Below are 280,787 nucleotides of genomic sequence, written 5' to 3' on the forward strand. Positions count from 1 at the left end.
TATTTCTTCAACAAGTAAAAGAAAACTATTCGTACTCAATGGGTCAGCCTAACTGAAGTAAAATGATTTGCTGTTACCAATTCTCAAACTGGAATGTGATGTGTACTGTTTGGTCCCATATATGGCTCAGCAGATTGACAGCAAAGGCTGTTTGGAGTTTTGCTGTGCTCATTTGGCAAATCCAAAACCATAGGACACCAAAGAAAAAAGAATTCAAATCATTAAAGAATTCTAAATTATCCACTTCTTTCATTCTGCCATTGCCTTGTCCAAATATTTTATGAATTGTAGTTTACAACAGAAAAATACAAAAGAGGAATATGCTTGGTAGCAGTTACACAGTCCTGAAATTGCTCACAAAAGGCAGAAAGTTTAAGGAGGATTACATGCTGCTTCCCCCACAACTGCTCAGAATGTTGACTGTTTTGACACACAGATATTAGCTGGTAATACAGCATAATAACAGGAGACTAGAAGGGACATGACAGAGACTGCTTTCAGTAGTCCCCAAAGCATCTCCACCTTTGCCAGGCTATTAATGAAGACAGGGAACAGTGACATAAATGGTTGAGGCATTTCTGCTTTTAGTTGACTCTTTCCCGCAGGGGGGCAAGGGTGATGGACAGTGCTTGAGACACTGAAAAGCAGGTAAATGTTTGCCTGAAATTACACAGGACTGGCCAGTTTGAATCAGGTAATTGAGGAGATTTCTTTCCCGCCTACAGAAGCAAAGCACTTGAAGGGTTATCTGTGGAAGTCCTGAAATTGAGATGCACAACATATCGTAAGTGGTATTATTTGACATAGACTCCTCCCCAGTGCTTTTCCTTCTGCTGCGGCGATATCTGTGGCTATATTTAGTAAACAGCAGCATATATGAAGGATTCCCAGAAAAAAATGACTTTAACAGAACTAGTATTTCCAATTAGTAGCAATGGGCCTGGGGGACCCAAGACTTATAGAAGTATTACTTACTATACAACAGGGTTGTCTAAGCGACAGAAAAACAACCACAACATTATGAGAAGTGGAAGAAAAATCAGCACTAAAATTTTACAATGACAGCCTTTCCTCCATGGCACTGCTTCAGTTTCATTTGACACAACTTTCGCTGCAATGACTATGGCTGGTAGATCATATCCTTAGATATCAGGATAGCACATCACTGCTTCCTTTCTTTGGAAGCATATTGTTTCATGCAGCTCAGAATTTTAAGTCAGCAATGATCCTTTTCTATATTTTAATAAAAAGGGGGCTGCAACTTAGCCAAAATAAAGTATTCCCTAAATTGCTCTCGCTTTCACTCCTGTCTCTTTACAGCACATGAACTAGAGGGTGTCTTTTCCTGGCCCTTGAACTGCAGAGATATCTGCTGTGCACCAGAGCTTATTCCTCGATTCACACAGTCACATGGATTCTCATGTGAAGAGCAGGTATTCCTTGGCATTCTTGACCCAACCCAGCAGAGCTTGGCTACGCAGCACTCTCCAGGCTTCTTGATAATTTAATGCAGCTTCCTTGTAGTCCCAGTAGGTTTTTAGAGTCTTCACCCTGACAGAAAATGCACAAACATGAAAAAAAGACTCTACAATCCTTATAAATATGAGGTCACAAAACCAAAAAAGAAATCAAATATCTAAGAACCTGATGATGTCCTGTGACCTCTTTCGTGCTACTAAGCACAATTCTCTTCTAGGGAGACTTGGAAGGGCCCAGGCTCTGAAGCTAGACATAGTCAGCAATCTTAAAAAAGGAAGGAAAACAACTCTTCCAGCATTAGAAATGTGTGTGTTTAGACTGTGTGACCACAGGTTCCAAGATAGCATAAACTGATGAAGGAAAGCTGAAAAGGTGGCTAGGGGTGCTTCGAATTGGGTGGAAGTAGCCTTGGCTTGCTAGAAGACTGGCTGGAAGGGAAAAGGATAGAATGAACCGGACGGTTTTCCAGCACAAAACTAATGGGGAAGAATGACACAGATGAGAAAATAATCTTTTTTGCTTTCCGTAAAGCAAAAGAGACTCAACAATTTTGGTGTTGCTCCCCTTCCTCAAGTAGCATCTACTCCCTACAGTCTGAGCAGAACAACTTGTCACTCTTGCTAAGTGCATTACACCAATGATTTTCAAAATAGGGAAATTCAGGTCTAGAGTATCTGAGCACAAGTGCCTCTAAGACAATTTCATCAAGACTTTTTTCCCTCTCCTTGCATTCTGTTCCCAACCTCTTTCATCTCCCTTTGCCAAAATGTCTGTCAGCCGTATGTGATATGCAATGTTTACACATTAAACCCAGTACAAAGGGAAGATCATATGCAACGTGACCTTCACCAAGAAAGAGCCAAACTACCACAGGAACTCTAATCTGAGAAGTCTGAGAACCACTGCACTAAGTTATAAAACAGGCTTTCATGCTCAAAGGCAATCATGATCACCCATCACCCCCAGAAAGCAACCCTCACAGCTCTGCCATAACAGCAGACCATCAGAAGCTGTGTATCAGGCACTCAGCATTCTGCTACAAATTTATTTCTAAAACACTGTCACATGCACTGTCACATGTACATATTATCTGTCCTTCAAACCTTATGTTCAGAAAGTGCAAGAGTGGAGAATCTGCCTATGCCATTGCTGAACATGGGAGATATATTCTCTCTTAAAAAACCTGCCCTGCAGGCTTGTCACAGCCCATCAATCTTCTTTTCTCCACCTCTTTCACATTAACCATACTCTGGGAAGCTAACCTCTGAGCTGCTCTGAAAAGTTCCATGGAAGGGCTCCACTAGAGCTGTCCCCCACCTGGCCAGTGCAATGTTCACAGAACCCCATTACCAGTACTGCATCATCGTTTAGGAGCATCAGGAGAATAGCAGCATCATAGAATAGGCAAAGACCAGCAACTACCTGCATAAGCAGCATTCAGCAAACAACTCGGTCCAAGAAAAGTCCAAGTCAAGCCACCACAACCGGCTCCAAAACCTTACATAGGCAAGCACTTCCTCTCCCAGGTACTCATGTATCTCAAATGTCACACAAATGACCAGTGCCTTCACCTACCCCTCACCTGTTTTTCTTCCTTGCTGAATGTTGGTCTTTCTCCTGAATCTGCTGCCAAATCAATGGCTCATATCCATCAGTCTGATTCAATTTCAGTAAAACACAATTTCAGTATGGGATTTTTCTAACCTACATTACTCCAATCGACCTTTGTCTGGAAACTCTTACAGTAGACAGTAAGGGAAAATATAGCTAGGAAAAAAGCAGGATAGAGAGGAGCAGCTCAGGATGTTTGCCACACTGTAGCAGCTACTCAAGCAGGTGACCACAGCCTCTTGGCATTTCAGTCTTCAAGCAGACATCAGTATTTTAACTATAATTTAACAGTGTATACAACATAAAGCAGTATTTTACATAGCTTTCTCGAGAAGCTGGCAAAATCACACACACACACACACACACAAAAGAAAATGAAAGAACATCAGAATCAGCTCCATGTAAAGCTTTAACTTCCCCAGTTCCTAGGTCTGAGAGTGGACAACAGCAGATGAAGGGTTACATGAAGAATAAACCTAGTCCTAATGTACCCTACAACTACAAAACAAGCTGTTCAGCAAATCTGAAAGTACTACAGAATGAGTTTCCCTTGATGAAGCAGAAAAGATGGGAGGCAAGAGGCACAGAAGTGGACTAGAAGAGTCAGGGAAGGAACTTAGGGTCAAAATGGAAAGAGGAAACTGGGTGACAGCACAGCATTAGAGTCAACCATTTGTGAGAAGAGAAAACAAGATACATTCAAATCTAAAGAAAATACAAAACCGAGCAACAGTTAAACACACAGAAGTTTAGAGGAAATAATTTGAGAGCGTACGATTTCTTATCTGAAGTTCACTCAAGACTCCAAGGCCAAAAGAAAAATGAAAACATCAGAATACTGTGTAGAAAGGGAAAGGGAAGATGAAGGAAACAGCAACACAAACACGCTTTTTTATTCTGCTTTTTAAGTGAAGAAGAAGAAAACAAAAGAATTCAAAAGCAATCAGCTACACAAGCCAACTAGTGAGCTAGCATCTCTACTGTATAAATAGAGTTTGAGCAGTGTAAAAACAATGTCACATCTGCGAATCAGCTGGACTTTGTCAGGAGAAGGCCAGGCAGAAAAACAGTAAAGGACAAAAAAGTCAAAGGAAATGACAAAGTCAATGGAGTCTAGAAAAGCCCTGAGGTGAAGCAACTTTATGTAAGCAGCATATGATCAGCATAATGAGTCACCTACCCAACAATGCGCAAGTTCACAATCCGTTCTGAGGAAATTACGATGGCTAAACAACTGAGGACAAACTCCCACCCAAAAAAGGCTTAAAATTTAAAACTGATTTAAGGAGAAAGTGTATCTCTGCTTATACAATCAGTTGGAAAGCACCTAAGCAATAGCATAGATTCACATTGACATCAGAATTTTGAATCAGTTACGAGACACTTCTATAGATATAGAAGGTAACTGCAATCTTTAATTCAACAAAAATCAAAAGCAAGCAAGATCTATTAATTAAAGATCATGGGTACACTTACTTTGGCTAAGTTCACTGCATCTACTGTCTTGGTACAATGAAAGGCTGAAATGGCCTATCTCCCCTGCTTCCAGTTACACATGCCTCCCTACTTCTTTTGCATGGGTTTTATCTGTTTTAGACTTCCATGAGCCAATCGAACTCATTAGTCCAAGAGAAAACATAGAAAACAAGGAAATTGTTTTCAGCCACATTACCTAGTTGAACTGGCTCATAACGAGACTAGAGAAGTGCTACTGATATGAGGGAGAAAACCGGAATCTACAGACAGTAGCAGCACAGAACTGCTGTGGGACCATCCATATCAGCACCTACAAGCAGTTAAACTGGCTCAAGAGTTGGCATAATTGCATCCTAGGGGTGGTGAAATCATATCTGGAGATAAGTCTAAAATAAAATAAACCTCCAGTGGCAATGGATTCAGAACCTTCTACATCTCTCAGAATCTCTAAGGCAAAGAGAACCAAGTTTCTGTGCACGTGAAACTGTGCTTCACTTTATGGTATACCACCAAATATATGATGCATGTAACACTATGCCAGATTGGATGATTACTGCAAGCAATTAACTCCAGTCTGATAAACCTTTTTGTCTGACTTCCTCAGACAAAAGCTGCTTTCTTTTCTTTCCACAAACTCTCTGTTTATGCGACACACACACAGTGCAGAAAAAACCCCATACGCTATCTCACCTTACGAGCTCTTACTCCACCATACACTAAGATAAAAACTGATTTTAGTCTAGACTTAAAAAAAAAAAAAAAGAAGAAAAAAGGGGTTTTTCACTCAAATTCTTCCTTCTTGTGAATCAAAGAAATGGCTTTTGATAGAATTACTGAACACCAACTAGATATCAATAACTCCACGACAATTTTGGGATGCAGGGCTTGAATACCATGAAGCGTAGAGAGCTGCAGGCAGCTGATCTATTAGCTCACGTTTTCAAAAACGGTACTACTTCCTCATCTCGTGTCTCTTTTCACATTTTCAAAGTATGAAAGTTTAACAGTGGACTTATCTAAAATGAGATTAATGAGCAGATACTGTATCATCACATATTCTTTGATTTCATTAAGATAAACTCACTCTTCTAAGTGCAATGATAATGTCTTTACCGTAGAGTGTCTGGTAGATCCTCTTGTGAAATACTTGTCACCAGCTTTTGGAATTTATGGAAGAGTTCCACTTTACAGATCTTGGATCTGATATAAAAAAATTAAAATATTAGAAAATCTGATGAAAAAAGAAATCATAAATTCACTCGCCCTTACAGCTCACAGTAGCACATCCCAGCTAAACATTTTTTATAAAAAGCATTATGGTCACTTCTCAAAGCAAGTAAAAACTTCTCTATCATCTAACTTTTCCTACCCCATCCAAGCTGCCTGCCTGCCTTTTCCCTTCGTTTTAAATATTATATTGACAAAGAGCTGCACTGCCCCATTCTGCCAGCCGGCACTCACCAGTTAGCAAAAAGACAGAGAGGCTCACCAAAAAATAAAGTGAATCAAAGTTTGAAAGGTCTTAAGAAGAAACTATACGTGACTGTCAGGTTTGAGCCCTTCTGTTTCCCCAAAGAGATGGCAACCAGAATCATTGTTTATAAAGTATATTCCGGTTTTGAAAGGCCCAGCTGTTTCCTCTGTTTATCTTTACATACTTGTCTTCACAATGACTGGTTCAGTTCTCCAACAAGTGCAAACTGATTCTCGAGAAGCACTGAAAAAACATCAATCAAAAAAAATCTTCGTACGTTGCTAGCACGTATTTTCAGAACATCAAAAATGGCATAAAATCATAGAATCTCCGCACGGATCATTGAGTCCAACTCCTGGCTCAGGAAAACCCCCATAATTCCAGCATGTACCTGAGAGCATTGTCCAAATGCTCCTTGAACTCAGACCACTCACTGTGACCACTGCCCTGAGAAGCCTGTTGAAGAACCCGACCACCCTCTGGGTGTAGAACCTTTTCCTAATACTCAGCTTAAACCTCCCAACACAGCTCCAGCCATTCCCTCAGGTCCTATCACTGGTCACCAGAGGGCAGAGAACAGTGCCTTCTCCTCTGTGTCACCTCACAAGGAAGTTGTAGCCTGCTACGAGGTCTCCCCTCAGTCTCCTCCCTCTGCTCCTGGTAGGGCTTCCCCTCCAGACCCTTCATCATCCTGATGGCCCCCACTTTGGACACTTAGAGCTTTATGTTCTTCTTATACTCCTGTACCCCAAAGTGCCCCCAGGACTTGAGCTGAGGCCATACCAGTGCCCAGCAGAGCGGGACAATCCCCTCCTTCACTCGGCCAGCAATGCTGGACCTGATGCCCCCCAGGATGCAAATAGCCCCTCTGGATGCCAGGGCACTGCTGACTCATATCCAACTTGCCATCAACCAGGACCCCTAGGTCCCTTTCCACAGCCCTGCTTTGCAGTTTCTCATTCCCCAGACAGGTGACCCTGTCTCATGTGCAGAAATTGGCACTCGTCTTTGTTAAACATCATATGGCTGGTGATTGCCCAGCCCTGTAGTTTGTTGAGGTCTTTCTGCAGGGCCGGTCTTCTTTTGAGGGAGTCAACAGCTCCTCCCAGTTTAGTATCACTGGCAAACTTACTTAGTGTACCTTTGAGTACTGCATCCAAATCATTTATTAGGATGCTGAAAAGCACTGGCCCTAAAACAGAGCTCTGCTGAACCCCACTGATGATCAGGGCATGTGAAGATGCTCTAAAATTGAATATTCAATTTAATCTGTCAAAGGTTCAAATTGCAGTTTTTAGTGGTTCAGTTAATTAAGCATTAACAAAAGCACATTTACCTGCAAATTCCTTTCAGTCAGTCAGCTTTACCTTCCTTGATATTTGAAAAGGGGAAAAAGCATTTGAAAAGGGGAAAAAAGCTTCAAACACCGCTTCCCAGCAATCACCCTGAGATTTCTTGAGAGAAAAAGAATGCAGAAATACAAGTCTTGTTTATTATTAACCACCACCACTCCCAATAAGGCTGTAAATTCCTCATTCTCATTATAAAAGTTCCTTTTGTGACTGTTTGTCTTGAAAGTGTAGTTTACTTGTTCCTTGACACTGTTTTTAATCCTGATTTCCTAAGGAAATGAGATGTTTGTAATCACAGTCCTGTAGGCTCTAATAATTTTCAGAAGTTTTAATGAATTTCAAGCACATGTTGAGAGGAGGATCTTTCAAAAACAATGAAGTTCTTACACTGCTGTGCTAACTGGCAGCTAGCAGATGGCTCTCAAGTGTTAGAGCTGATCGACAAATGCTATGTAAGGAATTTAAGCCTACTGAGAAAAAGGAGTTAACGGGTTTGTTTGATCTTTCACATGTCTTCTGGAATACATTACATACTGCGTACTGAAATTAGATATTCTACAGCGCACACAGAGCCAGTCTTAAAAGACAAACTACGTCACCCAGGTCACCTGTGTTAGCAATACCCCAGACACCAATACTGGTCACAAACCACAAAGTTCCTGGTCCTCCTCTTTCCACAGAAAATTTGGAAATACCAGGATTTCCAAATACCAGGATAAATGTCAGTCAAATCAGGACTAACTTCAAAAACCTCAGAATGTGCAACTCAGAGGCATATGAATAAATTCTCCACAAGAATTGTCTAAGCTGTACTCATTATACTATTCACCACTCGTCAGGATTATCATCATTCTTCCAGAAAGTATGGGAAACATGAACAATATGACCACTGATAAATTGGTAGTATAATCAGCCAATTTATCAAACAAAAACACGAACCCAAATCCTCAAGCTGAATTTCCACAGACTGCTGATAATTTTGGTCACCTCACCTACAATAAAGATAACATAGAAACGGAGAAATTTGTCTGCAGATGCTTATGAATAATTCCTCTCAACCTCAAGAAAAATATGTAACTATTTCTTTGAACTATGATTGTTGACAGAGGATTTCTTGAAGACCACAGTGCCAAGATGACAGTTGGAAAGGTGACATGTTCATGTTAGGAATGTGCTTTTCAAATTTCAAAACATTTTCAAACTTTAAAGCAGAAAGTCATGTTTCAAAGCAACACCTTTAATGATCATACATCCAGATCAGCTGGCTTGACTTTTAAAGAAAAAGAAATCTATAGAAAAACAACCTGCAGCACACAAATTTCCTTCACAGTCATCAACCAAAAAAAAATACAAAGCAAAAATTCTGTTTCCGTCAACAGTAAATATCGTTCTAATAAGAATTGACCATAGTCTCCCACCACCATTATCTACAATGCTCTCAATAGCGACAAAGAAATAGGATAAACTTGTTAATTCTTATTTAACTTCCACTATCAACTGCCCTCTCTCCCTTAGACATCGACTCTTCCTTTTCCCCTGCTCTCTATCTTCCCCTTCTTCACTACTCCCTAGATTTCCTCCTGCTCTGACAATGCACTACACATCACATGAGCTGACGGAAGCATGTAGGCTAACAAATAAAACACGTGTCCAGATATTACAACACTCTCATACCTGCTCTGATGGCTCCCGATCCTCTTCCTTGTCGTCCCCTGGCGGAAACCATCTGAGGTGACATCCAGAGGTTGCTCAGGGACTGCACTCCAACTGATAGCTGTAGAAGAAATTATTATGAACAAGGGAGATGCTCTTATCACAAACACGGAACCTAACAGTTCCGTTCATTCTATATGTTCACGTGTTGCTTCCCAAAATAATTCAAACTAGAAGGAGGACCGTGGTTCTCTAGGGCCAGAATTCCAGTATCTAAAACAATGTTTAATTAAAAAAAAATAAAATATACACACACGCACACACAGAGCTTTCATCTTAATTAGATCATTTAACAATCCATGCCCCTAAATATCTGGCCTCCAGCTTTGTACTTTTCCCTTTCTTAGGAGGATTCTACTTTCTTTTGCACATCCAGTCTGGACAAAGCATGAAGAAATTTCCAAGTTAGAGGGCTTATTTTTGCATCAGGCTGTGAAATACTGCCCTAAACTACTTTCACCAGTCAGTCATTCTATATTTTCCTTATTTCTTTATTCTCTGCTATTATTTTATTGTGTACTCCAAGTAGTTTCATGTTTGATAACTGACATACATCAACTATTTATAGAATTTACTTGAAAAACATTATTAACTAGTAGTAAAATAAAAATAATTTGTTGAAAGAGATGGCAAGCACCAACCTTAAATTCTACCCCAAGTCTGGGAACTTTGTAATCATCTTGGACTCTAGACTTAACCCTGAAACTGTGAGTACAATACCTTACAATTTCTAAGTAACTAGCAAAGCATCAGCAGCACGTTAATAGAAACTGACGTGTCCAGTCCATCCCTCCATAGCATAACAGCAGGTCCTTCAACTTCTGCTACCGTGAGACAACTTCTGTTTCCTAATTCTCCCTCTTCTCTGTGTTCCTAATGCGCATTCACTCTAAAGACCACCTTGCTATTTAAGACACTCAATGACTGCTTATGTAACTCACCCTTCTATTAAAAGTCAGCTCTATGCTGCAATCGTTGTACCCTGCTACAATTGTACTTGCACTGTGATTTTAGTACAATGCTGTATCACTCTACAGCGTGAAATAACATTAGATACATATAGCTGGTATTAAACTCTTCACATCTGAAGTATCTAAAAATCACCTGGTCAGAGGATATCAGATTCTGACAAGCAAATACAAGGTTACTTAAAAAATAAACCATTTTCCATTCTTTCACCTTTTCGTAATTATCTCAAACTTCAAAACACTAAACAGAACACATATCTCTTCAAAATACCAGCTGAAATGTTCCTATCACGCATCTTTCAATACTCTGTGCAACAACCCTGAATTTAGAATTTATTCTGATTTTCACTCCTTTAAGAAAAGAAACCACCTGGCATTAAAAAAGCATCCAAGGCATCATTCATCTTTATTTAATAGAATGACCTGATAAGTGTACAGAAAGAAAGACATATGCTGATTTTAGTCACAGCTGCTTTCAGGCCTTTTTTGCCAACTCAATTGGCACTATTTTTCAATAATGACTTTTGTTTCCTATTTCACAAAATTAAAGTATTTTCCTCCCTGGCACTTGGAAATAACTCAAATTTAATGAATGTGAATTCCATTAAGGAACCCTTTGTTTCCATTCTATCATTAGCTCTATTGTAATAGAAAAACTTCCAGTTCTGGTTCAGACAGAAAAGCATACAACAGCAGAAGGCAGGCACGTCCAAGTTTAAAGAAAATGCTTAGCCATACATGTAGAGTGGCAGTTCCGTTATTTTCTTTCCAAATGAGACCGCATTGCTAAATCATGCTGAGATTTAAATATTCATTCATCACCATGACAAAAAATTCCGTGCCCAAAATATTTTTCAATTCAACTTTTACACTATACTACTCTGTATTCTTTCTTCATTCACAGATTTTTGGGGCAATTACAAACATAACTCAGCATGGTAAGTCTTCTGCTCATTACCAAGGAGAATGCAAAACTAACTGAAACAAGAAGTCTTTTGTTTTCCTCTTGTGCTCAACTTTGGTTTCCTCTGGCTATTTTCTGTCTGCATTTAGACTGCAAATTCTTAAAGGCATCAAGCGTTTATTCAGTCTGAAAACTGCCTACTGGAAACTAAGAAGCTGAGATGAATACCATTAATTATTAACAATTAAGTTATGACCTGAAATTAATTTCTTGCTGTTCATACTTCGCCTCTAGTATACTGGCAAGGAACGATGTTCCATTCCAAACAACTTAAACCACCTCATTTCTATTTGGACTTTTTCACACAGTTACGCAACTAGCCCAAGTTAACTCACCTGCACCACAAGGAACAAGTTTTGTTTTGCTGCTAGTTTGAACTTCCTGAATTGCCTGACGGCTATGCTCGAATTGAAGATCTGATTGCAGCAGTTTAATCTTCTGTGTGAGAAAACCATCTGGTAAAGACGAGATGTGCTGACACCTAAAGTACACACAGAAAAATGCAAGTGATTTTCAGTCTGTTCTTCCCAAACAAGCCTATTTTGCACCATTTCCCTTCATTATCTAAAATATGTTTCTTTTACATTAAAACTGAATTGAACATGAGTTATAAAGGAGAGACAATGAGGTTTGGAGGCATTTTTCCCCTCAAAAAAGTATTTGTTGAAAAAAAATAAAGCCACATTAGTTTATTAAGACCTTGTCCATCCTAGAAAAACTACAATGACTTGTTTTTTAAAAAGGTCTAGCTAAAAGCTAGTATAATCAATGAAGTATGCAGGACAAAAACTGCAATATACTTCTGCGATCACAAAGAAAAATAATCATAAACTATTTACACAGTCTACCACATTACATTGGCAATTGTTTTATGTACCTAAAGATTTATAATCAAAGCCTAAAAACATACAAAATAGAGTTCCATGTATAATCTTATCTTTATTACCTTAAATTGCCGTTGCATACTGAATGACATTAGGATCATACGAGGAAAAAACCGCATGTGTTTAATCACCATCGTATTTACGCAGAGAAGGAATTAAGACTGAGATTCATACTGCCAGATGCCTGACTGCACTAAGACATGACAAGGCTAGGCAAATTCTTGTAACACGTTACAGAATGAGCAAAGGGTTACACAGAAAGCTCCACCGGGTACATAACTAGAGTTTCTCCATTAACAGACTATGACCTCTTTTATAATCATCCTAGAAGGATGCAGTGGTGACACGTGTTATCTTCCAAAAATCACTGTCTCCATACACTCTATCTGAAGGGGGGCACTTACCTTTCAATAACTGCTCTCCGCATAGCTTCTTGGCTATATGGACACTTCCCCACTACAATTGCTGACAGATACACTGGATACTGCAGAAAATGCATCAGAAGGGCTCCTTGACACCCTAAGACATTCCAGCGAGCCAGCTTATCACTGCAGGACATAGAGCATGTTCTGTCTCCACGACCAGGCTTCACTCGTAATAATCCCACACAATGGTACCCTAGCCCAGGTATTTGGGCATCATCCAGCTCTCCAGGTACACATTTTGCTCCAGTTCTGTGAATATCTACTACCTTTGGTCTCACAAAGCCCGTCTCCTCATTAGCTGTTTGCATCTCTGCAGAACACTCACAGCTCTTTCGATTTGTGCTGTCTTCTCGTTTCACAGATTTGTGCTGAACAGCCAGGTCTTCAGTGATTATGGAGAAACAATCACCATCATCAGTTTTCATTCTCTTGATTATATGATTACTGGCCATTTTCTCTGATTTCTTTTTATCTTCTGGACACAAGTGATCATGGTTACTTCTACATTCTGCTGATTGTCCAGCTGCATGACCTCCAGTCACTTTCTTAGAAAGCTTGCCCTCTGGTTCACTGATTGGAAAAATAGAAGCATCTCCACCTAGAACAAAAGAAATAACATAAAATTGGCTAAAAACACATCTTGTGACTGGAACACATCACACCAGTAATATTACAACTACTACTACCTTTCACAGATCCGCACTTAGGAAAACTTAACTACGAGAACACACTTTTGAAACATTGTCCTGTGCAACACTGAATCAGATTTCACTGAAATTTGAGCCCATATATACTTCAAGTTTTGCATTCTATGTAAGAAATAATCAAGACAGCAAAATTTATGATCTACAAAGTAAAAGGTAACAAAGGCATTTGACAGACTACAAGCAGTGCTGAAGACTCACAGGAAAACTTGACTGATCTAACTAAACAATATGAACCTGTAAGGAATAATTAAAGAATAATCTGTCAAAACTTACTCTGTATCACTGAAACAAGCTCAGAACCAAAATTTTGAAGCTCAGTTTAAAGCAAAGCAAGCCTGACAGGCCTGGTGATTTATGTGAGAAAGTTCTCGCAATGTGAGAAAAAGAAAGTCAGGAAATTATTCCCACTAATAAATTTGAAGATGTCAATTCCATTCTCAAAAGCGCTGATTAAGAAAAATAATGTTGCATATTCCAGCAATGCACTCAAAATTATGAAAATGTAAGAGCAACTAACTCACTATTGAGGCATATTTTGAGTTCTTAAGACTCCTTTGCTCTGTAACAGACTAGCAGCTGAAGAACACACTGGTAAGAGAGCACGGTAACATCGAGACACCCGATGGTTGGTAAACCAAGAGGACACATTTCTCCATTTTGCCAATAGATCTTCATCTTTGTGGTGCTGGTTTTTTTAAACACACAAAGAATGTTTTCCATGACAGAAGTTTCAATGCATTCCCTAAGAAGTTTTGCACTGGGGAGCTAGCGATGTTTCATGGATGGGGCTTTTTCCCTAGTTTTTCAGGAGTGTGGTTTTGGTTTGTTGGGGTTTTTCTGTGGGTCGATTTTGGGTCTCCTTCCTCCCCCTTTTTTTTTTTGCTTGGTTTTGTTTTTTCATTTCCATGTTGGTTTGGGTTTTTTTGGCATTTGTTTGGTACTTTCTCTTTGTTTGATTAATGGGTTTGGGGTGTTTGTTGATTGGGAGCAGAGTATCTTTTGTTTGGTTGTTTTTAGGAACAGTGGTAAATGTCAGTATATTTTATTAAATTTTTAATCCAAGGAGATAATGCTTAAAGCAAAGGAACCAGGCAATACAACAGGACCTCTGACAAGAATGTTATTTTCTGGAAAAGAAAACAGTAGCTATTATTGCTTTTAGTGAAACATTCCACTATATAATGAGAGTATATCAGATTTACTGAGCTCTCACGAATCACATCCAGTGAGATAAAATGCCAAATCTATCGGTGGAGGACCAGTCAAGTACCTCTTCAGGCACATGCTGGTAACATGAATTACTGCCTCACTTTCAATCCAGACTAAAGAGAGACCAAAGAAAGACAAGGGGCAGAAAAGATTCTACAAGTGGGAGCAATGTATTTGGTTCACTTTGATACTCACATGGGGTATGACTGGAGAAGAACACAAATACAATATTTGGTTTGAGTTTCCATTTCCCCGTTTCAGTTCCCGGACTAAAGATACACTGCTGATGGGAAGCTGCAAGCCACAACTGATGGAGAAGATATCTGTTAGGCAGAAAATTTTCACAAAAAAATTACTTCAATTTTGATGCACGAGAAAACAATAAAACTTAGATGCTCTATAGTTTCTCTGCTTTCCAGATGGAGTCTATGAGAAGCCAGTCAGTTATGCTTTTACAGAGAAATGGCAACCAAAATAATAAATGCAAACACATCATTGGAACATTAATAACAGACCTCAAAGGGCTGGAGATTCAGTGGAGCTAGCCATCTTGGACTATATACATACGGTCTTCTCCTCCCACAGTGTGTGCTTTTACCAACTCTGCAACTCATCTGATCCTGCAAGACCCAGTTTAGTGGCATCAAATTGCAAGAAATGTACTCATATCCGCAGAATTACCATTCTCCTGAGTCATTTCCCTGAATCAGTTTATCCCATGTAAACAAGAGGACTGGTATGTGGGAAACAGCCACATTCTATACTTGACTAGTAGTCATCAGATCTGCATCAATGTCACATGAAATCAGATCCTAATTCTTCATACAGAGGCTCTACAAGAAGGAAGAAGTAAGCTTTCGGGAAAGGGCCTTAACACCACCTAGAACTATAAAAATTAGGCTAAAATCCTGCTGACAACAGGAAAGAGAGTGTTGCCTACACAGAAGCAATGCAGTCTTTCACAACGTTCTCATATCTGAAGGTGCAAAATCTGATTATTTCAGCAATAGGTCAAAATTATTTGTATCGCAAACTCAGGTGGCATTGAGTAACAGCACTGAGTAAACTTCATTCATGCCTCACCTCTGGAAGCTCCTCCTGGCCACAATTTCAGCATGACTGTCATTCAGAATGTCTCCTAAAGCAAAACCCAAATGTGAATATTAAATCATTACTAAAAAAAAAGACAAACAAAGCAAACAGAATTTGACATAGGGCAGCTCTCCACATTTGTTAGTATCTGAAGGTTTACCGTTGGTTTTAAGAGTATTGTAAGATATTTAAAGTTCCAAACACCACAAAAGGAGGTTAACAGTCTACAAAAAAAAAAATAAAAATACTCAGTCTGCAGCATGTCATAGACTTGTTTGAATACCACATTTTAACTCTTCTGGTATTAGAAAACCTTTGAGCTGAATAAAGACTACCTTCCTTCAAAATCTTCCTGACTTTTGTTTTTAAGGGTAAAGCTTGATATTCTCAAAGAAATTTCTGCCAGAAAATTTCAAATGTTTGTTAAGCCTTTGGTTTTTGAGCTCTGTCCTACAATTTAAACTACTTTTCCTGCAAATAATTCTGATATTTGCTAAGTTTACACATCTCATCTTCAGCTTTCCTGCAGTATCTGCCTATTGTGGTAACTAAAAGAACAGGAGCTGAAGATCATCTTTTATTTCAGGGGTAAAGGCCAGGGTGTAGAAATCCTCTTTAACTGCTTCAAAAGTTTAGAAGCGATACAACAGATAAATATTAACATGACCTACCACCAAGCTAATTTAAAAACAAATTAACATTATCATAAGAGGAGAATATTTTCTAAAGTTGAGATCACTAGAGACAACAGCGAAACAAACTACTTTTACTTCTTCCTAGAGAACTTTCTACTTTGACCCTTAATATCTAGATTGTAAATGGTACAATAGTTTAATCACAATTTTCCTGTATCTGTCAGAAAAATGTCTGTACAAATACTCTTTTGAGATGGCCAAATCACAAGAAACATCCAAAAAGTCTAAGATACAGAAGCTAGTTTCTTCTCCTTTGCTGCACTAATTAACTTCAAAATTAAGGACATTATTGGGAAGATGAAGTAGCCTAAACCACATACAGGCAAAACCCTTTCTCCTGTAACAATCTAGTCCTCCTCTGAAGCCTAAAGAGGGTAGAAAGCCCTGTACCACGAACACCTTCCCCCCACTGCCACTGTACAGCATTCATCATTACTAAGGCTTCTTCCCTGTCCTAGCAGAAGAGACAGATACAACATGAACTCAGAAATGGACACACAGAGCAAGGAAAGTCCTACAATACATAGTAAGAAACGGTAGTTGTGAGAATTTATGTATCTATCCTGTACATTCATTGTACAAACACTTAAAACTATCCAGTTGCATTAAGGGAAAAAAACCCTATTAAGTACCTTCCTGCTGGTTAGTACCAGCAGTGGTACCTTTTACCATACCATAACAAAACTAGACTGCAACAGGTAACCAAAGCACAATTATTTTGCTTATGTTTTGTTTTAGTTACAAAGTCTTTAAGTATGCAGGCTCAAGGCCTAAACTACACATTTCCACACATAAAAAGCTCATTCGCCTTTGAGGCAGCAAGTGCAGCAAACCTTCATGGCAGCCATTCTGGCTGCCTAAGCTCCTCTCTCACTGATGAGGGGAGGTCTGCCATACACTTCTGGCTTCAATCCAAAATAAGTCTGAGCAGAATGCCTTGGACATTTTCATTGATCCTTTGACACCAGCAAGAGAGAAGGTAGCATAGGTAGTCTGTTCTTGAATTTTACACCACACTTACCAGTTTTTCGCATTTTGTTTTGGCCAATACATTTTGTTCCGGTTCCCATAGCAACAACTTCCTTAGTTACTGAAAAAGAAACATTAACTGAAAAAACTATCACCTCTATCTGTTGCCAGAAGCCTTGCTTTCGTACAGTCATTCTGGTAAGACCATACGCAGAACATCAAGTAGAAGGCGATGTACAGGGAGGCAGGAAACAGTATCAGATCAAGAACTGAATACAGCAGGCAGAAGCACCAGTGCTAGGAAAAGTCTATGACCCCATAGGAGGAATCCTAACCACAGGCTTGATATGCTTGTGGTATGCCTTGGACAGCACACAGCAGACATTGCCTCGGCATTCCTCAGGCACATAAGAAATAACAAATATGGGATACAAAGTGCCTGACAACTCTAAGGGGAAGATGATGAGGAATTAACACAAATGCAAAATTCAGTAACACAACTTCTTAAAGGAGTGCAAAACTTTCTAGGATTCTATCAATCTATCAAATTCTATCAAATCAAACATGCTTTTTCAAGAGTTTGTACTAGGAATTCAGGTCCTGCCTAGACTTTCACCACATACTGAACAGCCAAATGCAGGCCTTCATCTTCTTATTTACAGTCTGGGAAGAACAGCACTTCACTAAAACCACCTCTTTCCAGACAGTAGTTGTGAAAGCTTTTACAATCACAAAGAGTAAAGAATTTGGGTAGAGACAGAAATGGTATAGAAAGGAGTGTATGTTTTTTTTTCTTTTTTCAAAGGCATATTAAAAAAAAGGAAATAAAAAGAAGGCATCAAGAACCTCCTCTCTCCCTTCCCTCCCACCCCTATCCCCGTAACTCCTTCTTACCCTGCAGGTTTCCTGGACTAACAAGAACCTCTCTTTGGGCTGCAGACTCCACTTTGACAACAGCTGCCAGGGAAGTCCATTCCCTGTTTGGATCTGGTTTCCCCTGCTTAGGAAGTCTGGTCCTATAATGCAGGTAACATAGCCCAGCGATTTCATCAGCTGACCACATGGCTCTTGATGCAAGTGCAGGCTCTACACAGAATTGGATTCCATCACAACACTTGAGTAACAACCCCCATCTCTTCAAACCCTACCATCTTGTTCTGCATGACACTTTCCTGCACCACATTCAAACAACCAAGACCTAACTGCGTCACCCCTCTCAAGACTACTTATAGGAAATAACTTTTTCAGAATCTCGAAGAACAAGGAAACAATGCTAGAACAAGTGCACAGCAGGCGGGACTGCTGGGTTCCCAAGGCTCCCGCTATGCAGCAATCAACCGCATGCATCACGCCGCCGTCCCGGTGAGGTGCGGTCCCTGCAGCACACCTGAGGAGCCAGGCACCACCCGCCTCCTTTCAAGGGCTCCAGGCCTCCACCTTGCCGAGACCCGAGGCAGCCCACGCTCCGAGCGCGCTGGCACCGCGCTCGAGCGCACCTCCCGCCACCCCGGGCGCAGCCCCTTCCCTACCGCTGGGCCAAGGGCGCCGTCGCTCTTCGCCGGCACGGACACCGACAGCCAAACCTCCGGGCCCGCGCCGCTCACCGAGCGCCCTAGTGTCCGCGCACGCGCAGCTGCTTCTCGCGCGCGGCATCCGCCCAGAGCAGCAGCTCCCGAGCAAGCGCAAAAAAACACAGAGAGGGATGCAGAGAAAGCTGCCTTTATTGAAGGTATGCGACGCTTCGAAGCTCAAATGGAGGTGCCCTCGCCGCGCTCGGGCTTCACATGGAGGTGCCCGCGGCGGTCTGGAGCCTCACACAGAGGTGCCCTCGGCGGGCGGCGCCTCCTTCTTGCTCTCCTCCGGTTTCATGGCAGGGAAGAGCAGCACCTCCTGCAAACAGCGACAGCGTCATCGGCCGCGCCCACCGGCAACGCCACATCCCGTGCGCGGGTCTCGCGAGAGCTGCCCTGGCCCTGACGCCAAGCTCCTCTCAGCGGCGCGCCTCAAAGAGCTGAGCAAGTGAGCAAAGGAGCTTTTCCCAGGTGGGATTCTGCATCCTAAAGAATCTCACACAGATGCATTGTCTGGCACTGATCTCGTGGAAGAGATGGCCGGTTCTGCAGAATCCCACTCCCTGTTCCCTGACAAAACCAGCACTAGGCAGGCACTGCCACTGCTAATGCTCACCTTGATGTTATTGGAATCTGTAAGGAACATGGTCAAGCGATCAATTCCCATGCCCCAGCCAGCTGTAGGAGGAAGACCATACTCCAGGGCAGTGCAGAAGTTTTCGTCAATAAACATGGCTTCATCATCACCTGCAGCTTTTGCCTAAATGAGGGAATTAATAGTAAAAGGTGGGTTGTAAAGAGCTAGGCAGTACCACTCCTGCTAACCTACCAAAAAGGAGGAATACCGCTATTCGTAGCATCCACATAACTGCTGAAACCAAAGGCCGATAGAGCTGTGCAAGTGAGTAACCAATGAAGGAACCTCAGCATACAGAGAACTCTGGAGTTCCTTTGTACAAGTGCTCCCAAAATAGCTCTAGACTCAATTCCTTTCTGACCTGTAAGTCTCCTATCTTGAAAAAGGCCCTGGCTCCTCAGTAAAAGCCATCTTTCAGAGCCATATGGCAGCAGATGATTGCAGAATTAATTGCTTTCAAAGGCTTATCAGATTCTTTATTGCTAGCAAGCCCCTATCAATGTTTGCAGAAACAACAAAGAAGTGTAATTGCTTGAATCATCAGTAGCTGCTCCATGAACTACATTTAGGGACTGCTTTTTTCCTCTCACATAGAAAGACTAAAATGCCCTACAGAGATGGTAACTAAGGAACCTGACCCTGACAGCCTCCAAGTGACAAAAGTCGTAATATTAAAAACGCAGATTAGCCAACCATCTCTAATTTAGAAAATGCCAAAAAATAAGTGTCAAAACAACAGCAAACATTTTTGCTCACAGTTTCAAGGAAGACTTTGCAAAGGCTGTTATGGCAAATTTTTCTCCCTGAAATACTGAAATGCAAACTGTCATCCTTCATCTCAGTCTCCAACTTAATGTTAAATTTTGAGGCTAATTTTCATTCAATACATATAATCATGTCTGCCAAGTCTTGCTGTAATCACGAGAGAACTGCAGCAAGCATACATACAACAGACCAAGAACTAAAGGCATCTGTAATATTATTCATTCTGACTGAACATTTTGAAATTATGAAGTTAGTTAGTTAACATAAATCTATTCTCCTGGCCTTGACAATTGCTTAAACCTCTCAGGCACTGTGAAGCCTTTAGAAAGAGTATGAAGAACGGGAATTCTATTTCTGCAGACCGCATCATTTGACGTGCATGTGTGGCCAAGCATGCATTCATGGATGTGTATAGGAAATTAATAACAAAATGAGTTTCAGCCAGTCCTTCCCAAGGCTTACACAGAGAAATCTAGTACTATAAATTTACAAGCCTAATAGTTCCCAATCTGCACCTCTATCCTGTCAACCTAAAATACCAGTAACTCTGTTCAGGAAATTAAGCTACTCACACAGCATTCATACTCTTACTGGACATGAAAATTTGTTTAAGAACCTAGAAGTACAATGTTGCATGACTACACAAATACTTAACTGAGGAAAAGAAAAAAAAAACAAACCAAACTTTCAACCTTGGAAATACACAAAAAAGCTTTTTGCACATTTTGCTTTTCCAGATTAGTGCTTTGCGTGGAATAAAAGGGAAGGCATTCCAAAACAAAGTTGCACGAAAAAACCTAATTAACAGCAGTGTTTGAACTTGTTTACCTTAGAGAGCAAGGTTCTTTTAAAAGCAATTGAATTTTAATGACAGGCTTTCATTTCAGTGAGAAACACTCACACAGAGTAATAACTCTTTTCAGCAGTATGGTGCTAATGACAGATTTGGAACAGACACAGGAAATACTCTGTGTTTACATGCCTGCATTATATTCACTATGAGCAAGACACTGTACCTTGGCCTGATCCTCAAAAAGCTGACGCTGTCGGAAAGGATCATTAAGTTCCGTGTATGCATTGCACACTTCCTTCTTCATTACAAAGAGTTCAAAGCGTTCTGTTAGTCCCGGAAGAGAGCGATGCCTATGTGAAGAAGACAAACCAGACATACCTTAAAACGAACATACTTACAGAAGCAAACAGCACATACTTTACTTAGGGGTATTGCTCACACGTAGCACTAACAGCTGTCAAAACTTCAAAGTACTAAGCAGTCGCACACTTTTTCCCCGGATGATGGGTTTCACAGCCCAGGAACCAAAGTCTATCTTGGTTTGTGTCAGAACGCACAAACTACACAACATCAAAATCTCTGGTTTCACATATGCAACTTTTTTCTTTAATAAAGTGGAAGATTTAAATTACACACTGACCGTGCGTCATACTCTTACCATTTGGCAAGAGGACTCATGACCTGTGGGTGATCACAGATGAATGTCGGGTTGATACAAGTGACTTCCAGGAATTCACCAACTAACTGGGAAAACAAAAGCAAAACAATGTAGGGTTGATCCAAGTGACTTCCAGGAATTCACCAACTAGCTGGGAAAACAAAAGTGAAACAACCACGCAGTGTAAAATTATGCACTTTCCTAGCACTGCCTTCACCACGCATCCCAATTTCCTCTCTTCACTACTGAAGAAGGTACCAAAAATCTGAAGAATTTCCAAAGTACTTCTGGTCGTGGTAATGTCTTCACCAACTGAGTGTGTGTTCCAGTCAGGTAAGAGAAATAACACAGCAAAAACTGTGTAATAATTCAATTTGCACATTACAACAAGGGCCAATAGGAAAAGCATCAGAAGAACAGCTATCAGACAATATTTGGGTACAAAGAAATACAGCTGATAGAACTATAGGGTAAGCCCACCCTATTGGTCAGCTACACACAGATGAACACATCTCACAGACAAAACTGATGTAAGATACAGCAAATCTGGTTTAACCACAAGAGACCAGTTATCAAACTAAAATCCCCTAGTGCTCAAGTTAAGCAGACATAGGTAAACTACATTTTGGTGTAGACAACACAAAAGAAGATTTTGACGCAGCAGGTTTTCTCACTGTAATACAGCAGTAGCGGAAGTGCACTGCAGCATGTTTTTCCAGGTGCAGCTAAACTTTTTATTCAAAGCAGCTTCTGTTGATACAGAGAGATCGTCAAAGCCATCAGGATTATAAAAATCCACCTTTACTTACTTTGTCAAGAAGCCTGGCTGTTGTCCTGGGAGGTGGACATTCAACACTTCTCTCTACACAAAGGTTATCAAAGAACCTGCGAGTTTCTGAAATTGCAGACAAAAATTAGAACAGACACTCCAGCAACCATTTTCTGTTCTTACTAGATCCTTCAATATGTCTTAGAGTGACTTATAAGATCTCAATGGTAGACATCATGAAAAACATGAGCTTAAATGTCAATCTACAAAAATAGTGTTTGGTTTTAATTGTTTACAGTAAAATAGGAGTTATTTTATACTTCAGAAATTTGACAACAGTTAAGCACAATGCCACATAACTACTGGACATTATTATTTTTGGGGTGGGGGGATAGAGGAGTGAACTGGGGGAAAGGCAATCACGGTAAAATATATGAACTTGTTCCCTTATGTCTACCAATTCCAGGAATATTTTTAAGAAAGCCCCAAAGCTACAACTGAAGGCATGGAAACTCAATTGCACAAACGAGAAGAAGTAAGAAGCAAAAAGTTGGATCTCTTCAACAGATCAAGAACTCCCTACATCATGCCTCTTAAGTATATCCTTTCACATATACTCAACAAAGGAAAAGGCAAAACAAGGAAAAGGTCAGATCCTGCCAGACAGCAAGGAATGAAGGCTTCTTTCTGGACTTAGGTAAACCAACAAAACCAGATGAAAGTAATCCCATGTGTTAGTACTACACGAAAAAAAGCAACTGACAGACTGCAGCCTAAAAACTTGCAACCTTTTGCCCACTTTCTGTTAAGGAAGAATTACAGGACATTCATACTGAGCATCTGACCTTCAGTTTCAAAATACTCAGTTGATGGAAATTTCACTCCTAGGACCTTTTCCAGATCATACACCATGCTAATTCGCCGGAAGGGAGGGGTAAAATCTATCTCATAAGCCTGTCCATCTTGACCATCTGGATGGTAAGTGATCTTGTAACTCCCAGTAATATGTTTCACCATCCCTACAAAAGGAACATGAGGTTTAGAAGAAGAGTATGCTACGTAATAAACAATTCTTCCAGAGATTCTTACTCTTTTTTAAATGATATTGCATACGTCACCTGAAAGCAAGTTCTCTGTAATTTCCATTAAGTCATGGTAGTCTGCATAAGCCATATAGAATTCACAAGTTGTGAACTCAGGGTTGTGAGTCAAATCAATTCCTTCATTCCGAAACTGACGTCCAATTTCGTATACTCTGTCCAGACCACCGACCACCAACATCTAAACAAAATGAAACTCTAGTATACACACTTTCTCAAAAGAACTTAAAAGAGCGCAAACACACGCAACTGCAACACAACCCTACAAATCTCATTCATGAGACAAGTCCATCTTTCTTCAAGAATAATCCTCATTTTAGCTACATTTGCTTATTTAAAAACAGTTTGAAGAATATAGGCTTAGCCACGAGAGGCTCGCATTTTACCTTATGGTAAAGTTCTGGAGCAATTCTCATATATAAATTCATATCCAGGTCATTATGATATGTGATAAATGGTTTTGCCACAGCTCCACCTGGAATTATATTCATCATAGGAGTTTCAACCTGTAACAACAACAAAAAATTGCCCTGTTTTCATGAAATCTGTTTCCAAACCAGAATCGCATAGATCAAGTTTTCATCAAAACAGCTAGTTTTGATGAAAAATCTGTATTTCACTTATTGTTCGACATTTGACAGGTACATGAAAACAATTCTGAACTAAGTGCACTGAACAAAAGTGCACTTTTTTCATGCAGTCAATAATAACAAATCACTTTATTTATCTGTTGCTATGAAAAGTCATTCATATTTACTACAAATGTGAACCTGCTGGATTCATGTTATCAAAGCTAGGAACAGCGCTATGGCACTATCACAAAATCCTCTTTCTACACTGCAGAAAATGAAATTCAACAAAGCCAAGTCCAGTTTCCTGAACAATCCAATTTTGCCTACAGGAAGTAAAACTCGGTTTTATCTCCACAGGCAAAACAGCATTTCAAAGATGTTGTTTTCACCTTAATTTACTGAAATATGGAGAGGACAGCAGTTGAATGGTCTATTACCTTGATAAAAAGTTCCCAAGCCATAACCTCGCCAACTGACGAATAAATTTAACTTTAAGAAGAAAGAAAAGGAATTGCTCCCGTTACATTAAATTGATAAAACACACCATGCTAATTATTGTCAGTTCTGTGAGTACTTTGCATAGAAGCCTGAATATAAAACATCCTTGAAGCTGAGAGACTGTAAACACATTCAGTATTCAGAGAGAAGTAAACCATAGTGTCTTACCTCAAGAAAGCCCATATCATCTAGAAATTTACGAAGGTAAGTGATGATCTTTGCACGGGTTATAAATTTCTGCCTCACATAATCATTAAGAATTAAATCCAAGTATCTCTGACGATATCTAGTTTCCTGAAAAGAACACGTATCTTGAGAACAAGCTAGATAAAATGTTAAGTCAAAGGAAAAAACAAAACAAAACTAGTATTCCTTTGCTGACTGAAAATATCAGCAAATATCAAAGGTCATCCATTCACACATAGCTACGGCATTCCTGCCCACGGCAGAGGTGTCAGAACTAAATGATCTTTAAGGTCCCTTCCAACCCAAACTATTCTATGACCTCTCAAACTGCCTCCAAAACTGCCAGGTATGACAAATACCTTATCTTTGAGGCCAAAATGAAGATGAGGCAACATGTGCAGGCATGGAGACAACAGAGTGATTTCATGAGGAATAATACTCAGTTCCCCTTTCTTTGTTTTCCCAGGATTCCCCTCTACACCAATAACGTCCCCACGACGCAGCTTGTTGTTAACACGGAAATACTCTTCCTCGGATTTATAGAGGCTGTAATTACAAAACAAATGTAAGCACGTTTGTTTAAAATTCAATATTCCAAACTTCAAAATCCAATATTCCAATATTCAAGTGTCTTGCATGACAAAAACCACCTAAAAAAATTATATCTATGTATGTGTCTGTGCGCACATGAAAGTTGTTTTAACAGGGAAGTCAACCACAAAATCCAAAGCAAAACATTACCTGGCTGCTTAAGCCAAACCACAGATGAAATATAATACTCAAATACATGTATCTAGACCCCAGAATGCAGTGCAGTTTAGAATACTACTGGCAATACCTCTACATACCTGGAATTTGCCATGACCTGCAACTTGACTCCTTCACCGCGAACATCATAGAAAATCAGTTTCCCCCCAGCAGCACGCTTTGCATGGATTCGACCTAAATATCAAAGTATGCTAAATATCAGGAAAAGAGACCCTAGCAGAAAGGTAACAGGGGCAAAAGCCACAGTACTGTCACTTACACAATGAATAATCAGCTCTGAACTATTCACTAATTGTGAAAGCAGTCAAGTCTCAAAATGAAAACCAGTGCAAAAAAGACCATAAAAACTTTGGGTCCTGGGGCCTATGTTACAATGTGATCTTGCTGCAAGGGATATTGCACAGGTCCACTCACTCTGAAGGGTATGTCCTGAATAATTAAACACTGCTACACACTTCGTGACTGAGTAATCTCTGGATCAGCAAAACTCAAAAAAAGACCAACCCATCAATAAAATCAGCTAAGACTTTATATTTTTCTGTACCCCAGATAAGCCTTTACCTGCCACTCTCACTGTAATGTCTGTCAGGTGATCTCCTGGCTTCAGGTGACTGTACTTGTCTATAAAATCTGAGAGAGATAAGTCAACGTGGAACTTGTGGGGATAGGGATCTTCATTCGTGCCCTTCAGCTGTTGGACTGCATGGCTACGGATCTTGTAGTATTGCTGTCACCAGAAACAAACAAAATCAAATTTTTCTTCTTAGAATCTGAAAGTATGTTACAGATTGTGAATTAAAATGAAGCTGCCCTGATGTGTAGGTGTAGGAATACACATCTTTCCCCTTTTAGCCGTTTAATTACCCATGAATAAAAAAAAAATCAAATACAAGTCAGTAAGATTTATTCATAGAACATCTAACAAGCATGACACCAGATGCTCACATTGGGATCCAAGCTTTCCTCATCCGCACCAACATTATCCTCAGAAGTCGAGTAAGGCTTATTTGAATGTTTTTCACTTTGCTCCTTCTGCTTTGCCTCTTTTTCGGCTGTTTTTCTCTCAGCCTTTAAACGTCTCTTCAGCTCACTGCAAAAGAGAACGCAACCGGATGCAGCAAGTACTCTGATACTTCTACAGGTAAACGATTGGCGGGATTCTGCCAAAACCTAAGCTTACAAACAACCCCGTCACTTCTCTTACTTTTCCCAGTAGTCAAAATAATTCTTAAGCACGTTTAAACATTCTCTACTTTGAACTCCTTCAGTTCACCCTCTACGATACACTCACAGAACGTGAAAGCGAAAGTAAAAATCGTTTCCACAGACCTTGAGGACGCGTGCCAACGTGCCCAAGGAGTTGCCACACTCCATTTTATCCTTAAGAGCCTAGAAGCCCTACGCAGAGTGTAAGTGAAACGAGACAAACTACCCCCGAAATAACGTAGGGTTCCCGAAGCCACCTTCGCGGTCCAGCCTGTTCCCCCACGGCCCTCAGGCTCCTGCCGCGCTCCTGACCCCGCCTTCCAGGACTCCACGAGGAAAGAAGCGGACCAAGCCAGACGCAAAGCACCGACCTGCTTCGGTCATGAAACGCCTGCTGCCATCGGAGGGCGGGCGCAGCCCTCCAGACCCAGCTGTGGAGCCGCGCAGCGCCGGGGCTCAGCATGGCGCTCCGACGGGTGCCTTGGCGGAGACACGCACCGGGTCGGCTGGACACACTGCACCTCCCCGGCCCGGCCCCACCTGACCACCCACCCACCCTCACTTTTTGCTGAGGTGCGACTCGGTCTCCACCGCCTCGCGCTCGCGCGCCGCTGCTGCCCCCGCCGCCGCCGCCATCTCCCCGCTGCCGCCGCCGCCCTTCCGGCTTTCTGCGCCTGCGCACGCGGCGATGGCGATGGCGATGGCGGGCGGCCAGGCCGGGGCGGTGCGGTCTCGGTCGCTGTTCCTATGGGATGACGGGCGCCCTATGCGGTTCTACCTGCGGCCTGGTCAAGCCAAGCTGCGCCTGGCGCCGCTAGTGCTGGCAGGTGGCGGGCGGCTTTGCCGAGTGCAGGAGCCGGGGGCCGTGCTCCTGGCGCAGCCCGGCGAGGCGGCTCCCAGCGGGGCCGTCTCAACTGAGTACGTGACAGAGTGCGTGGAGCGCAACCAGCGGCTGCCGCTGGAGCCCTTCCTGCTGCCCGCCGCGCCGCCTGCCGCCGCCCCGCGAGGCCGCCTGTCCTTCACGGAAGCCGAGGATGCGGCGCTGCTGCGGGCGGTGCGCGGCCAGGGCACGGTCCGGGTGAGCGGCCGTGCGCTGTGGGTTGAGCTGGAGCGGAGCGGCCTGACGCGGCACAGCTGGCAGGCCATGCGTGACCGCTTCCTGCGGTACCTACGGCCGCGGCTCTACGGTGAGCGAGGGCCACAGCGGCGTGGGAGGGGGGCGTGGTGGCGGGGACGAGCGTCGGCCCGGGTTTCGCTGAGGCCTGGCAGACGATGCTCGCGTGTTTCCGCAGAGCCCCCGCAGACGGATGATCCCACGCAGATCAGGGGTCTTTTCGCGGCAGCTAATCGGGAGTTCGAAAGCACGGAGGTGAGCGGGCGGGGCCAGCCTGGGGAGCAGCAGTGCTGCTGCAGCCGCCACTGCGCGCGAGCGGCTCGGGGCAGGCTTTCCCCGGTGTGACAGACGGCACAACGGAAACTCACTATTAACACATAAATAAGTTAGCACCGCGATATCCCTTCTGCTGTACCTAAAAGGGAGCTTCCTGTGAGCTGTCACCTGCGTGGGTTGTGATAAATGGTGCCTCGCTGGTGCATTTTTTCTAAACTTGATTCTTGCCCTAATTAACATGAAGAGGTTTATGTGATGGGGGTTGTCACGTTAAAAGCTTTATTGGCAAATGGAAATCGTCCTTTCACCTCAGACAAGAAACGTTCCTGCAGTTGCATCATCACTACTTTTGCCTTTTATACTTAGTTTGTTCAAATTCTTCCTTACAGTTCATGCTTTTCCGTGATCATGTACAGCCTCGTTAACAGATAGGGCTTCACTGCAGTCACTAACCTTTAACATGCCTGTTAATATCTGAGGTTTTTATATACTGTAGGGTCAGAGCAGAAGGTGGTTGGTTGCAGCGGTAACAGATCCTTGCCAGAAAATACCATGTCTAATTGGTGACTCCACTTCTCTTACTGTTAGTCAGAAAGTGACTCTTCGGATGTTGCGGAAGAACTTTCTACGCAAGATGGAGTGGGAAGGTCCGCAGGAGAAACAGAATTTGATCTGAAAACTGGACCAGAGGACTCTGCTTTCCCTGATGTTCAATTACAAAGGCAAGAAAGACCAAAAAGCACTTGTTCTTCCAGTGTGGTGGGACAAGTAGTAAAGACTATGGAATGCTTCATGGAGAAGTTCGCTGTGGACCTGTTCACTGTTACACAGGCCTTTCTGAAAAACAGTGGTGACGTAGAGGCTACTTCATACTTTCTGCAGACGGGGCAGCGCTTGGACGGGTACCCTGTATGGAGCAGAGAGGATGATTTAGAATTGCAAAAGGATGATGAACATGTCAGAAATAAATTGATAGCAAAATTTGGAGCTGAAAATGTAACAAGGCGGATAGTATTTAGGGAGAGTTAGCAAGAGGACACGACTGATGTAGTACTATTGCATGAATTTATTAGTAATTTCAGAAACATGATCAAAAATTGGATCACTGTTCTGAAGTTTCAGAAATGCTTTAAAGTAATATTTTTTAGAAGGCCTGTTTTGCATTTCTGAGGCTCTAAGAGGTGCAGCTGCTTTAATCCAAGCAAAGTGACACTTGTACCAGGCCATATATTCTAGTTGAGAAAAGTACACCTGCTTTCAGGTCTATGTGTAGTAGTTGAAGTTAGGAGATAAAAGTTTAGAAACATAAACTCTGATGATTCTATCTGTCACCTAAGTTGTGTTTGAGGGAGAACACCATTGCTAGGATAAAGTGAAAATCTGAAAAACTCAGTACTTTTAGTCTGAAATTGTGCTCTGGTCACTTATTTTAATATTATTTGAAGTGAGTCCTAAATATCTGGAATTCATTCTTCAGGTAAAATAAAATGGGCTGGTAACAGCGAAGGTGTTTTGGTTTGGGGTTTTTTTATTTATTTTTCTCATGGGTTTGGTTTTTTTTTTTTTCTCTAAAGAGTTAACATTTTGGGGTTTTAGCTTATTGCACTGTGGCACTCAAAATAATATGGTGAATTGGGAAATGGCTGATTTTAAGTCATTTTCAAAATTATATTGAAAATAAATAACTATATACTAAGACTGCTGTCTCAGGAAGCTACTGCAAGACCTACTGAGTATTCAAGGAGTTAGCTAATGTAACCAAATAAAAGCTAAACCAGCACTATGCAGTGTTTCACTGGACTGAAAAAGTGAGAATTATTTGGCATAGTCATGCTGTTCAGACTTTGAACAGTTACGTGAGATCTGGGTGGAAACCAGATGTGCACTTAATGAGAGAGTGCAAGACATCATGGCAAATAAAGTAAAAAGTTTTGGGTTTTTTTTTTTCTTTTTTTTTAATCAGAAATATTATCAGCTTGATTTGAAATTCAAGTATTGCTGATGACCAGGTTAATGAGCAGGAGACCTGTCATGACCCCTTGCAGCCTAGAACTCCCATTCTAGCTTGGGCAGTGTACACATCTCAGCAGCACCATAGTGTTGCAATTCAGTGGTCTTGTTTAACGAAACTGCTCTAGAATTCAAAGTGAGACGTAGAACACTTTGCAATATAGCTGCAATATAAAATGATCAGGCTTACTATATCTTTTTATAATACTGACACTTATTTTAAGAGTGAGTTTTTCTTACTGGGGCAATTAGACTGATAGGCAGTGCAAACTTCTGATTTTACAAACAGTGTTTTTTACCTTCACAGAGCCATGTGGACACACTGTCTAAGAATATTTTCATATGCACTTGGTACGCTCAGTAGGTGTAGGAACTAAGACACAAAGACCACAGTTTACTCAAGATTGCCCTCTTTAATCTGTTACTATCTCCTGCTAGGCACTGCTTATACACAGATTCACTTGCTGGTGCAGGCACATGGGTCTAGGTCACTTTTTACCAGGTTAAAACCTGGAGGGTCCAGAGATGGCACCATATCATATGGTTCTACTTCTAGTTCTGCTTTTTCCCAGATAAAAATCCTTGGGTTTTGTGCTTTGTCTTACCTACAACACAGTTACACTCCTTTCAGCATGCTGGAGACAGTTTGGTTTTCCATATTCATATCAGGTTCCTGTAGTATCTCAAAAGGTCAGGAAGGTTCTTTTTGTAGCTCAAAGAACAATACAAGTTTCTTTGCATTATTGCCTGTAGCAGCAATATTTATATACCTGGAAAAATTAGCAAAGTGGCAATGCACATACAAGAGCTTTGAGTTAAAAACAATTGACAGCCAGAAATTCTGGGTTTGCAAACTATTGTCTGGAATTCAGGTATTTCCTGTTCACTTTCTTCTGGAGTTAGCCAGCATTCATCAAAATCAATTAATTTCTGCCCTTTCATAACTAGAGTTACCTGTGAAGAATCGATTGGGTGCACCAGGTTGAAGAGCAACAGACAGGAATACCACACAGTCAGCTTTACAATGTCATTTTGACTGGAGACTTCTCCATTTTACATTTCATTGGTGTAAAAACAGAGTTTATTCTTCTAAATTTGTACAATGTAAACCTAATGTTTGTTTCTAAACAGACTCCTGTGATCTTTACTTTATGCATGTGCCAAAGGATGTAGTCATAGTTTTACACGTCGTCATCAGCATCTTGACATTTTGGGCCTTTATTTTGGGTTTACTTTCTCCTCAAAAAAAATATTTTAAATCGCCTTTGCTCACATTGAGACAACGTTAAATTTTCATGTGACCAGACTGGCAGCAGACTTTGCTGTTGGCAGAAAAAAAGAAAATACTATGAATTGTTGTATTGAGGAAACATACCTAAAGGACTGCAGTAAAGATACACTGAAATCCACAATCGTGCATTTTTTCTGATTACACTTAGGAAGAAGAAAGTAAAGTAATTTTCAAAACAGTGCCTTAAGGAAATGCATCATATGTTACTTTTACATAATTTTTTTTACTGACTGGAAACACTGAAGGTTTTTGTTCAGGTAAACATTTGATACACATAATTGAGTCCACTAAAAACAAGTATGCATAATAAAACTTAAGCCACTCAGGCTGACATTGGTTAATGTGGAGATAATTAGCAGTGTACTGAAAATAATCTATTTTTGCTCAGAACCACGCTTCTTGGCATTTAAAGTAGGAAGCTCTTTACTGTAACTTCAATAAGAAGAGGCTTTTAGCTGCTTTTAGCTTTATTTGTTGAGGTCTATTTTAAAGAGACTGTAAAGAAGAACAGTGGCTGTGTGTTCTGTGGCACAGTACAACGCACAGTTCCCTATGTCAGCTTGCCTCCCCTAAGTTTCCATAAACACAGTGTAAAGGAAGATGCTTTCAGTGAACTTATCACCATGATGGCAGTGCTGCCTGCTCAGCATGGATTTTGTCATTCGACAAGAAGATCCCTTGTAATAAGACTATTATTTCCATAATATAATATCCCACCCTTTTCAGGGATTAGGGGTTTAGCTCTAGGAATTTAGATACCCATATTGCTAAGGTAGCAATTGATCTGTAGATGTGCTTTAAAGGGACTCTGCAGTTTACACATGAAAGAGTATGTTCTGAAAGAGATATCTGAAGGCATTTCACCCCTCCCCAAGTCTGGTTCCAAGTTTTTCTCCTTGTCTTCTGAAACCCTGTTAGAACAAGGTAAAAACAATTCTGTTGTTCGGGTTTGAGCTATATATTCCCATTGAAGGTGGGAGAATGGCATAGTCCATTAAACGTATGTTTTTGTGTTCTATGACAAGGAATACTTTCACCAAATATTTCAGTAGGATAACTTCCTGATCTTCTCTTGGCTTCTTCAGTCCACTCCCATAAACCTATCTTCCCAGTGCTGGTATTTATGCCAATGGAATCTGTGTCCTCAACTTGTCTTTAGGACTCAACCTTGGCATGAATTCTTCTGTCACACGTGTGGACTGTGGGAATTCCCAGGGAAACAATTGTTCTTGGGTTTGAAAGCTAGAAGACAGAATTATTTGAGCTAAAAAATGTATGGATTCACATAATCCCAAAAATCATTTCCCACATGAAAACCAGGAGTTTTTATTTTCATCAATAGCTGGTTTATTCCATTTTCCGATTATACAGTAAGCGAACACAAACATTTCCCCAGCTTTGCCACCAAGGCTGGATACTGAGGCGCATGAATGGAGCAAAAGGAAAACTGGACTTGAAAACTCAACCATTCAAAAAAATTCCAAACCCCGACATCTTTACACAAACCAAATGTCTGGTTATCCTTGTGTCTTTTCTGGCACTACATATCCTGTGTGGCAGCAGGACAAATAATGTTCTCTTTATTCAGCTTCCTTTTTTATTTCCTGTTCCTTTGCAGTGCAATTGCTTCATGTGATCTCCCTAGCCTTCAGCTGTGGTCTGTGGGTAGTTTGAGCTCTATCTGGTCCTACTCCTTTGGCATTCTGTATGCTCCAACCTAAACTTAATTATTTTGGAAAACAAACTTGCATTACTTTAACCGCCCTGAGTCTTCAGGGGTCTTGGAGAGTGACCCTGTACTGCTGAGAGCTCTCCTGAATGTAGTCAGGGTTCCTGTATTACTTGTCCTTGCATCCATGCACATATGTGCACACACTCTTACACTTCTATGCCTGCACCTCTGTCCTCTTTTGCTCTAATGAACAGTTCTACATTCTGCAGCCTTCAGAGAGTAGGTTTAGAGATCAGCTTTTCTGCCTTCAGAATCTGATACTCAGAGGAGTTCTGGGCAAACAAAAGATCCAGAGACATATTTTTCTGCTCTTCTTCAGACTGAATGAGCCGGTAGCCCAGCAAGTCCATCGCATCTTTGCACACATTTTGCACTTTTTCTATTTTCTGGAAGGGAAGTGTCTTCCTCCAGGCCTGGGATACTCTCAGTGCATCTCTCGACCCAATCTCAAAGGCCTGTGCTCCGTGACCCTTCCCGTGAGTGATGTTGTGGACCCACTTCTGAAGCTCTGGTGTGAAATGGAGTTCTGCAAATCTGTACATCTGAGCAGCCCTTGCTAGTGGGTCTCTGACAATGTCTTCATAGCGAACCAGCAGGTACCGGTCTTTTAGGAAGCTGGGAATGGCCCGACTTCCTGCCTTGTATATCTCAACGTGGCTTTTGCAGATCACTTGCATGGTGTTGTAGGGCCCCATTTCTCCCTTTGTCTTCTGAGACCCCACAACAATGTTACTGTCGCGTTTCAGGTCTGCCATTGAATTCTCTCGGGACCTGAACACAGCACGAGGATCACGTACCAAGTGAATGATTTTGAGGTTCAGCGATGGATCAGTGAGAAGGGGATAGAGAACTTTCAGGTCAAAGAACCGAACTTCCTTGATGGCAACATGGCTATAGGTTTTACAGGCTTCCTCCACCTTGCTGAATGGGTACTTGCTACAGATTGTTTTGCAATTGCCTGCAGTAATTATGTCACTGCGACTGAATGAGTCACAGGCAGGTGGGGAGCACAAGGCTCGGCTTGTCTCCCACTGAAATAAATCAGACTTTTTCTTCTGGCTAGACATGTAAGCATCAAACACAGACATGTCACACAGAAAGACTGACCTGACTAAGTCCCGCACTGCCATGTGTAAGACTTTGGCACTGTTCTGGTACATCTTAACCCAAACATGCCATGCGGGCTCCATCAAGTAGAAGACGCTGGGATGCTGGCTGAAGATTTGTCCAGTGAAGGAAGATCCTGACCGCCAGGAGGAGAGAATGAGGATGTGGACAGGAGAAGGCTTTTCTTCCGTGTCGGCATTGTTGTTGCAGGGTAGGAAGTGGATCAGAAGGAAGGACAGAACTACCAGAATCAGGAGCACCTGCACTCTTCTAGACTTCACCATGATGTCAAGGGACCTGGAGAGACAGAGGAAGTTCAGCATCATAAGATGATGAAAAAGGCAGCATGAGGCTGCTGTGCATTTCTCTGCAGGCACAGGGCTTTGGAAAGCTGCCACACCTCTAGTGACACTGTGACAACCACTGCACCAGGTGTCTTTGCAAAGGACCTAAGTGCTGCAGGGCTGAAGGTTTTCTGCAACATAAACACTGTTTGTTAGTAAGCCTTTCTAATGTAGTCCTAGAAGATACTGAAAAGTTTGTCTGCACTTTTATCAAAGTTTAAGAGCTAGTTGTGTGCACTGAAGTAAGTCCGTACACACAAATGTGTACTTCATGTACATGATCCCTGCAAACGATCCTGGCAATTTTTATGAAGGAAAGATGCAAAACCCCAATCTTTGTGGAGAATTCAACAGTGCAACATTGTTACTTTTAAACACCTACTCTGACCGCCATATACCATTATTTTTATGCCAAAATGCTGTAAACATACAATGTAGGTTTCAATTTGTTTTTACTATATTCTTTTTGAAATTTCAGGAAAGATTTATTGTCACCGCAGGCAAAACTTCACATATCAAAGGAAGAAGCTTGGCACTGTAATACACAGACAGAGCTTTGTAGGCAATTTTGCTAGGAAAACCCACAATGGTTCGTCTTTTCCATCTTTGTGTAGGCAGGCTTAACTGCTTACCTGCCCTACTAACCCCCTTCTTAGCCAACTCCTTTTCAAAGACTGCCTCCTGCTACCTCTCCCTCCAGCCCCACTCGTCCTATACGTCTTTTATGAGAAAAGGTACAATAGAATGTGCTAGTTTAGCTCAAAGGCCTACCCAAAGCTGCTCCTTGTTTCACACACTAAACCTCTCTTCTGCCTGTGGAGGATGACTGAATTATTGGAAAATGGCTAATAATTTTCATGCCACATGCTGGGGACATGGCATGGAAATGCCACAGGGACAATTCATAGCCTGAATACCAGTTGGCACAGGAATCTGCAGGAAGTATACCATTGAATATGGGATGTGAGGCAGAAAGGATTAATTTAATTCTTAGAAAGTACATTAAAGCACACTTTGTCAACTACTCCTGTCTTGTGCACTCTCCTTCTGTCCCCCAGCAGTGCCTGAACATGCCTCAAATACAGGTGGATGTTTGCAGCATTGGCAAACATCTGTCTGGGGACAGACTCCTTGGGCAGCACTGAAGCCCAGGCAACACAGAGTGCTCCCCACCACCATCTGCCAGGGTGGCAGTTTAGCTGTACCACAGTGGAGACAGATTACTCTTGCTAGTGCAAGTGCTTTGTATTTTCCAAGGTGAACTAAAATGGAAAAACTTTTCTGATTCTTAGTCATGTTCAGTCCTTCCAGGGAAATCCAGAGAAGGACAGGACAGAGAGAGCAGGGCCTTTAGGGCAAGATGTTAATCCCATGGACAGAGAAGCATCCGAGCCCAGGTCCTTACAGCTTTTTACACTGCTTCTGTGCAGTCCACAATTGCACGGGACTCAAGCAGCCATGCCCATGCAGAGCAGCAGCCCCCCTACTCAAGCAGCAGAGGTGTAAAATGTGACTCAGCCAGCCGCATTGCAGACACTGCTTCCCTGCTACATGCTTGCTTGTCATCTGGGTCCACAGTAATTATGAATGTTCCCAAAGTTTCCCTAAACTCCTCCCTATGCCCAGCCTCAATTTTCCTCTTCAGCAAAGCTAATTTGCATGGAGATGCCTCCTCCCATGATTTTAGTTCCTCTAGTACTGATGTTCTAGATTTTTAGGTGCAGTCACTGCTGCTAACCAACTAGGAACAGTACTAATCTGTGCCTCCAACATATATGCATAAATTGGCTTGTTTATCTAAGCTACCTGCTGTGCATTTGTGTTGAGCTTTGGGTTGATAAGATAAACTCATCTAATTCATATTCACAATATGAATTTTATTTTAGTAATGTCTGGCAAGGACAGGGCTGTGCATGTAGTGAGGGACCATATCATTCTGGTCTCCTGGACGAGAAGCCCTCATTTTTTTGGTTACACAAATGGCCTGTGGTATTCAGGTCTGACAAGGAGCTGAATCAGGTTGCTATTTGGACCAACCCTAGGAAGAGCCGCAAACAAAGACTGTTGTAAAAATAAGTCATGTATCTGCTTCCTCCTTGCAAATGAATACAAACAGTGTTTACCAAAAGTCCTGGCTTCCAAATGAACTTTGGTGATATCACTTCCATCTGGCACCACCAATATTGTAATTCTAACTCCTAACAGAGTTCCTGGACTATAGCCAGAAGCTATTAATTGAGAAAAACTCTGTTGAGCAGACATGAACAATGGCATGAAGATACCCAGGCAGATTTAAAACCACAGAAATAATTCTTTGGAAACCTACATGTGAATCGCCTGAGTGTGAGAATGGAATCAGGTTTTTTTTTCAGGAAACAAGGATACGCTTTTGTCTTGAATCAAATCAAGGTGGGATATCTGGACGTTTTGGACATTTCACAGAGTGACTGGTGGTAGAAATGACCTCATGCGAGACCACAGTTTCAACAGCTTCTTCACCCTTCTGTAAGAGATAGTGATAATTATTGCCCTCACAAGTCTGTTCCACAGAGAGTAAAAGGACTGAAATTAGTTGGGTGCCTGATGAAATGGAATAAAAGCGGCATCATACTATGCCATCTGTCATACATTCCCAAATATGAGAGAAATACTAATTACATAATCTTATTTTTCACCACTGTATTTCTCAGTCATGGCAGCTGGGATGTTCCTAAACTAAGGTCTCAAGCTTAACCACATTTTCTCTACAGCAAGCATCCAGACTCACCAGTGATTGAGTTGATTTCATAATGCAAAAGTAAAAATTTGAAGCCCCTCACAGAGCTGCCAAGTAAATATCAGCTCAGAATGATTCAAACAATCTCAGCTGCAGAAAAAGAAAAGCACACTGTTACTGTGTGCTAACAGAGAGATGAGAGAGAATTTGGTTGAGAGCAGAAAGAACTGTAAGAATCTCAGGGCACAAACGATGCAATAAAGAAACCACTGAAAATACAACAATCCAGTGTCACCATGTTAGAGTCTCTCACAGCAAAGGTACACTGAGAACACTGCCTGAGCAGCTAGAGTTTCAAAAAAAAGAAAAAAAAAAAAAAGGCGGAGTCACGCTTTTCCAGGAACACACAGGGACCTTGGAAATGCTTGATTCTGGCAAAGAGCAAGCATTACAGAAAGCAGCAAATAGCCCAAGGGAACTGTACCCATAAAACACATTCAGCATTGGGTGCTATGTCCCCATATTACAAGTTTTTATGTGTCTGTGGCAAGTGTGAGAGAGTTACAGCCTAGAACACCTTGTGCTGTGCAAATTAATGTCGAGTGCTCTGCCAGTCTGAGGGAGTTCTTCAGACCTGTACAGGTTCCTCATTGCTGTACTGGCAGCAGTATAGCAATGAGGATCTGGTGCCAGGGAAGCCCCAGTCACTGATCTTTGATGGCACTGATGGTTGGTCATAGTTTTTTCAAATGCTGCTTCAGTTTGGCCTGGTCAGTTTTTGCAGAATTAGAAGTCATCTGCCCATTCAGAGGTGAGCAGCTGGCACGACTGTCACCAGTGAAAAAAGCTGAGCAGGGACATTGAGAGGACAGTCTGGAGAAGCAGGAACTACCCTCTAAGCCAGACCCACAGCTTCTGTCTGCAGAAAGAATTGTCACAATTTGCTGGTATCAAGAGCATTCACGTTAGATACCAAGAAATGGTTGAAAATCTCACCTTAACAAGTCCTCTTGAAGCACTGACCTGATTCAAGCAAATGTGCCCTCACACGTTCACTGCTGTAGCACACACACCTCCAGGCAGTCACACGAACAACTGTGTATTCATGTACTGGCACTCTGCCTTCATGCTGTGGTCTCATATACACGTGTACTCAGCTCCTACCTACACCTGTGCCTGCCCCTTCCTGTCCCCTTCGTGTACATCCCAGATCTAAGACTGACTGCTCTACACTGCCCGCCTACTTTGACCAGCCTTGAATTAGAAAACTCCACCCTGCACTAAGCACAAAGTACGGGAATAGCAGTTTCTTGCAGGGATGTGAATGGCCAGGCACTGCTAATAAAGGAGCAGGGCAAGAAAGTTCATGAAGGAGACCAAGAGATACTTTTAACCCCTGTTGCAAGCCCTGAAATAGACACCTGCCTGTAATAGCAGGAACAGGGATGTCTGTGAAGTGTCAGAACAAAGGACAAACAAGAACTGTGGTTGCAAGGAGGACCAGCTTTCCCACTATGAGTGCAGAGATAGGGCATATTTTCCTGCTATTGCTGTGGCTGCCTATCGTGCTGTCAGGAGATGCAGATTCACATTAAATCATTTTGACTGTTCTCTGTCTGTACTTTGCTTGAATTAAACATTTGGGGACTGGGAAAGGAAATTGTGTGAAAGGACAAGCTGTGAAAGAAACAGCGGGACTTGGCTTGTTAATGATTCACAAGGGTGCTGGAGCTCTAGTGGGGCTGTGCCAGGTAAGGCAGTGAAACAAGGCAGCCTGGGGCTCAAGAGAAATACTTAGACACAGAGGCTGTTGCTTTGGGTCATTCCTATTCCAGATCTCATAGATTCTATTCACACAGTCTGGAGAGACAGAAACCTCTTAATGGTGCCCTTTGTACCCAAGGACCTCACTGCTTCTCTCAGGGCAAGAGGAGTATAGGAGAGAGCAAAACAAAAAATCTAAGCAAGGCTGGTCCTTCCATCAGGAGGGACAATCCAAATGGGGCAGGTCATGTTCCCTTTCACTTGCTGCACTGCAAACACAGATGGTTAAGCCCTGGTAACCCTGGGCTGGGAAACAAGGTGAGAAGTTGGCAGTGGTACAGATAGGGCCCTGTGGAGAGCTGTGCAATGTTTGGTGCAACCTGGATTTCCGCTGTGTGTTCCCATGCTCTGCACTGACATCTGCACCTGTAGGAAGGATTTACCTGTATGTCATTAAGTGTTAGAAAAGCTTTGTAAAGGCCACACCACTGGAGTGGCTCTTCCTGAAGCATTATTCCTCCCAGGCCAACAGTTGCATGAACAGAGATGCATAAAAGCTTCTGCTTCAGCTTCTGCTCTAGTTTGCCCAAGATATACTGATCCTTTGGGATCAATATGTAGGCTTCATGACAGCACTGAACACTACCGTGCAGTCATCTTGTCAAAAGGTTAAGCGGATATTTCCACTTGTATAGATGCCACATTCCAATTATTTGTATGAGCTTTCCAGAAGTCAGCCTATGTGGCATGAGCAGTTGCACAGAGGAGGAACACATGCTCTTCCTTGGATTTGAGGTTTAAGAGGGCACACTGGTCTCGCACACTCTATTTCCTGAAACCTGCACATTGTGAGACTTGAAGGAGGAAACCTCTGGCTCGTGAACAACAATCATGCTCCTTGTATATCTGACTCAAAAGCTATATGAAGCACAGCAGAAGCATACAGGGTCAGAGCAATCCCAACAACAAATATAGGCCATGTGGAAAATGGGCTGATATCAACCCTAAGAAGAAGGACTTAGGGATGTTGGTGGGCAAGAAGCTTGACATGAGCCAGCCGTGTGCACTGTCTGTCCAGAAACCAGCCATGTCCTGGGCTGTGTGTCACCAGCAGCGTGGGCAGTGGGACAAGGCAGGTGACTCTGTTCTGGTGAGACCCCACCTGGAATACTGCATCCAGCACTGGGGTCCTCAGCACAGGAAAGACATGGGCCTGTTGCAGTGGGTCCAGAGAATGACACATTTCTATTTTGTACCCTCCCTCTGGGGACTTAGAGATTAGTGAGCCCTGTGAACTGCCCATGAAACCATATTTTCCATTTCTTACATGCTGAAGAAGTAAGCAATAAACAGCATGCATAAACAGATCACACCTGACCCAGTGCAGCAGCAACAGAAGTAGGCTGAGGAGTAATGCCAGTGGTATAGACTAGGATTTAACTCCACAGTTCAGAAGTCTGCTAGCCTGAGGGCATGTTTTTGATAGCTGATGAGAAAACCAGGTATACCTATGGCAGTGAAACCAGCTCAGCTGTAAGGTTTGATTAACCCCATACCCTGTCTTCTGCCATCATCTAGAGCAGATGCCTAGGGAAGAAAACAAGAAAAACATTTCCTCCCTGAAGCTAGGGATCTGGAGTACATGATTCACCTCTCTGAACGTAGATATCCAAAATAAGCTAGTGAGAGATGCCCGGGAAGCTCCCGTTTCTTTCTGTTTGCTGTGACAAGAATGGAGGGTAATGTCTGTGACACACACTATCTAAACACAGCAGCTATCTAAAATCTGTGACACAGCAGCTATCTAAAATCAGTTCAGATCAAGCTTGTCTTTGCATTTTATAGCACCTAGACTTTTTTCTATTCACTTTTCCAGTCTTGTTTTGAACACAGATACTTTTGGCATCTCCAGGATTTCCTGGCAATATGCGCACGTTTGGCTGCATGTTGTGAGAACTACTTTCCTCTGCTCTGAACCTACATATAAAACCCGGATTTGGTATAATCACTTTTTGGTTTTTTTATCAAGAGACATGAGTGGTTTCTCCCTATCTGCAGTCTTCAGGCTATACAACCTTTTAATATCTGCTCTTATATGCTCTGTAGAACACAACTCCTACCAGGCTGATATCTAAAGCAGCTCATGGGAATCATGCTTTGAAAATATCTAATCATTTTCATGTGTGTGATGGGATAGTTCACATTTTCTGCATCCCAAAGGTATGACACAGGGGAGCAGCTGCAAGAGTCAATGCTGTGACTATGCATTGGTGAATGTTTCCCTCTCAAAGCAGAGGGAGTTCAGTTGTTTTCTAGCTGACACCTCTAAAGCTGTAGAGGAAAGACGAAAATGTATGGCTCTTCAAGATTGAGTGTGACAGAAAGCTGCGATGTGGCTGTTCACACATGGGCCATGCATGGTCTCCTGTGCTGATCAGTGGATTTGACTACTGCTGTACAGTGTTTTGAAATGCATAGGAAAAACCCTGCCCCTTGCAATAAAGAAAAAGAGCCTTTTCTGGTAGGGATGCTTTGTAAAGTCATCCTGGTTGCCTTAGAAATCATCACGCATAGAGGATAGAAAGAAAATGAAGCAGTGAGGGAAGCTCCAGAATGCATAGCAGGTACGATGCCTATGCTAAATTTCAGTCAGAGCAAGCTCCTTCTAAGCCAGAGCAGATCTTGCCCCATATACCTTCCAGAACAAGTGAAAATGAGACAAATGACTGATATGATGTCCTGTACAGACACATCTCTCCAAGGTTGGTGTGCTCCTGCACTCAAGTTGGTGTGGCTTTTTCCTTGTGTTTGATATAAGTTTTAAAGTTACATTTTTTTTAGAAGCAGTTTGACTTGTCTGAGCTGGCACTGTTATAGATTGGACTCACAGAACCTATACGGAGTCAAGCCAATTAAAAATTTATCATTTATTAGCAAGGGGCAGCGAGGATAGCAGCGCTGGGCGGCCAAAGGCGTGCAACTCCCCCCCCTTACAGTCCTTTTATAGGCCTTATCTTCTAGGTTATCTGTACTCTGCGCTGTGCGGCTTTTTGGGCTGCTTATGTTCTTCTTCTGCTGAGACAGTACATCTTGCAGAATGCCAAGGTTACAGATTACTTCTTATTTTGCCAGCAAACTTTTCCCACCCAAAATAACTTTCCTTTTGTTTTTAAGCAGTGTTAGCAAGATTTGCAATTTCCTTTCGTTCAAGAGGCCTTAGCAAGATTTTGATGAACAAACAGTATTTTTTTAATTACAGTACATAAGAACCCAAACTTGTATTAAGCAAGGGCAAGGACAGTGGTTGACCTCCTCCCTCTCTCACCCTTGCACAGTTGCAGTATCATTTATTGTCTTAATTGTAATACAGCACTCTAATATAAAGTGGTGGGGGAATAGGAAAATGAGAAAACATGACAAAAAGAAGGAGGTCATGTAATACTTTACCAACATATTACAGAAAAGAGAAAAATAGTACGAAAATAAAAAGGATTTATTCAACTTTTGAATTAATTTCATCGGTCGGCTACTGCCTTCTTTACATACACAGGCAGTCTAAAACCAGAAATCAGCAGTCGAACTGAAGCTTGGAGCTGAACAGTTAGTTTAGAGTTGAGAGAAACAACAGCAAAGCAGACCTGAAGCATGCATAGCCCATGCAATGCACAGGAGTGCAGAGGACCCTGTGCTAGCACCAACTGCTTCTGTCAGGCATCCAGGAAATGAGTCATTCAGACTCACTGGCAACACCTCTTTGCTTTGGCAAAGCTTCAAGGAACACTGACCCAAGACAAATAAGGAAATCAAAGACAATACATGACAAAGCAAAGGGCTGGTATAGACCTGGGCTCCCAGCACTGTGGGAGCCCATGCCAGACAGTCTAATGATGAGAAAGATCCCAGTGCTTCTACCCCTCAGGAGGCTCTCCCAGTACTGGGGACTGAGGCTGAAGGCTAGTGTAGAACACATAACCTCAGCCTTGCTCTGACTGGTTGTTAAGCTTAGCTTGCTTGGTAGGTACCTTCCGGCTGCTGGAACTCCGATGAGGATGTGTCTTGCGTGGCTGTCCCATCGATAGAATCACTTTGACTATGCTAAGCCTTCCTACTCCTGCAGAGCTCCTCTAAACTCTCACATTCTGGTTTGCAAAATCCCTCCCAGTCACCTCAAGTAAGTACTGTCTCCCAGCCCACTTGTGCCATCTCCTCTTACATCCATGGTTTCCCCCTGGCCACTTCTCATGCTTGTGGAAACCTTTATGTGCCTTTCTGTGCCATGCCAGCAGAGCAGGTCAGCTCCTTTGGCCTCTGACAGAGCAGCGCACCCTGTGAGAACAAGGCTATGCGCTAGGCCTCACGTACAAAGTTTCTCACAGACTCCTTCCCTTGGAGTTCCACTGCCATGCAACGCTCAAGCCTCACATGAGCTCCCAGAAAGGCTGGACTCTGGTCTACCAGGGCTTCCACCATCATCCCCAGACTGCTTCCTTGCAACCATCCTGGGTGTGGATCAGTGAAAACCACTTCTTCCCACTGCAGGTGTACGGCATGGCTACATGATGGTAGAGAGCAGGCTAGTGCAGACAGGCTCTTGCAGCCAAAGGCCATGGCCCCAAGGCAGGAAGACCCTCAGGAAACCCTTTGGTCTACAGTGCAGCTGGAGGAGGTAAGGGCTACTAGAAGAGGGAGTGGTGAGGCCAGGGCCAGGAGCCAGGCTGCATTCAGGTTCCTAAAGCACCTGGGGGACCTGATGGCCTCACTGCTGACAGGTGCAATTTGGCCCAGTTTGCCTGCAGTGCCAGTTACCTTGCCTGGGTTGAACCCTACTGCCAGCCCTTTTGAAAGCTGAGGACTAATACACTTCACCTACCTTCGCCCGTGAAGTGAAAAGTTCCTTCCTTTCCCAAAAAGAGCACTAGGCATGAGGTCGCCTCCTTGCCTAGGTCCCCACGTCTGAGGTAGATCACCCTAATCCTAGACATGGCCAGTCCAGAGCATACTGCCAGCCCGTGCCAGGGTATACCACTGTTGCTCCCCAGCTAAGACAGGGAGGATGGCTGCGGATCGGTGTGTGAGCTGACACAGGCCGGATGCAGGAACAACCACAAAACCACAGATGAAATGCAGAGTAAATTTATGTCCATTACCTCACCAACCAGGGTATGCTCAAAGCAGGACCCAAGCAGAGGCACACAAACAGGGATGCCAGCACTGTGCAGTCTGGTCCATGCTCAAGGATCACCAAACCTGCTGTTTTCTCATGTATATCAGGGATTATAACAGACATAGTTTACCACTGAAATTTGATCTTTAGCACAGCAGAGCAGGAATGTCAAGCATGTTCAATGGGGTGGTTCTAAGTCTGTCACAGGCCTATGTTATCTAAACACAGATGTACCACTTACCAAATACACAAGACTAAAGAACAGGTAATATAATACATGTGTTTTTCTACACCTCATCTGCAAGACCTTGAGTGTGTTTACAATCCTCCTTGACAATCTTCCCTTATTTTCCTATAATCAGCCATAAGGGGCACTGAGAGAGTCCTGCTAAAGCTCTGCAGACCTTGTCTGAGCATCCCTGAAGAGAAGCTTCAGGCCTTAGTCTCAGTGCTGAAGGGGTTTTCTTTGGCACAATGTACCCCCAAACTCCAGCTTAGGCAAGTTTGGATGGCTGGCAGAGTGATCTAGGCTACACCCCCACTATGACGCAAAGCATCTGTGAGTATAATACCTGAAAAATGATACCAGCAAGTTTGTGGTTTAGTGTAGTTTGCTATTGCATCAGGGAAAACCTAGGTGTGGTCAAAAGGCAGTGTTGTGTTTGCAAAAGATGGCAATGGAGGATGTGGCCTTGAGAAATCTAAATATCCTGAGATTTATGAGAGAGATATATATGCCTATGTCTCTGGCTCTCTCAACCTTCCCAATCAAATGCTTCTGGGTCAAAAAGAAACAGGATTGTGTTAATTACTGCAGAATATTTGCATGTTAACAGACATCTCTGAGGGGATTCTGAAAGAAAAGGGGTTCCTGAAGGAAGAGCAATTGCAAAGGAGCAGCTTTCTCTAAAACCAGGATCTGTTTATTAGTAACGGGTATTAAAGCCACAGAACCTGATACATTATGAGAAGAGTTGAAGGAAGCAGATGGGACTTGAAAGCTGTAGTAGGTTCATGATGGCATAACAATGCAACAACATCATGTTGTAAAGGTCTAGGCCAACAGATCCTTCACACAACACCCTCTTTGTTATTTGCCAATATTTTGTCTTAAACAACATGAGTTACTTGGCTCTATATGAAGGTCTAATGGCGTGAAATCTCTGAGGCTGTGTACTATTCACCCATAGCTCCAGCTTCCCTCTGTTTTTGTTCTGAGATTGCTTTCTTTTGAAAGGAAAAATGTAGCATGGACACTCAGCTGACATGTCAAAGACCTTTTCATACACTGCTCTCTTTCTCATTTAGACACCTCTCCTCTAATGGAGCACTGGTACCCAGATTTTGTACTGGGCAAGGTAAGGGGAGACAATGAGGCAGCTGCAGAACCTGGCAGGTCTGGCAGTGTGTAATCTAGAGCTGGCTCACTTTTCCTGTCATTGGGGAGGCAGGGTTGAGCAGTGAATCCCAAGTTCTGCAGGAGGATAGGTGAACAGAGCTGAAGGTGATAACGTGAGGCATTCCACAAGTTGCCCCTCTGTCAGTTCAAGAAATGCCTCCTGAGCAGCGCATGTGTTCCTGACCAGAACATGTGTTGCAATAAGCATTATAATCTCCTCCCATTTCCACCAAATGAACAGACACTGGGCCACCAGTTCCTTATTACTTTATGGAGCTGACGTATTCAGCAATCAGTAACCCTGGTACCATTGGCATGTCACAAACACCCCATATGGTATGAGCCATGGGGTGCCGCCCCATGATTCACTGTTGCGGTGGGAAATGTGTGGCTGCTCCAGTCTTGAGTCCTCAGACATGGCTGGCTCATCCTGGGGACAGTTGCCGCCCCCCAGCAGTGAGCACAGCACCCACTGCTCTGTTGGGGTCTACAGTGGGGGAGGCTGTGAGGGCCAAGGAGAAGGTGCAGACAGGACTGCTCTGTGGGGAGTGCACAGGCTGCCACAATCAGCTGCCAGCACCATCAGGGCAGGAAGGGCTGGCTCCAGTGTGTGCCAAGCTTGCAGAGCCCATCCTGCCCTCAGAGTTGGTGGGTTCCTTTGGGGGTCTGAAGCACGCTCACCATATCCCTGTTGGCACACAGGATGGCCTTGGGCAGGTGGGGACAGGCCTGGAGCACTGCATCACCATGGGGTGAGCAAAGGTGACCCACATAGCAACCAAGCCCAACCTAGCACAACAGTAGCACAGTGCAGGACTGACATGTCAGAATCTTTAATAATAAAAAAAGTTACAATAACTTACTCCCTTTATCACACAAAGGGCTCAGTATAAAGAGCTCTGGCCTCCTAAGGTAACATAGGGAAGTGAGAGGTGGGTACTTTTTTCTTATCCTCCAAGACAGCGGCCTTCTCCTGACCCCAAGGGGAAGTGTGGCCAGCACAGGAGCCACAGGCCAACAGCGCCTTTGCCACAGGGCCCGGCCCAGGAACAGCCTTCTGCCCCGCCTGCAGCTGGTTCACAGGCAGCACAGACCAAGACAGGGCACAGATGGTGAGTCTACAGAGACATGGCGGACTGGAAGCAAGAGGGTGTGCAAGCTGCAGTGGAGGAGGAGAGAGAAGTGGCTTCTTCTTCCCATAATGCTGAGGAGTCTGTGGAGCACAAAAAGCACAAAAAGCAGCAGGAAAATGGCTGCTTACTGTGAGGCAGAGGTGGGGTTGGCTTGAAGCATCCTTGCCTGCCCGGCTGCTGCCTCATACAAGGTCTAGTCTAACAGAGGCAGGGGGCCAGCTGTAGCTACTTGTCACACTCCAGATCCTGGGCCCCCTCAACACCCTGGTAGTGCATCTCACAGAACTCCTGAATGCGACTGCAGGCCTCCAAGATCATCTCCTCAGGCACGGTGATCACCACACGGAAGAAGTTTGGGTACTCAAAGCACTGAAACGAGAAAAGGTGAAGCTGACAGATTACCTGGGATAGTGCCAGTTTCAGAGCCCTGCCTTGGCAGCATGAGCTGCATCAGTAAATGAATATGGTCAGTGTAGAACAGCAGGGCTTGATTCTTGCTTCCTTAGATTTTTTTTCTGTTCCAAGCAAATCTCCATCCCCCTCTATGTAGACATGATGCCGCGAGGGTGACAGGCCAGAGGACTGTGAACTGTGCACACCAGACTATGCATGGAATGGGCTGAAAGAAGCTAGCGAAAGAAGCTGGAGGATATTTTAGGCCCTGTCCATATCCAGTGTTGGAAGTGAATGCAAGGCACACATGTTCTCAGACTTCCCTTTGCCTATAGGGGTAGGGGACTGGAAACAGACCAAAGAAAGGAACATAAGTGGGAACTGTCCTCTGAGGGAGTACCTTCAGCAAGGAGGTATGGAGGTATATGGAGTTCAGGGATATAGCTGTGCCAGCTTGAGAAGTACTGGGCGAGCCTGGAGCTGGAAAGATCCTGGCCCAGCCCAGTCATGTGGGCTGTTAGCAAGCCAGAGACTGCCACACACAGCACCTGGAGCTGACAGCCAGCTCCTGCTTGTGGCTAGCACAGGCTTTTCCCATGAGAATTTTCTTGTGTTTTGTAAATAAAGATAAAGTTTGGATGTCATTGGAACAGTGTCCCAGTACTTGGACGGTGCAGGCCTGGCCAGTCAGGCCTGGGGGAAGGCTTCTGACCGACCAATCTGGGTGACTTTTGAATACTCTATATATATGATGAAATCAAAACAATAAAGGTCATTCCTTCTTGCCACTGAGAACTGGTGCCTTCATTACTCTGCTAGCTGCTCAACAGCGACACCTGCTCACTATTACAGACCATGGACACTTGCATACACAGCTCCCAGCCTGTCCTCAGAGCTCAGGGATGCAAACCCCTACACTTTCTCCCACCATGCTTTGGCCTGACAGCTCCTTGGGGCTCTCAGTGTTAGGCTCACCGTGGCTGGCAAGCAGAACACAGACTGCTCCGAAATGAGTCGCTCCGTGAACTCCACATCATTTTCAAACTCCGGGAAATGCTCCATCTCGATCTCAACCTGCAGCAGAGGGATGTAACATGGCAATCAAGGGCACCAAAACTATCTACAGTGTCCTTGTTTACACACATGGCCCAACAACTTCCCAGTCAAGTGCAGCTGTCTGTCGTCAATTTTTTCTCATGATTTGGGCTGCCTGGGATGCGAGACAAAAACATATAAATGGAAACAAGGCTTCTCAAGAAGTGTTCCTTTACTACCTAGAGCTGGAATTTCAGTTAAGTGCAACTTCAGTGAAAAAAAGTCTGATGGCAAAGACACAGTAACCAATTAGAAGTGAAAAGGAATAAATAAGGCATTGAGACAGAGCTTGGTAGAGAACTCAATACGCATTAATCATTCTGTCATGCAAGAAAAAAACTATTGCTTTGGTTTAAAACAAAAATAAATACAGCGAAGTCTAGAATATCATGAACAAAATAAATCCTTGTAGGATGATATAGTTGTTAAAATTACATGAAAATGCTAAAATTTTCAATAAATATTTCTCTTTTTTATTTGGAAAGAAGGCAGCTGTCCATCCCTCACAAAAAGACAGTGCTATTCTGGCCATTTGTTTATAGAATCCTAGAATGGTTTGGATTGCAAGGGACCTTAAAGCTCATTTAGTTCCAGCACCTCCACCATGGGCAGGGCTGCCACCCACTAGATCAGCTTGCTCAGGGTCCAATCCAGTCCGACCTTCATAACCAAAGATGATTTTAAATATCTCATGAAAACAGATAATTTGAGAGATAATTTGCATACAGAAGTTCTAAAAGAGCTAGTATAAAACAAAAATAACCACAAAATTTAATTTGAAATAAATGTTCAGCTACTGCAGAAATACAATAGGTGTGAAAGAATCTTAGAGCTGTGCCTCTACACAAAAAGCATAAGCAAAATTACCTTTGCAGTTCTGGGTAAAATTGGAAACGGGGTCAAGTGATAAGGGTTTATCTACAGATATGAGTGATACAGATACTGCAGTACTCTCCAGTTCTGAGTCCACAGTTTAAGAGCAAATGAAAAACTGGAGACACTATGAGACCAAAAAAAAAAAAAAGTGTTAAAGTGTCGGAAATGTCTCAATTGAGCTTGATGAGACGAAAAAGGAAATTTCAGTACATTATCAAATTTAAAGCAAACAGGCATGGAAAAAGAGGCAACACCACAGGCAGAAGACTGACATGCTAGTATGAAGAAGGCTACATCTCCTACAGGAGGTATGATAATCTACCTTGTTGTATAGGGGCTTCCTGTTGCCAGCTGGCTTCATATACAGGTAAAACAATATTGTCTTGCAAAGTACAAGTCATGGAGTTCCGTGCAGGAGCAAGTGGATGAAGTGTACTGGCCTCTGCGAGCAGTGAGCAACATATCCTGGCCTTCTAAAGTGACCAAGGGATGCATTTACTGTACAGGGTAATGTGAAAATGCACAGCAACAAAGACCTGGTGGCAAGTACCAATCTGAAACACTGACTAGCTCTGGCAACCGGACCTAGTGTGAGTGTTGGTGATCCTCACTTACCATGAGGTACATGGCTCCAGCAGGCCGCACAGGCTGAAGGCCAGGGATAGCTGATAAGGCAGCATAACAAAGGTCAGCATTGGACTGAAAAGCAAAAAGGAGAAATTTCAAAACGGGAGAAATTCCAGGAAGCAGATCAGCAAATGGAAGCCAAACACTGTACTGGGACTATAAACTGGTTTGCCTACTGCAAATAAAGGGACAACAAATGCAAACAGCATGGGAGATCATGGCCTTGAGTACAGCAGGTGTTACTGAACTGAGTTCAGCAAGTCAGTGCCAAACATTCCATCCCCTGGGTCAGCAGCTCTACCTGCAGAGCTCGGCTGGCTGAAACTTATCACCGCCAGTATTTCTGCCCCACTAACAATGTCTCCTACTGGAATTTGATTTGTTGGGCCACCCTAATCACAGACAAAACTGCACCTCCAAGTGGGGAGGTGGGAAGCAGGGAGAATGATGAACTAGAGAGAAAGGACTCCCTGCAATCAATCTGTGAACAGACCTTCTTGATCTGTTACAGCCTGTTTACCTTGAGGATGCTTAGGGTGTTGTGGTAGAACTCAGGTGGTGTTCGGTGCAAGATACGTTCCAGTGCTCCTTGGACAATTGTACAGGGTCCTAGGATCCTTTGACTCAGTCTTACAAGGCCATCCCTGATCTGAGAAAACATCATGACTTTGCAGCTTAGATGATGCTTCCCTAAAGGAAAGGAACAGCTTCAAGGCCCTCTTTCTGTATTTCTACAGCTGTTCACACCCCTCTCTTCACTGAGCATACAGAATACTAAACAACATTTGTTTGACTATAGCAAACTGTTTACAGAGTCATTCTCTTTTCCTCCGTTGCAGATTGAAATGCCAACAGAGACAACCTTTGGAGCTTCCCAACCTGACTCAAACTAGGCTGGATAATAGATAGATAATACAAATAAAGCCAGAGCTGTTCTGAACACCACTTTGCATTTCCCTTAGGTTTGTGCCCACAATCCACACTTTCAAAGCCAGGTAAGGACAATCAACATTAGCTTTTCTGCTCACTCATTTGGTCCTCTCTTCTCCCTCTTCCTCTGCAGAGAGCCTTCTAGGTGGAAAGGTCACTGCAGTAGATGGTTGTCCTTGTAACACAGCTGAAAAATAGCCAGATAAAGTACTGGCAGCACAGCAAGGTGCTTTGTTCTCATTTTTAAGAGAAACCATGTAAGAGCACATAGACACCACACATGTACTCCACACGCTGGATAACCCATGCAATACTTTCAGTGTACACTGGAGCTATTTAAGAAGTTAGAAGCACAGAAAAAGGACGAGGCATATATTAATTTGCAGCAGAGACACAGAGCGAGTTACAGTTTAGATGTGGGTTGAAGGCCATGTCTGGGAGCAGATGGAGTAAGGAAGGGGCATGAAGAGCCTAGAGGTGAAGAAAAGCATTAGATGACACCTGTGTGAGAGCAAAAGAGCAATATCTGCCTGTATCAGTTAAAGATCTGGTGATCCACATACTGAAGACTCTGCAAGCCTGTTACCATGACAGCAACACTCAGTGGTTCTCACCTCATTACCAAAGATGTCTCTCCTGTCATGAATTAGGATCCAGCCCATTCGCCAGCCAGGGACTAGCCATCGCTTTGCCAAGCCACCACAGGACAAGATTGGCACATTGCTGCTGAGAGTTGCAATAGGTTCATACTTGCAGTCAGCAAACACCTGTGACAGGAGACCGTGTTAGGGCTGTCCCTGCCTCTTACTGTAAGAACTGTGGATGCATGCATGAGACTTAGCAAGAAGGGATGCAGGGAAGTGATGAGAAATTGATGAAATTGAAAACTCACAGCTTCAAAGTATGAACACAGTAAGTGCACTCAGTGTGCAAGCCATTTGGGAAGAGGAAGAGAGTTGGACATGACAGGTACCCCTAGGACTGTGCACCATAGGACTGGGAGCTCAAGGCATGGACCCAGGCACAGGGGGAGTGGAGGTGTCCCTCACCTCTACAGACCTGTCTGCCATAGCCAAGGGTTAGGTGCATTGAAAAGGACAGGCAGCATTGGGAATGCAAAGGACTGCAAATGACACTCACCATGTCTCCGTAGATCTCATCAGCTAGGATGGGCACACACTGTCTTGATGCCACTGTGGGAGAGAAGGAGTTCAGCCTGGCCACCCTGCATCCTCCATGGGAACAGACTTGCCCTTTGATGCAGGGCCTGGCAGGGCTCTGAGTGAAGCCCTGTCTCAGGGCTGAGGGTCGCTATCTGCCTCCTACAGACTATTCATTTGAAGAGCCTGACCACTGGGAATCCCTGCCATGACTGAGCCTAGTCCTGCTCCAGCTGGTGGGGACTGGCAGCACAGCCCTTTCTGTCAGGACAGGGATCGGGAAGCACGGGGCTCCTGTGAACACTTCCCTTGTGTCTCAAAAACAGAGCTTTTGAGGAAGATACATGCGCTGCATGTTCTTGCCCAGATAAGACAACACCTTCACACTGAGCAAGCCCTGATTTCTGAGGTGGAGTCAGTCAGAAGCAAAGCCCTGGGGCATGGTACTGCAGTGATTGAGACCTGTGCGATGGGGACTGACACTAGACGTCAACCATGCCCCAGAAACACACAGGCAGGCTCACCTGCCAGGATCTCCTGGAGGTGCCTCTTGCTGAACACAGAGCCACAGGGATTCGATGGGTTGTTCACAATGAGGCAAGCTGTTTTCTCATCCACCAAAGACTCCAAGTGCTCCAAATCAATTTCCCAGGCCTTTTCTGGCTAGTGAAGTGAAGAGAAGGGGAAGTAACAGCTGAGGAACTGGACTTTCCACACAAGTTCATGTGTGCCAGGGCACCCAGGGCTACTCAAGTCCCCTTCATCCACTTTCCAAGCAGAGCCAGGGTATTTCTGAGAGAATAAATGTCAGGGCTGCCCCTTCCAGGCCTGCCAATACTTACCAAGAGGTTGTAGAGTTTGACCTCTATTCCCATAGACAATGCCAGAGTCTTGTAGAGGGAGAAACCAGGCCGTGGCACCAGGATGTTCTGGCCTGGGTTGGCCAGCACTGCCAAGGCAAGCTCTATAGCCTGGCTGCAGCCACTCGTTAAGATGACATCCTGCAAAGATCACAGAGAGGTCAGTGGGAAGCACGGCCACACCGAAGTGCTCCAGACACACAGGAATAACATGACATCCAGGCTCAGCTCTGCCAGGTAAAGCTTCTCAACCAAAAGGACAGTGCCAGAGACTGACTGAAAGCAGGAAAACTTCAACTGGTGGAAAGCACAACCTCCTCCCAAGGAGGATGGAGGTGAAGGGCTCAGAGAAGGGATGACAGCAGCAAGAGGCCACCATGGAACAAGGCCATTTGGCTAGCCTCTAGTCCTGTAACTGGGCAGGGACGGAGAGCTGGGGTAGGGTCCCCATGCCCCATGGCCTGCAGGCAGCAGCACTCTGTCTGCACTGCAGTGGGAGTGCCTTGGCTGTGCACCAGTACCTGGGCCTTCAGTGGTGCCTCTGGGCAGTTGTAGTATGCAGCCACAGCTTCCCGGCAGGACTGGTAGCCTAAGGAAAGAGGAGTCAAACACGGAAGGGAGGTTTTTACAGATTCTTTCTTTCTTCTTACCAGAACTCTTTTTTTTCTTCTTACCAGTACTGTTTCTTTCTTACCAGTACAAGGCTCACAGCTGCTGCCCAGCTGGGGAACGCCCATTTGGTGGTGTCCCAGGGTGGCAGAGACTGTCTTGCCTCAGGCCAAGCACCATGCAGCCCCAAGGCTGGGCCAGGTTGGCCAAGAACAGGGACAAACCTTGGGCAGGGAGGCAAGCTCTGGCCCGAGCACATCCTAGGGACAGAACTGACAGGAGCAGAGTGGAGGGTAGCCAGGGAGTTTCCTGATCCAGAAGAAAGCCAAGTGCAATGATATGGCTTTCACTGTTTAGTGATGGTACTGAGGCAGCCCTCCCTGTCACCACATGGGGGTCCCATGATGCAGGCATGATCTATGCTCTGTGCATGCTTTTGGCACTAACTGCAAACAAGACTCATGCTGTCAGTCAAGTCAGGGCTTCCTAAAACAGAAGGCTAAACAAAGTTAGGAGAATAAAAAGCAGATTAATTTATTAAAGGCCTTTAGGTACATTTAGGGCAGACAGAGCCTACCCAAGAGGCTACACCCAAAATGGACCGAGTCATGAGTTTTTCACATTTTATAAGTTCTGTCTATTAACATATCAGGCCTGCATTTTCCAATTACACCTTCAGGTGATGATGTCAACCACCCCAAGCTTGCTCCCCTCAATTCACTGTTGTTTACATATTTTGGGGCTCTGAGGCAGCGAGGTGTCCTTGGATTTTCCAACTAAACAATTGTTTTGTCTAAAATGCTGGGAACAGAGGTTTTTAGGACTTTATGTGGAGCCTAGAGCTACACACCAAGACTACAGATACATGAAAAAATAGAAGCTAAAAATCCTTAAGACATCAAGGGAGCCCAAGGGGAGTCCTGGTTAAGGTAGATCAGAAAGGAGCTTGGCTGTAACCCACAGCAGGGACACACAGTCCCAAGCCCTTCTGGGTTCTTGATCCTGCCTGCTCCAATGGCTGGGGCAGCAAACAGCTTCTGCAGGAGCTCTGGGCCTCAAACAGCCTACACAGGGAAGGGCACGCAGATATATCTGGGTTCACATGACTGTTGGTGAGGACACCTGTAAGATGCCAGTGGAAAGATATCTGTGGGCTCTGTATAGCTGCTGTGGGGTAGGAGCTAGCACATGCCTTCATCCAACTCTCCCAAGGTGAGCTCTGTCAACTTACCAACAGATGGAGCATAACCATTGTACTGTCCTGAGTCCAAAACCTCCTTCACAGCCCGTGTGACCTCATCATTTGTGGGAAGGTTTCCAAAGACTGTCGGGTCTCCTTTTCAAAGATTGAACAAATAGTAAAGTTGTCATTGATCTGTGACAGGCACAGACCTATGTGGTTGTCTGACCTATCCCTTGGTCTTCGCACACATTTTGTGCTTCAGAACCATGCAATCTGCCAGTCACGCAGTTGACCCAAATACCTGGAGGCTTCAGCCACAGGACTATGCTCACCTAAGGACAAGGAGATCATGGCTTTCTTTGGGTTTGGTTCAACCTTCATGCTGTCTACGATGGCTCGGACAGGATTGAAAGTCTTCTTTGACATTTCAGAAGCCCTGACAGCCCATCTTGGCTTCCGACCCTTCACCTTCCCTGGTGATATGGTGTTCCCAGTGCTCTTGAGATGAACATCTAGTACAGGGGCATGATCTCCACGGCCATTCACTTGGATCAGGTATGAGTCCATCCTGAGAGCTGTCAGTGCAAAGTGAATTTTCTGGGCTTAGTTAACACATGTCCAACAAGGAATCTGTCCATTTAGGGATGTAGCCCATAAGTAAAACTTCTGAAAGCTGTAGACCCTACCTACTGCCTATGGACAAAGCAGCAGCAGCAAGCAGGGCTGTATTTGGTGCCAGGATGGAGTGAAACCCCATGCATAAGCGAGAGCACAATACAATGGGAAAGATAAAGGCACTTCTCTATGCTAGCTGCACCATTGCCTAGATGGACCTGCTGCGCTGAGGAGGAGCAAGCCCCGCTAAAGGCAGCAGCAAAGAATTAGTAGCTTGTTGTAGTCACTGCTTGACTGCAGATTCAATATTCCACTGACAGAAAGACCAGGTCACCCACTTTCTCCCCCCATCTATCAACTTGCTCAGCACCTCAAGCTGCAAACACAGGGGCCGGCTCACTATGTGTGTTCATATCCAGAATGTTCCTCCAGTCTACAGACAGAAATGCAGCACTATAAATCAAACATCAGATGCCAAAAAGGCAGCTCTTGTTCACTGTTCTTAGGATGCACTGGGCATCAGAGGTTAGGCACTTGCCTATTGACATCAGAGAACAGCCCAGCCCAGAGAGCCTAAAGCAAAAGGCAATGCTTAGGAAATGGAGCAAGACTGGTATAGCTGCCTTCAAGACCCTAAAATGGGCAAAAAAGTGACTTACACATCCCAGCATGTATACCCAGAACATGAGCTAGACCAGGCAGGAAAAGCCTTACAAACTACTGATGACTCAGGGCTTTCCACCCGCAGGTTAGGGACAGGGCGCAGAGCAGGCAGACCTCCTGAGACACAAGGTCTGTTCTTACTGATGCTCACACATTACTTTGTAATCCTGCCACAAGCTGTTTATGGTTTCAATTCTGTCCTATTTCTCTGTGCCACTAAAAAGCGATTCAGTGAACAGTGACCCTTTCCTGATGGTAGTTACTTAGCCCCACACTTGCAGATACTCACAACACAGCTTCCCCTTCCTTGCTGCAGAGACTGAGCCAGAAAGGCTGTAGTGTCGCCTGCTTCTAGCAGGATTTGGATCTGAACAGATTTCTCACTGTTTCAGTGAAGTTTGCACCTAGACATACCCCATGCTGCTGCAGTTACCCTACCAGCAGTGTCTTACTAAGCCTTTATAGCAACTCGGGCTGATCTAAGAGGTTCACAGAGCAAGACTTCAGCTTTTCTGCTGAAGCCTTTTGGGTTTCCTTCCTACTAGAAGAAAGTCAGCTGAAGAAATATACAGCAGGGCTGCACAAAAAAACTGAGCTTCTAAATGAGCCATGTCTCTTGGTTCAACAGCTGAGCTGTGTCCCAAATACACAGTCTATCCTAGCAGAGCCCTTACACCACCCTGCAACATGGTTCTCCTTAAAAGGGGAGCTGCAGACATGGGCACAAGAGATACCTTCAATGTAGGCAGCCAGGGAAGAACTACCCACTACCCACCCCCCCAAAAGATGCAAGGCACCAGAGCATAACACTTTACCTTCTACAGCACAGACAGGGAGATATGAACAAGCTTGGGGGTCCAGTCCCTAGTTTTCATCCAGGACAAATCCCTTTGAGAGGAAAGTCCTGTGAATACTTGCCCATGAAATAATCCCCAAAACTGGGCGTTGAGACTGAATCGTTTAGCCATTGGCTTACAGAGAGGGCTGCTTTCCCCACCCAAAAATGACCTCTCCTCCCCTTTGCAACTGTGGTCACTTCCAACACCTGGAACATGGCTGTGCATTAACTCTTTCTGGGGGCAGCTTAAGGACACAGTTTGGCTTCCTGGGGTGCCCGGGCTGCCATCCTTTGGCACTGCTTTCCTCAGTCTGCAAAGACTGCCGGGGGCAAATCTGCAGGGTCCAGGTATTCCAAGCACAAGTGAATTACACCTTGTAATTCACTGAGAGTGGATGGATGGATGGATGGATGGATGGACCGTAAAGCCTGAGGAAGTCATCAGTCTGTCCCGATCTCAGAGGCTCTGGGATCCCAATGCACCAGCTGAGAAACACAAGTTTGTGGCTTCATTACAATTGGGAGACATCTTCCTCCATAAGCTAAAGGGAGGAGAGCACTTCCCTAGTCAGTGTTTTGGAGGTGCCAAGACCTGAAGGATTAAAGGAAGCTCAAGTTGTCATTGGTTTGGGGGGGGGAGTTTTTGCCTTTTCCTTTTTTTTTTCGGTTGTTGCAAGACCCAGGTAAAGTCATAATTCTGCCAGCCAGCAGAAATTATGCAATTCTTCCCTCTCTGATAGTACTGCAAACCACAGATGCTACCATTCCCAGAATGCCCTTTTTTGCTAAGTGATGCGAACCGATGCCTGCCTGTCTCTTACTTTCTGCATGGCTAGAATAAATGAGAGAGGAATCTCCACTCTTCCTGTCTTCTGAGGGCTGCTCTCCAAGGCTTCCCTTATTGCCGTGGCAGCAAATGACCAGAGACTGAAGAATTGCTCAGGGACAAGCAGCACTTGCAATCTTCGATCTTCAAGCAAACAGACTGCTGATTCATTGCAGTGGTCAGTGGTCACTGAGATTTTTACCTATTTACACCTGCATGTGAGTTGGAGGAGGCAGGACTTTGCGTTCAACCCATGCTCACTACACAACCAGCAGTAAGGCTGCACCTCCCCAGGTGCAATGAGTGACCCCTTCCCTCAGTGCTATAGCTGGGCTTACACTGCTGAGGATTCATGACCTGCTATTGATTACTGTACTGCAATGAGCACTCCTGTGGCTGCAACGGGGGCTAAGGATTCAGGGCTGGAGGGAGGTTGGGAGGTGGCAAGGTGCAGCCAGCAGGTCTAGCCAGTATCCTCAGACTGGAGGGCAGGCTTCTCATTGCAGCCACCCCCAAGGCCTTTGACAAGGAATAGCACCTCTCAAAACCCTTTCACAGAGAAATGTCTAGTATTGAAGCTGTTTGGACTGTTTTCTGCGAAGGGCTGCACAGTTTCTCTCTTCTTTTGACAGAAACCTGACATGAGTAAGCTTCAGAAGTTCATACCGGCCCTCTCCAAGCACCTACGCATTATTTTTTCACTTCTCCCAGCTTGTCCCATCTCTTACCATGCTGCAGCCCTGGCAGGGTTAATGTGGCATTGGAGGCCTCAAGGACGATGCTGCATGTTCTGCCTAGCAACAACCCCCAAACTGACGCAACTGGAGCTCTACCCGTCATACTGCATACAGTGGTGGGGTTCAGGGGAGGGCACAGGGGAAGCCTGCTGCCAAGAGGGGAAAAAAATGTGGCTCTGGTGACATAGGAAGGCTCAGTTACATAAGGCTTGAGAACCTGGTGAGAAATAGGGTGAGGACCGCAGCGTACAATGGCATCAGTGGATTTCTCCTGCTCTTACCATGTCTTTCTCCTCTCTCTGCATGACTCCAGTCCTTCTCCAGATGCTCTCACATGGGGTATGCAGCCCCCATCCTCCCACCCCTTACTGTGCACAGGGCCTCCCAGGACTGAAGCATGAACACACAACTCATCACTCTGTATTCTAGAAATATGGCAAAGCCATCCTTCTCTGGTATGGTGAAAGAGGCAGCCATACCCTGCAGGATGCCTTTCTGCCAGCAAGGCTGTTTTCTCTCTGGACTGTCAGGCCCTATGCACCCCACTAGAACCCCACCCCACTGTCTTGCCTCCACCCTCTGTAGTTTGCTCCTCTGTTTCAGCAGGTCAACCCCACAGGTGTCTTGTTGTGTACCTCTTCAGCTCGCTCTTTTTTGTGTGGCTTGAGCAATTAATTTCTATCTCTTCCCAGTGGAAGGAGAAACTAGTGATAATTCCAGCATTTTTTTATGGTACTGGCTTTCTCTTGTACCAGGGCTCTCAGAGTCTCATTTCAGTGAGCACAGGCAAAGCCAGTAAGAACAAGCAATTAGGCTTCCAGGCTGAGCTGCAGTCACAAAGCAGAACTGTCAAACTGTCAAACTGTCAAGTTGCTTGAGGGGAGCACAAACTTAAGCATTGCTGCACTTAAAAACCTGTCTCTGTCAGGCTGCAGGGGTAGGTCATACACAAGGATAGTTTTGCCAATTTCAGGGTGCACCGCTGCAGGGACAGACACCCAACTAGTAGTCTGCATAAAAATCCACCAGGGTCAGTAACAAATCACTTCCCTAATCAGTAACAAATCAGCTTCCCTATTTTGCTTTTATTTCCAGCAGTTTAGGTCTGCTCCTTTCAGATACTGGTACAGTGCCAACCAGTTCAGTGCTTATGTGCAATCTAATCTCTGATCTCTGCATTCCCACTTGACTTAGCTTTTAATAACCAATTATATGACTTTTCATTTCTCCTTTTTTCTTTTTTAAATCAATTTATTGTTAAGATCTCAGATGAGCAAACAGCAATAAATCCTCCATGGCTCTCATGAGTGTTGTATCTGTTTATCAATTCTGACAGCATCATTATAATACTGCAGCGGGTTTTCTGCTGTAATGCTGAAATGTAAGACACAAACCTTATCCCTGACAGGTCAGGTCACACAGGCATGCTGAAAATGCATAAATTTGGAGTTAAAGCTGTCTGATAGTGTGGGCAGGGCTGATGTGCCAAACATGCATGTGTGTGCATGAGTCTCTGATCAAGTGGTGGTGATGCTTGTGCCTCCAATCTTAATTGCTGAAATGCAGCATAGCACCTGTTACCTCTTTGCATAATCAGAGCAGAAAAATCAGCTCAAAAAAAGCCCAACAAGGTTCTCCAAAGCTGTGCAAACACTGTGTTTAAGAGCCAAAAAGATGGCACAACCCAGAAAGAGTGGCTCAAAGCCAGTAACAGGGTAATTTAAAAAATTACCATAGCTACAGTTTATCTATCTGCCTGTGTTCAGGATCAATTTTCATTTGATTTCAGAAATAAAAATCTGAAATACACTGAAATTGCACATATTACAAGTCTAGCATATTCTGGAAAAGTACCCTGTGTAGTCCAAGTGGTTTGCAGAATGCTCTTGCCACCTGTGTGAGCTGGGCTTTGAAAAGCAGAGAACTGGCATCTGGGGGCTGCCTGGTCTCTGCATTTCTTTTGGAAGGGGAACAGGGTGGCTCCTACAGTGCACAAATGGATGGCATCACAGCAGGGACAGTGACACTGCCTAGATGCCTGGTAGAGATCTCCTCTGCAAGTCCTGGGCAGATTGAGAACAGCTGTGTTAGTGTGTTAACGCAGCTGTTCTCAATAATGCTCTTAATGAGAACCATCTCCTACTACTTCCCATTTCCGTCCATCAATAGATCTAGAGAATATAAAACCCAAATGCTTTCAGGACTGTGACATCTTGTTAGTCTCCCCCAACAACAGCACCTGAAAATGCACTGCAGCAACCTCATAGCAGCTGTGCTGGGCAAGGCAGACTGCTCTCCCCGGCCCCTGACCACTGCGGTGCTGGGAGAAGACAGAGTCCAGCAGGTACAGGAGCCTTTGCTTGCGCAGCCTGGGCACATTGCAAGCATGCTGAGAGACACAGAGTGCACTCCAGGTTCGTGAGGAGTTGAAAGCACCAGTGAGTTACAGACCCAATAGCCGCAACTGCTGAAAGACTTGCAACTCCAATTACAGATGCTGAGAGGAATGTTCCACAAAGTGTGAGTGTTACGCATTCCTGAGTACAGGCACAGTGAAAGAAAACACCTTGTCCAGACTTGTGTCTGTTTACATCCAGGTAAATATTATCTAAGTGCATATCTTGTGTTTGACTTATGACTTCACAGACTTGAGCTGTTGCATGATGTGTCGTGGCAGCTGTCCTCCAATGGCCTTGGAGCCACTGGGACCGTGACCGGCCAATGGCGGTGGGGTGGAAAGAGGCACATTGGCTTTGTGGGGTGAGATGACACTGTGAGCTTGCAGTGGGTGGCATGGGCAGCACCAGCACTTCCTTCCTGTGTTCACAAGAACACAAACAGGCTGGCCTTCTCATGACTGAATTTGAGACCCAGTGATGGAAACCTACTATCTGCCTGACTAATCCAGTCCTGCAACAAATGCTCCTCTCCTTATAAAATGGTGGAGCTGGAGTGTGTGTGAGAAACATTGAGGGTCCCTAAAACACATCCATTTTCTTCAAGCTAAGCACTTTTCCTGACCATGCCAACAGCAGATAGAGTGAACAAATATTTCCCTGCTCTTGACAGCACTTTTTTACAAGTTTACAAGTTGTTTAGACACCGCTCTATTAACAAGCTTGCAAGTTGTTAACAGACACTTCTTATTTCAAATGAGATGACTCTGATCAATCTTTTTCTCATAGGTTTTATTTCTAGAGATTTCTTTTGCTTTCTTCTGAATCCCCTCCAGCTGATCCACTCACCTCTGGAAACACAGTGTGCAAGACTGAGGCCAGTGCTGAGTGCTGAAGGGAGGGGCAGAAGAATTTCTCCACACGTCCTACATGTGACATTCTTGTTCATACACCCTAGCAAATGTTAGTTTTTTTCGCAACAGGATGACATTGTGGACTTGGGTTCAGTTTGTCATTCACAATAACCTCCAGTTCTTTTCTATGGTACTGCTGTATCGTCATTGTGCTGCACTCATTGTCCCTGTGATTATTTATTTATGTAGGACAGTCAATAAATCTGGTTGTGGTGCTCAGCAGTGATTGTGCTGCAGCTCCCAGCTGCCTCAAGCAGTTCATGACTTGCTCCTACCCCTTTAGCTTCCAAGTTCCCAGGGAGGGCACTGAACCAGGTCAGAGCTCTTGGTCCCTGCCAAGCCAAACCAGGCCCTTCCCCCACTTAGTGCAGCAATGATATTAGAAGTATTAGAAACAAAGAAGCCAAAAATAAGTTTTTTAAAATAGTTAAAAAGAGAAGCCAAAACAGTGGTGAAGATTAATACAGGTATCCTCAGCTTCCTGTTGCTCTGTTCTGCTGGCTGCTATTCATTGCAGTGAGAACAGGAAACCAGGAGACAATGCTGACCAAGTTCAGCTATGGTGCTTTCAGCAGGAGTGAAGTGACACAAAGCACGTTTTTAAGATTTCTCATTATAGCAACAGAAATGGAATAAGACTGACTCACTTCTACAATATCTTGAAGTTTGTACCTCATTTGTTAGCTGCAAACACCCTAGTAAAACACTAAACACATCAACACAATCAACAGAGCAGTACTTCCAGCTTTGTCTTTGAACAAGTAATGCACACACAAATCCAAAGAAAGCTTTATCCCAGTTTGTTGGATGACCAGCAGCAACACTCTGCATGAGAAACACTTATTTAATTCCTTCTTGTAACTCATGTTTATTCAGCTTAGTTCTTCATGTCCCTTTCCAGTCAGTTAAAAGCTCCACTAAACAAAATGGCACTGTGCATGACTCTAGAAGGTCACGAGGGGTTGCTAAAGCTTTTAAACTCATCCAACAAGGAGGCCTGGGTTCTGGCACATGGACATGAGTGATGCAACATATGCAGATGAAAAGGTGTGTGCAACAGCCTCACTGCTGAGCATCTGCACTATCTCCAGAATCCTTGTCCTAAACTCCCTATGGATTCCCCATTTTCTAACTTAGCACACAACTCCTGTCCCATCTATCTGAACTGGAAACTGAAACAATGTTTTTTTTGGTTTTCCTTCTCTCTTATCCTCAACCTAAGTAAATTTTAAGATGCATTTTCAGATCTCCAGTCCTTTGTGGAATCAGGTGAAATGCTGAGGAGAGTGTTTTACCACAAGGCTGAGGTGCAGTTTATAGGCTTTTCACCATGTAAGTCTAGAGGGTTATTGCTGTTGCTCCTGCAAGGACAGAAGGGTGAAAATCTTACTGTTGCCATCAGTCCTACAGATGGAGAAAAACTATTTCTGCATCTTAGAGACAAATTAGGACCTCTCAGGGCACATATTCAAGTACTGTCTGAGATATTACAGTGTAACTGTTTCCCAAAAAATATCTGTTTTTCTAAATGCAATGAAAGTATTTCTTTGCAAATTTTTTTTCTGTAAAAGCAAAGAGCTCTTACAGACAGTGTTTGGTCAAACTCTTGAATAAAAGCATTTCCTCTGAATGTGAAGTTTTCTGTGCTTCCCTCTGTATTTCCAAATTGTCCTGCGGTTTGCTTTTCTCCCTTTCCTGAATCAGCTCTGCCATTACCAGCCCTGATAAATGCTGATACTTATGCATGGGTGAGATCCTGGACACTTGCCTTAACTCCAGACACCAACAATAACCACAGGAGTAATGCATCACCTCCTCTGCTGGCAGGTGATGGCTGCTGTGCTAAGGGGCCTGCTGGGATGGGAGGACAGGCTGGCAGCAGGACATTATTGCCAGTATGAAGGTCCCATCATACTGTCTGAAGTGGCCTCCAGCAAACAGATACAACAGAGGTCTATTTGGTTCTGTATGGCTAAATATAAGGTAATGCATCTAAAGAAAATTACCTGAATGTGGTCTGCCAACTGCTGAACTGGAACCTGACAGTTGCAATGCAGAACAGATCCCAAGGTGTTAGTGACTGTACCTGGAAACACAGCCTCTGTGCTGGGGCAATTGGAGAACCAACAAAATGCTGTGCATTGTCAAGACAAGATAGAGACAGTTGTTTTCCTGTGATGTAAACTGCTGGTGCACTTATGCCTTAAGTGCTGCAGAGGTGCAGTCACTGCATCACAGGGTGGGTTTAGGGGAGTTAGGGCAGGCCCAGAGAGGCTACGACTCTCCCTTTCATAAGGGAACAGAGAGGCACAACTGAAGTTTACAGACGCACGAGGTGGCAGAAAAGTCGAATGAAGAACCCTTTCACCAAAACTCACAGCACAGGAAAAAGCAGAACTTGTAAAATTGCGAAAATTTAATTTGTTAAATTTAGTCAGTTTCTAATGGGTACTAACAAGTATATTCTGTGCCAGGTGGGAAGCCTCGGGACGTTGTCACCACAAGGGGCTGCGGGACAGTGTCCGTAGAAGAGAAGGGGGGCGGGAACACACCCCGACTGCTGGTGAACCGTGCGCAGGTGCCGGAGGACCGCGCACCTGCGCCGAGGAGGTGAGCACCTTCAGACGGGGCAGGGCCTGGCCGGGCCGGAGCTTCCACCACGCTCGAGAAGAGCCGGCGAACCTGAGGCGAGCGGACAACAGCGCCGGCACTACCGGGGGACGGGCCGGCCCGCCTCCCCGTCTCCATCGCCGGCGGAGCGGGATCGCGCAGGGCCATGGCGGCGCAGGGCTGTCCCCGTGCCGCGCGTGGGGGACGCGCTGGGGCGGGCGGCCGGTGAGAGCAGCGGACAGCGATGAGAGCGGGCATGGGGCCAGGGCTGAGTGCAGCGGGCGGGCGGGCGGGCGGCGACGAGGAGCCGGGGCCGGCTTGGGCGGGGCGGCTGGCCGGGCTGGGGCTGGACAGGCTGGGCGGGGGCCGGGGCTGAATAGGGCGGGCAGGAGGCCGCGAGGGGCCCGGGCGGGTCACTGCCGTCCCTGCCATTATCTCTTCTTAGTGCCGTACCCGGAGCAGAGGCAGAGTGGCCGCGGGGAAGCCGGGCCGTGCCGGGGCCCCTGGAGCACTGCCGGTGCCGGTACTTTTACACAGGCCGGGGTGAGCGCGGCGGGAGAGAGCCGCTCCCTGCGTTCTGCAGAGCCCAGTGCCTGGACCGCCTCCCTCCCGGGCGCTGCTCTGCGGCCGCAGACTCACGTCGGCCTTCCCTCCAGCCTGCTGCCAGATGGTGGAGGTGCTGCTCGCTGCCCTGATCCTGGTCTGCAGCTCCGTGTCCGGTGGCTCGGTAGGAGGATACACCGGCCTCCCCGCCATGGGAGGCATTTACTACTACCAATACGGCGGGGCCTACAGCGGCTTCAGCGGAGCGGACGGGGAAAGAGCCCAGCAGCTTGACGAACGTTTCTACCAATTGAAGCTGCCCATTGCAAGAGCAGCGATGGCCGGGGGAGGGTGTCTCCTGGTCTTCCCTTGTGTTCTTATTTTGGTCGGTGTTCTAGGTACGGTACCGTGGCATTTCCCAGCATGGCTGCTGATTGAATGCACCCTGGACATAGTGATTGCAGTTGGCACAGTGCCTGCTCTGTACTATTTCTTCTGTTCTCTGCTGAGGATTTATAATTCATCAGTGTGCAAAGAGAGAGAGCAGCTTTATCAAAGCAAAGGCTATCAGGGCTTCTGGTGCAGCCTGCACGGGGCAGAGATTGCTGTTGGCCTCTTGGGCTGCACGGCTGCCATGGCATACCTGCTCAGTGCAGGCCTAGCTGTCAGAGAGTACAGGACAGTTCATGAACAGAAACAGAAGCCAATACAATTTTAAGAACTTTTAAATGATTCCTCCACTCCAGTAATGGTCTTGATTTTTGCCAGTCTCCTTACTGAGATGAAGCAGTATGCTTTCCTTGCTTCTGGACAGTGCAGCCTTAATGCTGCAGAACACTCACCAAGCTAGCATAGCTCTAAATATAGTAGAGTCAGGCTGTTCCCAACTTGAATTTGCATTACTGAATTATTGGTGTCTCAAAGCTGATCCAAGGGGTTGCCTCCTGCTTCACAGGCATCCCTCCCATTCTCTCAGGTGTCCCATTCTCCAGTGAGGTCTTGCTACAAGTACTGCCACTACATGCTTCTGCCAATGAACAGCTCTCTGTAGCTGAAACTGTCTTTACAAAAGGCGTGTGATTTTGTTGAGAACAGAGCTCTTAAAAACAAGTGATTGAGGCTCATGGTTGTGGCAGCTAAATACTGCTTCTTTTTAGGTGTCTTGGAATTAACAGACCAGTGTGAACGTGACATTTATAAGGCCATGAAAAAATCCTGAAAAAAACTCGCAGACTCAGTCTAACTTGCGACACGATGCCTTTTTCAACTCCCGGATAGGTCCCATTTTTGTATGAAATGATCTTTTATATAACTTGTATACAAGAATTTTGATTAAAAATATGCCCTGAATTGGGATAATCAGACAAAAGCTTAATGAGATCAAAGGGGGGGTTGAATACAGAAGTATATTGTTTATGAAATAAATTTTTAATGCACAAGTTAGAGAAATGAGATGCTGCTTTTTTCTTTTTTTTTAATTTTTTTTTAGAAAAACTTTTATAGGAAATTTAACTGGGAAATTTAGCACTAGAATCACCAACTCATGCCTCAAAATGAAATGTCACTTCAGAGCAGTGTCCACTATGTGCATTGTTCATATGAGGACGATACTACCACAATCTCACAGATAGTTCTGCCCCTTTTAAAAAAACTAAACCCACCAGAAACATGCTTTGCCTTGGACATAGCTCTTATTTCACTGGCACCAGTGACTAAATCCTCACAATTACCAAAACCATGGAACATTATTAGAACTGGAGACAAAAGTAAAACAGATGCCAAATAGGAATACACAAGGTGCTTCGGGGTTTGTTTGATTTGTAACTACTTTCAGTAGTTAGATGCATTGAGTGTATCACCACAGGGATTTACATGGACAGCCAGCTGTGGTCCTGTCTCAACGTTTCTGTATTTCCTCTTGCTGCAGCTACTTCTAGAGAGCTGTACAGTGTTATTGAGAGCAAGTTCACAGGGCAGGATTCCCCTAGCAGGAAATAGCTGCCTTAATAATTGGTAAACCTAATTGTACCCTCATAGTGTTCTACAAGAAGTTTTTGTATGGAAGGCTGATGAGTGAAGTAGCACACAGAACTCAGTGAATAACCTACAGCACAGCTGCTGCTAGACACAGCTACCTTTGACTGGGATATTGCAGATTTCTTACAGCACAGTAACAGAAGCAGAATAAGCTGTTAGATGAAAGTAAAAATCTTTATTGCTAAGTCAGCTGAAAATTCAATGCAAAAATATTCTTCCTTCCTGAACTGCTCTATACATCTGAATAAAGAATCAATGGACTAGTGTTTTCCATCAATCTTACCTTATTTGCCTTTCCAAAACAATACAAACATAGGCCACGGTGCTGAGGATGCATTCATTGGACAACCTACTCCCATACACAACAAAACCAGGGACTGTTATAGGTGCATGCTAGAGTGGGATACAGAAAATATTCTCCTTTTTTAAAACAAAAGCATGAAGAAAGATTATTTAGTAAACAGTTGCTACACCGCAATATTTAACATGCGCCAGGTCACATGAGTGAAGTTTAAAAAAAGGTAACATTTTAAAATGGGAAAACAGAGGAAAAATACAGTTGAGTCTTCAGAGAGCAATAGAACAGCAGACAACAATTGCACAAGACCAAAGAGGTGATCCTACTGCCTGAAAAACGGCCTTTGGCAAGTGACACAAAAGCCATCAGCATCTGGAAGGAGTGCAGAAACTCCACAGGTCAAAAGCCTTAGGTGTGGCTGAAGATCCTGTGTACTAGGGGAAAGATTTCAGACTTCACAGCAGCCTGTCCCCGAGAGAGGAAAATACTTGATCCTTCTTGGAACAGGATGTTATCCTCCCATCTAACTGAAGATTCTGGTCTGGTATGAACAGTCTGTGATGCTGCATCCATAGTGTCTGTTCCTTGTTCTGAGGGCAACTTGGAGGCTATCTCTCACCTTTAATACCTGGGCCCAAACTACCCACCACTGAATACAACCTTTATGGGTTCCTTTTGCAGAAGCCTGTCTGTACAGGACAGAACAGAACAGGACAGAGCAGTGCCTTCAGAGTACCTTTCTCAGCAAGCATGCTTATCAGCAGAGCCAGAGAATTACTGAACAGATGGACCAATGAACTTCTCAGCCTCACTTGGCTGTGGCTGCATGGAGTGTGGCAGGGCTGGCATTGCTCAGCAGGGACAAAACAGCCTCAAGTTGAGAACCTCTCTTTAACAGCAAGTCTATCAATGAATGGGACGTTCTCAGTGCTGTGGTTATGTGAAGATCACATAGTATCTGTGCAAACTCCAAATACAAAGATCAGGGAAGGGACTGGAGAACAGGAAGAGAACTGGGAAGACACTTTCTATACCCTGCTGTGAGTCCTTCAGTAGATTCACCCTTTCATACCTGTTCAGCTACAGCAGTGCTCCTTGGGAGCTTGAAATCTAAGGTGGTTTAATAAGTAAGGTAGGGAAAACACAGAGGGAGGCAGGAAAACAAAAGGTAGTGGAGGGAAGTACTCTGTTCTAAGAATTGTCATCACCAGATAGATGAAGATAACCCAGACACACTACTGTATGACCAAAGTCAGAAAAAACCCATTTCTTTGGATGATGGTGACCTGGAAGCATGTCTCAACAGCTGGAAACTTGTGTTAAAAATTCCAAGACATTTGCATGAAAAAATGATGCCATTGTCATTGCTGACACCCAAAACTGGCCTAGGAAAAAGTAGCACTTTTTGTGATAAACAGGCACATATTTTTAATGCATGAAAAAGATTTTGGATGACTGGAGAAAAAGTATCACAATGTGTGGCTGAAATGGAAAAGCTTAATCCTCAGAAGAAGCACATGCAAGATACGCAGAAGCTGCCTGGAGACACCAATGCTCATCTTAGCAAATAGAGGAAGATTATTTGGAACAGGTAAAGTTAACTCAGCCTGTGCTGCCCAGAGCTCGTAATACCAGCTTCAGAGAAATCTGAGGATTCTACCTGGGGTGTAAGAAAGACAACAAGCCATGTCTTCCATGACAGTTCACACCCACAGAAAATAGGAGCTGGCTGTATTTAAACTGCCTTTTTGCTTCAAAACCAGAAGCACTAGAGAAAAAGTCTAAGTAGGAATTCCTTATGTTCCATTCTGCCACTATCTTTAAGAGGAGCAATTCAGAAATCTGCATGCTTCATTGCAGAGCTGTGCTTTCCTTAGTCCTTCAACACAGAGCTAGGAAGAGCCATTCATTACTAACTCCTTGTGGCAACTCTCCACGCAATGCTACTGGTTCAGACTGGCAAGGACACACTGGACTTTCCATATCAGTGCAAGAAATAGAGACCTGATTTGCATTAATATGTGCCACTTGGAGTGCAAGGTTTCTCAGAGTCTTACTCAGAAAGAAGGGTTTCTGCATCAGTCCCATACTGAATGGAGGCTGTTCTGCAGCCCTTTTGGGTATCAGAAACTGTGACGCTAGGCACAAATATTTGGTAAAATTATCACCAGTGACAGAATCAAAAGTTGCAGTCAAATACATTGGGATGAACCTTTCCTGCATACTTATGTGATGATAACATGAAAGAGTTTTAGGGTATAGCATTTTAATCTTTTCTGCCGTTGTTTCTCTGCCTAAGCAATTCAAATGCTCTTGTTTCTGTGAGTCTAAGAATTAGCTTCAATCTCCAGTTCCAAATGAAATAGACATTTAAACAACAAAAATTGTGAGAGTTTAAACTTTGGAAAAAAATGGGTTGTTTCATGATTACACTGCAACTAGCACAGAGTATATCCTAAAACATTGCTCCTCATGCATGATAAAAATATATTTTTTTCCTAGTATGAAGAAATTCAAGGTGCTCTGAAATCTCAGGAAAACTCCATTAGATGTCAAAAGATCCATATTGACAGAATCCCATGAGTAGTCTGCACAGTATTTCCTTCTGAGCAAAGCCCAAATTTAATCCAAAAATAGACAACTCAAGCCCCTCCGATCTCTTCAGAAGAAACTTTTTCTTCATAAATACAGTTAATGAAGAGGAAAAGGCACTAGCCCACATTACAGTCAGGATTATTGCGCCACTGACATGACGGGGGCAGCTATCCAGCTCTGTCAGAAAGGAAGACAGATCTGCACGCTACAGAGGCAGTGGTCTCCACAACCCTTACAAAAGATAATGACATAGGCAGCCAATTTACACCGTGCACCAAAAACCCTAATGGAAACACAAGACATCTGAGTGCAGACTGGCCAGTTCATCATTAGTGGGACTGTTTTAAACGTCTTTTTCAGTGCTGATAAAGATGTTAATAAGATGAAAAGTTCCATTTTTGCTTTTGTGCTGAAAGCTAAGCAGGAACAAGTACACTTTCACCTTGCTTGTGGCCAAATTGGGCACATACCATGAAACCACATACATGGTTGCTGTGGATTTGGGATATGACTCGTGTTTTCAGAAGCAAGCAAAGACACTGTAGTGACAATGCAGAGGTTTATGTTGATGGAACAGAACACTGGATACTTCTTGCCAGCCTTAGAGTGGCACACCACTGTTTACAGCTTGGTTCCTCTGACTGAGCACTGAGACAAGCACAAGCTCCCGGGTTTATCTCCTGTCTTCTGGATACAGGAAGCCTCTACTGTGAAGCATCCATGATGGAGGCAGCCAAGTTGCTGCTGAGGTGTGTCTGTGCTCTGCAGCTACAGGCTTTACACATTACCTTAATCAACCGGTCCTCAGCTGATCTTTCTTATGCTCCATATAAAATATATTGGTTGGCATCTGCTTATCACTCAGCTATGTATTTTGTCATCATGCACAGAAATGATCCCACCATAACCCTCACTCTCCTCTGCACCAGTGCTCATCAGAACACTGGTATCCTGAGTCCTCCATTGCCCTAAGAACATCCACTGGGAAAAGTCCACAGCATACCTGCTGTGGAGTGCTTTCTACCCTAACCCTAAATAATAAAGTGCTGGGCTGAAGGGGAAAAGAACAGCTTAAGTGCAATCAATAAAAGTGCTTGCAGTTAATGTAGGAGACCATTCTTAGGTCAGCTTCATTGCAGCTGGCTGTATTCTTTCAAGAAATAACAAAATCAGGTGCTGGGGGTAGGGCAGAACACTGCATCAGGAAATTTCACAGGACTTAAAAAAGAAGTTTCTCCCTCAGCAGCCTCCTCACCCCACACACACATACACCAGCCCCTTTCCTGCAGAGCTGGCAGAAGCTTGGGGTTCAAGGAGTTACAGATAGTCCCTAACACAGAGCTCAGCTGCTGATCTGAGTGCTCATAGAACAACTCAGACTCTACAGTGACCAGTGGACAGGCCAGACCTCAGCCTTCCTGATTCTTCCTTGACTACTTAAAAAAGGCAGCAGGTGCCTATACTCTTTGCAGATCCCAGCTCCCTTAGAGGGCAAGACAGCCCTTATGAAATGGAGCTTCCTGGGACAGACAATGTGGGAGTGCTATTTGTAGGGTTACAAAGCTGTGTCAAACTCCTCTGGCAGGGGTGCTGCATGTTCCTCTTTCAGCTCCTGATCTGCTCCATCCTCTTGGTGCTGCTTCATTTGTTCCTTCACTTCCTCTTCCAGATCAGGTGGCACCACAAATTGATCTTCTGGCTCCATCTGGGATGGAGCAGCAAAATAGCCCGTCTTCTTCTTGGGTGCATCTGTTGCTACTTCGATGAGGTTGAGGCTCTCTTCCAAGGGCACTATGGAGCCATTGGAAAGCTTCTTCCCATAAAGACAACAAGTGGAAAGAGATTTTTGCAGTTCACACTTTTCCTTGAACCCTCGGTGCACAGTGTTGCTGTTTACACTGTTCTGTCTCCGAATGATGAGTACAAGCCCAGAGTCATCCTCTGGCCCTGGAGCAGAGGAGCTGCACTCCGCAGCAGGACGTTCTAATTCCAGGCTCTTTCCTTTACAGCAGTGGATGTCCACCTCTACCTCCACTTTACTGCCATTTGTCATCACACCTTCCACAGGGTGCTCATCATCACTATCTAGACCATTGTCAGACTGGTTGCTAGAGAAGGTGGCACTGGAAGGTTGGCGCTGAAAGACACTTGAGGGCGGAATAGGATGTAGGCTGCAACGCCGTTCTTGTCGTGGTAGCAAACTGCCATCGAGACCAACAGCACTGTGTTCATCTGAGGCAGTAGAGCCCACCTCACTGCTAACCTCGGAAGCAGACAGTTCACTGCTGAACTCTGAAGCAATTCCACTGCTACATGAAGGTGTTGCTGGCTTGGTGGTAGTAGAACTAAATCCCCCAGGGCCTGGCAGAGTGAGGCCATGCATCTCACAGGTGCAGTTGTCTTCACTGATGTTCAGACATACCACCATTGCACCAACATTGTCTTGGCAACCATAGCTTTGGGCTAAAGTGCAGAGTTTCTTTGCAGCAGCTAGTGGGTCATGTAGGTGCCGCACAGCTGAAACAGCCTCTGCATGAGAAAGGTGTTCCCAGAGAGCTTTGTTCCCTAGAAGTAGCAGCTCATCTTGTACAGTCAGTGGAATGGAATTGACATGTGGTTTGGGCAGGATCCAAGGATGCAGGTATGTGCAGCCCAGCATCCGAGTACAGCAAGTCACACCATTGACTTTATTGTCCTGCAGACAAGAGAAATGAGGCAGTAGCATTGGATGTGCTATTAGATCATTTAGAAAGCAACCTTTCCCCTGCTCATATGCTGGTTTTGAGCTTCGAGAAATGCCAGTTACACAGCTGCACTATTGGAGAAAGGGATCTAGGTGCAGGTACTACAGCACAGATATACACTACACCTGATCACCAGTTACAATAACCACCATCACCATGCTGGTGATAGCACACTTTTATGCCACAAGAGTTTTTGTTGCATTCTGAAGAATTGTAGCAGAGTATTCTGAAATGTGCAGCTAGACTACCTGCAGTACACTGATCTGAGAATCTCACTGATGAGTCTTATGTGAAACTTACTTTTTCAGTACAAGTGAGATAGTGACTTTTGATTTTCTCAGTGCAAGACAGATTACCTAGACATTGAACTATTTCTGCGTATTATCTGAACTATTTCCCTCTTTAACATATAACTGCATTCTGAAGTGTGGACACTTCATCTGGAGGAAAAAAAGAACAAGTAGGTATCTCAAACTGTTTCTGTAACCTGGATGTATTAACCCCTTTCTGCTAGATGGGGTGGCCAGCTTGGCAGTGGTCTCCCACACAGAGAAGTGCCCACAACCCTCAGTCCCTTTTCCAAGTCAGTGTTTTGAATTTAATTTCAGTGTTCTTAATTTCTGTATCCTCTGTGTGTTAACACTGCTGCTACTGTCAGGTATTAAAACCCAGCAGATGAGACACACAGGGAAATCTCCTTACACAATAATTTCACTTTTTTCAAAATCCATTAATGAGACGGTTTTTAAACTATTTAAAGTGCTACATTAATCCCACAGTTATTTTCAGTCAGAGTGCTATGGTGCAGTGTTATAGCACCTTGAAGAGGTGTAACACAGTGACAGATTATGCTTATAAGAAATAATTCTATCTAGCAACTTGATACTTTTTTAAAAAGTCCCACTGAATATAAAACTAAAGTGACTGGCACTGATTGCTCAACATCTTTACAGATGTATTTTTCCCATTCTTTGGAACTTCCCTGTTAATTCCAAGTGTTTATAAAGTTAACCTTTACAGAGTTCACTAGAAATCATTTTAATACTTTTGCATACATCATTCTGGACCCATAGTTCTTAGTTCATAGTAAGTGTTTTAGGAACGTGCAATTTTAAACAGCTAATAGGCAAAAGCAGCAGAGCAGGAAGCACTAGACAAGTCATTCAGAACCTTCATGTCACCCTCGCCCCTGTAATGTGCAGACAGCAGAGCTCATGTATTTGTACTAAGCTTTTACATGAGGGTGGAAGCTGAAGTGAAAAGGTTCCAAACCAACCTCTGTTATAATGGCTTTTTGCTCCTTGACTCTCCTGACTTCTTCTGAACATTGCTGAAGGCTGAAGACTTTGGAGAGAGGCAGTGCTTTTCCACTTCGACACAGAACGGCTTGGCACGTCCCCACATTGGCCACCGTCAGAGAAAAGTTGCTGGCAGGATCAGCTACCTCATTATGAATATAGCAAAGGACAGCAGAGGAACCCAGCTTCTGCCCAGCCATGCCCAGCTTCCTGTTGGAGGAGAAGGTGTAGGAGGCTCCAGACTCTACTGACAGGCATTCTGGAGGGCTGCCTCACCCCACCTAACATATTGATATACCTATGCAGATCCCACCAGGACCAGCTTGCTCACTCTCCTACCTGTGGGAGACCAAGAAGGTGTTGGACATGAACATGGTGTCTGACTGCTGTACCTCCTCCAGGAGCACATCGGCCATGGTGCACTGCAGCAAACGGGGCAGTTCTTCATTCTTGTCACCATCAAACATGCCAAACACAGCATCCAGCCCCTCTGCAAAGCTTCCCAGTGCCAGGGATGACACACACAACCTGTTAGAAAGGCATACAAGCAAGGTTAGTATATCTCAAAATATCTTGTCCCCAAACCCACAACCATCAGACACCTTGCTGTAAGTGTCATTCTCACAAGGCAGAAAAACCACTGAAAATTCACTAGCCTGGGAGATGTACAGCTGCATTTTATTATTGGAACTCCCAAACCTTCCTTGAGCACATGCATGAGAGGGCAACAGCTGGCAAGAGAAAAATGCATCTTTGCTGGAGAGGGAAAGAAAGTCCAAGTGTCCTGGGGTAAGTGTGAAAATTGAGGGAAAAGATAATGTGGAGACTCGAGTTACCAAGACTTAGTAAGAGATCTGGAGAGACAAAGGGATGGATGAGCTCTTGGGCAAAACAGGTCTGCTTGGGTGCTCAGCAGTGCACTCTGCCCAGCATCCTGAGAAGACAGTGTCAGTGTTCAGCAGACCACAATACTCACTTATTTCTTTGGCCTGCCATCTCAGCTACTCCGTGACTCCAGAAGGTAGAACTGAGTGCCAAGTCTGCCGTGAGGGAGGGCTTAGCATCAATCTTCAGTGCGGTAATGTGACTACAGAGAAAACAGAAGTCATGCTCTTCTAAAACCGGCTGAACAAGACCTTGTCCAGTCTAGACTTTTAGACAGCAGTTTTGGAAAGAACTGCATCAAAGAGAGGAGTTTAAGGTCTAGGTCTTCTGGAGATGTCTGGCTGCTTATGCCAGAGACACCTAGGAAAACCTCATATCATCTGAAAAATTGCTTGCTCTGATGTTTTGGACTGAGACTTTTCCCTTCCTAAAGACGGGAAGTCTCAGCTGCCTCAGGCAGGCAACATTATAGTTGCAGTGCTGTGATACATTACTATCCCATTTCCTCTCCTGGCAAGGGTTACCTTTGCCTGTGCAGGTCACTATTGGGTTGACACATCAATGGCTCACCTGAAGATATCCAGTGTCTTGTGTTCTAGCACCAGGTTTGTGTTTCCACTCAGATCCAGTTCTTGCAAGGCACCGGGCAGTGCCTCAGGGATGAGGATTTCAGTTAACTCATTGCAGCTCAAATCCACAAACTGCGGTAGCAACAAACAGCATGACAAAGAAAATACTCTTGTTGTGTCATGTCATCAGTTACTCCAGTGCTCCTTACAAACATCATACAACTCCACTACTGATTGTATCCCACACACAGGTCAAGAAAATGGATCTGACTTGTCAGAAGAATGACTTATAAGCAACCTACAATAGCCATGACTCCAATACTGAAAGACTAGGTCACGCCAAAGATAAAAGAAGGCCTCTATATTCAAACCCACCTAGCTACTAATACTGCCCACTGTCTCAAATGCAAGAAACCAGAAATGTCAGAAACAAGGGGTAAAGGTGAATAAGAGATGATCTCTGATCAACTCAGAAAGGTGAGAGATGTAGAATGCATATTCTGTGGCCTCTTCTTGGGTTGATCAAGTGAAGTCATAGAACCACTGAATGGTTTGTGTCAGAAGGCCACTTTGTGTTAGAGCCTATTTTGTTCAACACCTCTGCCATGGGCAGGGACACCTTCCTACACGAGGTGGCTCCAAGGCCCATCCAACCTGACCTTGAAACTTACAAGAATGGGGCAGCCACAGCTTCTCTGGGTAATCTGTGCCAGTGCCTCACCACACTCACACGGAAGAGTTTCTTCCTAACATCAAACCTAGACCTACTCTCTTGCTTTAAAGCCATTCCCCCTTGTCCTGTCAAACCATGCCTTTATTCAAAGTCCCTCTCAAGCTCTCTTTTAGCCACTTTAGGTACTGGAAGGCTGCAATAAGACCACTCTAGACCCTTTTCTTCTCCAAGCTGAACAACCCCAAATTAATCAGCCCATCTCCACAGAAGAGGTGCTCCAACCCTCTGATCATCTTCATGGCCTTCTCTGGACCTACTCTCAACATGTCTAAGTCCTTCTTGTGCTGAGGGCCCAAGAGCCAGATGTAACCCTTCAGGTGGGGTCTCACCTGAGCAGGGCAGGGAGGCAGAATCCCCTCCTCACCTGCTGTCCATGCCGCTGGGGATGAGCCCAGGACGGGGGTGGTTTCTGGGTGCAAGCACACATGGCCAGGGCGTGTCCAGCCTCTCATCCAGCAGCATCCCCAAGTTCTTCTCAGCAGGGCTGCTCTCAATCATTCATCCCCCAGGCTGGATTGATACCAGGGGTAGCTCTGACCCAGGTACACTTGCACCTTGCACTTGTCCTTGCTGGGACGTTCAGTTCTCTCCTAGCAGTTACTCCTCACTCTATAACCCAAACTTTCCCCAGATATCTCTTTATCTTCTCCATACAAATACCTGAATACGGGGCAAATGCAGGATCTCTGGAAAAATGTTGATTTCGTTAGAGTGTGCAATAAGTGTATGAAGTAGCTTGCAGTTTGCAACCGTTGTAGGAATTGTTTTCAGTTTGTTGCCACTCAGATTCAATTCTTCTAAGTGCTCCAGTTTACTAAGTTTGCTGAAAGGAAAACAAAAAGTACTGTATCTTACAGACATGAACTTGTCACTTTCTAAAGCTGCAGATGAGGTGTCCATAGACACTCCCCTTTATGAGCCACTTTTCTGATTTATTGATAGGAGACCAGAAGTCCTAAGAGATGCTCTAGTAAGAGGGCAGGGTCCCCAAGCCTGGCTTGGATTTGTACAACTGACAGACCCTTTACCATGAGTGATGAGGTTGCAAAGCTCCACAACTGGGAGGACAGGAATCCCTACAGCCAACAGTAGCCTGTGCCAGTCCCCCTTAACAGGTTTCTCCTCACTTTGCGTGTAGAAATGTCAGGCTTTTGTCATCAAGCCACAGGGAATGCATCTTGCTCTGACTTTGACTCACATACAATCATGTGGAGGTGGCAGCTTCCTCCTGGGGAGCACTGTCTTGCCCAGCAGCCTTACTGACTTACCTTGCAGGGAAAGTCTGCAGGTTGTTGTTTGCCAGATGCAGAATCCGTAGGTTTGGGTGTCCCACCAAGACAGGTATGCATTGATCCGTGAGGTTGTTATTGGTCAAGTATAGCAGCTGCAGCATGCTCAGACTCTCCTCCTCGGTACATGCGGAGGGCAAGGACTCCAGGCAGTTTGCAGATGCATTCAGGTACCTGAGGCTAACCACAGCAAGTGCAAAAAACAGACTTCACTTCATCCAAACCACTCCATTAAAAGCAGGAAAAGGCGCTATACAAATGCCTGTGTGGACATCAGCATAAGACAGGAGGCCAGACAATACTGTAACATCCCTACTCACATTAAGATTTGAGTCTACTAATGACTTATTAGCTACATGCATTCTGGAAGCACATACCATTTTACAGTAAACAGTGAGCACCAAAAAGGTAATACTGGTGGAAGCAGACAAAACTTTACTCAGACTCCTTAAGGAAAGGGCTGACTCCTGCCTGAATAGACAGTTAGGGAGGATTGTTCATTTGTAAAGGGTCTCTCTTGTTGTTCTCCAATGACCTGAATCTGTCTGGCTTCTTTCCTTTGCACCTGAACATATGACTATTTTTAAAGACAAAGTTCTTCAGGCAGCCTCTGTTTTCCTCTTCAGACAGCCTCTGTAATTACCCAGTAACATTGACTGATTCTTTCAAATCAGCTTGATGGCTTCCCTTATGGCACCTGAATTACCTCCTCAAAGTGCACACCTTGTTAGGTCTTATGCAAATGGCACTTGCAAGGACAGTCACACAGGTGCCACTTTCAGCCCTTACGACTCCAAAGGATAATGCAGACAAAAGATGTTTGCTACTGACACTCACTTCAGAGCTTTGACAAAAAGTGTCTCTGGGAGTTTAGTCAACAGATTGTGTTGAAGGTCCAGCACCTCCAGTGGAATGTGTTCTACAAGAGGTGGAAGGCTCTGCAGATGATTGTGCCCCACCATCAACTTCCGAAGACTCAAGCTTCTGAGGATCCTAGAAAGACATAGGGTTTTCTATTTAACTTGGTTCACTCCTCTTGACATCCACAGAGTGGGAAAGGTAGTACTTAATCCAGTTAATTTGACTGTACAGCAAGGAAAAATTAAAATACACTGATCCATAAAACATAAACAATGACAAAGCAGATACACAGGGTAAGATGACTCAGTCTCTCTGAATGCTTGGATGCTTATCTACATTTCCCTCTGCTCTACTGCTGATTGATATCTTATGATGTGGGTCTGTTGGTGTGCATGTGCCCAGCATTCTCTCAGGCAGACAAATAAAGAAGTCACAATGGAGGGCCTTAAATGCCTGTTGTCACTCACAGGTAGAAGGAAGTGCTTCCACAGTGCCAACCTAAATTCAGAGATTAACAAGCTGCTTAGCACTCTTGTATTATTTCTGAGGCAGTAAATTATTCTTTGCATAATATACTTAAAATTTGATCCCTTTAATCCACTGGTACGGCTAAAATTCTCTTCTAAGTTCTCCTTATCGCATCCTTGTTATATCCTTTACTTCTTTTGATGTATATTGTTTTTCTGTGACAATCAACTAGAATGTCACTGCTGATCACTTCCTATGCCTCTTGCTTCAACTTCTCCAACCTGTTTTCTGCATTTCTTCCTTGTCAACCATTTCTCCATTTAATTTTAATACAGCTTACCCTAGACACTGTGACACCAAACACCCTTGTTAGGCTGAGAATGTCTGTGCTTTGCTTCTTCCCAGGATATCCCTGGTACCTTGGAAAACTCATTATAAATAACTGCAAAATTGTATTAGTTTTTGGCTCTCATTTACTGAAAGGGAAACTGAAAATAAAAGGGAAACGGGGAGAAAGGAGCTGGCTGATGGTGTACAGTGAATCAGTACAGGATCAGCCATATTGTTCCTTTGTGACAACTACCTATCAAAGGTAACAGATGAAATTTTTGTGGGACAATGCAAAACATATTAGGGTATCACCTATAACCTATGTTCACAGAAAGAATCGTTACACATATAGATCATACAAGCACGTTCTATGTCAGGTGCAAATAGCTGCAGTAGCAGCCGAAAGCACAGGATGGAATTACCTAGCCCGTATTGTTCAAAAGGCTGACATAGAAATTGGTCTTCCCAACATCTCAATACACAGCATTCTTGATGCTGCATAGATAAAGTAAGTGGATTATATCTCTGCAGAACAAGGAATAAAGTAACAGGAATGGCACTGCTTCTCTCTTCCCACACAGCCCATTGTAGAAGAAAGCTCAGCTCTGTTTACAAAGGTTTGCTGACCTTGATGGAAGCTCCAAAAGGAGGTTGTAGCTCACATCCAAAACTTCCAGTTTCTTTGCTTCACAGGCCCAGTCTGGGATGCACTGTAGTTGATTGCTGAGAAAAGCAAGCAGGGAAAAGCTAGATACCAGCACTCCATATGGAACAGACCCTGTTTGACTGCTGCATGACGTTAGTGACAGCCCAACCAAAAACAACATGCAAAAAATGAACAGCATCCAAGTTAGTAATATGGAATTTATCTCATGGCTAGCTGTGTAATGCAAACTGAGCTGGTTCATGACTTGGGAGGCCATCCTGTCTTATATGTCTCACAATGCTGCTCCAAGGGCAGACATAGGCAATGAAACCAACAGCAGAGATCACTGGCATCTACTCTACTTGTTTGCTCCACAGATCCCCCTCCATTCAGTTCAGTAAACTGCCACAAGCTCAGTGGTCACTGCTTGGCTATTTTTTTTCTTTTTTTTGAATACAGCCTACAGCTGAAGGACAGCTAAGTCACCTGAAGAAGTCATACTAGTTCAGAAGGGCTTCTGCTTTGGGACACTTTCATCATTGTTTAGTGCTGGGCTTTGAAGTTCTATTGTGCTTAATCAGTCTCAACTGTTTCAACAGCTTAAAACCTCTAGAAAATTTTGCAGAAAAGCAAAAGTGTCCAGATACTTGCTTTAAATTCTGCTTTGTATGATCACTTACTGAGAGAGTTCTAGACATGTCAGTAGATCAGGAACTGGATAAATATTGACAGCTCCCAGACCTGATGAAATAAAGCAAGTAAGTGTGATTGCAGAGCTTCAGAAAGAAAACAGCACAGAGAAGCAGCTTAGCTATCAAATGAGACTCAGTCTTTCTTTATGAAGACTCAAGGTCCCTATTGATCCTTCCCACCACAGAGTTCACACTTCATACATCTGCCATATGGCATGACAATGTCTCACCATCCCATTTCTCCATCTGTCATGTGGTGCACCAGAACAAGGGAGAACTGTATTTTTCTTTGTGTGCTTCCAAACAGATCTCACTGGAAGATGAATTCTTTGGACGTAACACCACAACCTCCCCCCTGTTACACAACCAGTATACACAAATGCATATGTGATCCCTAGGAGCTAACCTCAGAGGACCCATCACATACAGTTTCACCACAGTAACATCAGCATAAGTATTTCTTTAATGCATCAGAGAGGGTAAAAAGGCTGTTTTCCTTCACTCTCAGGGCTTAAAGGGAAAAGGCAGGTAAAGAAGACAAAGAGACATACAGTTGCTGTTGGCATATAGGGCCCGAAGGGAGAAGCCACTCAGTGTCAGCTCTCTCAGTTTATTCCGCTCGCAGTGCAGCTGCTCCAGGCTGACCAAGGAGCTCAGATCCAGATCTGTCATCTGATTGTCTCGTAAATCCATGTAAACCACAGATTTGTTCGCCTCCACAGTGTCAGCTGCTGCTCTCTTCAGGTTGTTCAGCCTAAACACTCAGAGATGAGTAAAAAAGTCAGAAAATAGGACACCGAACACTGGACATCAGCAAGAAGTGAAAAAGAAGAGGAAAGGAAGAATTCTGGTGAAGGCTAACATCAAAGGTGAGTACAGTGAATGAAATGTGTGAGAAGCAATGGTGAATTTCAGGCAGTGAATACAAACAAAAACATTTCCATTGTCTACACTGCTACATGTACCCATCTTAATGTTTCCCAAATTCTTAAGAGATTCTGAAAAAAGATCCAGTCTAAGAAAACAGAAGCCAGGTCAAAGGGCAGCTACTCTGCAAGGACACAGGAAGCTAATGCAGAGAAGTGATACTAGACTGCCTTGCCACACACAAAAAGTTCTTTGTCCCTTTCTGAGAGCTCAGCAGTTGACAGCCTGAAGAATCAGGATCACATCTCTAGAGCAGGGAGGCAAAGAAAGGGAAGGTGAGACCAAAGAGCTACCAAAGCTCAAGGTAACAGCATATCACAAGAGGAAACTGGAGGGCTGGGTCACATTCAGCATCAGGCACTGACTGCTCAGTAAACCTTGCTTTTCCAAGGGGATTCTGGACACCCTCAGAAACAGAACTGCACAAAAGCGTAAAAATCAGTAAGAGAAAAAACTGAATCTAGGTTATAGCAAACGTACTAGACATTACACAGCTCCTCTGCTGTAAATAGAAAGTAGCATTCTGTTTTACAGAAGTTTCACCCCTTACCTCAGGTCCACACTTTTAATGTGACTCATACGGTTTAGCACTCTCAGGTCCAGAGTCTCTAACAAGTTCCCTGCCAGGGCTAGTTTATCTAAGGTGACAAGTTTCTGACAAACTGCTGGCAGTTCACAGAAGTTATTGAAAGAAAGCCCAAGACAGCTGAGCTGCTGCAGGTTTCCCATTTCTTCTGGTAAGGACGTGAGGAAATTGCCATCAAGCCAGAAGGTCTGGAGACTGCAACAGTGAAAAAGAGAAAGAAAATAATTCTGCAAAGAATAGTGAACATCACGTTTAGTATTTTCAGTGAATTTTCTTGCATAGCATAGGTCTCAGTGTAGTTATTTTTAAAGGTATCTAACAGCTAACTTTATTCTTAAACACATAAAGTTACTGAGGAACTTTTGCAACACATGTAATAGGCTTGGAACTGCATATATGCAACACCAAATAGTTCTTAAGTTATTCTGGAGGTAAACTTTCAGTTGTGCCAAAGACTGTAAGCTAAAACAAGCAAAACACAGTATTTACGTTGTGTAATTTCGTTGTAAATGAAAGACATTTACTTAATTACTTGGTTTTCTACAAATGGCACAGTTTAATCACACCTCCTACCACTCTAAGGCACTCTAAGCACAACTCTCTCTAGTTGTCCATTCCAACACTCAGAAAAGAATAAGGTACCTTTCTGTTGTAAGATGGACTGTTGCAAAGGTTGTATGGCTTTTGAGACTCAGATCCCAAATACACAATTCCCTTGTTATGATTATGTTCCAACAGAGACCCTTCTGTGTTTAGTGGTGGTAGAAATGAAATCTGAGGCTGCAAAAGTTCTTATGCATAAGTGCTCAAGGAGTCATCAAAATAAGAGGACCCATAACTAAGCTGTAAACCTCCAGAAAGTGTAAGCCTACATACAGCTTTTCCCTCACAGTTTGCACATGGTTAAAAGATCACCCTGGAAATTACTTGCTCACATCCAATGTGGCTGCAGACACTCCTTTTCTAAAGATACAAGCTGGAGGAAAAGCAGGCCACAATAAACCAACAGTTCAATAGTGACATTTATCTATACAAATGTAGTAATAGTCTTGCAATTAAATTTACCTAAGCTTAAGCTCTTACATGTATGGGGTAGCTACTGGGAAAAATGGACAAGGCTTTTACTCCAGCAAACACTTTAAGACAAAATTTTCAGAGGGGATTGCCCAAGTATTTTTATGTTAAAATCCTCTAACACAAAAAGCAGCCAATTCTGTAGAACACTATCAAATATATCAGTGCTGACAAAAATCACAAGACCCCTGTGAGAAGTTACCACAGAAAAGTTTTCTGTAATAAATTAAAACTTCAACAGAAATTACATCAGTACTGAAAATATTAAATACAAATAATAAATGTGGAAAGTCATACAACTCTGCAGCTGCAGAAAAATGCACATAGACTTATGTGAGTAACAATGCAGTTGCCTTCAGTGCTTCACCTCCATGAAGTTTCCTTATCTTTTCTACACCAGCAGCTCTAATGTTTTAATAGTAGTGATTAAGGGATTGCATATCTTAGTCCTTGACCTTCTGCTGGAGTCAAATTAATCACTCAGCCTTCATGGGCAAAACAGGCTGCCCTAGAACTCACACTTTCAAAAACAGTACCTGCACATCAGCAGTGCTCAGCTGAGGCACCAAGGATATTTATGATCACAGATGAAAAGAACATACTCACTTCAAGAGTTTGCCAATCTGACTTGGCAAGTAATGAAGTCCATTACAGGAAAGATTAAGTTCTGTCAGAGTAGAGATCTCACACAGTGATACAGGAAACTCTCCCAGTCTATTATGAGACAAGTTCAGACTCTTCAACTGAGAAAACCTATTGGCAAGAACACTAGTTAATTCACAAACCTACATAGTCTAAAAGCAAAAATATCCAGAACCACTCATAAAGAACTCTTAAATCTTTCTACACTGGTGATACTGTCAGCTAACTCATTACAGAAGTTCCTGCAAAAATTTGGTTTAAAGTCATTGATATTTTTCTCAGTGGCCATGCTGAAAGTGATCAAATACCATGGTTTTAGTGCAGGAAGTTATAACAATTTTCTACCCCGACTTGACAGGCTTCCTCCTAGTGACTGTTACCAAGATTAAGGAGACTAAAATGCTCAGTTCAAAAAATTTACCAAAGAATTAACTATGGTAAGAGTCTGATACTACGTAGCTTGGGAAAAGAGGAGCTGAAAACATTCACTGGGACTATTCAGAAAATGAAACAGAAGAGGGAAATCACCTTTCTGAGCTGGGTGCAACAGAAAGCCAAGCCGAGCTGTAAAAGGGGAAACTAGAAAAGCGCTCACTTCGTACTGGGAAACCCCAAGACCTGCACCCAGAGGTCCTTGAACAAGAGTCCACAACTACGGTGCCCCTTACTCAGCAGATTGTATCACAGGTACTGCCTCAAGTGCAGACACAGCTCCTCAGTCACTACAGTCCCACCAGTGCTTGAGAAATGGTTACCTATTTCTAGCTCCTTCAATCACCATGCTAGGTCCAAAGAGAGAGAAGGAACTTAGCATGGCTGGGCTAACATACAGGAGGGTTCTTCTCCAAGAGTTCCTGCCTCTTTCTACAGGAAGCAAAACTATTCTTCCCCAAGTAATAACCTCCTCATCCCAAACTGGAACCACTAGAGATTAATTCAGTGGGGAAATTAGTATCTCACTTCTATGAGATAACTGCAAATTTCACGTACCAGAGAGCTACTTCTTGGAAACACGCTATTATTCATGTGCCTCCCCTACCCAACTTTTCCCAGGTATTGGTGAGTAATTCTTACTTTGAAGCAAATGTTTTAATATAGGTAACAATATAGGTTAATATATTGTAACTATATTGTATTATAGTATTGTAGTATACTATTGTATACTTTGAAGCAAATGTTTTAATATAGGCAACAATATAGGTTAATATATTGTAACTATATTGTATTATAGTATTGTAGTATACTATTGTATACTTTGAAGCAAATGTTTTAATATAGGTAACAATAAAGGTTAATAGCTTGAGGGAGAATATTTCTTCTAGCTTGAGATGTTTTGAAATATAAGACTGAAAGGTTTTGGAGTTGTTTTCTTCTTTATAGTGACTTTTTTCTGATTCAAAATACTTGTAATGATCTGTGTAGGAACTATGCATTATATTTCTCCATTTTGCTTTATAACCTTGGGGAGGCGTGGTTGTTCTTTTAAAAGAGGGAACATAGCTGAAACTTGGACATGGGTTGTTTGGTTTGGGCACCCCATCATATAAATAAGGGCATAGGCACTTTTGTTTGTTGCAGTCACAGACTCTCTTGTACTGCAACTGAAAGCCAAAGAGAAAAAAAATGCTGTGTTGGTTAAGAGCCTTTCTAAAAGGAACACATTGCATAATGCAAAGATTTAGTAATGATACAAAAATCAGTTGCACATAGAACTCCACCACGGTATTGGAGAAGAATGAAACAATGAGGATGGACCTAAAGATTTGAACTATCTTATTAGCTGGTTCAACTTTAAGAGATTTAGGACAGGTCACAGCTCTCAAGTTTTGAAATCAGCAAATGCTTTAATTAAACTGCTTTCTCAGGAGTTCTGCAATGGCTTTTGCTACACTGTTCTTAGCACAAAGCAGTGTTTCTCTCTCATTAGCAGTATGGTGAGAAGCTGCTCTGAGAGACACAGCATTAAACACACCAGGACAACTACTGTTTAGAATTCACCCCTCTGCAAATATGTAAAAGCAAGCACAAGAGAGGCATTAACGCTTCCAAAAGCTGAAGGGAAACTGGTATATACCACAGCTTGGTCTGAGATTCCTCAAACAGACTTACACACTCAGTGGGGAGGACAATACTCAAAAGCCTTTTGAGTTCTGCTCCTTCTTTGCCTCAGTAAGCTCATGTAGTGGTGTAGGAATGGAATGGAAATGCAACTCTCATTCAAGTTGTATATATGAACCAGGTATTATAAAGATCCCAAAATCATTGTGGCTCCTCAAGTTTTGATCTGTGCTCTCACAGGGCATACTGAGACAACAGTGAAGAGGTATGGAAACACAGCAGTGAATCTTCCATGGGATGACCATCCTCTGTATAGCATCTCAAACCCATGCTGCCCTGAAATAATCCCAGTTTAACATATCCTGTTCTGCCACCAAAGCACCACAGCACAACTCTGTATCAACTAGCTAGAATGCTGACAAAAGACATGCAGATGTATACACGTGTACACACACACTTATCCATGAAGATCATATCTCAGAGTGTTTTTCAGACACAGATCATCTTGAAAGGCAGTACGTTACATAAAAAATAAGCTAGGGACATGTAACAAAGCAGGGAGGGTTATTTAATGCCTTTTGCTTAACATTTTCCCTTTAGCTAATTATTTCTGTTTCATTATTATAGTTATAGCTAATTAGACTCCTGGAGCTTGAAAGTTCCTCAGAGGAAGAGATATGATCATTGGGAAAAATTCAGCTGTTGGGAATTGACAGTCTTAAGGCACTGAGAGCACCTACTGCAAGTGAGCAAGGGTCTTCTTCCAGTGCTGTAATATTAGAAACATCCTAAAACCCTCAGATAGAAAATTTTTCCAAAAGGCAACGAACAGCCTTATGTGGGTTACCTAATGCTACCTGTTTATTCAAGATTGTGTGAAGTGAGAGCTTCTTTAATGGCTTTTGTTTGTTTGAGGATTTCAGCTTCATCAGACATAGTCACTGCCAGGAAAAGAGTCGAGTTTCTGACATGTCAGATTTCCTGTTGACTACATGCAAGGTCAAAAGAAATTTCAAGCCCCTTTGCTGATCCTGTGAACCAAGGATACTACATTTTAGAAAATAAAGTTCTGGCGCGGTTTTCAAAATCATACAATGTATTTGAAGAGAGAAGTAAGAAAGCAAAATCTTAAATTATTTTAAGCAGTTTTTCCAGTAATAGAATCTATTACAATTCAGCATTAGAAAACATTTAAACAAGTTTGGAAAACCAGACTAGACTCTGGCTCTAAATGGAACTGCAAAGAATTCCTACAAGTGAGCAATTTTTTCTTCACTGTATACTCTTATGGATACCTGAGCATCTTATTACTCTATAGGAAGAAAACTGGAATAACACAGTAATAGGACCCTGGAGACAAAGAAAACAAAAACACACCCTTCCCTGCCCCACCCCCACCTTGCAACCCCCCCCCCCCCCTTAACAAACCAAAAGGACAAAACCAACCAAACCTCAAAAACACAACAACAAACAAAAACAAACCAACAAAGAACAAAAAAGTTTTGCAAAATTTCTCCAAATACATTTTTCTTAAGGCACAATGCGTTCCAAACAGAGCCATTGGACAATATTACTATAGGCTTTCTATCAGCTTTCAAAATTCATAGAGCAACTCCTTGAATTCTATTTAGCATGGCTGGTATAGATATCAACAGACTAATCACCCTCTAGATTTTTATGATTTTCAGGAATTAATTTTAAAATATTTTTGCAAGACTCCTTCACTTACCTAAGATGACTACATCATGCTTCCATACCATCACACAACTGCTACTCTCTTAAAAGCAGATCACAAGTTTCCAAAGTAAAGCTGGAGTCTCACAGGCCCTCTGCCAATTCCAAATACACATTAAGAACTTGCCAAAACAGGGTTTTTCAGACCTGAACTTCTTCCTACAAACACTTATTCACAATAGTAGCATTATGCTTTTCCTTGCCTTTTATTTTATACCCCAAGATGTTCTCTGCTTAGCAAGCAACCTTGTATTACTCTTGCATCTTGTCCATACAAACGGCATGTCACCCCACAAGGCTTATCTCAGGTCAGAGTTAGCACAAAATCTGTGGAAGGGAGCTCATGAATACTGTAAATTGCTGGAAGCTTATTCCTGCCTGTGCTGCCAGTTCTGCTTCCAACCCCCTCACTTCTTAGAGCTTCCTAAAGATCAATCTTTTTACCATCCCAAAGAGATTAGGCAATACTTCATTCCTGTATCCACATGTCAAGGACTCCAAATGTAGAAGAAAAACAATTCTTTGCAGACCTGCAAAGAGAGTCAAGGCTGCCTGCTCCGCTTGATCTCATAAAATTGTGTCGTAAGTTGAGGTAGGTGATATCTTGACTGTAGAAGAGGTGCTCTGGTACTTCCTCAAGGCTGTAGCATGAAAGATCTACCATGCTAAATCGCATAGACACAATCTGAAAAGAAAGATGAAAAGACGCAGCTGTGCAACAAATTTTCTCTGGAAGTCTATGGAAGGCTAAAGAACACAAGTAGTAAACAATTTGCAAGAACATGAAAGAACCCCTTGTACCCACCAGGTAGAGTCCATGCAGGAAATGGAGTCCATGAAGTATGAGCCTATGACATTTGCTACATCCCTGACAAGGATGCGCAGCTGGATACCAGCCAGGACTTACACAAAGCCCTGCTCTGTATGTGCACTGGGCACTGTCTAAAGACTAGGCTGTAAGAGAGCCAAGGTAACAGAGGAAAACAGATCTTTGAGGAAACTCAACTCTGTTGAGAAAGCATGATCTCCAAATACCTTCCAAAGGTGCAAGGAGCAATTGGAAGCAGTTGATTTTCCAGTTCAGTTATTTGAGGTTTACAGAACTTCTGCCTGGCCTAGCTGCTTCTTCTGTATACTTTTAGCTACTTCTTTCTTTTAGTAGCTTGTTGACAGCATAAAGTTTAAAACATCACGTGTTATATAAAGGCTTCATAAATCATGGTCTTGAAACATTTCATAAAGTCTTTGCAAATCTCATCTATCCGTTCATTAAGAGTGTTTTGTTTTGAGGTCTTTGGTGCTTAAGTTGACATTTTATGACCTGCTTTATCCTGAAATCATTTTGTATTTCATAATATCCTTGCTGACCTACGATCTTTCTGTAACTCAGACCTACCAGGGAAGCCTCATGAAAGCCCAGCTCACACTTCAGGTAGGTTCAAGTATGGCAACAGATGCAGTCTGTAGGTTTCTATGGCTGTAAAGTCAGCCAGTCCCTGTGTTTTGTTGTAGTGACCTGTGATTAAATTAGTCTCATAGGTGGAGCAGGGATTAAAACAGTACAGATCTATGGCTCAACATAGTTGTGCAGGTAGGGGAAAAGAGAAGGCTAAAAGAAAAATCTCTGTAGTCAAGAGCACAGAGGAAATAATGAAAAGCTAGAAAGTGTCCTGGGAACTTTCTCCAGCATCCTAGCTTCACCTCTGACTGCAGACAAAGCCTGAATCAGAAGACCCTTCCTGTGGCATACCCCTGCACCCCACCATCTGAACCACACTGTCGCCATGGCCTCACCGTGGATGCCTGCCGGTGCCACCGCTGGCACTCTGCCAGCGTTTCAAATGAAATGTGGTATGTTTGAGCCTGTGCTCCAGCGGATGTGAAAGCAAGGGTGTACTGCCGACGTTTCATCTCTTCCACCTGCAAAGGGAGAATTGACAACAACAGTCTGCCTAAGCTTCAGCAATTACAATTGACCTGAAGTCTAGGGTGAGATATTACTGACCACCAGTAACACTGCATTTTGCTAAAAATACAGCTGCAAAGTCACTGGAGAAAAACCCAGAAGTAAATCCTGCTTAACATCTTTCTGCTGAAGTAGGCACAAGAAGTAGTGATTTCTAGAGTGCCCATTCACAACACTGGCTACTGCTATGAAAGCTGAACTAGTGTCACATCATTTTATTAGCCTTCAGACTACTACCTAAGCACAGCAAGTAGAAAAGGATTGGGCATATTAATGCAGTAATCTGTCACAAAAGCCTACATTAACTTCTTGTGCACGATTCCCATCATTACCACTTCTTCCTTCCCAAGCTACAAGGAGCTAACAAAAAAAAGCCTTACCTTCCCTCCAATGAGAGGCAAGATGTGCATCTTCCCAGCATGGCTGTCCTTCACTGAGGACACAATGAGGCACGTACCACAGAGAGTGACTGAGCGCTCTGCCCACTTGTGCAGCTGGGTCTTTCCTTTGCGTACATTATAAACTCCAGAGAGCAGGATGCGATCCAGCTGTTCCACTTGACACGGCTTTTCTGAAGGAAAAGGGGACATTAGCATTTACTGTCCATATGTTCTTCATTCTCATCTGTGAGTACAACACAGATTTAAAATGCAAAACCAGCTGTTGTAAAGAACAAATTGCACTTTAAAAGAAGTCTCATGCAGAGGACAAGCAACTTCCTCAGTCAGAGCAGGAACAGCTGAGCAGCACCATTGTGTGCCTCCCAGAACACTGTTAGAATGGTTGCCATGCAATGTGCAGTGTAACTGCCTTTTTATTCTACAGGTAGTTACAGACCTTAGCAAACTCACATGCTTGCCAAATATCCTTCATTCAAATGCAACAGAAAAGCAATTTCAAACTCTTGTTGAGTCAGCTGAAGTCACAGAAGCCATTAAATAAGTGGCTTCTACTGGGCTTTCAAGAAAGGCCTGGAAAATCAGCTACAGAAGAAAGTTCTTTCCCTGAAGATAACTGTCCTGGTTTTGCCTAGGATAGAATTTATTTTCTTCCAAGCAGATGGTACAGGGCTGTGTTTTGGCTTCAGTGTAAGAGTAATGTCAGTAACGCACTGCTGTTTGGGTTGACGCTCAGCAGTGCTAACCCAAGTCAATGATTTTCAGTGTCCCATTCTCTGCAATGAGCAAGCTGGTGCACAAGAAACTGCAAGGGATCATGGCTAAGGTTATGGTGGTATACTTTGTGATCTGGTCTGTGTGCTCAGCATGGCTCTTACCTCTGTGCTCTGGTGCCATTTAGAGGAAAATATCAATAATGACACCATTTGCCTTTTCTCCTCAGAGAGGCCACCTAGGGAACGGACACTTCCCACGTCCTCTTTTTCTCCTCCAGGTTAACTACAACCACAAGTGGGGATTTTGAATATCCCTGGGATGTTGAAACCAGTGTGGTCCTATTGCTAGGAACCATGATTGTGGTTCAGTTCTTGTTAAAGGAGAAGCAACTATCTGCAGCTATTCCAGCTATTGCAGTCTGACAAGCACTGCAACTACTCAGACTGGACTGGAGTCAGACTGCTGCCAGTTGCTGCCAACTGGACATGCTGGAACTCCAATAGGAAGTGGAGTCAAAGGCAGCCCAGTGGTACCACAGTTGATACTGAGAATGCATTCTTCTCAATGCCTTTGGTGGCACAGTGCATGCTACAGTTTACTGTCATTTGGAGGGATGTCCAGTACACCTGGGATTAACTGCCTCAAGGGTAGAAACACCACCATACTATCTGCTATGGACTGATCCAGACTGCACTGGCACAGGGTGAAGCTCCAGAACACCTGTGATCCATTGCTGATATCATGCCATGTGGCAACGCAGCAGAAGAGGTTTTTCAGAAAGGGAAGAAAATAGTCCAAATCCTTCTGAAAGTTGAGGGGACCTGCACAGGAGATCAATTCTTTTAAGAATGAAATGGCAAGCTGGACATTGTCAGATCACAATGGATGTGAGTAACAAGATAAAAGCAATGGCTCCACCAACTAACATGCAAGAAAAACAAGGTTTTTTTAGGTGCTGTGGGATTTTGGAGAATGCACAGTCCAGATTCCAGTCTGATTGTTAGCCTTCTCCATTAAGTGACCTGGAGGAAGAACGATTTCAAATGGTGCCCTAAGTACTGACAAGCCTTTGAACACACAAAAGAGGAGATTGTTCATGTTGTTGAGCCCTTGGGCCAGTCCAGACAGGCCACAATGTAAAACATGTCCTCTACACTGCATCTGGGGACAACAGCCTTTCCTGAAGCCTCTGGCACAAAGCATTAAGGACACTCAAGGTCAACCATTCAGCTTCTGGAGGCAGGGTTACAGAGGATTTGAAGCCCATGATACTCTAACAGAAAGAGATACTGACAAGCATATGAAGGGGTTTGAGCCGCTTCAGAATTGATTGGTGCTGAGGTCCAGCTGCTCCTGGCACCCTGCTGGGGTGCTGGGCTGATGTTCAAACTGATGCTATGTAGAGTAAGTGAGTCACACTGATCACACAACAAGCTTGAATAGGGAACCTCAGTTATCCAGACACAAAGCATACTCCAAACATTTATCAGAAGCAAACAGTTAACTACTAACTACAGCTGTAATACTGTTTCTCAGTTAGACAGCAGGATCTTCACCTTGCCAAATCTAAAGCAGTGTCTTGATGTTTATATCTGGCTGGATTTAGCTGAAACATTTAGTTGCCTATTTACAACAGCAGTTTTGTCTCAGGGACATGCAGTTTGACAAAAGATGTCCTTTATTGGTGAGAAACTGTAAGCATTCACAGAAAAAATTGCTTTGATTTCACCAAGCTGAAAGACCAGCCCCAGAGTTCTAGGAAAACAATATTATGGCACTAATATGCCAGAACAATTTTCCATTAAAAGCACTTTGATTTTTTTTTCTGAAATGCAAAAAATACACAGGTGAAGCACTTAAAAGTAAGGAAATAATTTCTTTATTAACCTTCTTCACCCTTATTTCTTTTATATTTCCTCTTAAATTCAGTGAATTCCCTTTCTGACTGCTAGCACCATATGCCCACAGGCCTATTCCTGTCATCTGTGGCTCCTTGTGTATCCTGCCCAAACCAATTCAACAGGCCACACTCCAAAGTCTCGCTTCTGTAATCCAAAGCCCCAGGTTTCTGATGGCAGCCTGCATCATTATTAACCAGCTGGCACATTCACTCTTCATTATTTAAAGGCTGTGGAGGTATTTGACCAGGACCTTCCTTGCCTGTATCCAGACACTTATTGTAAATACAATCTCCAGGCACATCTAGATGGAACTGCAATGTGTTCCTGATCCTATTGGGAGCTCTAAGTCATCAGTTGCAATATTTGAAGCTAGAGACAACAGAACCATCTTATGCCTTCCTGTGGACCTGTCTTTTCTCGAGCCATAGCCAAGATCAAAAAAATTACAAAACTGTGATTTTTTTTTTCCTATTAATCTTGAAAATGTTTTAATTTAAGAAACGTTTACTGGTACTGCAGGTGCTTGATGTAGTCCTCTATAAACCCAACAGGCTGATGACTCAGGCTTTAGCCAAGTTCCAGCTCATAGTTACAGCTACAGGAACAGTGACACTGTGCGCACACATTTTCTTACCACTGTAAAAGCGAATCATACAGCTGAGATCAGAGCTTGCTGCCTCTTCCTGCATTCTGAGAGGATCATCAAAACCCAGCCCTGCCAAGTAGTCATACACAATCTGAAGGGGTTTTTCTGTGGGCTCCAGTCTCCTGTCAAAACATACAAGAAAGTAGTTTGAGAATGCAAAAACTATTAAACAAGTCTCAGTACAGCTAAAGTGTGAGGAATAACAACACACTGGCTGTTCTGCTCCTCTGAAAAGGTCTGGCAAGCACGGACCCTTGGGTCTCTGGTCCCTGCTTGACAAGCAGCACTTAAAAACTGTAGCACATGTGAATTATATTGCAGAAGAGAAACAGAGAGGAAAAGCAACTGGCATAAGCCACACAATTCATGGTGAGTATTTCCATTCCATGATTTAAAGAGCACCAGGAGGAAACCATGACAAGACACAAAACAAGAAATACTGCACAAAAAAGCAGATGCCAACTAATTTAAAAACCCTTTGTATAACGTCTCAAAAATATAAAAGAACTCCTAAATTTTTCTTCCAAATGCAGCTGGGACCAAAGCATTTGAAGGATTCTCCCACAGAATTACTTAAAAAAAGAAAAGACAAATTTCCTACTCTCTTCAGCTCACATCAGTGTTTTGGCAAGTTAACTCAACCAGTACATTTAAAAGGACTTTTCAGAACTACAGCAGAACACAGGAAGTATTCAGTGGCTAGCTTGAATAAACAGCAATAAGAGAAAGTTCTTGTGAAACACCAGATTTAGTATATTCAGAGCAGAAAACATGTTTTTTGACCCTCTCTTCCCACTTTTTCCAGAGAACCTGAACTGTGATTTTCTTCATCAAAAACAACAGAGTTTCTTGCTAAATTAGAAGTTTTACTTTAGAGAAAAAAAGTATTAGTGTAAAAGATTAAGCACTGAAAATATTAGGTAGGAGTTAAAATAAACTGTTCCAATGGTCCACTCATTATCCACCATTACAAATCCCCATTTTTCATCTAAAAGTGCCTAGCTTCAGCTTGCAGTCACTAGACCTCGACTGTCACCTATTCTTTAAACAGGAGTTTATAAACCATGTCGCTAGACATTTGAAACTTCCTCTTCAAGATGCAGCTCAAGGTGCTTTTAAAATTATTCTTGCAGTAAAGTGGGTCTCCTTTGATTCAAGATGATTTTTACTACCAATTTTTTTTAGTCTATCCCTACTCTGTAAGCACTAGCATGATTATTCTCTGTACCCATGCACTGACCACACAAAACTGCACATACACATTGGTTCTACTCAAATGCTTTTATATTCCTGGATCAAACCTGCTCTTGACTCACTTCCCTTTGATCCACAACTCCTCCTGAACTGCAGCTTTTGGCAACTTGTAGCCTCCTTCCTCTCCTCTGCAGTATTTAGTACACTTGTCTCTTACATAGATATACCCAGTGATACCAAAAAGCAGTGTTCTCCAGAGAATACCGCATGCTAAACCATTTAGAGCAACCTGCTGCACTGGCTTCTCAGTACCCATCCCTCCCTCCACTCACGCCCTCCTGAGTTCTTACTTTTCTTTTAGCCACAGGTTATTAACAGAGCAAACTGAAAAGTGCAAGTTTATGTTTCTTCCTTCAAACATACACTAACCAGCTCCTCACCCCAAACAGAATGCTCACACTGAGTAAGTTTCCAGTCTGTAAGATATTAACCAATGAGTTTTACCGGTTTGTGCATTGCTTTTCTCCCCATGACATCAGAACACAGAACCTCAGGATGTTTTGAGTTGGAAAGGACCTTTGAACAACATCTACTCCAACCATCCCACCATGGACAGGGACATCTTCAACTTGAACAGGTTGCTCAGAGCCCCATCCAACATCTCACTGCAACAAATGACTAATGCCTTTGGCAAACAAGCTTGACATTTTGAAGCATCAAGACTGAGTTTGTTCAGTAGGACCTGTTTTCCAGTAAACTTTGTTGACTTGCATATGTCATTTATATTCCGTGTCTTAATGGGAAATATTTTCTTGTATGTACCAAATCTTTCTGCTTCTTCTCACCTCTTCTCAAGAATAAAAACATTCCTGATTGTTTTTAATGATTGTATCAGAGTATTTCCACTATTACTGACAGCTTTACAAATGTTCTGTGGAACAGACATGGGATAAGAAATTGGTTCAAATGAGCGCAGTGCCATCAATTCTTTCTTTGCAGAGATTTCTTAACTTCAAATGAAGGATCTCAGCTTTTTTTAGGACTATCTATCAAGATTTACAAGCTCAGAGCCAAGCACATCTACAAATATGTAGCTGAGGTTATCACTTAATATTTTTTACTATAGAAACAGATACCAGTGAACACAACACCAAACTTTGAAAAGAGCTGTATGAGGTAATCTTGGAAATTACAAACCTGCGTATCTGTCTCCTATAACTGGCAAGCTACTAGAAACTGGAATAAATAATAGATTGCACTGAACAATGCTGACTTCCAATACAGTACACCCAACATACTGTATACCCTTCAGCATGAAATCCAAGAAGAGTATGAGAGATCTCCAACTACCTTGCCCAAGGTTCCCTTAGCTACCCCTAGGCTCCTATGCTTCTGCCATTAAAGCCTTATGCTTGCCAGGAAACAGTCTTTCCAACGCATGACCCATGGCTCAGGAACGGTAGATGCTTGAGCGTCAATCACAAAAAGAACATTTTAAGTAGTCTGCATCTAGACTTCCCAAGGGAAAAAAAAAACCCCAAAACCGCCCCCCCCCAAAAAAAACCCACTCAAACTTTACTATTCGGCTGCCAAATGGACTGACGCTTTTTTGAGTACACACAGAACAACATGTCTGCACATCAGAATTCAGAAAGAATGAAGTAGAGGGGTAATTTGTGTCGTATGAAAAGCACAAAAGTCACAGTTATACAGGTTGCTCAGTGCAGAGGTACAGTGCTGTGGCTTACCATCCTGAAAAGATGGATACTCTATCCCAGCATATTTACCCTTCTGGAGATGAGATCTGCTTTTTTTCTTTATTTTTGTTCTTCTTGTACTTCAGCAAGACTCAATGCCGCAGGGTTTCAAAATGCTAATTTGAAAAAATCTCCATCTTCTTTCTTGCCCACATAAATCAAACTGATTTGCTCTTTGAAGACATCAGGCACAACGCCCTTGGTTTTGTTTCTTTACTACGAAAGCCATGTACAAAAGGAACATTGGTGGCAGTATCTATTCAAGCCCAAACCTCTAAAAATATACCTCTAGTGCCACAGCACCATTCCTATCTGAAAACCAATCAATGAGTAGCCTATTCTATTGCAACAACTAGGTTTGCTGGTCAGTGACCAGAGGTCAAAAGCCTTCCCAAAACATCTTCTGAATTCTGGGAGCTGTTTGTAAAACATCACAAGTTGTTCAAACCTCACTATGTGGCAAGAGAGTTTTGAGTTTACAGAAAGATCTACATCCAAAAAGTCACAGCAGGCAATGACTGTTCACTCTGGAGAGGAAGCAGGGCTCGTAGCTAGGTATTTCAGTCATGAAGACAGTGTCTGACTGCTTTCAAGCACTTGGCTGTGTGTTGGACCTGTGACACAGGAACACTGGGGTAGAGCTAGGTATGTGGCTAACAACACCCACAGGGGTCTGTAAATATAGCCATGAGCAAATCAGCCCATTGCCTTCAGACCATGCTCACACTGAGAAAGGGGGCAATTCCCTGAGTAGTCTTGGAGACATTCAGGAGACGTGGAAGAATGGATTCCTGGTCCAAGTTCTCATCAAGAGCCATGTGATTCACTAACAAAATCCTGGACAGGCCAACAAAGGGAAAACCAAAGCCAGTATATGGAACGGCAGTTTCCATACAGAATTTGTTCACTAACTTGGTCAATGCAGACAGGTTCCAGAAGTAACAGTTAAATTGTAGTAGAAAAATACACGTTCCTTTCAAGAGAAAGCAAGGTGGCGTGAAACCTAAACTGGCACAAGATCACATTGGAACTGTACAAATTCATCCTGTACCAAACACAATGAGCTCTGAATGCTGGCACGTGCAAAAACATGCAGCTGTCACAGCAGCTGCAATCTGGCACCAGCAGCCCATGACATCCACAGCAGTATCACACATCAGGGACTGAATACTTCCTCTGAATGCAGCAGCGCTCCAGAGCACAGGTGCAAAGGTTAAGAAGACAGAAAAGCCAACAAGAAGTAACAACAGTTGCAACAGGAATTATGAAACTGTAGCTCTCCATAAGTAACAGCCAAATTTTCAAATCTTTGCAGCTTAACTTTTTGCTGTGAGGGGTACCCACACCAAAGAAGGTACCCATGCTATTCTTGCTTAGCCCTTCCCTCTACGTGAAAATATAATTTCTGGATAAAAAGGGATACAAACAGAAAGAAAGATTCTGGCTAGGTGAAAGCTAAAGTTCCTAGAGATACATTGTGGAGAAGAAAAAGCTCTTACAGAGACTGACTTGAATTCACAGAATTGAAATAGAAACACAATGATCACAAGGACATTGCTGAATATTTAGAGTGAATACACAAAAGAGCGTTTGCTATTTTTCCATACAGCTTTCAGTCTTCCAAGTCAGGTGCCAAATCAATGTCTGCCATGCTTTGGAAAGAAAGTTACCTGCTGATATTAAAAGGGTGAAGATTCAGAAGCTGTTTACGAGATGCATATCCTTATGGTAAGATGGGATCAGATACTTAACAAAGTAATTTGTATTTCTGAACACATTATTAAAGTAATCTATAAACTTTGTTCAAGGAAGGAATTATCTCAACAGTGCATGAGGATAATCTTGAGCACTCTGTCATCTTCGTGTGGACATGCAAGTGGATACCATTCGTGTAACACCTTCCTGTTACTAACACAGGTGCTACTGAAGTGATACTGGTAACTCCCATTTCCTTACCAAGAACAACTTCAGTGGAAAGTAATTCAAGGATCTCTTCTGTGGCAAACACACTCTGAGAATTACAAGAAACAGAAACATCATAACCAAGAACTCTTCACTAAATTTTTGACAAATCTTGACCAAAAAGAGTGGGAAAGTAATAATTTACACCTCAGTACTTGTTTCCAAAGCACTGGCAGTAGATCAAATTTGCTAATCCAGTCCAAAGTCTGCCACAAATCAAAGTCAGGCATAGCTAGCTAGCATGAGAAAAGAGATTGAAAAGAATTCAAACACAAAAGCCAGTTCAAAAGCTAAAAAAAGTAAAAATGTATCTCTCTGAACATATCTACAAGCTTTACCTAAGCTTTTTCATGACCTGCACTAACAGGTTTGCTCTTCCTTAAAAATGATGGAAAATCTGCTCACTATTAGGATCCAAAACAAGCCAACTTCCTTACAAAGTTTTCAAGCAACAAACTCTTCAGCTGCCTCAATGGCTTTGTTTAAGTGTCCATCTGTTCTCATACATTATTTCTAACTAATCCATCCCTAATTCCTATAACCCTGACCAGGCAAGGCAAACAGTTCTAAAAAACCTTTTCCAACAGTCAGTTTTAAACAAGTCCTATTCTCTCTGCATCTCCCACCACTGGCGTTCCCACCCCATTCCAGAGCAAACACACATCACAGTTTTAAAATTTGGACCCATGCGACTTGTAACTTTCATTTCAAAAATCCAGCCCTGTTCAAAAAAAAAAATCCAGCCCTGTTCAAAAAAAAAATTAGCCCTGTTCAAAATGCATTATATCTACTGCTTAGCCTTTAAGTAAGGAGACCACAGCAATTATTTACCCCAGAGAACAGCAGTGCCAATTTTATAACTGAATCTTAAGTTCAGAAGAATCAGTGCAAAGTCTCAATCCTAACAAACCGAATGGGAACCTGTAAATCTAGAGGAGTCCATAACACAACATCAGCATAAAGTTCATGCACATTAAACCCACAGCCACCTATTTTCGGCCTAAATTGACTTCAGGCATAAAACATACCATCTGATGCTTAAACATTCTTTATATAACTCTTGTTACACTTCCTGTCTGTCTTTAATTATTTAGCTGACACGTCTTCTTAGCAAAAAAACTACTAACGTGTAAATATTACATGACATAACTGTGAAAGTACCTTATTTCATTGACTCTAAATAACTGTTTACAACCCCTTAAATACATCAGGTTGTCTGGACGCTAAAATCCCCATAACACAGAACATAACAAAGGAATATATGAACAGGCACATCTACCCAGAAAATGAGGACGTATTTCTGGCTGGAGCAACAAACCCTCCCTGTTAAAACACATAACTACGAGGTGTGTAACCTTTATTTCACCACAATACTTTTACGAATTGCATGACTCAAGGCAATACCTGACTGCCAGCTACTACCTCTGCCTGTTCCCTATTTGCCCTGCCAAAAGGCGTAGGCACAACGGTGAACAGAGCCCTGCAAACCTATACAAAATATTTTTCAGTCAGGTTTATCCTTTCTCGGCCCTCACCTGACCAGGTCTCCATGAAGCTGCAAAAAGAGGCTTTTCCTTCCTTCTCCATCACAGATCTCCGAAGCTTGAGTGTCCACTGTGCAGAGGACCAGGCGCAAGTCCGAAGGAGCCGCAGCCGCAGAGTCTCTTCCATAAACATACACGCAGCCCCGTCCAACGTCCCCTTTCAGCCAGGTCCTCTCACGGGAACCAACCCGGCTCCTGCTCTGGCAGCTCCTGCTCCCGGTACGCTTCGCGTTCCTCTGCAAGGCAGCCGGACCCGAGCGTCAGAATCGCCTCCGGCCGCAGCCGCACTCCGACCCGATCCCCACAGGCCGCAGCGCCGGGATTCCCGTGCCGGTCAGGGAAAGACCCGGCCCCGCCCGGCCGCCCCACGAAGGTCGCGGCGGGCAGCGCCCCCGGCAGATGTCCCCACACCCCACCGAGTCGCCGGGAGCGGCGGAGGCGTCGATTCCCTCCTCACCTTCAGCACCCGGATGCCGCCGCGGTGTCCGGCCCGGCCCCCTCGTGCGCCGCCCGGCGCCGCCGCCTCGTCCTCCTCGGGCTCCTGCGCCTCCCTGGGCCCCGGCCCAGCACTCAGCCGGGGCCCCGGCCCGGCCTCCCCCATCGCCGGCCGGACCGACGACCGGCCAGCCGCGGCCCCGCCCCGGAAGCGCGCGGGTCGTCCGGCCCAGGCCCCGCCCCCGGGTGGCGGCGGTAGCGCGCGGTCTCCGGGCACCCCGAGCGCCGTGTCTGTGTCCGTGTCCTTCCACCAGCGAGAGGTGCCGAGTGAGAGCCGCTCGCCGGCCTGCCGAGGAGGAGGCAAAGCTCACCTGAACGCTGGAAACGCAGGTGTCACCGCTCGCCCTTCACATACGTCCAGGGTCTGTCACCATCAGCTCCCCGCGGCTGGAGGTACGCTGCACAACAGCCGAACATCACCATGCCTCCTGCTGCCCTTGCAGGTCCATCACGTAAGCTCTGCCAGTATTAACTAGTGGCTGCCAGTAATGATATAATTATATACTAGTGGCGTCATCATCTACTAACGACATCATTATGACACAGTTGGCAAGACTTTGAGTAATGCTTTAGGGCAGCCACTGCTTATGCCCCAACAGGATCAAGCACATTAAAAAAAGCCTCCCACCTTCCCCACAGTGAAATTACATGTTAGAAAACACATGAAAAATCACCTAGTAACTTGTGACTCTGACTAGAAACTATCATAAAGTAGAACCTCCCCACAGCCACACGTCCGGACAGAGATACGATGGCAATCCTTGTCCCAGAGGCACACTGAGTATAAAAGGGGTATTTTAACGAGCTCCCAGAGCAGGCTGCAAACACCAGGGAAAAACCTTCCTTGCATTCAGATCCCACCACACCTTTCTAGCAGCTGGACAAGCATTGCTGCTAGTAACTAACAAACACGCTCAGGATGGTATTCCACAGGAACTGCTCAAATGTTTTGCAATTGTCCACTCATACTGGTCTCCAAAATTTCCTGTAAAGTTTTTTTCAAAATCTGGCCTTATTATTTTGCATCATCTGACTTTGCCATGGCTAAACATTAAGAATCAAAATACTTTATCCCCGCTGTACTTGCAGAAAACAACAAGGCACAGTTTTAAATCATTGAATATTGACTCATTTTATTAGTCACTTCATGATTTGTTTCAACCAAAAGACAATACACACAGCAGAAATCTAATGCATCCCATGTAAATGTTTACATCCGTTAAGCTCCTCACTCACCTATGAGTCGGCATTTATTTAAATCTTTCACATCTCAAAAATAGGTCACCAGAATTTTGAGTGCCACCAGGTGTCCTGCTCAAATGGCACGTTTTCTCTTTAAATTTGGTTGGGTTTGTTGGAGGGTTGTATTTTTGTAGTTTTTCGTTTGCTTTTTTTTTTCTCCATACTGTCTAAGAGGAAGGATGGGGCTCTATGTAAAATTTAAATTACAACATCAGGAAAGAAAAAGGAATATACAGGAATAGAGTGAAAATTCAAAGGGAAGCAGTCCAACAGCTCCTTCCCTCAGAGCCTCCAAGTAGAAAATGAACACATAAAAGTGCACCAGCATCACTGCTGCCATGGCTCACAGCTAGTACCAGCCTTAGGGAAGGCTCTGGTACCTTTCCCAGCTGTTTCAGTATCTTCTGAGTTATAGATCCAAGGTACTATAAAGGCAGTCCCCTCTCATTGCTATTGCTTCAATAGGTTGTTCAAGGCCATATTTTGTGCCATCAAAACCTGGACAAAGTTGACTCTTAGGACCTTCCAATGCCTCCTCCCCCTTCAGGCCCATTACGGCCACTATTGTTTCTGTCATTTTTTGACTCAAAATACATTCACTTGGAAAACCAGACATCCCATATCTCCCAGTTCCAAAGCCTTCCATGCAGATACTAGTAAGCCGTGAAGTCGGTATCTTGCTGCCTTTATATCCCCCTTACACTGAAGCAAGGAAAATGTTGACCAGACCTGTAAGAATTGTTGCATTCAACTAGCAGGAAGAGGACTCAGTCTATGCTTAGAGTGCCTCAGATACACAAGTACTCTCCAGAGGAAAACGACAGCAGTAGCACAGAGCTCGCAAAGCACACAGGGGTCAAGGAGCAAGCAGCATTATCTGGTATTGCAGATGGGGAAGGTGTGAAGCTTGGCCTTCCTTCTTTATATAATGTCAGCATCCATCCCTCAGTGAGGAAGGGAGAGCTCCAAGGACAACTAAAATGTTTGGCTGCTACAAAAGAGTACCTCATAGCCAAGGGATGGCTTCCTGTAAAACATTCCAGGTGCACGCATCGCCTCCTCCACCTTGACTCAAACACATGACCAAAACACCCATTTCCCCACAGACATGGTGCAAGCGTGGCTGAAGGAGCCAAGAACACACAAAGAGTTCACCCTGCAAGCTTACCAGAGACTGACAGCAAACCCCAGCTGCTCTAGGGGACAGAAAACAAGCATGACAAGAGGGACAATATACACTGTTCCCAACTCTGCTGCAACAAACTGGCCAGGCAGGATTCCATTTTCTTCTTCCTTCCCATCTAATTTCCTGCACCACTGCTCTTTCCCAGCAAAACCAAAGGGAGAGTGAGGCACGGTGGCTTTCAGTACGAGTGACCATGTACAACTCTGTGAAGAGAATGGGAGAGCTTATGAGGAGGTCAGGAGCCAAGGCAAAGGCTTCCCATTAGCTTTTTACCTGGGATGCCCTTGGAGCTCACTGGGGTATGAATTTAACATGCTTAGTCTTCAACATTGAGTTTGAGCTGGTGGGGCAATGAATAGCCACAACTGTAGTGAAAACAATTAAGCTAAATGCTCAGCACCACATATTGAGCATGATTCATCTATTTCCTGCAAAACTGCCTGTTTGATGATGCTTCTAGGTAAGTACAGGATCTTTCTCACCACTGATAGCCAAGGCCATACCACAACCCAAAGTTAATTTTAAGGAAATCATACATTGTTCTTCTGGATTTTATAACTCTATGCTGATGCCAGTTCCAGTAGGAAAAAAGCTCTTAGCTAATCCAAAGTCCCAAACCAGTTCAATCAGTAAGGCAGCAAAAATGCCCTCCAAGAGAAGATAACTTTACTCCACTGTAAATGGACCAGCACTTAAATCAGTGACAGTCAGTCCTACATGATATTGCTTAATGCAGTTAAGACCAAAGCAGACTGAACAACCATTAGTGGCCTCCTAAATTCAATGCTCCCAATTCAAGGGCAGAATAGGTCTTCAGTTTTCCCTAAGCAGACTGTGCACCACACTTACAACATTTTGGGCAAGTACTGGAGCCCAGTGTTAGCACTTCTGTAGACACAAAAAGCTATGTCTCAGCTTGCCCTCAGAGCACTCAATGATTTGGAAAGCCCTAGAACAGAACTCAAGCAGAAGTGGCCAACCTTCAGCTTATCAGCACACTCACAAATTAAGATCTTAAGATATTGCCTAAGATATATCCTGAAGAGCACTGAACATCTGAACGGTATGTCATACAGCACTTTATGTCTGTCTTACACATCACCTCTGAGAAACCGCCCAGAGCTGCACCACCTCCCAGGAGTTCCCACAGGGACATCCCTGAACACAGCTTTCTGTGAGCTCAGAGGGGTAACTAGACCTCATGTCTTTGGATCCAAATACTCAAACAACTGACTTCCGTTCAAAACAGAGTTTACTTACTTTCAGTCTGAACCTGAACTGGGCCATTATTCTGAAAGGGGGGCAAGGAGCAAGGATCAACTAAGTAAAAAAATGGGAAAATGTCTCTTTAAACTGCATGGTCTTTATTTCAGTGCCAATATTACAGATACAACACAAATATCCCAGTCAGAAGTAACTCAAATGGAACCCAGGGGGTCTACAACAGGCTCTGGAAATTAAATCGGGGAGAAATTCTGGAATAACCAGGAAGAGCAACTTTGCAGCATAGTCTCTGATGAGTCTCCTGGCAGGAGCAAAACCCTTGCCAAAAAACTGATCTACAAAATTGAATGTCTTTTTTACCCATACATGACAAAGTTGAAAGACTTTGAAACCGTCTGTGGTAGAAAACCAGTTGCTCCTTTTATCTCTACATCTCTCATATCTCACTTCACTTTCTGGGGGAGCTACAGAAGACTCTATGTATCTGCACGGCTGTAGCTACTGATGGAAAGAAAGAAAGAAAGAAAGAAAGAAAGACAGAAAGAAAGAAAGAAAGAAAGACAGACAGAAAGAAAATTCCAGTGTAAGGTCTTCATTTCCAAGTACAGCACCAAAGCAATTTTCCCAACTCTTACCAGCACCTCTTCTGCACTGTGTCCCAGGTTTGCAGATGAACTCCAAAGGCCTCACTTGCTCTTGGTATGCATCACATAACTATGAGGTGGGTGTATACAATAATGCACTGAGTAGGTCATAGGAAGCCTCCAGCCCCTTAAGACCTAGCGGATACAAGAAGAAAGAGGCAGGACAGCCTGACATTCCCCAAGACCCCATCTGAGTCCCAGATGAAAATGCCTGAAGGAATCCAGCTAGAAATGAATGCCAACACGCCTTACCCACCCCAGGGAAAAAAAGACAGCAGAAAGAAGGGGCAACTGCTCACTTGATGCAGAGAGAAGAAAGTTTCCCTGCTAGAAATTCCAGACCTCCAACCAGGCTGTGTTTCTTTTTGCGGGGGAGGGGGTGGGGAAGGGGAGAAGGGAATGTTGCTTCTGGCTGTGAATGCATGTGTGAGGGAGTGCACAGTAGCCTCCACAAGCCGCCAGCCTCATCAGCAGAGGAGAGATTAGTCTTAACAGATATGCTTCAAAGTCAGCAATCACTTCAGGAAAATTCCTCCTCATCAGCAGATCTCATTTGTTCCCCATGCCCATGGTGCAGTTTGGGGGATTGCCAAGGATCACAACCTTCTTCCCAGAGTTCTTTTGATTGGGTGGGATGAGAATAAGAATGGTGCCAGAGCCTCACTGCCAAGACTGAGGGGGGAAGTTGTTGACTTCTGCTAGATCCTGCATTGCTGAGCCCTTGTGATTATATGTCAACTTGATCCGCATACGTAGTTGTTGCTACAAAAGGGGAAAAGAAACAAACACAAACAAAACAAATTCAGGTCTTCATTAAAGGTCAGAGAATCCCACCTCATCCAGTTCCCTTCCCTTACCCCATGAATACTCAACACAGACCTTTCCTGAAGACAAGAGCTTGCTGGGAGTATGTGCAGGATGAGCTATGACACTGCAGATAAATGCTCAATTTGGTAGGACATTGATTGGCCACAGTAGTTCTCAGAACAGATACAAGCTCTTAGAAAAGCTATAGCACAGCTTCTCTCTCTCTGCATTGGCCCTGTTCTTGCAAGCACTGAAGTCCTTAAATACAAAACTAACTGCCTTCAAATTCCAGTTAACAACAGAAGAGGGCAGGAGGCAGACCTATACTCTGCTGCACTGCACTTGGGCTTGCAGGGAGAGATGGTATTTCCCAAACTGCCTGTCCACTCAATGCAGCAGTCTGGAAACTTGAAGTACTGACATCTCAGCAACACTGTGAGGAAACAGCCTACAAAGGACTGGAAACAGAATCTCTGAAAACATTCCCTTCTGCTCTAAGTAATTGGTGGAATAGCTCAGAAGTCACTTTACACTGTCATTTGGGTGTCACCCAGAAACTATGCAGCCCTTAAAAACAGCTAGAATACAGCATGTTCCAGGTCAGGTTCCCTATTCTCCTCTCTCTCAAAAAACCCAAAAATGAAAAGCTAAAATTTGGCCATTTCTGTCTCTTTTCTCCACACCGACAGGCAAATATACAAAAGGGACAGGAGAGGGAAGAAAGGAAGACAATGACTGTTTCAACCAAGCTCACAATAAAGAAGTTATGCTGTATCGCTAATAGATCAACATCATCACTGTCAGTTTTTGGTTTATTTGGTGTTTTGGAAAACTAGCCATTAGTTTCAATCCAACATGATGGCACTATTTTCCACTTCTGTACTCTGAAGTGTTCCTAGGAGTTGTGGTGTTTCTACAAGAAAGCATGCCACTACCTAGGTGTGCTCACCTTGTGGGTCCCATCCTGGCACGTTACAGGAAAACGCCTAAATCCTCCAAAGTTCAGAAAGTAATTTTCAAGGTGATAATTGAAAGGTGCCCTACAGCACCACAGAGAAACTGGTATCAGATGTATCTAATCTAATCATTAGTCTTGTGGCGTAATACAGGCAGAAGTGAGCAGACTACATGGAAATAAAGGGAGATGCATGGAAATCACAAAAACTATGCAGTACAAGACTGCCATTCGGTGAAACTTGGGCTGAAATTTGTGGATTTTTTTTTCTCACTTGCACATCAGTCTAGCAGCAACACTTTACATCTAGAGCAGTACATAAGTGTTAACCTATGAAAAACTTCAGATGTTTTAAGCTTCTAGAGTCATTTAAGATCGTAAGGCTGTCTCTCAAAGGACGAAATGTGATCTCAACTTTATTTTTCTTTCTGATGCCATCTGAGCACTTGCAAACCCTCTTAAGGAGGACGTGTGGGCCACATCCCTCCCTCCCCTCAAGTCTGTTGTGTCCCAGTCTTGAAGCCTGTCTCTGAAGGCTGTAAAACAAATGGAATTACAATTACATCACACCTAAAGATTCTTTCCATCAACTATTTAAAACTACACTCATCACATTAAAAACAAATGACACCACTTGACAATTTTAAGAATATGGATCAAACTTTTTTGTATAACAAAAAATATACTTTTTTGCATAACAAATATTTCAAGTAACACCGCTGCAGATAGCAAGAACAAATGTTGAATATCTTTATACGTTAAGATGCTTGCCTTCCAGACATCACTTTTACAACCTATAGAAACACCAAGCTGAGCTCCTCTGCAAAGGCCATTTGAAAATTTAACAACCACTGTGATGCAAGACATGAATGAATTCAAGGTAGCAAAGGTGTTAATCTGATTTAGCAGTATAACCAAACAGAAGGCTAAACCTGTATCCAGAAGCTCCTGTGTTTTTCATAACTTTTTCCTAACCCTAACCAAAGTGACTGCCGTGAAAAATATATCATTCACTACCATCACTCCCTACCCCTCATCACAGATGCACCCCTGACTGCCACTAAATGAAAGATTACAAGACAGTATCTTCAACAATTCTTCTTGGAATCACTCACCTTTTGTGGATTCAGGACTTTAATGACCTGTGTGATGGTCCCAGAGTTAAATGCAGGGATGACACTACTGCTGGGAGACAGAAGCTGCAGCTGAAATGTCTGAAAACAGGGCAAAAAGAAAACAAATTAATGCTTAATCAAGTAAGAATACCAAGTGACTTTTTTGCACTGAAAGAAAGCAAAGAAAATTAAGAGTTTGGTTTCTGGCCCTGAATAATCAGTTCTTGAACTCCCTATCCTCTTCTTCCCTAAGAACAACACATCCACTGGCCCACCTGCTTTCTGTACAAGTAGGATCCAGGTAACACAAATAACAGGAGGTGAGGGCTTACTGCAATGTACAAAGATTAGCAGCAGTGCTTTCATGTGTTGCACTCGGAGGAACAGTCAGCACATCTGTAACTTCAGGAGACCTGTTCTTTCCCTAATTCCTTCCTATGGCAGGTGTAAAACCTACCTGAATCCAAGTAAGAGGAATAGTAATTCCTTGAAGTGAATGTACTTTCCAAACTTGGCAAGCATTCCAGTCACATGTTGCTTCAATAGTCTGCTCTGCTATAAACTAGGCAATATCCGTCTCCCATATTTTGTGCTGCAGCTGAGTGCAAGGGGAAACAATTCACTTCTTTAAATGAGGACTGACAGTATTGTGTCACCATATTGTGACTCATTTAAATTTTTATAAGCAACTGATAGCTTAGAAAGATTTTTTTCTTCCATGTATTCATAGCTCCAAAGAACATGGTATATTCCTTAGAAATAAGGAATAAAGGGTATGATTAGTGTCTCCAAAATATTGGTTTTGACCCAAATGGGTTTTATATACAAGGTTTAGCAATTTTTCTAGAAAGTGGCGATTTTAAAACACGATTTTGTCCAAGCAGAAGTGGTCCAATTTGATAGGAATCAGTGTTCTATTGCATTTACAACGTGTACTTTGAGACTGGAAAGAAATTACCTAACTGGGCCCTAAGAGATCCTTGTAACAGTTCTCCGCCTTGTTTACCTTGCAAGTTTCTATCTACATGAAAGCACCAATCAGGAAGTGTTTGCAACTGGCCCTCAGCCTCTCACCGTAGTTGCCCTAAGTGGCTCTACCTTTGGTACTGCAGCTTGGAAAACAAAATCTGTCATATCCAGCTCTGTGCTGTTGGAGGCCTGTATCGTGATTACAGTGACACTAGGATTAGTGTTCGACCTCTCAAAGGTGAAGTCAATCTTCAGCCCATTCTTGTTGTATGCAGTAATGGAGGGGATTCCTGCAGGGAACAAAAAGAACCAGCAGACCTACAGAATCTGGAGATCATTCTCAACTTCATAGTATGCATTTACTTTACCCCAGACTCTTCTGAAAATTAAACACACCCCCTTCTGTTCCAGTATCCATGCCACACATTCAAATTGCCTCCCTCTTTTCTTTTTTTCACTATTCCTTGTTTGCTCTTCTAGTTGGGTATTGGAGCACTTTAGGCAAAGGATTTACATGTCCCTAACCTGCAGCAATATCATTGAAGAGAGGCTGAGATGTAAGTCCATCGAGCAGGAACGGAGGCTGTGCTATCTGGGGTGCAGGGGCAGATACTGGAGAACCTACAAGAAATGTTGATGGATTAATACTTGCTTCAGGAAATGAAGAGTAATTGCTCCTTTGCCAAAGACCGACTGCTGCATATTGTATTTCTTTACATGAAGCTCTGTAAATCACCTGTGTTGTCATCCTCTCCTTCTTTGCTTTCAAGAACTGGCTCCTCTTGCACTAGCAAGCATTCAAATGGAATGAATTCCTCACATCTCACAGTTCTCTTTGGAAAGGCTCACAGTATTCCCAGACTCAAGTGTGAAAATGCTTGCCTCACCAGCTAATCATGCAAAATCAACTTGTGACTTCATTGCCTGACTCTTACTTGTATGCTAATATGGATCTTGATAAGAGTACGTGTAAAAACTAGGACTTAACAGACAATGAAGAAGTAGCCCACCCCCATCCCATCCCAGGGCTGAGAATGTAGACTTCTAAGAAATGCAGCCTGCTCACCTGTTAGGTTGAGGTCTCCCAGGAGGTCAAGCAGCTCCCCACCAGCAGAGGCTTGCTTGGTTGTAGGTGCAGTGGGAATTACAGGTGTTATATCACTTCCCCCCAACAAGTCCAATAAATCATTTGCCTAATGAGAGAGTGGATGTAATACTTACATATATTCAACTTTCTTCTAGTTTCCCTTGCAAATGCAGTGTATTCTATTTGCTCTCAAAATGAAGACCACCAGAATTGATGGCCAGTTAGATGGGTTCTTAGTTTTGCTATGATCCCATGCCCCACAACTGATCTAGTTTCCATGCTTGAGGGACCAAAGAGATAGGGAAGGACTGAGCTCATGCACACTAAGACATGTTGCGGAATCACCTAATATTCTGAGTTGGAAAGGACTCAGAAGAATCATCAAGTCCAGCTCTAAAGTGAATGGCCCATACAGGGACCAAACACGTAACCTTGGCATTATCAGCACCATAACCAATTGAAATAATCCCACCCTGCTCCTGAGCGGCCTACAATGACCTGTCCCATTCTGGATATTAGAGCCATCAGAGCAGAGGAATGATGCAATCATCACCAGTCAGAACCCACAGAGAAAGGGAAGGAGATGGTCTCAGTTAACTGTTTGCACTGGCTAGAATGTGGTCTGACTGGGAGTGGAAATTTATCTTGCGTCAGTTTCTGTTACCTGGTTAGCAGACTGCAATCCAGAGGGTGGAGGTTTGGTTTCTAGCACTGCTGTCTCTGTGTCTCCGTTGGTCTGTACAATCTCAGCAGGGCCATTTGTGGTGACTTTCTCCATTACTGGCATTCTCTCAAGCAGTGCTGGCCTGAAAGAAGCTGACATAGTTACACTGTGCCATCTTCCTGGATCCCAATCCAAATACTTATACATTCAAGAGCTGATATATATAGGACAACCTGCTATTTCCCTTGAGGTCCAATGCAGGGGAACTGTAAGAGTGTATGACTGTTAGAGGTGGTCAGAAGCAACCCCTGGAATTCTGTGCCAGTGTAAATACACAAGTTGATTGCTAAAAGCCAAACAAGCCCTCCTGTCTCCTGTTTTCTCCCAGTACCTGACAAGCTCAAGCTCAAACCAGGACAAATGTTTTGGCAGAGAAAGCCTCTGATCACAGAACAGTATCACAGAATATATTATGTCCTTAAAACATTCACTAACCCTGTAGAAGGGGGAGGGATTCTAGTTCCTCTGTAACCCTACCAAAAATCACCAAAACTCTCATACCAAGTGTCATCGACAGGAGATCAGAGCAGAGAATGATCCTTTTCAAACACCAAAACTCATCAGCCCTTACCTCATGTGATCATATTTCTTGAAAAGTGCATTATATTCCACAGCTCTCTGCTGTAGCTCCACATCAATGCTGCTGCCATAGATGGAAACTACCTTCTTAATGCGACTGTTGTGGGAAAGGGAAAACAAACACACCACAAAATTAGCAGCAATAAGCAAGGGATTAGCACATATCCTGAAGATGCTACCTAGTCTCTGTTCAACAGGAGTCCCACGTAACTCGTGTAAAACAGCTGTCTGTGCAGTATCCATGCAACATCCATATCTGAACTGTCCCTTCACAACAGCATTAGCAGGTAATTAATTCACCACCTTAGGGTATAGCATAAAAAAAGCTCAACTACCCACACTGAGAAGCCTCCAATAGGAAACAAGGGTACTTTTCTCTCCATCACCTGAAAAAGGAACCGGTAAGAACAGTCCACTGAAAGTAAGGACTTCTCTTCCCCATGAGTTTTCAAGAAACAACAATATGGATTAAGTCCCCACACAGCAGAGGGCATCCATAGAGAAAACAGTACACACAGCAGACATCTTCCCCTCTGTGAGCAAAGGAGGACTTGTAAAAGCCAACAAATAACAGGATGACTCTTGTAAACCATGAAAGCAGAACACGTTCAAGGAATACTCCTTACGAAGACAACTGATGTCAGTTATTTGAACAAAGTCCTGTGCAGTATACCACCAATAAGAACTCACTTGACAGTGCAGGTGAACCTTGTGGAAAGCTTCATGATGGCAGTGAGAGCATAGCCTCGTGTCACAGATGCAGACATATTAGATATCAAGACGCTTTCTAAAATATCAAGAACTTCATCCTCTGTTACCTGAAAAGGTACAGAGAGGTCAGGCTAAGACAGAGAGAAGCTTACAGCAAGCTTTCCCAGAGCATAGTGTAAAAACCTGCCTCTGGCACCTCCTCTGCAACTCTGAGCCTATAGCATTATGTTCAGAGTGTAAGACATGCATCCAGGTGGAAATCTCATGGTATGAGTTTTAAAAACAATTCCTGTTCCACATATTGAAGAGCCTCTTTATCACTGAAATACACAGCTAAGACCCTAGCAGATTCCTTCCAAGCCAGTTAGCACTGAAACCACACCACTCTTGTAGCAGCACTCCACAGAGCCAGTGTTTACATAGCCCATGCCTGCAGCAGGGGAAGGAGATTCCTGTCCAGGGTCCATTACCATCATGGACATCGGTGCTAGGGAACTGCTGACAGCACTCCGTTCACATAGCTAGCATCAAGTGGGTCCAGCCTGAGCCAGGTGTACAGTTGCTCTTCTTCCCAGTCTATACCTGTATTGGCTCCTCCTCTTCACACTGACCGGACACTAGAAGATCTCCATACTCTCCTATGCACCAGGAGGCCACTTGTACCAGGGGTTGCTGTTGGAAGAAAAACCAGAGAAGCGTCAGAGCTAAATGGATGCCTGTATGATAAATTAAACCATCCCCATTTCCAAGAGCAAGCGTAGCCTTGCACAGCAGAGGAAAGAGGAATATCTGATTTGATCAAGATTTCTGTAAGAGAATTGGAGAAACTAAAATGAACATGAACTTATAGAAGACATGCCTGCTCAGTAATCTCTCCCTTGGAGCCATATAAGGTGATGTTGGCTTACCTTGAGATACTTAGTAAAGATGCATAATTATTGCAGTACAACAAGGAAACTGAAGCTGGCCACATTTGGTTTTACCTGAGAGTAGTCCCCAAGGATGGCTTTGTAGAGTCTCTGCACAGTGTACGCATGCATCTCCACACTATTAGTTATTAACTGGATCAGATTCGGAACAGCATCATCACGAACATAACTTCCTGCCTGCAATAACAATTGTTAGGTGATACTATGAACCTTCTCAGTAACACTCAGCAACTGTGATAACCTTCACAAAAATACTGTTGTGCATGGAAATAAAAACCAACCTTCTCATCCATGAGTGTTTTATGGCTGATTTTGAGCAAGCTCAGGGGGGCAGAAGTACAGGACAGCACACTTACCAACAAACAAAACTATAGTCAAAGAAATCCACACTATAGATACCCTGAAACTGCAAGAGGATGGAGTGCAGGAATTAACACAACTTTGTAAGTGGTTTCTCTAGCAGACAAAAACTCAATTACTTCATTGAAGAAAGTAATCTGAGAGCAATTCTCACAGCCAACCTTCCAATGGAAATTAATTCTCAGTTCAGACGAATATACTTTTCTCTGTTTCAGGGTGACAAAATAGCACACCAGCCAGACTTACTTCTTGATGAACTTCTCAAAATTGAACACTCATACTGATAAATCTCTTCCCACTCCTTTGCCTGAGAGAACACACTGCCTACCCAAATTACCAAGATCTCTTCCCTCGGTTTCCAAAACACTACTCCAGTTTCAGCTCAGCTGTGATGTTTATAGATAAACTCATGTAGATAAAGAGTAATAATTAAACCCAAAGAACTAGAAGGCTGTTGATACAGTTTCATTAACAAGTTTTGATAAACTCAACTTGGAATAATTCCAATAAACTCCTTCACCCCCTTTCTCTATGCAAGTCACTTAAGGCTGCATTCACTCTCCTCTGAAAGCACTGTATATTGGAATCACTACCAGAGTTGTCCTTAGAAACAAATGTGATTACTGCAGTAGAAACACTCTGTTGCACACTGTTACCCTTGTATGTTTCTGAAATAGTACAATTCTTCTAAAAAACCACTCAGTGATCCAACACAGCTAGTCAGAAATATGTAAACTCAGCAAATGTGACTATCATAAGTATACTCCCTCTACGTATTTTAGCATTTGTTATCTGCCAGCCTTAAGAATCATCTCTAACTTGATGGTAACTTCCTACAGAATTAAGAAAATTTTACGTAGTCACCCAAGAGAGATAATTTCACTTACCGTTGTTAAGACTCTCATAATTGTGTCTATGTGCCAGCGCTTGGAAGGAGCATATCTGACAAAATTAAGAAAACAAGTTAGAGCGATAACTGCCAGTCTTCAACATCAGAAAGAAACCCACCATCAGAGCCTCCCCTTTCAGTCACTTCCTGGCCCACTGCTTCATGAGGAGGGACACCAATACTCAGGGAGGGCTACAACTGACAAACCACACACAGATATGAACAGAGATGAATCAACACATTCTCTCCTGGGAGCAAGGAGGGGGAGAAACAACACACAAGGTGCTCACAATCCGGAGGAAGTACCAAAAATTATTAGCAAGTAAAGTGACTCCATACTTTTCAGCTGCAAGAAATATTCCAGATGCACAGTCTGCCTTGAACTCTGGTTCACAGGAATCTAGGAAATACAGTAACTCCTTCATCATTCCACGGACATTGTTCCCATTAACAAGAGCAAAACTCAGTTCCATTGCGCGCCTAGGGCAAGAGACAGAAAACCAAGCAAGTAACTTCACCTAGCAAAGGAAGGAAAAAACCTCAAGTCCAGCTACAAAAAAAAAAAAAAAAAAAAAAGCAGTTACCCTTTAATTAAGAAGAGAGCAATACTTATTAATCCTGTGAGAACAGCCCTCCACATTAAATGTACCACTGCTTCCTTGTTCACAGGCAGACAATAAACATCCACTCTCCAAAAAATTGAAGGGGAGTGAGGCTATAGGGTGTTGTAGGAACATCTATCCATATGTTAAGGATAGCTTAAGGCTAGCAGTATCTTCTAAAAACCAGAGTCCATAAGGATTAAAGTCTGCCTGTCCAAGTGCTTGTAATCAGAATGCAGGTCATTTCTGACACATGACTTCAACAAGTTAACTATGCCTCAACACACCTTCTCCAGCTTCAGGAATCCAGAAGAGACTCATTTCCAATTCCAAATATTAGAGGTTCAAACACAGAAGAGATTTAAAATATTAACTGAGATGCTTTACTGTATCCTGTTGGATAGACTACATAAGATTTCTAGAAACCAAAGCTACCCTGGTGTTCTGTTTATTCTTCCTCACTACAGACATGCTGACACCACAACCAGTCAGAGTATTAGCTCCTTGATATTCCTTTTTGTGCACATTGAGGCTCAGAGGCTACTCTCTGGCCCTTCTGCTTGAAGCTGCTGTAGTTGATTCTAGCACAGGCCTCTCATTCTTGTGACATTTTTTGGATGAAGTCTACTAACTTCAAATGTGATTGATTTCTGCACAACTTTGCAACAGTTGTATTAAAATGCATTAAAACAGGCTCACTAAACAACCCTGACTGATTTCTAAAATTACATTGGGCACATGCTATTTGCTCTCAAGAATCTGAGAACATTTAGACAGCACTGCTTCTCAACATCTTCCTAGTTATCATAGTAAGGATTTTTACAGAATGGTGAATTGTAAATGCATTTCTTTGCTCTTTACCCAGCTAATACCCAGGGACTGAGAAGATACAGAGATATTCAGAATTAGGGTGGAAATACCTAACTAAATTGTTACCTTTTAACATTTAAATCTGTGTCTAGTTCATGACCTATACCATCACTAGAATTGTTTCCATCTTCAGCTAGTTCCCAACTCCTTACATCTGACCCTACTGGGTCACATGTTTTCCATGTTTATGTTTAAAATTTCAGTCACTATAGCAGATATATCAATACTGTAAGCTGCACAGGAGTACACTGTAGTCTTAATACCAGGCATTTATCTCAGCACATATTGCTTACCTTCTGTCATATTACATGTTTCCTTTGTCATGAAGCTCTTAATCATGTAGTTTGATCAAACCAAGCAGACAAAAAAGACTTGAATTGAATGGCAAAGCCATTCAGAATTTTACTACATGGACCAAAGATACACTGCACCAGTTACAAGCCAATGAGCAGAGGCCATGCTTCAGATAACCAAAACCAGGTATCACGTCTTTCCCTCAAGTCCTTGAAGCTTGCTACCTGGGGACTCTGACATATATCCAGTCACTATAATGCTTCAATGAAGACAGTGCATTGTCAGCAGCACGAGTGTCAGCATGGCAACATCGTGCTCTGCTGATGGATCACTCAAAGGCTTCATCCTCCAACAGCACTCAGACACGAAGCTCAGTTGTTAGTAGCATACCTGTGTTTTCCTAGCAGGAAACCAATCAAATGTTTTCATTGCCTTCTACTCAAAACCTAGATGAGGCTTTGCTGTTCCACAACCTAGTGCCATGTTGGCTCTGACACCAAACAGAAACAGCAGCCTGACTTGTTCAGCATTTAAGATACAAATTTGTGGTTTGGGATAGATTGTGACTGTAAAAATAGATTACGTGATACCCATTACATAGCAGTTAAAAATAAGTTTCGGAAGAAAGACAAATCAAATTTCTTTAATTTTGTACACATATTAGTCTGAGCAGTGCTGTTAAAAAAAGCTAGATCTGATTCAAAGATGGGCAAAGTTTGAAGAATGCCTATCAGAACAAGTATCTACAGTATATCAGTTTGAGTAGATGGAAAAAAAGAGGTTGAACAATTCCGAGGGTACATTCATGATGTGATGAGTGCTCAATGAAATTCTGGCCTGTAGCAGACAGATTCTACAAAATGCAACAGGAGAAGTTCCACTGTCCCCATCACTGCATGCTGTAATGCTGCACTGAGCTCAGACCTTTCTCTGTAACTCAGTAACAGAAACAATAATGAGGAGGAGAGTTCTGGAAGAAAGAACAAGGAATTCACCAGCTGAAAAGACTCAGTTTAGAAGAGCAGCCGTCCACATAGGCTGGGCAAAGGTGACATCAAACAGTTCAAGCATTTCCATGAGTGTCAGAAACAGGAGAAAGTTACTATCAATAAATAAAAGGAACATAACTGAAGTAATGACAAGAAACAAGAAGAAATTAGGACTGAGTACAAGAAAAAAAGTATTTCTGTAATGAGAAGTAAGGTAGCAAGCTTTCCTATTGCCCAGAGAAGCAGAAACACACCACTATTTAAATGACAAATGAAAACCAAGAATGATAAAAGGATGTGGTTTGTAAGCAAATTGTTTGAACAATCAAGTTATGACTGAATTTTGCCACTCCCTAAATATCTAATGTGGAACACATTATTTGGATGATGTAACACTGCTTCAAGACAACATGGCACTGCCTGCTCATCTGGGAAAGAAAAACAACATGAAGCACATCAGAGTAGGTTTGATCACGATCATAGGGCACAGAGGCTTTCCATCTTGCTGAAAGCACACAAGTCTGATCTCCACCGATACTGAATTTTGGAAAAATTCAGGCGAACAGAATTTATTTTTTTCCCCAGGAAATGTAACCAAAGAAGGTGGGTGCACATCTTCATTATTTGCTTTGAATTATGAACCTTATTATACCTTCATACTAGTCTCACTTACAGTTCCCCAGGATTATTGTCATTTTCCCCTATGCCCAGCTCACCCTTCCACAGACTGTCAACCTCAAGAGTTTATTTCACTCATAATTTGAATACCTTTTAATGGAGACATCCAGATCCTTCAGGCAGTCCACAATGGTGCTTCGGTGCCGCTGTACTGCATTATGGTCTGTCTGAACAGTTTTCAACAATGACGTCAAAGCTACATATCTGCGATAATGCGATAAGGACATAAGGCAATCAGCAGCTGACAGCAGCCGTTTAATTTCTATGTACAGACTCTCCCCTTGCCCCAGACTTAGTCTAATTTTGCAACAGAACAGAATTCTCTTGTACTTAGTAATGAAGGCAAATAATACAGGGGACTTACCTGGCCTATCTTCACAGGCAAGTTACCACACCAAACTGTAACACACCTAACAACACTCCACTGCCCAGACAAGCACCTGTCCCAAGCACCTCTGCAGATCTTACATTCAAACTAGCATGAGCCAATTCCCAAGGCTAGAGTCTGCAACCCATATCATGGTTTGCTATCCAACTGCCTAGAGATGGAATTCAATTCTAGCAGTTTCAGCAATTCCACGTTCTGATTAATAGTGACCAGAGCACAATTGAACTCCCTTGTTGCCACCAGCACACAATTAGAAAAATCAGTCTTTGCCTAATTTATCAGATCTCCAATGCCAACTCTGATTTAAATAGCACTGCAGACCACTTGGGACAAGACAGAAGATTAAGAAATCACATGTTGATAAATAGATTATACACTCAAGCTTATCAACTAAGAAGGGCAGGGTCACAGTTAAGATTTGCATGGAGAAAAGAATGAACCAAGAAAGAAGCAAGCTCAGCAGCCACACTAACCCCACATGGTCTCCTGGAAAGCTCTACTTCAGCATCATCTTTGTGTAATTGCTTCTCACACATTTTAAATTGGGTGTTGTCAGAACACACTTTGTACAACTTACCTAATATTTTTGTCGTTGTTTAATAAGAAACGGCCTAGGATGTTAATGGCTAAGACCTGCAGAAAGAGTTAGGAAAGATCAGTAATCTAGAAGGGCTGCTGGTCATCTTCCTCATTTCAAGAGGACTTCAAAGGCAACATGTCAAAACTAGCACTGCAGTTCTTAGCCAAAAAGAACTCTAGAAGCTGCCTAAGCAGAGGAAAAGCTACGAGAGACATTGCAGGCTCTCACTTGCACTCAGTACATGCAATCTGCAGGAAATTTTGCCTTTTAATTTTTGTTATTAAAAAAAAAAACCACAAACATCCTCCCTCCCTCCAAAGAAGCACCTTCTCTGAAAAGGCCACAGTCTTATCTAGAGTCAGCTGCAGAGCTATGTTTTGGTGAAACAACCTTGCTTCACATCCTCCACAAGAATTACTCTAATACAATCCTAGGAAAAAAACTAAAGCCATAGCAAAGGCAACTTACTCTCAGGCCACTCTCAGATTTTATGTCCATAATAGTCAGCACAGTTTCATAGAGAATGGCATTTCCCACATTTTTACTTGTTTCTGTATTAGTGGCAACCTGGAGAAAGGAAACAAAATAAAAACTCCAACAAATTCAAATAGGCCCCCTTTGTGCTGCTCTGCAGAACAGGCAGTGAAAGTAACCAACCCCCAGAAAACAGCATCACATTTTTGAACATGCATCTCTTTCAACAAAATTTCACTCAGCATGGCAAGAAGCTGTATCCTCCGCAGCGATGCTGAATCCAAATTATTAAGAAACTAAGAGGAAGTTTAAACCACTTTAAGTTTAAACCTTGCAGGCCTCACCTGTGCAAGTATATCATTCATTGCTTCACTAGAATCATCATCGTTTCTCCCTAAAATTCTTAGTAACCGCAGGATTCGTACCTATTTGAAAAAATAAAGCAAAGAAAATCCTGGATGGCAGTGTTTGACATGGGGTCAAAGTGGCAAAAAAGCAAAACAAGCTAGTAATTTCCATTCTTAAGCAAAATGCTTATCCCAGGTAAGAACTTTATCAACAAAAACAGGCTTCTGCTGTGCTTACGTTCTTCCCACTAGCCAGAACTGTTCAGAGTCCCATCACTACCAGGCACAGCCTTCCAAGACCAATATATTCTGCTTCTCTCTTTTGTCATGTAATGTGATAAGGCACTACAACTGCTGGTTAAACTAAGGCGGCAGGTGTCTTTCACTAGGGCAGACAAAGATTATTTGCACAATCAGCTCAAAGGAAGACAGAAAAAAAAAAATCTTAAAATCAACAGAGGTGTGGAGGTAACCAACTCATCACACCTAAGGCTCAGAACACAGTCCTTGAATTAAAGCTATCAGTCACTGTTTCCATCAGTTCTTACCTGCAAAAAGGGGTCACTGATCCCAGACACATCATGCTCTGGTGAGTATCCAGACATGATAAGGTTCTTCAGAATACGAACTAATTGGGGAACAAGCTGTGAAGAAGAGAGTTGTGCTATTTGAGGGTATTGTTGTTTCCCCCATCCCAGCTTTGAAGCACACATCCAAGAACAAATCTTGTATTTGAAAGCAAGTCAGTCTCTGGATTCTTCCACAGAGCTTAACCTGCACACATAGAGCTGATGCTGTATGAATGCCTATAGCTTAGCTAAGACACAACTAGTAACAGTTAAGATGGGACCAGAGCACCACATTGTATCTTTAAAATAGTAAATCTGCATTTGTGGTACCGTGCAAGAAGAAAACCAGCCTGGTTTCCCCATCACCTCTTTTTCTTCCTACCTTTGCTTTCAGGAATTACACACTCCTCTGTGGCTAGCACAGGTTTTCCCATGAGAAATTTTCTTGTGTTTTATAAATAAAGATAAAGTTTGGACGTTGTTGGAACAGTGTCCCAGAACTTGGACAGTGCAGGCCTGGCCAATCAGGCCTGGGGGAAGGCTTCTGACTGACCAATCTGGGTGACTTTTGAGAACTCTATATATGTGATGAAATCAAAACAATAAAGGTCATTCCTTCTTGCCACTGAGAACTGGTGCCTTCATTACTCTGCTAGCTGCTCAACAGCGACACTCCTCTGAAAACGTGAATTTCACAAAACACACAAACAAAATGAATCCTGAATTTCCTATATCTGCCTTAAAGAGGAAACTGAAGGGTGCCACAACATCTTCCCTCCAGACACAATAACAGACAAGTGGAGCATTCCTGGAACCCTGATTAATGTTTTCTTTGCCTTCCAACATGCAAGAGTTATTGGGACCGAGGACATAACAAACAAAGGGAAAACATGGAGATCAGTTGAGGGCCACCCCCACAATCTTCTGAGTACAAATTACACCCATGAAGCATATCAGCACTGCAGCTGGACTGGGTAACTCTTCGCAGCACAGAAAACCTTTACAGGCAGCTAAATAACTGTCTGTCCTGCTCCCTTTTGGGAATCACCCAAAGTTGCCCCGTATTTCAGGCAAAACACAAAGCCCAGTTTCTGATAAGAAGAAAGCCCAGGGCTATAACTTGCACAGGCACAAAAAAAGAACCAAAAAAAAAATCAAAATAAACAACTCCCTAAAGTATTCCTCAAATGAGGGAGAACTTGAGGAAAGCAGGCTGATGTTCACAGAAAGCCACAGCTGAGATTCACGGCTGCCATGGGTGTCGAGGTTTAGTGACAAGACCAGCACACAAAGAGCATTAGACAAGTACAGATGATCTAGCATGTTGCATCAATCACAACTGTGTCATTAAGAGGCACTGCCTCACAAGGGACAAACATCTACAGATTCAAGGCAAACATGCACCATCTAGAAGAATTAACTCTTACCTTTTCATTCTAACTCAGCAGGATTCCAAACAGACAAAAGGGACAAAACAGACAAAGCAAGCATTAGGGACAGGTCAATGTTATACCATTCACAGCATAACTACAAGAAATAGCTAGAAAGAACATACCTAGTAACTAAATTCTGTGGACTCGGCTCTTCTCTCTTTTCCCACAACTATCATGTTAACTGAGCAATTAGTAGCAGGGATGGTACCTGACAAATGAACCTCATCCAACTTTTTTCCTGTTTTGACATTTACAATCAAGGCAAGGGAACATACATACTAAAATGCTAAAATGCACCGAAGGATGCACAGTTTAAAATCCCTAATGACATAGACAAGTCAAGGAAGAAAGTAAATTGGGCATGCAAATAAACAAACACCTTTAAGACTTTTCAGAGGAGCAAATGGCCTGTTCTGTTCTACCATCTTTATTCTACTTCTCCTTCTTTGACCAAGAATTTAAAATGACAATTAAGGCAATTTTCAGATGCCCTTCTATAGGTACTCTTTCATACAGCAATAATACTCTCAGCAAATTATAACTGACAGCATAAGGAAGCCAGGAGGGTGGTGGGAAGCAAACATTCCTAACAGAGGAAGAAGACTGACATTGATTCTCAAACCCTTAAATGCAAATGGAAAATTGTGCAGCGCAGCACGCACCAGGCATGAGTTATCTGTGCAAATATAACTAAGATGGGTATTTTTGAACTGAGTTTATACAACTGTGTGGCTGTTGTTAAGGTATAAGCTTAAGCAGTTGTTGGTATAAGCTTCAGTTTTTCATTGTCTCTATGTTTATTTCATGTGTGATTCCAAGTGTTTCTGTGCAGTTAGATACAAGTAGTGGAGAAAAACTTAAGGGGCCATTAAAGACAATTTTAAATCTAGCTCTTGAATGAGTTTTATACTGCATAATCTTGAAATGGATGTTTTCTAACTTAACCACTTACTGAAGGGGATTAGGCCTAGATACATACAGAATTCCCCCACAATTAATGTTTTTTTTTTAATTTAGTTTTTGTTTTTTTAAAAATTTAGATAACAGACAGTATAATTAAATCCTTCACCGAAACAATTTTAAGGATTTTATTACAAGGCCGTGAATATTAACTCCGCAATATTACCAGTTCACACGTACCTTCCTAAAATGTGCAAGCATGTCTGGGCTTCTCTCACACATCTCTGTGAGAAGGACAACTGATGTGTGAAGAACACCTAAAGGTGAAGGAAGAGAGGAAAGAAAAATGTATGTCCATTTAACATCATTCCACTGGCTCCAGACATTTGATAAAGATCACAAGAAAACAACAGGAAATCACCAGAAAAATATTCCTGAATTCAATGTATCACATCTACCACTGCAGATATTTGTGCTTGCAGCTGTGTTCAATGGAAAGCAGACAGAATTTTGCTCATGTCTTAAAGCTGCAACTAAAGGTCAAAGGACGAGAGAAATTGGATTTGGTCTGCAGAAACTCAAATACTAAACTGACAGTAACAGTCATATTTGGGCTACTGACTTTTAAGGTCTCTTCTAAATCCAACCATTCTATGATTCTATACAAACATAAGACTCCAGAAGGACAGGATGTATTAATTGCATTGTGGGTGTCAAGTTCTTCAGGCTTCCTGATTTTCTCTTCTGATTTGTGTAGCCTAGATGACCTTATGTGACCTTCCTCAGAAGGTCTCAGAACTCCATCTAAAAAAAACAAAACCCCTCCAAACCTAAAAAAGTCACTGCCTTAGAGTCGCTTTAGGTAGTGTACTGGATAAAAATCATAAACTTTCCCATTTCACCCACTCTGAAATGTATCTAAACACAGTGAAAGAGCTCATTTTGTCACCTATGCCATGCTAAAGTCCTGTTGACAGCAGAGTCATACACACCCCCTTCCTTCTGAATTACATTTGCTTTCACTGCATAGAAATGGAAAGAAACAAATCATGCAAATACACCTCTGAAGTTCCCTCCAAACAAAAGGCTTAGGTAGCAACTACACCATCCTTTAGAGAATGGCCTAGCCTTGCTAAGTCAGCTATTACCATGGTTCTTCTCATTCAGCAAGTTTTTGGTGGCTGGCAGGAACATCTCCATAAGTTCAGGCACCTTTCTGATGACATGAACAGCGCACAGTGCTGCCTGGACAGGAAAAACACACCTGTTAGTACACACTGCAACAACTACCTGTTCTGAGAACGTCTAGCACAGTGGGCACTATAACATTCTTCATGTTAAACAAAGGCCTGCGAAGTTTATAGCACCATTTTCCATCTCTATTACAAATGTTACTAAACAGCATCGCAGAAGAGAGTTCAATAAAACTGGGGGAACACTGAACTACGAACTAATATTCCCACTAGCAATGGTTCATTTTTACTTTGTTCACATCAGAAGTGCTATTATTCACAAAGCAACTCTGCATTTAACAGGGCTACTTCAGCTTGTCTTCCTGTTGCTAGGAAGGCGATAATGTATTGGAAGCTAATAAGCAACACCATTCCTTGCACCTATGCTTGAGAATCAAGTGCCTCTTTCCAGAACATAGCAAGATTTCTTAGCATTGCCTTCTCTCCAATCTCTCTCTAGATGCAGTATTAGACAAAGAAGTAACGATGCATATCTTCCTAAATCTCACTGCTCCACACTCTCCTCAAGACTTATCAATAAATAAATCTGAAAGAACAGGGGTGATCACATTGTGCCAATGCTACGGCACACTTGCTAAGTGTTTGCTTATTTCAAGACCTTAACCCTTCTAGCTCTCATACTGTCACCATCATCAACAGAAGACACCAAATAGGTTTAAATCTTCAGATACCAGCCAGCACTGCTAATAATCAAAGTTTCTCTGGACTTATCTGAGAAGATAAATAAAATTGATGACCAGAATTTTGAGGCTAACGTCCTTGAGGGGGCAAGTGTTCACATTATCACCAATAACCTTACAGGAGTACAAAAACAGAAGCAACTGCCTTGCCAATTGGAGGCTTATCTTTTAGAGGTTTACACACATTCCTCCTATCAAGAGACGGAGTTTTGAACTCTGTCTTGCACACTGGTATTCACCCAGTGTGATCTGAGTCATCTAGTATTCCAGATATTAGCAAGGTATTTAATCAATCTTGCCTTTTAATCCATAACAAAGTATTCAAAAGTTTCCTGAAGTACCTTCTTCCTTAGATAGGAATTGGAAGTTTTGAGGAGCTTTTCCACCTCTCCTGCAAGGTCTCTGCACATTTCTGAGGAGCCCATGCAGCCGAGAGTACAAAGTGCCAGCCCCTGCACATACTGCGTGCTGTGATTAAGGTCACTGTAAAGGAGAAGAAAAAAAAAGTCCATCAGCACGCACACAGAGAAGCTGAACACACAAAAAAAGGTATCTCTACATAGAGTCATCTAACCAGCTGCACACGTGGGGACTTTCTGGATTGGCAGCTGTGCGGGAGCACAGCTTGGGAGCAATGGAAGCTCTGAGTGCATGTACCACATGGTTTGCTACTAATTCTACTTAGAATCCTCAATTAAAAAGATAAAATACTTGGATCAACTATCAGGTTGAACTGTCAGGGTATCCAGGGATTGAGCTCAGAAAAGGGAAGACCATACAGAATTACATTAAAAACGGTCTTAGTTTTGGAACTTGCATGAGAAGTACAGATCTGCAGTGACACCATGGGCTGTCCCACAGTTTAAAGATGTTTTATGACAGGCTTCAGCTTCTCCATTTACAAACCAAACAGTATAGAAAAATCTATGTAAAAGTATCTTCTATCCTGACGAAAAACCATAAATCCCACCACTCACACACCTTGAAAACAATCCATACAGGAATTTTATTTAGCAATTTTTCCTATTCATAGGCCTAAGGAAGCTGTGAAAAGTGATCAGTAAAAGCAACCTAACAGGAGATACTATTCGTGAGGCTAGCTACCAATGTCACAATAAGCACAAGACAACATAGCTTCTACATGGCAATCCCAACAGCCTTTAAAATTGATTTCTACACCATTTTCCCTTTGTGTTTGGTACTAACCTTGCCGCAGCACCCAGCATGCAATGCCGAAGAAAGTAAAAAATACTGCTCCTGGGGAGCCTCCTTGGGAGGCAAGGCGGGGCTGGGGACCCTAAGATGGAAGAGCTGGGGAAAGGAGTGGTTGGTAACCAAACACACAGGAGGTGCAGAATGGAAAGACAGTATCCTGGTTGTAACATCAAGCAGTTATGGCAACATGCAGATGAAGGAACAGGTAGTACATGCTACTGAATTGGAATTTTGTTTCCTTCCTTTAACAATTTTTTGGCAGCTATATACAGCTGTGTGTATCACAAGTACATGCTTCAAGAGTTTGCTTTCCTTTTATCTCAAAAGTCTGGGTCTTGCTACAAAATAGTGAAAAACAATGCCATAAATCAAATCCTTACAGTCTAAATAAAAGCAAGACAAAACAGTAGATATAGAAGCCAAAGGAGAAAGCAATATACAACCCAGGGAGATGGTGGGAAGCTGTCCACTATTTTTGCTCAGCTTCAGTCTGACCCATTTCCAGTTCAAACTCACTGCACCCTTACCAAATTCACTCTAGCATAAACAATCAAAAGAGGTATTAACCTGCAGCCTGGTCTAATGGAAGCACCTGACATGTATGGCATTTTAATAAAAGATCTTTAGACAAAAATCCCATCTCCTGGACACAAGGTCCAAAGTTAACAGATCCTCAGGCTCACGATTTCATCAAGTTTCTTTCAAAGCACTTTGAGGCCACAGTCTAATTAAAGATCAATGTTTTACTTGCTAATATCTGAGAGGCTTATGCACTGAAGTAAATAATAATAAAAACAGATACACCACACACAACCTTTGGGTAAGTCAACCAGAACTCAGCTGTTCCACACCTGCTCCAATCCATCTTGAAAAGAAAACACACTAATCATCATCATTCACTAAACTGTGATGCAGGAAAGTCCCAGTTTACCACTGCTTTGCTGAGAGAAAATACGTATTAAAAAAATAAATAAATAATTCCCATCCTCTCTTGTCTGATTTCAGCAAAAGGACAAGCAGACAGCACATCCTAAGCTGCTGCCTTGCTTCCAATGAAAACCATTCTTCAGGACCATTAGGGAAACCTTACAAAGAAAGCAAGATACACAGCCTTGTTCCTTAACAACTCTTCAGTGCTTGTCAGCAGAAGCAAGCAAACACACATATGACATGTGTTGCTTCCTACATATGCCTCTTCCAAACTAATGTGATTTTACATTCTTTCCACTAAAGAAACTAGACAGGATGGCCCAATGCAGCGCACTACTACAATAGCCTTATTACTCAACAGTACACAACAATTTTAAGATATCCATTTTCTAACACAAGGGCAAAAACCTAAAGGACTCAAAATACTTCTATCAAAAGTATACTTTCTGATCCTGAAACCTCAAAGCATGTGTTGATGGAGAGAGAGGTGGTACCCTTACTTCTTGATGCAATTGGTCATAAGAAGATGGACATCCTGTCTCTCATCCAGCAGCAACATGGCACCTAAATACCCAATGCGCTTGTCTGTGAATTTCTGAGATGCAATGAGCTTGAGGCACTCCAACTGGAAAAAAAAAAGGAAAAAAAAAAAGAAGAAAAAATAAGAGACATAATTAGCTTGAAACTACTTCTTAGCTAGAGGAGAAACAGTTTGAATTTTGATGCGTAGCAATTTATGTCTCTGAGAATGCACTTTTGAAGGTGTATTTGATTACCATTTTGGTGATGTGGAAAATCAAGAAAGGTTAAATGACCTGCCCAAAGCTCCAACACAGCCAGCAGGAAGGTCATTAGCAGCTCCTGTCTTGAAGTGGCCAGACACTGTGTGCCTTCCATGACCCCGGATATACCAGACATGTGGGTCAATGTCAGATCACAGAAGTAAATGATAACATATTGATAGAGATGAAAGATCCATCACTAAAAACAAAATAGTAAAGATTTGGAAATCTAGATCATGTGTCATATTTGATATGCACCAGAAACTTTTGAACTATACTTAAAAGGTTCCATTTATCTACCAGGGAGAGGATCAATGCTCTGTAAGTTGCCAAAACAAGGACATGTAGTGATACAACAAGAGGTAATGACTTCAAATGGAAAAGGGACAGGTTTAGGTTAGATATTGGGAAGAAATTCTTCGCTGTGAGCATGGTGAGGCCCTGGCACAGTTGTCCAGAGAAGCTGTGGCTGTGCCATTTCTGGATATGTTCAAGGCCAGGTTGGACTGGGCTTGGAGCAACTTGGACTAGCAGAAGGTATCCTTGCCTGTTGTAGCTAGAACTAGATGACCTTTCAACCCAAACCATTCTAGGATTCTATGACTCTAAAAGCAGGTTTTGTTTATTATGATCTGTAACTAACTTGCTAGCTAGGTAAAATATAGACGGTCAGAGACAGTTAAGTTTTCGCACTTCTCTCTAATCTCTACTGGAACATCTTTAGTTTACTAAAATCATGTGCATTCCAATCACTAATGGTTTCCCTTTCACCCTGTAGAAATGACAACTGTGATCAATAGGAGAGAAGAGATGCCCAAGACAACATACATAGTTTTGACTTGCACTCTGCTAATTTAAAATTTAATTGCTAGCTCATTTTTAAATTTAACAGCTTCTTAATGAAAAATAAACAAAAAACATCAACCACAGAGATATTCTGATATTAGTATGCACTAATAAATTTTTCTGTAACAGATAAATAATTAACTATAATCTATGTCTACTTTCCAGATAGGAAAGTAGAGATCTATCCCCCACAAAAACTTCCTGTATGTCTGCTTTACAAACTACTTGTGGCAGCAAGTAAGCATACATGATAGGTCTGAGGAGGGGTCAAGACACAGCTGGCAACAGATCCATAGTAAAGGCGGCATGCACAAGCAAAGATACAGGGTGTCAGGAAAAGGGATTCATGGCCCCAGCTAGAGGGAAGCTTGAACAGGGCAACAGACACAGGTGAGATGCAAGAAAAACATATATCACGAGAGTAAAGTTGCACAGTAACTTAAGAAAATTAAAGTTGACTTTAATGCTGTGGCCTAGTCCTGGCAAGTTCTCACAACCACATGGCATCAGAACACACAATCAACTGTTCAAGTTGTCGTCACATGTGAATGCCCAGCAAGTGCAAGGGTGACAAAATGGTAAGAAAACACTTGAAAGAAATCAAGTTCAGTTTGAGAGTTTAAAAGGGGATGAAAACCTCGAATAAACACCTCTGAACAGTAAGACCAGTCCTCTGCAAAGATAACTCAACTTGCACAAATGGCCAAGATCAACCAGAGATAATATACAGAACACTAGATATCGAGCTCTCATCTTTCCAGTGCTTTCTGTAAGAGAATAATGCACCTCTGAAACAACTTTCTTTCTTGGGTTAACAATCCTCTGCAAAAATGCAACATAAAATTTATGACATCTAAGCTACAGGGTAAGAGCCAACAAAGGCAGAAGAAGAATGACTGAGGAAGAACATAAGAAAACTGATGACTGCAACAGATAGTCTAATATATATTTTTAGTACTTCTGAAATTAAAAGATATTAGTGAAATTTAACCCATGAAAGGCTGGTGAGTTCTCATTTCACTTGTACATAAATACATGCAAACTGGATTCACGCACACCAATACAAAGAAACGTGATCAGCTGAAACTCTTACTAGGTCTAATTAGTGGAAAAAATCTTGATAATGTTATATCCATTTCATTCAAAGCAACAATTAAAATCTGCTACATCACTACTGTAACAGATACTACTGGCATGTAACCAGACTACAACTTATCCAACTTTTACTGACATAGCCACTCTTCCAACCGGAATTTTCTTGCAAATAGAAACAATGACAATAATTAGGTTATTTGACCATTTGTCCAGGCTGTCCAACAACTTCTAAACTTGCACAAGTGGCCTTTGCACATGCTCAGGAGACAGCATGCCATCCAGGGTGTATCAGCATGCACTGGCTAAATATGGTGCTCATTCTCATACTTGCGAACAAGATATCCCAGGTCAAAATTGAGGATCCTGGGCTTGGACAGAAGTAGATCAATCATTCACTCCTGGTTACTCACACTGTTAGCTGCAGCCTGTTTACAGCTTTAAGACCACTCACAGCTTTAAGACCACTTGTGGCTCTCCTGTTTTTCATCTTTCCTGTGTATTTATCTTGTTACTCTCAGTAGCTTACTGTGTACAGTGCAGGATTTATATCTGCAAGACTCCACTGCTGGAACAGTACGTGTCCTCAACAGGTCCCCAGCTTACACAAACTATACTCCTACAAAACAGCAGCATCTTGAAAGATTCCTTCCAGTAGTAAGTATTGAGGACATGCAAAGGTCTCTAACTCACTCACTTGAACAATACTTGTTAAAACCCCTTCTCAGCATTGGTCCCTATGCCTTCCTGAAAATGCAGCTGATAAACTACATGAGAACCAAGGGCACTGAAGAAAGTATTCTTCTCCCAAAATAGTGAGAATAGATACTTCTTTTCGAGATGCAGCAAGCCTGGCAATAACAGATATTAAATAATCTGTTTTATCGTTCTTTCACTGAGAGTGAATTTACCATTACTAACAAAAGCAGAAACAGAAAATTATTGGGTATCTGACCTAATCTTTCTTACATGGGATTAAATACTCGAGTAACAAGATAGAAGAATGAAATTTAGAATGTGTTCTTAACATAGGCCAAATGTCAAAATTCTAGATGACACTTATCTGTACCTTTTCATTATTCTTATGGCTCCAAGATACTTAGCCTTAATTTTTGTGACAGGAAGTTTCTCTCTTGGACCAAGGAGCCTAGCTATGAAACGTGCTTAGAACAGAGTAATATACAAATTCACTAGCTCTTTTTCAAAAATTCATTACCCTGAGAGAAGAGTCCTATGATACAGAAGTAAGATTATGCACTTCATATGCTATAGCACAGCCCAGACTCACTAACCCTAACCCTATCGGCAGTTTGATTTCAGTGGTTTGAGCTTACTCTTTGAGATGTATTATAATTTATACACAAATGGATTAACACACAAGACATGAAGGTACTTGAACAGATACAACAATTTGACTTTAGCTTTATGGAAGACCTAGGTTAGATTACTACTAACAGGACACTTACTGACTTCTAAGCAAAGAACCAACTATGCCCCGAAGACTAAGCAAAGCTAACCTGACGAACATTTTGTAGATCAAGAGCTTCCATCTTCCTGTCTCCATTTTCTAAAATTTGTCAAAAATAGCACATCAAAAGTAAGCCACAAGATGGAAAACCCATACCTGCATTCACCACATCACCTCACTAAGATGTGAGGATAAGGTGAAGATAAGGAACACCAACTTCTGATTGCCAGGAACAGATCAACTCTTTTCTGCCTCAAATACATTGCTTTAGAAGGAAAAGGGCATAGAACGTCCTTGGAAGTATGTGGTATTTTTTCATCAGAGACAGAACTCCAAAGTTCTGTTTTGAACCAATCTAAAAATATCCCTGTATTTTGGACTCGGGTTTAATCACTACTGCCCTGCAGAAACATGGATAGCAAGGAGGAGACAGTATTGCAAAACCAGACTAACCCCAAGTTTCAAAGCAAAATATGTAAGTCCCTGAACAGCAAATTTCACTAACAAAGTCAAAACTACCTCATATAGGTTCAGAACATACATGAAAACAGACCTCAAACCATCCCAAAGGACAACAAAACTGTTTGTACCTAGGAATGCCCTGAACAAGTCAATGTGCCCAAAACACAGAAAACAGACTGGCATATGCACAGAAGGCACTGAATTCTAACCTACCTGTCCAAAATGCGCAGGATATCCCAGCATGTGCATATACAGCAGCTTTGCCACATTTCTGCATCGGTATGTGTTATCTTCCTCTCGGAAGGATGACCGGATAGCAGCACATTCCTTTTGGATCATCTCACGCTCTTCTGCCTGGGTTCTTGCTGTCCGGATGGTCCGGATCAACTCCCGCAGTCTGATGGGGGCTGGCATCCTCTGAGAGAAGAAAGAGGTCTGTAAAACTTGTACTGTCTCCAAAGGCTTCATAACGTTCTCATACTTCAGCGTATTGTTTTTTCTTTTTCACTCTATAACTAGGTAAGTATAAGAATGAAGAAAATGGAGGCTACTTCATTTGTTCTGGAAGAGCAAATGTGAGGTACAGTGAAGTGTTTGGGTTCTGAAGTTTACTCTTAACCCAGAGTAAGAGTTAAGAGTAAACTTCAGAACCCAAACACTTCACTGTACCTCACATTTGCTCCTCCAGAACATAAGAAATGGGAATTGCTCCAGTTCGAGCTAGCTGTCAAATGAACATAACATGGCTCCTCACCTGAAACAGCCAGAAACAGCTCTCTGCAAGGCACATGCATATTCTCATGTAGATGATATTCACATCATCTGCCTCTCTCCAGAAAAGCCAGGCTTCAAAGAGAACTGATGCCAGAAAGACGACAACTTGGGATAGAAATTTTCTAAAACACAACTCTGTTTAATAACTTGCACAGGATTTCATATAAATGCTTCCGATGGCCATGCTTCAAAAGTCCTGCTAACCTGTGCTATACACTTCCTTCTTAGAAGTGTGGAAGTCAGCAGAAAAGCAAGTGAAAGAGCAATCCTAGGTGTGAGGATATTTCAGATAATCCTGTTATATAAAAAATAAGTCAAATTTAAATCATCCTTTTTTTACACCCCAAGCAGAACAACCCTTTCTGAAACAGACATTACTGTCGGGCCGCACCTATATGAAAGGTGCATACAAGAACACTCAGAGTAGTTTCACCTCATCAGATGGAATACTGATAGAGCCAACTGACCCAGAGAGCAATTTAGTCTGCCAAGTACCTGTTAAGAGGGAAGTGGCTGTCAAACAGAATCCAAACTTTAGGATTTAGGTTCAACAGTTCAACTTTTTAGTTCATGCTAGCGAAAGCTCACTTCTGACTTTCGGGGAGCTCAGACTCTACAAGCCTCTTTACAGACTTGTTTCCTCCACGCCAGGCTGTGAACAGAGCTGAGCCCTTGTGGTAAAACATATCACACCAACTCGTAAAAAGTTGCCATGCCAGTCTGCTACAAATTTTGTCTAGGTCACCATTCTCCCTAAACACTGTGTCATACATTTTGAGCATTGCCATATCAGAAAAAGATGTGCATTCAGGTGCTGCACTAACTGGCTTATGTGGTATGACAGAACAGAGAGGCTGGGATTCAGCCAGAGTTAACAGGGAAGTACTTTGCTTGCAGAAAAGCAGAGAGAGATGCATGTACAACAAATAAAGGTGGCCTTACAGTAATCCAACTGAAGGCAGCTCTGAGTCTCGATTATAAACTCATACATACACTAGGCCTCTTCAGCCAAACCATGTAGAGTCCTCATATTTAAGTTCCCCATCTTCATACTTAAAGAAGTTTGAATTTACAGAGACACAAAATATTCAGTTGTGAAAATGGAAGAGTAGAGGTATTGTTCTTGTATAAGGAAACTCTGTTCCAAAATGCTGACATATGTAGGATTAAGACTACTGGACACATTAATCCTTACTCTCGTCTTGTCTCTCCATGTGAATTCACAACACTTCCTCACTTTACTGTGGTATGAATAAATTAATGGTTGCTATGCACTCATGCTGCACTAACAAACATAACAGAAATAGTCACAGGGAAGTAAGAAATCCATCTCCAGGACAAGCCCTTCCACGACCACTACCTTTGCTGCCATGCCTGCACATAATACAGTCCTGCATCCTTTCTGAAGGGAAAGAAAAGCAAAATGCTGCATGCAGCACTTAAGAGGTAGATGTGCTAGTGATGTATTGATATAAAACGCCTTCTTTTTTGCTCAATATTATTTTCCTTATAACTGGTAACATTCTGCAGAGTTCTGATTGCTGCAAAGTGCTCAGCTTGTGTTTTTCACAACAGTATCATAAACTCAAAAATCTCTTTCCTAGGTGGCAACTGTCTGTGTTAAGTGCTGAATTTTTAAGCCTGGACTCACCTACTACACACATATATCACATTATACTAAACTGATTTTGATAAGCCACGCTCCTGTTGGAAAATTGGGCAGAAGTTATACGGGTAAAAGCACTACTGCAGGAATATTCCTCTGCAGTCTACAGGCATTAATTTTATAATCACTAAGATCACTCATGTGCAGGCTCATGATGAAAAAGGCGAGTCCAATCCTTCCACCGGGCTCACACTGGCATTGCAAGGACAGTGCACCACATGAAGCAACCTGTGCATGCAAAAAACAGCTTGCCCCTTTCCTCCCAAAAGCAGTCCTCAGACACATCAGTCTGGCTTGTGCAGACAGGCAGCAGTGAGAACATGTGGCTTTGGGAGACCTCAGATGGACTGAAAAAGAGGTGAAGAGTTCATTCCAGAATGAATCCACACTTATGCTATGGCTCCGCACCCTAGTTAAGCTTATCTAGAACTTTGCTGTTTGTGAGAAGATAAGTAGTGGCTATTACAACCATGACTGACATGTTTATTTTAAAGAAAGCATTTTTAAGAAAGTTTTTGAAACACTAAAACATAATCTGCAAACAAACAGAGGTTTGCCAACAAATTGTTTTGATACTGCAAGTTGTTTTATTCCCACTCTGTATCTGAAGGCTTATAAACTCCTGAACACTGGTATCTGCAACCTGTGACTTGCCAGCCCACTCATTTCCTTGCCAGGGGACAAAAACTTTCTGTAGGTATGCCCATGAAAGGCTTCAGCATCTTAAGATTGGCCGTGGACTATAAAAGGACAGACTGCCTAAACAGTTCTAGTCAATGGAAAAGCAGAATTGAATAATGTTACTACATGTATGAAGTACAGCTTTCTATGAATATTTTTTTCGTGTCCTTCTCTAGTGTTTAGGCAGAACTTCCTATCTCACCAAGAAGGCAGGTACAATGAAAACAAACTGAAGATCTAGTTGGATTTCACCTGAACATCATTCAGATACTGAACAAAATGAATAGTCAGTATTTACAAATGCCCTTGCATAAATAAAGAATTTGCAAGGCACACTGTAAAGATTATTTCTCCTCCTCATTTCACAACCATAGGAAAGCAAGCAAAAAACAGCATTTCAGAAAGCAAAGAATTGTTGAATAAGACACAAGAGCCAATTTCTGTTCTCACTTGTGTAACAACTAACACACAGTTACGCAGACACCGTCTAACCTGAAGGACTGCCTAAGAGCAACTGTATCTCACACACACTTCCTGCCTGATGAGAACAGAACAATTCAGAATTGCTCTCATGGAAGACAACATCAAGGACAAAAGACAAACTGAGATTTATTTTCCAATATTCAGAACTTCTGTCCTTGTGCTGCGACTGCGTAGTCTTTCCTTTCAGTCAGTATCAAATCATTCAGCTTTTTTTTTTTAGAATATACCTTTGAATCCATCCCATACCAAAAGTTTTGCACCTGTCTAGGTAAAACACTGTCTTCTTCTCACAAATTACCTTACATGTTTATCCTTGAAGTTTGAGCCCTACTTGTGCGCATTCTTTCAGTATTTCAATACAATGCAATTCCCATGCAAAGTAGCATATTGTGTTTTTTCCCCTACACAAGAAAGCATTCTCTTAATACCCAAAATTCTTGCATCAGGTACCTGTTCTTTGCCTTCAGTGACTAAGATTCTTCTGCATGCTAATACATTGGAAATCTCATCTCAGTTTTGAATTTCAGACATTTCAAGTAAGCGTAAGCAGTAGATACTACAAATGAAAAGAAACTCTGGACATGAGAACACTTAAATTCAGAAATATTCTAGAAGAGATTAACATTTACCTAGTCTCAGCAATTCCAAAGCCTATTATAATGCCAACAGACCTTTAATGTAGCAATGGGAGGACAACCACATCATCTAGCTACAGCAACCAGTGGAATTTCACTTTAGCTAAATGTTCCTTAGAATTTCCTTGAAGCAGCAAATCTTGTTCTTCAGGATTAGTTAACGTTTTTCACCACTACAGACACATTTTTTTATTCTTTGCACATTAACATAAACAACAAGGCAGTTTTTAGAAGTAGTTAACCTATTTCCTCCTTGGGTTTAGAGCACGAGTTTCCTTCAGCCATTTCTTTGTTAACTACAAGCTCCAGAAATCAGAGATGATCCCTGAAGACTCGAAAAGACCCTACTAGTTAAAATTTACGATATCTGGTAGGATTGCAAGCAGAACTCTTCCACTTACTCAGATCTTTTCCCCCTTCTCATTTCAAAAGCCCTGCTCCTCAGAAGAACCTACTATCAAGATCAAAGCTTGTGAGAGTCAGATACCTAACTCAGATTAGCTCAAGTCATATAGGGGGCTGGTTTTTAAGTTCCTTAGAAAAAAGAATTCCAGTTTTTTTAATGCAATCCAGAGACTAGGAAAGGTATCACCTCAATGATTCTCCTCCCTTTGCTATTCAAACTCCTTCCCCTGAACCAATAAAAAGGCATTCTCTATGTAACTCATTCCTACTATCTCAAAGTTTAAAAAAAAAAAAACCAAAAATCTCCGTGTACTAAAACATTTAGCTTTCATTTAAATGATGCTGATAAATCACTATTTTCTCCTCTTTTATGGTCAATTACTAGTGAAGCTTGTCACATTTCTAAGTTAAAGATTTTGATCAACAGGCCATTGTACCAAAAATATTTGAGTAAACAACTTTACCAGAAGCCTCTCTTAGAATACAGTCACAATCAAATATGATGGGTCACCTTTTATATTTACAACATGCACCTAGTATTACCAAAATCCACCTTGAATACGCTGAAGTGCTTCAGCAAAGCTATATTCCTCTATCAGGTATTGAAGTGTAAAGACAAAGGATAGTCCTTAAATGCTGAGTTGAGAACATGCCCTCTGGTAACTTTACAAATGTTAGCTTATATCTAAAGTATCTAATGTGTCTCTAAAACAATATAATTAGAAGAATTAACAGTTGCTTTAAAACTTCTTTGGGACAAATTATCAGACATTCAACATTTTAACACTCCATTATTATTTAGCTTTGAATTCTGAAAACATGAGGACATGAAGGCCATCAAAGTTAATGAAATTATTCACAGAAGAGGTCTACTGCTTGGGGAAATGGTCTGAATTTTCAGTTGTACACACCAAGTTACAGATTTCCTGTTAACAGCATTTCAGAGCTTGGTTCTGTCTAGAAAACACCCCAAGCCTGAAGCAGCATACATTTCAAACACATCTAAAATACACAACTCCAGTTGTTCTACCCCAACACATGTGTAAGCAATCATACTCCTCGAGCAACCACAGCTTTTGGGAAGTTACACAACTAAAGCCCGATCCAACTACCAACTGAAATTAATAGCAGAACTCCCCTACTTGCTTTGGTACAACTGAATGCAGCCTAGTACACACAAGAGCAGAGGATCTGGCTGGACTTCATTAAAGGAGTAACTGCAATGTTGACGCCCAACACTGATGGCCTTAACTCCACACTTCTACCAGTAGGCTTCCCACTTCTATCAGACACTTTAAAAGAAAAATGTATTAGCAATAAAACCAGAAATATACCCTCCAAGTAGAGAGAAAGCTGTGAACAAAAGCAAAGATATTGGTATATGGTCTAGTATTATCAATATTGATACAGAAAATAGGAAATATTCAATTATTATAAATAATTCTATAATTAACACCAAAGCAAGGAGCACCATCATCATCAAAAAGGGCAAAGACAACACAAAAAGTTGAGAGCAAGAGCAACTAACTATGTAACGTGAAGTGGAACAATCTCTCACAAGAAAAAGTTACTGAATACAACAGAGAACAAGAAAGCAACATCAGAAAATCAGAAGGAAATTAACTCAGTAGGGGGCTTCAAAATGCATTCTCGTAAGAAAAGGCATCAGAGTTACACTTTGGTTTACACAGAAACAGCTGGAGGAGAGCAGGGGAGGTCAAATAAGAAAAAAATACCCCAAAAAAGAGCTTAAAAATAGTCTCAGAAGAAGAGATGGTCCCACTTCCAGATAAACTGAAAGGAAAAAAAAACCCATCAACAAGAAATGCAGCACAACAGTATTCAAGATGCAAGGCACAGTTGCTGCTCAAGGGCTGAGCGGAAAAGGAGGGGCTGGACAGAGACTGAGACGTTGCACAGATCCCACCCAATCCCACTGCCAAACAACTGCAGACCCCTTCCTACTCTTTGCTGCCTGGGGCACGGTCCCAGAGCACAACTCAGCACATCAGATGAGGCTCCCATTCCTGCACAACTGTGCACATACACCAAACCCGGCAACTCCTGAACTGCCTTCGAAAGACACAAAGACACACTGAGCTCCCAATCAGTACAAACATTAACCTCAACAACTGTCAAAAAACCAAAATAAATATTTCCTTTCTTTTAGAAACTAAAAAAATGTAGGAAGAAGAATTAGCACAGCTATATAGCTGATCAGCATATAGACGCAAGCAGAATTCCAGATTTTCTAGCTTCTGTTTCAATATTTCAATCACTACTGACCTCATTACCTTTGTATTTATCACCTGCTTCTAATTTCCTCACAATTTTAGTATATGAGGTAATATGCCTATTTTACTTCCTGTTCACCATGCTGCAAATTTAAATTTTAAATAATAAAAAAAAGCTACAACTTTGTCACAAAAAACCCACACCTTTCTTTGTCCTAGCTAATGCCAGATGCCACATTTTTACATTCATTAATATTAACTTTACCACATGCCACGTAACTTCAGCTATGCCCTAGGAAGTTCTAATCTTTGATTTAACCTGTAGCATTTCTGCCAAACAGCAGGTACAGATTGCACCTGTGATATCAGCCGATTCACTCGTACTCACATTACTGTACCTGTGTTTTTCAAGTTACAGTCTCATCATATATGTACTTATTAACTCCAAAACTCCCCTGAACTGAAGTAATGCTGCTACTATGGAAGAGCAGACCCTTTTCCCCAGAGAACAGTTGACTATCATCTAGAACAAATTAGCATAACCTGCATTCAGAAGAGTTTGCTCTGTCATTAAAGAATATTAAGAGATCATCCCCTGAAGTTACACACTGCCAACTCACAAATACAAATATTCACACTGGAGAGGCACAAGCAGCTTTACTGAGTGCCATCAGCTTTAGCAGCAGTTAAGATTTCCATGAGCCCTCACACTTGGAAAGCTGACATTCCAAACCTAAACTGCACTAACCAGGGTGGGCTCTGTGTGCCTGAGAACAGCCAGCTGTCCACAACCTTCTCACACCATGGCCTGACACACTCACTAACCCCACTGTATAGTGATGCACTGCAAAATGCTGTACACAAAGGAGGTACCAAGAATGAGTACATTTTTGTATCTCTTAATCTCTCACAGGACACTTCAAAGGTACTACAGGATCCCTCCATCTCTACCATGCCACCTTTAGGAAAACAGATCAGCACTCACGGGAACAGAAAAGAAAAGCAAAACAAAAAGGGATGATTTTTTTTTATCATAAAAGGAGGAAATCTGAAAATTATCTTACACACTGGAAACACAAAAGCTGTATCCCTTCACAAAACTATCACCCAAGACTTATTTTTCCCTTCTCAAGAAACAGGAATTTAAATATCTTTCCCCTCCTTCACCCAGCACAGAAGAATGGAAGGGTTCACACCAACCTCCTCAGGAAAAAGATCACAACATCTCCTGCCTTCACTGAGCTCTAAAGTACCCAATAAGTTTTCAAATCCTGTGCCAAAAATCAAAGTACACACGAGTAAACAAAAGAAAGCATTTGGCAACAGAATGCGATATGCAAACAAATAAATGAAAAAATACCACGTATATTTTAGAGATATGTAAACAAACAAACGAAAAAAATACCACGTATAGTTTAGAGGACTGGTAGCAGGGAAATGGGTAAAAAATGCTGTTGTGCTCTATGACACAGAAGTGAAACAGAAAAAAAGGGAAAAATGAAATAGCACAAATTTCTCTGGCATTTTAAATGGAGGATGCTAGGGATATCCCTAAAGGAATTCCCTGCATTTACAGGGCAAAATACACATATATTTTACTCTGTTTAAGCCACTACGGACCAAACCCCTTTAGGCCACACATGTGACATGTCACCCTTCCAAAGGTGCTCCACTGGGACTCTGTGCTGTCCCATTAACATTTCAAGCATCAGAAACTGAAATTTGTCGCTCAGCGTTTTTACACATCATTTACATCATAATAAAACACATACCTGTTTCACCTGATCACTTTAAAAACAATGTCTACTATAAAATAAATTACAAGCTACTTTGTAATTCGAGAAGAACTCAACCAGCCTTGAAGAAAGGACTTGAAGGCGCCCTTACATACCAGCCGTCAGCAGCTCACTACAAATACCTTTAGGGAGATCGAACATCTGCTTCCGTTAAAACTCATGAACAGTAAGTATTGCACACGCTGTAACGCTCGGAGCGCTTGTGCAGCCCAGGCAATAATATACCGATGGAAGGACGAGCACAGGTCCCGGTTGCTCCCAAGAAGGCACCGAGCCACAGCACGAACCAGCTCCTGAGGTATGCGCTCGCGCTTTAGCCGCGTGCTGCCCCAAAGCCCCGGGAACGGGGGCAGAGACAGAACTCGCACCGCCGTCTTCCCGGCAGGAAACAGCCAGGGTGGGCATGGAACGGCCCCAGGGCGCAGGACGGAGTTCAAAGCGGGCCGGACCGCCGAGCGGAGGCAGCGGCGCTGGCAGAGAGGGCACCGGGCGGCCTCGCGGACAGAGTAGCAAAGGCCCAGCCGCGGAGCTTGGGGCAGAGACGCACCAAGACTCGCGGGCCCCCAGGCGACAGAACCCGAGGGTCAGGGGATGCCCAGCCTGGGCAGCGGAGGCCCGGGTCGGTCCCACTCACCAGGCCGGTCCCTGCAGCAGCAGCGGCGAACAGCGTCGGGCATTCAAAATGGCGGCGGCGCGGCCGCAGCACCGATACCGCAGGCGGAGGGATCCGCGCACCCGCTCGGTCCCCGCGACCCCGCGGGCTCTCCCGATTGCGGGAGGGAGCGCGGTCGCGCCAGACTCGGCGGGAACGGGGCGGGGATGGTGAGAGGGTGGTGCGGCACCGCCGATGGCAGGACGGAAAAGACTGGCACTCGCACTACTTTTCTTGGCGGAAGCACCCGCGAGACTGCTCTTACGAGGTGAGCTGCGTTTGCACCGTGGCAGTCCCTGATGACGTCAGGCGCGGGGCGGTCCCGGCGCCGCGCGCTCCCCCGGCGGGGCCGGGCGGGTCCCGCCGCTCGCGCCCGCAGTTCCGGGGCCGAAGGGGCCAAGTCGCTTCCAGCCCGCCGAATCTCGCACTGTTTAAATGTCGACAGGCGGTTGGGGAAGCGCAGTATGCGGCAGTAAACAAGGGGTCTCTGGAAGGAGGTACAGAGCCGACCCGCCCCGGGCAGCTCTTCTGTCCCCACTTCCAGGACCTTATGTCACGTTACCGATCAGCGGATGACGCGGAACTGCCCCCCACGGAGGCCAGTCAGCAGCGCGGGGCCGGCCGGACACTACGGGGGTGCGAGAGAGGGCACGGGCACGCTGGGAGAGCCCGTCTGGGGCGCGCGACCAACAAAAGGCGCACAGCGCTGCCGCCAGATGACTTGCGCTGTACGGCCAGGCCACGGACACGTCCCGCAGGCAGGGCCGGACCGGGCACCGACGGGACGCAGCTGGTTGCCAGGGCAACGGTGGTGTGGGTGCCCCGTGACGCCGTCCGGGCGCGGCGGAGTCACGACCCCTACCGACCGGTGAGCAGTTCCGGCGGTCGGTGTGTGCATCATTGATATGCGACGCATCATCGCCGTGCGCCGCGGGTGGGGAGGAGCCGGTCCGGGCACCGGGCGGGCCCGCGGGGCCGGTCCGGGCCATGGCGGGTGAGCTGTGGGCACCGGGCGGGCAGCGGGAAGGTCCGCGGGATGCGACGGGGCAGGGCGTAGCGCGGCCGAGGCTTTGGGGCCGGGGATGGGGGTGGCCACCGGCCTCGAGCGTCTTCCGTCCCCGGGGTCCCGACCCTGGGCCGGGGGCCGTCGTCGTTCCGCGAGCTGGGGCTCGGACCGCCCCCCGTTCTGAAGGCCGGGACTCATGGTTCCCTCTATTCCTGGCACAGGTGAGGCGGCGGCCGGCGGCGCGGATCCGGGAGCCCGCGCGTGGCAGCCCCAGTGGGTGCCCCCATGAACAAGTGTCGGGGCCGGGGCTGCCGGTACACCGCGGGGCGCCATGAGAGCGGGCCACGAGCGGAGCCAGGAGTGTCTCCCGCCAAAGAAGCGGGAACTTGCCGCCGCCAACACTGGCACCGAGGCGGGACGGGCAGGGGGAGCCCAGGGCTCGGGCGAGGGCCCCGAGTGGGCCCGCACAGCTGGGCCGGCTCCTGCTGCACCGCGCTACGGCCCTGGCGAGGCCCCCGAGGCAGCGGCGGGGCTGACGGTGGACCAGTACGGGATGCTCTACAAAGTGGCAGCACCGCCTGCCACCTTCTCCCCCACGGGCCTGCACCCTGTGGTGAACGTGAGCTCCCTGCCCCCCGCCTTCAACGTGACCTCGCCCATCATCCAGCACCCGGGGGTGCCCTTTCCCCCCATCCACTATGCACAGATCCCTTCGACCTCCCTGCAGCTCATCGGTTCCCACTACACAGTGCCCTATGCCGTCCCTCCTGCCTTCCTGCCTAGTCCTCTCCTGTCTCCTTCCACCAACCTCACCGCCCCCCATGTCCCCCACTTTGTGCCATATGCCTCCCTGTTCACGGAAGAAGTTGCTCCTTCCCCCCAGACTACCTCTCCCACCCACAGCTTCAACAAATCCGCCTCTGCAGCCTCTCCTGGGCAGATGCAGCACCACGCTGCACCCCAGCCACTGGACGTGGCACCAGGGAGAATTCCTGTTTATTATCAGATGTCGCGCCTCCCACCAGGGTATTCAGCCTATGAGGCACCTGTAGCAGGTGGGAGCCCAGAGTCTCCTCAGCAAGACAGTCAGCTGAGCTCAGAGGTGGCTGCAGCCAATGGTGGGCAGAGGCCCCTGGAGCAAAGTGTGGCCAGGAGGCCCAGCAAGGCCATGGACTCTGCCAGCAGTGCTGTTGAGGACTGTCTGCCCGCAGGGGCTGCAGCAGGATGTGTGGGTGACGGACAGTTCCTTCCAGGTTACCAGATGCTGGGAAGAGAGATCTCTGTACCCACTCACAGGAGCACCCCAGATGCTGATCTGGAGGTTCAGAGGGTGGTGGGGGTGTTGGCATCTCAGGATTATCATGTTTTGGCAGCCCAGAGGAAAGATGACCCAAGCCCTTTGAACCTTTGCCATAATATCCCTGATGGGCAGGGAGAAATGCTGAGGAACACCACAGACAGGGCTGCAGCTGGGAACAGCCAGTCCCAGAGCCCATGTGGAATGTCCCCCGAAGAGACTGTTAGACAGAGACAGTTAACCAAAGGAATGGTGATAGCCAACGGCAAGCCAGTCCTTGTTCCTGCTGGATCTGAGCCTGTCAGGTCTTCCACTTCAGAAGCCCTGGTGAGGGAGAGCCCAGATACACAGGCTCGAGGAAATGTGCTTGGAAAGGAGCTGGCCCAGTTGCAGCAACCCAGCTCCTCACAACTGCCCTCTCACTTCATGAAAGGAGCCATCATCCAGCTGGCAACGGGAGAGCTGAAGCGAGTGGAGGACCTGCAGACTCAAGACTTTGTTCGCAGTGCTGAGGTGAGCGGAGGCCTGAAGATCGACTCCAGTACTGTGGTGGATATTCAGGAAAGCCAGTGGCCTGGGCTTGTCACACTGCATTTTGTTGTTGGGGAGCAACAAAGTAAAGTGAGCATTGATGTGCCCCCAGAGCATCCCTTCTTTGTGTATGGCCAGGGCTGGTCCTCCTGCAGCCCAGGGAGGACTGCTCAGCTCTTTGCTTTGCCCTGTCACAGGCTGCAAGTGGGGGATGTCTGCATATCAATCAGTTTACAGAGTATGAATGGCAACTCTGCTTCTCAGGCCAACTCCCCTCTCACAGATCAGCTGGTATCTGCTGGGGAGAGATTGGAACGAACAGCTCAGGGGCCCAGAGACCCATCTGACAGAGCTGCTGAAAGGAAGAGTCACACCGACAGAGCCAGTATGGGCCAGAGCTCTCGTGCAGAATCCTCTCAGCCTGAGGCTGGCAGTCTGTACAGTTTGGCCCCAGGCTTCCAAAGATACAGCGTGCAAGCAGAGGAGCCTCGGCCCTCTCTGCTCCGTCCCTCTTTCATTCCCCAGGAGGTCAAGCTGTCTATTGAAGGGCGTTCGAATGCAGGTAAATGATCCCTTGGAGGTGTGAGCTAGGGTAGCCCCAGCAGGTGAGCCTCACCATCAGGTGGAGGAATTGCACAGACTCTTGTCATAGGTTCACCAGCAAAGGCTGCTTTCTGCCTTGCAGGAATGGCTCCATTCCAGTTCTGTGGCTGACCAGTTCCTCTTGGGGATTCAGGAGGGCTCCAGTGCCTCAGGGAGCAGCAACAGGCTAGCTGGGGTGGGGAGCAGGGGTGTGCTCATGAGTGTGTGATGAGAGCATTTTAGAGGCTGGAGGCTAGGGCTTTGTCCCACCTTCCAGGATAACTGACTCCCTGCAGGGCAGGGATTGAGTATTCGGGGCAGGTGGGGAGAGGAGGAGGGCAGACATGGCTTAAGGTAGCAGATAAAATTGCTGAAGATTTTCTTCCTCCTTTCTTATGATGGGGAGAGATGGGTCCCCACTGGAGTTTGGGGGCTCTACTCCCAGTATCCCCTTTCTTCACACATGCACTTTAAAAGGACCGTTCACCGATGGAGCTCTCAAGGGCAGGATGGAGGTGCTTCTCTGGTGGTTCTGATTAATGTCTCTTCCACTGAATCCAACTGCTCTTTCTTCTTGCAAAGAATGTACAGATTTGAATGAATCACAGAAATTCAAGAGGAGGGACCAAAAGGATGGGTTTGGGTGTAGGTGAATAGGGAACTTGAGCACTTGGGATGGGACACAAGTTGTGATAGGAGATGTTCGTTTCCTGCTATAAAGTACATTTAGTTTTTAGCCACCAAATCAAATCTTTCTTCCCATGTTAATAACTTAAAAAAAAAAAAAAACAAACAAAAAAAAACACCTCCCGGGCTTATAGCTTTTGCAGAGGCTTAACCTAGGGAGGAATGGGGCTGGGTTTTATTGTTTGGTTGAATTTTGGTTTGGGGTATTTTACTGGTTTAGTGTTTTTTTAAATCTGGAGCAAAATACATTCAGTGTTCTCTAGGGAAGGATGAAAACATCCTTCTTCTGTGAGAAGACCAAGGCTACATTGTAATAAAGTCAGAAAAATGTTCCAGATGGCTAATCCTTCCCTGCAGGCCATTTCCTGAATAAGCTCTAGACAAGAGACAAGTGTTTGTGCATGTGCAGGCAAGGTACAAAGTTTGTGCTAAGTACAGTTCTATGATTAATGTAGGGACTCTTAAAAATATCACAGTGTCACAGGGCATTTTCGGGTGGTTTTGTATTAGTTTTTTTGATGCTTCACTTCGGAGTTCCTCTGTAGAACAATGTGGTAAAATCAAGAGTAGTCTTGTTCATGGTGAGATTTAATACAATTGTGTATGAATACCTCATTGTGGTGATAACACTCTACTGAGCAAATGCTCCTGTAGTTACACTTATCTGCCCTCTCTGATGGTGTGTTATGACACCGGCTCTAATTGCTCAGCTAGGATAAAGAATAGTCACTGTTCTGGTGAGAAAACAATTTTCACTGACTTAACCCGGGTTAAGTATTCCTTGTGTTCAGGTGCCCATCTCTGTGCTAGACTGGGCTTTGGAGAGGGCTTTTCTTAGTGTGCAGAGTCATGATATTCAGCATTCTGTTTTCTGTCTCCCTGCTCTCATCTTCCTGAAATTTGTTAGGTGTGCCTGACTCTTGAAGCACCACTTCTCTCTGTCACAGAATGGTGTGTGTCAGCACCTCTCCTTGCAGTGGTGCTGTCTCAGGGCTGTTCTGTGCTCCCCAGGAGTGTGTCCTGTAACTGGTTGGCTTCTGCTGACTGTATGGCAGACACATGCTCTGCCTGCGTATTAGGCAAGTTAGTCTCCAGAGTGTCCCTTCCATTCTGGCCTCAGTCCACTTTTCCTAGCACATTGCTAGCCATTTCTGTTGCCTTTAAAATGCCTGCACCAGGACAGGCCTTAGGTGAGATATGTGGTAATCATGCCTTCAGTGTTTGTGCCTCAGTGTTCTCCAGAATGAGGATGCTGCCTGTATCACGTGTAGCTGCTCCCAAATGACACACTACTTCTGGTTTCATCAGCTGCATTTGGGATGTGTGAAGCCACAGTGATGCTGTTCTGTGAAGATTCCGCCTCCTCAGGTGCAGCAGCTGTGGGAACAGACGCTGTTTTCATGGCCCCATTTGTCAGTAAAGTGTCCACCTGGGCCCTTTCATCACCTGGGGGTGTCACAGCTCCTGTTAACTAGACTCTCCTACATAAAACTCTCGATTAATGGTGGTAATTAGTACTTAATGCTCAGGATATCTGAGGTGTCTGTGGCCAAAGACAGGAAGCAGAGGAGCCCAGGTCCTTGTGCCTGTTACTTGTATGGTGCATGCAGAGGAATTCAGGGCTGTGACAGGCACTTGCGAAAGGGATCTCACATAAATATGGCATGTGAATGTAGAGGGGCTGGTTACACCATAGAGGCCATGTCTGAGCAACTGAGGGTGCAGAGCCCCTTGTGTGTCTCTAAACACAGGAGTCTTACAGTAAGGGTTTGGAGAGCTTGCCTTATCCCATGTGTGTTACTGTAACTCCTCCTCAATCTCAGCCACACTGTGCAGTGGTCTGAATGGGCAGTACTGACAAATGAGGCAAGATGCTGTGTGGCTTAAATAGCTTTGTACTGTAGTCAGCTGAAGGGCTGTGAAGGTGCTCGCCCTGTTGTTTAACTGGCTGACCTGGACTTTGGCTTACTGCACCTCTGCTGAGTGCAGTCCTGCGCTCTGTGGAACAGGCCAGGGTGAACTGGACCTTGGTGCTTTTATTCAGACTCTTGTCAGTCCCACTGTTGCGCATGTTTCAGCTATGAGCTCTTCCCTGGAGACAGTGATTTGAAGCACAGCTCATGATAGGGGACTGAGATGAAGAATCTGTGTGTCTGTCCACTTGCCCCAAAGGACGAGCAGCAGGGGGCCACTGGTGCCTCTCCAGCTCAGCTGTACTGGTATCACTGGACCCTGTCCTTACTGGGCAGGGCTGTATGGCTTAGCACCATAGTGGTGGTTGTGCTGAGCACTGAGGCTCTCCTGGGACAGGGACTGTGTGAGATAGGCTGTGAATGAACCTATGGAGGAGGCTTTTATTTCTTGGGTTTACAGGGAAAGGAGATAAAGCCAGGAAGACATTGTGGAGTGGGATTGTTACCTGAGCTTTTCTGCTGGCATAGATGTGACAGACTTCTCAGAGAAATATACCATGTTCCTGCTGCTATTGTGAAGGGTAAGAGAGCTGTGGTCTGTCCTGCCTGGAGGAGGAGGAGGTCTCCTGGCCCTAATGTTATCCAGTTCACACTCTGTAGCAGGAGTCTGTGGGATGCAGTAATAGGTGTCTGTAGCCATCTGTCCCATCCCATGGAACATTCCTCGTGTCAGCTGCGCAGCAGAGCCAAACCTGTCTCTGGGCTGTGCATTCATAGCAACGAATGCTCATCACTACCAGACTATGCAGAGGAAGCTGTCTGGAAGGGAAGGAAGCTGCAGAGGCCCCTCTGCCTTCCCCTTCCAGCCACTGAGCAGGTATATTGCACTTTTCACATTAAGTGTCCCTGTCCCCACCCCACACTTGAAGTCACTTTGCCCCATAGAGAACTAACAATCTTTGTTACTCAGAAAGTATTGTAAAAGAAAACTACAGCAGCTGGAGTAGCCCAAATGCTGGTTCCTGCCTGCAGCAGCACACGTGCCTTTCCCCAGCATCACTCACAACTGCTCCTTGTCTTTTAGGCTGTGCTAGGGCCTGACACTTTGCAGAAGCTGCTAAGACGGCTACGAATACACATTCTGTACAGTTTGGCCCACGATGTTCCACATATAGTTTAAAATGCTGATGGTTCAGGCCCTTCCATGGCCTTCACACCATCAAGGACAGAATTGCCCCTAAGGTCCTTCTAGGCTGCTGCCACCCACCCTGCCAATGCACCCCTGCACACTCAAGTTGCTTTCGGCTTTCATGGCACCTTAGCACCGGGGAGGGTCTGCCCAGAGAGACATGGGGGAGCTGGCTGGGCTGCCCTGAGGCAGAGAGATGTTTGTAGATAAGTGCTGACCCCTCACTATAACCCCCAGTATATGGCTGTATTAACATGTAACCGACGCAGTGTATCTAAAGCCTTAGAACTAGTCAGGTGCTCCCCTCCAACCTTGTCCCTGCCCCTTTCCTCCTACCTGATCTTTAATGAAGCATTAATAATTCTAAGGATAATCTCTATTTTGTTGTGCTTTTTTTGTAACTGTTTTAAATAAATCAATTTGTACTGTATATTTGTACTTTGGTGAGATCCTTTTTCCTGTTTTACCATTTTAAGTCTGTACTTGGCTAAAACAGATTGTATTTTTATTGTTAATGCTTTTATGAATATTGCATTTAACTTGTTGACTCTGTAAACACAGTATATATCTATATACATATATATATATATATCTATATATAAACCAATAGCTTTTCCTTTGGTGTTTGAGACTTTTTGCTTTTCTGTAGTATCAGTGGTCACTCTCTGGATTTACACAGTGATCTGGAGACTCATGTCAAGAGCAAGATACAGGCTGACAGATGGATTATAAGTCATAATGCTGTGTTTTCAGATACTTTTGTTTTATGCAGTTTCTCTTGAACCCCTTGCAAGATAAGGTGTCTTGACACTACAGGGACAGTTCCAGCTGCAGGTTGCAGAGTGAAGGTACATCTCTGCTGGGCAAGCAAAACATGAGGTAGAGCAAAAGCAATTATTGCCGGAAGCAAACTGTGGGTTTGAGTATGAAAATGAACAGAGAGATCAGAAAACAAAGGATGATATGAACAAAGGAACATAGAACTGAACAGCTCCTTTACACAGTGCCTTTTCCCAAAGTGAGAGAGGCGAGGATGGTTCCTGGGTGTCAGTTCTACATGATGAATGTCATGTTAAAACAGCTTCTGTACAGGGAAGAAACTACATGTTACAGTGGCAGGTGGAGAAAACTAGCACTGAAAAGGTTCAATGCTGTTTCCTAGCAGCATCCCCAAGGCTAGCTGTGAGAGTGGTTCATTATTGCTTGAAAAAATGCAACAAGTGTGCATTTTGAAGGTCACTATTTTAACTAGGGCTTTAAGGGACTGCAATGCAAAGGTTTTCCAAACTGAAAAATGAGGAGGAAATGAGGGTTCTAAGTAGTCTGGCCAAAAGATTTTGCTTTTTGTTTTAACTTCACTCTTCTGATCTCAAGTAGCAGTCTTGTGGTCACCATTTCTGACTTAAAGGAGAGAAACAGCCATCAGAGAGAAAACAGTACTTCCCAAGGTGTTTGAACCACTGTAGAGTTCTAGACCTTAACTGAAAATGCTATGGAGGTAATAGGGGTTTTCAGGCTACAAAACACGGTGTGGGACACTCGCTTTTGGAGGGCTGATGTCTAAAAACCACAAAGCTACACCATGCATTTTCAGGTGGTCATTCTTAAAGAAACCAAATAATGGAGAGTGTACTGCTTCTTTGCCCTGCCATGAGTCCTTCTGTGCTGCTGCTTTGCCTTTTGCAGTTTAAAGATGTCTGGATATAATTTCCATAGTTGCATCATTTTAATAGTGATTTCTAATAGCAATGGGAACCTTTTCTTGTAGACACAGGCTATGATCACACTTTGCCTCTAGTATGTCTGCCTGCCTCTTGCACTGGGGACTCCAGCACTGGACACAGGTCTCCAGACGTGGCCTTACCAGCGCTGAATAAAGGGAAAAGCAAACCCATAGAGTCCTAGAAACTGACCTGCTCTATTATATACCATTCAATCAACTCTTTCACTTGCAAACTTGGAATGCTGTTTAAGTGAAAATTAACTTCTGAGTAAAGCAGCAAACTTGTTTCCTATTTGCTTACCTTGGCTGGCCTTTCTTTCACTGTTTTTATGGGGTATCTTACAACAGCAGCTCAGGTCCCTCTTAGTTTTTCCATGGATGCTACTGCAACTAAGCATGTAATAACAGTGTTTAAAAACAGTGTGCACAGGCAATTCCAGAGAGACATCCTCCTTTGTTTCCTTTTTATGGGTACAAACTGCAAGGGATTTACTCTTGGAAGACTTGTGAACTATCAGTCTTCAGCTCCATAATTCACACTGCAGTAAACAAGATCCCTTTTTTATTGAGGTGGGTTTCACCTATGGCAGAACTGCAACAGCCTAGACCCATTTATGGAGTAAGGGCCCAAGAACGGGACAAAGCACAAAAGGTAAAGAAGGGGACTAATACATGTGAACATTAATTTATTTTCCTTCTGTCACACTTGGCCCCCAGAGCAGAATGTATTCTCAGAATCTGCTCCCACCAGAGCTGCTTTGGCAGGCATCTCTCAGCTCTGTTCTCCTCCAGGATTTAGAGGAAAACCAGAACCACCTGTCAGGGAGGGTCAGGCAGGGACCCACAGCAGCCTCCTGAGTGCAGAAGCTTGTTAGTGCACATGTGGCAGGTGCAGCAAAGGTAGCACAGTTCTTGGCTGTGGTTTAGTGCAATGCACTGTTGCTCTGCTCCTCAAAGGTCATTTTGCCCAGCAGCTGGCTCTCCAGCTCCACATTGCTCACTGGCAGCTGGAAAAAGTTCATCTCAGCTGCCAAAGCAGCCATGGCAGAGGGATCCTGGCCAAACTGTGCCCGGAGCATCATATCCATTTTCTCCAGGCGCCGCTTGAGCCTCTTGGCCTCACGCTCCCGGATGAGCCGGGCCTGTCGCTTCTCAGGGGTCTCGTTGGCGCGTTTCAGGCGCATGGCTTCCCGGTCCCTCTGCAGCCGCCGTGCCCGCTGCTCATCTGTCTCCTGCATGCGCTGCAGCCGCTTGGCTTCTCGATCCCGCATGCGCCTCACTTCCCTCTCCTCGGGTGTCTCGTTGTCCCGCCGGCTCTTCTTGGCCGTGCGCTCCCGCTCCAGGCGCTGTAACCGCACTTCCAGGGGCTCATTCTGGCGCCGCAGGGCCCACTTGCGCATGCCAGGGGTCTGTGCCTCGAGCAGCTTACGGTACGCAGCACAGTTGTTGCACACCAGGAGAATGCCCGCGGGATACACAGGGGTGCAAAAGGCCACATCCTTGCCCTCAGCGCTGGAGGGCCCCTGGCTCTGTGGTGCTGGCAACCGATCCACACTGAGCACCTCTGGCAACTTCTCACTGCAAAGCAAGAGGAACAGAGTCAGAGGCTTGGTGCTGTGGGCTGAGTCCCCATCTCTGAGTGCCCATGGGCTGCCATGAACAATGCTCCCACTACAGCCCATGGCAGAGGCCTCTGCTAAATCATTTACCCACAGATGTGTCTGAATATCTAAAATAAAGCAGTATCCTATCCAGTGTAGGAAGTGGATTAGCCCAGAGCAGTATCTGGGTTGAAAGAGTGCAAAAGCAGGAATAAACGAGCAAGCTGCTCCTCCCCATCATCTCTGGATTTCTCCTTTTAGTCCCATTCCACTGTGGGTCAGTGGATAATCTCCCACTAGGCAGGACACAAAGAAAGAACAGCTGCTCTGGACATGATGAACCCACATCTGGATAGTGCAGCCCTACTCCAGTGGATTGCTGGGCAAGGGAAGGGGTGGATGGGTCTCCAGTGACTACAGCCCACAGTGCTTTCTGCACCCCTCTAGCTCTGCACAGTGCTAAGAAAGACCCTTTTATTAGCAAAGCCTGCAGACATCTTGGCAGCGGATGCAGAGCTGCAGACATGAAGGGAATCTCACTCACTGGGGGTGTCTGGCACTATCCTATAGGCCTCAGTGGGTCCAGAGCCACAACTTCTGAGTCATTCAAGGCAACCCACTTAATCTTTAATGTGATGCCCTAGCCCACTCATTGACCAGGGCAACCCTGACCTGTTGAAGGTGGCATGGCTGGTGAAGCGTGCTCCACACACTGCACAGTTCGACAGCTGGTCCTCTGAGTGGATCAGGAGATGTCTCCCAAGGGATCCTGGGGAGCTGAGGGCTCTGCCACACACAGGACACAGGTAGCTCTTGGCACTCACCACTGCTCCAGTGTGCTGCAAAACAACCACTCAGGTGGTAGTTACACATTGCCCGGCTCCCTGCCCAGTCTGAGGTATGCTCAAACCATTTTGGTCAGCCTCTTGGAATGGGAACCCTTTACTGCTAAACCTCTGCCTGCCAGCTTTTAGACTAAGTTCAATACAAGCCATTTGGTGCATCGCAAGTCAAAGGAGGAGGAAACCTTTTTAGGGCTCAACTCTAGTGCACGAGAAAAAATTAAGGCCAAAACACTGGGATTGTAAGACCTGACCCTTGTTTTCAGAAATGCATTTGAGGAGCTGCTGGTGCGGGACAAAGCATGACTGGATTAACAGCAGGGAGGATGCTGGTGAGGAAGCACTTAGATGGAGACAACTGGTACAACCAAGTGGCCAATTTAATTCTTTATTCCTTCTGCTACAGACTTTGATGTGCTATGAAGAGAGCACTGACAACAAAACCTAAGATTTCACCACAGATTTCTTGCAAAACTGGAATAATTTTGAAGAAGAACAGCTATTCTCTCATGGGTAATTACAGGAACTATAATGAAGTATAAAATAAATGATCAGGAAGGAAGGTTTCTTATCTCACTGAATGTAAAAATTGCTTCCATGTTTAATTTGAAGGACCGGCCTTGTTTTAGCCTAAAATACCTGCAGACACTGCCTTGACAAAAGAATTGTGTTTTCCAGATCTGTAAACCAGTGCCTTGCCAATTCTTTCCCCAGGACACCCTCTGGACAGAGTTTACAGCTGTAAACTTCAGTCACATCCTAGCTAGAAGCTCAGTTCTGTGGTTGCAAAGATCAGAACAAAGTTACCCTGTGCTTTAACTTGTTTCTGGATTTGAGGCTTCAGGCCAGAGATGCTCTGCAGTTTCGAACTATCCCTACCTGGTACACATGCGCAATGAGTTGATCTCTGCTTCCACACTCCAGCTGGCAGAGGGGGCATTGTGACAGTCCCAGCATGGGCTCAGCGCTCAAACTCTCAGGCACCTACAGGTAGGAACAGCCACTTTGGTGTAAGGCATACAGACCCCCCCAGAGGCACATCGCCCTTCCTTAGCTCCTCCCAGTGCTGCCAGCAGATCCAGTGCTGCGTGCCCAGTCCTGCCAGGGCTGGTTTGGGTTCTTGACATCTGAAAGAAACCTCCTTCATGTAGCCTCTGAGCAAAACTCCTGAGTCTCACAGAGAGGAGGCAGAGGCCTCATGGCCTTCATCTGCACCCAGGTTCTTGCCAGCACAGTGGCTGTAGAAGGCAGGGCCTGTTCTGTGGCAGGGGGAAGGGAAGTCAATTAGAGAATGGCACCAGACCCAAAGGAAGGGGATGCACTCTGCAAACATCTTGGCCAGTTTGTGCCTGCTGTCTCCTGTTCCAGGCAGCCAAAAAACTGTTCATACCCTTTCCTCCTGCCAGGAGTTATTGTTCGGAAGAGGTGGGAGGGAGAGAAAGATAAAGAAACAGGATGGGGAGAGAAGTGTTTAGACAGTACTCTTCTCTCTCTCTGGAGGCTACACTGAGTGCAGAGCCAGTACACACTTGCCTCATTTCCTCTTGTCAGTGGGGTTCCAGCCACAGCTCGTTCTCGTTCTGCATTTTCTAATTCCTTCTTCACTTTCACCATGGAGCCATCTTCCTCGGATGTATGGGAAGAAACTTCATCCTGAGTGGTTTCCTCATCATCGCTGCCACCTGCAATGTGCAAAACAGTTATACCAAGCGTATACCAAGGCCTGAAGACACCCGTAGGCCTTAACTGTCCTGACCAGCATTACAAGGGACCTCTACCCATCCCCTCCAACTAGGGATTCCATTTAAACTCAGTCTAGGGCACTTGAGTCCCTGAGCTGCTCTGCAGAGTCCTTGGCATGGCCTCTTACACTGGCTTGCTCAACAACTGCCAGACCATCAGCCAGACCTGCAGCTGTTCCCACCCTGCTCTGGTGAGATGGGACTGGGTGCCATGGCATTGCCCAGTCTGTGCTGTGCTGGTCCAGTCGTCAGCTCTAGGCTTGCCTTCCCTTAGGACAAAGTCCTGCACAAGAGCAAAAGGCCAGAGGAGGAGCTGGGTAAGACGGTCCTCAGAGGACCCACACACACTGTGCAGCACTCAGCCTCACCCCTTTTCAGAGTCTCCTCAGTGTACTACCTTGCTGTTATTGGAAGGGGCAGAACTCACTGCTGCTGGAGTCAGGGTCTTGCAGTGGATGAACTGTTGACCTTTGGTCCCCAAGAGGTCCAGGAAAGCTGTTTTTCATCATGGCTTGGCGGGCTTGTTCCTCCAGCCCTGCAAAGACTTGCTCCCCTGGCAGCCACAAGGACAAAGAGTCAGACTGGTGCTATCTCATTGCTTTCACCACCAAGGCTTGCCAAAAATATAACAGGCATGGGGCTGCTCACCTGCACTGTGCAGAACCTCTGGAGTCATCTCTTGGAAAGCACTTAGGTCACTTCTCTGCTTGCCTACCCTGCCACACTAGCCTCTGGCATGCTGATATAAGTCCAGAGCCTGCGTGTAGAACAGTCTCACTAGTGGCAATGTGCAGCACTATGCTGCCCTCTGCTTACTGCATATAAGTATGCAGTAAGCAACTCCAGCCACAAAAATCCTGTGACCCCATGTATCTGCCATAAATAGCCAGGTGGCTTTTGCTACAGCCAAACTACCCACCAATATCCTACAGCACAATTCTGGGCGGGGGGAAGCCCCTGGGGACTATGACAGTATTCCAGATCAGGGACAGTACTGCATAGCTCTTCTGAATTATTAAGTCTTATTCCCTGATATAGCAGGCATTTTGCACAAAAATAGCACCTCCTTAAGTGCCTGGTACCTCACCTGCCCTCCACAGTGATATCAAAATTATGGGTTGTCCTTGGCATGCTCTGTCACCTTCTTCTGTCCCAGGAGGGATGAGGACAAGCTGCCCTTACAGAAGGTGCCTATGCTTGAAGCTGGTATTCACCTGTGTATATGATGGACAGAAAACTACCTTGCCTTGTCCACAAATGGCTCTGGTAAAAACAAATCTCATTGGCACTTCATGCGCTCAAAACAGAAACCTGAGGGAATGAACCCAGAGAGCTGAGATGCATGTTTAGGTCAAAACAATTTGATTTGTTGAACGCAGTGACCACTAGTACCTCAGCTCTATAGGAGATGGCAAACACCTTGAATGAAAGTAGTTATTTGTGCTCTGAATGAAAACTTCTCACAACAATCCCTGCTCAAAGAAGTTTTGGTTCCCAAGAATAACAATAAAAGGTAACCATTAATTTTCATATTAAAGCAAACAAATTACATTGTTCCAGGCGTAGTTGGGATTTACCTTTTCCAGTGGATGAGCTGGGAGGCCTAGGAAAGGTGCTGAAGTTCCCAGTGGGCCGGCTTATGGATTGCATTTATCAACTGATTTTTTAAGTGCTCAAGAACCATTCATTGCACAAATGTGAAAATGCCAAGGAAAACACAGTGCATTTTTCACATAAAATCAAAACATAGCTTTCACAACAAAATGTTACCTTTTAGTACAGGGCCACAGCTGGCATCAGTATAACCAGGAAACTGAATTCCTGACAGAGAGCACCAGTCCTGTTACAAGGACAGGTACATTCCCATGTGCTGAACTGTTCCAGCCAGTGTTGCTCCATGTTCCCACTTACACTGCCTTCCTGGGGCTCACCTTGAAATTTCTGCAGGACTTTAAAAAGCCATAACTTACGGAAGATTTCAAAGACCTTCAGAAGTTTCACAGAGACTGTGGGAGAGGAGTTTTAGTTCCCAATGTCCCCATGGAGGTTTCCAAAAGCATTTGAAGGTTTTTATCATTCTGTTTCAGAAATGTGCGAAAAGGTTCTGTACAGATGTGAGAACACAACCCATGTGCCTGAGGAGAGGTGCTGAGGAGCACCAAGTCTATTTGTCATTGAAAGCAGCAAGTACCATCATGAATGCTGCAACACCCCTTCAGAAGCCATTCCAGCGCTGAATGGTTTTCATGACCTTGAGTGCTGTTTTTACGTCTGGACCACAGCCTCACATTGGTGGGACTGAGATACAGACTGTATGAGCAGCAGACACCACAGAATTTCTGTGCCTCTCCAAGAAGCAGATACCTACAATCCAGGATAAAAGCCCACAGACCAAAAAAGCATTGCAAGAGAAAGAGAAAGCATGGTGAAATCAGGAAACCTGTAGAATGCAGGACAAATGTAAAACTACAGTGGGAGATATGCTGCTACCTTTGACAGAGCTCCAAAACAGGATTCCCAAACACCACTGCAGTTGCTCATAGAAGCAATTACGTTTATTTTCTTCCCTCCTTTCCCTTTCAGACAGATTACACTCCCAGTGAACAGCAGCCTGGAGTCCAAAGGCAGGGCAAGTTCCTGCTCAGCTGTATGAACCATGCTGACAGGCTGCAGGATTTAAGAGCTGGGATCTTTACCTGGTGACAGAGGAGGGGACTTCTCACATAAGGAACACTGGCATGAGTCACAGTAACTGAAAGCAATTGTGTGTGCCTGTAGCTGCTCTGTACAACACCCCCAGAGCCCGGTGAGCATTGACTCAGCACAGTGCAGAGAACATCCAGCTTACAGCCAGCAATGCAAGCTGTTAACCAAACCCGTGCTGTTAGCAGGCAACGTCCTGTGTATCCTCCACAGCCTGTATCTAAAAACCTCACAGGACTGGGAAAGGTAAACATGTTAAAATACTGTCTTCTGCTTGTACAAAATTTCTTATGAATTATAACAATAGTGTACAAAAGAACTTAGGAAGTGTCCTGTTCATCTACTGATGGACTAAGCCCTACTTTGATGAAGCTTTAGAGCTTTAATGTTTGATAGGTCCAGACTTTTGATGTTTCTGCACAAACATGCTCACAGACACACCCCCTCCACCCCACTTTGGGTATGCTTGCATTCATTTGGAAGCAGAATTAGACAGACAACAGCTTTAGGATCACTGCCATGAATAAAGGATGTTATGCTCAGTAGTGAATTCACAGACTCTTCTCCAGAAGTTTCTTTATTAAATACAAAAAGGGCTGCAGGCTGACCACAACACCAAAACAAGTCACTGTAGTTGTTTACAAACAGCTAGAAATGTAGGACATGAGAGATCACACAAAAACCTCTGCTCTGTATTCCATTCTCCGCTCCATACTCCTGTGAATGAGTAGGATGCCAAGTGAGCAGTGGTGGAGGTAGGGGACAACCCTGTGGTACTGTGCAACAGGGACAGGCATGACTGCTAGGGTGTGCTACGGTGTCAGCCCTGAGCCCTTCCCTTCTTTAACTGTATGAATGCAGGATAACTCTCAGGTGTTCTGGAAAATAAACACAGAAACAAACAACTCCCACCCCAAAATCCACAAAACAAAATCCAAAGGAACTGCATCATTCCCCTGCCTTCCTTCCTAAACAGAAAGGTCTCTTAGAGATGAGTCAGGTTTATTCCCTCCTTGTACATCAATTAAAAGTCCCTGTTCATGTAGGTCTTCTCTGTGTTCCTGGACCTGAAATTTGCAAGTCTTTCCACCACTGTGGATCTATTCCACCTGCCCCATGGCTATTCTGGGTTGTCCACACTGCTGTAGTGGTTACTGAAATGAAAAACAACACAATTGAAAGGGTTAACAATGGCAGCCCACGGAGCCCTTCAGGACCAAGGGATTTGATGCAAGTAACATTTCTGCTTAGTTGTGAATACTGGGTGCTATTTCTTGCAAGATACTTTCCCTTCAAACTGAGGATATTATAGACAGCAGAATCCAAGGAACACCGAAGAGCAGAGAATGTGTGTGTTAGAAAGAGGGAAGGAAACAGAGGATTAATGGGCTATTGGAACCATGATAAATAGAGCTCAGAAGCAGGAATTAATCTGACTAACAAAAGCTCTTCTCCAGAGTTCTAAAATAAGCATCAGCTGCAAAAGGCACAAGCAATAGAAAGCAAAGCAGCTTGCGGACAGCAGGGAGAGAGAAGTGCATGCTAATACCTGCAGCAAATTTTGGCAAGCACAAAGACAGCAAGTGGTCCGTGACTGATAGGGTAACAGAGCAGTAATGGATGAATACGAGAAAAGATGAATTGCTTAGAGAGTTTTTATACTTTTATACTGCAGACTCTGGAAGAAAATAAAGACCAAATTGAATCAATTGATCTCCACAGAAACAATCTTACTAAATTTTATTTTTCAGCAAGTATATGCCACTATTACTGTTCTGTTTGTCAGCACTTTTTCATGCACATGGCAAAACAAAATTAAATTCTTGAGAGCCATTTACATGCTGCAGGGGAAATGACTACAATTAAAACTGTAGCTCTGGCCATCATACACAGTAAGACTACTGTGATAAATTTTACCACTATTTTTATCATTGTTTCAGTATTATTTTTAATTTCCTTCCACATCAACTTCTATTTGTAACCATATAATCTGCTAGCTAGTTACTCTGCTTGTCAAACAAAGTGATTCTGTGCAAGGTGAGGACAGCAAACCATGTTTTGAGAGGAAGGTGAAATGAGGGCCATGCCAAGCCTGGAAAGTAATCCTGGAAAGAGGAGGCACCAAGCAAGCCAGAGAGAGGAGATCTGCAGCTGTCACTTGCCCTAGTGAGTCCAAGAAAGAAGAGAACATGGAGTGGCCATGCAAGGAAGAAGTAGGCACCATCCTCCCATCAAATTTGTCCAGTCATATATTCACAGTCATATTTATGCAAATCCAAAAGGCACTTCCCCAGCCCCATAGCCTGCCAAATCAGACCCAGCTGCAGGCAACTGCATAAAAAGCTGCATACCTGCTATCCCTTCCATTCCTCTCTTCCCAACCACTGCAGTCCCTGTGAAGAAGTCCCAGTAATGTGTCTGCTATGTCTCAGCCTGACTCCTCATTCTGCTGGCTCACCCCATTCTTGGAGCCGATGCTCTCTCCGATTATCCTCATCTGGGCACTGCACGGCATTTCTGGGCCCTCCAGACACACTGCAGGCTAGGTAGACAGAGAAGTCCCAACGATTTCATGGTGTTCGTCGTAAGACAGACAAGATTTTCCATCCCAAGGCGAAGACATCACCATTGACAAGTTTCTGGTATCTCTCTGTCCCTTTATTTTCTTGCAGTCGTACTTGCTGCTCTTGATGGCTCCTGCTGAATAGTTGCTCCATAGCAATGTATGGCACGTAAAGGAGGTGAAAAAGTCCCAGAATTCCTCTCCATTGCATGGTTATACCTGATGCTATAACCCCATGCCCACTGCGTGTTTGTCAGACAGCTTCCCCCAAAATCAAGACTGAAGATACAATCATTTCTATTGCAGATTAAAAAGCAATGTGAAAACAGTGCACAGCTGAGTTTTGTGATATGTAGAGTTTCGTATATGACAGTACAACCTTCCGAAGAACATAATCCTTAGGCAGTGAAGTGCAGATATGCACCCAGCTAAACACCACAGAAACTCTACCTGCACCATTAGAGCTGCTGTAGCCTTTGGGTTCCACACTCAAGAGACCCACGACTCTGGCCCAGGGGAGACAGCTTAAGTGCATAACTGACATAAACCTGAGCTCAACAGCAGCAGTAATACCTGGGCACTCTCAGAAGCATAAATGTGTGGACACAAGGCACATTACTGGCATCACAGGACAAAATACCAGACATACCAAACTTCTCTAAGAACAATAGGCCCAAAGTCATTAATATACTATCAGACAAATCACACCTAAACTCTGCCCACTGTGAAACCCAGCAACCAGAAGCACGAATCAGAGAGCACAAGGCAATGCAAGTGCCACAAGCCATACACCTTGAGACCCTCACTCTGGCCAGCAAGGACAGCTCAATTGGCTCTCCCAAGCTTCACAGCCAGTGGGGCTGCGAGTCCCACACAGAAGCAGTTCTTCCCAGTGCACTCACCGAGTGTGCAAGGTGTCAGCTCCAGCACAGTCTTTCCCTCTTGCACAGAGAGCAGCATGCACAGATGCCTGTTGCACACCCGTGCATAGAGGCAGCACACAAACACACAGACATGCAAGCCAGCAGAACCAGCAGTAAGGCAGTGTTAGGGCCGCGGCACTCAGCTCTGTCTCATACTCCTGGTAGCTACTGCAGCTAAAAATACCCAGGGCCCTCTCAGCAGCCTTGCTCTCACAGGTCTACGGAAGCAGAAACTTGTTTTCCTAATTCCAGCCCAAATTCCAAGCATGTCTCCAGCCACAAACCTGGGCATGACACAGGGCATAGCTTCAGGCCCCTCAACTCCCCTCTGCTGCCATCACTCGAACAAAAGCTATACATGTGCAGTTTCCCCTCTGCAGCCAAACCTCCATCTGTGTCTTCCAACTCCACTGATGCCTGGCTGTAGCCTGCCCACAAGAAGGGCTGATGTAAAGCATCTTCAGCCCTTCCACTGTCAAACAAATGCTAAGGTCTTGGCAATGCTGGAGAAACGGAGATCCATCTTACCACCTCGGCTCAAGAATGATCTCGCAGACAGCATTTATTTGTCCTGTAAGTTACCTGACCACCACCCATTCCTTGACAGGAAAGAGCCAAGGGGTTTATTTCATTATCTGGTAAGAAACTGAGGTACAGTGAGTATAAGTAACATGCCTGAGGCCAGTCAGCTGAGTCTGCGGTAGGATGAAGATCAAAACCCAAGACTTGCTGACTTTCAGCCATATGCTCCAACCACCTTGCCTAGAACTTCCTTGCTACCCAAGACAGGCCAGAGTTCCAAGCCACATTTTCTAGTATTCTGACTCATACTTTTGACAGTGTGATGCAAAGCCCAGCTACAGGTCCTGCAAACACACACCTACCTTTACAGCATTAGTTGTTTGTTCCAGCCTATCCCTGTCCTGCTATGCCAAGACACAGCCAGCTTCCCTTACACATAGAGCTCAGTTTCTCTTCTTACACACCCTAAGACAAAATGTGAGTAACAAGCCGTCCCTTTCCATCATCCCTCCTCCCCACCTCACTCCACAATTCAGCCAGAGCAAGGGTCCCACAATGCTGTGTAACATCATACTCACAGTGAACTTTGTTAGGAGTGGTCTGTTTCCGACGGGACATGTTTCCCTGACCTGGGAGCACAGAGTGTTCCTCCCCTCTGCAGAGGGTTCATCTGAGAAGAGAAGAGTCTGTCACACACTTCACTGAAACCTTCTGAGCCTCTGGCCAAGCTCAGCTGGCTGTCCCAGGGTCATTCTCCACCCTTCTGCCTATGGGGCTCGTTCTGCATCACACGGCTGGATCCCATGCCAGCATCCAACACAATCCACAAGCATATCACAAAGCACTGCGCACGGGCAGTTCTACCAAGTTCTCAGGCAAAGGTTTAAGCAATCCTGCCCCACCCTGCAAATAATGAGTGTCCCCTTCAAGAGTGACTGCAACCTCAGTCCCAACACCCTTCTCCCTCCTGTCCATTCCTGCAACCTAATCATCAACCCTTGTCGTTTAACTGGCAGAGGAAGGTGGCATTTCCAACAGTCCTCTCAGAGAGACAGACAAAAGGAGGAGCTGAAACCATCTCCCACAAGACACATGGACACAGAGATCCCGACACAGGGATTTCATCAGCCTCTAACTGACAGACAGACATCCCATCAGCTTTCTTAGACAGATGGACAAAAGAATCCCGTCAGCCTCGCATGGACAGACGGACACTGGAATCTCATCAGCTTTCTCAGATGGATGGACACGATCTCGTCAGCCTCCCCACACAGCAGGATGCAGCCGGGAGTCCCAGCACACGGGAGGCGGCAGAAAGCACCGGGCCCGCAAGCGGCCGGACACACAGACAAAGAGATGCGGCTCCTCTGGCAGCAGGACGGACACGGGAACCCTGCCAGGGCCCCCGAGATCTCGGCCGGGCATCCCTGACAGACAGACCGGTCCCGGCAGCGGAGGTGCCACCACGGGGCCCATTCCGCCCCTCGCGGGCGGCAACCCTTGCCCAGCCCGGCCCGGCTTACCCGGTCCCGCCGCAAGCGCCGGGAGTCGCGGACAGACAAAGGGCAGCGGACAGACAGACGGGCAAGATGGCGGAGGACGCCGCCGGAGTGCGCGACGCGAGCACGGGCGCGAGCAGAGGAGCTACGGCTCGCCACCGGGAGGGTAGGGCACGTCACCGCTGTCATCGACTCGTCCGCAGACCTCAGGTGCCGGTTTTTCATTACCTGAAGGGTCTCACCTGTCTGCCATGGATCCAGCCCAGCGTATGACTCCCGACCGCCCGAGGGAGCTCATTCGTGCCTGCGGCGGGGCTCGCCTGCCCCGGCCGCCTCCGCCGGCAGCTCGCCGGGAGCCCTCGTGCCGCCCCGGCTCACCAGAATCTCGCGTACCCTGCAAGGCCAAAATCAACGGGTTTAGTATTAACTTAGACACCCCACATCCCCCCCCAGGGCGCGTTATGAACTCACGCACCTGCTGAGAGACGAACCGCCCCGCCTCGGGGGCTCGGGACCGCCTCCCCTCGCGGGTCGCCGAGTGCCGCCGTCCCGGGATCAGTGGGCCTGCTCGGAGCGCCCGCTGGGCCCGCTTACCCGGCGGCTGCGGCACCGTGCCCAGGCTCGGGCTGGACTTCGGTGCGACTCTCCTTCGCTGTGACGCCAGCGCCGTGTAGCCCTCGAAGAACCGAGGGCGCCCCGGTCCCGCTCACCGCCCACAGGCGGGTCGCAGCACCCGGCGGAACGCCGCGTTGCCGGAACCGCCGCGCCAGGAGTGGGCACCAGCGGGCGCCTATCAGACGTGGTACCATACAGCCGTGGGCAGTATCCCTCCGCCGGCCATGTAGTCCCTCTGCGCCGCTCTCCTAGACCGTGCCCATTCCTCGCCGGCCGCCGTTGCGCTACTACCGCGTCTGCGGAGGCGGACCGGGACACCGCCCGCCGCGTCGGCTCGACCGTGCCTCGGACTGGGAGCGGGGAGTGCCGGCTATGGGAATCCCTCCGCACGCAATGAAGTTCTGCGGCCAGCACACGCCATTTTGGGTGACAGAGACGTGCAGGACGGCGGGCGGTGAGCGGGGCCGTGGGACGGGTGAGCGGGGCCGTGGGGAGCGCTCGGTGTCCGAGGAAGTGACGGGGAGGCCCTGCTCCAGGGTCTCCCGCAGCCCCAGACCTGCCCCGCTCCGCTCGTGCTGTGGGATGTTCCCTAGGTGGACCTAGTTGGAGAGGGAGATGGATTTCCCCCTTCAGCCCTCGGATGCAGCTGCGCGGGTGAAGCTCAGGCAGAGCCAGCTGTGCATTGTCCGAACTGTCCGTGGGCACTGGGCCGGAGCGGCTGGTGTGCCTGGTGGCCGTCCTGGAAGCCGGGTCAGGTCATGGCTCGCTCCGCGCTGGGCGGTGTAGCCGCCGACCGGGAGGGAGGGGGAGGTGAGATGCAAACCAAGGTCTTTCTGTGTGATATCTTTTAAAGAAGCTTTTTTTTTTCATGAACGGTTCTTGGCAAACACAATGCTATAATTAAATACTGTTAGAGTTTGCTTTCTGTAGGATTAATAAGTTGAACTGGTTCCTGGGGGACCAAGCATGCGTCAAGTAAGCAGGATGAGTGTGGGGCATGTGGAATAGCAGCTTTTTCCTTCTAGTGACAACGTTATTGCAACCTTAGTTTGTACAACTCTCGGGTTAATTATATAGCTAGTATATAACTTGTATATTGGTAGGAGACAGATGGGCTTGGTTCTTCCAGTTGACTTTTCAGTTTCTTGAAAAATATCCAGGAAGTTCCCTGGGTAAGTTCCTGGAAGTTTCTAAGGCTAACCGTGTTAGCCAACTTGGTTGGGTGCAGGGTTGTAAGGTGGGAAAAGTAATAATGAGTGTGCGAGGTCCAGTCACTTATAAATAACTAGATTCAGGATTGGCAGGCCAGGGCTTGTTTGTTTGGGGAATTTCTTGGCCTCCCCTCCCCACAGTAGAACAGTGCCTGGTGTGCTCACTAACAGTTCTTGGTTCCACTGACCTTCCCTCTTCTTCACAGAAAGTGTTTATCATGTTGGGCTCTGGGTTCAAGGCGGAGCGCTTGCGAGTCAACCTGCGCCTCGTCATCAATCGCCTCAAGCTACTAGAGAAAAAGAAGAGTGAGTATTTAAGTGGGCAAGTGGGACCCAGGATGCTTTTGGGGCTCAGGAGACTTGAGGAGGTTTTTCTCAAGTTGGGGTACTTTCATGGGTCAAGTATGGAGTAGCTTTTTGCTCTTCCTTGCTGTACTCAGGCCTTATAACCTGTTCTGGTGCACAAGGACCTGGAAGAGCAAGCTGGCCACAGTCTGGCCTCTGTCCACTTTCCTGGCAGCTGTTGGAGTACAGTTTGTGGGGTGGTAGCTGTAGGCTGTGTGTGCTAGCAGCACAGTGGGGAACTCCCTGGGTGCTGACAGCGGTTCTTTTCACCTGCCCTGCCCTAACACAAGTAAGGTCTGTGGTCCTGGTTAACTCTGCAGGGAGGCTGTAGGTGCAGGAGTGTTTCCAGCAGTGTAAAATCCACTTTCCTTTCTCCCATGCATTAAGTGTGCTCGGAACTGGACATGAGGGCTCTGCTAAACCATGGCCAGGTGTCTCATGCTGCAGAGGTTTGATAGGGGAGAGAAGCTGGTGGTGGCTTTTTGTGTGGTGGGGATTGTGGGTGGTCTGGAGGCAGTAGCCCAGGCCAGCACAGCAACCAGTCTTGGGGATGTCTTCTGCAGCTGAGTTGGCCCAGAAGGCAAGGAAGGAGATTGCAGATTACCTGGCAGCTGGAAAAGATGAGCGTGCCAGGATTCGGGTGGAGCACATCATCCGTGAAGATTACCTTGTGGAGGCCATGGAGATCCTGGAGCTGTATTGTGATCTGCTGCTTGCTCGCTTTGGCTTGATCCAGTCTATGAAGTAAGCTCTGGCTGAGAGGGTCCTGGACTCAGGAGGGGGCACTGCTAGGGGCAGGTCTGGGGTACAGAAGGGCACCTGTGTTTGTCTCAGTGTCCTAGGTTCTCCAGAGACCTTTTCTTCCCCATATAGGGAAGACTGTGGAGCCCATTGTGTAGGATGGGAACTTCTAAGGCTAAGCAGATTGAAGGCAGCAAAGGCTGGGTGCATGGGGTGGAGAGAGAATTGTTTTCTTTGGTCCTAGGGAGCTGGACTCTGGCCTGGCAGAGGCAGTATCAACACTGATTTGGGCTGCACCACGCCTCCAGTCAGAAGTGGCTGAGTTGAAGATTGTGAGTAGGGTTGCTTGAGAAGTATTGCACGTGCAGGGTGGGGGGTGATAATGCCAGGTGCTGATGGAAGCCCTTGTCTAGGACTTCGTATCGTTAAAACTGAGGACTTTATGGGCTGTGCAGATGGAGACCAGGTGTCCTTGGAGCGTCTGGGGTGGCTGCAGCTGCTGAACCGGGGTGCTCATTGGCAAAAATGAGGGAGGGAGGGAGGGAGACAGACAGACGGGTGAGTGGATGTGCGGTGTTTGGTGGGGGAAAGCAGGGGTGTGCATGTTCTTAGAGTTTCTCTCCTGCTGCAGGTTGCTGATCAGCTGTGTGCTAAGTACAGCAAGGAGTATGGGAAGTTGTGCCGGACAAACCAGATTGGGACAGTCAACGACAGGGTAATGAACTGGTAGAACAGGTGGAGCTGGCAGAGCAGCCAAGGCTTGCTGCCCCTTGAGCCTGTGGCTAGTGGCTGACGCCTGAAGTCACGGCAGAGCAGGGCAGGTGCTGTATAGCCAGGGCCCACTTGCATTGGAGCATGGTGCTGAAGGCCCAGGCAGGGAGGCCCTGCCATTCTGGTTGTGGATGGGGAGGGGTGGAGCACATAGAGCCCTGGCCTGTGGCTGTCTGCAGCATGCTCTTCTGGATGAAGAGGCCTCCCCAGGGCTGCCTGCTGCTACCTGCATCTGGTAGCCCTGGCTGGGATGGTGCTGGTACAGAGCTGTGGGGTGCTCCACCACCCTGGCCCCGCTAAGTCTCACCACTCCTGTGTTCCAGCTGATGCACAAGCTGAGTGTGGAAGCACCACCCAAGATCCTGGTGGAACGATACCTCATTGAGATTGCTAAGAACTACAATGTGCCCTATGAACCTGACTCAGTGGTGATGGTGAGTAAGCCCCAGGATGTGGTACTGCAGTGAACTGAGTGGTCCTTGTGCTCTGGTGTCTTCTAGACAGCCCCAGCATAGTACAATCCTTGTTCCTTTATAACCCCTACAGCATGTGGCAGTAGTTACACATGCTACAGCCTAGTTCCTGGTCTGTTTCCCATTAATATCACTGTATAGCTGCTCTCTGTTCTGTCCTTGTAGCATATTCCCATCTTGTCCCTTGACAAATGCCGCATCTAATGCTGTACTGAGGGCTGTGAGCAGCACAGAGCTGTGTTGGTGAGCAGAATTCTTCTGCCCTTTCCAGGCTGAAGCCCCGGCAGGCGGAGAGGCAGATTTAATTGATGTGGGGTTCACGGATGATGTGAAGAAGGGTGGCCATGGAGGGAGCGGAGGTGGTGGATTTACAGCCCCAATGATAGGTAATGATGGGTTAGTACCCATGCCCGTGATGATGCCTATGCCTATGCCAACAGCAAATCCACCCTTCTCCTATCCACCTCCAAAGGGATCGGTAAGTTCCTTGGCTTTGTGTGTTTCCTTTTTCTGTGAAAGAGTTCTATTGTGGTACTTAGCCCTGTGCCTGCTGACTACCTGATAGCTCAGTGTGTCAGAAGGCCATCTTCTTGGTGTGAGGGTGAATAGGATGGAGGCTGTTGGCAGTGCAGCTCAGGCTTCGTGTTGCTTCTTAACTGTGCAGGTTCATACCCCTGTTCTCCAGCCAGCCCTCTTTGCTTCAGGGAACAGAGGAGTCCAGACAACTCCTGGGGCAGTTTCCTGACTGCCAGGCTTTTGTCTGGGAGTTGGAGCTGCATTTTGAATTTGGTAGGCTGGTAGTGTGCCAAGATTCAGTCAAGGAAATCAGGTGAGTTTTGTGGGATGGGAACAGCACAGAAGAATGTAGAAGAACCCTGCCTTCAGACCTGCAAGGGGAGGAGACTGAGCTCTTGCAGATGATTTGTTGTAAGGGTGAAAGCTAAAAAGAACTCCGTTCTCTGAATCAAGTTATTTACAGGATATCTGTGGAGACTGGTGAGCAGAATAGTAGGATGGCTTGGGGTCTTAATATGGTCCCAGTAATGCTGAAGTGGTTTTTGTGGAAAATCTGGGCCAAGTATCATCAGCTGGCTGTTGGCCCAGGCATAAACATGCTGGGGGCTTGTGCCAGGTCTAGGTCCTTGAGGTGCTGTTGTGTTACAAATGAGGGCAGTTCAAAGCCTTTTGTGAGCCAGAAACCTCTTTCCTATTCTGTGATACTGCACACAGGGCCAGAAATGGCAGAGCATTCCCTTTATTGGCCTGGTACTTCTGATGCCTTGAAAGATTAAGTGTTTGCCTTTGCTGGTTCTTTAGCATAACCCACAGTCCAGATAGCTGGGTCTGCCTGCTCCAGGTGACTGCATCTTGTCGCTGTTGAGCAGCTAGCAGAGTAATGAATGCATCAGTTCTCAGTGGCAAGAAGGAATGACCTTTATTGTTTTGATTTCATCACATATATAGAGTTCTCAAAAGTCACCCAGATTGGTCAGTCAGAAGCCTTCCCCCAGGCCTGATTGGCCAGGCCTACACTGCCCAAGTTCTGGGACACTGTTCCAAAAACATCCAAACTTTATCTTTATTTACAAAACACAAGAAAACTTCTCATGGGAAAAACCTGTGCTAGCCACAGCATCTGACTTAATACTTGAGAATCTCTTCGTTGTAAGCATAAACTCTTATCCACTTGGATACTTGCCTGCACTTACCTATGGCTCTACTTCCTGTGACTCCCATGATAGCTGTAGGCGTGTGGTATCTTGGGTGAGTAGTCTAGTGCATGACTGATCTCTTTGTACAGGAGAACTTCGGTGGCCTGCCAGTGGGGACCTACCAACCTTTCACTAACATCCACCCACCACCAATTCCGGCAAACCCACCCACGTATGAGTCCGTAAGTGCCTGAGCTGAATGGCTGTTGCAGGCAGTAGAGGGATCCTCAAAGAGAGTGCAGTGGTAACCAGAGAAGGGAATGTTCGTTAAGGATACTGCTGCCAAATTTTGGAGCTTTTGGGGTGGGGCTGGCATTGCTTACTGGTGTAGTGAATCACTGAGTGCATGTGATTGGAGGATGACTTGTGGAGAAAAGTTCCTCGTTCAGCTCTATGCTTTGGCTGCAAAGGAAAACTGAAATTTCTCTTGCTGCATTGTTCAAGTGGTGATAAACAGTTAACAAGCAGAGTCCACAGGTTCTGATTTTTGCAATGTGATGGGTTTATCACCTCGGGTGTGTTTAATTGTGGCTTTTGAAGTTATTAATAGCCTGGATGACAGTTTTGGCTGACCCAGATGCTGTATGGTTAAACACTGTGCCTTTCACAGATATTTCTCAGTCAGGGACAACAAAGCAGTGTGTCTTCATGCCTCCCACTCTGCCTTTGGTGACATGCTGTTTGGTTTTGCATTATCCTGAGTAGGGAGGAGCATAGCCAAGCACTGCGGGTGCTGACACCTTGTGCTCCCTGCACAGCGGCCTGAGTCTGGGATGGACAGGCACAGGTGCAGCAGTGCAGGTGAACTGGGTAGGAATGGATGTTGGTGGCTGCAGCCTGCAGGGAACGAGGAGTTTTACTAGCACAGCTGATTGTGCCATGGGTCTTTTTCCCAGACAGACCAAGACCTGAGGTGGGTCATTTCATACTGCTGCTAATGACATGCTGCTAGTGTCATTTCATGACTGCTGCTAGTCAAAAGGGCCTGTCAGTGGTTTATGAAGAAAGGGAGCAAGGAGCTGTGATGATGTGGATGAAGATGGCAGTGTATTCCTAATGATGTCCTTGATAAATATTTCAGACCTAGTAGTGTATATGCTCTGTTGATCCAGCTCCAGAATATTGTCAGTGAAGCTGCTTTAGTTGTCAGGGAGGGAGAGAAAAGCTGAAGAGCTGCCTCTGTTTCTTGGGAAGAGGGGCAGGTTGTTCCAAAGCCATGGTGGCCTGCTGCGGCTCAGGAGGTCTGTGCCTCTGAGCTGTGCCTTGGTGCCGGTGTGACCATGCCTGGTGGGACAGAGCTGTAGTAACTGAGAGTCTTTTTCAGATTGATGAGCCTAATACTGACAAGGATGCTGCTGCGCCAGTGCCTGGTGAGTATGTTGAGGTTTGGGAAACCTTGGGTATTACGCGCTGTTCAGAAAAACCCACTGGTACTACCTGTTGCTGGAATGACCTTTCCTTTGTGCGACTCTGTTTGGCCCAGCAAGTGTGTGCTGATGGTGAGATGCAGTGATACTTTTCTTATTATAAACAGGGCCTGAGCCCAAGCCAGAAACTTCTCCTAAACCAAGAGCTGGAGCTCCTAATACCTTTGATAACTTTGTGCTGCCTGAGTTGCCGTCTGTGCCAGACACGCTGCCAACAGCATCTGCTGGCGCCAACTCTTCTGCCTCAGAAGACATTGACTTCGATGATCTTTCACGGAGATTTGAGGAACTAAAGAAGAAAACATAAAACTTCCTGGGCTTCAGGAAGGAGGGGCAGGAGCTGTGACATCTTCTCTCTGAAACAGACTCCCCTTGAAACTGGTTTCCTGTATTAACCTCCAGTGAACATGCTCTTCTTTTTGAGCTCTTTTCCTGCTCTACTTACACCAAGTGCTGCTGCTTTCCTGATCTTTGCTGCTCCAGGAGGTGAACAGTGGGGAATGTTGTGAGACTAGGGCAGGGAAGAGCCCCTGTCAGTCTGGGTAGCTGTATGGGGAAGCTGTGCATGAAGTTCTGGGCACTGTTCCTGGCTGCCTCCATGATGGCTCTGGGCTCCCATTAGAGGCTCTCTCTTGGGGAGCCCTTGCTGGCCTTCATCGTGTTCTCTGTGGCATGTGTTCCCAGTTCGCAGGAGGGCGGCACATTCTGCCTGGGCCTCTTGGGTGCACGAATGGCCCTGCAGAGGGCAGAGCTAGGCAGGCCTCGGGGTTGAGGCAACAGCTTTCTTCCTGGGTGCTGAGCTGTGGGCCGCTGAGGTCTAGGGGCAAGGCATAAAGGGTGCTCTGACGGGATATGCAGCAGCCCCTTGTTTCCCCTTCCCGAGCCAGGGGCGAGGCATCCCGAGACTACCATACCTGTTCTTGACACTGCCTGCAGCTATACCATACCTGTCTGTGACGCTGCCCGCAGCTGCACAGCGCTTACACCGTCCCTGTCCGTGACCCGGCAGACGCTTTCCCGCGGGGCTCGGGCTGTTTGTACCTCGTGGTCGTTTCCAATAAAGCGGGGCCCGGGGCCCGCCGTGCGCGCGCATTAGCCGGGACCGCGCGGGGCATAGCCGGAACCTCTTGCCCAGACGTCTGCTGCATTGCTATTGGCTGAACGGGTACGCCCTCTGCCAATCACAGAGGAGGTTCCCGGAAGTGCCGTCACGTGTCGGGCTGAGCAGATGGCGGCGCCACTGCGGGTGAGCTGCCCGGGAACCTCGGGGGGACCAGGAACCGTCCAGGCGGAGAGGCTTAGGGGGTCATGGGGACTGTCGGGCTTGGCCGGTTGCGGCTAGAGCGGGCGGGATGGGATGGGACGGGACGGGTGGTGTGGGATCGAGGCCGGCGTGGTGGGAGAGGAAGGGACGGGATGTGATCAGTACCGGGACGGGACGGGACGGGACGGGACGGGATGGGATGGATGTGCCGGTGGGGGATCAGTGCTGGTGAGCCGCTGATGGTCTGGTGCAGGGACGCCTGCGGGCGCTGGCGCTGGGAGGCTGCGGGCTACTTCTGGGATCGGTGCTGGCGGCAGGAGACGAGCGGCTCTACACGACGGCGGTGATGCCCGCGCTCCGGGCGCTGCCTCCTGAGGCCGCCCATGGCCTTGCTTTGCGCGCCGCCAAACTCGGGTTGCTGCCTCCCACTCGTCCCGACGGCCCAGCGCTGGTGCGACTCTCGAGAGGGGGGAAAAGAAAGGGGGACCGCGGCAGGGTGCGGGGATCAGGACGGGGAGGGCGGCCAGGATAGAGGGATGGGGGGTGGGTCGTAGGGCCCGGCGGGGTGTGCAGGCGGCCGGGTCCCTTCGCAGTCCGTAGGGGGCGAGGAGGGATCCTCAAGCAGGCACCCCATGAGGACATCCCATAGGGCGGGGGAGGCGACTGGGTCTGTCGGAAGGGGGGCTGGAGCGAGGCTTTGGCAATGGCTCTTGGAGTGTGTGGGCTCTGACCCAGACCCAGCCCCGCAGGAGGTGCAAGTCCTCGGGCGGCGTTTCTGCAACCCATTGGGCCTGGCTGCTGGCTTCGACAAGCAGTGCGAGGCTGTGGATGGGCTGTACAAGATGGGCTTTGGCTTTGTGGAAGTGGGGACTGTCACTCCCAAGCCCCAGGAAGGGAACCCCAAGCCCAGGGTCTTCCGGCTGCCAGAGGACGAGGCGATCATCAACAGGTGAGATCTGAGGGCAGCTGCTCTGCCACATCCCACAGTCTGCCCACCCTCAGGGAGGGTGTTTGTGGAGTCTGTGGTCGGTGCTCTGGTGACTCTTGGGTTGGATGTGCTGAGCAAAGCTGCAGAGACCACACCTCTGCCTTGTGTTTTTTGCACGCCTTGTTCAGGGCTTGCAGACAAGCCAGCCTTGAACCCCCTCTGTCCTGGAGCAGGTATGGATTCAACAGCCATGGCCATGTCGTGGTGGAGCGCAGGCTGCGAGCCCGCCAGGAGACACAGATCAGGCTCACTGGTGGTGAGACAAGCTTATAAGCCTTTGTTCTTGGGGTCTGCAGGGTAGATTTAAAGGGTCTCCCAAGTATCTATAGGCCAGGATTGCTGTGTAATGTTGGTATCTAGGCACAAGAGTACCCTGGCCAGAGCAAGGTACAGTCAGATAGTAAGACTCCTGGGACTGTAGTCTCTTACCTTTGGCATTGTGAGTAGGTACCTTTCTCCTGCTCTTTTCTCTGGGATCAAGCTCCACTTGCTGCTTTGGGCAGGATGTGTCTGCTAACATAGCCAAAGCCAAGAGGACTCCAGCTGGGCAGATCCTGAGGGCAGCTTCTGCCAGCCTGAACGCTGTGGTGCTGGGAGGTGCTGATTGGAGTGGCTGTAACAATGCTCCTGTGGCTGCAGGACAGTCCCAGGCCCCATCCTCATGAAACACATGGGTCCTGCTGCCCTGGTTCAGCTGTGCCTGTGTTCCAGCTGGGATGCCTCTTGGAGTCAACCTGGGCAAGAACAAGAGCTCTACTGATGCTGCAGCTGATTATGTGGCTGGAGTCCGGACACTGGGCCCTTTGGCTGACTACCTAGTTGTGAACGTGTCCAGCCCAAACACCCCAGGGCTGCGGGACCTGCAGGGCAAGGCTGAGCTGCGGAACTTGCTGAGCAAGGTGGGTGCTTCCCCCCAGCTAGCCCAAACCACATCTACAGCAATGGAAGCATGTCATGCCCTGGCAGCATCTGCACTGCTCCAGCCAGTGGATTTACCCCAGCACAGAGGTGAGTGGGATGGCTTCCCAGAGCAGTGGGCTGCTAAGATGTCTCCTGATCAGCTGCTGCCATAGGGTATACTGGGGCACTGTATTCGTGGAAAGGGCTCAGGAGCAGTGAGCATTGCCTTTCACTCTGTTCTTGCAATAGGCAGCGAGTCATCCACCCCACAACTTCTGGTGTCACTGGGGTCCTGTGCCTGCTGTGTGCTCCAGGTCCTCTGCCAAGGGTGCCGCTCCTGTCGGTGGTGCCACGTAGAGGCAGGGCCTGTCCCTGTACTGCCCGTGGTGGGTGTCTGTGGCTCCTAGTTGGGGCAGGAGGCATCTCCCTGCCATGCACTGCCCATGTGCACCCACAGGTGCTGGTGGAGAGGGATCTGCTCCCCTGCGAGCATAAGCCAGCCGTGCTGGTGAAGATTGCCCCTGACCTCACTGCACAGGACAAGCAAGACATCGCCAGCGTTGTCTGTGAGGTGAGGAGGCAGGGAGGCCACCAGAGGCAGGACCATAGTGCTCCTGGCAAGTCACCTCTGTGAAGGACAGGTGTCCTGGGTAGGTCAGAGTCTGTGAGAGCCTGTGCGTGTCACCCAGGCATTGGGTGACCCAAACAGTCCAGGTGGTGAGAGGCAGCTTCTTTGTCCCCAAGCACGTTTCTGGGTTGTGTGCTGGGGGGTCCTGACCTGATGGGAGGGGAGGGCTGGGCTGCCTGTGGAAGCTGTGTACTCACACTACTGCCCCTGTAGCTAGGTGTGGATGGGCTGATAGTCAGCAACACTACTGTGAGCCGCCCCAGCAGCCTTCAGAGTAGGCAGCGCATGGAGCCTGGAGGCCTCAGTGGGAAGCCCCTGCGGGAGCTCTCCACAGAGACCATCAGGGAGATGTACACTCTCACCCAAGGTGATGGCAGAACAGGGCGTGGGGGTGCACACCAGCCTTGCCCATGCAATCCTAACTCTGTGCCTGCCCACAGGCCGGGTGCCCATTATCGGGGTGGGTGGGGTGAGCAGCGGGCAGGATGCCTTGGAGAAGATCCGTGCCGGAGCCTCGCTTGTGCAGCTGTACACAGCACTTGTGTACCATGGGCCGCCAGTGGTGGGGGCTGTGAAGCGGGAACTGGAGGAGCTGCTGAGGTGAGTGAAGGCCAGGCCCCTCCCCAGAGAGCCCTGGGCCTAGGGCAGCTCTGGACAGCTGTGTGCTCATGCCTGAGCTATGGCACTGCGGGGTACACTGAGCCAAATTGCCAGCCCAGTTCAGGCACACATTGTCCCTGGTTAGGAAGCAGGGCTTCAAGAACGTCATGGAGGCGGTTGGAGCAGATCACCCGTGCCGACATGCTGCAAAATGAAGACCTAGCTGGCAGGACCCATGGCTGAGCAGGGATGGGTCTGAGAATTTGAGTGCTGGGCAAACTGGGGCTGAGATGAGGTCCTGGTACCAGCCTCTGAGAAGGGTATGATGGGTGAAGTAGGGGCTGCAGTGGTGGGGAGCAGGGGATGGGGCCTTCACAACAGTGCTCCTGTTCAGGGCTGTGTTTTGGCTTCCCTGTGGACAGCAGAACTGAGTGTCAATAAACATTTGGCTCTCTGGGTCCTGTGTGCTGCTTTGGGGACACCCCATGGGCTGGAGGGATGCAGCCCAGCTCTCCTCAGCTGAGTATGATGAGCTCTCTCAGTGTTGCTTCTACTTTTCCTGGTGGGAGAAGCCACAGGGTGGCTGAGCTCTGGGATGGACAAGCGCACCAGGGCTCCTCTGCCTGAGGCCAGCACTTGTAGGGCAGTGGTGTGTTGCTGGGTGCCAGCTCATCACTTTGATGCTAGTACCCAGCTGTTTGGAAATGGCTGCAGTCATGCCTTGTCAGTTGTGGAGGGGGCCTGATCAGAGGTGCTTCTGTCGGTTTTATCTCTGGGACGTCTGGTGCTGACATTTCCTTCACCCTGAACTCACTGCAGTCCTCTTGGGCTCTTCTTGAGCAACAGCTCACCGTGCACGTGGCATTCCGTCAGCAGCCTCTCGCAATCCACCCTGCAGAGCAGGATTGCATCACAATACTTCCCCGAAGTTGTTTACAACTCTTGACCTCGCTCTGAGTGGCCCTTGGATCATGCCAGGGCTGTTGCCTGCCTGCTCTCCACCTCCAGAGACCCCTGCACTAGCCTCTTCATTTCCTGGATTCTCTGCTGTGGATGCATGACACTTCTCACTGTTCTAACAGGGATGTGACCTGGTCTAATGGCTAAGGTGTTGATGTGGTTTGGAGAGTATCATGGTTTGACCCTGGCCAAATGCCAGACACCTATGACATCTGCTCTCTGTGCCCTCCCCTGTTGCAGCTGTGCAAGAGGAGAGGGAGAGAAAAAGCTAATACACACATACACAGGCCTCATGAGTTGAGATAAAGAACTGCAGAGGACACACTGAAGGGCAAAACAGGATGAAACCTAAAGTTGCAAAGTGATTTATTAACTTAAACAGATTCAGAGGAAGATAATGAGAAGTAAAAATAACTTTTAAGACACCATTTCTCTGCCCACCCCCCTCCCTCCTTCCCACCAACAGCATGGGGGGGGGGCAGGCAGGGTATGGGGTTTTTTGGGGGTTTTTTTTGGTCATTCCATTGCTGAATTTTTTTCTGCTGCTCCGGGAGAGGAGTCTTCTGCATAGCTATGGGTCCCTCGCACAAGAGACAGTAGCATGGGTCTGCAGGGTAGATTTGAGGGTCACAAGCAGCAGCTTGCCCAAATCTGGTGCAGCATGAGTTCTTGTCCATGGGGTACAGACTTCTGAGCCAAGGCCAGGTTGTTTCCATCTCGGGAGCAAGGCCTTTCCCTCTACTGGGACTCCCACTGGATCAGTTTCCTCCAGGCATCCACCCATTCTAGCGTGAGCACCTCCCCACAGGCTGTGGGTGGATCTCTGCACCCTCCACGGGCTGCAGGGGCACCACCTGCTCCCCCCATGGTCTTCACCACAGCTAGCAGAGGGTTTTCAGCTCTGATGCCTGGAGCACCTTCTCCACTGACCTTGGTGTCTCTGTGTTGTTTTTCCCTCACATATTCTCACAGCCTCCTCATCTGGCTAAAAAAAAGTGTGTGCTCACATTGTTCCGATTTCTTCTTAAATATGTTATCACTGAGGCGTAATTAACATCTCTAATTGGCCCAGGCTTGGCCAGCAGCATGTCCATCATCTTCAGAGCCATCAGAGATTGGCTCTGCTGGATATGATGAAAAGTACCACAACAGCTTTTGAAGGGTTTACATTTCCCCTAGATGATCAAGACATCTTGCTGATGTTCTGGGCTAAGCAAAACCAACACAGAGAGGGCCTGGGAGACTTTTGCTCTCCCAGTCTGAGGGTAACACAGCACCTTTCTAAAGTGGTGCTGAGGTTCATGGATTGTTGCATTCTGTGCTGGACTCCAGCCTTCTGTATGGTGGCTCAAGTATGGCTGGTGCTGGGCCAGGGATGTCAAACCCTGCATTGTTTAGGGACACAGAAGCCCAGTGAGATGGAAAGAAGCTCAAAGAGGATGGAAAAGCTGCCTTCTGGGTGTCTGGGACTGGACACAGGTGCCCTTTCTGAACCTGAAGGACTGGAATATCCCCACCAGGCCAAGCTTCAATGGCTCAGAGCTAGGGCTGGACCCACGTGCTCTGAATGGTTTTGTCATGGTTTGACTGGCCAAACACCAGGCATCCACAGGAGCCATCTTTGTGGCCCCCCTGCTGCCAAAAACTGGGCCAAGCAAAACCAGCACAGGTGGCCTCCCTGCAGCACTGGCTCCCTCCCCCCTGCTGCCCCTCGGCTAGGCTCCTGTGGGAGGCAGACTGTGGGAACAGGCTGATGTGTTCTGCCCCGCACCCCTGCTGCTGGCTGGCCACATCCAGCTGGACACTAGCCAGTGGTTGCTGCTGTGAGTTCCAGTAAGCTGGATTGGGCCCTTGGCACTGCTGACAAACAACCTGCACTCCAGGAGCTGCCAGGATCCTGGGGCTGCAGCCTGCTACATGAGAAGAGGTGGCTACTGGTTGGAAGCTGTCTTGGCTGTGGTCCCTCAGAGTCTGCCCCTGGCATGAGACATGTTGTACTGTTACAGCAGGCTCCAGGAGGGGGGCACAGGCTGGCTCCCACCCGGAGCGAAGTCCCTGGTCCTCATAATTCCACCGGACCTGGAGCAGGCGGCCCCCGGGGTCTCGCGGGCTGGCGTAAGTCTCCCAACCACAGAAATTCTAGCAGGAAATGAAGTAAGATGAAGGAACGAACTGGAACTCCATCTCTGTTCTGTCAGGGAGGTTTATTTGGGGTATGGGGAAAAGGGGTTGCAGGGGAAGGAGAACGGGGTAGGTCAGCAGCTGGCAGCACAGAGATGGAAGACCCCTCTCTGACGCAGACACGGGCTTATAAGGGGAAGAGAAGGGGCGGGATTTTTCTCCCCTGGAGCCAGTCCCGGGAGATGGAGGGGGAGAACTGACAGGGGGAACACACCAATAGGTTTTCAGGTACAGCAGAGTGCGTATTTCAAAATGAACCAATAGCATACAATGCAGGGAAACAATGGAAGCACATGGAATCCTAAAAACCCACACTGCTACATTGTACCTCTCAGTCAGCCAGACTGGTAGTGCCCAGATCGCTAGCATCCCAGCGCTGGATGGTGCGCCCTGTCTGTGGGCAGAGACAGGCACAGAATGGGATAGGACTTGGGTCCTGTGCCCCAGCTTCACCTGCCAGCACTGGGGCAGCTGCCTGTGTCCTGCACGGACTGTGTAGGTGTGGGCACAGGGCAGTTTTGCCAGGGACCGAGGCTGGTCTGCTCTGTGACCCTCAGCTGGTGTCACAGTGCCAGGGAGCCAGTATCTGCAGCCAGCTCCCTCCCCCATATTTGTAGCTGCAAAATCCGGGAAACTCTTGGCATACTGGCTTCCTGTCAGGGCTTGGCAGCTTCCTGGGAGCCTCTGCCAGGTGGAGCTTTTTCTGCTCTTGCTGGGAATTGTGCTGGCTACAGGCACCAGGGTCAGGAGGTCTGGAACTCATGGGCTGCACCAGGGTGAAGGAAGGGGTAATAAAAGGGGTAAGGAGGAAGCTCGGAGCAGTAGTGACCTGCAGGAAGAGGCTGCTGTGAGCTGTGAGCATGGGGTGAGCAACACCAATATGTCTCTGTATGTGCTTGGTGCTGTGTCTGTCCTGCTTGCCTGGCTGAGGACCTGGACCCAATGAGGGCCATGACAGAACCAGTGTTGGGCCTGGAAGCACCCCGGGTCCCAACACTGCAGTCTTGCTCTCTGCAGCAGCAGAGTCCAGGTGTGACTCCCAGCTGTCTGACGGGCAGCCCCGGGGCACAGAGGTGCTCCTTTTCCCTACTGGGACAGAGCATGAGCCCAGCCAGGGCCCTGGGTCCTGGTAGAGCCCACATCTGGGGTCAAAGAGTAGGAGTTCTCTGCTGAGGCTGCCCTCTCTTTCCTGCAGACCTGTGGAGCTGCTGATTGCTGGCCTGGCCTGGAGTGTGCTGGGGACTGCAGCTGCCACCGGTACCTTCCAGGGCAAAGGTGGGGCACTGGGGCTTGGACAGAGCTGGGAGGGGGCTTGGCAGCGAGCAGGCAGGGGCCAGGAAAGACAGAAATGGGGACCCAGCAGAGGTGGGAGCATGTCCTGGGCTGGGTGCTCTGGGCCAGCTGAGGATTCTCTGCCTGCTCAGTGGATCTGTGCAAAATCTGTGGAGATTGAACATGGCTGTGTGGAGCACCTGGTCAGGTACCACTGCAACCCATACTACCAGCTGTGCAGCTCTGGTGATGGTGAGGCACATGGCATGGTCACAGCACCCAGGGACGGGGCTTCTCCCCAGCTCCAGGGAATGTGTGGGGCTGCCCAGTACTAGGTGATCCCGCCCTACAGTCCACCTCTCTTCATCAGGGGTATGAATAGCTACTCCTGTTCACCCAAGCCCTGCGGAGGTACGACCACCTCTGTGCCTCCCCTTCTACAGGGCAGTGGTGCTGACTCTGGCTTCCCTCCATAGGAACATACAAATGTGATGAAAATCAGGTATGGGTGAGCCCTGACGCTGTTAAGGAGGTGCCTGTCTGTGAGCCAGGTGAGAGCAGATTGCAGTGGCTGGGGGCTGTGAGAAGCAGTGCAGGTGGGGGGCTGTGAGCTGCCTGTCTGGGCAGCCAAAGAGCTGCACGGAGTGCTTGCAACCTCCATCTTTGGTGCTGCTCCCTGGCACTGCTGAGCACCAGGAGGTGTTTGGCACCCACTGGGCTCAGAGGGCTCACCTGGGCCCTGCTCTGCCCTTTGTAGTGTGTGGGAAACCGAAGAACCCCCCCAGGCAGATACAGCGCATCATTGGGGGCCTGCTGGCTCAGAAGGGCAGCTTCCCTTGGCAGGGCCGGATGGTCACCCGCCACAACCTCAGTGTGGGGGCCACACTCATCAGTGACCAGTGGCTACTGACCACGGGTAGGAATGTCTACCTGAATCACAGTGAGAATGCCACACTGGAGGAAATCGCCCCTACACTGCAGCTGTTCCTGAGCAGCCAGGAAGAGCCTGCTTTGGGCATCGAGCGCATTGTGCTGCACCCTGGCTACCCACAGGCGGTGGACCTGGCCTTGCTGAAGCTGAAGCAGAAGGTGCTTCTTGGAGAGGAGGTGATGCCCATCTGCCTGGCCCAGAAGGACTATGTGCACCCAGGGCAGGTGGGCTATGTCTCAGGCTGGGGCCGTGGTGCCACCTTTGCCTTTCCTGACATGCTGAAGTATGTGATGCTGCCAGTGGCTGAGAGAGAGCAGTGCTGGGAATACTACAATGCACGGAACGCATCCTACTGGGTCCAGCCCATCCTTAGCAATGACACCTTCTGCGTGGGCATGAGTGAGCTGCGGGAGGACACCTGCTATGGGGATGCAGGTGGAGCCTTTGCCGTACAGGACCCCGATGATGACACCTGGTATGCAGCCGGCATCCTCAGCTATGACAAGACCTGCACAGCCGCAAAGTATGGTGTGTATGTGGACGTGAAGCGTGTCCTGGCGTGGGTGAAGGAGACGGTGGCAGCTGGCTGAGTCAGGGCCATGAGAGAATAAAATTGTTGCACATCAGGCTGCAGGCTCTGTGTATATTTGACTGTCCATGCAGTGTGTGTGTGTGTCCGTGAAGAGTCTCCGTCTGTGCCCAGCGCCGCACGGCGGTGAGCGTGTGCCCGCCCTCGCTCGCGGCGGGGTCCTGCAGGGCTTCGCTGGGCGTTGGATGGACGGTCCGGAGTTGCGGGGGCTGCCCGGGGGTCTGAGGAATTCTTGCCACCTCCACGGTGTGGGGGTGCCCGTGCGGCTACCCTCCGTGGCGAACTCTCCCCGCAGGCGCTCTTGCGTGTCGCGTCCGCCCGTCACTCCGCCCCGCGCCTCCCGCGGCCACGTGACCATCCGGCGTTTGCCTACGCCGGAAGTCCCCTCAGGACAGGGAGCGTGGCTTGTCTAGCGGTATTTGGACTCTATGGTGGCGGCTCTCCCATAGGCTCTGGCCACTGTCTATGGTACACTTGGCTAGAGGGGCTCCTCCCGCCGAGCACTGTGGGGCGGCTATGGCGGCACTACGGGAGCTAGGTTACGGTCGCTGAGGGAACTGCGGGGCCCGCGCGGCGCTGCGGCCACCATGGCTGCGGCGAACGAGGAGTCGCTGCATCGGCTGTCGGGGACGAACCCGAGCGGCGAGGCGGGCGGGCTGGTACTACGGGAGCGGGGCGCCGAGCAGCACGTCTTTAAGGCACCGGCCCCGCGCGTCTCCCTGCTGGGGCTGGACGTGCTGGCGGCGCAGAAGCGCCGGGAGCGCCAGGAGGAGGCGGCCGGGGGGAAGCGATCCCGTGTCGCCTCTTACAAGGACTGGGAAGAGGGTCGTGACGAGGTGGGCAGCGCCGAGGAAGAGGAAGAGGACGAGGCCGACCGGAGTAGCCGCAAAACTCGCAGGAACAGGTGGGGTTTATGAGTGTTCCTGGTGCCGGCAGTGGCCGCTTCCGGCCGAGTAGGGAGCGCAGGGTGGGCACAGTCGATGACTTGCGGAGTCTCAGCCTCCGGTGTGGGGAGAGGGAGGCTGGGGGAGGACTGCGGGGCACTATGGTAGAGATTGGAAGTGGAGCTGTAAGAGACCAGCCGAAGGGCAGCTCTTGCTTAGCACTTCTGAGCGTTACTTCTTGTGCTCTGTCTGCCCAGACATTATCGCTCCGTGCACGTGGAGACACCTTCCTACACAGGAGGTGTCAGCGAGGAGTTCTGGGAACGCAGCCGGCAGCGGGAGAGGGAGCGTCGGGAACATGGAGTCTTTGCCTCCTCCAAGGATGAGAAGGAACGGAAGAAGGATCGGGATAGGGATCGGGATCACGATCGTAAACGAGACCGTGGTAAATGCTCAGAGACCTTTGTGGTGCTTCTTGTTTTGGGTCTAGGCTTGTCCCTTAGCCCATTTGTAGTCCTTATCAATGTTTGTGGTGATTTCTGCAACAGATCTGGGAAGCCTGTTTGTACAATAGGGACGTGAACCTATTTTCTTTTTGCAGAGGAGCGGGACAGGAGTCATCACAGCAGATCAGAGAGGGATGGGTCATCAGAACGGAGTGGCAGAAGGAGTGAACCTGAGAGCCCCCGACATCGTCCCAAAGGTGGGAGTGGGACCTCCCACCACCGGTAGAGCTCTTAAATGGCACTTGACAGGGAGGGGCTTGGAATTTTTTATGCTTCCCTGTTTTTACGGGATAGGGGTGGTGTAAAAGCTTGTATCTTGTAATGTGTGTGTATGGTTAAGGCAACCATAAGACTCCCAGCTTGACTTGGGCCTGGGAGCAGTGTGCCGGCTCTGAGCATTTGAAAATCTGGCAGATCTCTGCACAGTGGTGTCTGTTCTGGGTCTGTGTGATGGAAATGTGATCCTTTGGAAATTCCTTGGAATCACAGCATCAGCCCCTTCTCTTAGCAGGAGGGCAAATGGGTACTCTCATTCAATGCTCCTTGCTTAGAAGGTGTTAAGTGGCTCTAGTTGTCCAGGGCCACTGTTGAACATCAGGTGTCAAACTCCCATCTCTTCTGCCAGATGCAGCCACACCATCTCGCTCCAGCTGGGAGGAAGACGATGGTGGCTACAGCAGTGCCCGTCGCTCACAGTGGGAATCTCCATCACCTACACCTTCCTATCGAGACTCGGAGCGTAGCCACCGACCATCATCACTGCGGGACACAGACCGGCGGGAGCGGGACAGGTACCAGTGCCTGAGGCTGTGCTGTGAGCTGTGGAGCTGCAGAAAGGAAATGGTGTGCATATGAGAACTGCCTGGCTGAAGTCATCAGGTTCTCCCTTCTGCTGCATTTTCAGGTCTGTGAGGAGCCGGTACTCTGATAAGACACCGTTGCCCACCCCATCATACAAATACAATGAATGGGCTGATGACCGTAGGCACCTGGGGGCCACGCCACGCCTGTCCCGAGGGAGAGGTGAGGAATCTGGGCTGAGCTACCCAGGGTGGGCTGTGTGGAATCCCTTTTCCTGCGGCACAGAGTCAGCTCCGCAGGGTTTCCTTGGGAGCGTTCTGGACAATCTGGCTTATCCCAGGGCGACGCACCGACGGGGAGGAGGGCATCGCCTTTGAGACAGAGGAGGAGCGGCAGCAGTGGGAGGATGACCAGCGGGTGAGAATCGGGTGGGCCAGGGGCTCAGGGCCAGTGGACTGTGAGGGATGGGCAGAGCTCAGTGCTGCACTTCTCCCTTCCCAGCAAGCTGACCGGGACTGGTACATGATGGATGAAGGCTACGATGAGTTTCACAACCCTTTGGCTTACTCCTCTGAGGAGTATGTCAAGAAACGTGAGCAGCACTTGCACAAGCAGAAGCAGAAGCGGATCTCGGCCCAGCGGCGGCAGATCAATGAGGTAGGGCCAAGACGCAGGGTTGACTGCACTGAACATGTGGGGTTTGCTGCCCTGTGAGAGATCCACTTGTTGAGCCCTTGCTCTCAGGTGGAGAAGGACACTCTTGGTTCCTGGGCCAGGCTGAAGGAGTGCTCACAAGGAAATTGTGGTTGAGTTTCCCTGGAAAATCCAGCCCTGAAACTCCTGCATGGGCAGAATTCCCAGTTGGAGTGTCTGGTGGATTGCAGTGTCTAGGGTAGCAGGAGTGCAGAGGACCACGCTCCTGCTGTTCTGAGTGCAAGGTACATTACTGGGGTTGTCCACTGTTGCCCCAGTGGATGCTGGGGGCAGCTGCCCTCATAGTGTGAGCAGGACTATGTCCAGGCTTCCTGATGTGTTCTGAGTGCCTTGCAGGCAATGTCTATCATGAACTTCTTTGGAGATAGTCCTGTTGACCATGTGCTTCACATGGCCAGTCCGTTTCATGTATCCTACTGCTTCCACTTCCTGTTTCTTCCCTCATGCTTGCTTTCAGGCTCCCTGGGTTTGAGCCATCCTGTTGCCAGTGCGGATCTCAGACCCAAGCTTGGTGTTCTGGTGTGATATCTGGGGCTTTCTGTGGGGCTTCAGTGTGTTTCTGATACGTTGTTCCCTGCAGGATAATGAGCGCTGGGAGACAAATCGCATGCTGACCAGTGGTGTGGTCCACCGGATTGAAGTGGACGAAGATTTTGAGGAGGATAACTCCGCTAAAGTGCATTTGTTGGTACACAATCTTGTGCCCCCTTTCCTAGATGGAAGGATTGTCTTCACCAAGCAGGTAGAGACTGTGGCTGAAGGCATTGATGGCAGAGAGCCCTGTGCATGTAGGACCTTTTTACTAAAGCAATGTCTTTTCCCTCCAGCCAGAACCAGTCATCCCTGTGAAGGATGCCACCTCGGATTTGGCCATCATAGCTCGGAAAGGCAGTCAGTTGGTGCGCAAGCACAGGGAGCAAAAGGAGCGTAAGAGGGTATGCTGCAGCCCTTTGGCTTACTGCCCACCATACACATTATGTAGTTCCTCGCAGCCTTGTTTGGCCTCTGCAGTATTAAGGCCTTGGCAGCAGTGATGATAAGGAGTTCCTATTTTTGTGAGCTGGGATATCCTGGCAGCCCAGCTTCCTGCATTGCCTCATAGCAGCTGCTGTGGTGTGATCTTCTTGGGGACTGCCTGGGACATGAATCACTCTGCAGCTGAACATCTTGATTATGGGAGAAGGAAGCAGGTGGAAGAATGCCAGTTAGCGTAGGGACAGTCAGCAGGCAGTATGGCAGCAGGACCTTGTCATGTCTCAGCAGAAGAGTTGTGAGGAGGAGGAGGAGTGTGGGGTAAGGTAGCAGATTAGTTTTTTTGAGTGTTTTCTAGGGACTTTCCCTAAAGCTCACATAATAGCTGTGAGGAAAGTACAGATGTGTTCCTTGTACATTGAAACTGGGATGGATTTGAGCTACTTATACTATGAGTGGAATGGTGGTGGTCGCTAAACTGATAGCAGAGGTGGGAGGGAAGCCTATGAGCGCCTGGCAAGGGAAGGAAAATTATCTCTGGTTCACATCTGTGTAGGTTTAAGTTCAAATTTAATGGAAGGGTCAGTAGCTGGAACTGTTTTCTTAGGAGGCAGCTGGTAGTCCTGTGCCTGAAGTCTCTGTATGCATGTCACTGTCTCAAAACTCTTTGGAAGAGGGGAACCTGATGTAGGAGTGGAGGTGTGCATTCTGCATTGGGGAACTGTGGGACTAATACCGTTTTCCTAGTCTTATGAGTAGGACTGGGGAAGAATTTTGTCTGTTATCGCTGTGGCAAAGTTACATTGTTCTCTCTCCTTCCAGGCTCAGCACAAGCACTGGGAGCTGGCAGGCACCAAACTGGGAGACATTATGGGGATCAAGAAAGAGGAGGAGAAGGATGAGATGGTGACAGAAGATGGCAAAGTGGATTACAAGTAGGGGCTTGCTCTGAATTACTCTGCTCAGCTGGTAATGAGGGATATGGGCATAGCAAAGTGTGTGGAGAGGCAGTTTCAGGACTTGTGGTGTTTCCTTAGAACCGAGCAGAAGTTCGCTGAACACATGAAAGAAAAAAGTGAAGCCAGCAGTGAGTTTGCCAAGAAGAAATCGATCCTGGAGCAGAGACAATACCTGCCCATCTTTGCTGTACAACAGGAACTGCTCTCCATCCTCAGGTATGGCTGCCAGGGCATCCCCAGGGCACCGGGCTATGTTTGGGAACTGAGTTGAGGAATTGTAAAATCATGACTGTTGGGAAGGTGTACTCTTGGGAAACAAACCTATTGTGTTGTGTGGGTGGTGGGCGCTCTCCGGCCTGAGCAGGATGATGCTTGGCTAGAGAACACAGAAGCCCTTCTTTGTAGTGTATGAAGAAATACTTTTTCCTCAGAGACAACAGCATTGTGATTGTGGTGGGGGAGACAGGGAGTGGGAAGACAACTCAGCTGACGCAGTATCTCCATGAGGATGGCTACACTGACTATGGCATGATTGGCTGCACCCAACCCCGCAGAGTGGCTGCCATGTCAGTGGCCAAGCGGGTCAGTGAGGAGATGGGGGTGCGTCTGGGGGAGGAGGTGAGTCTGGCAGGGGGTGCGGGGGTGCCACCCAATGACAGTAAGTGCATGGGACTATTGGAGGACTTCTGATATGTCTCAGGTGGGCTATGCCATCCGCTTTGAGGACTGCACATCTGAGAACACAGTGATCAAGTACATGACAGATGGGATCCTGCTCCGTGAGTCTCTGCGGGAGGCTGACCTGGACAACTACAGTGCTATCATCATGGATGAGGCGCATGAGCGCTCGCTTAACACTGATGTGCTATTTGGACTGCTTCGGGAGGTGTGTGTGATCCTGGGCTAGAGGACAGCAGCATGGGGCACATGAGCTGGGACAGCCCTTCTCTGCCAGGACTGGGAGAGGGAAGCAGAGCTGCCATGTCTTTATCTGCACTTGACTGCTCCAGCATCCTGGTCCCTGGTTCTGGGGGGGTTAAGTCTCCTCTGGTACTGCCAGAGTCTTTCTGGCTGAATGTCAGAACTCTCGGTACAGAGCTCTTTGCTGGCTTAAGGCTTCCTGAACCAAGGTGGGCAGGTCTTCTTAATTGCGCTGATCATACATTATCAGTGTTCCCTGGCATGTGCAGCCAGTGCCTCTGGAGTACAACAGAAGCTCTGTCCTGTGCCATTGTCACAGTAAGAATGAAAGCAGACTATAGCCATGCACAAATGCCCCTTCCACATTGTTCCTTTCATCTGCTTTCTAGGTGGTTGCCCGACGCTCGGATCTGAAGCTTGTTGTCACTTCAGCCACCATGGACGCAGATAAGTTTGCCTCCTTCTTTGGGAACGTTCCCATTTTCCACATTCCTGGGCGCACTTTTCCCGTGGATATTCTTTTCAGCAAGGTATAGTCAAGCTTGTGGAGGGAAATTCTGTTGGCAGGAGGGGGTTGTGGCCTAGGTGTGCTGTACTCTGAGTGGGACACACAGGACAGGGTAGGAGTGCAAGACTGTAGGACTCCCCTACAGTCTTGCATGCAGGACAGGGCAGGTAAGGTTGTTGGCCCAGATTAACCTGGGCTGTGCTGTTCAGACCCCACAGGAGGATTATGTGGAGGCTGCAGTGAAACAAGCCTTGCAGGTCCACTTGTCTGGTGCTCCTGGAGACATCCTTGTCTTCATGCCTGGCCAGGAGGACATCGAGGTGAGTTGGAAGGGCAGGCACTGTCCTACCCCCTTGTTTCAATATGATATTTACACTGCTCTTTGTGTCTAGGTGACCTCAGAGCAAATTGTGGAGCATCTTGAGGAGCTGGAGAAGGCGCCTGCTCTTGCTGTACTGCCGATCTACTCTCAGCTGCCCTCAGACTTGCAGGCCAAGATCTTCCAGAAGGTGCTGATGTGTGCTTTGTGATTGGGGTGGGGACAGGGAAAACTGGAGCAGGAGACAGAAGTGCAGATACTCCTCTGTATTGCACATGGAGGGTGAGAGGAAGCATGTACCCCGCCCCCTTCCCGGGAGTCACCCCTGTCCCTGTGCTGCTCTGCACTCTTCTTCAGTGGAGCAGAGCCATGCCGAGGGGCATGACTGATGCACAGTGTGCTTGCAGGCTCCTGACGGGGTCAGGAAGTGCATCGTTGCCACTAACATTGCAGAGACGTCACTGACAGTGGATGGTATCATGTTTGTGATTGACTCTGGCTACTGCAAGTTGAAGGTGAGCCAGGGTTTCTTGTACTGTCTGTTTCTGATCTGTGGCATAGATTAAGGGAGTTCTGAGGTCATGATCCAGCCTTCCTCTTACTTCTGTCTGATCTGCTTGTGCCCTTAAGGTTTTCAACCCCCGTATAGGCATGGACGCACTGCAGATTTATCCCATCAGTCAAGCCAATGCCAATCAGAGGGCAGGCCGAGCTGGCCGGACAGGCCCAGGCCACTGCTTCAGGTAGGCATGTCTGGTGTTCTGTTGTATCCTCAGCTTGGCATCAGGTTATGTATATTTTTTTGTCACTGGAGCTGTTCATGATCTTGAACTTTGCGGGGATGTGGGCCGTAGGCAGGCCTGAAGGCCTTCTTTGGACCCAGTGCTTCTTCAGAGAAAAGGATGTGCTCTGCTTTCTTCCCGAGCCCATCTTCACTTGTGGTTAGCCTGCCCTGGATGCCATCAGGATAAGAGCCAAGCCAAAGGCCTTTCCCAGACTATGCTGTGAGACCAGGGAAGGGCTGTGCTTGGGCATGTGGTGTGCTACAGCCCAGACACCCCAATGTGCTGGGGAGACCACACTTTGGCTGTGGTAGAAGTGCCTCCCCCGAGGCCTGCTGCTGGGTGCAGGGTTGCTGCCCTGTGCCATGCTGGGCTAGGCTGGGCAGAGTCTGTAAGGAACACAATAGCCAGAACAGTAGGAGCATGTTCTTCACGTCTCTTCTAGGCTCTACACCCAGAGTGCCTACAAGAATGAACTGCTGACGACCACGGTGCCCGAGATCCAGCGCACCAACCTTGCCAACGTAGTGCTCTTGCTCAAGTCCCTGGGTGTGCAAGACTTGCTGCAGTTCCATTTCATGGATCCACCCCCTGAGGACAATATGCTGAACTCCATGTACCAGCTGTGGATCCTGGGGGCTCTGGATAACACAGGTATTGGCTGCTGGGGCAAGCTGCCAGTCCATTGAACTGAGGCTTGCCCAGCTGCTGATCAGTGATCCCTGTTACGTTCCTACAGGTGGCCTGACCTCTACGGGACGTCTCATGGTGGAGTTCCCACTGGACCCTGCACTCTCCAAAATGCTCATTGTCTCCTGTGACATGGGTTGCAGCTCTGAGATCTTGCTTGTTGTCTCCATGTTGTCTGTGCCTGCCATCTTTTACCGGCCTAAGGTACAGGATGCTGCTGTTCCAGCAGCTCAGGGCCCTTCCCTGCCCTTTGACTAAACTGTGTTCTTTGCTTACCCTTCAGGGCCGAGAGGAGGAGAGTGACCAAGTGCGGGAGAAATTTGCTGTTCCAGAGAGTGATCACTTGACTTACCTGAATGTTTACCTGCAGTGGAAGAACAACAGCTATTCTACCCTGTGGTGTAATCAGCACTTCATCCATGCCAAGGCCATGCGGAAGGTGAGGCAATGGCCACGAAGCTGGGGGAGAGAGCCTTTATGCAGAAGAGGGATCTGACCAGCACACACCTTTGCAGGTGCGGGAGGTGCGTGCCCAGCTCAAGGACATTATGGTGCAGCAGCGAATGAGCCTGGCATCCTGTGGTACAGATTGGGATGTTGTCAGGAAGTGTATCTGTGCTGCGTATTTCCATCAGGCTGCAAAGCTGAAGGTGAGAGGTGTCTGAGCTGCCCAGGGGCTGCAAGGCCCTGCCGGGGAACACATGGACTAAGCACGCTTGTATTTGCAGGGCATTGGGGAGTATGTAAACATCCGCACAGGCATGCCCTGCCACCTGCACCCCACAAGCTCTCTGTTTGGCATGGGCTACACACCAGACTACATTGTGTACCACGAATTGGTTATGACTACCAAGGTGAGCTTGGGCTGAGGGCCAGCAGGAAGGGTGATGAGTGCTCCAAGAGAGATGGGAGGACTTTGCTGTGAGACTGAGATCTGAGTGGCAGATCTCAGCCTTTCCCATCACTACTAACTTGGCATGTCTGTGTCATCTGTAGTCCTGTTTGTCCCTTTCTCCATTATTTTTCTTTGGCTTCTGTAGAATATGTTTGAACCTCCTTGTGGTGTCATCAAATCAGACCCATAGTAGCTTCTGAGGCCAGGAGGAGTTGTCTGGACGGGATATAGTTCCAGGCTGAGAAGTGCCATCAGCAAGTGGGGGAGGAAGTGAGCTGCTATGGCTCTGGGAATGGTGCCCAGGCTCCAAGGGTGCCATCCTGCTATCTTGGTCTTTCTGTCCCTGCAGGAATACATGCAGTGTGTCACTGCTGTGGATGGAGAGTGGCTGGCAGAGCTGGGTCCCATGTTCTACAGTATCAAACATGCTGGCAAGTCACGCCAGGTAAGTATTCTGTCCTGGATGAGCTGCCAAACTGCAGGCCCACTGCATTTCCATTCTGCTGCTGTATGTGTGTGTTTTGGCATGGAGGGAGCAAGCTTGCAGGCCTGCAGAGAGCCTGCTACTGGCCATCCCTCTCCTGTCCCTGACTTGCTGTTGCCTTGCTCCAGGAGAACCGCCGCCGTGCCAAGGAAGAAGTGTCTGCCATGGAAGAGGAAATGGCTTTGGCAGAAGAGCAGCTGCGCGCCCGCCGGGAGGAGCAGGAGCGCCGTAACCCACTGGGCAGCGCAAGGTGGGTGCTGGCCCTGCCTGCCCTTGGCTTGCCTGTGTGTAGGATCCCAGCTTTCCCATGGGAGTTCATGGAAAGGTTGTCCATGGGGTGCCGAGAAAGGTTGCATTTTCCATTAATCACCCTTGTCCTCTTCAACAGATCTACTAAAATCTACACCCCTGGGCGAAAGGAGCAGGGGGAGCCCCTGACACCACGACGCACCCCAGCCCGCTTTGGTCTCTAAGAAGGCACGACCTGTTGCTTTGAGGCTTAAGGTAGTGCCCAACTACCCTGATCAGTGTATTCTGAGGTTTCTGCAGCCTGTGGCCCCGGAAGGCTTTGGTGCTTGGCACTAATTTTGCTACAGAAGAAAGAATTTTATTTGTTTAAAGGTTGTCAGTCTAATCCTTGCTTTGTTTTGCGCTGCTTCTTGTCCCAGAGGTGGGCGTTGGGTGGAGGTAGCTTGCAGAATCATGCAGGGCTGGTGCTGTCAGGTTGTTGCCCTGTAGAGCCTGCAATGAGGCACAAAATTAGTGACCTGGAGGACAAATATAGCCTGTCTCTTTTTCAGCCCTGGCCCATACTCCTGCAAAGGCAGTTCTCCCACAGTCCATGCCCTGGACAGGAAACTGGTGCCCAGCTGTCCCTGCACACCTGGGACCATCAGCCCAGCCCTATTTCGGGCCAGCCAGGAATTCTGCTCACTTTTTCAGCTGCTCATGCTTGTGGGGCTGCTCAGGTGTTCTGAATGTTAGGTACAGGTTCTCCTCCTGCATCCTGCCCAGTGTGTCTTGAATTCCTGTTTGTATCCTGCACCTGCTCTGTCACCTTGCTGAGCTCTTCCTTAAGGAAAGCCAGCTCCACCTTGCAAACAACCAGCTCCTCTTCTTGCAGAGCCAGAGTTCGCTCACTGTCCAGGTGTAGCTGCTGCCAGTGGTGGGCTTGGCTGCTCAGGTCCCACAGCCTCTCCTGGAGGGAGTAGGTCTGCCCATGGGACAGTGAGACACTGGCAGAGCACAGACTCCTGTTTTTTCACAGGATGGCTTGAGACACCCTTACCTCCTGTTTGCTCTGCTTCTTGAAGCTCTGCATCTTCCTCAGCTTCTGATGGAGCTGCTGCCTGTGTGTCTTGGAGGCTGCAATCTTTTCTGCCTGCTTGGAGCTCTCTTGCCAGGCTTGCGCCAGCTTTGCTTGCAGGTTGTCCATGTCCTGCACCTGCCAGCAAAGCTGTGGGACAGGGAGGGTGGTTGGCCATGGCTGAGCCTTTCCTGGAGGCAGGAGAGGGGTTTGACACTGGTGCTGCATCCCTGTCCTGCCCTGCCCTCACCTGCTGCTGCAGCTCTACCACTTTTTGGTGTAGGCCTTGAATGGTCTCCTTGTCACTGCTCAGCTGTTGCAGACTCTGCTGCTCCTGGGCCTGGGTGGCTCCCAGCTGCTCCTGCAGCCAGTCTGAGCTGTGCTGCAGTCCCTGACTCTGCTTCTGTGCCCCCAGCTGCAGAGAAGGCAATGTGTTGGTAGGTTGGCCTTGTGCTGCATGCCCTTCCCTGAGCACTGGCACAGGTGCCCTCATGGTGCTGCAGGATGCTCAGGGCTGGCCATGCCTGGTTGTGTGAGGAGGTGGGGGCAGGCTGGCATTTTTGCCTTCCACCCTGTCCCGGGGCTTCTGGGGGAAGTGGAGCAGGGATCAACCCTGCAGTGTGGTTGTCATGGCTCCTGTGCCCCCCTGGCTGCTTGCCTCTAGGCTTGGTGTAGTGGCTCGGGGGCTGCTGGCACTGACCTGCTTGAGCAGCTCTCTGCGCTTCTCTGGGATATTGTGGCTGGTGTCCAAATGGCTGCGGGCAGCCGTGTAGGAGGGGACCTCTGTCTGCACTGCCTGGTCCTTCAAGTGGAGGGGTGCATCACTGACCTATGAATATCCAGCAGGGTGTGGGATCACTCTGTGCCCCTGCTGTGTAGAGCTGTGGCTGCAGAAGGAGCTTTTTTGGGACAACCCATGGACAATAGGCTGTTGGGGAGGGCCTGTGACAGAAGAATGTGGCCTAAACTAGGTGGGAGGCTGAAAGGCTGCTGGTTCCTGGCTCTCATCCTTGTGCAATCCCTATGGTGCCCTCCCTGTTGTGACAGTATCTGTTGGACACTCAGCAGCCATCCCTGCTGGGAAGCCATCCCTGTGGTCCCTGACTGGTAACAGAGCACAGGATCCCAGCTCATTGGCAAGGTTGTGGGCTGTAGCTATGCCACCAGCCCTGGGGCAGTGCCCAGGGTGTCAGTGTGGCTGTGGGGTCTGCATTCTTCCAGCTCTGCTCAGCTGGGTGGACTGGGCTGTGCCAGCCAGGCCTGCCTTATGGCTAGGTGGCTCTGTACAGGTGGTGCTAGAGCCACGTGTGGATGTCCTCTGCCCTCCCCTGGAGGGTCACCAGCTGTTTGCATAGGCTGTCAGGCAGGCATGGTGCCTAGCCTGTGGTGGGATGGCAGTGGGGGAGACATGCCATTGTGCTCAGCACTGGTACCTCGCCCATCAGCGCCTGGAACTGCTGCATCAGAATGACCAAGTCCTGGTGCTCCTGCTCTACTGCACACTCCTGCTCCTGCAGCTGGACCAGTCGTTCATGGTTTGTGCCCCTGCAGAAGTCCAGGTCCAGCTGCAACGCCTGTATCATGGCCAGCACCTGAGCTGGATCCGGCTCTTGCTGCTGTGTGTCCTGGTATGCTCTGGGCTCCCCATGCTGTGGCTCCAGCACCAATGCTTGCCTTTGGCCCTAGGACACGACATGAGCAGCATCTGTCCAGCTTGCCACTGTGGCCAGCCCATCTTGCAGCTCCTGTCTGGGCAGGCACTGGGCCTGGACAATGCTGTCAGTCCCAGTTTTGTGCAGAGCAGCAATGGACCATGTTGCCAATGGGAAGCCCTTCCCCACCAGCCAGCACCACCCCATGTGTGTGCATGTTCTGACAGTTCCTCTGGGCTCACAAATGGCCAAGTCCCTGACATGGCTGACCCTCAGCACTGCAGTGAACTGTGGCCACTGTGGGAAATGGTGGCAGTGGGACCAGTGCACCCACAGCAGGACTGGATGCCCCTGAGCGCTTGTGCTCTCCCCAGCCCTGGGGAAGAGGTCTCTGGTGGCACAGGCAAGGGCTGGACAGAGCCTCCTCTACCACCTGGCCACCAGTCTGTGGCTACACAACCAGCACCTGGGTTGAGCATAGGGTTGGCACTGCTCACCTTGGGCTGCCAGGCCTCTGTCTCTGGCTGAAGCAGCTGGATGGAGCTGGTCGGTTCTGGTGTCTCTTCTTTCTCTGGCAGACTTGTTTGGGAGCCTTCAGGCTGGCCCTGAGGTACAGGAATCTCCCCGGATGTGCCAAATTTTAGCCACTCTCTCACTGTTGGAAGGACCATCACAGGGGACAGGCCTTTTCCATGGCCCCAGACAACCATCAGTCCCACAGGTATCACTCAGCCCTGCCTGGGGAAGCCCCACCATCCCATGGTATCAGCACTGCCACTCCCCATCTGAGGAGCACCTGGTGCCAACAGGAGAGGCCTAGCCTGGGACTCCTGGAAAAGCATAGCAAAGCTGTGGCCCTCTCCTCAGCAGCACTTGGTCCTATTGCTGCCCACAGTGCTCACCACAGCGTTCCTGTGCCATGCTCCTCACCCTCTTGTGTCCCTGGCATGCTGTGTGACACTACCCCATATGCCATTGTGAGGTCACCAGGTCCTGAGCATCATCCTCAGAACTGGTCCAGGACTAGGCAACCACCCCTGTGTGAGGGCAGGACCTCACCATCCTCACTCTGTGCATGCACTGACCTCAGGCCATACTCAGTCTGCAGCAGCCCCGGAATACGCCACTGGCCTATGGCCTATGGCCAGGGCAGGTATGGCAGTGGTGCTGTGCACCCCATGCAGGGGGCAGGGCTGGGGGAGACCCACTGCAGGGGCACATCCTGACAGGCCCACAGGCCACGGGCTCCTGGGGAGGCTGAGTGTGGACAGGGGAGGCTGAATGTGGACAGGGGAGGCTGAATACATGTGCCCAGTTGTCCTGCCCTGCCGGGGGCCACCCTGCAGTGCCCAGGTACTTGGAGCAGTTAAGCAGGTGTCTGGGTGCCAGTAGTGCCTTGACTGTGGCTGCACAGTGATGCTGCGAGTGCAGACCTGCAGCTAGCCTGTGCTGGTGACATGGGGCTTCCTGGGCTGTGTGTGGTCTCTTGCCAGCACTCAGTGCAGTTTCATAGGTAAGTGTTTTAATTGGAAATTTCCAAGGCTGACCTGGGCCCAGAAGGTGAATGCAGATTTACCATAATAGAAATCATCAGTTGCCATGACGATCTGCTCCTCCATTGGGTCACAGTCACAGGCAATGGGAGCAGGTGCAGCACCAACGGTCCTGTGAACAGGGCTACTGAACCCCTTGCTGTCCAGAACACAACTGAATTTGGCCACAATTTCTGCCAGTGCAAGGAAATAAAATTTCTCAGCAGATTTCAGTCTTGTTCGGGCAGCGACAGCCAGGGCACAGAGTATCCACAGCATACAGAGCCTTCATGGGACAAAGCCTCATGCCATCTGTGTTGTGCCATGTTGCACTGTGGCCCCACAGATGGGCCACACTGGGCTGAGCTGAAGGCAGTGCCTGCCTTGAAGGGCTCAACCCCACTCCAGCTCCTTGTGGGAAAGCCCCACAGCCCTGACACGAAACCGCCTGCCTGTTCTCAGCTGGTGCTGGGAGGATGGGGGGGTCAAACTGGCCCCTCTGCTGTGTGATCACAGTCGTGGGGGTGGGAGTTGTCTCACTTTAATTACTGCCGTAATGTTACTCTTTTCAGTGCCACGTTAATTGAAATTAAACAGCTGCCGTGTTCAGGCTGGGACAAAAGTGAATCTTTTTTCATTCCACTCCAGTTTAATGAAGACTGACATGCTGGGAGAAAACAAAGGCGATCCAGCTGCTGCCTCTTGCTAGCACATGCATCAACAACTACCAGTGATCCCCTGGGCTGGCAGAGACACCCCAGAGCACCCCACAGCCATCAGCCCCAGTCAGCCCAGCCCAGTCCCGTGTCCTGGAGAGCTCCTGCCCAAATGGTCTGGCTGGGGGTATGCAGAGAATGGGGTGCCCACAACATGGGGTATGCCAGCACAGGGGTCTCAGTGCCCAGGTGCTGTGTCCAGGCTTTCATTCCATCTGTTAAGAAGTGTCTGGCCACCAACCATGACCCAGCACGGCCCCTTGCCCCCCCCATGCTGCCAGCATCCCATCATCCCTGTGGGCTCAACTGGCTTCAGCCCCACAATGTTCACAGTCATCAACTGGCCCACGCAGCCCCTTCTGCCTCAGCCAGGGCAGCAGTGTCAGCCCAGGTGTCCTTCTCTCCAGCGTTAAGGTTTTTTGCAGTTTTAGGACCAGGAGTTTGCTTCATGCCATTCAGTACTTTAAAATATGCAAAATGAGGTGCTGCTACAAACCTCATTAACACCCGCCTCCAACATCATTAAGATGTTTCCAAGAAAATTAATTGAGAGACTCATTAAAAATAAATTAAGAAAAATGTGTTGCAGAGCGCCTGCTCCGAGCTCGTAAATCACAGCTCAGAGCTCCAGGCCCCTGCACAGGCAATTAACGCCAGCCAATTTGTTTTATCCTGGCTGCGAAAATTAGAAAGCAGACATGGAGATTAGATTAGGCATGTCTGTCAAGCGGAACTTGGAGTGAATATTTTAGGATACAAAATGGAAATCAGAAAAACAAAGCTGGGACTTCATTCAGGAGAGCTGGTGGGCAGAGAGGGGGGGAGGAGGGAGGTTTGGATGTTCTCCATGCCATGGCTGTGTGTCGATGTCACCCATCTTGTGATCCTGCCACCACCAGCTCCGTCCTTCCCTGCACAGCGCCCATCCTCAGTGGCTGCGCAGATGCCAATGACCCCTCTTCAGGAGCATGAGCTCACAGTGGGAGTGTTCTGAGCTGCTGTGTGTGACACAGCCCAAGCTAACATGTCACCTGTGTGTGCTGATTATGCACTTGGATTATCAAACACAGTGCAACTGGGTGAGACACTGCTTGGGCCTCCATCACCTTTAGGCCACTGGTACCCCTTTGTCCATCCCCAGTACCTTCCATCACAGGAGCTCAAATCACTTTATATTAATGAAAAAAACTGCAGGGCCCCTTGGCAAAACAAGGGCTGTGATCCCCGTTTCACACACAGTAGCTGAAGAAGACTTAAGGTCTTGCTTGTACCTACATGAATGCACAAGCAACTTGTGCAGCAGCCACTGCACTGGCACATCTCTGTAGTGTGCAGGACACAGTTGTGGGTGCTCACGCAGCCAAACATCCAGCTGCGGCGGTGGCACAGCCCTTCATGGCAGTGGGAACCTGTGTGCTACCAGTGCTCGTGGTGCAGAGGGACCTTAGAGCTCTGAGAAAGACTCCAGTAGGGGCCATCAGCACTGCGTCAGTCTGCATGACTCAGGTGCTGTTGTGTGAGAGGTTTAGTGCAGAGCAAGGGGTGATTTGGTTACACATCAGAATGCAAGAGGAAAGTGGGAACAGAGCAGCAGAAGGCTCTTGGATCAGCACACAAAAGTTCACCCAGATCCGATGTCTGTGAGATGACACAAACCAGACGGAAACTGGAGTTCAGCACACAGAGTGATAGTTACCTCTTGGCAGAACAAGTTGAACACTGTGGATAGGCCATCCATGGCCATTTGGAACCAAGTCTGGATGGCCCATTTCCAGCTCCCCCTACCAGACCCTGATCCCAAAGCAGACACTGATGCTGGTGGTCCTGTGCTGGGGGATAGTGAGGTCATCACTGCCCCGCTGGTGCCCTAAGCCAGGATTCCCCATCCGCTCACGTCGTTCCAACACCTGCCACGGGCAGGGACACCTTCCACTAGACCAGATTGCTCCAAGCCCTGTCTAACCTGGCCTTGGACATTTTCAGGAATGTGGCCGCCACAGTTTCCCTGGGCAACTTGTGCCAGTGGTGGGCGGGGGCGGAGAGGGAACTGACGGTGACAGGAGCGGGGACCACTGGTGGTGCGGGCAGCCCGGGGGTGCCCGGGGGGCTGCCGGCGGATGCTTGGCGCACGCGCGCTGACAGCCTCCGCTCCGCCTGTCTCCCGCCCGGCAGGGGTCGCTCTCGGCCCGTGCGGCGCTGCCCGTGAGGGCGGCTCCGCCCAGAGGATCCTCGAGCACCCGCGGGCACCCTCCGGACACCCCTCAAGCACCCCCGGGCATCCCCCCGGGCACCCCCCCGAGCATCCCCGGGCACCGTCCGGGCAGCCGCCGAGCACCGCCTGGCAACCCCCCGGGCACGCCCCGAGCACCCCCAACACCTTTGTTCTGCCGCGGTCCCGGTCGGGGCTGGGTGGGGTCCGGGAGCGCTGCCCGGGCCGGGGGTGCCGAGCCGAGGTTGCCAGAGCGGCCTTGCCCGGAGATGGGGATGCCCGTACCGGGGGTGCAAGTCCTGGGAGAGCCGGGCGGGGGCTAGTCGGAGCAGGGGTGCCCGGTGATGGGAATGTCCGTGCCGGGTGTGCCCGGTGCTCCCGCCGCAGCTCAGCCTCAACCCGGGGCAGGCAGAGGGCTGGCGGGTCCTGAACTAGGAATGGGATTCTTGAACAGGGAAGGCGTATCAGGGTAGAATCTTAATGAGCCTTAAAGGTTATTTCTGAGCGGTTCCAGTGACAATTCTCGGCCCTTCATGTTGTCAGGGAGCCGTACCCCGACCCGATCCCATCCGGTAATGCTCGGGCCACGCTGCTGTGTTTGGGATGAGGAACAGCAACAAAAATACAGGCAGTGTAGGCAGATTCCACCGGGACCGACAGCAATCAGGGACAGGCTTGCAAGGTTTTGCATTCCGCAGTGCGAATGATCTCATTATCCTTGCGGGGGTCGCAGCCAGCTACTTGAAAAATACTTGTTAAAAACCACAGTAGCTCTACGGAGAGGATCCCTACCAGGGAAGGGAGAGAGAACAAACTAGATGCGTAAAAGCAGAAAGGGGAAATGGCCACAGTGGCAATAATGGGTCAGGACCTGCCCTGCCCTGCTGTGTCCCTCGCGAAGGCTGAAAGGCCACGCCACATCCCAGAGTCCACAACAGAGTCTTGCATCTGCTCTGTCCCTCTAGCTGCCCATGAAACCTCGTAGTGGGGAGTGTTGGTGCATGTGGAGGCCCACCCAGCCCAGTCACACAGGAGCCAACCTCTGTCATTCCCATTGTTCAGACACCAGGTCACCTGGCTCATCCCCTTGTCCTCCTCAGGCAGGGTCAGCCAGAACAGGCCACTCAGAGCTAGCCTGGTTGTGTTTAAACACCCAGCCCCACGGTCAGGGGAAGGCACAGATGGGCACGGGAATGATACCACATGTGTGCAGCAGTCCCCGGGGCTGCCTCCTGCCCGCTGCCAGTGCTGTTGTGTATTCACACCATCATGGCACCATTTCCACCATTGCTGCTGCTGCTGCCAACTGCATCTCAGTTTTTTGAATCTGTGGGTTAAGGACATGCACAAGCTGTGTAGAAGCTGTCGTATGTTGCCCTAAAGAACCTAGAGATGGAATTCAGCAGGAAGTAGAAATTCTACTGGAAAATGGAAGGAACAAGTGAAAGGAAAGCAGTGCTGCTTGGGTCTGATCACAGGATGGGAGGCATTGGTGGTTCTTGCTGTTACAGCCACTAAGAGGCTGGAAGAGGGATGGTGCACCTGGACAGCCACATCAGCATCTCTGGGGCCTCCTTCTGAGCCAGCAGCAATAGGTGGGAGGTCAGGTGGAAGCAAGGGGGCTGAGGGGAGACAGGAGGGAACTGGGTAAATGGAAAGAGGCTCTGGTGGTGGGGAGCACAGGGAGAACTGCCACAGGGTAGGAGGTCATAGGGATACAGAAATGAAGCCGAAAGAGAGGATCTTCCCCTTCCCCTTCCCCTTCCCCTTCCCCTTCCCCTTCCCCTTCCCCTTCCCCTTCCCCTTCCCCTTCCCCTTCCCCTTCCCCTTCCCCTTCCCCTTCCCCTTCCTTCTATGGTTAACCTTAAGTCTCTGACCAAAACTAAAAGACTATTCTAAGATAAAGTATAAAACCCAAGGGAAACAAAGTTGAGACCATACTGCTGCTGCATAGAAAACTTCATTAGCCCTGTTGGCATAGCAGTAATGAGAGGAAAAAAAAACCCATAGAAGTGATGTGAAGGGACTGACTGCTGGGGAGGATGTGGTGCATTTGCCATCTCTTGATGTCTTCAAGCCCAGCCAAACACCTGTCTGAACCTGCCTTTGTCAGACAAGTTACTGACTTCACTGTAACATGGTGAAATTTTCTTGACTGTAGGTACAAGAGGTCAGGCAGCCCAATCCCTTCCTGCTCACCCTGGGAAACTGCAGGAAGGAAATGCAAAGGAGGATCACAAGAACATGAGGTTATTTGTGCTCTTGGACAGGACTTCATGCCAGCACTGATTCATCTGGCTCCAGCAGCATTATACAGCATTACTCAGCCCCTCAGGTGGGCAGACACTTGAGGGTAGATCTGTCTGGAAAAGGCTGGGTCTGCTGACCTTGCATAATTTCTTCTTTTTTTCAGATGTTTAGCAGCTGTCTCCAGTCTCCAAGGTACGACACAGCCAGGTGGTCCTAACCTTGCTGAAGGTCTGGGGCATTTGTACCATCTTTCTCACAAGATCTCACTACAGTCTCAGCTGCTGTAGCTCTGTTCCTCCTCAGGAATTAGGGCTTGGGGCTGTGCTAGAATAAAATCAGATGAAGATGTAGAGATGGATCTGCGGAAACGTTTGCTTAGTGCCCAGGAGCAGCCCAAAAGGCAAACTGACTGTTAACAATTATCAGGAAAATAATGGAGAGCACTTCACAGTTCTGCCACTGAACAGATCCATAGTGAAAGCTGCACTGTGATTTCCATATGCAGCACTGTCTGTCTCTCTCAAGAAAAAGATTTGGAAGAGCAGCTAGTATGATAAAATACAAAGAGTATTTTCCATGTGAGAAAAAAGTGGGCAGTCTCTTTAGGCTGGAAAAGAAATGACCAAAGACGATTATAGTATCACATTTAGCAAATAGAGGTTGCCTGTAGTATGATTTCTCATCATCCCTTCAATATAAGAACTGCCAGCACCCTATATAAATTAGCAGGTAATAACCACAAAGCAAAAACCAAATCTTTTTAAAAATGTCATGTGCTATGTCAGACTGTGTCACACAGGGTATGGTGCACTCCCAAAGCTCATATGCATTCAAAAATAAAGATTTTAATGGGAGAAAAATATCCACTCACATTGATGGAATGCAAGACCCCATTTCTGCTTCTGGAGTCTGTGAGCTGTGGGTGGCTGAGGCTGGCAGAGTGTTCCAGGCAGCACTGTGGGATCTGTGGCTTCTAACCAGACTCCAGGAATCAATCACCAAATTGCACTGTCTCCTCCAGGAACAAGCTACCAGTGGAGAAACAGAAAACAGGTTTTTTTGTAGCTATACTGAAACTTCACAGTTGGTTTTAAGCCTCTTAGACAGTATAATACTGACTGCAAGTTCCTGCTGAGTGCTATCGACTGCAGCCTGTGCCAAGCTGCAGGGAACACCCTGTGCCATGCCTCCCTGTGATGGAGTGCATCTCTGCATCAACAGTGTGACTCAGATCAGAAACCAGCTTCCCGGGACTTCCCATCAGCATCCTTTCAGACTGTCATCCAGCAGCAGAGATCTGTGCAGCCATGAGGTGACAGGCACCAGAAGACAGCATCATCTTCAAACCACACGAAGGGATTAGTGCAGGCTGGAAGCAGCCCCCTGCTGCCCTCTGTCCAGGTTGGGACACACTGCCTGCTGGGCTGTGGGAAGGAGGGGGCTTGCACTTCAGAGGTGGCTTTCCGGGGTCAAGTATTCTTGTAAGCAGACACCATAGCAAACAAATTGCCTGTTCCTGCAGTGTAAATCCTAATCTGGTTCTCTTGAAGCACCTACTGTTGTGCTGCTGTGGTGCTAAGGAATGTCTGCTAAGGTATGGTGGAATGCAAAGCTGTACCTTAAGTACTACAAATTAATTGAGAGCAGTGGTTGTTTCCTGCAATGGGACCACATCGAGGCCACTGATTATTTACAGTCCTGTAGGTTAGAGCTGCAGGCAGCATGGGTTGTGTGGGCAGGATGGGCAGTTTGGCCAGTATGGGCCATTATGGACAAAGCACCAGAGCAACTCTGGGAGGTCAGCTGTGTGGTGCTGTTCCATTATGACTTCAGTGTCTCTGCTTTGTCACACACTTCTGTTCTGTGGCACACTGCTCTCTGCAGTGATACAGCAGTCACAGATCCTTTGTATTTTTATCAAGGTAATTCCCCATCACCATTATTTTTGCATACCTTCTACTGCAAGAAGCTGAGCTGCAGTGAATGCTCAGCCAGCATGGTAACCAGCCAAATTCCATACTAGCAGCATGGTTTAAATGCCCAGCCTGTTTCTATGTGGCGATCAAGAATTCAGTGAGTGGAAGAGGCCCCTGCTCTAGTTTGGTAATGCCCCCCTATTTCTTGAAGTGGTACAATATCAAAATTACAGACCACAACACTCTCCATTTCTTACTTTCATTTTGAATTAAAGACCTTCTATTGAAGACTCTCACTTCAAAAACCAGCCAGGCACTTTCTAATATCAAGCAAAATGCCTGAAGAATAAATTGCTCTTATCAGAAATAAAGTATTTTAGTTCTGCCACAAGCAGAGAGATCTGTGTTTGTAAGTCCCTCCAAAGGCAACTCCATCTTTCCTGTTTTCCTCTCATTTTCTTCTGATGCACGAAGCCTGCACATTGCAGTGCCGTGATTGGATTCAGCTTTGGAGCAGTGTAATTGTAAATATTCATTGGAATCCAAGCTAGTTTTCCCAAGTCTCTCTTAAAAGCTTTGCAGCTATACAAACAGCCATGGCTCTACATTAGCCTCACAGCCTGGAGACTGCCTATTCCTCCCCAGCCCCAAAGTTTGCTCCTTCAGAGGCTGCATGGAGAGAAGTCAGCCTTGCCAACTATTTTAGTCAATGCTCTGTTATTTTCTTCATTCTCTCTATAATGTGCTGAAGAACTGGCTCTCAGGTACGGGTACCCAGTGGGGTTCCTCACCAGTGTCCACAGAAATAATATGGCTCACCTTGGCTTGCAGTTCGCCTGACTGTCGTGGCCATGTGTTTCAGTCCCTGTCTCTCTTCTGATGGTGACAGGGTATCTGTGAATGGCTCTGAGTCCTGGTATATGGTATACAGTACATGGTATATGGTATGCAGTACATGGTGTATGGTATAGGGTGTTGTGCTTGTGACCATTCCTCCCTCCTCTGTGAACACTCCATGGCTGCCCTTGCACAGTGGGGCAAGGCAAAGGGCAGCAGACTCCTACAGCCCCTGAGGAGCTCAGGCAAGCTCAGTCCATCAGCCAGACCCTGCCCTTGCCTGGCCCAGCCCTGCACAGCCAAACTGCATGCCCCAAGCTGATCATGCTCTCCAGGTGGTCTCTGACTGCAGCCATGTCCTGCACAACTCATTTGCAGAGCAGCACATGCAAGAAACTGCACACAGCTATTCCACTGAGAAGGTAAATTGAATCCAAAAGTTCTGATAGCAAATCTACACTCCCTTCTCTGCCTCATCCACATCCATGTGTTCCCTACCATGGACAGGACCCTGGCCAAAGCCTGTGTCACAGCAGCACATGTAATGCAGATGGTGGTATTGGAGCCTTAATCATCCACTGACATCCTCTGAACTCTGCTTGCTCCTTTCAGCATGTTACAGCTTTCTGGGGAGCCTGGGACCACGCAGGTTGGTGGTAAAAGAAGAAACACTGAAGGAGACTGTGGTGGGGCTCTGGGAACGGCAGAGCTATGTTACAAGGTATGAGCAAGGATAGATTTAGGAAATGAGCAAGACTGGCATGAACGTCAAGAGGCTGATATTCCATCTTCCAGCTCTGAGACAGGGGAACCTACGAGTGCCCTGTGTATTGTATATCTCTCCTTACAGCTGTCCTATGATGCAGGATCCTCAGGCTCTGGCAGTCTGTTCACCTGCTCTGTTCTCCTTTCATTTAGAAAACTGTTCCTAACCACAATCTTTCCTGCTGCAGGCTCTGGCCAGTAGTTCTTTTGTATTCCTTCATGGACATGGAGAGCAGATGGCTTCTTTCTGCTTTCAGGAGTTTCTTACATACAGGTGGTGTTGTGATCTCCCTCAGTCATGCAGCAATAAAAAAAACCTAAAAAAAACCCCAAACCTCAACAAAACAGCCAGATCATAAATCACGAAAGAAACCCCCTATAGTAGAAATCCCTGCCACACAGAGCAGTAGCTATGAGAGCAGATGCCCTGTGAAAGCAGATAAAGTAATGAGGCCTTTATAAAGATAACAGCTCCCAGAGTCAAAACAGCTCATGGAGAGAAATGCCCTGCTCCTGTAGATCCGTATCTCCTGGTGAAAGCCACCAAAGTCCTCTTCATCTCTTTTTCCAGCTCAAGGCCAGCTGCCTTCAGAATGTGGTGAAGGAGACATCCCCAGGGAAAGTCCAGCCTCCAGCTGAAGGGAAGGAATGTGGAAAACCATATGGTCATGAAGAGGGGCTGGACATTGAAACATGCCTGATGGCAGGAGCAGAAGGAACCAGTCCCTGGGGTCCCTGTAGGAATCTATCCTCTCTTCTCCACATACAACACATCACCTTTGTCCCACTGTGACACTGTGACCCCTCAGCAGCTGCCAGGGCAGGGGGTGTACCAGTGGACACACAGCCTGGAGCCCCAACAGGGTCCCTGGTGTAAGAATACACTGGTCCTTTTGCTGCACAGCCCTGGTGCAGAGGAGCCTTCATGGCATGAGCTGGAAGCACAGTCCTTCCCTTCCAGCTCCATTTTCCAAAACAGACAGAGCACTGTTCTTCAGTGCTCCTGGCTTGGATGATTTATCCAGGTCACAGTGAGGACAGCTGGCTAACTGAGGTTAACAGCTTTCTCGGTTTCCTTTCAAAAAGACATTAGCATGGGGGCTGTATTAAATAATGATATGCCAAATCCTAATTCATTCACTGGGAGAGCTCATGATCAGGTAGGGGACTAAGCTGACAAGCAGGGCTATGCTGCCAGCCTTTCTGTAAAGGGTGGGACCATAACTCATGCTCCCAGTGCTAAATTATACCTGGCACTCCTTGCAGAGAAATCCTGCTGCCTGCTGCAGGGACCCAGGACCACCAGCCTTGGGAACCCCAGGCCCCTACAACAGGAAAGCAGCTGGGACTTGCTCAGAAAAATAGATTGGAGTCCCATCTGGAAGAAGGATGTTGGGAAGAAAATATGACAGAGATCTATAAAATCAGAAATGTCATGGGAAGATGACTAAGGAGTGACTGTCATAGTTTCTTCCAATAAAACAGTGGAATTTGTCAGGGGATAGGTTCAAAACAAACCAAAGGAGGTGGCTTCTTATCCAAGCATGGTCAAACAGGGAAACTCACTGCTACAGAACATTGTGGAAGCTGGATAAGATTTGAGTTACCAATTAGTTTGACAAGTTATGGATGAAAATTTCTCAAGGGCTATTAAACACGAAGACTCACTCTTGGGCATGGGAAGCCCCTTCACCACAGAAGGTGGGTGGGCATCTTGGGGTGATTTCACAAGCTTCCCCTGTTCTTCCCAGGGCAAAAGAGCTCTTTCCCAGACAGGGCTGTAAGCTGCTGAGAGACACAGAGCCAGGTGGAACACTGTTCTGTCACAGAATAGTGTTATATATTTATATAACAAGCCTTAATGCTCAGTACTTTAATTGGGAGGTTTGTAAGAGAAAGTTGAGAGCTAGGGTGTTTTATCTGCCACTTTCACAATGAAACCTCAGACGAGGACAGGGGAGGGTGGGGGAGGGCAGGGCAGGGCAGGGCAGGGCAGGGAAGGGAAGGGAAGGGAAGGGAAGGGAAGGGAAGGGAAGAAGCAAAGTGTCATTCCCACCCTGTCATGCTGTCCTTGCACAAATCTACACATGGTCACCAATATGCATACGCAGAACAAAACAAATGCACATGCTGACCGTCTTCTGCATTCATCCATTTGCCACCATCCATGAGCACATACAAAGGCACACACATCTTGCTTCCACCTTCACTGTAGGCATTTGGAATGTGGGCTTGCCACAAGCAGCTCAGCCCACATGCTGGGCTGGCTCTTCACACACAGAACAATGGATGATGTGAGAGTAAATAGAACAACATCTTGCAACCTTCCTTCAAATGCAATTATCTAGTCAGTGCATTGTGTTCATATATATTGCAATGTATGTATCATCATATATATCTATGAACATATTCATAAGAATATATTCATCATCACCACATTAAATGAAACAAAATGTTTCCACTTTGACTAATAAGGGGGACATCCCACCCCCCATTTTGAATGCTGCCCTCTGAACTGCTGCTTAGACAAACCAGTAGTGCTAAGCTCATCTTGTCATCCAGTATACCGGTACCTGCTGCTCCACTGTCAAAAGTAGCTGGTTTATTCTACTAGAACCCCAAGCATATTTCATTTGCAAGTTGTTAAAATTGGCACATTTTTTTAATGGCTTATATGGTGCTGAAGGGCATGACAAGTGAGTACCAGGTTAAGCAAGTAATGCTGCAGTATGTGGCAGCAGGAGCTCCCCAGGTTTCCAGGATCAGCTGTCCTTCCCCCCTGTTTGCCACGTGGATCCGAATGAGACCTTGTGGTTGGAGTCCACTGAGGAAAGCTGGTGACTGAGCGGACATCAGACAGACAGCCTGATGGCTGCAGAGGTGGGAGCAAAGTGCTTTCTAAAGCCAGGCTCACATGCAGGGGGAACACACTGAACAAAGGGTCTGACTCTTGCAGCTTCTGAAATACAGGGGTCGGTGGCCAGGCAGGAGCAAACAGACCCAGCGTGGAGCAGTCTGGCACAGGCTGCCCAGCAGGCCTCCAGCAGGCAACGAGGGTGCTCCCACCCTGATGTCCAGGAGCAAGCTGAGGGTTTCATCCACAGCAGCATGGCTGAACACGTCTGAGCAAGCCTAATCTCCTGGTTCGCAGCACATCACTGTCACCTCTAGCCAGGACAGAGCTGTCCGGAGGCAGTGTCTTTGTGGCCATCCTCCTCCTGTCTCTCCAAGGTCAGCAGCAGGAGCAACACCCAGGAGAGCTATGCATGACAGCCATCACACCCCCACAGCAACTGCAATCCCACCACCCATTTAGAGCCAGCAGAGCTGTAGCTATCTCCCTGCTGCCCTCAACCTCCCCGTCCTCACTGGGAGGTGACAGACTCTACTCTGACATTTTCAGCCCTTCCTTATACTGCCATGTAAACAAGAGCAGCAGATTATCACTGTTGCTGTGAATGCATCAAATAGAGTTCCCTTCCCCGGCTGGGCTGCTGAGCTAGAGTGGACTGGCATATTCTCCTACCTGCTTCAAGCTCCCTTCCGTAGCAGATGGCTGGCCCCCAGGTCCTGGCTGAGCTGCTGCTCTGGCTGCATTTCTGCTCCAGTTCTGCCTGTCTCTCCCTTTGCTTGGTCTGCAGTTGATAGATCCTCTGCTCTTGAGCATCCAGCTATTGACCCGCCCAGGGAAAGAAAGAAAAAATGGAAAAAAAATCAATTAATACTAAACGGCTTAACAAAACCCTGAACAGCACAGGCCTGATGCTGCTGGAGGTGGGGATTGGCAGGAGGAGACACCCCTCGCACACATTAGCTGCAAAAATCGGATGTTCTGGGGACAGGAAGCCAATATGGTAGGTGTGATTTGACATGCCTGCCTGCAGCAGGCAGACATGTCCAGCTCGGGAAAGCAAACTCTGCTGACTGGGGCACCTGCCTCTGCTCACGGAAGGGGTGTCACCCCTGGGTGAGGGAAGCAAGGAGCAAGCATCTGAGCAAGACCAAAGTTATTCTAACCAGTAACCAAACACCCAGTTCCTATTGAGGCTGTGTGTTGAGCTGTTCAAGCATTTCCCTTGTATCTGCTGTCCTCGAAGCAGAGGGGAAGGAGCTTGGGTACCCCACAGCCTGTCCATCTGTCTCCCGTTTCTGTCTGAATAGGAGTGGCTCTAAGGGTTCAGCGTTTTCACTTCTTGGTGTCCCAGCTCTAAGGTGTTTAGACAAGGCAGAAGCAGGGAAGAATGATGAATGTCATCCAAGGAACATTAGCATGACAAGACTCGAGTATCGACCCCAGCGTCCGGAGCCACTCTCCCTGATGCCTTGGCCATTTACACCTCAGGGATACTGCTTGTCTTCTTGTGATGGGCAAGAGAAGCCACAGTCAGTGGGCACTGTGTGGCTCCTGCACTGCTAAGGATGTGGAGGCAAGAGAAAATACTGGCCACGCAGCTTAGGAGTTGGTCTGCTTGGTGGCTTAAATTCAGCATAAGAACACCTCTACACTGATGGCTGGGGTTTGTGCCATGCCTTGCTACAACCAAGGGTCCTGCATGCAGTGATGTGGTCATTGCAGGTGAGAACAGCATCCTGCGTCTGCTGCTCAGATGTGTCTGGAAGCAGCCTGTATCCTGGAGAAAGGGGTCTGCAGAGCTTCCTGCAAGCACTGCCTAGCCACCAGCATCTTGACTCGAGCTGTCAACCCTCCTGCCCTTGGGAGGACCCTGCTGCATGGGGGGCTCCCCCAAGAGCAATGGCTGCCAGAGGCTTCTCCCTCTGGGCATGTGTCCACCTGTCCTTCCAGCAATGCTGCTGCCCCTGGGCCCACTTGTGCCCCACATTGCTGCCAGGCAGAGCTGGGTGCTGCCAGCAACACTGCCAACGTCCAGCAACACTGGCAGCAAGAGGGGTCTCATCAATGTTCACTGACTTGCTAAACCTAGAGAGGATTTCGATATTAATTAATGCTAACTGATTAGTAAAACATATTTATTGAAGACTGCCACCCAGCTGTCAACATTCAATAAATACGCTAATAATCAGTTTGAATGTAATTAACATGAAATGATGTTAATGTCCACATTAAAGATGTATTTCAGCACACACAGGCAATGTGCAGCCCACGGTGCCAGGTCCCAGCTTCCACTGATGAGGGGCTGAGTGCTGTGCCAGCAGCTCACAGAGGGGGCACTGGGAGTCCTTGGTGGAAGGGTGAGCATCCACCGGCAGCAGGCTGGACAGATACCAAAACCATAGGCTCACAAAGCTTTCTCAACAGGGATAAAGAGAGATAGATGAGAGATGGAGAGGAGGATGTCTCCTCATCATCCCCCTCCCACCAGCTGCTAGGCAGGTGAGTGGGTTTGGGAGGCAGAGTGATTCTAGGATTTTCAGTGCAATGAGGCTCCCTGCCAGCTCTCTGGAACCTGGAGTGTCTCTGACAACAGGGCACGTCACATGGCTCCATGGAGCAGCATCTGCCTGCGGGTCCGAGGCTGCCAAGGAGTGCATCCTGCCCAAAGCAGCACTACGTGCCCGAGCTTCCACCCTTCCCATGCCATTCAGAGAAGCCCATCTTTCTTCTATCCCAGCACAGCCCTGCACAGTGATGTGCTTGCAGCGGGAAAGAAGGTGGCATGTTCAGGGTGAGCATCCCCCACCCCCACCCCTTCTCCTCTCATTTAAGTGGAATCAATTGTGCCATTTCTGCTTTGCTTTTCAAAAGCAATTACTTTCATGTCATTTTTACAGACATGCACAGAGAGCGAGAGAGTGAGGGCTTGATTATTCCCCCTCCCATCCCCATCCTATGGCTTCCACAGTGGTGGTGAAGTATTAAATTAAATGAGGTATCTATGGAGCAGCGATGGTTTCAGGTCAGAGGCGCTATGGAAAGCTGTATGCTGCACTGCTCCTGTATATGTAAATGGATATATTAAAACCACTGATGTCAACTTGCAGCACTCATCTCTTCTGCTCTTGGGTGATCAAAGCTGATTGCAGAGGCAATTACTGCAAAGGAAAAGAAAATCACGGCCTCCTGCTCATCCCTGAGCTACTGGAGTTTAATTGCTTAGTGTAGCTGAAGCTGCCTCTCCATCTCCCTGGTATGCACACACACATGTGGGAGCAGCACACGCCTGGAGACAGACAGGAATGGACATTTTTGGGGATGGGTGGTGAGAAACACCTGAAGCAGGGGAAAACCACAACATCAAAAATAATGATGCTTAAAAATGAATTAGACCACTACAGCAGGCAGGGCTGTATCTTCGCAAGCCGCTGGATCGATAGCACAGGGGGAAAGACAGGGCAGCATAAATACATGCCTGTGAGAGAGCTTCTCCTGTACTCTGGTCTCTGGTCCAGAATTTGCAGTAAGTCTGCTTCAGTCTTTTGCAGGATGTGGCTGATCAGTCTCCCAAATTCTGGTGAGAATCATGACCCCTGAAATCACTTGAAGGGAAGGTGTCAGTGCTGTCCTGAGGAGTCCCAGCTCCTCACCCTGGTCTTACCTTTGTGTTTCATGTGAGATTATGCAGGTGCACCATGAAGGCAGAGGACACTTTTTAGGCAGGGGATACTGCAAACAGAATACTCAATGGAGTTGCAATCAGCCCTGTGCCACACACCTGCCCAGGCTGCTCAGCTGTACCATGGGGTCACTCAGTGCTGGTCAGGCTATGGCTGTGGAGTCCGACCTGCTCTGAAGCAGGGCTGAGCATGTGCTCTCTCTATGCACACCTGTACCTGGCCTGAAGCAGGGCTGAGCAAAGTGTAAGGCATCAGATGTGTCACTAACATATTACAAGGGAGCAGAGGGGCAATAAAGAACATGGGGAGGGGGGCAAACAAAAGACCTGCCTTCCCACCTGAAGGAGACCACAGCCCCCCTGTGACATTACAGAGGTGATGGCACCACACTCACACAAGGCAGGAGAGACCCCAAGGATGTATTTTCTGCTGTAACCCAATTCTCTCTGATGGCTGCTGCTCTCCTCCAAGCCTTGGCCAGGCTGAGCGCTCCTGTGAAACCATCTTCACCTGACATCTGGGGAATGGGACAGATCCAGAGAAATCCAGCTGCTGCAGTGCATAGCCAGAGCAGCCACCAACAGCAATTCCCTCAAAGGCGGAGGAACAGAAACATCTAATGGTGAGAACAGTTCTGCCATCCCACAGCTGCATTTGGGAACAATGAGTCTGGTGCCCAACAGAAAGTATTTACAAAATTATAAGTGCTAAGTTACTTGTTCTTCTGAATTTTTGACCCTTGGGGGTTTTGCTTTTGTACTTTTCTCCTGAAGCAGTGGAACGTGAAGGATAGGTTTTTTTTTAATTGCAACCAAAGCCTGGGACTCTGTTCTTCCTGCTTGATTCTACAACAGGAGCTTCAAAAAACCCACAGAAAAATCAGGAAACCCAGAAATGAGCCTTGTGATCTCCTCTGGCTGCAGGAGTGCCAGAAGTCCTTGGCAGTGCTGCCTGGCCCCTGCCTATGGGAGGGCTCTGCCACACGGCCTCCTCCCTGTGCTGTGAATCCAGATTTTCAACCCAAGGATGCAATTCCTTTTTTACGAGCTGCCTGTTTAGCTGGGAGCACTTGGAGCCCTTCCCCCACCTCCTTTTCCACTGCTGCTGCTGGTTTTATTCAATTCAACACTTGAGGGAACTGCAGATGAAATGTCTCTGAATCTAAATTGCCAGCGATAGATCTAACAGCCTTTTCCCCTCTCCCCTCCCCAAACTCGCCTCAGACAGAACGCTCCAGCACATTGCTGTGCTTGTCTCCAGCTGCAGAATGGCAGCAGGATGGGAACACGGCAGTGAGAGCATGGGGTGGTCATCCCTCTCTTGCCCCATGTGCCAGCAGGTGAAGGGAGAGGACGTTGGAGAACCCCCTCACTGCTGGTCGTGCCTGTGTGCCCAAGCACTGCCAGGCTTATTACAGATCTTGTGATGCCAGGTGGGCAAATGGTGTAGGAAAGGCTAGGAAAGGCTTAACTTTTTCTTCCATAGGGAAAACCCTTGACCTTAGAGCATAAAAAGTGGTCAAAAAGAGAAATAAGGCAAAGAGAATGGAGGAGCAAAGGTGGGAGACACAGAGGAATTAAGAACATGAAGGAGCCTGTACAAGGGGAAGAGGCTCTTGAGCAGTCCTGTGGAGTAGCTCCCTCCACAGAGCTGGGACTCACGGGGAAATTAAATTTTCATCCTGGGGAAATTAAATTTTTTTGCCCTTTGGCTGCAGAGAAAAATAATAAAATAATAAAATAAAATAAAATAAAATAATAAAATAAAATAAAATAAAATCTTGTCTCAATATTACTGAAACAATAAATATTTTTTTCTGAGTGTAGGGACAGAAAGTGAAGCATTAAGTGTATGAGGAATGAAATACTTCACTGGACTCTAAAGCCTGGTCATACTGAAACCTAGAGACAGCTGCTTAAAAATATCAACACTGCAACGCCAATATTATTTTAAGGAAAAGACCAGTTGGTGTGTTTATTTCACAACTGCAAATGGTGCCCATTTCCACTCAGATAATAAAAACCACAACTGACCTCTGTCCTGCTCCCATAGTCCTTCAGTCCCATTCAATCCTCATACACAGATGGTAGGGAAAATTCCCTCCCAACAGAAGTATGTGTTGAGAACAAAACAAATAAATGGAGTATGAAAATAAACATACCAAGAGGCATCATGCTGACTGCATTATAAATTTTCATATTTAATTAAAAGAAAATCTGCCTTTGGGTATCTGTTAGGGGAACACAATCCTGCTGCAGAATCTGTGGCCTGTCCAGACCCTGAAATAGTGCAGATTTCCATGGAAATCTGGCTCCTTATTTGCAATGAGAGCTTCCTCTTCACAGGAGGTTTTCTGCCATGGATCCAGGCATTTTTACACCTGTCATGAGGAATAATCAGCCTGGCTTGGTTTGAAGTGCTGGAAAGGGAATTGCTGGGAAAACGTGTGTTTCACACACTGTGTGTGTGAAAAGGAGCAGAAAAGGGATCATATGGTAACATCTGAATACCACCAAGACACAGTCCCTCTCGCAGAGCTCTGGATTGCATCAGTGCGGTTTTCTGATTAAAGAAGAAATCTGCAACTAGGCAGCTTAGAAAATATAAATCTTCCCTGCCTGACATTCCCCTGTCCTGACTCACTGTGCAAAGTGTGCAAACATGTTCCTCCCACCACTCATCTCCTCTCACAGCCACATCCCTCTTCTCCAGCTGGAGTATCAGGTGATGACACATGAAATGCAGGTCACTGGGCACACACTGAAGTGACAGGCACGGGGTCTGGTTTTCAGCAGCAATGGATCTGTGCAGATCCTGTGAGCATCACATGGATGCTGGATGCTGAGGAAGGGAAAGCAGAAGCTGTAAAATGACCACACTCGTCATTAACAAGCACATGCACCCTCATGAGAGTGAGGGGAAGCCCAGAAAAAGATGAATGTTGGGCTGAATAGAGGAGCACAGACAAACACAGGAGTAAGTAAAGACCTTTAAAATTTAGCAGCTTACTCTGAGGTCCTGGTGGCTACAGTGATGTTACTGCCGAGCTGCAAACCAGAACAGTTTCCGCTGGAAGATCACTGATGCAGAAATCAGTTCAGTTGCTCAATGTCTGGGTGAAGAACAGCAGCAAAAAAAGGTCTCCATACACCAATTGGTTTTTACCTCTTTGCCAGTGCCATGAGACTGTCCCGATGCTCACAACTGTGCCTCCACTGCAGCAGCTTTGAGCATCCACCTGCTCTACTGACTGACCGTGGCTGCAGGTAAGTGTGGAAATACTGAATAACAACCAAGAACTTCACTGGAAAAACCTTTGAGGAAATTCTTGAGGTTTCTTGAAGACACAAATTCCCCAAGGAAAGATCTGAGATGCAAGTATGAGGATTTGATACACATGGCTGTATCACCCTGTTCACTTTGAAGTCAGTCTCTATATGTTCACTGGAGAACAAGAACATGCAAAAAAAACCCCCACAGGTGAAGGTTGTGGCTTTTGAAGCTGGTGCCAGTGCATCCGCAGTTGCTTTAGGGACATCTGTCAATACTTAGGGCCCTGTCATCTCTGTATGAAGAAATACACAGTACTTACAAACACTGTAAGAGAAATCTCTTCTGTGAACATGTTGCAGCCATGATGTAGACCCCCACTTCACCCACTTTCATGGCTGAGGCTTTTGTAAGGAAACAAACCTCAGCTCCAATCTCCTTTTCGGGCTGTATGAGCTGCCTGCCCAAATCACCCACCGCACCCCAGACACCCCTGATTCTGCAGCTCAGCATGAGCCCTCATGAAAACAGCTCTTCTGAGGGGACAGGGATTCCTAGCACATGCTGTCACTTACTGAACACCCTTCTGAATCCTGCACGTAAAAGAGGTCACTTGTCTGGAGCAAGGCCTGCTGCTAAGAGAATGCACCTCGAGCTAAAGGAAGCAGATGGGCCCTGTAGACTGTAAGAGCAGACACAGGCAAAGGGCTCCAGGGCAGTGCAATGCATCAGAGAGGAGACACTGATGTTATTCAGGCTAAAACCTGCTCTGCCAACCAGCGGGGCTGAGCTGAGTTCTTGGAGGGAAGACCAGCACGGCGGCCATGGCGGTGCCCTCACCCTGGTATGAGCAGGTTGAGCTGAAGGAGCCTGGCGCAGGGTCCCACCGGAGTGGCAGCCCCATGGGCAGATTGAGGGCTGGCACTGGAGCCCCTGCCCTCTGAAGAACTCCCAATTGGCAGTGAGGTTCTCTCAGAACCTCATCAGCCATTGCTGACAGGTTTCAAGGTGAGATGAGAAAATATTACACAGCTAAAAGGAAAAGATGGGAGGAAGACTTTAGGCTCACTCTACAATCATACTAGCTTTGACAAAATAAAAATCAGAGCTAAATCCTGCTGCCTTACAACTTGCCATTCCACAAAGCACTCAGGCACAGACACTGTCCATTGACTGCCTGTTGCAGGCACAAGGGAGAGGCTCCAGCATCATGTCTGCACAGCAGCAGCACCACCAAATGCTGCAGCAGTAATGGAAAATTGTTGTGATGCAAAGCAACAAGGTCACATGGTGTGTCCAAAAGTCCTTGGAAAGGCAGAGGCATTCCAGATATTGCAGAGGGAAGCTCAGAATTGCTCCCAGTTCATTGGGCTTTGCCTGAGGGGTATTCTTCCAATATTAACTACAAACAAGGGTAAGGTTTTGTGCATGCAATGCAGAAAGGTGATGGGGAAGGTTTACCAAAAGCCATTTGTGAATATGCTAAGGCAATTCATATCTGTTTTTAAAAGTCATAAAATATCCTGTGTACTAAGGCACCTTAAACAAGAATGTTGAAAAAGATCTGTCAATAGAGCACCATCTTTTTCTGCACAGAAATTTTACATCAATGCTGGCAAAGATTGTCTGTGCATAAATTACATGTCGCAGAACACACAGTGCAATTTCCTTCCCTCCAGGCACCAACACTGTGTTCCCCTGCAGCCTGCCTGTTCCTCCCAGTTTTATGACCCTGGTGAGATGAGCTCTCGCTGTTTTTTTCCTCGTTACATTCTGATATTTCAAAGCATGGTCTGCTTCTCACTCCCATCTCCCTGCTCCACATTATTAATGAATTGGAAAGCAGACATCATTAGTTTTTGGAGACCATTTCTTTTAAAATTTACAGAACCCTTCATCTGAATCCCCAGAGCCAGTCTGCTGTTCTCATCTTGGAATCTTATTAGCATCATATCTCCTGGATCCTGCCACGCAAACTGCATTGCTATGCACTTTCCAGCACTTGACCCTTTTGCGGACGGAATTAATTTTCTCTTTGAAGCCAGAGCAGCATGCTGCTGCGCTTGTTAAAGGAATAAAACTCATGGTGGAACAGAGGAAACAAGCAGAGGTTATTCTCAGTTAAATATAGGCCACAATAAGGTTTATATAGACAGGCTGAGAGAGATTGGCCAAAAGAAATAATAGATTGATGATGCTTTAATACCAGAAACATCTCCCAAAATAGCAGGCAAATAACTGATGGATAATACTCACTGGGAATTTCTGGGTTTGTAGCATCTCCTGTTCATCAGCATCACCTTTCTTTGCAACAATCTCAATCTGTCATCTACTTCTGTATCCAAAATACCTCCAGACATCTGGTGAATTAAGGGTGAATTTTGGTGGAATTAATGTGCAAAATTCAAAGAACCAGAGTTTGCTCCCTGCTTGGGGCAATGGAAAGGTGCCCAAGCTCTATCTGAAGTGCATGAATTACAGCCCTGGTACACAGAGGTCTGTCTCTGAAAGAGTGCAATGTCTAGGACCCCAAGAACATCCATGTCATTGCTACTATCCCCTTAAAAGGCACAACATCCCTAACACATGAAGTAAAGTAGAACTAGAAAACATAAAGTGTTTGTTGCTCAGTTTGGGCTATTTCTTATTGCACAGGACTCCTGGAACTGAAAAGCTTCCCTCCTTCATCTGCATTGTTTTTACAGTCTTGCTTCTACTGTCTGGTTTTAGCAACAGTCTTTACTATGACTGCTGTAGAGGAAATTCCTTAGATGAAGGCTTCATCCTTTCCAAAATCTCACCAGAAATATGTTAATAAAAAACTGCAGAAATTTAAGTAACTTCTTGCAAAAAAACCCCAAAGGGCCCAGAATAGCAGAGCAAGGCTTACACCTTCACTGTCAGTAAAGCAACCAGGCTGGACTTGGGAACTGGAATGGGTCTTGGATGGCTCACACAACTGGAAGTGGGATATGTCACCTGTTTAAATCAATAGCTGACTGGATTGCTCTTTTCTCATGGCTGGGCAGTGGTCCAAGTGAAAGGAGAAGAGAGTAATCCAACTCATCCTAATCATACAAGGAAGCCACAACCCTGGAGTCCTATTCATGTCATGGAGTCTAAAGGAGGAGGAAAGGCTCCTGAGCCAGGCAGGACTGGAAGCAATTCCTTCCTCTCTGCACACCCCTGCCCCATCCATTAAAGCCAGCCCAGAGGTCAGCCCTGGAGATGGTCTTTGCTATGAACGTTGGTTCTACCTAATTTTGCTCACAGCCAAATCTTGACAGCATCATCCAGGAACTTCTTCCAACACTCCAGAGGCCATGTCAGAGACATACTCAGCACCCCAGTCCTCTCTCCCTCTCCTTCCTATCTTGCCATGACCCGTGACATTGGTCTGGCTGGGAAAGAAACCATCCCAGGCACAGGTACCTCAGACAGTGATAGGATGGTGCCTCATGGTGTGCAGCAACCCCAAATGTATTTTCCTGGCTACTGTGCTAGTAACACTGGGTGACGGAGTATCATGTCCACTTCCTTATCCTTTACCCTGTCCTCCAAAAAGAGCAAGAAAACTGGAGAACTGGTACTCATTCTTTTCTGCTCGTTTACTCTTCACTGTCTGAAAACATGGCAGAAGTTGGCGCAGAATTCATCAGGCAAGCAGCAGCACAAGTGCCAGAGACAGACTGGCAAGAGCTTATGAATAGCACGGTGGATGATCTATAGCCAGAGCCATGGGCAAGCGCTAGCCATTAGTCTGGGCGCTGGTAATGCACTCCCTGAGTCCATTACTCACCAATCCATCAGGCAGCCTGCTACAGACGGAGAGATTCCAGCACCTCTAAATTTGTAAAGCGATGGCTGGCAGCCTGCACTACATGCCCTAGGTTACAAGGGCATGGAGGAAGACAATTCATTTTATGTCATAGCCAGTATTTCTTCTTCTCCTTTTCTGTGTGTACTTAAGAAATGGACCTTCTATTATCTGCAGATTGATAGCCAGGAGAATGCTCTGGTGTCTCTGATCACATTCACTACTCAGAAAGCTTTCAAAGGACGATGAACCTCGCAGTTCTCATTAGTTGGACTAAGTATGGAAACATGCATGACTGCAGATGGAATTTCTTAACTTATGAACAGTGCCTACAGTAGAACTATTCTAGAAAAACACTACAATTACAAGACACTATTGGAACACTGGATATGAAAGAATCAAGGTTGCCAGAATAATCTGGGCTCTTCTGCATAAGCATTTGCTATGGGCTCTGATGCACATCTCACACTATCCTGGACTTATTAATTCATATGTGCACAGAAAAGGCATCAGTCAGTGCTTCCTACCACAGCTCCAGCTCCAACTTGCATTTAGTGCCCACTTTTCAAAGCTCTCACAGAACTTTGTTATTAATCTGCTTGTGGAATTTCTATTACATTCATCACTCTCAATTCTCCAGGAGCATTCCCTAGTCTCAACACCCCTGTGAGGAAAAAGTTTTATCATATGCACTTTCCAAATACCAAATAGAGACAGAGAGAGACTCAAGCACAAGACTTGTCCTCTAATCTTTGGTGCTTGGTTTGAGGTGTCTGCTTCTGATTTTTGAAGCACTTAACTTTATAGCATTTCATATGTTTCAAGCAAAACTGTGAGTGCTCAGCAATTCTGCAAAGAAATACCTTCCTGTTCTGGGCGTGGAAGACAAAGAGTAATCCGCAAGGATCCTGGCTTCTCTGCTGCCTCCAGTAACATAACAAACGTAACAACCCTATGGCTGTATCTGTCACTAAAGGCAATTCCCCAAGCCACTCCAAAGCCACTGTTTGCCATCCACCAAAGGTTCCTCAACAGCGGAGTGAGGAATCCCACATGACAACCACATGCTGATCCATTTCCAATGCAGGATCTGTGCACACAGCAGGTGACCAAAGAACAGGCACTCACACCTGAGGCTGGGTTGAATCACACCAGCATAGCAGGTTCTGTAGTTAGGGAATGTAGGTCAAGAAGTGGCAAGCAACCAAAAAGAGAATCTTTCCATAGAAAATGTCAATACTACCTTTATGTGACAATATGAGTCAATATTTACATGTAAATGAAACACAGAAACTTCTCACATTAAATTTTAAATAGGAAATTAACTTTGACTACCTAGTTCTAGGCACCCTTTTAAACTTTCCCTTGCCACAGTCGAAGTCTGTAGTGATGAACACACCAAACCCTCCCTCTTCTCCTCCCTGACCCTGTTTTCCCCATTCACAGCCACTTCAACGTCTGTTTTAACAGAGCTTTGTATTCAGGACGGAGCCGAAAGAGGAAATGCTGCTCATGTCCAAGACAGGTGGATTCATGTTGCAGTAAGCACCTGAAATTTCTCATTTCATGCATTTTGAACATCCAGATTTGTAATTCAAAACCACTGACATATTTTGGTTTGCTTTCTTTCTTGGGAGCCAGTGTGGCCATAAAAGAAAAGGGGCAGCCTGAAGCATGAGGCGTGGCCAACGCAACCCATAGGAGCACCCAGTCCCTGCCCTGGCCAGAACGAAGACTGGGAAGCAGGGAAGTGGAAGAATGAATTACAAATGCAAAAACCATGCAAGGAAAAGCATATGAGCCTGGCAGGACTGAAATCAAAGCTTTGTCATCCCAAGGAACATCACCATCCCAAAGAAGGAGGAAGAGGCACACAGTGGTGAAATGGGAGCAATAGGAATTCATTTGCCTTGGAGGCATCCCTACACATGAACTCACACAGGCACAGAGGAAACCTCACTCTGCTATTCCTGCAGGGAACCCTCACCCTCAGGCTAACCCTAAAGCAAGCATTAACCTACTTATTGTGCCCTGGGGCAGTTTGCAGGGTGAGGAAGTTGCCTGTTTGGGAGGAAGAGGAGCAGATTTCAGCGTCTGAGTACAATATCCTATAGCCCCCTGAGTGCGACAACAGGAACCTCTTGTCATTTTGGCAGAGCTGGGCTAATGCAGGGCACCCTCATATTTTGATCCATTTCCTTCCATGAATAGACAAAATGTAACTTCATTAGAACAAAAGTGTTACTGTTTTAGGACCCCTTTTCTGAGGCAGCTTTGGAACCTTCAGCTTCTTCCTTCTGCCATTAAAGCTCTCTGACTCTGCAGTGAGGGCCCAGGTTGAGTCACCTGTGCCAGGTCCTCCTTCCTCTTCTACTCATCTCACAGGATGGGGAAGGGACAAGGGATGTGACCACCTGCCCTGCTCGAAAAATCCTCATAAATCTCAGCTGCTCTCAAAGAGCCAACCACCACCTGCCAAAGTCGAGGAGTGCCAAGAGCTCCCTTCTCTGGGCCAACGCTCATGAGACTTGGCTGGTTGGGCAGCATTTGTCCCTTCGGAAGATTTATCCTGCATCACCTGTTTCCCCTGGTTCACCACCAAACCCCAAAAATCTGCTGTTGGCCTGACTGTTATCCCGGATCTTCAGGATCAAACACCAGTACTTCCATTCAAATATATGATCACAGCAGCAGGAGATACTGATGCAGATTTTAGCATGGGTCATCATGGTACAACCTTTGAGACATACATATGTAGGTACCAGAGCACAAAGTCCCAATCCTGCGTCTGGGGACAGCACAGTGAGGGTGGCAAAAACAAAGTAACAAAATCACTGAGCTGGCAAAGTGAGTGGGCACCACTAGGTTGGGCAAAACACGAGAAAGGGTGACAGAACGTCTGGGGGAGCAGGAGCTACGGGCACTGTGTGAGCAGGCAAACAGAGGGGAGGCACCAGCTGGCAGTAAATGCTAAGTGACTATGGTGATGAGCTGTAGCAGTACTGCTGGCCTTTGCTGGAGGGCTTTCACCTGTCCTGTGACAGCTAGAGCCAGTGATGTTCCTGTACTTTATGCCTTGGAATGTACACTTAAGAAAGGAACACATGGTTCTAAGGAAGAGAAACACCAGATCTCTCCAGGTAGGAACCTAATCCTACAAAATCTGCTCCTTCAGTTACTGAAGAAAAGTCTGAGGCTGAATGTCACTGTGCCAAGATATTTAACCATATAATTTCCAATCAGAGCTATCCCTACAAACACAGATCAGCTGCAGTGATGACTGGGAAGAGAGTATCAGAGCCACAAACAGGCCTGTCTGATGTTCGGGACCTTAACATGAGGATGCATCTTGAGAAGAATCCTGATTTCCATCTGGGAATTCAGCAGCCTGTCCTGTTTTGCTGAAGATGAGGTCCACACAGGACCACAGCTTTGTTCCCCAAGTCTGTAACACCCTGACAATATCTGCCTGTAGCATCTTTGATGCTTTTGAGTCATTCTTTCGATACAGAATTGTGCTGTATTGCCTCATCCCATTGAATCTCTGCCTCCATTGAACTCAGGACCAGTGGTCTGGCTGCCATCCTGCCACCCTAATTCTATCTACACCAGGAACATGGGGACTGCACATTTACACTCTGACTGTTTTCATTTAATATATTTTCTCTTTCCTGCAAATGATCAGCTTGCTTCTTTTTAAAGCCTGCAGTCAGCTTTAATCTACTTAGCTGGGATTAATAAGAGATTTGTTAAAGATGTAAAGATTTTGCACACTTTGCTTACAACTGTTTTTATCTATAACCATCATGCAAAAAGCCCCATGGAGACAAGCCATTCCTAATGCTGGGCACATCTGTCAGGTGTGCCAAGGCTGGTGATGTGATGCTAGTGGCTGATGCTTTTTGCTGGCACACTGGTGCCCTCATGGACCTTGTCAAGCAGCAGTGCTCAGACTCTGTCTGCACGTCATCCTTCTTCTGCAAGGCTGAGTAAGGGAGGGAAAGAACTGCCAGCTAAGAATGTGGGTCCTTGCATTAGCATCAGCAGCTCCCACTGCCACAGAGTTTGGCATCGATAGGAGTGGGAAAATTGGGATTATCCATACAGCTGAGGTGGCATTGCCAGGAGAGGTAAGAAGGAAACTGGAGCTTCTGGAGGTTATCTGTAACTGTATCCCACTGCTCAAAACAGCATTGGTACTGAAAGAATGGAAGCAGGCAGTGGAGTGACTCTTAGTTGAATGAGAACTCATTGTTGGAAATGATAACAACAGGTAATGCAAGTAGGCACATGGCTAAACTATGCTCTGCTGGGGGCCCCAGGCACAGACAAGCCACAGATCAGAAGTCCCTGGATCTATGTTTCAGACAACTTATCAAGAGACAGAGAGCAAGTCCTGCAGGCAAAGGCCCAGGAAGTCCCGAGAATGGAGCTGCAGGGAATTCTTTCAGTGCCACAGGTGAGGAACCACAGGAGAACACTGGAAGAGAGCAACAGGAATCTGTCAGGTATGATCTGTTCAGCTGGCAAAATCCACTGCCTCAGTAGAAACCCAGACCATGAATAAGCAGCAGTGTGAGGGTTCCCCATGCACTATCCCTTGTTACTGACCTACAAAGACCAGATAATCTTGTCTGGCAGATACAGAGGTTTTGGTGCCTGTTCTGGATGACCTTTCCTTCTCCCAACCCAAAAAAGCCCTTTCATCCCTAAACATTTGCAAGTCCTCGGTGCAGCATCAAAACCACAAGAGAATGTTCATGTGTTTTGGTGGTTTCATATAACTGTTAGAAAGCAGCATAAAGTGTGAGGAGGAGGACCAGAACCAGAATACTGAACAGCCCAGAGCAGGACAGGGACTGAGACCAGATCCCCATGCAGCCCTCAGCACAAGGAGTGGGACCAGGACCATCCCCCCATGCAGCCCACAGCACAATGGGGTGGCTCCAGACAGAGCTGTGGCTCTCCCCAAACAAAGACCAAGTCCCCCCTGACACCTGCAAATTGCCCCACAGGCAGAGCTCCTCCTCCCAGCCATGGTGCTGGTCAGCCCTGACAGCCTGCCCATCCTTGTCCCCATCTGGAGAACTGAACAAGCACCAGTCCCAGTGCAAGATCTGCTGATGCTACACTGAACACACCAGCAGGGAAACAGACATACTTCTCTCCTTTCCAGCCTGCAGGAGCCTTTGTGATAAGTGATGCAGGGTGGTGTGCCTTGAGCTTAAACAGATCTCTGACTCCTGGTATTGCAGGGTCACAGATCATAGAGCTGTAGGAAATTCCCCAGGGCCACCATCCCCCTCCCTGCCACTGCCCTCCACTCTTCCTGCTCTCCACAAAGCACCGTGCCTCCAGAGGGACATACCACTTTTTCCCCAGTGGCCCTGGTCCTGCACTGTCTCCAGGTCAGACTCGGCTACTTTTCTGTGCCAGCAAGGACCAGCATGGGGACAGTCACCCTTTGGTGCTGGGGGGATGGTCACCCCTTAGTGTGGGGGGCAGGCACCAACCTAAGCATCAACAAGCAAAATATGTTTTGCCTTGTACCTCATGGGGAGGATCTCTACATATTCCCACACCAGAAATCTCCAGCCATAGGAAAAAACACAGTCTATGAACTCACCGCTTTGTCCTGGTGATGCTCAGTGTGACTCTCACTGTCACAGCCTGGACCTGCAGCCACTAAACAAACCACACACACAGCCACAGTATTTTCAAACTGATAGAAAGTGTGAGATTTGTTACTTTGGAGGTATCTAACACCAAAAGTGACTCGGAACCATGGAGATAAAAACACCTGGGCTTTACAATCGAAACACAGAGTCTCAAGAGCCACAAATCACACTTTCTTGCTCAAAAGCCCTTTCAGGGACTTCCCAGAGCTGAGGAATGCTGACACTGAGGTGCCCTGACCCCTGGGCTCTCCCATCCTGCTGCTTCTCATCAGATGCTGCCCAGAGTGGCAGGCCGTGACCCACGCAGCTTTCCACAGGCCTGCACATTATTATTTACCCCCTCCCTGTGCAGACAGCTCAGGACAGCAGCTTGCACAGGTGTAAGAGCCCAAATGCATCCTCTTGGTGCTCCCCAGATCAGCAGATCATGCAAAGAAGAGGGAGAAAAAAAAAAGAAAAAATATTGATACCTGTCCTGAATGTCCGGATATTCCAAAGACCTTTCCAGTGCTGACACCAAGCGCTGCGGCGTTGGACAGGACACTCAGAGTCCCTCCGCTCACAGTGCCAGCCCTGCACTGACCTTGCAGCTCTCCCCAAGGTCACAGGGCTAATATCCAAGCAGGGACTGGACATGGTGCAGAGCAGACCAGCAGCAATCCCACCGTGCAGGTCGTGGGAGGCTCGGGTTGGCTCTCCAGTGCACATCGTGCCCAAGAGCTCACTTACCTGAAGAGTGCCGGGGCTCTGTGGCTGCTGAGAGCCGTGAGTCCCGAGCAAGCCTCTGCTGAGCCACCTGTGGGACTGCCTGGCCATCCAGCCTCGTGCTCTGGCCCTAGCCCTGCACCCTCAGAGAAGTGCAAGGGGAGCAGGTAGGAACTTGGCAGAGGGAGAAACGGGAAATAAAGCAAGAGGACAGGGTGGGAAGGGCGGCTCAGTTCTCATTCCCAAGCGTTTGCATTCCGGACTCATGCAGACTTTGCAAAGCGAGTGCGGACCCTCCTGGCAGGGCAGTCGGCAGCTGCCTCCCCACGCTGCAGTTTTTATAAATTCTGGGAAACACTTTTAGACAGACACTGGCATTCATAAATTATACAACTCATTTGCATATTCCAGTCATGAGACATTATGCAAATATGACCTGATTTGCATAATGGATTCCTCTTGTCGCTTCACTTGCTTCATGCTTTTAAAAAACAAAATGAAATAAAATGAAAGCACAGGAAGGTGAAAGCAGCAAGTTCCCAGCGCTGCTGCGCCTCCTCCTGCCACACTGTCATCCTCACCAGCGGCACACTGGAGTAAGGGAGAATGAAAAACCAAAGCCTTCACATGGGTTATTTCTCTCGTAATTCCAACAGACTAACTTTCCTTTGGTTTTAATGCTTTACCCCAAGCAACACATCGGAGCCGATTAGGGAACTGAGCTCTGGCAGGCAGGACAAGCCTGCGACGGCTGGAAGTCCTCTGATGCTCCACGCTGCCATGCAGGGTGCTCAGGCTGGGGAACCCTGTGGTGTAAGACGTTCCCGGGCTGCGATGGGGCTTTGGGGCACAGCTTCCCAGCTGAAACTTCAACAGCACTCGTTTTGAAAGAAAGGTGCTTGGAAGAGGCGAGGGGAGGGGCCGTGTCGATTGTTTATAGCAAAATAGAGTTGGTGAGATGTTGGAAGGACGAGGCAGGAGTGTCAGCCGCCCCAGCCACACTCCAACAGGCGACGGCTGCCCGTCCAGCCCTTCGCAGTGGCAGTTTTGCTGCGGGCTCTTCCCTGCCCCCCTGCACCGCGCGAGGCACAGCCGTGCCAGGCGGCTGGCGTCCGTACCCTGTGGGAAAACTTAACTGTAATTCTTCAGCTTTTAAAATCAATTAACCCGTGTGTTAATTAACATCAAGTCGACGGGAGGAGGAGGAGGAGGGGAGAGCGGGAGGGAGGAGGGAGGAAAAGAGCTGCAAGGGCGGATGGCAGCGGAGTTGGCACAGTGCCATCCATTCAGTGGCAACGCCACAGCTCCCTGCGATCGCGGCAGCGGGTATATGTTACGGGGGCCCTGTGCGCGGGCCAGACAGTGCCGTAGAGCCAAGGGAGATTATCCAGACCCCCAGGAGCAAACGGCAGGCAGCGACCGGAGGCGCAAGTGCCAGGATTACAGACCAGGCTCCTTCGCCGCTCGCCCTTCCTCGGACGCACGCCATGGATGGGGCTCCCCCACCAGCGACGCACCACTCGGACTTCCAGCACTTTTTTCCCCCTTTAGACATCATTCTGCCGCAGTGGAGCCAGCACAACGGATGCTTTCACACCCTGCGAGACAAAGGCCGTCGTCTCCGCCATGACACCGCTCCGTTCCAAGCCGAGGCCGGCATCTTGGAGTCTTTAAAAATAAATGGAAAAGGGAAATACGAATAATAAACACAGCAATCGAAAAAACCTCATCGACAAACCCCTTGTGCCCGCTCTCCATGCCAGGGGCAACATGGGCATCTGTCGCAGCAGAAGGCGTTTGTGTGGGGCTTGCTTTTTTTTTCTTTGGCTTTTTTTCCCCTGCAAGCTGTTGGCGTGTTTTGCCATTCAGGTTCGTTTACAATTAATGCCACAAAAACCCCAACCACACCCAGCCTAGTCAACAACAAACAAAAGGGAATAGTCGACATGGAGGGAGAAATGCCATGAGAAGCTGCAAGAATGCGAGCTCCGGCCGATGCCGTTTGCCACTTGGACAACATCAGGGAAAGGTGCCAATTCTGCAGCTCGGGAGGGAGCCCGAGGAGGGAACGCGAAGGTCTCCGAACAGCCGAGGGAAGGAAGGGAGGAAGGAATACCGCTCTTACAGGGCAGGATCAGAGCTGCACACAGCCTCTGCTGGGAGGAGAGGGAATGTTTGACGGTGTAGCGCGATGCCTGTGTATGCACATGCACACGGAACAGTGCGTACAGACACACAGACACACATGCACACACCGCCTCGGGTCGGTGCAGAGGAGCTGTGTGAGTGGGGGGTGAAGAGGTGTGTGTGTGTGCCTCTGTGTACACACGCGCGTCTGTGTGGGGGTATTTATTTGTGTGCACGCGTGTAATACACACGCAGGGAGACGCATGTTTGTGTGCCTCAGTGAGAGAGAACGATAGGGAGTGAGGAAGAGACAGGCACAGACACACACACACACTCACCCACCGTCAGTATACATCCCACTTTTTGACCTAGGTATACACGGAAGACAAAATAAAAATCATACTGGAGCAGCAAGCAGGCAGCAGAGATTTATCTACATTCACTGCTATCACCAGGGAGATGAATGGGGCCGATCTGAAGCCCTTCACGAGATCCACTATGGGAGTGAAGGAGGAGGAGGGATGCCACACAGACATGCACAAACTTGAAGACAGAGAGATTTGGAAGGTGCTACTTGTAAAACCCAGGTGGCACTCGGAGGGCGAGCAAGGGAAGGAGCCGCACGGGCACTCCGCAGGGTCCGGAGGGCACGGGGGCTTCTGGACAAGGGCGTCAAGGGACAGCTGGCTACTTACGTTGTCTGCGCTGCTGAGGATCCTGCAAGGTGTTCTGTTGGCACTGGGCGCTGAGCCAGGGAAGGGCACTGGAGACAAAAGGGAGAGACAAAAAATAAAGTCATACAGTGGGAATATTAATTGCCTCTCATGCGGATTTTACAAAACTCACAAAATGTTTTCTTTTTGCCTGGTGATTTTTTTTTTTGTGGATTGGTGCACTTCCCTTCTGCATGGAAAATACTAGCATGGGATTTACAGCCCAGCTACAGAGCTCAGGATTAACAGCGCTGGCATTTTTGGGGTATATTTTTTCTTTTAATGAATGAGTTTTCGCTGTTAATGAGGAATCATCGTTTGGCTAATGAGCTTTGAAACATTAAGAGAAAAGAGGGGTTTTTCCCGTTAATTGCCCTGGTGTGACCGCATGGATGGATTACAAAAGACAGCAGTAGGAACGCAGTACAAAGAGGGGAAATGTCTCCTGGAGTGGGATAAATGCAGAAATGGGTGATGCATCCCCGCACCTCTCCTTCCTTCTCTCTCTCTTACTCCCTCTCTGCCAACTGCTATGGGTTTCCATAACTCCGCAATCAAAGTGGATGCTCGGGGAAGATTATTATAGTCAAACAGTGAAGCGTCGGCGGCTAATGTCTCCAGTGTTTAATCATCATACAGTAGAATGGTTTTATGCATATTTCATTTGCATATCATTAAACTATGCTAGCGCGGGACATTCAGAGCTGGAGAGGTACAAAGTTGGGGGGAGAGAGTGGGAGAGTGAGAACGAGACAGAGGGAGGAAGGTCCCTGTGATACCTATCTTCAAAAGCCAGGGACTTGTTCCATGATCTGTCTTCTACTTTTACTAAAATCATGATGACTTGGAAACCTTTGAAGTTGGATATAACCTTGGATTCTTCTAATTCCAGCAGAGTGATGTATTAAAAAGGGGGAAATGATGCTGCGCTAGACATTTAAAGGAATATAAGCTCCAGTGGAATGGAAATAGGAGCTCTTTGGGGAACGAACTGGCAGAGCCAGCCACAGCTTCAACATCACACTGGCTGGGTTCATACTGGTGAAGGATACCAAAGTAATACAAAAGAAATGAAGACAACATATACATTAAGATGGGGATTATATTTACTCTTTCCCTTTTATTTTCCTTTTTAAATGCACAAAGAAGGATGGAACCAGTGGTAATTTACACGCTAATTAGTGAACTGTTGCCTCTTTTTGTGTTTGTTTTTCTTCTCTCTTTATTTTGGAGAGGGGCGTTTTCACCGCTGAAGTGATTAATCAATTATTTGGTAGCACAGATCCTTCTCCACTGGCACTGATCAGGAAGAGAAGGTGGTGGCTGCGGGGGGAGGAACACAGTGGGCTCTTTGTAGATCTTATACATGCACAACATATTAATTGGGGTCTTTATAAAGCTCCCTCAATAGACTATTTCTTTCCTGGAGACCAGCAGCTGGTTAGCCACCGTTGGCGACTCTTCAAACATCCCTTTGGCTGGGGGCAGTTCTGCTGCTGTTTGTTGTTGTGCTTTATTTTCTCTCTTCACAGCGGGGGTTCAGGGTGCCCCTGCTGCCCACGCTTCTGTGTAAGAGATGGACAAACAGACAGACGGAATCGGTACCAAGAAAATCTCTTGATCTGGACGGGGAACTTTACCTCCAAATGAAATGCTGTTTTATATTTAAATTACCTTCCTTTTCCTCCCCCACTTCTCCTCCAAGTCTTTGTGTTGGTTATGAATATTCAGATGAGCCGTGATGTGATTACACTGTACAATTACTTGTGTTCGTGGTAGAGGCAAAGGCACTGAGGAAAGACAGAGCCAGATGAGCTTGGAGCTCATTTGGGGTTTGTTTTCCATATTTTCCCCCATCTCTGTGGCACTGCGGCACATGCAGATGTCGCTGTTGTTCTTCATAAAGCCCTAATGATATGCAAAAGCATAACGACCCCATTTGGGTTCAGAGCATCAACGAAATATTATTCGGGGGGGGAATCCTAACTGAAGGAATGTCCACATAAATTATTTTTATTTAAATGAAGAGGTGGCAGTGAGGCAGAGGAAGTCACATGAATACATGCATAATGTGGGCACACAGAAAGGTTATCACCAAGGAGAAGAGGGTTTTGCACTGTGCCTGGGACAAACAGGCTCATTTGGGGAAATCGTTCAGCCTACCACGTGATTTACTTATTTATCATCGCTCATCCCTCAGCCAGGGCACCAGGCATGCTTGCTGCTGGAGACCTGGAGTGCTGGGAGCTGGATGCCTGGATGATTCCTGGTTTTCATTCAGAATGACCATGAAGTGTGTGGTGGAAGGAACCAGAGGGACAGTGCTTTAAGTGCCACAGCTCAGTGGCAAAGGAAAGGACTGATGACAGCTGAACGGTGGAGTGACAACAGGGCCCCTCAGGTGCTGGCTGATGTCAGGCTGGCATGGGTGCTTCCCAAGGGACGGAGCGCTGACACAGCGGCTGGTGGGTCCCCACCACAGGCCAGTGGGACATGGGGTCTTGGGGTAGAGCAGCTCTGGCCACTGTGCCGTTGGGAAGCCTGCTGGGGACAGGGAGTCCAGAGTGGATCAGATCCACCCTCACCCATTTTCCTCAGAGCACTGAATGGTACCTGGATATAAAAACTACAAAAACACATGTGAGGGAACAGGACCCCTTGGTTGCTCTGTCCAGCTGCTTTTCTGGGTTGGTAGCTGCACCCACATCAATCAACAAGGAGTGAACAAAGAGAGGCAGAGTGGGCCAGCAGTCAACAGCAACACCCTCACCTGGGCTGTGTGACATCAGCTCAGGGATCTGTGCCTCATACATTTGCCCTGCAGTGATCCTGGGCAGTTCCACGGGCTCCACACACCCTTGGTGGTGGGCAGGACTCGGGCTGCAGAAAGATGTGGCCCCAGGGAGAAAGTACTGTTCTTCTCTCCACTCGAAAAAGGAGAGGCAGGTGGAGAGGAAGGTCAGTTTTAGATGGGACCCACTGTCAGAGAAGCCTCCTCTCTAATGCTCTGGGTATGCACAGACCATACTTGTGGCTCCAGAAGGGCTCCTGAGCAGTCCCTTGGTGGTCAGAGCAGGGTGGCCCCACTGTCTCTGTGGGCATGCCACTTGTCACAGGCACAGCAGTGGTGTAAGAGTGTGCCTAAAGGAGGCTGTGACCCCTAGGCGCACAGTAACCAGGGGGCCTTAGGCAGGCCTGCCTCAAAGGAACACTGAGACCCCAAACAGGAGGGTTACACTCTAGTCTGTGTCGAAGGACCGATGTGCAGAAGGTGCAGTAACCTGCAGACAAGACAGCAGCTGCTGCCCCATGCTGTTCAGACTCCTGACCACAGGCCCATCCAGTTGTCACTTCCCTCCATTCCCTTCCCACATCTCAGCAGATGTGTCCCTTCTGCACTCCCACTTCTCCATGGGTGTCCAGGAGACCGAGAAAGGGCAACAGGCTGCCAAGTCTGATCAAAACCAGGACACCAGGACTGCCTCTGGGCAGCAATTCCAATCCTGGGCTGTCACTACAAACTCCCTGCAAAGATCCAGGATATTGGAGATAACCCAACAAGCAACCTGACTCAGCAGTTGGGTGTGAATGTCCTGTCAGTGCCCACACAGCCTCTCAGGGGCACAGCTAAGGCACGTTGCCACCCTGGTGACAAGGAACCAAGAGTCAAACCAGCCCAGACCCAAGTAAGCATGCCAAAGCCATCAGTAAGGAACAGAACAGCCACAACAGGATGGAATGATCTGAGCAGATGACAGAACCATGCCATGGAATGGTTTGGGTTGGAAGGGTCCTTAATGAAAATCTAGTTCCAAGCTCCACCCCATCAACCACTCAGCCAATGGCTTCCTGACCCCAGCAGTGTGACACTTGCTGGTCTGGACCCTGCAGAACACCAATACCAATGGTGCCACCTGGCCCTGCCTCATCTTTCTGGTCTCCAGCCTCAAAGCAGCTCAGTGCCGAGATATCCAGACCAAACAGAGCCTGGGAGTGGGGAACAACTGAAACCAACACAAAGTGACTCCACAGAAAGGCCATGACCCCACCATGCCCTTGTCATCCTTCCAGGTGCTGAATCCTTCCCCAACCTGGTTCTGCCCTGGCAGCAGAGCACAGTGCCCAGTCCTGAATGGTGCCTTGGCATGCCAAGAGACTTAGGGAAGGGACTAACTGGGCAAAGCATGAGCAAAAACCTGACCCAACGTAGAAGGTAAGACAAGGACTCACAGACAGGCTGGGAGGCACAGACATGGTGGTGCAGTGTCACTGTCCCTTCCTGTATCCGTGCTGATGGACATCCCTCCCTGCCAGCTCTGCAGGGCAGTCCACTCTGTCCATACATCCTGGTGCAGCCAGGTGCAGCCCATCGTGTTGACCACAGCTGGCTGACAGGCTCAGATGATTTTCTGACCCAGACATGGAGCAGGCTGCAGAACAGATCGATGGCTCTAGCCATGGCCTCACTTGGCTAACATTTCTGCTGCAGTCCTCAAGATTCCTGCTCCTGTTGCACATTGGACAGGATCTGGCACTCCAAGAAGAGCCCAAAGGCTGGGGACTGCCAGAGGAGTCCAGCAGACTGCTGCTTTGGGTAGAGGAATACCCAAGGAGGATGGAGCAAAGCTTAGGACCAAAGCCAGTGAGAGTCACTCTTTCCACAAGTGCTACTGAAGAGGAACAGGAAAGAGACTCTACTCTGTGCTGGGAAAATCGGCATGGAGCATACGCAGTGGGAAGTGGGGATGCAGCACCCACGGGGCATCCAGCTCTGCACAGTGCCCAATGTGCTCAAATGGCTCCTGCCACTTCCTGACGTGCACAGGTGGGAAATATTACCAGAAATATCACTCCCAAGGTCCAAGACACTCAGATTGCAGCCTGTGGTTGTTTGGAAGTGAATCTCCCCTTGGAGACTTTAGGAAAGGGCAGCTCCCAGAGCACTGCAGGAGCCATTGTGCTGCTTGTCAGTTCACCAAATACCCTGAAGAAATTGCTAGTTAGGAAAAGGAAATTCAAGCATTTATAGAATGTATTGCTATTCAAAACACCAAAAGAATTGTTTTGCAAATAGTAGCATGCCTGAAGAGGGGAGAGAAGTACATCAGTCATTTGATATTACATATAAGCAGTTTATTAAAGAATTAAATATTTATAGACTATAAAGCAAGCAGGGCGATGAGTTGCAAACAGCTTGCTGAGAAGTATGTTATAAACAATGAGTCTGTCAGGGACTAATAAAGTATGGAGAACACAAATGTTTTATAAAATCACCAGGCCAGTGATGAATCTCCACAGCTGAGATGCTGCAGAACCCATAAAGGTTCTTGCTGCACCATGACCCCACAGCCAGCACAGGAGAGATGAGGTCGGATGGGGCTCTGTGACTGAAGACAGAGTTGCCAGGCACTAATGGGAATGCACATGATTCAGCGCTTGGAGAAATTTGATTTTTCACATTATTCTAAACACAGATCTATTAATAGGAAGCTTAGGAATTTTCAGAGCTCAAGCACTTCCCTCTTCAGTTTTCTATTGCAGCTAATCTTCCATTTCTAACAAAATTAGAGTTTGTGATTCAGATTATGATCCCCTCCCCTCCCCTAGAGACAGCACAGCCAGCCCAAGCACCAGCTTTGCTTTCCCCAGCAGTCCTTAGGAGCATCCAGACTTGTATGTGGAGAGCAGCAGCTCTCTCCATCACAGACACAGCACATTTCCAAGGAACAACTAAGATTTTCAGAGACTGTACAAGAGGAACAAATAGGTGGTGGCAGACCCCAGGGACAGGAATACCTTTTTGTTGGCAACCTTGGGGGAAAGGGCAGCTGACAGTCAAAATGAGCATTTTTTCCTGCATGAAACAGACAGGTTTAATTTTCCAATAGACATCTGTCACAGCAATCATGAGGACATTGCTATTTTGTTACTAGTGGAGATGAAAGACTCTCCTGACTACTTTATATTTTTGTGAAGTCAACCCCAGGCCCAGAAGTGATTTTTAACATAGGGTGAACTAACGCCTTTGGTTATGTCCAAGCAGATCCCTACAGCTGTTCACACAATTTCAAGTCTGGTGGGGTGGTGAAACTCCCAAGGGGTCCAGGCATTCATGACCCTTTGGAATTCACTTTCCTTGCAAGCCATCAGGATGCAGACCCACCTGAAACTACCTGTCACTACCAATCTCATTTCTTAGGCTAGCACTGCAGTGACCACCACCCACCCTCTGGGTCTGCCCATCGACGGGGAAGGAGCATGGATGTTGCCTCTTTTCTGACTCAGATAAGTCCTTAGGAGGTGCCAGCATTAATTAACACAAGAATAAGCAGGCTAAGAACTGTCTGGGGTAAGTGAAGACAAATTCCATTTAGGCAGAGAGAAACCTCCATTTGCCAGCTGTTCTTTCTGCACTCAGACAAGGTGGGAGATTTTCATCCTCTGAGATGTAATTAAGACAGATTTTTTTTTACAATAATTTGCAGTAATTATTTAAGCTTATTTGCCAGGGAGGGTGTATCAGACTAAATTTTGGGTTAAGTAGCAACCTTTTTTACCCTGTGTGGAAATGATTATAGCAAGGTTCAGGTCTCACCAGACTCAAAGGCTACAGAAGGTGTATCAAAAAGCACAGCCCTATCAAAGCACAACCCCCATTAGTTCTAGATGAATTGCTTGAGTTGTTTCTCTCGCTTGAGCCCAGAGCCTGTTAGTTTTGAGGGGTTTCTACAGGAAAGTGTGGTACTTCCCAGAGAGTTTCATAACCAAATTCTTCTGTTGTCATGCTGCTAGACCTGCTTCTGTTGGCACAACCTCCACCAGTGACTAAGCCCTGCAAGGATCCCGAAGCATGATCCCAAACCAGTAGCATATCCACTGAGCTTCACTGTTCCTTTCTCCACATTCTCCCTTCCTCCAGCTCAGCTCTCACCTCTGCCCACATCAGTACACCATGACAATTTGCACCCTCAAATAGGTTTCTATACCCCATTGATTTTACCAAATATTCTCCTTCCCTACAATCCTAAAATTGTGGTAAACAGTGCCATATACTGGGGCTTACCAGTGGCCAGGGTCATGCTTCCATTGCATTGACAAGCTGTCTGCAGGACACACAGCCCAGCTCTTGGCCTGCCCCCATCACTGCTGTTGCAGATTTTGGTGCTGTGCTCATCTCCTTTCAGCTCAACCCCTCAGGGCCATCAGGACACATCATTTCAAGGCACAACTCACGGACCCAACATCTGACATGTTTCAGGTTGGTATTTACCCTATGGTCCTTTGCTCTTTTGTTTTTCCCCTTCATCTCCAGGCATCCTCTAGTGCTCACACCACCTGATATCCCTCTCCATGACCGCCTCCCTTCCTTCCACTTAGGTGTTTCGGTGGGTTTTTGTGTTGCTGGAACCTGAATCTCCTTCTCCCTTGTCTGCCACGGTGCCAGTTCAACACTGCCATCTGTTTCTAATATTGACACCTGTAGCCAGCCTCAATTCCTAGAGCCACTTTGGACTGTGGCCCCCTGCTCCCCAGGTGTGGATGCAGGAACCCCACCCTACTTTCAGACCAGGATGGACATGTTACTAAGACATCATTTGTATTCTCTCCTCCCAGTCCCATCCCACTTGAGGCCTCACTGGCCCTTGCTTGAACTACTGTAAGGTCAGCAGGTCCCCAGCCCCATAGCTCTCACCTTACCTTCTTTGTGAGGACATGGAGAACAAGGAAGAGACAGACTATTTGGAGGGAATGCTGCAGGATCAGAATTATCAGCATATTTTATTGGCATATTTCCACCTACTGGCATTATGACCTGCAGGATGGAGGAAAGGAGTTCCAACTGAGTATGGATTAAATACCTGTGTGCCCAAGCAAGCATCAGACTCACAGGCTGAATCATAAAGAGAAGATACTTAAAGGTTTTCTTGCTGTTCCTCTGTAAGCATTTTGCAGATCTCTATGGTGCCAAGCATTAGTCAGGCAGGTAACGTGCATCACTCAGGCTAGGAAACCCCAGGAGACAGGTAATGACAAACACTGTGACACACACAGCTCTGTGTGAGCCCAGTGATTTCCATCAGCACCAAGGGAACTGATTGTCCTCTCAGGCATTCAGGGGATCACATCTGAGCTATTACAAACTTCCCAGGCACATCTTCCCTACCCACGCATATGTGCAGAGCCTATTTGTTGTCCATGGCTGGAGCCAGAACTTTGTGAATGGAGAATGAACTGTTCAGGCTCAGAGAGCAGCTGCTCCAGGGCTGTAGTGATGCAGGGCAGAACTGCCCCAGGGGTGAGTGGGACAGTATGCCTCTGAAAGCTAAAACTCTCTCATATGTTGCCATGACTGACTCATCTCCAGCATCATATAGTGCACATTTCAAAGGCCACACAGACCAGCTGGATCATATTCCCAGGGGAACTTGTATTTTGTGTCCTGTATCTTGCACATCTAACTCAGAATAGGAACATATTTCAGCAGACAACAGATTATCCCAAGCACATTGTCCCCCCCAAGCAGTTATGAGCATACCTCAGACAAAGGCAATGCTGTGTCAATCTCACAAATTCAGGTTTTAAATACAGCAAATGTACATACGTGCATCATACATTTTGTTACAGATGTTCCCTATGTATATTAAGATGGGTTTATTTTACTTTAATGGACTCCTTTAAGGAATATTTGTCATCCCAGCAGCCTGAGAGCAAGCCTACTACTGAACACACTCCTCCCACCTGCCCAGCCAGATCTATGGCCCTGGGATGCTCATTCAGTGCCTGGCACGTGTCCCATGGAGCCATTGCCTCTCACACAGCATGTGGCAGCTGTGTTGGCTGACAGGATGTGTGGCAGTCACACCACCTGGCAGCTGCAACATCATGACCCTTGAGCACCAAAAAGAGCTCGAAGCCCACCCTGCCTCCCCTCCACCGCAGAGCAGTGGGAACTGGCCGGCCTGCAAAATTGCCATGCAGAGATTTACTGTGTTTGACCTAATGTTGGATGACTTCCAAGGAGGAGGAGGATGATGTCCTCTCACATCCCATGGGATGTTATCTGTTATGGACTGCCTCTGGCTTGGTTCCGATGCAAGCACAAAGGAAGTACAGGAATAACTTTCAAGGCTGAGAAGGGAGGAACACTGGAACACTCCCTTTTAGCATGGTCAGGTTTAAACAGCTCCAGAAACTCCATCCCTGATTTCTAAGGAGGGGTTCTGCAGCAAGGACCAGCAATATTTAAACATATATATTGTTAGGACAAAAATGAGATAACCTGAAAAATGCACAACTACTTTCCACACCACCTGGTGAGTCCTTGGATGGCATCACTGCGAAGGCACTTGTTCTGTAGGTTGTCAGATAGTTATGCTTCTTTTTTTAATGAGAGAATTAGAAGGAACATTTGGCAGTGGACCTACTGCCTCATGACTGCCTGCAGAGAAATATTTCTGCATCTTGTTAAAAAGATGATGATTAAGTCAACACCTGATTTATCCCAATCTCTTTTTTCCTATATTCCTATTCTCTCAGAGGCCTCGTATCTGCTGACGGCTCTGAGCAGTGGCTCAGACAGCCATGCGTGGAGCCAGAGCCTCAGTGACACTGGGGAGTGGAGGGATGCATATGCAGGGGGAGCCTTGGATGACAGAGCTTTGGACCCTCATCATGACAGAAGAGGGTCTGGCAGGTCCTCCAACAGGCAGTAACACAAACACCCCCAAACTTGTCTGCTGTAACAAACACAGTGTTATTAAAGAAAAGCTTCCAAATTGAAAATGATCAATATGCTTTTAGGAGCCTGTGGAGACAGATCACCTGTACTCACTGAAATAAGAGAGATGACTTTAGAAGCTTCTCTTAGAGTCTGCTCTTTCCTCCTCCATTTTCAACCAAGAAAAAGTGTAACAAAGAAGGGCAGAAGGAAAACAATAGCTCAGGAATTGCACAACTTTGCTCTCCTGACAGTATCTTACCAAAATTATGCTACTGTTTGCCATTCCATTGTTTCTCCTTGTCACTGTGGGTTTAGGGTTTTCTATGTCCAGGTTTATACATGAAATACTAAGCAAAAGAACATGATTGTTCATGTCTCAGCATACAGGGATCTAAATAGTGATCAGACATTGACAGAATTTGCATCCAGTAGCTGAGTCATGACATGGGCCACACAACCCCCATGCACTTGGTGCAAAACATACAGATCACAGACTCATGGCACACTTTGGGCTGGAAGGGACCTTCAGAGGTCACCTAGTCCCACCCCTGACATGAGCAGAAACAATGAGGAACCAAAGTTGGCCTTCCCCTGTCATTTTGCAAAAAAGGTGTCTCTGACATCCCCGAAAACAGGTAATACAATATGAACAGTTACACTGAACACTTATAGACAGATTGGCCAGAGTGCTTTCAAAAGAACCCAAGGGGTCCACAGACTTCAGGTTCCAGGCTGCTGATCTAACCTAGCTGCTATTTAAGCCATGAGGTCTTAAACACGGGAAACAAACTATTCCTTTCCCCTTGGCAGCAGCATCTTCATGTTTGAAAGCTGTTGTAATATCAGCCTCCACTGCTGTTATCATAAAATTTGTACCTAGGAGCCAAAAGGACAGGACAGATCAGAGCTTGGAATGCTGCCTCTGTAATTTTGCTGACTCATCCATTCAGAAGTATGAACAACCATTCTAGAAGCAATATCACATTAGCACCAAAAGCTTCCCAAAGTTGATTCCCAGCCTACATCTACCTTTATAAATAAATGCAGAGAATCAATTTGTTGTCTTCTTATCAAACACCACAAAAGACTGGCCCAAAATAGCACTTTCCCCTGGCAAAGAATTCCCACTGGTTCATTGTTCATTCATTCCTGTAGAAATAATCCATTCTGTTTGTATGAATGTGCTGGAATGGCTTGAGGGGTGAGATGGATTCCTAAAGTGTCCAACCCTGTGTGATTCATAGTCAGTGCTCTTGAGCAGGAGCAAGTCAGGTGCCAATCCCCTCTGCCGCAAAAAGTAGCATATGACACATTAAGGGTTTGCACTGATTTCTGTGGCAGATGTGTAGCCACCTCCTGCACACACCTGGAGAGCTCAGTAAGACCGCTGGGTGGTATGGTGAATGTTGTGTCAAACGTGCCATCAGCCTGCCTGCCTCTGGTATGAAATTCCGCCTATCTCCATTGATCATTGTTTTAATTTAAAGGGCGTTTTTAAAGAATGTGATTTTAATGAGGACCCAGCTCAGACCAGGAATACTGTATTTCTTTCTCCTGAGTGATGAAGTGGGCACTTGGACTCTTTGCATTGATTTCTAATCTGCTATCTCATACTCTTACAGTGAGCCCTGGAAACCAGGTTCTCTCAGCTGCTCCGTGAGGGTTTCTATAAGTAAGAGCAGCTGAGGCTGGTCAGGCCAAAAGGGAGGACCCAAATACCGGAGTCCCAAATTTTACTCAGCCCACAGCTCTTCAGCCTGGCCAGAGTAATAATAATAAGAACAATCATAATAGTAATGAGAGAAGACGTGCAGACTTTGATGCAAAGGAGCTCTAAGTGGAGCTCTGCTCCTTTGGGGTGAAGGCAGGTTCCCCCTTCCCAGGGCAGGCAAAATGTTTGGCAGACAGGAAGTTAAAAGCACATGGAGCTACTAATCAGAAAGGCAAAGCCACATGCAGACCCACCCTTGGATCCACTCCTGAGCACACCTGGATTTTGTCTCATTCCCCATGTGCACCAGAGCCATGGCTTGGCAGGAGGCTGCTCTTGGATTGTAAGAGCCTGACTGCCAGGAAAGCCCCCAACACATGCATGCTGCATTCCTCAAACAGCACAGGGATTGCACTCCTTTCCCATTAAGCCTGGGTCGGGTTTCTGAGAAGGAACACCTGTAATTGCAGTGACAAAAATCTTCTTTCCAGATGCAAAGGAGACCTTTATTATTTGTTGCTATAAGGCAAAAGCTTATCATTTTCTTTCATTGCAGTCACTTTTGTTTCAGAGGTCACAAAACCCACCCTCCTCTCCTTAAACACTGACACTGGGGATTTAATTCCCTTGCATCCTGATGAACTGCATCCCACACAGATGTCGATGCCTACTCTGCAGGTCCTCTGACCAGGTCCCAGCCACCCTCACACCACCCACTACTGTCACTTCTGTGGAGCCAGAAATATTCTTTAGACTCATTGGCTGCTGGGAAGCCAGAGCTATAAAGTCAGATCTTTTCCTCCTTTAAATGTGACTGGCTATTTACTTCCTAACAATTCTGCTTCAGAGCTGATTTAGCATTTTTATTGGAATGTGAAAGCTCTTAAAAGAAGAAAAAAATCTAATCAGGCAGAAGAGATAGAAAACTTGCTGAATTTTTTCTCCCCCCTTTGCACCCCTTCAATCCTATCAAAAGCACATCTTCCATTCATTGCTTCCCCATGTCATTATGACAAGCGGCTACAAATCAATAGCAGCAGCAAAGGCAGCCCCGGCCTGTGCGCGCCCCGTGATAAAGATTCACTCTCAACCCCGATTTGCTAATAGCACATAATAGCAGCCATTGGCGCCCCGCATTAAATCATACATTTCACTCGGCGTTTATTATGGGATTTTTAAAACTCCTCACCAAATTGGATTTTCTCGACGGTCTCTAATTTCCACATTTATCATTTAACATTAAACTCCTCTGTGGGGAGGGGGTTGGGAAATGGGAAAGGAAGAGAGGAGCCATGCAATTCTGTATTTTCCTCTTTCTTTTTTATGAAAACCCATAAATTATCCCAGGTATAGTTGCCATCAGCCCTGAAGTTTTATATATATAAACCACCAGAATTTAGGACAGAATAGCTTTGGGACTCAGCTTACCTTCATGCAGCCCTGATTAAGAAGAGGAAATTAAAGAGAGAGCCGTAAGGAAACAGATTTTAAATAACAAATCTAATAAACAAAATAGTCACAAAGTAAGTGGGTATGAAAAGCACTAGGGAAAATGACTGAATTTCCTCGTTTGGTAGACCTAGTAGACAGCAAAGATGGACCAAAAAAAATTTTAAAACCCCAGTAAAACATGCACAAATAAAACCTTATTGTCTCTTTTCAGTTTACAGAAAAGTAATTTAGCAAATAAAGTGAAAACAACAGAGGAGCTTTGCCGAGAATCTTGCAATCTGGGTGACCAGAGGGCTGCATCAGAGAAGTGATCAGGGAACTCTCCCCAGTTCATCCTAGTATCAGACACTCATTCAGAGGACACACGTGACAGTCCCTGCTCTTACACCAAGCAGAGCTGCTCAGCTCATGAGTATCAAGGCACAGATCCTTCATCATCTTGGCCTTGAAAGTAACATCCAGATCCCAGGCTACTGGAAGCACTCTCCATTCAGACATGAATTTGAGTCTGGCATGAGCAAAGGCTGTGACTCCTGAAACAGGAGGTGATGTGATAAAGGCAGGGTGAATTAAGCTTTCAGTGCTTGTGATTTCCAACCATGAGATGTGAACTCAATCAGCTTCTCATCCTAATTATCCAATTAATACAATCACATCAATTCACAAACTGTGGAGCACTTTAACCAGGACTCTGCTTAAAAGTGCTGGGAGATTTCTGTTCTGGAATATTTTGATTTCAGTAAAGAGCTCTTAGAGATAAAATTCCTCAGTTCAGCTGCTGAGTCAACCACATCACAGGCCACACTCCAACAGCTCTGGGCCTTTTCCAGCTGCATCAGTGTTGCTCTGAATCCAGTTGAATGCAGGGGCAGCAACTCCTTTACTCTGAAATTATCTTCTCTTAAACTTATAGAAGTCACAACATTCCAGAGTGTCTCCTTTGAACTGTTACCTGATCCCCTGAGCACTGGCAGCAGTAGCAAAGGCTGGGAGGTGCAAATGCTCCTGGAAATCAGTCACGTCTCACAAAGCCAAAGACCATCCCAGCATGGCTTTTCCCTCCTTGGAATGGCTGGTAATTTTCAGGGAATAGAATAGTTACAGTTATTGAACCTGAGCACTGGCCACCCTCAATTTAATGAGTCACAGATTGAGTCTCTGGTACCTTCACAGGAAGTCAGAACATGAACTTGGCCAATGCAAAACTGAATCACCATTTACTCACTAGAGACATCTGTTCAAAATTTGAAAATCAGTCAATCTAGGGACACAGCAGAGGGAAAGAATGTCATACTTTAGGGTAAGAGCCTTTTTTACTTTACTCATCCCACACAGTAAAGGACAAAGACTCCACAGACAAACATCTCACTGCACAGAAAGTTTAAGGATGTGCTGGGTCCCATTTCCTTTTATTCCCTACTTTTTCTGTGGCATTGCCAATTCAGTTTGAGGCTTTCTGCTACCATTTCCTCCTTCTTAGTTTCATACCTGGCACCTGAGCAATCCCTAGATGCTGGTCTGTGTGAATACACACTTTCCAGTGCCTCCCACTGTTCCTTACTGCTCCAGAATCCAATACATCCTGTGGTTTATTGATCCACCTAACCACACTTTGCCACCAATCTTTGCATTCTTCCTGACTCATGCATCAGAGCAGAAAGTGTGTGACACATCACTTTCCAACTGACCTGAAGGGTTTTCACACCATGTAGACACAATTCCCTGACAGCCACTCTTTCTCCTTCAGTTGCATCTGATAGAAAATTATCCAGTATTACCAGAGTAATTCTGCAGTTCTTGAGCAGACCAAGTGTGGTGGTGATGAGTGTGGTAAAGCCCTGGCACAGGGTGCCCAGAGGAGCTATGGCTGCCCCATCTCTGGAAGTGTCCAAGGCCAGGTTGGACAGGGCTTAGGGCAACCTGGGATAGTGGAAGGTGTCCCTGCCCAGGCCAGAGGGGCTGAACTAGGTCATCTTTAAATGGTCCTTGCAACTTAACCTGGTCTGTGTTTCTGTGACTTCAGAACATAATTGCTTCTATCCTGCCCCAAAGAGATCTACTTGTGGGGGGTGAATGTCTGACAAAGAACAGTGAGTTATCTGCGGACACAACGTTTAAGCAGGTGTCAGCATTGTCTGCCGGACACCCTGGAATGAAAAGTAATCAGAAAAAAGACTTCTTAAGAGTAATGCTACCCAAATATGGTTTCAACCATGGTCAGGAAATCGCATCCTGGGTTATCATGTTCATGGTAACAACATGGGATCTCATTTCTGTTATAATCACCCAGATTTGGATATTCATCTACACGAGAAAATCAATCTCTGCCTGTGAAAACTATGAGTGGATGTGCTCCCTTCCAGCTGAAAGGCGCTGCTGGTGCACCAGGTCTAAGCTCTACATGACCCAGCCTTGCTCAGGTTTCTCCAGTTCCTGCTGCGAGGGATCTCTGATCACTGCGACCTTTTCTCTGCAGGAATTGCTTCCCTCATGAAATTTCCCAACTGTAGTCTGTACAGCAGGTTGTCTGAAACTCACTTGTGCAAACACTTCACATTTAGAGTTGATGATGATGTGTACAATAGTATTTCGTGCATGCTTTGCAGTAATAAAAGGGATCAAGCTTTTAAGCGATCTATCTGTGTAAAAAACTATAATAATAAAAAAAGCCTAAAGGTTATGGCATTAATTAAATCCTTCAAAGCCCATGTAGGCTGTTTCCCTGGGACACTGAACCAGCAGCTCAGTACTAGCAGTTTTTGTTTAGACTTCAGGTCTTAAAACTACAGGAAATATGAGACTGTTGTGTGAACACATGGATTGGTTTATTGGTTTACAACAGGAAAAAAACCAAACCCCGCAACTAAAAGTATCAGAATTTGAATGGTCTCAAATCCAAAAGGCAAATGCCCAAAAGAGTGTAGGGTCAGCAAAATTGTAGGATGACAAAAGCTCCATAAAGCTTGTTTATTATTACCCCAGGAAATATAAGGTTTTGCTAAAACAAATCAAACAGGACTTGCATGACTGGCTTCATGGCTAGCAGATGGTTCTCCCAGCTTTGTTTCAGTGGGATGAGGCCCAGAGCCAGCTCTGCCAGGACCATCCCTTTTGCAACAAATGGACAAGATGACAGAAAACATCAGTTGTAATATGTTTCCATTTTCCTACCTCATTGAGAACACACTGAAAAGTTTGTCCTTGCATCTTATTAAGAGACAAATTCTGACTCAAGTCCAGCAAGAACCAGGTGTACTCATCCCACCAGTACTGATGGGATCTGCCTGAGGTATGTTTGGCCTAGACAGGGAGGCTGGAGGCTGGAAGATTCACCAGCACACAGCCCTGAGCTCCTTCTCACACAGTATGCCTAGCACTGTGACACTTGGTGAATTCTGATCTCTTTCCATGAGTGATCTCCAGCACTGAAGTTGAGCCTGTGAGCACTCAGCCACACAGAGGCAAAGGGAGATCCTGCATCCTCTCCTATGGACCTGTGGGAGCAGGACAGGGTGGCACTCATGCTGACACACCTGGGATCCAGCCACACCAGGATTTAGACAGAGGGCACTCTCAGCATCATGGCCTCAGCATTATAATTTCTTTCATTCTGTCAGTGCTCAAACTTGTTGACCTTTCAATCATTGTTGCCCTCTCTATTCTCATCGTGGCTTTCAGGGAGGACGGCAGGTTTGTTACAGGGCAATTGGGAGTGTTCTCAGTACAGTCATTTGTCCAAGGTAGTTCCTGCATTACTGTTCCTGATCAAACAGGATCAGGGAGCCAGGACTCGGGTTAAGTGGCATTCCTACTCCTGGAATGCTGAAGGCCAAACAGAGGCACATTAGCAGAGCTATGATCAAATGCCAGCAAATTGGCAGCAGCAACAGCTCTGTGTACGATGGGCTGCGGCCAGGGCAAACCTTGGTGCTAAACAGAGTTATACTGAAATGTAAAAAGCTAAAGCAGTGCTTGTGTTCTCTGAAGAAGGTGAGAATGCAAATGATGCCAGGGACAGTGGTAAAATGGGTGAGGCTCTGCCCAAGGGAGAACTTCAGCAGGGCAGGATTTTATACTGACCAACTTCCGCCATCCTACTATAAAGGATGATATTTCAGTATTATCCAGTGCTGAAGTTCTGGCACTGGAAGGCAGCAGTTCCATCCTTCAAACCAAAACTGCAGATGACCTCAAACAGCTTAAGACAGGTCCACTTTAAAACCATCCAGACCTGCTTCTAGCCAGTACAAAATGAAGATTCTAGCTAGAACACTTTGGGGGTTTTTTGTTTTCAATTGTGTGAAGAGGTGCCAGGCACTAAAGATGACCTGCATTTCCACATGACATATTGCAAACAGGTATGAAAGGTCTTTTCCAAAAACTGTGACAGTGTTAATGCTGTGCCCACAAGCCCTGCCCAGCAGGCAGTCACCCTCTCTGATACTGAGGAAAGGCCTTCAGGCACCCCAAAGAGCAGCAGGGCCTGCCCAAGTCCTCTTGCAAGGTCCCAAGTAGCCAGGAGTGCCTAGGAGCTGCTTTCACACTGTAGTAACACACAGACAGAAATGAGGAGCTGCACCTTTAAAGTTCTTCAGCATTAAATCAGTGATGCAGAGCGGCAATTATATCAAGCTATTCTGCCAACATGAATCCTGGAGATACAGACCCAAACCAGCAAAGCTGATTAGTAGTGTGGGAGCTCCTTGCATGCTCCTCCAAAACACAATTAAAAGAGTTTTATTCTGAGTAACAAGAGGGTTACAGGGTCAGAAGAGTTTCCATTTCAAAAGGCAGCAGGATACAAACTAGCAGGAAGAGGAAAGCAAATTGCCCAGATTTTGTGCTAGAAATAGGTGTATATTTAAGCTGCTGGGCTTCAATTTCTCACAAAAATTCTATTCCACCATTCCTAAGGAAAATAGGAAAATCAGTACAAAGACAAACCTTTCCAGTAGTGTGATGGCAATAACCCTGCTTCCACCTGCAGCAAGTACAGGTTCTTCCACCTTGCTTCAACTTTGGGCTTCCCCAGAGTCTTACAAAGAACCAGTAAAAATCCTTCTAACTTTATAAGTTTAAAAATTATTATCCTTAAAACAGAAAAAAAAAAAAAGAGAGAGAGATTTAAAAATTGTAGAGGAACCTCCAGCACAGTCTCTTGTCCAGCACTGGCTTTAAGGAGCCAAAAATGCAGTCTCTTAAGACAAAAATATAGAAATATTGTCCACTGTCTGGCAGTTTGCAGTTCACCTTGTTTCACAGTTCTTTCTGTGGCTCAGTCTGGTTGCAGCCAGCTGCCTTCCTGCAGGCTCCACGGAAGATTGCTTTTAGGACATTTTCTGCCTACATATTTTAACTGATTCAATGTGCAGAATTTCTATAAAATGAGATGCTACAGAGATGACAAAAACTGTGAAGATTTCCTTGGCTAGAGCCTAGAGGAGCAGAGCTGTTGGATTTCACAGAAACCAACCAATACCAAATAATAATAAACAAATCTTAAACATCAGTGAAAGCAGTGTGGAAGGTGACTTCATCTAAATCTGAATGGTGGACAGATTTCACATTGTCAGCCTCATTTGGGATTTCCAGGAGTTACTTGGCTTTCCACAGATCATCAGCATGTCTCCAGCTCTCTGAAGACATGGGAAAAGGGAGATCTTTCCTCAAACACTGCCAAAGCAACAGGCTGCTCCTTCACTACTGGCTTTTCTGCTAACCTAAAGGTAGCAGCAGAGAAGGGATTTACTCCATAGGTTCTCTAAATACACTTATAGAAATAAAACAACCATTTTCTGAATAAACCAATTTCCAAATATTTATCATATTATGGGAACCCAAAGAAGAATTATTTTTATATTTAAAAGAAATTGAACATTCTAAGATGAAGCAGATTCCAGGTTTGTGGGGAAAATAAATGAACTGCTTTGGGATTTTGCATTCAAGCTTTTGTGTTCATCCCATCTCCTGACCCCATATGGAATGGAAAAGCTTTATGATTACATTTTGAAGGATGCTCCTGTGCTTTTATAGTCAGTAAAAATAATTTTGCACATAATTAAGCCTTTTCTCCTTTATGAAAAGCCTTTTTTCATACAGAAAATATCGCCTAGTTAATATTTTAGTAATCAGACCTGTCTATGAAAAAAAAGGGACAATTATTAAAATGGCTGTAGAAAATCCTCCATATCTCCAGATTAGGAACAATAGGACAGTTCAGCATCAGGCACTGCTGAGTTCTCTAACCAGATAAAACCTTTAGCAGTAGTTACATCACTTCAATTTCTTTGTTTAGTAGCAGGAAGGTGAAACCTGGGATATGTTTACTCAGAAAAAAAAGGTTTTTTATTTCCTTTTTATGACAACATTAAAGGATTGTCTTTGTTCCTAAATTCCTCAATCTACATACACATTCAAAACCACAAATGAGTAATTCTATATACTTACATATACAGTATTATATGGAAGGCATATTGTTGCATTCTATATTATATATATTTAATGTACATTATTTTATTGCAGAACCTTATACTGAGTGATTTTTCTACCACAGCATTATCTAATCCCATTCTGTCTAGGATTAGCACTGCAAATATCCTAAAAGACAAGCTGAAGTTGTTAGTGATAGTACAATGTCCTTAAACTTGGTTTATAAAAAATATTAATAAACTGAATACATCAATGCAGTATTAATTGCTCACCTCACTCTGCACAGAACCACACACTCTTGTTCCTGCAGCCAGGAACTGTTCACTCCCTGGATTGGATATCTCAGGTCTAAATGCTCACCTGTTTTTTAAGAAAACAACAGAATTCTAACTGGGCCTCAGAACTCCCATTTTTATCTGTATTATGATTAGACATTGGTGATAATAAGACTCCAAGCACTGTATTACTATTAATGCTTCCCTATGACTGGAAACATTCCAAACCTGGAGACACAGGGACATTGTGAGTTGTGGGCCTCATGCCCAGGTCTCCAAGCAGACTTTTCCCCTCTCGTGCAGGCAGCTGTCCCCATGTCTGGTCCAAGGGTTTGGCTGCCCTATGCAGAACCACCTCCCACTCCTGAATCCAACTTCCAGAGATTTCTGCAATGTGCTTCAGAGCAGTTTTTACTACTCTGTGAAACCCTGGTTCAAGGAACATCTCATTCACAGTGACTGGGGGATGCTAACTCAGAGAAAACCAGTAGTGTTTGCCACAAAGTAATCCTATAGGGAGAATGCTGCTTGGCTTAAATATTATTTTTATATATAAATATATATATATATAATATATATATTATTTGTATAAATATGTATATATATGCATTATTTTATATATATTGTTATATATCAGTTTATGTAATTATTTCTCAAAATGCAGAACATGTAAATCTGTGTGCTATCCTTTAAAGAACTGGCCTCCTAAAACAAAGTTCCATGTCAGTAACAGCTATGAGCCTGTATCCACACTACCAACCTGTTACATTCTCAGCTGAGGCTGCAAACCCTCATACCTGTGTCCTTTTCCTGAGCCTGTCAGCCCACTGAACCCACAAATTCTGCTGCTTTCTGGTGCCAGCCGAGACCTGCCACATGCAGTGCCTGAGCACAGCTGAGCTCTGGTGACAGCCTTCGTCCCTGATTTCTTGGGATTCCTCAGCTGAAGTGAGATGACCCAGGGGTTTTGTACTTCATCTCACAGAGCCTTCCCCTACCTCCTGTTCTGCAGCCCGAAATTATTGCTTTTCCCACGCTTCCTTCCTCAAGCCTAGCCCTTGGAAAAGAACAAGAGGCAAAATGTTTACAAGAGACGGACTGGTAACAAACTGCACCCTACCAAGGGTTTGATTGTGGCATTTCTGCCCCCAGTCTAACCAGTATTGAAGATGTCTAGAAGTTTTCATTTTTAATCATCCCAAATCAGCTTGTTTTTCAGCCCAGCTAGTTGAGATCCCCTCCTCCAAAGAATGTCAGTAGGGCAACGTGGTGGTTTTCACCCAGAGAGCAGAGCCCATGATAAATAACACTCAGAGCTCTGTGAGGATGAGTGTCCTCTACAGCTCACAGCCCAGAGGCTTCATTATTGCAACGCTCATAATTCAATTCACCCTTCCTAAAAGGTCTCCTGCTGCACCCAACCCCCACCTCTGAAAACATGTCCCACTAATAATTCCCGATTAATGCCGTCAATTACCAACTCTCCCCCAGCCCCTCTCCATCCCCTGATTGGGTTGGAATGGAAGGGAAGCAACATCTAACCAGGGAGGAATACAAGTAGGGGTAAAATAGCAATAAAAAGTAATTACATAAAAATGCTAAACATATTACATCTGTTAGTTTGCTGAGCCCAGTGGGCTTGACAATTCCAGGTTTTTGCCATTGTCTGCGTTCAGACAGACAAGAATAAGAGAAACAGAGAAAGGATCTTTCAATAAGATTATTAAATCAGTGCATGAAAAATAAGTCGTCATTACATTGCAAAAGGGAGAGAGAAACTCGCTGAAATTTCTTTCTGCGGCTTTGCCTTTGTGATCTGCAAGGTGCTGTGCTCCTGCTTACACTCTGTTGCCCTGGCAACGTACTCCTGTAAAATAAAGATTATTAAAGCGCATATGATTATTTGGCCGCACAGTGAATGAGGCAGCCGCTTCTGAAATTCCTTATCAGAGAAATTCAATTTTAGGCCAAATTGTGTTTTCACTGCCTCTCAGCTTCCCCCTCCCCCCCGCAATACCAATAAAACCATCATCTCCCCAGCTGTACATGATATTTTGTCACTAACTCTTTCACGCCTTTCCTTTCCCATTCCAGGTTTTATTTTTACTCTGTCAAAGCAGAATGCTCTCCTTAATTTGTAGGCTTTTCTTCCTTACAGGTTTTTTTCTGGCAGCTTCAGCCTCTTCTCCCCTGCAGGAGCCAGCAGCCTCCTGCCCACTGTGGCAGCAGGAAGGGACTTTCCCCTCCAGCCCAGACCGGGGGCCAGCGCCACAACCCAACGGGAAGTCCTGGCAGGTGAGGGGTGAACTCGGAGGGGTCACATGAACTGTCACAACGCACAGCTGCCCTTCACAGCGTGTGGAGCCTCGGTGGCCTCTGCTCGCAGTCATCCCTGGGGACCTGCTGCCCAGCCCATAGAAATCCCGACCAAGTGTTTGAGGTGCCACTTCTATCGGCCTCAGGTCCCCCCGGCCCCGCTGAGGTTCTCCCTGGGTGACCGACAGCAGACAGCTCCTGCCAGCGGTGCCAGCACGCCTGAAGCTCAGTGGTACCTTCGCTGCCCGATCTCACCGCCACCGCCACACCTCAGAGCGGCGGCCCCGGGCACGGGCAGCTGTCCCCGCCCCGGCGCCATCACACGCACCGCTGTGGCTATGCCCTGTGCCCATCACGGCTGCGCCCGCACCGGGGTCACAAGCACGGACACACAGCCGCCCTCGTCCCGCCGCCGCCCGGGCTACTCCTTGCCGGGGCCGGGCGGGGGCGGCGCGGGGCCGCCGTGGCGCGCCAGGGGGCGCTGCTGTCCCGCCGCCGTCGCACGCCGCAGGGCGGTCCGGAGCGCGCGGGGAGCCCGCGCCGGGCGGGGCGCTGAGGGGCGGCGCGGAGGCACGGCTGAGGGGCACCTCCCGTGCGGGGACAGCCCTGAGGGGCACCTCCCGTGCGGGGACAGCGCCTCTGCGCGGGCACCTACTCTGCGGGGCACTTACACGGAGACACCTCCGCGGACAGAGCGTGGCTGGCTCCTCTCCCGGCCTCGCCCGGGCAGCGGCCCCCTGCACAGCCTGGCGGGCTTTAGCCGTTTAATTAAACGGCCTTCTGCAGTTTAATTAAAAAACAACAGCCCAGTTTTGGCAGTCGAGCCACAGTCCAGGCCCGCCCGCACTGGGAGGGTCCCGGTGTTCACTCTGCCGTCTCCTGCATGCTGCCGCTGAGGTCTGAGTTGACGTAAATGAGCCCTGTTTACTGGGCAAGAGGGATTCTGCTTCTTCAGGTAGCCTTAAAAAATTAGTCTGACTCCAGAAAGGAAATGAAATTGCTTATTTTTAATATTAAACTTGTAATTGTTCCTATTTTTCCTCGGCGTTTGATGACAGTGGACCAAAGCAACTGACAGCCTTTGTGCAACTCTTTGAGGGTGACCGCAGTGCGGTGAGATTTCCGAAGGCAGAATGGTGAAGATGAAAGTGAGCCTCAGAACTAACATGTGTGCTTTATTTTTTAAAGACAGAACAGAGAGGAGGCACAATTACCCCAGATTTAGAAGATCTGAGTTCAAGCCTTGACCTAGTGAAGCTTGTCATACCTTGGCTGCTCCTCCCTGTCTTAAAACCAGGTAATAGCTGTTGCCTACTTGGTGGATAATTGCAAGGATAAATATCTCGGAGGCTGCTTGGTGCAACAGAAAACATGCCTGATATTGGCAACACAAGGCACCCCAGATCAGGCCTCCAGTTTGCTTATAGTCAGCAGAAGATAACTATAACTAATAACAGGAGCAAAATCAGAAAGGGGACCAAAGGGGATAGGGGATTTCAACAGAAGTAAGTTCACCAAGGCAACACCTGGAAAATGTCCTTTTTATTGGGGTGGGGAGTTATCATCCACTATCCCCTTAATAAACACAGATACATTGCAGGAAAATAAAAGCTAGCAAAGCAACAGTTGAGTCTGAGAGGCAGCACTAGACAGATTTAGAAAATCCTCACAGACAGCATCATTCCCTGTACAAACCAGGGCAGCTTCCCAGGCTCATTAGAGATGTGTAAGTGGTTCCTGAACTATATCCTCCCTGGCCAATCCCCCTGTGTTATCTCTTAAGACCATTACCTGAACTGGAACACCATTTTGGAAACTGAGATCCCTTTTGGAGGGTGGCAGAAGCCTCAGTTTCCTCTACAAGAACAAACAGGCTCAGTTACAATCGATGTGATTTTGGACAGCCCCAAACAGCTCAAGTTCTTCTCCTTTTAGAATGCAAAATACACAAATGTCCCAGTTCTCAAGCCCTAATGATTAGCCCTAATGATAACTCCTACAAATGGAAAAAAAAAAAGCATAAGAACAGTCACACCAATCAGAGCAAAGTACCAACCTTTTTTTCCTTTGGTGCTAGATTACCTGTCTGGGAGCACTTCTGGCTCACCTGGAGCAAATGACATCAGCAGTCAATTTCTAGGAGCAAGAAAGTCTTCTACAGCCTGGGGAACCCATAGCATGGAAATAAGAGAATCTAAAGGATTTTAAGGAAAGGGATGAACCATTGACTACTAATATCCTGAGTGCCTTTGTTTCTGGTTTTTTTAAAAGGACACTGGTGTTTTTAAAAGGACACAGGAAAATTTGAGACAGTGCAGAGTCATAAAAATTATTTGAGAACTGGAATAGCTGCCTGAGAATGAGACACTTATGGAGCTCGATCTGTTTAGTTTATTAAAAAGATCAAGAGATAGTTTGATTACGATGTATAACTACCTTCAAAGGGAGAAAATACCAAGTCCTAGAGGGCACTTTAATCCAGCCAAGAAAGGCATAACAAGAACCAATTGCTGGAAGCTGAAGCCAGACCAGCTTAAATTGGAAATCAGGCACAATTTTATAGTGAGAATGATTGGACATTAAAAACTCTGCCCTATCAAAGGAAGCAGGATTTTTCATCTTTTAATATCTCCAAATCAAGACAGGATGCCTTTCAGTAAAGTAAGCTTTAGTTTTAAAAAAAGGCTCAATGTAAGGGTAATTGAGTGATATCTAATGACTTATCATAGGGAAGGAAAACTCTAACATCTTAATTTGGAATGATGGCTCAAAGTTTGGCAGCAGGTATCTCTGGCAAACAGCTATGCTGTCTGTATTGTATGACCAAAACTGCTGAGACCTGACTGTGTTCTTTGCCTCAGAGAAAGATCAGAAGGCAGGTGCCAATCACAGATCTGGTAGTGTAAAAACTGACACCCTACTTTTCCGTAGTCAGCACATTCCATGTCCTGCAAAGGCCTCCCCTGGGCAGAGCCATGGCTATGAATGAATCTGCTGAAGCCCTGGGCCATGTATATGAAGCTGTAATAAAGACTATAAATTAATGTTCTAAAGTCTAATAAAGACTATAAATTAATGTTCTAAAGACTATGAATTAATGTTCTGGATGATCTGACTGTGGCTGCAGTTACCAGCTACAGCTGAAAATGGGACATCAGCCCGTGGGTGGAACCAGCTGCATTTATGCCCTTTGCTGGGGACAGATATTTCAGGACTTGTGGTTGCCTGACTGTCCAAACTAGGCCTGCATGCTCCATGAGAGCAGATGGATACAGAGAAACAGGCTGGACCCAGCAAAGAGACACAGGAACCAGGCAGAGAAGGCTGGATTGATCATGTTGTTTAACTACACAGCAGCTGTGGATTTACACAAGGCTAAATACACCCCAGTGTACATGAGGAGTTCAAGCACCTACATAACAACACAAGGAAGCACAGACCTTCCCAGCAGTATTGCCCAGGGTTTTTTCATTACTTTATGTCTTTGTGTCATACTCCCTCTTCAAAGGCTATCATCAGTCTTGGATTCTCTTTGTGGAAGATCTTTGTGCCATGGCTGTCATCCTCATCCTTCTCTGAACATCTAGATCAGCGGGCTCCAAACTTTTTGATTGTGCACCTGATCAGTAAAAAAATTTTGAGTGTGCATGCCAATGCATGTGTATTTATCTAAATTATCTCCAGGTACTACTGCATTATATGCTTTATAAAACATACACAAAGATAGACATTTACAAAGGATGAAATAAACACAGTTTTAAATTAAAAAAAATTAACTGCAAAAAAAAAAAATTCTTCCTGGCACCTAATAGATTTTCTTGTATATCCCACCATGGAGACCACTGATTGAGATCCACAAGGCACCTTTCAAAGACAACCAACCTTCTAAATTCTTCTAAACAATTCTGTGCAGGTGCCTCAGATTCCCTGAAGGGAAAGGAATTCCCTGAAGGGAAAAATTACTTAAACAGGCAAATTACTTAAGGCTGAGCCTTGGTGACGTGACACAAGGGAATTGCCAACATTGGCATTCATAAGGACTTAGAATGGGGCAAAAGCTGGCCAACCACTACCATGCAGAAGGTTTCCAGGAGCTGAACAGTGCAGCCATAATCTCAGGTAAGAATCTAAACAAAACCTGCTGTCACAACAGGAGCGCTGACCCCAAAACCTATGGAGAAGCCAGTTGTGGAGAGAGGCTCAATAAACTCTGAAGTTCTTTAGTGCTGAGTGTGATATAGGACATGGAGCAGTGCCAGAGAAACACTTGGTGCTGGATGCCAAACCAGCTGTCTGCCTCAGCCCTGGCAGTGGCTGACTCCCGAGAGCAAGCTGCTGAAGGTGAAAAAAAGTGGGACCTCTTCCAAGTCTACCACTTAGGTTTATCACCAGACAACCAGAGCCAGAGTTCTCTGGCACTGTGCCAGGCAACCAGAATCAACACTCCTGAGCTCTGGAGTGAGCCCCGGAGTCTGGGAGCTCTCTGGGCAAGTACCTGGGAGACAGACAGTAGAGTAAGATCAAGATGTTCTGTCCCCAGCTGCTCTGTGGAACCCTCTGGTTCTAGGGACACTCATGTGGTGAAGGAGCATGTTACTATGCTATCGTTTATGAAGATTCTTTGCGACAAGATTCATACTGTCTTCAGTATGAATTTCAGCTGAGAGAAGCCAAGGCATGACCAAGGCACACTTTCTCAGGGACTGCCCAGGTGCATTCACACACCAGGACAGAACCTGCATCTGTGACATGGAGAGAAAACTTTGAAATGCATCTATGTTATGCTACAGTCTCACGAGTTTGCAATATTTGTTGGGCATGTGACAATTTCCTTTCCAGGGCTGAAGTGTTCTACACCTTCCAATCCAATTTCTGTTAACTCAGTCAATGGACTTTTCATCATTTCCTTCATGTTCCCATCATGATGGGTCTCATAAATCTTGCCAATGGAGGATATTATGTGATACCTGAGATACATTTTCCTTCTTGCATTATGATCACAATACATTTCATTTGCATTCCTTAGGCCCTGTCCAAGGCAATTCTTCTCCATGGTTTCTGTTTATGCTCTCCATATGTTTGTGGACAAGTACAACACTCTTCGTTTATTTTGTCAAGTTAAACATGTCTAATTATTTTCATATTTCCTCATAAATCATTACTTCTAGCGCTTACACACAGTTTTATTCAGAAAAGTTATTTTTGAAGTGGTGTTGCCTGGGCTCCACATTTACTAATCTCCCAGCAGCTGTTCCATCATTTTCCTAACTGCCTGTGCTTTGCAGTAATTACACAATTTTTAATTTTTTTTTTGTCTGGGTGCTCTACAGAGCAGGATTGGGATAATTTTAGGCTTGTAGTGTCAACCTTACGTATTTTCACATCATTCAGCTCCTTCTGAATTCACTTTTTCCATTTTGCACGCAGAGATTAATAAAAAAATTATTAAGAAATTTACACAGTTTGATGGAATTCTGCAACACTCACTGTCACTCTTCTCAAATACAATATAATCCTTGGTCAGAAGATACTGATAAAAATGTATTTATTTTAGGCACCTATTACATATTAGATGTTTAAAAAAACCTCTTCCTGTAAGTGCAAGCCTCGTATTCTTTAAAGCAATGCTGGTACCCTGACGTTTCGCAGGGCATTCAGATTCCTGTGGCTGAGTAGACATTAGCTGTCAAAGATTTGCCACCAGAATAAATTCAGTCGAGTTGATCCAAACTTACAAGAACAATACACCTTAAACAAGAATTTATTTTACTTCTTTAGGTACCCAGAGTCATCCACACTTACTAAAAAGACCAGAACAATCACCCAGGTAGCTCTGTCTTGGAGCAGGAGGTACCTCGTTGACAGACATGCTTTAAAGTGTAACAGCTTTTTAGCGAATATGTTTCACAGATCACGAGCAAGAAAAATTCAGATAATATTTTACCATGTACTGAGCAATCCTGACTCGAATCCCTTTTCTGAAAGGAGAAAAAGGAAAAGGAGTTCCTCACATGGATCCTGCAATCCCTCACTATCTCAGCAGTTTCTTACCTTCCAAATTAATACTCAGTGTTTTGCAACAAGAAAACCTAATTAATTTCTTTAACATAAAGGACAAATACATGGAACTGATTTTCTATTTAGTCCTCTTTTCCAGGTGTTCTATTAACATCCCACATTGTAAAACATTTCCATTACTCACAGACAGCCTTGTGCTGCTGTGTTTTCCCCTCTGTCAAGGCCCATTTATGAAATCAGTTCAGGGCTCATCTATTTTAGATTCCTGATTGACTCTCCGTTTACTAATGATTTCTTTATTCCCGCCCCCATACACCATAAACCAGTGCTTATTTAATTTTAGAATTTACTCAGCCTTTTTGATTACTGTCCCTCTCTTTACATCATAAATAATCCTCAATATTCTGATTTTTGCCCTATTTCCTTTTATCATTTCAAGTAAAGGCACCTTTGTACCATCAAATCTTTGAGCTACATCAATCACCTCTTCTGTCTTCTATCTTCGTTTATCAGATGAATTAGCTGTGATGTGCTTATGATATATTTAAATCCTTGCCTGTTTTCCTCTCTACTTGTATTTGTTTTCTTTTTAAATATTTCTTGCACCCATTTCTCTGTCACTAGTGGCTTAGTTTCTTGAAATTTATCGGAATTTTTAAGTGTCTGATATTTCCTGTTATGTGCAACTTTACCACACACAGTGAATTCAAGGATTTACCTGTTCAAAGCTGACACAGAGCTGCTCTTTCCCTGCTCAGACCCCACTGAGCTCTGCACAGCTGCAGCTGTGACAGGGAAATTCTCTCTTTTTTCATTCCCTTTCACAAATTTCCCAGCCAAGGAGATCAGTGATGTTCTACTTCCATATTATTGTTCTGAGCAATACTCCAAAGATCCTACTGATAACAGACTTGAAAGAATGGGAAAAACAATAAATACCCTTTAATTACCAAGGACAAAATGAGTACCAATATTTCAGCTGAGGATGAAGGGGACTGTTTCATGTTCCACCTCAAATTCCTCATCCAGCATTGAAGTTTCCACTAAATTCTAAGAAACTCAGGGTTGAGAAGGGTCTGCCCTGCTTCAGATCGCCTTAAACATGGTTTGTCTGTCTTCACACAGTGAAATGTGTGCCCTGTGCTTCCAGGGATTCCTTAGGAATGTGCTATCATGTTTTATCAACACACAGTACTGATCAAGTGTTGATGCAAAAAGCCCAAAGGAACATGTGCAAACTGACTTCAGAAGAAGAAATCATGAGGAAGACCAGAGGGAGTTTATAAAGACACCAGGAGTAAAATTTGGTTATTAGAAACACTCTTGTGGTGTTGAACGCATCCCAGTGACCAGCAAAATCCCCCACGCACTTGTAAAGGGACAAAAGAACATAAAGGCAATATAGTGCAGATGCTGAAGAAGTCTCTGACCGAAGACTCTGCAAGTCAGAAAACACTGTCAGGTGAACTGGATACCTTCAGTGCAGTTTGTCACAAATATGGTACCACAGCACATCAGGATGGCAAGAGCAGGCGAGAGAACAGTTTTGTCGGATAAATGTATTTGCAGTGCCACACTCCCTTGTATTTGTGCTCCGGGTGGTGTTTTTATGAACAAATGATTCAGGTATTTTAAGTCACAGACGGATACGTTGTTTATTAACTGATTAAAACCAAAAAACTTTAGCAAATTTAAATAAATTGCAAAACTAAAAGTAAAAAGAAAGGTTGTAGTTATTTCTCACACCAAGTAACCAGCTCCCATGCTGCTTGCTGCTGAGGGTTGCTCAGGGAAGATGGCTGTAGGCTTTGGCAGGCTCCTAACTTGCATAGGAAGACCCAAAATGCCCATTAAGGGCTCCTCAAGAACATCCCAACTGTTTTTCTAAGAATAAAAAAAACAACCAAACAAAAAAGACAAAACAAAAAAGACAAACAAACAAAAAACCACACCAATACCAAAACAAACCCAAAAAACCAAACCAAAAACCAACCAATCCAACAAAAAAACCCAACAAAAAACCCGAACACACAAAACAACCCCAAACGAAACAGAAAACTCTACCAGCTGAAGCTGAGAAGATGATGTATGTAAAAAAGAGAACAAGACACTTCAAGAAGTGGGCTGTGTTTCCCACAGTAAAATCTACCCATGGAGAGCAAAGCTAGGATAAAAAAGCATCCAAGTTGCAGTTTGTTGTGCCTCAATATCCAGAGGAAATCTGCTTAGTCTGCAACCCAGAGGAGGATTTTCCCACCTTCTAGCTACAAAGTCTGAAACTAATTCTGTGTTCTCTGGCCACTCATAATACAGCCTCTACAATCAAAACATAATTAGCAACACGGCTCCTGCTACTAATGAATAAGCTAGAAAAGAATCTACCTCACTCTTATCTAATGCTAATTTTCCAAGGAGAAAGGAAGAGAAAACGGCAAGGATGACAAATAATATTTTGAGGTCAAAGCAGGCAATTGCAATTCCATTCCATAAAGCCATTACTTTCTGAGCAGTGATTACCAAAGGAACCTCACCAGGTTAAAAAAAAAGTCCATCTACCTTTCAGACCTTCCTGGTTCTGAACCTGACAAACAGATATTACCAACACTTCATGCTGGCTGGAGCTTTTCCCAGCTGCATCCATGAACAGATCATCACGGGCAGCCCAACACCTAAAAAGACCTTTGAAAATGTTTCCTATTTGTGCTCAAACCCTTCTTTTCTAAACATAATAGCAACTACACGAAATTACATATCCTTTCCCGATTTTGTCCATGACTTCTTCCTCAGTTCTGTCTATGAATGCAACATCTCCCGTCCCACCAAAATCCAAAATTCAAAGCACAAAAGAACCAAAGCAAAATATATTCCCCATCTCTCCCAGACCAGCACAAGCTATTCTTAACATCAGGTCAGTAGCAACACAACAAGGAGAAACCTTTTCAATATTAATTCTTTATGTTAGTCCAATTAAAGATAACACCTTCAATCTCCCTTATGCTGCACTTTCCAAACATTTTAAAACATTTGGTACAAAATGCTGATAATGAAAGAAGCTGAAAGCTAGCTGCTGACCTCTGTCAGGAGGAAAAACTTTGTCCTGGAGGAACTGGCTAGCAATCGGACTCGTGAACCAACAAGTTACACCAACCTCTCTCCTATTCCAAGGGCTTCCTTTAATCCAGTTGTTTAGATACAGCTTGATATCATCCCAGATCTCATAACTACATTGCAGAGAGCAGTCTGTAAGTCCTGAATTGAGAATAAAGAACAGGCTGCAAAATAGTTCTAACCCTGGTTACATCAAAAAATCTCTGCTAACAACAAAGCATCTTTGCTTGGAGGGACAGACAGAGATGATGGGAAAAACAAGGCTGATGTACTATCAAGAAACAACCAAAAAAGGGAAGTTCAAAGCTCCTCTCCTCCCCCCAGATTTTTAGGCATAGTTTGGAAACATCTACACAGGAAAGACAGGGCAGGTACCAGACATTGGTCAGAGTGTTTCCATACCTTCCACCTCCAATGGGTTCTTAATTATGTGCTGTCCCCAGACTATCAAATTACATTTCTCACTCTTGAAGCTCTGTCCAGAGTTATCTTCCATATCTCCAGCGTGAGGGACCAGCTCGGTATTGTCTCTCCTGAATAATTTGAGTTGGAATCAAATTTAGCAGGGCAGCAGCAGAGGACATCAAAATATGAGTGCAGTAGTACCTGTGAACTCTATTCCATGGAATTACCATTTCATACGGTTATTTCTCGCCATCTGATTCTCAGGCCACAGGAAGTGTGGCATAAAAAATGTATTTATGATTTTTGTCTTTATAATGAATTTCTTAAATTCTATTAGATGTTGTTTAAAAATTATTTTTCTTTTTGTAAACCAATTGTCCTTGCATTAGAATAAGCAGAAACAACAGTTTCACATTCCTCATGGGCCATGACCTAGTCTCCCTGTGGTGCTGAAACAGGCACGGGCACTTCTCCCCATGCTCAATGTTATTGGTTGGAGTGTGTCAACAACTTCCAGTTCCACTCTGCAAAAACCTCTGATAAAAAATTGGAACTCTGAGGATGAGAAGAAGAAGATAAATATACACACACAAAATAAACAGCGGGTATAATTGTTTGCAAGGCTGCTACTGCTTTGAACTGTCTTGATTTTGAGAGCTGTTATTATGATAAACCTTGATTATAGTCCTCTGGAAAGTGACAACAGGCTTTCAGGACATCCAACATGGAAACTGATGTTGATGCCTGGCATCCAAGTAGTTCCACCAACCCAGACTGGTGGCCAGTATTCCTCCATTGCAGAGAGTCATTTAGCTCCCAGAACCATACTTAGTCAATTATTTCCTCTTCCTCTTTAATACATCTTTTTTTTTTTTTGTATTTGTTTAAATTCTAGGCAACAAGAATGAGAAAACTTACAATCTTCTTCCTGAAGAGCCTCACATACTGAGCACCACTAAATATTTGGCAAGATAAATGCCAGAGCTGCTCTAAAGGAGTCATGTGTTCTAGAAATAAAATAGATACATCTGTTGTCTCTTTTGTCAATGTGAAAGGTGAGCCACATAAAACACGGGATGGCAAAATACTGAGGAATGACAGAAGACATGCCCGTGTCAATTTAGGTGTAAGGTTATCCCATTTACTTTCATTTCTGAGGATCTGACATGCTTCGTTTTTCAGAAAGATGTGCAGGAGACCAAAGTAAATGTTATTAGATCTTGCTGGTCTGAAATCTAGGAAAAAGATGCCTAACTGTTAACTTTGCACACAGGTATTGTTGGGTTTGACTCTCTTGGGGACTCAGACACAACTTGGGAGGCTCAGATGCCTGTCAGTGGCCATCAGCACATTCAACCTTTGCAGCCAAGTTTATAGAGGTGTTCCACAGCATCTCTAGCCCTTTAGCCAGTGAAAAGGCCACAACTTTCAAGTCGCACCCTCCTTGAGACTACACTCAAAAAGTACTGCATAGGATCCCACAGAGGCTTAGCAAAGCAATGGATCAGAAGAGCCAGAACCTGAAATTTTATGTCCTAGAAGCAGCATGAATAGCTGGTTGAAGACTTTCATCAGTAGAGATCAAGCAGGGACACCTCCCTCACTGTTGAAATGGTGCTGCACACCAGAGTATCACATTAGCCCTCCCAGGTGGGAAAAAAGTACTTTTTTCTCCTCAATAAAAGAACAAAGATGATTGATTTTTCTGTTTATAGAGAGCAGGTAAAACCAACTCAGGCAAAGTCCTCCTTCTCTAGTATTTGTTAGAGATACACTGTGTGGTTGGGTTTTTGTAGCTGAAAAAAATTTCAGCTCAAGCTGTAAAGCTGGAGGGCTCTCCAGCTCACACCTGTGTCACTGCAGTGGCTGCAGCAGGGGAGGATTCTAAGGGACAGAAACTCCTTTTCTGGAGGAGGAGGCTGGCTGGCACCTGACACAACTGGCTTTCAAGTGAAAGAAAGACGCTGCAAGGCTTTAACACGCCATCTGATTTATAGTATTATTTATGCTATTTTACATTTAAAGCACAAAAAAGTATTATTTCAGCTCTTTCTTGGATGCACATTGTAGCACACTGACTGACCACTTTATCCCTTTGCAAAAGGTGGCACAGATACTTCATAAATGTTTACTCCAGGATTAAATATTTTTTGTTCAGTTTGCATATGACTCACTAGTAGGCTTCCAGGTTTGCCTGGATTATTTATTACATTTATTGAAAAGTACACATGTACACATACTAAATTCACTTAAAAAGCAAGGATCTTGGAAGACTCCTGTTCAGTAAACAGGAATGCCAATATCCTCCATGCTAAAAGCCCCGACTGAAGCAGTTTACTTAAGAGGAGGAATTAACTCCAGGGCAGTTATTCTGTTGAATGTCAATAGACAGCAGCACTGAGAAAAGTGGGTTTTTTTCCTTTTTTTTTTCCCTGTTGTTTTGGGAAAAGGAATCCTTGAAAGCAAAAGACAGCAAAGAATAAAACCAAACACACCAGTCATCAATGGATGAATTCTAGTATCGATTATCAAAGATAATTCTAATATTTGTCTCCCAGAATATGGACTTTTCACAGAAGAAACAGAACAGGAATACACACCTCAGACATCCTCTCCCTTGCCCAGTGGAGGTAGGGGGACGCGACACTCTCCAAGCTGAGCAAGTCCCCACTGATATGTTTTTCTGCCAGTGTACTGTCCATCAGGAAAAGGCATTGGGGGGAAGGTGGGGAAAGACTCTCAAGCATTTCCCTCCTCAAATTATCTCAGTCATTTCATTTTGCAGACATATAATGATGAAAGTGTTTAGCCTCGAGATGGGGCTGAGTTGCACAGCCATGATTGTGATCATGGCCATCCCCGATGGTATTTGTCATGTGCTCCCTGTAACACCCTCAGCACAAGGAAAAGATCTGTAAAGGAGTGGAAAGTGCTTAGGGGTTCACTGGCAGCCATGAGGGGAGGCAGCACAGGATCCCAGTGCGTATGGACACAATCATCACAAAAACTAATGTCCAAGCAGTAAAAATATTCTGAACGTCAACTAAATATTTCAGTGTAACATTTACAGTGCTATCGACTAAGTTACAGCTCCTGCATAGAACACTCTGCACTTTAATGCATATTTCTGTATTAACTTAATATTAATTTCCCGTTGAGTTTTAAATTGAACTAGGGAGCACCACTTCTTTCCCATTAGTACTTTGGTGAAGTATTTTGAATCCCCTGCTGTACTATTTAGTTCCATCTGTTGATGTTTCTTTCCTTACCACCTCATCCCTCCCTTGCTATCCCATATTAATCAGTCAGTTATCACTGTTACCTGATGTCTGTCCACGCTAAAGAAGGAAAGAAATGAGGGCGGGAGGTACTGGGGCAGTTGGGAGGCATGGAAAGAACCTTCAAATACAGAGAGGGTTGTTATAAAGAGTGAAAACCTTTCTCTATGTTACTAGAACACAAAAAAGTGGAAGTAGGTATGAACTGTAGTAAGGGAGATTTAGATTAAATAAAGGAAACCCTGTCTCTCAAGTAGAAAACATAATTAAGCACTGGAATACATTTCTGTAAGGATATCAGTCCTCTTCAGAGATGGAGGTACCTTTTATGGTCCTTTCCAGACCTAAATCCAGTGATAAATCCTTTACATCCCTTTCCCTTACCTTCCAGATTGTTCTGTTCAAGATTGTATCTTGCAAGATAACCAAGTTTGATTTTTTCATTTAACAAATGCTGTAGAGTTACTAAATCTTTTAGTATAAGAAATTGCTTGTCTAAGGGATACTAGTGCTCCGTAAAAGCTGACAGCCTATCTGCGAGGGCTGCCAGCAACAGTGTGGGGAGAAGAAACTTTGCCTGAGGGACTTGCAGAATAATCTGTCTTCTTGCACCCTCCTAGTATCCAGCCACTGGTGTGAGGAGGAATGACAAATCTCACAAAACTGTTTTAAAGAAACCATCAGAACTTAAAATTTTCTTGCTATTATAACTCTGAATCTTGCAATATTCTTCAGCTGCATAAAATCCTAAAGGCTAATTTTAAACTGGGGAAGAAGATTATTTCCATTTACTAGCTTTGGCCTTGAGTTTTGAGTTGTATCAAGTATTTTTCTACTTTTGGATATAACAAAGACCAAATAGGAATCTCTCATATATTGTAGTTTCCTGCACTAATGATCTTTCAAGCAAGCTCCAGTTGTTTTGGCAGCTTACAGCATGATTTATATGTGCAGAGAATTCTCCTGTTCAATGGGACATAGAGAGGTTCTACTGCAAATTCCTTTAGAGGAATTGCAGGATAAGCAATGGAAATCAGCATCTGATCCAAGATTTAAGCACTGTGGTAGTTAAAAGAGTGAGAGAAAAACAACATTGTTTTGCACTTTGAAACCTGTTTCTAATCAGCTGAGCTACTCCTGTGGGGTCAAATAAAAATGATTAGCTTATTAAAAGAATAGGTTCGCTATTTAATAAGCAAAAATGATTGAAAATTCTGTTCCAGATCCTGATAATTTTAGTGTTTCTAGTTAAGCCTACAAAATTGCATTCATTATTAGTGTCTAGATTCATTAACAATTCAATTTATAGATATTAATGCTTATAATGCATGCTTCACTTGCCAAAACTTGAAGAGAAATTGTTTCAATTAGCTTTCATGGATCATGGATCCTACTGGCTGGGTATTTTTAGACAAAAGATACAAACACATCCCCAAGCAATGCAAATGCACAGCTGGGATCCATATGGAAGGTCAGCTAATGGTTTAAAAGGAAAACCAGTAAATGAATTTTACGTAGAACCGTGGGACAGGAACAGAATCAATCAAATATTTGCAGGTAACACCTCTTCCCCCTCCCCCCTTAAAAACACCACAATTCACGGGGCTGGATTTTTAAAACGAGCCATAAGATATAAGCTAGTGACTGGGTTAGGGGATATTTGTCAGGCTGTGATGAAGCATGCCAGGTATGCATCGGCCTAAGGCAAACTGCTCCCTTCTCATTTTCATTCAAACTACGTAATTAAAGTCAGCAACAATGCACCGATGTAGCCATTTGAGAGGATTGTAACCACACAGAGAACTGTGATAAACACTTTATCTTCTTCCTTTAGGTCCATTACAGTCAGGGAGAACAACCCAAAATCTACACAAACAAATTTGTGCTACCCCTGCATACTAAAACCCCACAAGAGGACAGAAGGGAACAGAGTAGCTGGCCAGGTGGCAGGTCAGGGACAATGTGCCTACTGCTGTTCCTGTGAGAGCAGGAGGCCTGGGCGTAGCAAAGCTGTCACCAAATGTGACAGCAGCAGGAACTGAGCCCTGCCAGGCTCTGAGCCGTTCTGTGATCACATCGCAGCGCAAGACCACGGGCGGCACGCAGCCTCGGGACCCACGAGTTCAGCTGAAACTGAAAGGACATGCAGCCAGGATCGCTCAGGTCCACAGCCTGAATCTCATTAATATAAAACAGTTACCATAAAAAGTTGCCCTTTGATATTGCCAGTAATGGATTATTGTTCCTTTTCCTCTGTTGAGCATTGGGAACACCAGTTGGAAAGTGCTGGGATGATAATGCAGCTAATACGTGGATGGTATCCTCAGGATGGTATCCTGGTGGTATCCTGAAGTCAGTGCAAGTCCCCACAGACTGAGAACTGACTGGCTGTTTCTGCATCCCGAGACTTGGCACAAGAATGCCAGCTGAACTGAGCCGAAGCCCACAGTCCATACCTGCACATAGCACCATGGCTTCTCTCCCATCTGCACATCTGTCTCTGAGAATCAAAGAAAATTGGTGTTTCTGTAAACAAATAACTTCAGCTTGTGGCTCTCCTCATTGAGAACAAGGTACACTAGATTCCAGGGATACCAAAGATACTCAGTATTTATCCAAGCAGCCTAACCAACCACTCTTCCATAAAGCTGGTCTTTGTTTCAGAAGTGTCTAGACTATACAAATCAATCAAGTTATTTCTTTTGAGTTGGCTTATTTTTGAAGAGCAGAGCTCTGGAGGGTGCTGACCACAGAGGTGTCTCACAGGCATCTTGCTGCTGGGCTTGAGCATATCTCTGTCGTATTTATTTGTAGGGCATCAGTCAAGCCCATACTAAATTCTTTGCCAGTGATGTGAGAGTATATGCTCAGTTGGAATTACTCTGCAGGAAAAAGCAATTAAGATTTAGAGAAGTAACATCAGCCCTGAAGTTGGCTGAAGCACAGTCTGCAGAGCAGCAGCATTAGCATGGATCCACTACACTTAAGGTAGCTTCAGGGCCAGCAAACTTAGAGGTACATCTTGTTAAATAAAAAGTTTTGGGGAGTTAGGACTTACGCCAGGGTAACCTTGTTATAACTCAATGAAGGCAAAACCAAATTATCTATTTTCCAGTTTGACTTTATGCTAAATTCAGTACCAGACAATGGATCAGTGCTCCATTCATGCCTCTACTTTGGCAAAGCAGACAGGATGAGGAAGCCCCATGGTCATTTGTGTTTACACCCAGTCTATTGCAAGCCTCAGAATTAATATAGAAAAGTCATCTAAACAACTGTTTTTAATGACATAATGCATCCTCAACTGCACCAAACAATAAGGAAGCTAAGTTTACAGACCTTAACCTGCACTATCCATGTTCCCAAATTCATTAATTCAAGACTACAGCTTGAACAGTATGTGAAAAGAGTCAACTCATTTAATAAGAAAAAATGCCTCACAAGCCTATCAGCAATGCAGTGGCAATGGGAACCTGACTGCCAGCAGCTGTGGTCAGCCATGAGGTCATTAACAGCACTGCAATACTGGTTGAGACCATCATTCATTTGGTTTCAAAAGCCCACAGAGGCCTGACTTGCTTTGTCATGGAGAAGAGAGCAAACAGATTCCAATTATGAGAAAATGCTGTCCTTTACCTCTCCCAGTTACTACAAACATGCTTCCAGACCTTTTCGGTGTCTGAACAGCCTGGCTATTCTGCTGACTGAGCAGTCACAGTACAGCCCAGGCTGGAGGGGACTTCAGAAGACTTTTAATTGGAAAAGGAGCCCAGATAAGCTTATCTCACATCGTTCAGAAGCATCTTGAAACCCTCCAGTAGCAGAGATGCCACCACATCCCTGGGGATGTATTGCCTGTCCCTACTCCTAAGGACCCCCACAGCTGAACTCTAATGATGGGCACATAAAGACTGAAATCTGGCATGTTAGAACTAGCTCCCATATTTAGGGTTTTGAACATCAATGACACCATACTGAGTCCACCTGGAAATCAAGTAAATGGATAAAAAGGCTCAGAAAGGAATAGGACTCTCTGCTGTTGGGTTTTGTTTAGGTTCAGCATTTTAGCAGTTTTACAGTTTTTGCAGTCATACAGCCAGATGAATGCTGAAAACACAGGGGGGGGAAAAAAAAAGCAGAGACAAAGGAGCCTGCTGGGTTTTTCAATTAAAAAAAACAACCCTCAACCCTTTCCCCAAACAAGTCCAGCCAAGATTGCCAAAGGTGTGTACAAATGCTCTGCAAACACTAAGGAAGCATATGGAGTATTCCCTGAAGTCCTATGTTGAGAAAACCAGGGTGTGTCAATCCACCTCTTAAGTAATTGGGCTGTCATGTTCTGACGTTGCCTCCCTTTCCAGATGTTCTTCAGATGGCCTCAAGATGTTGGTCAATCCACAGCCCATTTCAGTTCTCTGGTCCTGAAGTAACTGAGCTGGGCTCTGCTTGTGACAGCAACTACCCAGCTCTACTCATCCCACCTTGAGCTAATGGGGAACCAGCACATGTGCCGTCACTGGTAAACACACCAGAAGCAAAATAAAAGCAAACAAAAAATTAAGAACTTTTATTACAAGGAGTTTGCCCTGCTCCCTTAGAGATCCTAGTATAAGCTTCTTCCACTCCACCAGCATGATCCCAGGCTTGTCTAGTTCTCATACAGCCTCACACTGTCACCAGCACTTCTGTTTCACCAACCAGCTCACATTGTAGAGAACAGAGAATCAGAATTTTCCAGTATTCAAAACAAAAACTTCAACAGCCTAAAACATTGACACTTGAAGAGAACGACCGTGGCTAGAAGGTGATCCTGGATGCATACCCCATCAGAGAAGGGATTTGTGTTCTCCACTCATGCACTTGAAAAATCAGTCTGGAATCTGACACTACTACAGCTCGATGCAAGACACTGCAAGCCTCAAATTCCCTTTATGTCAGGATGCAAGTTTCTCCTTGGGGCATCTACAGATTTATTTCTATTTGTCATCTCCAAAGAGATAGCAGTGACAACCTTGGGACACTTGTATCTGTACCCAACTCTAACACAAAACAGCTTAATGGTTAAAACTATGATAGATTTATACAGTGAGAAAGGTCAGGTTTCCAATTATAGACCTAGAAACAAGATTAAAAGTAATTATAAATTGCACATATTATGTTTGAAACAAAAAAATTCTCTCTTCAGTGTACCTTGCAGAATGCCTCTGTGTTTTGCTGGCCACAGCAGTTGCAGATTGAGCCCAGATTCCCCCTTTTTTCCATGTGGCCCTTTCAGACCCCAAGTGTTGTAGCACTGTCTGGAAGGAGGGACACGGATTCCTCTAAGTTCTTATTTTTTTGACTGGTTTTTTCCTCCCACCACATGAGTGATTCAATAAAGTGGAGTTATTTTTGGCAAAGAGCACTTTTCACCAAGAATTGCTTAAATGCTTTTCTTGAACAGTTTCCTTTTGTCTTTTCTAAATTCAGTGATTGATTTTACAACTATCAAACTTCTGCAGCTTTAACTCTAAGGTTACATATTCCTCCCCTTTTTAACAAACTCTACCCATTTATCAATAACTAATTTTTGCATTTTATTTTTTGCAGGAGCTGACAGGGCAGTGGTTAAAGGCAGGAGGTTGACATGGTGAGAGGATGATGGAAAAGGAACAGCAGAGATGGATTAGGCATAGACGGAATTAAATAGTCTGACACTGCAAGACTGACAAAAGGAAATGTAAATGGGCACAAGCAAACAAACACCTTCCTTGATTTTCTCTACCACCAGTTAAGTTTGCCCACGTCTTCCCCAGAAGCTTTCAGCTTTCCATTGCGCTGCCCATTGTGTCAAGACTTCCTTAAACTGATCTTTGGGTCACCAACCCATCTCAGGGGTCTGCAGCTCCCACCATGACAAGGATCACCTGAAGGAGGATTTGTTGGGCTGGATTTGTTGTCACCTTGTGACAGCAGCAAGGCACACACTGCATTGCAATACATTGACTTGAGATGTTGGGTATTTGGCACAACACTCAACCTGCTCCCACCAGCTGAGAGAGCAGTCTCTGCAGAAAGCAGGTTCATTCCTCCTGGGCTGATGGACAAGGCTCCAGATCATGAGACAAAACAGGTGATGAAAATAAATGGGAAAAGGATGAGGATGATTCTGGACAATGTCATGGGAGTGTCAGATGAACTGTCATGAGACACGAATGTTATTGTGCTCAGGAGGTACTCATAATTTCACATCTGAGCCTCAGGTTCTTCAGTCCTGCAAGAGAATTCCTATGGTGAGCTCAGCAGGTCCCATCCCCATACTTTATGCATTTTGGAAAACAGAGTGGGATGCTCCAATTATTCTAACAGGAAAGGTCAATTTTGGTTAAAAAAAAAAATTGTTTGCAAGATTTCAATTTTAGCAAAGTTTTGATTCTTACATGAACTGAAATTCCAAGTTTTATCTTGTCACAAAGACTGGACGTTTGCTGCTTGCTGCAAAAAGAAAAACAACCCCAAAAAAAACTAACTGGACCAAAAAGACCCAACCGACAAAACCCAACCAAAAACTAACCAAACAAAACCCACCCCAAAAAAAAGAGAGTTATTTGTGGCAGGAATGCCTGCCTGGTTTAACACCCCCTCTGCCCTGCTCTCACCAGCCCAGCCCAGCACTTGAGGCAGGCTCCGTGCTGGTATTTGAACTCAGCCAAAGGAAGCCACTTCCTCATTAAGACATACCCAAATATGGCAATAACATGGAGAGCCAAAAGTAGTAACAGATTTATTATTACCACTATGTGGAAATATTTTTTTTCTTTCTGTTACTCAATCCAGTTAATTATCCATGCAAAGTAAAGTTATTCCTGGCAGCCACAGAGGCAGAGCTGACTTGGTAATGGCTGGGGATGGAATGGTTGTTATGCAGGAGGAGAAACTAAATAGTTCAGTAAATTAGTCCAAATAGATCCACGCTGGGATTGGCCTTTAGAGATTCAAAATACTGAATTCAATGCTTTTAGGCTTATCATACTTTTTATTTAATAGAGAAGTGTCTGATCTGGGACTGCATCATATCCCAAAGACTCTACAAAGAGGTTATTTTTCAGTATGCCCTGAGGGTAACAGGAAGAATTACAGAAAGCTTCAAACCATCCAGCTCCCACAAGTATCCTGCATCCTGGACTTTCATTAGAGCAACAAAGCACAACCACTAAGGACGTTGGTGGTTCCTGAATACTTGGAAGGGTGTTACAAAGCACAACACTAAGTGCTTCAATGGTCCAACATTCTTCTGGAAAAGCACACTCAGACTTCCTTGAGGGGACTACAAGCTGAGAGTGCAGCACCATCTCTGTGTCACCAGCTGCAGCACAGCTCAGCCTGAAGCACCCTGGACCCCAGCTCCCAAGGCGTTCTGGAGGCACTCTGCTTGCACTTGGAGCTTATTTGCCCAAAGAATCAATCAAGTGACCACAATCAAGTTTTACCTCGTGGGAAAAAACAAACAACAAAAAATGAGCACCAAACACAAAATGCCACATTCCCTTTGACAGTTGGAAAGGGGACAAAAAAAACCCCCCCAAACCTACAGAAAGCAGGAGCTGAAAGCGAAAAAAACCACAGAATTTATTCAAAGTATTTATTTGAACTGTCCACAGGCACAGTGATTGTAGCAACACTAAGCAACAGGAACATAAATGAACACTATGGGAAAAGAAACTGCTGACATTTTTACTGCAGTAAGGACAGACCACCGAGAACATCCTGACTCAAACACCCAGCACTGGTTCCCACACCAGAGCTGTTTGTGTTGGCTCCAGCACCCAGTTCCAGCCACAACAGTAAGAATATGCATTCTGTTCATTTTTCAATAACCCCTGCCAACAAATTGATCCCCCATAAGCTGGGCTGTAGGAGATGGGTTGAAATGAGTAAGTGTGAGAGAGCAAGAAAGTAAAAAGAAAAGACATCCAGCACTTCTCTTCCAGCATCAGCATTCAGATGGAACTCTTTCCGTTTCCCTTTTTCAAAATGGGTAATTTCTTTCCCCGGATCAAGGAAAGCAGAACCCAAAAGGGCACTGGTGAGCATATGTAATGTACATGCAAGGGAGACATGGCTGCCACAGAAACAGAGATTCCACAGATGGTAACCCAGAGGACAGCCCAAATCAATCAGATCTCTAAATAAGGTCTGGGAGGCACTTTCTGAAGAAAAGCCGCATTAATTCCAAGTAGGCAATTCCAGCTGTTGGCTGGACTCTTGCCCAACAGCCTCCTGCATTCACCCAGCCACCCTGGTAGCCCAAAACCTGCCTCACACAGGTGCCTGCACAGGGCGCTTACAGACAACAGCTCCAAACCAGTGTCATTGTCACTCCTCAAATTGCCCAGGGAGCAAAACCTGCAGAAAAGAGGAATGGAATTGGTCACCAAAAAAAAAAAAAAAAAAATTACATTTCTTCCTAGAAAATACAGCTCCCTTCTCCAGAAGCAGGTCACTTAGTATGGAGGACAACACTGACTTCTCACCATTCTTTTCAGATACCTTCATTCTTTTCCTTCTCACACAGAGCACTGGTTTGGTACATGAGCTCATCAGGACGTGTGCACACCATGCCACAAATGCAAAGAAAACAGAGTTAATAATTAAAAATACAGTAAATTTATAATTGTTTTAAACTGCCATGCGGCAGTATAGCCTATTTCCTTAAGAGATTTAATATTTTCACTATTTTCAGTCTTTTAAAGACTCAATATTAAATGGAACTCTGTATCTTTAGCTGTCATTTTCCACCTTGCACAAGTCAACCTTTCCCACAGCATCCTTTTAAGTAATAAATAAAACACCCAACTATTTTCTTTTTCCCACAGATGAGAACATTAAAACATTGACATTTTAATCTGTTTGATACAAGAATGAGTTGTGTCAGCACACTGCTTCCAGCTACAACAACAGAAAACCCAAGTTTAATTAAAGACAGAGTGGAGAAGCTGTATGGTGGTATCTGAGCCAGGGATGCACAGCAGACCCTTGCTTGCTCACCATTTTGGGCAACTGCTGGTCAGACAAAATATGATTGAAAAGGAAGGAGAGGGAGAACGAAAACCAAATGTATTTTCTCAGACAGGAGATGTAAAAGGTAAGACCACCTGAAACTTATATGCATCACAAATTTTACCCAGAAAACAGTAACAGCTTGGCACAAACAGCCCTAACACAAATGAGCAGCAGAGGCGACTCAGCCACATCAGCCGTGCAGCTTCGATGCCGCGGCTGAAGCAAATACACCTCCAAGACTCACACCCACGTGCGCTTAGCCTGCGCCTGCCCAAATAAACTCTTACAGCAGCATCAGGACTCCTCACAAGAATGACTTCTCACAGGTGATAGCTCTCAGCAGCTCTTGGGCACTTCTGTTGCCAAATCGGGAACCTAACTTTTATTTTTCAGCCTTAGAAGTGGTACAAAATGAATGCAGACTTGTTCTGCACCTGACACCTGCCAGGAGCCATCAGCAAGGTGAGAATTCTTCTTCCAAACTGCAAATGTGGTGATTTGGCACAGTCTTCCTTCTCACTAGGAAAGCCCCAAACACAGAGCCAGGCTCTAGTGTTTCATTACATCACCAAATCAGAGGAGGTGTGTCATATAATTTGTTTAATAATGAACATGTCAAAACCCCTACAAACAGGACGATAAAAGGAGTAAAATAAAGTTTCCTGCAGTAGAAGTGAGACTTATAATTTCTAAGGAGTTCATTTTGTTACCATTTCACATCCAGCGTTCCTCTCCATGTACCTGGAAGTCTCTTAGCAATATGCCTGTTGATTCTCTTTAAATATGTCAGTCCATAGCCTTGTCACTCACTGGCTGAAGAAGAACACTTCTGTGTTTGATCCTGCTCACTCACAACTCCAGTTCCAATGTAAAAGGCTAGTCCAGGCTAGCTGATATCCCTACGGCATGAGACAAGGTAAAGGGAATAAAGAGCGTTGTATAAGGAAAGCAGATATGAAGGAAAAGATGAAAAAGTACAGTAGTACTGTTACCAATTGCAGACCCCAAGTTTTGGAAGATGCAGCTATGAGTGCCACATTCCCATCAGACAACACCACCTCTCCTCTTTGTACATGTACCAAGCACCAACACAGGCACCTGCAGCACCTGATGAACAGGAAGCATTAAATACCTGTTCATAGGGGACATCTGAGAGCCTGAAGGTGAGTTATACTCCTACCTTCCTCAGCAGGTGGGCACGTGCCACTGTGTTTCCATGTCCAGGTATGCCTGTTTGTGTGTCACCTTCCCAGTTTTTCCTGTGCCATATTCTAAACTTGAAACTTGTGAATGTGGATTATGAAGGAGTTTCCAAGAGTGCTTTCTCCCTCTGCTTTCCAAAGAAAAAAAAAAAAGAAAAAAAACAGTCAGGAGAGTCCATGAATCTAAGCAGAGCCACAGAGCCTTCAGGAGTTCTTTCAGAGGATCAGAAGCAGGATTTCACCAGGCAGCTGTAGCTCATTAGATCCGCCACAGAGCGTGAAAGCTACTTGCCAATAGTGTCGTAGACTATTCCTCATGTCAGTCTCCAAGAGGACAGCCCTGGCAAGGCCTGAGGGGAGCACACTGGGTTGGGCTCTGAGGGAACAGGAAGGCACGCAGCTGGACATTCTGTGCTGAATGCAAAGCTGAGCTGCACTGGCAGAGTGATGGCCCAGCTTTCACCCCCAGAGATCAGGGCTTCCTCTAGTTTACAAATGGAGAGCCTGTCTTGGAAATAAAACTAAGCAAGCACATGCATGATAACCATGCACCTGGCAGAAGCTATTTTATCTTGAAGCTTGTTAATCTGAAGCTGACAGCAAAATAAAATCATTCTGGGACCAGTCAAATAAAAAGGATTTCTCACTATATCCAGTGGTCAGGTTAATCAGAACTATTAAGATGCTGCTCCACAATAAATGCAAGATTAAAGTAAGCAAAAAGGAAATTTGGAAAACATTAGTTTTGTTCCTTTTATTTCACTTTTGCACAAATAAAACCAAAAATAAAGTCTTTTAACCACAGTACATAACTGGATGGGCTAGGTCCCCCGAGCATTGGGCAGGCAGATTGCAGCTGTGTGTACAGCACCAGGCTCCAAACAGAATGTCATCCCCTTTAGCTGGTTGCAATAATTTAAGGTACTCTAATAGCTGTTCTCTTCTGCCTTCACTTCCCTCTTCCCTTTTAATACCTGTAGCAGCTCTGTGGGCAGTTTTGTACCAGTGCCAGTCCCAAGCAGTGTCATGCTCTGGTCACACATAACACAGCATGGCACCATCGCTCATTGGAGCAGAAACATGCTGAGATCTGAGGCCTTCACCATGGCGTACCATAACCTATAAATAGGTTATGGTTCCACCCCCAAGTACCCCAGCTCTGACATCCTGTCTGCAGCAGTGGCTGGGAAGAGTTGTCAGAAATCCAAATTAACTAGAGATGATTTCTTCGTTACTGCCTGTAAATCGAACAAACATCACCCCCAAAGCCTCCAGACACTGGTATAGACTCTGAAGCAATGAAGAGGACTTCACAGAAAGCATTCTCTCCACATCCCCAAGAATCAATAATCCACTTGTACAGTTCACTTGGATTCTATTTTTAAAACTGTTTTTACAGATTACCAGAGACAATTTTCCTTCCTAACATACACCTTAGAGAAGAGCTTGCAGAAAGTAGTAAAAAACTATTATGAATATACGGCAAATAGCACAAACGATTCAAATTATATACTTAATAATTCCTTAGCATTCCAGAGAAGCAGCAGATTATATTTGACAGAGGATGTGTACTGCAACAAGGGCAGTCTTGTGCTAAGAGCAGAGTTGGTCTTTCTGCAGTGTTTTGCTCTCACTGGAATGTGCTCTATGCCAAGGGCTGGCACCACAACCATGGAGCCAGTTGTCATCAGTGTCCTCCTGGCATGGGAAACTATTTTAGGAAAACCTTCAAGAATCTGATGTCAAGATACTTCATATGACCCTGTAGACACTTCATTAAAAAGCCAAACTCTACAGCACAGAAGTAGGATTGCTGCTCTTGTACAACTGCATTTTAAAGAGAACCCTTTTCAAGAGGGTAACAGAAAAAAAGGCATTTAATAGCAAATTTTATGAGAGAAGGATAAAACCCAGGTAGTTGAACAGTTCCTGAAATCCCAGTGCTGGTCAATAAATCGACTTGTGCTTCACATTATATGAAGAGGCTGTATTTAGCAAATCACTGTGTAAGCTGCCTCAATAACAGCAATCCTGCTATCAAGTTTACTTGCAATGAGTCCAACAAAGAAATTAATTTCTTAGATGACAAGAAAAGGTTATCTAGAACTGGGAAAACACATGAGACAAAGATTTCCACTAATAAAACACATATCAGACTCAGAGCTGAATTTGAAGCTATCTTTTTTTTCTCTGAAAGATTTGAAATCCCTGGAGCCCAAACACCAGAGCTACAAAGAAAACATCCTGCAACCTGCCCTGCTAAAAACACAAGGAAAGCAGAACAAGCCACAGCTCTTTTCAGTACGAGTTACTCCCTCAGTTCCCTGCACACTGTTCCTCGAGCAAGGCCTAGAACAAGAAAATATACTGTAACCCAAGTTCCAGACTTAAAAGCAAATACCACTCTGAGCTACCAGCTGATAAATTCCCCAAAAACTTCATTACAATATAATTTCCAGAATTCAGAACATGCTTTTTTCACAAGTACAAAGGTGTTTCTCGTGAGTCCAGCAAGTAACAAAATACACCTTTCTGGTCTCATCTTACTGATTTTATTGATCTGTTTATTACCAAGACATTCCACAGGTATCAATCACCCATCTTATTTTCCAGTTATCAAATCTTTTCATAAATATGTCCCCAAAAGGGCAACACTTTCCTCTATACTACCCTTTATTCCTTTCATTGTAATACACACCTTTCTGATAGTGCTCTCATTTCATATTCCTCACACTTGTCTATGCACATCAAGTGAGCAAACTGACCTGATTTATCCACATACCCACAGGAAGTCAGCCAAAAACATGAGACAACACAGAGGTTTGATTTTGAAGGCCGTTATATAAAAAAGTGTATTCCCTGTCTCTGCTGCCCAAAGATCTGCTCCCACCGGTTCTTACAGCAGCTCAATCCATCCACCTCCAGGAATGCTATGATCACATCACACAACTGTCACCTGTGCTGGATGGCTTGGTGACAATACTGCACTTGCAGAATAAATTTCTGTAGGTTTGGGGTTAGTTGTAAAAGTTTGTTGAATTTCTTTATTTCACAGCTGCAAAGAGTAACATAAGATTTTAATCAATTACAAACCAAAGCCATGTAATTCACCTGAAATAATAACACAAAGAGAATTAGACCCTCAGCTTCTGTCCCACATTCATCTAATCCCAGCTGCCCAATCCAGTGACAAGTCACAATCACCTTTAGTGCTGTTGCTCTGGCCACTTAAGCAGAGGACCACCTGAGAAAGGATTCCTGCAAGTCCCACAGATGACTCTGCTAGGACATTTAAAACTTGAGTGAGTGTCTTGAACTAGGTCAAATGGGGAAGAGTTAAGATCTAGGTTTCAATTTCCATGGTGATTAGAAGCAAGAGCTTGTCTGAGGAGCTGTTTGGACCATTAATGCTAATTTTTAGTATTCTTTGGAAAACACTGTCTATTTAAGAGGACAGAGAGAAATAATAACAGGGGTATTTTTGTTGTTGGCGTTTTGTTGGGGCAGATCTGGTGACATGAGTAGCTATAACCTTGTCTGTGTGACACTGACCACAAAGCAACAGAATGGCCAATACAAGACTCTGGCTAGAAAAAGAAATGGAGAGGGTAATATAACATCAGTGACATGAATTTTCAGAAAATATATTCTTGCACTAGCATGATTTTTAATTAAATGCTTATTGCTAATTAATAGCACAGATATAGCAGGTTTTGTGTGGCAGTTCACTTGATGTAAAATGACATTTGATTAAGAAAATCAAAATCAACATGACACATCAAGTGGGCTAGAGACTGATAGCCCTCAGAATGTAATTGCAGATGAGGCCAAATACTAAATAAATGTTTCCAGCTTATAGCAATTAAATATCAACACAAAAGAGAACAGTTTCTTTTATCCCACCCCGAAGAGCTTGACCCTATGTTATGCAGTTTTGTCTATGCTCTGAAAAAAAAGCACAAGATGATTACTGAACAAATTTACAGATTAGAGTGATGAAAACAAGGATCAGTGGTAGAAAGCCATTTAGTTTGCCAGACAAAGGAGACTGGAGCAAAGATCACCATTTTTAATATAGCTAAATGTAAGAAAACATGCCTAAGCCCCACTTTCAGGCTGGCAGCCTCTCCTGAAAGCAGGTACTCCGAAAGGTCACTGTAGAAAAACATTTGCAGGGAGCTTCGAGGGAGATATTGTAGGTAAATAGGGCCATGGAGATAATTTTGCTTTCAAATTTCTTCCAAAGCTAAAGTTACACAACTGTGGCTTCAGAAAACAGTCGACAGCAGCTGGTGACAGAAACTCACACAATTAAAAAAAAACCACACCAACCACTCCCCTAGAAAACTGCCAAAAGTTTGATCGAAACAGATGTAAGGAAGTATTTGGACACCTAATGCCTTCTTTGAAGGTCAAACTGGGCAAAACTCAGGCATCTGAGAGACAGTTAGGAAGCAAGTGAGACAGATACCAGCTCTACTCACAGTTCTCTGAGCGTCCTCCTCATATGCCAAATACAAGCATTCAAGCTCTCCTGATTCTTCCTTTCATACCTTGTCTTTGCAGAACATGCAGAGCATTAATATTTCCTTTTCCTGAAGGAACACTCATATCTTGAAAAGCTGAACTTAAAGGGAGCTACTCACACATGGTGAAAATAAACATCTTGCTTTCTTCAGCAATTAAATCCCACTGCTACGTCAGCTTTTTTCACCTGAGGCATAGAAATGCCAGGCAATGCTATGACCTCGCCCACCTATTAAAAACCTCTTAGCAAGCACTATGCAATCCCCCCAGCTGGTGACAGTCCCATGACAGGGCATGGCACATACCAATTGCTTTGTTCTGGTCAAGAATATGCAGAAAGGAGAGGAAGAAAAACCTAGAGAATAATTTATCCTGTATTTCTTTACATCAAAACCCATCTCACCATTCTTGGCTCTTTCAGTTAATCCCTCCACCTTTATATAAAGTTGTATTTAGAACATCACACACAGCTAAACAACTGGAAGCCTGTAACACAAAAACTCAAGGAACATACATATGAAGTGCTCAAGGACATGTAAAAGAGTGACAGAGCTGAGGAATTACAGCCCTATCTCCTGATTCCCTGTCTGGGGTTCTTAGGCTCCCACCTGGCAGCACATGTCAGCTGTGTTGAACAGTGCAGCTATGATTCTGACCACGATCAAGTCAGGTACAACACTCCTTCAGCAGCTGTGATTAATCAAGAGCTCTGACACGAGCTTTTAACCACACTAAGGGGAGATTTCTTCCACAAGAAGTATTATACCACAGGCCCATCTTAGACACCTGCAAGCCAAGTTTCTCCCAGCAGAGTCCCCCTGTCCACAAGCCAGGACCCAGCTGCAGTGGAGAGGTTTGTGGTTTCCCTACCTGCCACCTGCCTCCTTTCAACATCGATGCATAGCTTCAAAGTCCAAAAGGACACTCAAAAGAAATCTGGAGGGACAGAGAGGAATCAATGTCAAAACAAACAAATAGCTTTCAAGTGATTTGGGACTCTAAAAATGAAGGGATTGTATTTTTAGCCTGCATACAAGCAGCTCTAGGTGCTTTTCCTTTGTCCCCATGACAGTAGGTAAGTGAATACACCTACCTCACCTTGCACCCTGCTGATGGTAAACACGAGGTCTTGCATTCAGGTTACAATGTGGAGTTACTTCAGAGCAGCCCTGTGCCAAAATAGCACATTTCTGAGGGATGCAAAGGTATTCAATAAAAAGCTTTTAAAGGCATATTTTTAAACTTGCAGCAGGAAAGCTTTTCTGTGTCAAGACAGTAATTCTTTTAACAGCATTGATCAAAATGTCATTCTTTTATGAGTGTACAATACCTTTTAATGGCATACAACAAACCATTAGGGTTCTACACCTCTGAGCAGCACACAGCTTACTGGAAAATCAGGAACACTGGCCAAGAGACAGCCACTGGGTTTTATGCCTCTCATAAGGCAGAGTTCCGTTCATTCTCTGCTGCACCCAAATACCCATAAGTTGAGTGACCTCAAAGAATTAAGTCACATTGTTCATCACCTCTACCAGAGCTATTTTCCCACATATTTTCCCCAAAAAATGCCTCTCATATACACAACAAATATTCCGGCTTTCCAAAGTGGGACTTTATCACCAGGGTCTGATGTGGCTCTTTCTTTTCTTCGCCAGTGATCACACTTACCCCAAGACAGCACTGACTGAGGAATTGGAGGAGATTGAATTGAACAAAATAGGTTTGATTTTCAGAAATGGAAAGAAATGCCACCTGCCCTTTCCTAACACTGAAATCTGGGACAGAATCCATCTACAAATCATCTGGTTCTTTTTAAGTGCTCCAACCCTTCAAAGAGTGAGAGCACTGGTGATTGCATTTGCTCTGCTTGAATGGAAGACCAGAACAGGCTTTCTGGATGCATTCAGCACTTTACAGCCTGATTTTAGTTACAAATATCAACAGGAAAGGTAATCATTTCCATCAACACACCTTCAAGGCTTTTCCTGTCAAGGGCAAGAGAACATGGGATTTAATCATCACTGTTAACTGAGCAGTGGCAGCAGCAGAAGAGCTGTATTTCACTCTCTGAAATACTTCTGGATAACAGCAAGATCTCAGCTACTTCTGGAAGTGTAAAGCCATCAGTATAAAAAAATGAAAAAACAATTCCCAATAAAACATAAAGTAAAATTATAAATCAAAGACAGGAAAACTGACTAGAAAATGGAGACAGAAAAAAATTGAGGTTCAAATTCAAAAGCTGGAGTGAAATTAATTTCAGTTTAGAAAAGTTTTAGAAGCAGCCTTGTGCGTCTGACTTCCAGTTATGTGATGTTGCTGTAAGTTTTCTCAGCACCATCTAAAATTTAAAAATCAAAGTTAATTTTTTTTGTTAAGATAAATTTTTATAAGCACACATAAATTCAACTCAAACAGAACAATTTATGCTCCAGAAGATGCCATTGTCTCAATCAGAACACCACAAAACTCATGATGCTTACATCTCCCCAGCATTCATTATTAAACATATGGTCAGACACAGAGGGGTCACCCTCCAAAAAGCAGGACTGTACCACATGATCCAACTGGTAAGCCAGAGTCAGAATTTCATAGTTATCAGGGAGTGATTTCTCAGTATCACATACCAGGAGAGTTCAGAGTTGCTCCTTCATGGTTGTTGTAGTCAAGAGAGTGAATACACATTCAAGCACATGTTTGGGATTTTTTAAACAAACAGATGATTTTCTAGGTTATCCGAGGTATATCAACTAAGCCCCCTGCATTTTGCAATAGCAACTAATTTTTTGTTGACCTACACTACATTCTGTGCGATAAATATTGTGGCAGCATAGGAGAGCTGTTCCGGTCTTTTTTTTTTTTTTATCCCGTACAGCTTGATTCAATAAAAGCAGCTCTCTATCAGTGATGTGGAAATAAACCAAGGTCTTGAATTAAGGAGGTCAAACAGGACCAACATAAGCAGAAACTTGCATCACTGAGCACTCCAGCACCTACCAGCTCAGCGTTTCACTTTAAATGTCCACCCGTGAAGGCTTTTAATAACAGGTTTAGCATAGTTTATCAGAAACTACAGAAATGCATTTGATCCCACTTCTCAGCAAGGAATCAGACCAGCTCATGTTTCACAATGTCACTGCAGCACAACCTGCCTAGAGACTGTTTTGCACCCAGCTGTTAAAACGAGTGACCACTGTGACGATACCAACGTGGCTTGCAGAGCTTTGCCTCTCAGCCCACCCCTCTTCCCTACAAAGAGCTCAGGGAACTGCTTGGCTAGATGGGAACCTCCCAAGCACTAACCTGCTCCGTAGTTTGGCAGGTGCCAGGTTTTCCCAGAACCCTGCAACGCAGAGTCTCGCTCATCATGTCTCCCGGAACGGCAACGGAGGAGCGGGCGGGAGCAGCGCGGCCTGTCCCACATTGGAGAGGGCGGCCGGGAAGGGAGCCCTGCCTGCCCCCCGGGCTCTCTGGAGAGGAGGGAGGCCGAGCGGGAGCTGATCCCGCAGCCCTGCCGGGCTGCACGGGGACAGCGCGGCAGCACCAACCCGGCGATCGCACGCGGGCCCCGGCAGCAACACGAGCTCCGTTCGAAGGACGCGCCGAGCCGTCCTCCCGCCCCGCTCCGGATTGACGGGCTCTCGTCCAATCGCGATGCGGGAGAGGGCAAGCCCCGCCCCCAAGACCACCAATCAACACTTGCCAAGGATGGGGGCGGTGCCGCTTGCGCGCACGGAAGGTCTCACCAGCCCGCTGGGCCCCGGAGGCGTTGATCAACGTAAGAATTATCCAATAGAAGGTTAGCTTCCCGCCCTGCCTGGCGGCGATTGGGCACCAGGGGAAGGGGCGGGGCCCAGCGGGAAGGGGCTCAGCCCGGCTGAGGGGCGCGGTGCTGTGGGGCCGGGGTGGCTGCCGGGGTGGCCGCCGGGGTGGCCGCCGGGGTGGCTGCCGGGGTGGCTGCCGGGGTCTCCCCGTCCCGCTGTGCTTTCGGCAGCGCTGCTCCCGGCCACCGCCCGCAGAGACCTCGTGTCCTGTGTTATGCAGAGAAGCCACGCGGTGAGAACACAATGGTTTTGGGATCTCAGGTCCGATATCACTGTCCTGCGCTGTCTGTCCCTCAGCGCAGCCCTAGGCTCTGCTGCCACCGCCTCGCCAGCATTCCCAGCTGTAACCCCGTCAAAGCCACCGAGGCTGAGCCCTGATTTATGCGTGTTACAAGCCGATGAAGGAGTTGCTGCTGCCTCTGAGCCACATACACATCTGATTGGAGACAGGGGAAGTCTCCAAACCCAGGAGATGCCGGAGCTGGTTTGCTGTCTCCTGTAAGGGAAGGAGTCAGTTTGGGAAATGTATGAGTGGGTAAAAAATGGTGTCATTAACACAGGTGACGCACAAGCCAAGCTTTGGGAAACCTGCATGACTCAGACATTTTTTTGTGAGACCATATAAAACCCAATTTCTTTAGGCAAAAAAAGAAAAAATGCAGACAAATGGTAAATCATAGGAGCAAGGGACTGGCCAGCTGTTCCAATTCTTGGTGGAGAAGCACTAAGGGAGTCGAGCTCATTGAAACCCTAGCGATGTAAATAATGACAAGGGAGTTACTCCCAACCCTCGTTCCTAGTTGGCAGGATGTCTGGAGTTCAGCTTGTTCAGGCCCTACTCGCAGTGACAGACCGGGGAAACAGCAAAACTCCAGGCTGTGATCTCTGTGAGGAAAACAGCACTAGAAATTCACTTCCTCTCCCTGCTTGGAATTGGAGTGTGACTGCAGAGCGAGAGAATGCTTGGAACTTTTTCTGCTGTTAGAAGAGGAATGAAGCAAAACAAATATTTTTGTAATAAAAATTTAATATCCTTTTTTTAGGGCTTTGTAATCAAAGCAGCTTTCTAAGCTATGCACGCATGCACAGTAATCCTCCACTAATCCTGCTTGCCTCAAGCATACGAGATGCTACAGAAATAACAAGGCAGTGCATACTACAGAATAAACTTCTATTTTGTTTTTGTCTAGCTCAGCACAAGGCCAAGCCCCAGGTGCAATGGACCATCACATGAAAAATGTAACAGAGCTCAAATGTGAAATACTCTCGCAGCCATGTATATTGGTCAAATACCAGATGGCATGAATGGGGTAACTGTGGGATGGCATTGGGAATGGAAGTTCCAGATTCTTTTTCCAAAACAAGAAATCATTTAAATTTATGAAATACAGGGACATAGCAAGAAAGCCAGTTTTGTGGGGTTCAGACCCCAGTTATGGTCACTGCTAGGCACATTACAACCATATTTCCTCAGAATTTACACTACAACTCTTTCCCCATCACTCATAACTTTATAATAATTTTCTAACCAGAAATTTTCCTATTTTAGAAATTATATTTAGAATGTTTTTCTCTTAGTGTTCCTTCAGCTGAAATGCACACGGGCCAAAAATTTGAAATTAGGAGCAGCAGTGATCCACACCAGTATGTGCTTTTATGTAATTTGGGTTTGATTCACCACTCATGGGTGTGTGAAATTGGGACTTTTTACTGAGCTTACAGTCGGGGGCATCTGCTGCTGATTGGTGTAGCTCATGCCTCCATTGGTGAAGATCCTTTTCTTTCCCTTTCAGGGACACATGAATTCCTTCAGTCTGCAGGAATGCACGTGGGTGTGCATTTTTCCACGGTGCTGGTGTTGAACCCCTGGTGTCCTAGCAGGGGTGTGAGGGATCTTTTAGAGGCCAACTCTGAGTTTATTTTATTGTGACTAATAGACTAAAACCCATCCTAGTTTGGAACTGAGCCACGGCCTGAAACTGAAATTGCTTCCTAGTAAGTGATTTGCTGCAGTTAGTGGATTGAGGGAAGAGCTCCCTTCCCATCCTCCTAGACCTGCTGTCTTGGCAATGTTAACAAAATAGACCCCAAACAAAGAGAGGTGGCAGGATGCCAGGACAATGCATGAAAACTGTCTTTCCTGGAGAGAGTCATCCAGCATGTTGTCAGCAGGAGCTGCACCTCCACCAGCCTGCCAGGGACTCCTCTGGAAGAGCCCTGCAGTATGCAGTGAGCTGCCAGGCAGTGTGAGCCAGCAAAACAAAGCCACGTGCCCGCAGCCAGCAGTGACACGCCCTGCTGGCTCTGGGCCATGAGGTGCATGCCACAGTGTCCCCTCACCAGGCACAACAATCCTGCAGGCGTGGAGACCAGCTGGTCTGACCTCAAGCAGTGCACACGTGGTGCTGACAGGCCAAGCCCTGCCCATCACCACTCTGCCTGCCCAGGTGGGAGGCAGAACTGATTTGGATAGCCCCAGGGCTGAACCCAAAGCATGTGTTGGAACCGCTCTTAAACCTGATCCCTCCAACAGCAGCTCAAGCAGCAAAGCTACCCCTGCTCCTGAGCTGATGGAGCCTTTCCCACTGCAGCATAGCTGAGCCCAGCAACCAGGTGGAGAAGGGACCTATGGCTAGGACAGCAGGGACAGAGGACACCAAGCTCTAGTGAATACTGCAGAGAGAATACTGGAGCTAGGCTACTCACTTGTGCACACTCCATGGACCTTCACTCCCCAGAGATGCTGGAGCTGAGCAGCCCCTTAAGAGGTTACAGGTGGAGCCTGTTTGTGGCACCTGTGTTCACCGGCGGGCTACCCTATTAGAGAGGAAAATCAGATTCCAGAAGCAGGACTCTCCCCTCCTGAAGCCATGCTGCCTGTAATCAGTGACTGCATTGTCCTCTAAGTGTTTTTCAATATCTCCCAGAAAAATATTTTCCATGATTTTACCAGGCACTGAAGTGAGACTGACAGGCCTGTAGTTTCCAGGGTCCTCCTTTTTGCCGTTCTTGAAAATCAGGACAATGTTCAACAGCTTCCAGTTAAGTGGGCCCTCTCCAACTTCACAACATGCCCAAGCTGTTGGCTAATACTGCTTCTCTGACACAGGAGCGGGCAATTACTGCATCTGAATCCTGACATGTCAGGCACAAAGTCTCAGCCACTGTGGGTTCAAAGCTGCCTGCATTAGCCACAGTCCCTCTGCCCACCTGCAGGACATGGCAGTCTGGTGGGAAGCTGTGTCCATGGGCAGGGGTTTAAGGCTGTTGCCATAAGTTCCATAAGTTTCATCTCTGTGGCCCCATTTCGTTAAGTCCCCACATTGCCATCCACAATTGTTGCGTATTTTCAGATTCTGCCAGGGCCTCCCTGTTAATTGGTTTATGGGGGTAATTTACAGCACCCAGGAATTTTGTTGTTTCTCAAGGTCATGTCCTGCTTCATGGGATACTGATGCTCCTGCCTCATTCCTACTGTGATCTCTCCAGTCCTCAAGAGCTGAACTGTGTGTCCAGTGAAATAGACAAAGTGTTCCACCTTCACCTGCAGTGCTCACACACTCCTACACCATCACCTTTGGAAAATAATTACAGCACAGAGACCGATCCTGTTAGATTAAGACAAATTAAGAATCTAATATATAGGTTTGCTGTCAGGCTCTCAGGGTCAGGGGTCGATACAGTATATTGCGGGGAGGCTATAGGTTACCCCTGCCCCAATATTTTATCATAATAAACCAAATGGGGACAAAACACCCAGCAGCAGCCCATAAATCTATTAGCAGTGAACTGTCAATGTCCCACATACCCGGGTAATTTGTTAATTCAGAGCTGGGGCTCTTTTTTCACTAGACCTTGTAAACTCCTTTTTGAAACATCAATAAACCATCTGCTTTGACTTGTTAATCAAACGACTTTATTCAGTCCAAAGCAATTTTTTCCTAATAAAAACAGAGTATTTATCTCCATGGC

The 280,787-nt window shown here is 46.0% G+C and overlaps 15 protein-coding genes, 2 long non-coding RNA genes and 1 other non-coding gene across 51 annotated transcripts; 9 read left to right on the top strand and 9 right to left on the bottom strand.

Annotated features, from left to right (window-relative positions):
- Positions 1-229: 229 nt before the first annotated feature.
- ADAT1 (adenosine deaminase tRNA specific 1) lies at positions 230-18,701 on the bottom strand. 6 transcript variants are annotated; one of them, XM_085071212.1, is made up of 10 exons: positions 18,548-18,675; positions 17,913-18,104; positions 17,071-17,139; positions 15,346-15,400; positions 14,458-14,585; positions 12,326-12,944; positions 11,373-11,518; positions 9,067-9,166; positions 5,680-5,766; positions 230-1,551 (listed from the first exon to the last, which is right to left on the bottom strand). In XM_085071212.1, the coding sequence occupies exons 1-10, from the start codon at positions 18,669-18,671 to the stop codon at positions 1,419-1,421; spliced, it is 1,653 nt and encodes a 550-aa protein (XP_084927338.1). In that variant the 5' UTR covers positions 18,672-18,675; the 3' UTR covers positions 230-1,418. The 6 variants fall into 6 exon arrangements, with proteins under 6 accessions (XP_084927338.1, XP_084927339.1, XP_084927341.1 ...); XM_085071215.1 differs by having other exon boundaries at positions 1,413-1,551; positions 11,373-11,475; positions 18,548-18,701; XM_085071216.1 differs by lacking the exon at positions 230-1,551 and adding an exon at positions 4,572-5,582 and having other exon boundaries at positions 11,373-11,475; positions 18,548-18,701.
- A 20-nt stretch (positions 18,702-18,721) lies between these two features.
- KARS1 (lysyl-tRNA synthetase 1) lies at positions 18,722-27,234 on the bottom strand. 2 transcript variants are annotated; one of them, XM_085071210.1, is made up of 14 exons: positions 27,104-27,234; positions 26,281-26,425; positions 25,897-26,062; positions 25,416-25,509; positions 24,927-25,113; positions 24,550-24,675; positions 23,698-23,817; positions 23,330-23,492; positions 23,057-23,230; positions 22,252-22,337; positions 21,443-21,528; positions 21,008-21,134; positions 19,206-19,349; positions 18,722-18,908 (listed from the first exon to the last, which is right to left on the bottom strand). In XM_085071210.1, the coding sequence occupies exons 1-14, from the start codon at positions 27,175-27,177 to the stop codon at positions 18,831-18,833; spliced, it is 1,770 nt and encodes a 589-aa protein (XP_084927336.1). In that variant the 5' UTR covers positions 27,178-27,234; the 3' UTR covers positions 18,722-18,830. The 2 variants fall into 2 exon arrangements, with proteins under 2 accessions (XP_084927336.1, XP_084927335.1); XM_085071209.1 differs by lacking the exon at positions 27,104-27,234 and adding an exon at positions 26,913-27,073.
- On the top strand, positions 27,230-29,437 carry TERF2IP (TERF2 interacting protein). Of its 2 annotated transcripts, XM_085071226.1 has the most exons (3): positions 27,230-27,728; positions 27,834-27,910; positions 28,520-29,437. In XM_085071226.1, the coding sequence occupies exons 1-3, from the start codon at positions 27,230-27,232 to the stop codon at positions 28,958-28,960; spliced, it is 1,017 nt and encodes a 338-aa protein (XP_084927352.1). In that variant the 3' UTR covers positions 28,961-29,437. The 2 variants fall into 2 exon arrangements, with proteins under 2 accessions (XP_084927352.1, XP_084927351.1); XM_085071225.1 differs by having other exon boundaries at positions 27,230-27,910.
- Positions 29,438-32,555: 3,118 nt separating this feature from the next.
- On the bottom strand, positions 32,556-38,342 carry LOC146431952 (carbohydrate sulfotransferase 4-like). Of its 2 annotated transcripts, none has more exons than XM_085071224.1 (2): positions 38,155-38,342; positions 32,556-34,368 (listed from the first exon to the last, which is right to left on the bottom strand). In XM_085071224.1, the coding sequence occupies exon 2, from the start codon at positions 34,353-34,355 to the stop codon at positions 33,177-33,179; it is 1,179 nt and encodes a 392-aa protein (XP_084927350.1). In that variant the 5' UTR covers positions 34,356-34,368; positions 38,155-38,342; the 3' UTR covers positions 32,556-33,176. The 2 variants fall into 2 exon arrangements, with proteins under 2 accessions (XP_084927350.1, XP_084927349.1); XM_085071223.1 differs by having other exon boundaries at positions 38,128-38,342.
- A 7,933-nt stretch (positions 38,343-46,275) lies between these two features.
- TAT (tyrosine aminotransferase) lies at positions 46,276-56,572 on the bottom strand. Of its 4 annotated transcripts, XM_085071232.1 has the most exons (13): positions 56,418-56,571; positions 54,657-54,899; positions 54,373-54,477; positions 53,054-53,121; positions 52,515-52,673; positions 52,197-52,335; positions 51,653-51,705; positions 51,127-51,279; positions 50,103-50,231; positions 49,571-49,654; positions 47,960-48,058; positions 46,821-46,960; positions 46,276-46,671 (listed from the first exon to the last, which is right to left on the bottom strand). In XM_085071232.1, exons 2-13 carry the CDS (start codon positions 54,889-54,891, stop codon positions 46,536-46,538), a joined length of 1,500 nt encoding a protein of 499 aa, XP_084927358.1. In that variant the 5' UTR covers positions 54,892-54,899; positions 56,418-56,571; the 3' UTR covers positions 46,276-46,535. The 4 variants fall into 4 exon arrangements, with proteins under 4 accessions (XP_084927358.1, XP_084927359.1, XP_084927361.1 ...); XM_085071233.1 differs by lacking the exon at positions 47,960-48,058 and having other exon boundaries at positions 56,418-56,572; XM_085071235.1 differs by lacking the exons at positions 54,657-54,899; positions 56,418-56,571 and adding an exon at positions 53,227-53,413.
- A 6,485-nt stretch (positions 56,573-63,057) lies between these two features.
- On the top strand, positions 63,058-65,918 carry MARVELD3 (MARVEL domain containing 3). Its single transcript, XM_085072136.1, has 4 exons — positions 63,058-63,061; positions 63,773-63,923; positions 64,369-64,466; positions 64,580-65,918. The coding sequence occupies exons 1-4, from the start codon at positions 63,058-63,060 to the stop codon at positions 65,182-65,184; spliced, it is 858 nt and encodes a 285-aa protein (XP_084928262.1). The 3' UTR covers positions 65,185-65,918.
- Positions 65,919-66,658: 740 nt separating this feature from the next.
- Positions 66,659-99,659, bottom strand: PHLPP2 (PH domain and leucine rich repeat protein phosphatase 2). Its single transcript, XM_085071231.1, has 19 exons — positions 99,475-99,659; positions 99,009-99,253; positions 92,549-92,682; positions 89,279-89,469; positions 88,727-88,852; positions 87,463-87,617; positions 83,105-83,251; positions 81,389-81,619; positions 80,463-80,665; positions 79,900-79,960; positions 79,201-79,296; positions 77,752-77,907; positions 76,894-77,094; positions 76,286-76,448; positions 74,894-75,024; positions 74,415-74,525; positions 73,778-73,966; positions 73,417-73,648; positions 66,659-72,091 (listed from the first exon to the last, which is right to left on the bottom strand). Exons 1-19 carry the CDS (start codon positions 99,616-99,618, stop codon positions 70,952-70,954), a joined length of 4,056 nt encoding a protein of 1,351 aa, XP_084927357.1. The 5' UTR covers positions 99,619-99,659; the 3' UTR covers positions 66,659-70,951.
- A 3,628-nt stretch (positions 99,660-103,287) lies between these two features.
- AP1G1 (adaptor related protein complex 1 subunit gamma 1) lies at positions 103,288-139,241 on the bottom strand. Of its 2 annotated transcripts, none has more exons than XM_085071238.1 (23): positions 139,094-139,241; positions 129,999-130,202; positions 125,636-125,760; positions 123,332-123,473; positions 122,206-122,302; positions 121,298-121,374; positions 118,704-118,799; positions 118,153-118,233; positions 117,803-117,901; positions 117,332-117,387; positions 116,457-116,570; positions 113,273-113,413; positions 112,932-112,986; positions 111,739-111,861; positions 111,338-111,427; positions 110,735-110,862; positions 110,037-110,141; positions 109,406-109,547; positions 108,721-108,847; positions 108,180-108,275; positions 107,784-107,944; positions 106,686-106,784; positions 103,288-104,570 (listed from the first exon to the last, which is right to left on the bottom strand). In XM_085071238.1, exons 2-23 carry the CDS (start codon positions 130,197-130,199, stop codon positions 104,469-104,471), a joined length of 2,457 nt encoding a protein of 818 aa, XP_084927364.1. In that variant the 5' UTR covers positions 130,200-130,202; positions 139,094-139,241; the 3' UTR covers positions 103,288-104,468. The 2 variants fall into 2 exon arrangements, with proteins under 2 accessions (XP_084927364.1, XP_084927363.1); XM_085071237.1 differs by lacking the exon at positions 139,094-139,241 and adding an exon at positions 138,582-138,600.
- Positions 114,972-115,058, bottom strand: LOC146431957 (small nucleolar RNA SNORD71). The gene has a single exon (XR_014854616.1). It is a non-coding gene; the product is annotated as a small nucleolar RNA SNORD71 (small nucleolar RNA).
- A 547-nt stretch (positions 139,242-139,788) lies between the features above and the next one.
- On the top strand, positions 139,789-146,932 carry ATXN1L (ataxin 1 like). 2 transcript variants are annotated; one of them, XM_085071241.1, is made up of 2 exons: positions 139,789-139,979; positions 140,339-146,932. In XM_085071241.1, the coding sequence occupies exon 2, from the start codon at positions 140,449-140,451 to the stop codon at positions 142,513-142,515; it is 2,067 nt and encodes a 688-aa protein (XP_084927367.1). In that variant the 5' UTR covers positions 139,789-139,979; positions 140,339-140,448; the 3' UTR covers positions 142,516-146,932. The 2 variants fall into 2 exon arrangements, with proteins under 2 accessions (XP_084927367.1, XP_084927366.1); XM_085071240.1 differs by lacking the exon at positions 139,789-139,979 and adding an exon at positions 140,002-140,105.
- Positions 146,933-148,708: 1,776 nt separating this feature from the next.
- Positions 148,709-161,051, bottom strand: ZNF821 (zinc finger protein 821). 11 transcript variants are annotated; one of them, XM_085071257.1, is made up of 8 exons: positions 160,910-161,051; positions 160,677-160,828; positions 159,514-159,605; positions 152,652-152,777; positions 152,016-152,164; positions 151,362-151,466; positions 150,313-150,479; positions 148,709-149,617 (listed from the first exon to the last, which is right to left on the bottom strand). In XM_085071257.1, the coding sequence occupies exons 3-8, from the start codon at positions 159,551-159,553 to the stop codon at positions 148,963-148,965; spliced, it is 1,242 nt and encodes a 413-aa protein (XP_084927383.1). In that variant the 5' UTR covers positions 159,554-159,605; positions 160,677-160,828; positions 160,910-161,051; the 3' UTR covers positions 148,709-148,962. The 11 variants fall into 11 exon arrangements, 1 of the variants encoding a protein (XP_084927383.1); XR_014854446.1 differs by lacking the exons at positions 148,709-149,617; positions 150,313-150,479; positions 151,362-151,466; positions 152,016-152,164; positions 152,652-152,777 and adding exons at positions 155,489-157,624; positions 159,298-159,400; XR_014854445.1 differs by lacking the exons at positions 148,709-149,617; positions 150,313-150,479; positions 151,362-151,466; positions 152,016-152,164; positions 152,652-152,777 and adding exons at positions 155,489-157,627; positions 159,298-159,400.
- A 313-nt stretch (positions 161,052-161,364) lies between these two features.
- Positions 161,365-168,175, top strand: IST1 (IST1 factor associated with ESCRT-III). Of its 3 annotated transcripts, none has more exons than XM_085071254.1 (10): positions 161,365-161,503; positions 162,467-162,566; positions 163,169-163,349; positions 163,591-163,678; positions 163,978-164,061; positions 164,441-164,551; positions 164,862-165,068; positions 166,392-166,484; positions 167,627-167,672; positions 167,837-168,175. In XM_085071254.1, the coding sequence occupies exons 2-10, from the start codon at positions 162,479-162,481 to the stop codon at positions 168,034-168,036; spliced, it is 1,098 nt and encodes a 365-aa protein (XP_084927380.1). In that variant the 5' UTR covers positions 161,365-161,503; positions 162,467-162,478; the 3' UTR covers positions 168,037-168,175. The 3 variants fall into 3 exon arrangements, with proteins under 3 accessions (XP_084927380.1, XP_084927379.1, XP_084927381.1); XM_085071253.1 differs by having other exon boundaries at positions 161,385-161,524; XM_085071255.1 differs by lacking the exon at positions 161,365-161,503 and adding an exon at positions 161,730-161,859.
- A 153-nt stretch (positions 168,176-168,328) lies between these two features.
- Positions 168,329-172,567, top strand: DHODH (dihydroorotate dehydrogenase (quinone)). 3 transcript variants are annotated; one of them, XM_085071243.1, is made up of 9 exons: positions 168,329-168,975; positions 169,247-169,444; positions 169,743-169,942; positions 170,155-170,237; positions 170,693-170,880; positions 171,339-171,452; positions 171,723-171,876; positions 171,950-172,109; positions 172,255-172,567. In XM_085071243.1, the coding sequence occupies exons 1-9, from the start codon at positions 168,958-168,960 to the stop codon at positions 172,322-172,324; spliced, it is 1,185 nt and encodes a 394-aa protein (XP_084927369.1). In that variant the 5' UTR covers positions 168,329-168,957; the 3' UTR covers positions 172,325-172,567. The 3 variants fall into 3 exon arrangements, with proteins under 3 accessions (XP_084927369.1, XP_084927368.1, XP_084927370.1); XM_085071242.1 differs by having other exon boundaries at positions 171,723-172,109; XM_085071244.1 differs by lacking the exon at positions 171,339-171,452 and having other exon boundaries at positions 171,723-172,109.
- Positions 172,568-175,987: 3,420 nt separating this feature from the next.
- LOC146431962 (haptoglobin-like) lies at positions 175,988-178,079 on the top strand. The gene is made up of 4 exons (XM_085071256.1): positions 175,988-176,115; positions 176,446-176,507; positions 176,999-177,073; positions 177,280-178,079. Exons 1-4 carry the CDS (start codon positions 176,111-176,113, stop codon positions 178,041-178,043), a joined length of 906 nt encoding a protein of 301 aa, XP_084927382.1. The 5' UTR covers positions 175,988-176,110; the 3' UTR covers positions 178,044-178,079.
- Positions 178,080-178,402: 323 nt separating this feature from the next.
- Positions 178,403-188,097, top strand: DHX38 (DEAH-box helicase 38). The gene is made up of 26 exons (XM_085071236.1): positions 178,403-178,946; positions 179,184-179,371; positions 179,528-179,629; positions 180,058-180,223; positions 180,337-180,455; positions 180,574-180,650; positions 180,735-180,890; positions 181,528-181,689; positions 181,775-181,882; positions 182,742-182,854; positions 182,957-183,094; positions 183,310-183,496; positions 183,579-183,764; positions 184,189-184,329; positions 184,517-184,627; positions 184,700-184,816; positions 185,034-185,141; positions 185,257-185,369; positions 185,854-186,062; positions 186,148-186,302; positions 186,382-186,537; positions 186,614-186,748; positions 186,827-186,952; positions 187,343-187,438; positions 187,606-187,727; positions 187,866-188,097. Exons 1-26 carry the CDS (start codon positions 178,630-178,632, stop codon positions 187,948-187,950), a joined length of 3,693 nt encoding a protein of 1,230 aa, XP_084927362.1. The 5' UTR covers positions 178,403-178,629; the 3' UTR covers positions 187,951-188,097.
- PMFBP1 (polyamine modulated factor 1 binding protein 1) lies at positions 188,063-194,993 on the bottom strand. Of its 7 annotated transcripts, none has more exons than XM_085071249.1 (8): positions 191,338-194,993; positions 190,933-191,090; positions 190,217-190,465; positions 189,484-189,612; positions 189,034-189,198; positions 188,766-188,933; positions 188,412-188,690; positions 188,063-188,218 (listed from the first exon to the last, which is right to left on the bottom strand). In XM_085071249.1, exons 1-7 carry the CDS (start codon positions 191,354-191,356, stop codon positions 188,442-188,444), a joined length of 1,137 nt encoding a protein of 378 aa, XP_084927375.1. In that variant the 5' UTR covers positions 191,357-194,993; the 3' UTR covers positions 188,063-188,218; positions 188,412-188,441. The 7 variants fall into 7 exon arrangements, with proteins under 7 accessions (XP_084927375.1, XP_084927372.1, XP_084927373.1 ...); XM_085071246.1 differs by having other exon boundaries at positions 191,232-194,993; XM_085071247.1 differs by lacking the exon at positions 191,338-194,993 and having other exon boundaries at positions 188,412-188,675; positions 190,933-191,224.
- A 1,177-nt stretch (positions 194,994-196,170) lies between these two features.
- On the top strand, positions 196,171-202,596 carry LOC146431965 (uncharacterized). The gene is made up of 3 exons (XR_014854448.1): positions 196,171-196,487; positions 197,054-201,397; positions 201,927-202,596. It is a non-coding gene; the product is annotated as an uncharacterized LOC146431965 (long non-coding RNA).
- Positions 202,597-245,926: 43,330 nt separating this feature from the next.
- Positions 245,927-249,425, top strand: LOC146431966 (uncharacterized). Its single transcript, XR_014854449.1, has 3 exons — positions 245,927-246,317; positions 246,597-246,705; positions 248,917-249,425. It is a non-coding gene; the product is annotated as an uncharacterized LOC146431966 (long non-coding RNA).
- Positions 249,426-280,787: the final 31,362 nt, after the last annotated feature.

The sequence above is a fragment of the Lichenostomus cassidix genome, chromosome 11 (genome assembly GCF_008360975.1).
Source record: "Lichenostomus cassidix isolate B80296 chromosome 11, HeHo_3.0, whole genome shotgun sequence".
Taxonomy (NCBI): domain Eukaryota; kingdom Metazoa; phylum Chordata; class Aves; order Passeriformes; family Meliphagidae; genus Lichenostomus; species Lichenostomus cassidix.

Excerpts from the sequence above, each read along its gene's own strand:
- ADAT1 (XM_085071212.1), bottom strand. The coding sequence starts at position 18,671 with ATGCCGCGCGCGAGAAGCAGCTGCGCGTGCGCGGACACTAGGGCGCTC. Across the intron at positions 14,586-15,345 it reads GCCAGGAGGAGCTTCCAGAG|ATATCTTCTCCATCAGTTGT; the intron begins GTGAGGCATGAA and ends TCTGCCTAACAG. Across the intron at positions 5,767-9,066 it reads ATCGGGAGCCATCAGAGCAG|ATCCAAGATCTGTAAAGTGG; the intron begins GTATGAGAGTGT and ends TTTTTATATCAG.
- KARS1 (XM_085071209.1), bottom strand. The coding sequence starts at position 27,004 with ATGCTGAGCCCCGGCGCTGCGCGGCTCCACAGCTGGGTCTGGAGGGCT. Across the intron at positions 21,529-22,251 it reads CAGCCAGGCTTCTTGACAAA|TTAGTTGGTGAATTCCTGGA; the intron begins GTAAGTAAAGGT and ends TTGTTTTCCCAG. Across the intron at positions 18,909-19,205 it reads CAGATTCCAATAACATCAAG|GAGGTGCTGCTCTTCCCTGC; the intron begins GTGAGCATTAGC and ends CGCTGTTTGCAG.
- TERF2IP (XM_085071225.1), top strand. The coding sequence starts at position 27,230 with ATGGCGATGGCGATGGCGGGCGGCCAGGCCGGGGCGGTGCGGTCTCGG. Across the intron at positions 27,911-28,519 it reads GGGAGTTCGAAAGCACGGAG|TCAGAAAGTGACTCTTCGGA; the intron begins GTGAGCGGGCGG and ends TCTTACTGTTAG.
- LOC146431952 (XM_085071224.1), bottom strand. The coding sequence starts at position 34,355 with ATGGTGAAGTCTAGAAGAGTGCAGGTGCTCCTGATTCTGGTAGTTCTG.
- TAT (XM_085071232.1), bottom strand. The coding sequence starts at position 54,891 with ATGGACTCATACCTGATCCAAGTGAATGGCCGTGGAGATCATGCCCCT. Across the intron at positions 52,674-53,053 it reads AGGCACCACTGAAGGCCCAG|GATGTCATCTTAACGAGTGG; the intron begins GTACTGGTGCAC and ends TGATCTTTGCAG. Across the intron at positions 52,336-52,514 it reads TCAAACTCTACAACCTCTTG|CCAGAAAAGGCCTGGGAAAT; the intron begins GTAAGTATTGGC and ends TCACTTCACTAG.
- MARVELD3 (XM_085072136.1), top strand. Across the intron at positions 63,924-64,368 it reads CGCGCACCTGCGCCGAGGAG|TGCCGTACCCGGAGCAGAGG; the intron begins GTGAGCACCTTC and ends ATCTCTTCTTAG. Across the intron at positions 64,467-64,579 it reads GTACTTTTACACAGGCCGGG|CCTGCTGCCAGATGGTGGAG; the intron begins GTGAGCGCGGCG and ends CCTTCCCTCCAG.
- PHLPP2 (XM_085071231.1), bottom strand. The coding sequence starts at position 99,618 with ATGGGGGAGGCCGGGCCGGGGCCCCGGCTGAGTGCTGGGCCGGGGCCC. Across the intron at positions 87,618-88,726 it reads GGCACCGGCAGGCATCCACG|ATTGTGTCTATGCGATTTAG; the intron begins GTGAGGCCATGG and ends CTTTCTTTTCAG. Across the intron at positions 80,666-81,388 it reads ATTAAAAGTGTGGACCTGAG|GCTGAACAACCTGAAGAGAG; the intron begins GTAAGGGGTGAA and ends CTGAGTGTTTAG.
- AP1G1 (XM_085071238.1), bottom strand. The coding sequence starts at position 130,199 with ATGCCAGCCCCCATCAGACTGCGGGAGTTGATCCGGACCATCCGGACA. Across the intron at positions 117,902-118,152 it reads TGAATGATATACTTGCACAG|GTTGCCACTAATACAGAAAC; the intron begins GTGAGGCCTGCA and ends TCCTTTCTCCAG. Across the intron at positions 110,142-110,734 it reads AGGTTCACCTGCACTGTCAA|TCGCATTAAGAAGGTAGTTT; the intron begins GTGAGTTCTTAT and ends TTCCCACAACAG.
- ATXN1L (XM_085071241.1), top strand. The coding sequence starts at position 140,449 with ATGAGAGCGGGCCACGAGCGGAGCCAGGAGTGTCTCCCGCCAAAGAAG.
- ZNF821 (XM_085071257.1), bottom strand. The coding sequence starts at position 159,553 with ATGTCCCGTCGGAAACAGACCACTCCTAACAAAGTTCACT. Across the intron at positions 151,467-152,015 it reads CACTGACAAGAGGAAATGAG|GTGCCTGAGAGTTTGAGCGC; the intron begins GCAAGTGTGTAC and ends TCCTACCTGTAG. Across the intron at positions 150,480-151,361 it reads TCATTGCGCATGTGTACCAG|CACACTGGAGCAGTGGTGAG; the intron begins GTAGGGATAGTT and ends GTTGTTTTGCAG.
- IST1 (XM_085071254.1), top strand. The coding sequence starts at position 162,479 with ATGTTGGGCTCTGGGTTCAAGGCGGAGCGCTTGCGAGTCAACCTGCGC. Across the intron at positions 164,062-164,440 it reads TTGGGACAGTCAACGACAGG|CTGATGCACAAGCTGAGTGT; the intron begins GTAATGAACTGG and ends CCTGTGTTCCAG. Across the intron at positions 165,069-166,391 it reads ATCCACCTCCAAAGGGATCG|GAGAACTTCGGTGGCCTGCC; the intron begins GTAAGTTCCTTG and ends CTCTTTGTACAG.
- DHODH (XM_085071242.1), top strand. Across the intron at positions 169,445-169,742 it reads GTCCCGACGGCCCAGCGCTG|GAGGTGCAAGTCCTCGGGCG; the intron begins GTGCGACTCTCG and ends CCAGCCCCGCAG. Across the intron at positions 170,238-170,692 it reads ACAGATCAGGCTCACTGGTG|CTGGGATGCCTCTTGGAGTC; the intron begins GTGAGACAAGCT and ends CCTGTGTTCCAG.
- LOC146431962 (XM_085071256.1), top strand. Across the intron at positions 176,508-176,998 it reads GGGGACTGCAGCTGCCACCG|GAACATACAAATGTGATGAA; the intron begins GTACCTTCCAGG and ends TTCCCTCCATAG. Across the intron at positions 177,074-177,279 it reads GGTGCCTGTCTGTGAGCCAG|TGTGTGGGAAACCGAAGAAC; the intron begins GTGAGAGCAGAT and ends TGCCCTTTGTAG.
- DHX38 (XM_085071236.1), top strand. The coding sequence starts at position 178,630 with ATGGCTGCGGCGAACGAGGAGTCGCTGCATCGGCTGTCGGGGACGAAC. Across the intron at positions 181,690-181,774 it reads GGATTGTCTTCACCAAGCAG|CCAGAACCAGTCATCCCTGT; the intron begins GTAGAGACTGTG and ends TTTTCCCTCCAG. Across the intron at positions 181,883-182,741 it reads AGCAAAAGGAGCGTAAGAGG|GCTCAGCACAAGCACTGGGA; the intron begins GTATGCTGCAGC and ends CTCTCCTTCCAG.
- PMFBP1 (XM_085071245.1), bottom strand. The coding sequence starts at position 191,145 with ATGGTTGTCTGGGGCCATGGAAAAGGCCTGTCCCCTGTGATGGTCCTT. Across the intron at positions 190,466-190,932 it reads CAGAGGCCTGGCAGCCCAAG|GGCCAAAGGCAAGCATTGGT; the intron begins GTGAGCAGTGCC and ends GTCGTGTCCTAG. Across the intron at positions 188,934-189,033 it reads TGGTAGAGCTGCAGCAGCAG|CTTTGCTGGCAGGTGCAGGA; the intron begins GTGAGGGCAGGG and ends CCTGTCCCACAG.